General features: G+C 38.4%; 4 protein-coding genes across 8 annotated transcripts; 1 reads left to right on the forward strand and 3 right to left on the reverse strand.

The window, feature by feature from the left end:
- The first annotated feature begins 16,649 nt into the window (after positions 1 to 16,649).
- fbxw8.L (F-box and WD repeat domain containing 8 L homeolog) lies at positions 16,650 to 70,167 on the forward strand. Its single transcript, NM_001092209.1, is given in 11 exon segments — positions 16,650 to 17,087; positions 24,889 to 24,993; positions 30,661 to 30,825; positions 36,427 to 36,515; positions 46,054 to 46,211; positions 52,344 to 52,540; positions 53,611 to 53,820; positions 60,598 to 60,725; positions 66,564 to 66,737; positions 67,649 to 67,765; positions 69,518 to 70,167. Coding segments are annotated over 11 exon segments (1,821 nt in total). The 5' UTR covers positions 16,650 to 16,754; the 3' UTR covers positions 69,663 to 70,167.
- A 1,565-nt stretch (positions 70,168 to 71,732) lies between these two features.
- Positions 71,733 to 105,206, reverse strand: tesc.L (tescalcin L homeolog). Its single transcript, NM_001095029.2, is given in 8 exon segments — positions 71,733 to 72,167; positions 76,933 to 76,980; positions 78,815 to 78,922; positions 79,007 to 79,068; positions 80,356 to 80,495; positions 83,571 to 83,651; positions 90,091 to 90,160; positions 105,023 to 105,206. Coding segments are annotated over 8 exon segments (645 nt in total). The 5' UTR covers positions 105,081 to 105,206; the 3' UTR covers positions 71,733 to 72,089.
- A 20,314-nt stretch (positions 105,207 to 125,520) lies between these two features.
- fbxo21.L (F-box protein 21 L homeolog) lies at positions 125,521 to 140,692 on the reverse strand. Its single transcript, XM_018263747.2, has 12 exons — positions 140,427 to 140,692; positions 138,900 to 139,035; positions 137,336 to 137,433; positions 136,349 to 136,470; positions 134,533 to 134,670; positions 133,190 to 133,326; positions 131,684 to 131,820; positions 130,349 to 130,525; positions 129,348 to 129,480; positions 128,960 to 129,144; positions 126,919 to 127,076; positions 125,521 to 126,112 (listed from the first exon to the last, which is right to left on the reverse strand). Exons 1-12 carry the CDS (start codon positions 140,654 to 140,656, stop codon positions 125,919 to 125,921), a joined length of 1,845 nt encoding a protein of 614 aa, XP_018119236.1. The 5' UTR covers positions 140,657 to 140,692; the 3' UTR covers positions 125,521 to 125,918.
- Positions 140,693 to 148,900: 8,208 nt separating this feature from the next.
- nos1.L (nitric oxide synthase 1 L homeolog) lies at positions 148,901 to 222,781 on the reverse strand. Of its 5 annotated transcripts, none has more exons than XM_041587237.1 (29): positions 222,700 to 222,781; positions 191,437 to 192,553; positions 180,994 to 181,102; positions 175,542 to 175,679; positions 175,312 to 175,457; positions 174,817 to 174,979; positions 171,688 to 171,779; positions 171,457 to 171,598; positions 171,183 to 171,322; positions 169,026 to 169,200; positions 165,651 to 165,752; positions 165,097 to 165,291; positions 164,201 to 164,286; positions 163,970 to 164,114; positions 163,629 to 163,733; positions 162,433 to 162,491; positions 161,562 to 161,678; positions 161,068 to 161,242; positions 159,881 to 160,019; positions 158,661 to 158,739; positions 158,320 to 158,513; positions 157,402 to 157,571; positions 155,334 to 155,544; positions 155,008 to 155,095; positions 154,692 to 154,813; positions 153,942 to 154,090; positions 153,091 to 153,285; positions 151,727 to 151,845; positions 148,901 to 150,808 (listed from the first exon to the last, which is right to left on the reverse strand). In XM_041587237.1, the coding sequence occupies exons 2-29, from the start codon at positions 192,123 to 192,125 to the stop codon at positions 150,793 to 150,795; spliced, it is 4,260 nt and encodes a 1,419-aa protein (XP_041443171.1). In that variant the 5' UTR covers positions 192,126 to 192,553; positions 222,700 to 222,781; the 3' UTR covers positions 148,901 to 150,792.
- Positions 222,782 to 288,358: the final 65,577 nt, after the last annotated feature.

Consider the following 288,358-nt stretch of genomic DNA (forward strand, 5'->3'; position numbering starts at 1 on the left):
CTCTCTCAGCATCTGTTTCTCCTCAGTTGGGTGTCAGATATTCATTGACAGTTACATCCAATATATTTTATAGGGGGCTCCTTTTGCCTAGAAGATGTATTAGAGCTCACTCTATTAAAATAACCAGAAATCCTGTCTATCTACATACAGGATTTGTGCAAAAGGCAGTTATTTTGTTAGATTTTGTTTGTACTGGAATCAGTTATTCGAGTGAGCTCTAATACATCTGCTAGGAAAGGAAGCCCCCCTATAAGATATATTGGATCTAACTGTCAATGAATATCTGACACCCAACTGCTGCATAAAGACAGAATGAAGAGAAACAGATGCTGATAGTGAACATAAACTTGATTATTTCAGAAACAATGCAGAATATGTAATCGATTGTATTTAGAAAGTTTCTTATTTCAGTATGCTGAAGCTTATATTAAATTTTCATGTTCGCTATAGTTCCCCTTTAAAGTCACACAGTTTTCATCTATACGCTAACAATGGGCTGAAAGCACTTTGAGGCCAAGGGAAGTGGCTGGGTATCAGGTATAAGAGCTATGCTCGGCCGAGCAATGAATCACAAAGAAGAAACATGGCCAGTGCTCTGAGTTCATCTGATTGCTCCATATAGAGCGGCTCACCTGTTGCTGGTGCTGAAACGGACAGCTCCATGATGTTGCCGGTGCTACAGGTTCCTCCTGCCCTGCATGAGTAGCGCCAGAGCCGCCAGGTGAGTATAGAGGACATAGAAGCAGCTATAAAGCCTCTTCCGACTGAAGCGCGTTTTCCTGCTGACTGTCAGCCGGTGCAGCTCGTCCCCGACCATCCTGAGTCGGGCAGCTGTCACATGGACCCGGGAACACAGCTCTCCCGGCCGCTCAGAACTGCACACACACACGTCTGCCATCAGGCTGGCACGGAAAGGCAGTGGGCACATGGCTAGTCCCTTCTTCTCCAGCTGAGATGAAAGCAGTAGCGCTACATCAGTGGCGAGCGTGCGCTGGGCTGTTATTGTGCTGCTAACAGCTCCATTATTAATTCAACTGTCACATGGTAGTGGTTGTTAGGGGAGGTGAGACCGAGGAACGGGGAGGAGAATGCGAAGAGTTTACATCATTTTCCCCCAATGGAACGTAAAGATGAGATCGAGGAGGTGAGTTTAACCCCTGCGTGCCTGAAGCACATCAATGAAAGGGAATAGCTGCTTGTCCCTAATCACATGTGTTTGTTTAAAAAAAACCTGCCTAGCAACATAAACCTGACAGCCACTTACAGAGCTGTGCTACATCTGTACCTGAACAATACATAAGTCACTCTGTGTGTGTGTGTGTGTGTGTACAGGAGAGTACTATGTGTGTGTGTACATAGGAGAGTACTATTTGTGTGTGTGTGTGTGTGTTTTTTTATACAGGAGAGTACTATTTGTGTGTGTGTGTGTGTGTGTGTGTGTGTTTTTATACAGGAGAGTACTATTTGTGTGTGTGTATATACAGGAGAGTACTATTTGTGTGTGTGTGTGTGTATACAGCAGAGTACTATTTGTGTGTGTGTATATACAGGAGAGTACTATTTGTGTGTGTGTATACAGCAGAGTACTATTTGTGTGTGTGTATATACAGGAGAGTACTATTTGTGTGTGTGTGTGTATACAGCAGAGTACTATTTGTGTGTGTGTATATACAGGAGAGTACTATTTGTTTGTGTGTGTGTGTATATACAGGAGAGTACTATTTGTGTGTGTGTATATACAGGAGAGTACTATTTGTGTGTGTGTGTGTATATATATACAGGAGAGTACTATTTGTGTGTGTGTTTATACAGGAGAGTACTATTTGTGTGTGTGTGTTTATACAGGAGAGTACTATTTGTATGTGTGTGTGTTTATACAGGAGAGTACTATTTGTGTGTGTGTGTTTATACAGGAGAGTACTATTTGTGTGTGTGTGTGTATATATACAGGAGAGTACTATTTGTATGTGTGTGTGTGTGTGTATATATACAGGAGAGTACTATTGTGTATGTGTGTGTATATATACAGGAGAGTACTATTTGTGTGTGTGTGTGTTTATACAGGAGAGTACTATTTGTATGTGTGTGTGTTTATACAGGAGAGTACTATTTGTGTGTGTGTGTGTTTATACAGGAGAGTACTATTTGTGTATGTGTGTGTGTGTGTTTATACAGGAGAGTACTATTTGTATGTGTGTGGGGGGGGGGGGCAGGCCCGGACTGAGAATTAAAATAGGCCCTGGCATTTCAGGTACACAGAGGCCCAATCAGCCCACACAGAGGCCCAAACAGCCCTCACCAGCCCACTAAATACTGACTTTCAATGGGAGCTTATAGCAGCCCCTCTGGCATTTGCCAGAACCCACAGATTGCCAGTCCGGGCCTGGGGGGGGGGGAGGGATTCTAGTGTACAATCTCTATGTATGTTTGGGTTACTAGAGTAAAGAAACAAAACAAGTGTAGCACAGAGCCTGCAGAACTAATACCCCACTGCCTCTCTCTGGGCTCAGTCCCCAGGCTCTTCATTAAAGCTTTCTAATAACAATAACCCCTTAAATGATATTCTGTTTGTACCTATACATGAGATAGGAATAGGATCTTAGCATTCCTGCCATACTGTATATGCAGAATAACTTCATCAGATCCAGTGCAATAACATGCTGCATACATGCTACCTTTGTCCCATGCACTATTCCAATCATTCCCTGTCACCAATCTCTATTTATTTATGCTACAGAACTGTCCTTGCTTTATTAATCAATAATCTCTGCATTGTTCCCTACATCCCCTCACTCAGCAGGATACCAATGCACCCCTACTGGGAAATAAACAATACATTGTCACATGGTGACTATTTCAGCCTTTCACACAATGCGTAGCTCATATATAATCACAATGGGCTGCACAATACAGATGAATACATACAGTAGCTGTGCTGCAATACCGCTAGCCATTATTTTGCAATGTTGTAAACATGTGTCCACGTTTTTAGAAATGATATAGGGTAAAGAAGTTTGCTCTAAATCTGGTAACCCACAGCAACTAATCAGCAGTTGACATTTATTGGTGTACTGTTTATAAGCGCACAGTTAATTGGTTGCTCTGGGTTACTAGACCTGGAATACATTTTGCACGTGTTACTAAACTCCCTGTGTGTGCTCAGCCCATTTGTCATAGAGACCCAGTTGCGCCAGAATCAACGCTGATCTTTTCGCATTACATAACAAGCCTTATTTTCAAACTCAAGTTCACCTTTGAGTTAATTTTTTAATATGTAGACAGTGATATTCTGAGACAATTTGCAATTTGTTTTCCTTTTTTTTTTATTGTTTGTGGTTTTTGAGTTATTTAGCTTTAGCAATACATTTGTAGCCTTACATAGCATTTTGTAAAGTGTCAGAAGAAGAAGTAAATAATGAAAAAAACTATAAAAATAAATAAATAATGGAGACCAATTGAAAAGACGTAGACTTTAGGCCACTGTATAACATACTAAAATGTAACCTAAAGCTGAACCATGCCACGTGAAATAGATGCTAATACCGTTATTAATACCACATGCCAGCGGCATGACGATTGCCCACAACTATGCTGGAATTCACTTTGCATAATGAGACTTATTGTGCTTTAAAATGGTACATCTAAACGCCTTGTGCATTGTTAACTTGTGTGGTCCCCATCAAACTGGGGCAGCTTGGCTGAGCCATTCACACAGTTCTAAAATGACTTATTTATGTATGTGATACATGTAGCCTTTCGCAGAAGTGCTCTAACAGCTCCAATCAGCAAATAGGAATGCTTATTAACCCTCTTAGGCTTATAGATAGATTTTGAATTCAAATATATTTAGCCTTATGACAAGAATTTGATTAGAGTGCTGAATTTATCTGTATCTACGTACCTCCATAAATAAAATAAAAAAGCTCAGTATTACCTTCAATTTAACCCTTTCCACAGCTGGAGATAAAACTTCCTTTTCACAACAACAAAGAGTGCATGGATACCTACTAGTGAGGACATTGGTCCTAATAAGGATTTATAGCATCTAGATCAGGGGTCCCCAACCTTTTTCACCAGTGAGCAACATTGAGATTTAAAAAGAGTTGGGGAGCAACACAAGAACAAAAAATGTTCCTGGGTGGTGCCAAATAAGGGTTGTGAATGGCTAATGGTAGCCCCTTTGTGGACTGGCAGCCTACAGGTGGGTCTGTTTGGCAGTACATCTGGTTTTTAAGCAACCAAAACTTGCCTCCAAGCCTGGAATTCAAAAATAAGCACCTTCTTTAAGGCCACTGGGAGCAACATCCAAGGGGTTGGAGAGCAACATGTTGCTCACGAGCTACTGGTTGGGGATCACTGATCTAGATATTTAACACCTAATTTGAAGCAAAGCTAGGGCCCTTTATTAGCACAGTTTGCTGCTACCTGACAACATGAGATTTATTTTTAGCTTTTCTTTTGTAGGCTACATATTTATTCCTGGGCATATTAATTCATATTTGTATTTCCCCTTCATATACATTCTGTATTATATTCATACCTCCCTCTTATGTTTCTGTAGTTTATATTGTTCAGTTCTGTCCCTAACACTTTCAGCCTTGTTAGCTCTCCATTTGTTTTAGCAGCTCCTATAAATGGGCCTTTAATACTATACTGTTTCTTACATTCTACTAGACATTACCTCCTTTCTCTCCTTCAAACTGTACATCAGTTTTGGAGGCATGCATTTGATTTAGAGAGTCAACAAATGGCAGCTTTAATTGTATCTATGTGTAATGAAGATTAGCCTGTGATTGGATAGGAGCTGTATCTCACACATGTTACCACCAGTGATTTAATTAATTAATTTTCTTAGGATTAAATACATGTACATCACTACAGAGGTTTAGATGCACTATTGAGGCAGTTGTATTGCACCACTTTTGTTTGGTTTTTGAATTGAGGAGTGTAAACCAGGATATGCCTCCCTTTAAACCAGCAATTGCTTAGTACAAATAAATATGCAGTTAAAAAGAGTAGGTTCTAGTAAGCAGATCAGACCAAAGATGCTTTGTACCCATGTTTCTCCCTTACTAACTGATGGTAAATTGGAGGTAGAAAAGACAATGCACATTAGTGAATGCAGAATAAGTGCCTGAACCCTTCCATTATTAGTGAGATCTACCCAGAAGGATTTTCAGCACAATCATTTATAATCATTCTAAATCAGTTGCCAGCAACAGGTACAATCACTTTTATTAGACTTTTATTACACCTTCCTTAGAAACGTCTATTATAATCTCCCACTGACATTCAACAGTTGCTCTTTTACTCGTGGATATGGTATATGTGACAGTGTGTGTAGGTGAATAGAGGGTGAAAAACCAGCAGACTAGTAGCAATGTCAGTATATACGGTGTTTAAAACAGATCATCTCCTCTAAGGCTCTAGAAAGATTCTACTGTGGGAGCCAGTAGCTTTCACTGACGTGCCTCCTAGCTTTGACACCTGGCGTGTAGCTGATTCTTTTTGTGTATCATTTTCATCATCAAAATTTAGGATCTGGGCACTGAATCATAAACCCTGTTTCATTCTCATTTCACATCACCAATTCATAAGGAAATGTGGTTTATACAAATTGATTCACCTATCCCATGCTTTATTTTGTCTGATACTATCCAGCAAAGTAGAGTGACAAATATGTGCTTCTACCATTCCTTCTAGCTGTAAATCCACCAAAAGTCTCCAATAACTCAGTGTTCATTTCTCCTATGATGTAATAGCTGTAAGGCACTAATACACAGATCTTTAATCCACCTAAAACATAAGACTACTAATGCAAACATCAATTTGCAACTTGCTTCTCTACAGAGCTACAGAGAGTTTGATATGGACTAGGGAATGCAGTTCCTTTTTTTTCTCCCCACTCACTACTGACCATTCAATAGAATTATACAGTAAACAAAGAGTTCCCTTGAGTTTATTCTTCAGTTCAAATCTACTGTCCTGAAATGACAATATGGCTCCCCCCAGGATTCAGTAAGCCAATAACATGACAAGGGTCCCTGGATTAATTGCAAGAAGAAGTCATATCTTATCGAGGGCACCAAGAATATAACAGTATCATTGCCAGCTGAACATTTACACCAGTTTAAACAAAGAAATGCAATAAAAATGTATTACTTTTTTTACAGGTAAATAATTCATTATCTGGAAAATTGTTATCCAGAAAGCTCTGAATTATGGGAATGCCATCTCCCACAGACTTGATTTTAAAAATAATTTTTCTTTTTCTTTGCAATAATAAAACAGTACCTTGTACTTGATTCCAGCTGAGATAAAATGAATCCTTATTGAAGGTAACACAATCCTATTTTAATTAATGGTTAAATGATTTCTTAGTAGACTTAAGGCATGAAGATCTAAATCATGGAAAGATCCATTATCTGGAAAACCCCAGGTCCTGAGCATTCTGAATAACAGGTCCGATACCTGTACTAGTCATTAGTTCTCAGCAGCTAGTTTGCTGGCCGATATTTCACAGTTTTAATCACAACCCCTTTACCTGTTTCACATCTTGCTTCCACCTACAAAAAAAATCTCAGTGATAACTTGTACTTGGGTAAATGCAGCAAAGTCTAGAACTTACCTCCCAAAATATGAATAATGGAATGCAGGAAAAATGCGGCCAAAAATAACTGGCCACACCCATTTTATGATCACACCCCCAAATACCATGCCCACTGGTTATGGAATGTTTGAACACATTTTTGGGAGTTATAGGGCCATCTTTTGAGTTATTACAGGTTTGCTAATAAAAGTGAAATTGCCCTTTAAGCTGCAAATTTCAGTTCCCCTAACCTGCTTATCTTATCAGTTACAATTGTATCTAAGTGCAGGTGCAGGAGTATTCTGGCCTCTGTATTTAATTAATTTTCAGAAACTGTATCTTTTTCTGGCGTCCTGCAGGAAATCAAAGAGAAATGAGCAGCAAATGGGAGTGCAATGACCTGAATCTCTTGACTATAATTATTTCTAGTCATGATCATGAAAATGCTGAAAATACAACTTAACTCAGGGTAAGTAAACTATCAGGGAAAGAGTAAAGGTATGGGATTTGTTATCCAAAAACCCATTATCTAGAAAGTTCTGTAATAATGAAACAGTACCTTGTATTTGATCCTAATTAAAATATAATTGGAGGCCAAACAAAACTATTGAGTTTATTTAGAAGCAGATTTATCAAAGGTCAAGTTGTGTTTTCCAGAAAAATTTGAGGTTTTCAAGGGTAGTTTTCAGTCAAAAACTCGAATTTTCAGGCTAATAAAAACTCAAACTTTTTAAGAGTTTTTAAAAAAAATTTTAAGAGTTTAAAAAACTTACATTTTTGGGTTTTTGTAAAAAGAAAACTCCAGTTTTTCAAGATTTATTATACCCTGAAGCTAGAAATAGCTTAAGGCAGTGATCCCCAACCAGTAGCTCCTGAGCAACATGTTGCTCTCCAACCCCTTGGATGTTGCTCCCAGTGGCCTCAAAGCAGCCGCTTATTTTTGAATTCCAGGCTTGGAGGCAAGTTTTGGTTGTATAAAAACCAGGTGTACTGCCAAACAAAGTCTCAATGTAGGTTGACAATCCACATAGGGGCTGCCAAATGGCCAATCACAGCACCTATTTGGCCCCCCCATGAACATTTTTCATGCTAGTGTTGCTCCCCAACTCCTTTTACTTCTGAATGTTGCTCACGGGTTCAAAAGGTTGGGGATCCCTGGCTTAAGGTCATGTAGAAGTCAATGACAGAGGTCCCTTGAACCATTTGAAGATGTTAATAGCCTTCATGATTTTTTTGGTGGGTTTCACTGGAAAACTCAAGCAATTATTTTTTCCTGTGGAAAACTCGATTAATTTGAGTTTTCTGGTTGTTCACCTCTAATTCACTGATTCAAGTTTTTTCCATTTCAGTTTTTTCTTAAATCTGAAAATATTCAAGTTGTGAGTTAATTTGAGGTATAAAAAAAACTCATAAACCTCTAAAATATGACCTTTGATAAATAACACCCCTAGGGGCAGATTTATCAAAGGTTGAGGTGACGTTTTGAAGTGAAAAACTTCGAATTTCGAGCTATTTTTTGTGTACTTCGATTAGGGAATAGTCATACTTCGATTCGAATTTGAAAAAACTTCGAAATTCGAAGGTCGAATTTTTTTGAAGTACTGTCTCTTTAAAACTTCGACCATTCGCCACCTAAAAGCTGCCGAAGTGCTGTTTTAGCCTATGGGGGACCTCCTACAACCTGTATGGTGGCAATTGAGGGAGTTTGGGAGATCGAAGGTCGAAGTTAAAAAAACTTTGAATTGAAGTACAATCGTACGATTCGAAGTAGGCTGAATTCGGCCCACTTCAACAGCAAAAAAACTTCGCCCTCAATTCGATTGGTCTTTTTGAATTCGAATTTCGAAGTTTTTTTAACTTCGACCTTCAACCTTTGATAAATATGCCCCTTAATGTTTAAATTACTTTTTAATAGACTTAAGGTATGGAGATCAAAGTAACAGAAAGATCCATTATCTGGAATACCCCAGATCTCAAGCATTTTGGATAACAGGTCCCACACCTATACCTTAGAAGAGCTTTTTGTTAAAAAAGAGAACACAACTTAAGAAGAATTAAAGGAACTATGTCCTACCTTTTTTCCAATAATAAGAACTCACTTATAAATAAACACTCACAATTACATTCAAGTCTATGCCACCTGCTGTGGCCAAAATTAACTAATGCTGTGTGTGAAGCCTAACAGCTATAAATATATGGCTGGACGATTAGATAACTTGAAAACATAACAGAATAAGCAATTGAGATTGGTTTATGCTACCGATGTAGAATCTAATACTTATATTTATTTTTATTTGAATATAGAAATGTATCCATCAGTTCTCAACATGAAGAAAATCTAACCATCAGGATGGGCTTTATTCCCTGACAGTGATCTGTAGCTTTATGGGCTTCAATCCAATTTCATTGCAAATGTCGGGCATTTTTACCAAACACCAGCTGTGAGAGTTATTGACTGAACAACACAATACATTTTTTAGCAATTCTTAAACATTATAATCCATTTACCACGCAAATGTTTTCCTCTTATTCAAAATTTGTTTTCCATAAATCATATTTGAGCTTTAGTTTGTTATTTCATTCTGCAGTTTGAGATATAATGTGACTTGGACAATGAAAACATCATTGGCTTTGGAACTGACAGCTAATAACATCTATTGAAAGTCATATTCCAGAAATGGACCATGAAAAATTGTGAGTATTCTATAAGTCTTGGCTGTTCTTTGGTGTGTGTACAATATATACAGTATCTATATCTATATATATATATATATATATATATATATATATATATATATATATATAGGTATGGGATTTATTATCTGGAATGCTGGAACCTGGGGTTTTCCAGATAAAGGATCTTTCCATAATGTGGAACACCGTATATGCTATTGCCACCAATATGGAGTAATGCAGTTTAGTTATGATCAAGTACAAAGTATTGTTTTATTATTACAAGAAAAGGGAAATCTTTTTTAAAAATTAGAATAATTTGCTTAAAATGGAGTCTATAGGAGATGGCCTTGCCGTAATTTGGAGCTTTCTGGATAACAGTTTATATTTAAATAATAATGTAGACAACTGAGTTTTTCCCCATTGAAAAGTGTATAGAGTCCTCTGCTGGAATAAACAATTTGTAAGCTTAAGGAAAGTTAAGTCTAGCAAAAAAAGTACCATGAAGATTGTAGGGTGAGGCCCCTCTTATGGTGTTGGCCAGGGGGCTAGAGCTTTCTCACTCTCACTTACTCCTCTACACTAAAACGTCACTCTCTAGGCTCTACACTAAAACATTTAGGAACATATTTACTTAGGAATAAGTATGACAGTTGCTCTTGAATGGTGGGTCCCAGGTGTTGTTTTATTCCTCACCCATGATACTCCAAAGGTTATTCACAAAACCCCTGCCGGGCTTTTTGGGGCAAAACTCAAATTTTTCATTTTTTTTTAAACACTAAGGGGCCGATTCACTAAATTCGAGTGAAGGATTCGAAGTAAAAAAACTTTGAATTTCGAAGTATTTTTTGGGCTACTTCGCCCATCGAATGGGCTACTTCGACCTTCGACTACGACTACGACTTCGAATCGAAGGATTCGAAGTAAAAATCGTTCGACTATTCGACCATTCGATAGTCGAAGTACTGTCTCTTTAAAAAAAACTTCGACTCCCTAGTTCGGCAGATAAAAGCTACCGAAGTCAATGTTAGCCTATGGGGAAGGTCCCCATAGGCTTGCCTAAGTTTTTTTGATCGAAGGATATTCCTTCGATCGTTGGATTTAAATCCTTCGATTCGAAGGATTTAATCGTTCGATCGAAGGAATAATCAGAAGCAGAATTTTCGCTAAATCCTTCGACTTCGATATTCGAAGTCGAAGGATTTCATTTCCTAGTCGAATATCGAGGGTTAATTAACCCTCGATATTCGACCCATAGTGAATCAGCCCCTAGATTTTTATTAAAGCCTTATGCAGCAAAGATCCTGAATCTGAAAATCCACCATCTCAGACCTGCCGAGGTTGTGCATAAATCAATGGCAGAGGTCCTTATCCTATTTTGAAGTTACTGTGGTCTGTGCTGGAAAATTCAACCATTTTGGGCTTTTCGAGAAAAAGCCAGAAAATATTGACAGATTCGGGAAAAAAAATCAAATGATTCATGTTGTCGCTCGATTTTATAGAGTTTTTACCCGAACCGATTAAATCAAGCTTTTTTAATAATAAATCAAGTAAAATCATGTATGGGAATTTGATTAAAAAAAATTGATAAATTTGGATTTTAGTAAATAACCCTCAAAATCAAGGGTTAAAGCCTGCTGGGTGATATAGAGCAGCAAAAGTTTTGGACTCAATATGAGGATAAACTGCTTAATGTTCATATACGTAGACATTGTTGAAATCAGCTGTTCTGTGTCTGGCAGTCAGAGCTGACTGTCCGATGGATCGATGTCTACCTACTGTTTTTAATAGAAATAAGACTTTCTTTAAATAACAAAAATAAACCATTCAAAATAAACAGATGGAAAAGTTATCAACAGGCTTATAGGAGCAATGACGCTCACCAGTAAAGAAGCAATTGCACCTACCGCACACTATATAACCATATCAAAGGTAATGCAGAGAAAATGACAGTAACATAACCCGACACATTTATATTTCTGGCAGTGTAAGAATACATTTTGAATCCATTTTGCTGTCAGCAGTTATTCTCTTGTTCTGGCTTCTATCCTGCTATGAGATGCCAGGCAATGTGATCTCATATCCGAGAAAGATTACATACTCTATGGATTTTTTAATTCTGCAGATTAGCAGTAAACATAATTTATTGTCATTCCAAGCCATGGATACCTTAATAGATATATGCCTTTTAATCTATAGTATGGAAAAACAGAACCTCCACAATATTTTAGTTCTTTGCACACTAAGCATTATTTAGAATCTATACTACTTTGGCATCAATTGAGGCGAGAGGGGTACAATAATATATATATATATATATATATATATATATATATATATATATATATATATATATATATATATATATATATATATAGGCAAAAGTAAGGCAACATCTTTTGAATATGAAGCTGAATCTTTGAATTAAAACCTCAGAATTGTATGTTAAAGGGTTTGTTCACCATTAAATTAACTTTAAGGGGCACATTTACTAATGGTCGAAGTTAAATCCTTCGACTTCGGATATCGAAGTCTAAGGATTTAGCGATATTTGTTCGATCGAACGATTCAAAGGATTTTAATCCATCGATCGAACAATTTTCCTTCGATCAGAAATTGGCTAGAAAGCCTATGGGGACCTTTCCCATAGGCTAACATTGATGCTCGGTAGGTTTTAGGTGGCGAAGTAGGAGGTCGAAGTTTTTTTTAAAGAGACAGTACTTCGACTATCGAATGGTCGAATAGTCGGAACAATTTTTAGTTCGAAACGTTCGGTTCGAAGTCGAAGTCGTAGTTGAAGGTCGAAGTAGCCAATTCTATGGTCGAAGTAGCTAAAAAAATATTTCGAAATTCGAAGTATTTTTTATTCTTTTCCTTCACTCGAGTTATGTGCCCCATAATATGATGTAGAGAGGGATATTCTGAGACAATTTGCAAATGGTTTTCATTTTTTATTATTTGTGGTTTTTGAGTTATTTAGCTTTTTACTCAGCAGCGCTCAAGTTTGCAATTTCAGCAATCTGGTTGCTAGGCTCCAAATCACCCTAGTAACCATGCACTGATTTGAATAAGATACTGGAATATGTAGAGGAGAGGCCTGAATAGAAAGATGATCAATAAAAAGGAGCAATAACAATACATTTGTTACAGAGCATTTGTTTTTTAGATTAGAAAGCTGGAAATAGTCAGCAGAAGAAGGCAAATCATTCAAAAACTACAAAAATATATAATGAAGACCAAGTGAAAAGTGGCTTAGAATTAGCCATTCTACAACATTCTAAAAGTTAAATTAAAGGTGAAAAACCTTTAAGAGATTGATCTCATTTGCACTAATGGACTTATTTAGCGCTGCCCAATAAATTGGCGCTCTAAAAATACATTTTACTAATAATAATAATATTTATCAAAAGTTGAATTTGTGAAATTTTCCAGTTTTTTCTACTGTACAATTTATAAAAAAAAATGCAAATATTTGTTTATTTATGAAAAAATCTGAATATAAAAAACTCCATTGAATACAATAGTGGAAAAACTAAAATATCTAGAATCTGTGAGTTTAAAAGCGCAAAAATAAAATTGAATTTGTGGGTTTAGAAACTCAAAAATCTTGAATTTTGCCTAGGACAACTCCCATTGACTTCTACATGAACTTGCAAGCTTTTGCTTGTGGAAAGCAGCTACCGATGGGGATTATTTGGAAGCTCAACTTAAAGGGGCAGTACATCTCATTCAACAGAAGGTTCAGTGAATAGGGCTTATGCTGAACACACTTTTTGTCTATTGCTTTAATCATAAAAATGCTATGGTCCTTGTTATTTCGTTACCTAAACTGGCCATGTTTGTTTCTTGTGGGGAAGATAATTCAATCGTCCCTATACAATCCACCTCTTTACCCTTTGTTGTGACTGTTTTGTAAGCAGAGTCAATTCTTGTCAGATTACCAGTGAACCTTCATTGGATTAGCTTCAATTTGCCTGTTTAGTATATATAAAAAGCTATTAGGAAATCAAAGGTAAGAACAATGTACATTGGGTGCTTTGCTACAAGAATATATGGTTGAAGTATAACATTTCTCAGAAAGTCTAGATGAGACAGATATTTCCAGTTTATCAAACACATTCTGTGAAAAGAGTTGAAGCATCTGGAGCAAACTTTGGTCCAACTGTGCGAGTCAGAACACATGCAATCACATTTAGAAAGCACATTCAGTGCCTAAAGTCAAGGAAAGGGATTTCGATTTACAAGTGTCAGATCTGATTTCCATGAGCACAATGGCTTGGACTGAACCCACACAGAAAAGACTGGAGTGCATGAACATTATGAATAAAATAACACAAAGCATTTTCATTATATGCTATTGACCTTTACCATTCAGTTTGCAGCAATCTAGCATGGTAATTAATCCAAACCATTTATTAGCTTTCTTTATCAAGATCCTGTTTATGTACTGCAGGTATGGGACCAATTATTTAGATTGCATGGGACCTGGGGTTTTCCGTATCAGAGCTCTTTCCGTAAATTGGATCTCCATACCATAAGTTTACTAAAAATCATATGAACATTAAATAAACCCAATGCAATTGTTTTGACTCCAATAAGAATTAATTATGTCTTAGTTGGGACCAAGTAAAAGGTTACAGAAAAACAGGAAATCATTTTCAAAAATTTTATTTTATAAAAAAGGAATCTATGGTAGATAGCCTTTCCATAATTCAGAGCTTACTGGATAACAGGTTTCTGTATAATGGATCTCATACATGTATATCTTTTACACTGATTCCTTGGTGATGCCCAAAATTTCTGCATGGTTGTGGGTCCAACCCGAAGGCTGTTAGTGTGAGATTTGTGTTAATAATTGTCTCATTGTTGTTATTGTTCCTGAAAATAGCAATGATAGCTATAAATAGCTCTTTAAAATGTGTTTGTTAACGTCTGTAAATCTTGTTATGACTGCAGGAGGATGTACAGATTGAAAAGGGGAGCCCATATGTTGAACCAGAAAGTAGGGAATACAGCTAATAACCTTAACACCCACTGAGCTATACTTAGGAAAACTGAAAAAGCAAAAGGTTTCTTCTAAACCAAGACATCACTTGCCCATTATAAGCAATGCCTATAGAGAGCAGATCTGTCCTGAAACCTCTTAGTATTCATATCTCATCAGCCACAAAGCCCATTATCGTATTCTAAAGTCTTCTCAATCTGCAGAATTACCTTTCAGTATATAAGTGATTGTGTCTGCTGATATGATTAATAATTAATTCATAGCTTTATTTCTTGATAGCATTCACATTACTTTTGATGCATAGCTGGAACAACTCTGGGGAACAGCCATTAAAGTAACTTACAATTACAGACTCTATGAAGGGATTCCCTGGCTCCAGACATGTATCAGAGTGCGCTCCTTTCTTTAAGGCAGTGGCATGCAGAGAGATTTTGGATGTTTTTAGTATCCCAAACATGGAAATCCTAAAATCGCATGCATTAGCCCCTATGATAATAAAAAAAAAGCAGTGCCATGTTTTCAGGCAATATTCACCTGGAAGTTTTTTAAGGCAATTCTCACAGGTCCAGGCACAGGGGGATTATGAGCAGTCTGACAAAAAGACACTTCTGGTAACTTTAAGAGCCAAATTTTCATTTTTCTAAATGGAAATTTGTCTATTCTAGTGTAGAGAATCCAATTGCATGGACCCCCTGGACTAGGTTTGCCACCTGGCCAGTATTTTACTTTTAGGAAGGCCGGTATTTTTTTCCAGAAAAGGTGGCAACCCTACCCTGGACCTCCCCCAGTCAGGCCTGGATTTGTGGAGAGGCCACAAAGGCCCAGACCTAGGGCGGCAGAATCATAGGGGTGGCATGCTGCCCAGCCGCTTGTTGCGGAGCACTGGGGAAATGCAGTGCCTAGGGGCGCCCGAGCTGCAAATCTGTCCCTGCCTCCAGTGCTAAAAAATGTGTGTGTGTGGGTCAAACTGTGAGACGTATGTCTGGAGATTAATAGTTAGGACCACAATGTGGGTTTTACCTTTATGTTATATGGTGGCTTGTCAACTTTATGATCATAACTTTGTAACAAAAATCTCAGTTTCTGACTATATATGGTTAGCACAGATACTTAAAGGAGAAATATAGGATAAATTAAAAAAAAAACTCATTTTGTAGGCAATTATGAGTAATATATGTGTTGCTTCTACATGGTGCTGCAAAATTAAAATTATCTTTAAAAATAGCCCCTTTATTAGAGCTCCCTATAGATGTTTTTGAGGGGTGGGCGTGACCGAACGGTCCCTGCTAGAAGCACAGTAGGAGGGAGACAGCCAATCACAGCCCTGCAGTCACAAAAGCACAGACAGGCTTCAGTTCCCTATCAGGTCCTGCTAGCTGCTGATTGGTTCCTGTCTTAAGCTGGCCATAGTCGGAGCGATCCGATCGTACGAATCGTGGATTCATACGATTTTCAGACTTTGTGTGGAGAGTCTTGACATTTTTCGTCCGGCGGAGATCGGTCATTTGGTCGATCGGACAGGTTAGAAAATTTCTGTCGCCTGCCGATAATATCTATCGTACGATTGCTGTCAGAGGTAGAACATTGGCTGGTCTGTTACTACTTTATTTGATCGGAATGGTAAGACTTTGATCTGATTGGTTAGTGGCGGGTCGGGAGATCGGAAAGTCCGATCGTACGTTTATTCAGATCTTTGCGTGTATGGCCAGCTTTACAGTACAGTGAGCTGAGAGCCGCTACCTCCCTGCAGAGCCTGTGAATTCAGGGAGCAGGAAGAGGATCTGTTAGGGTTTTTGCAGAAATATTCAATAAATCAGCCTGAAACACTACTTTTTCAAGCACAATTCTTCTATATCTAAATGAGTATAATGCACTAGTAAGTTCTTATTTTTTACACTGAACGTCTCCTTTAATAACTAATGAAACAGAACCAGCGAATGTACATTGATCAAGTCACAAATGTAATCAGTGGAACACAGCAAATGACTTTATTTATTTTTTTTGAACGACAATAACCTTAGGGTAAAAAAAAAACTTGATTTGCATTCTTTGTGTTACCGGCGCTTTATTAAAAGCCAGACAATCCTTGTTATACGGGTTAATTAAACTGCGCATGCGCAGAGCTAGAATCTCCGGCTTTAGATGTTGGCCTTTATATAACAACTGTTGCTGCGGGTATTCCTAATGCTAAGTAAGCCGAATGCCGTCTTTCTGTCCGTACGAAGTGTTACTGGAACTACATCTGATTTTGATTTAGGCGGAACTATGTAGTTGTAGGAACTGTGTTTCTTTGTTCCGGTTCCTCAGACGGACACCTTTAGACGCTGCACTGCTCTCATGTTTACTATGTACGCCGTATAGCATATGGAGTTTGGGGGTTCAGTGTAGACTGTGCATTGGCTTCCAAGAAACGTACCATCTGATAGACATGCCTGGGATTGGTTGCGTGTATGGACAGGAGTTAAGCTGAGAGCCGGCAGCATTGGAATGGCACTAGACGCTTCACTGGAGGAGTTCCGCAGCAGCTGGATAAATGAGATCCACGGGGCTCCTACAGCGGCGGGGCGCTCAGACATCCGGAAACGGAGGCGCTCGGAGGAACTACCTGAGCCTGAAAAAGAACATGAAGAGGAGACGGCCTGGCGATACCTACCGGGCTCTCCTGCACGGAACAATGAAGAGGACCTGGGTAATCAGTACGTGGAACTTGCGGAGAAGCTGCTGGGAGACAAGCACAGGACTATAGAAAGTGCAGAAAGGACTGGCCCAGCACAGGCAGAGAGAACGGGAAGTCTGGTGGATCAGCTCATTGATGACCTTGTAAGTCAATAAGACACACCTGTGTGACACCAACACTCCATATAAACCCCAGAGAACATTTTGCCCAGTGTACTATATACTGTATATTGTAAAGTTATGTCAAAATGTATATTACATACATTATCTGCAACTATAAATGCCACTGACAGCAGAACCGTCTGTCCTGGCGCTTCTGAACTCCGTTTCACAGACAGGTCAAAAAGTGGGCAAAGCTGGCATTGCTACATTGTTGTCAGAGCTAGCAGTGCAGAAAGGAACACAGAAGAACCGCTTTAAATCACAATTAGATTCTTAAATAACTTAAAGGAATTGCTCAGTATAAAAATGAAAACTGGGTAAATAGGGTGTGCAAAAGAAACCAAAAAATGTAATGTGTAAAGGCTGGAGTGACTAGATGTCTAACATAATAGCCAGAACACTACTTTTCAGCTCTCTTGGTTTCCACTGATTGGTTACTGCCTGGTAACCAATCAGTGACTTGAGGGGGGGGACACATGAGTCATAACTGTTACTTATTAATCCAAGCTGAATGCTGAGGATCAATTGAAAGCTCACTGAACAGTTATGTCCCCTGCGCCCCCCCCTTCAAGTCGTTAACTAACTTGAGTTAGAGAGCTGAAAAGCAGGAAGTAGTGTACAGTTATGCTATATTAGTAACACGTTTTTCTATCTTACAAAGCCTATCTATTTAAGTTTACACTGAACTATTAAAACACAAGTCATATTCACTGGATGGTGCCTGTTTGTTATACCCTTGTGAATAAAACATGCATCAGCCCTAGGAAACTTTCCATCTGAGGGGGGGGGGGTGTTGCAGGTGATTTGTCATTGCCCCCTGAGCTACTACATATGTATCGAATATAAGTAATTAAAAAAAAAACAACTGGACTTGCTGAGTAATTATTGAAGACGTTTCACTACTCATCTGAGCAGCTTCTTCAGTTCAACTGACTTGTGTGGGACATTGTAACTTTTGTTCTGTCTGTGTCTCATTTAGGTAGAAGTACTGCAGTTAATTTTGCATCATTTTCTACACTAATTTTTAGTGGCAGGCCTAGGAGCTTTGGTACCCAGGCTAAAGGTGGCAAACTGTGTGCACTCCATGGTACTACCACACTCTTACGTGCTCTTAGTGGCAAACAGAAACCCTCACAGGAAGGAAAAAGGGAGAACATGAGCTGATATTGATAGATCATTAGATTTAGGCAATAAACCTGCAATAAACATTTTCTTGAGTTTTGCCCATCTATTGTCATAAATGTTTGCACCCTAGGGAAGCATTATTTTTCTAAAGCTCTACTGGTTTACTATGACAGCAGCCCGATCCATTGTTCCTTATAATCTGTGTAGGCCTCAAGAGCAAAATGTGTGTATCCAAAATGGTGGGTTGATTCAAGCAATAGAATGTGTAAAATATATATATGTGTGTTTATACAAATTATTATTTTTGCTGAATTCAAAACTTTCACTGGCACGGGTGATCGTGGTACAGTCCTTAATGAATTTGTAATATGTTAGTATCACAGTAACTGTGTTTCATAAAGCACAACCATCTTAAACATTCTTTGTACGTGCAATATATATTCCTATACTAGTATGGGATCCATTATAAGGAAACCAGTTATCCATATCTGATGGCAATCTCCCATAGGCTATATGTTAAACAAATAAAAAAAATATTTCCTTAAAGGGGTTGTTCACCTTCCAAACACTTTTTTCAATTCAGTTGTTTTTAGATTTTTCCCCAGAAATAAAGACTTTTTTCAATTACTTTCCATTATTTATTTTCTAAATTTTTTCCAAAATCGAAGTTTCGTGTTCTCTGGTGTTTGAATGTGGCAGCTCAGTAATTCAGGGGCAAACTCTAAACTGTTACAATTTTGCAACATTGAGTTGATACATTTCTCAGCAGCATCTCTGGAGTATTAGCAACAATTGTATCAATTCTAACAGCTGCCTGTAATGAAACTCAGGGATTCTGCTCAGCAGGGACAAAGATAAGAAATGTATCAACTAAATGTATCCATTCAGAACAGTTTACAGGGTCGACGACCCCCCCTCCCAGAGCTGCTTTAGAAAGAGAGAAATTACACTTTACACTTCAATATTAGAAAAACCGTCACACGCAGAAAATAGAAAGTCATTGGAAAAAGTCGTTATTTCTGGTGATCTACCTTGCACTTGATCTTATCCTTTAATAGACTTCTTACAGTCACAAGGAGCCCCACCTAGTGTCACTATTGTGTCACTCGGGTAATAAATCATTGTTAAATAGAAACAAAAATTTTTTTTTTCCGGAATTTGTGTCTTTATAAAAGTATCTAAAACAGGACCAGGACGGGACTCTGCCACAGTTACATTTATCGATCAAGTACATCCATTACATGTGCAGCTTAGCTATCATTTAGCAAATGTACCATATAAAACACACACACACTTCCAATCATGTGGGTGGGTAACAAAACTTCTAGGCCTGCACATCTGCATGTTTAACCCCCACATCACTACAATGTTTGTCTGTCCCTGTTTATTCCCTGCCCTTGTGGCTCATACTGTTGATACAATGTAAGACAAGGCAGTTGATTAACAGACCTGGCTTTGCTGGGGAACTAAGACTTTTACAACACTGTTTAAAAAGGAGCAGCCAGGAGTTAAGCAAATGCTGCTTTTTATAGCAATTATTTTTAATAACTTTAAAAGTTTTTTTTTTTAACAAATTTATAATTTCTTAGCAGCTTAGAATTGTTTTCTCTAATTAGACAAATTTTTAGGTTAGTAATTATATTTTTTTTGTGTCCCACAAATACTTCAGGGGACAGACAGTATATAAATTATGCCTATAGAAAAGAAAACCTGAAAGTGGCATATTAGTATAGGAGAAAAGGCTTTTTTTATGAATTAAAAGTACCACTGATGGTAAATAATGCTATAAACTTAATGATCTCATTTACTACAGCCTTCCAGGCTTTATTTCACAAAATATCCTTAAATGTGACTTTCAAGAGAGCCACATCATTATATAGAATGTAAAATTAATATTTTAATGTTTGCCTGTGTGTGCTTAATTGGCCTGGCAGCATGTAAGAGCCATTTAGCCAAACTGGGCAGCTATGAGTGAGGAGGCTCTATAATCGCCAAGTCTACAGGCTTTGATTACATAAATTAAGCAGTTAATTTGAGCCTAGTCCCATTTGCTTTCTTAAATGGATAGCAAACGTCTGTGCTGGGCTCAGCCTGCATGAGGAGCTTGCTTGCTGTGTTTAAATATCAGCTTATCACCTCCACCTCTTCCCCCCCTCAAAAACAACCCCACTACCACTGCCAAGCCATTTCCTCATTTCATGCTAATTTATGTGTCTGTGGTCGACCAGCCCTTTGTTTCAAACTAATCACAACCCATAAGGGCAACAGAGGAAATGGTGACGGCAGTCTACCAAGTTGGTGGCACTACAAATGTTTCCAGAAGCTGCCAGCTCCTTTGTGCTTGTCATAGATCTGGAAGTTTCAGTGCATTTAGATTAAAATGATTGTTATTAATATAGCTATTCAATATAATGATCCTTTTACATTTTACTAGTAAATATATAGTTGATGTCTTTTGGGCATGTAATGTCTGAATACTACACAAAGGCGAATGTCATTCCTAACCCTAATATTTATCTCTAACTGCTGCCAAGTCAATTGTGTACAGGAAAGTAATTCATATGCGTGGACCTAACTCCTCCAGATTTTTTGCTTTTATTGTAAACAGACATCATTTCAGGTATACACCATTTATTACCATTGATAACGATTATATATTTTAACTTTAATTGTTTGGAATCATACCTCTGAATATACAGTAAAATCTTATATTAAAAAGTATGGTCCATGAAGGTGAATTATCGAAGTCTAGGCTGTTAGATGAGCTCCCTAATCCTTAATTAAAGGTAAAGCTCTATGAGTGAGCAGACAAGTGGCATGATGGTTTTATAAACATAAGGCATGCTTTTTGGTTCCCCTTTATTATAAGAATTTAAATGTATTTATTGGAGAACTAAACCGTAAAAATTAATATGGCTATAAATGCCATATTTCAAATATTGAACTTTGTGAGCCAGCCTAAAGGTTCAGCATCTCTATATTAGACATGATTCGGATCTTCAAAGTTGTAAGAGGAGTTTTCCATCTTGGATTCTGTTAGGAGTGTCTGTGACACGGACATGCTCAGTGTGATTTGAGAAGCTAAGCTTAGGGGCTGTCACAAATCATCAAGCAGAAAATGAGGTTTGCCTGTCACATAAGATGATTCTACAGGTCTGATTATTAAATTAGGGTTGCACTGAATCCACTAATTTGTGATTCGTCCAAATCCCAAACTCAATTTGATCCCTACTTTGCATATGCAAATTAGTGCCAAAGAGGACCGCATGTGCAGTGCGTGGTTAAAAAAATCTCCTTTTTGTGTGATGAAAAGTAATGATTTTAAGGATTCAGTTCAGTCATGCACTTGGATTCGGCCTTATTCTGCTGAAAAAGGATGAATCCCGAACCAAATCCTGTATTCAGTGCATCACTAATTCTGATGTTCATTATGTTGGTTCTAATCTTGCCTGTACCAATAATCTGAATTATTACTAACAGCCTTTTGACATTTATATTATATATACCAGGTATGGCACCAGAATGCTCAAGACTTTGGGTTTTCCAGATAACAGATCTTTCTGTAATTTAGATTGTCATACCTCAAGTCTACTAGAAAATCATATAAACATTAAATAAACCAAATAGGCTGGTTTTGCTTCCAATAAGTATTAATTATGTCTTAGTTGGATCAAAGTACTGTTTTATTAATACAGAGAAAAAGGAAATTATTTAAAAAAAAATTTGATTATTTAAATAAACTGCAGTTTATGGGAGATGGTCTTCCAGTAATTTGGAGCTTCCTGTATAATGGCTTTCCGGATAAACATAAAAATTTGAGTTTAACTTCTTTAGTTAAGCTTTAGTTCTCCTTTAATTTCTATGCTTATAATTTTATAGGACACTACAGGTTTGAAGTATCATGAATCTTACATAAACTTGTGCAGTGCAACCCATACGTCTGTCTGGATATAAAAAGAAGTTAAACAGCATTTTTTATGTTTCAGAGCTATAATTTTTTTTCAGTTCAAATGTAGGTGTCAGTGGTGAGCAGGAGCCTAGCAACAGAATTCTAAGAGGGCTGGATTGCAGATGTAAGAAAGACCTGACATAGGAATATTGAAGTAATCCATAGGGTTGAGAGAAAGAGCTTGCATTTCTGTTGGCAGGGAAATGTCTGTATTAATAAAATGACATTCCTCCAATCAGCTTTGTTTTCCGTTACTAGCATGATGCAGTCACCGGAGCAGTCGTGCCCATTTCACCCTCGGCATTCTATAAATCCAGTCTGCAGTTTTAGTGTTCAGTGTCACCCTTTCCATAACGTGCCTGCCTTGATAACATATTGGTTTTTTAGTTAAATAACTTATCTACACTTTATGCATATGGATGCCAGTGGGCTGAATTAATTGTCATACAATATGGATTCTTAACCTATGGGTCGGTACCCAGAAAGAGCGCCACGATCTATGTAGGGTGGGTCTCTGCAGTGCTTTTAAAATAGTAATGGTACTGAGTTTTGATTTAGATTCTGATTTAAATATTAGGTCATACAGGGGATTACAATGCTTCAGTTGGGTCTTTCGAGACAAAGTTTAAAAGGGACCCGTCACTGAAAAAAATTATTCAAAATCCTATTTTATGACATTAGTCAAGTAAAGTTAACTTTATAAATTATATGAATCTTTCTTCCTTCAGTCTGGGATTTCAAAATTATAGCAAGCAGGCAGCAGCCATTTTGTGGACACTGTTATTAAGGCAAAGCCTTACATTATCTCAGAATCTTGTTTGTGCACCAGAATGGGGGACCTGATGTCCATCCCCATGTACTGGTTACACAATTAAATGGTAAAGAGAGTGGGGGAATGTGTGGAGAGTAGTGATATCTAGGAAGTACTGAATGGAAAGTGGAAAGTGAAAGTAATTGTCTGCCCCACCTCTATGCCCAGGGTATAGAGGAGTGGCAGACAATATTTGGTTGACAGCTGAGATTTTTAAATGAGCTTACAACATCTATGAATGCTTTAATAAAAAGCATAATTTGAAAAGGACTTTTCTTATTCAGATTTTTTGTGTCTGTGTGACAGGTCCACTTTAAACACTCTGCCCTATAAGAATGCAGATACTACCTTACAGTCAAAAAAAAAACCCCTTCAGATGTAATCCCCAGTGTCTCATACAGTGCAATTGAAACTTTTTATCCGGGCATAATGTGCCTGGTCATTCTAGTTTTATACTAATGTCTGATCATATGTGGCTTTCCTGTTCTTTACTTATTCACACCAGTGGTCCTTCTGACATAGAAGAATATAGTCCACTTTCTTTTTAACTGCTCCTCTATCATAACTATCTTACAGAGACATGTGTGGGTCTAATATGTGGGTGACCTCTGTGAAACCAGAAGTGATGTCAGAGGGGGAATCTCTGAGAGAGAGGACCCATTACCTGCCCACTACAGAAGATATCTAGTGTGCTGCACGACTTAATTCACCAGTGTTCCCTGAACATGTCAATATAGGCAAGACAGTGTGGCAATGCCTTTTCCAAGTATTTTTTGGTCCAGTCCATTTTTGAGTGTTCTCCCAGGAAATATATTTCCTGTGTACAGGGAAAAAGAATTTGCCTCAAAGCCCTGCCCCAGGGCAAAAAGAAAATGTTTTTTGTATTTGATCCTCAAAACAGTATGCGGTAAATCCTGCTGTCTTCTGTAAAACATTTTCTAATAGGGGCAGGATTTTAGGTGGAGCATATACTGTATAAAATACTGGGCAGTGCACTTGGATAAAAGGGGCGGGGGGAGAATACTGTCATTGATGTAGGGTTCTTTTGAAAAACCACTGTATTCTGCAGAGCTTTTCTGTTCTCTGCAATGTAAATATGTGCCGATAGCCCAATTGCTGCACAATGCTTACACAGCAGTTTGTTTGTTTAAATTATATTCAGATTTCTTAAGAAAATGCACAGGTATGTGACCTGTTATCCAGAATGCTCTGGTCCCAGGTTTTTTTTTTGAACAAGGGTAGAACTACACGGTGCGCTTCCGTGCGTTCCGACGCAATGAGAAGACGTCGTCAGATGCGTTTAATCTCATGTAAGTAATACAAAGTCGCACATAGAAGCTGATTGCATCCAATACGACACAACTGTCAGATGCGAACGCAGCATGTTGCGACAGCTAACAGTCGTGTCAGATGCAATCCACTTGTGCGTGCAACATCTGTATTACTTACATTAGATTCGGTGCATCTGATGTGACGCATGAGTTTCCTCTCATCGTGTCGAAACACACTGAAGCGCACCGTGTAGTTCTAACCTAAGAGTTCTTTCCATAGTTTGGAGCTCTACTAAAAAAAATCTTTTAAGCATTAATTAAACCCAGTAAGGTTTCTTTGCCTTCAATAAAGATTGATTATATCTTGTATCTAGTACAATGTACTAATTTATTATTGGAGAGAAAAATTTGTTTGTTTTTTTTAAAAAAAAAATGTGAATGATTTGATTAAAATGGATTCCGGTAGATGGCTTTCCCCTAAATTGGAGCTTTATGGATAACTGATCACATACCTATACCGAAAATTGTATAGTATTTTTCTTCATCTAAGCCACAGTCTCTTAGAAATGTGCTATTACAGCAGATCGGGATGTTCTCAGACCGCTGATCTTTTCTATTGCCTTTCAGAATGAAATCAACGAGATCCCGTTTTTTGATATACAACTTCCATATGAAATCGCTTTGCAGATATTCAAGTACTTGGATAGAAAAGACCTTGGAAGATGTGCTCAGGTATAATTGTCTGAATTTGACTGTAACTACTGTTACTATTGTATCTACATGATGTCACATTTGTGTGTGTGTTTGTGAAGATGTAAATTAAGATTTTACAACTTCTTTGTTGAAACCCTTTCTTTGCTGTCCAAAATATGGTTATTCCTATGACTGGATCATATTATCTTTGGTTAAAACTGTGGGTGGAAATCTTCCACAGGATAAGCTTCATCACAAGTAGCACAGCAGCTTATTGACTTATACACTAAATTAATGTTTAATGCCCTTTAGTAAAACTTAGCTATATACATATAAAGGACGTTCAAAATAATTATGTTGATGAAGTAAATGGTATATACTGCATGCTCTGTGTTTAAACCTTAAGTATTTATTACTGTATTTATGGCTGCCCCTATACCATCCCTGACAAAATGAACATTAACAAAATTCAAGATCCAATGAATATAGAATTTCAAAGTAATTTATTAATAGTAATTTAGTGAAGCTTCATCAGCCATAGAAATAAGAGTACCAGGTACATTAAAGTTACAAGCTGAATTAACCTCAGAGTTTTAGAAGCAAAACAGGGCTTTTCACCTGTATCTTATTCAATAAAACACAGTTATTATTATTAACATGTATTTATATGGTTCTGTATTTCCACCTGTATTGCAGAAATTACATCTCTACTTGGCAAAATAAAATACATTTTTTAAGTTAATAGGAAATCCTTGATCTTTCAGACCTAGACAAACACTATTTGAGAATATGTTGAGGGCTAAATGTGGCTGAAAATTGAACAAAACGATTTTTAGATGCAGCAACTCATTTGGCACACGTTTAAGGGATTGGTGCTGGTTTACACACGGATTGCACAGAATAGCAAAATGACCACTTTTCAATCAAATTCAAACTAAATCTTGTTACCGTAGTTGCATATTTGAGAACTTACATTTTGATAGAGTCAGCCATACAATACAGCAGTGGGAACTATTGTCTGGAAAGCTTGGAACCTGGGTGGTTTCCTGTACTCTAGATAGCCATACCAAAACAAAGAAAATATGCTATATTGGTTAATGGGAGTAACGAGGCAGGACTGTATAAAGGAAAATTTTGTACTGTAACAGACTTGTTTGTATCTGTAGAAATAATAATATTTCCATATTGGTTACTCAGTCAATATATTGTTAGATTAAAGTTTTATTTTTTTTAATAAAATATAATTTCTTCCCTTTTTAAAAAAATATTATCTTAAATGTTAAAAAGAACTACAGGCAGCTGCATCAGTCAATATACACTGTGAAAACATGAATATAATACCCTAGCAAAGTTGCAGAATTAGACGTTCAGTCTGTGCACTGTTTTTTTGTTTTTTTTTTTATTCTGCTAGGATATTTTGATTAAAAAAACAGATAAGAACCTCCTAATGACATTCGCATTTTTATTTTCAGTTTTTTTGTGTTTGCTTTTTGTTTTTATGTGCACTGAGAGCAGACAGTGCTTCTGTTCAGCTGAATGGCCCGCTGCTTTTTAAGTGTTTACTACAAGAGCTTTCAGATGAACCGGGCCTTGGGAGCCCAGAAGGACTGGGCCAGTTTTAAGGAGTTGGCACCGTAAACTGTACCAGTGGCCTTGGAGGGGACCTGCTTGTTAGCTCAGCTCTCGCCAAATTTTCCTCTCGGAAAACAGCAAAGCGGAAAGATGGCAGGGATTCTTTTCAGGCTTAATCACACTTCAGTCCTCACACCCAGCAAAGTTGCATCCGCTTCTTTTTTCTCAATTCTTTTCTTCCTCCCCTGTGCTTATGTGGCATCACTTTGCTGCCTAATCTGAAGCTAGCCTGCTTAAAGTAACCAGTTGTCAGCACATATTTCTCAGGTTATGGTGCACAAATAGGTATGACACTTTCCTCTAGGCAAAGTAAACCTACGGAGATGGAAAAATCATGAACTGCTATAATTTAATGAGTGTTCCGACACCATCTGTCTATATTTAATGACTGCAAATGTTTTGGATAGGTTTTTTTCTTCATGTATAATTTATATTCCTTCATAACTAAACAAGGCAGTTCTGCCATGGAAGTTTGTTCCTTCTATAGAATGCAATTTTTTTTTTACTATCAGTGCTACCTGCATTGTAACATATGCTAAGTAAATCAGTTTACTGCCTCTCTTTTATCAGGTAAAGGTATTCTATTCTGGTGCCTTAAGCCAGGGGTTCAAAACCCTTTTTACATGTGAGCCACACTAAAATGTAAAAAGAGTTGAGTATCAAGACAAAGAAAATAAAAGTTCCTGGGTTGCCAAATATGCAATGTGATTGGCTATTTCTTTGCTCTATGTGGACTGGCAGCCTACAGAAGGCTCTGTTTGGCAGTACATCTGGTTCTTTCCTCCAAGGCTGCAATTCAAAAATAAGCACCTGCTTTGGGGCCACTGAGAGCAACATTTAAGGGGCTGGGAAGCAACATGTTGCTCGTGAGCCATTGGTTGGGGATCACTGTCTTAAGCTGTCCAAACATGGGGGGATTTAAGTTGCTTATTTGGCAGTATCTTCTTTTCTGTCCGTGCATGGGCCATTTCCGATGGCCTCCCCAACTGTTATCTGGCTGAAAACCAGGCAGGTTTGAAAAATCCCATTGGCAACAACCACATTGGCACATTGATATGTTCCTCTTCTGATGGTCCTGCAGAAGCCTTATGAGCCAATCATTAGCCTGGGGGCCAAATGATCAGATCAGCCCTATTTGGTCCAGTATGTAGATGGCCACATTTGGTGACCTTGACAAAAGAGCAGGTCTTTTATATGGCCAGCACAAGATTCCCTTTTAAAGGGCTTTGCCAATGTATGTGACTTCAGTTACTTAAGATGAGCCATAATATACCTGCATGTGTGAAAGCACAACAGCCTGTGTACGAGGATTGCCTCATATAACCTGTTTCATATTGAGTTTTTGTTAAAGTTTAATGCTGTTCCCTGCTGATCTTCTTCAAAGAGAATAAAAGAGCAAGAGATTATTAGCATGGATCAAGCTAAACATATTTTGTACAGTCTCACAGTAGAACAAACTGTTGCCTTATTTATTATGGTCTGGTCTTATGAGAGCCACCGTGTAATGGAACGACCTTTTGGATTACCTGGGTCAGCACATTTCCTCTCCCCAGTAAGGCACTGTATACCTCTAGATACACATTTTGTTCAACCTGAGCAAAACAAATAGGACTTTTATCGAAAATGTATTCTGCATGTTAGAAAACACTTCGGTAATGGGGAGAGGTTGCTTAAAAACAATAAACTCTGTATAAAAAAGCCCTTCTTTTTCCCTAGACGCATACCGTGTCTCTGACTTACAACTAAAGAAGTTTTTTTTATACAGGAGGTTAACTAGGACAGGTATTTTGATTATCTGCCTCTTCTCTTTTCCAAAACTGTTAATAACCAGGAAGTTGAGAAATTACACTAATCAATTTAGTGATAGAAATAACAAAAATCATAGATGCCTTTTGTTTTAATTTATCCCAAGTCCTATTCATTGAAGGTAAATAACACAGCCGGAGACTGAGTGCAAAAGCCTGCTGCATTAAAGGAACAGTGACACAAAAACATTAATTAATATATATAATGTTTGCTTCAGAAACTCTACTATAGTAGGCACAAGTTAAATAACAGATTAGCCCTGTTGTCTGCTAAGTAATCTGCTAAGTAACCTGAGCCTTTTCTCCTTTAAATGATTGCCCTCCTTGCTGCACAGTAGCTTGTAGTGTTTCAGATGCAAACAAACCAGTTTTACCAGTGCAGGGTAACGGTCCCTTATACTTTACTTTAAATCACTATGTTTTTGTTGTCCTTTAAACAGGGTTATGTTTCTTCAATACCAACATTTGCACCAGATCTACAACCTATAAGGTCTATTCATCTAGTAGTATTTACTGTTAACCTGCCTGAAAGCAAACATCTGATTGGTTGCTATGATTTATTGTACATCGTGTAAAGTTTGCCACGTTTAACGGTAATTATTGCTGAGAGCAGTTGTGGGAATATCGGCAACAGAGCAACACAAAGACAACAGTTGAAAGGAGAATAAGCAAAGTTTAAATTCTTTGTAGTATTTTCGAAGCCACAGGCATGCATTTCCTATTTTTTCATTTGTAGTGGCCAATGCAGATATGAATCGCTGAAGATCTTGTAATTGGTGGTTTCTATATACAGAACATTAACACTCACCGATTGCTTCTGTTATTTAGCATCCTTTTACCTGATGGTTATTAAAGAAAGCTTTTAGGATTACATTAGTTTATGTCTGAAAGGAAAGAAGAAAAATAAAATCTCTGTCTGTTGTGTTTAATGAAGCCTCGTCTGAACCTAAAACTTCTCCGTGCTGCTAAAGCTGACAGCGTGCCAAGGGCTTTTTTTTTTCATACACTATACAAACTAAGTCTCAGTGGTGCCATGGACTGAAATGCTGGAGAGGTTTTTATTAGAGGTTTCATACAGCTGAGCCTCATTCTGTAAGGCTGTTACTGGGCAGCTCGCTGCCAATTCTTGTGCATTAAGTTATAACCAAGACACGTCAGGGTTTTGCTGGTTAACTGTTTTCTTTCAGCTTCTCGGAAAGATTAGGTAATGGTTATCAAGCCCCTTCCCCCTCGGGATTAATTCTCTTAATTGAAAATCCATGCAAGATATGAGCTACAATAATGTTTATTTCTTGCCTGTAAATAGCCATTTGCTATAAGATCCTCACAAGCCAAACTGTAAGTGCGAAACTTTTTGTGTAACCTAGCATTACTTCATTCCTAATTTGCACTTCTGTCAAATTGGGTTGCTCATCTGCAAGGGTTAAACACTGTATGAATTAGCACAGGTTGAATCAATGACCATTTTTAGGTCACATAGTTTTTTTTGGGCTGAAAAGAATCCACCAAATACAACCCCTCCAAATGACCCCATTGCTACTTTCCTTTAATACATTTTTTTTTTTGTAATAAAACTAGAGGTATGCAGTCCAGCAACAATGTGATAGTGGGAGCACTTACCGGTACAAAGCCAGGCTTCTGTGTGCTGCAACGTCCAAACCAGTATCCCAAACGGCAATCCAAGGCAGAATCAATGTAGAGAAACGGAGCACCGCAGAGCCAGAATAATAGGTTAAAAATTTTTATTATAAATTCATTAAAAATTACAGCAGCATATCTGCTATAGGGGCTGCCCGCTTAACGCGTTTCGTGGCTCACTGCCACTTCATCAGAACATTTTTTTTCTACATGTTATGTCACATAATTATTAATTGAGGGTATTTATACCTGGTAATTGGTAATATTACAGTGAATTATCAACTACTATACTGTAAGATGGAAGTGATTGTAGGTGTTTATGGTCATAAAACTAGCTACTGCAACGTTATTCTATGTATTAAAAGCAAATGTACCAACTGTGTGCTTGTACAAGCTGACAATATTTCAAGCTCTTTTGTTTTTGAACTGTATTCAAGAAGCAGCTTTGAGTTCTCTTGAGCAAGTCACTTAATCCTTTTGTTTCCTGGACTAGAACAAAGGCTGTACACTCTTTGGAACACAAAGCTAAATCCTATGATTTACAGCATTCATCTTTTATGTCAGAAGAATAAAGTCAAATGCATTTAATTATATAGCTGGCACAGTTGTCTGATAATTCTTTTATCAACAGGTGAGCAAGTCTTGGAGAGTGCTTGCAGAAGATGAGTTACTCTGGTACGATATTGGCCGATCAGAAGGGTACCTTACTGAAAGCAACCTTACAGCTGGCACCTCTTGGAAAGAAGCTCTGAAACAAAGGCGCACTAATGAGAGCATGCTAAGAGCAAACTGGAAGGTACAAAGACCCAAATCTATGCATTATATTTTGTATTCAGGTTACTTTGCATCTCATTAATTAGAAAGGAAAGCATGCGATCTTCCACCTAGCCCTACTTGGCCCTACTTATACTATACTTAATTTTCTACATTTACATTTTTACCTAAATTAAAGCTTTGGTTTATCAGACCCCCATGACCCCCAGTCATGTGACTTGTGCTCTGATAAACTTCAGTCACTCTTTACAGAAAGTTGGAGTGATATCACCTCCCTTTCTCTCCCAGCAGCCTAACAGAACAATGGGAAGGTAACCCCCTGCTCCCTAACACAAGATAACAGCTGCCTGGTAGATCTAAAGGTCCCCGTAAGCTGGCCACAGATGCAAAGATCCGATCGTTGGAATCCTCGAGCGATCGGACATCCCCCATCTCCCGACCTGCCACCAACCATTCAGATCAAATAAAGTAGTAAAAGAACAGATCAGCCGATGTTCTGCCCCTGACAGCAATTGTACGAAAGTTATGTCCGACAAAGCTAGTGACAGTCTTCCACTGAAAATCGTACGATCGGCAATATATGCAGAGATATTATCGGCAGCCGACAGAAATTTCGACCAAATGGCCGATCTCCGCAGGACGAAAAATGTTGGGACTCGACACCCGGTCCAAAAATCGTATGAATCCTCGATTCGTATGATCCGATATTTGCGTCTATAGCCAGCTATAGACTCAAAGATTTTTCTCTGCCGAACGACCAATTTTAGCAAAGTCCGAGCAATCTGTCAAATTATCGTGAAGTTAGTGGATTCGAACGATCGTACAAATCTTTATCGGTCCCAGTGCAATCTATCTATGTTTGCAGGGCCAAGCAGGCAGCAACCCTTCAGTTTTGCTGGCAATATCGCCTGAATGGTCTTTTTAGTTGATGGACACATCGTACATTAAACGATCATTTCGAGATAATCATGGTCTCATGATAACGATTGGATCTTTTAAAAATCTTTTCATCTATGGCCAGCTTAAAAACAACACTCTAGTAAAATCCAGGTCCCACTGCGATACATTCAGTTGCATTGAGTAGGAGAAACAACAGCCTGCCAGAAAGCAGTTCCATTCCAAAGTGCTGGTTCTTTCTGAAAGCACATGACCTGGCAAAATGACGTGAGATGGCTGCCTACACACTAATATTACAACTAAAAAAAATACACTTGCTGGAATGGAATTCTATATTGTAGCACAAATTATTTGCAGTGTAAACAGTATAATTTAGAAATAAAAGCTACATCATAACAATCATGACAGAATCCCTTTAAGGGTGATGACACATGCAACATTTTGTTCGCTGCGAATAGTCGCAATGATCAGAATGCTGCTAAGTACCCCAAACTCGTTCCCATTCATTTGAAATAAGTAATTTCACCCAGTACCTTTGATCAATGCTCCAAAGCACCATGCCTTCTATGGCCCTGGTTGTGTACAGGCCTAGCAGTTTTAATCTCTATTCTATTGTTGTTGGTGCCGGCTAATTTTGTTCATTGATTACTCAGCAACTCCAGTTGTTTTAAAATTTACCTATACTAGATATACCATGACCTGGATGAATGAAAATCTTCATAGTCATATAGCCAGCTAGTTCCATGTGCTTGCATGTTTTCTTCCTGTGGCAAATTCTGGTTTGTTCCTAAACAACCCTTTGTTGACACAGATGGGTAGCACTTTTCACATGAAAGCTGCTACAAGATGGAAATGGAGTATTTTACAGTACAGTTCTTCCTGCAAAGACCAGGGTATAGTTGCACAAACCTGTTTGGGTCATAGCAATGCTTTCACACTCTAGCCAGTCCAATCATCTTTTACTAATTTACTCCTAATCACTTCTTCTCACTAGACCAGGGTAGTTATATAGAGGCATGTGGCATAAGACGTAGAAAACCAGGGACAGAGTAATCAAATCCAAGTAGCTTTCGGATTGTTTGACCTTGCAAGTGAGAAATCTTAAGCACCATCTCGCGACAAGACAACCCTGAAAAAGTAGCCAAGTAAGTGGTTTTTATTTTATCAGTGATTTCTCTAATTTTGGCTTGGCAGGAACAGATAGCCTTTAACACTGAGGCTTCAGGTGAGTAGAGAGTCTTCAACCCTTTAGGGCTATAACAGATGGGAAGTTTTGTCTCAATTAATCTCTTCTAGTGTTGGCCACAAAAGTCAAGGCACAAAAGGCAACTCTGTGTAATATACAATACATATGGTTTACCTCCTGGTAGGAATGTAACGTCAGCTGTTTTGGCCCTTCCCATCTACGATTACTGTTAAAGTGTACACCATAGGGAGTTCCCTGCATTTAGAGTGGAAGTCTCTCTGCCATATACGAGAGCTGCTCTCTGTATGGATGTGTTGAGCAGTTGAGCTGTGAGTGAAAGTATAAAAAATTTGTGGATGAACAGGGTGTTTTCTGTATTTCGTTCCTTGTATTTTTTAGGGCATACTTCTAAGTATCTTGAGCACAGATGAGCAGGAGTATATTTTGCTGATTTTGTGAATTACTGTCTCTTTTCTGCTCAAAATCCCTCTTGCCTACCTCTATAAAAAAATTCTCCTACAATTTTTATCACATTTGTTATTTTTTTGTCCAGAAATTTTTTTTTGAGTTAAATTTGGTTCCCCTAGCCTTCTTATAAATGGATTTGCTAAATCAGCTTAAGAGTTCCCTGGTAAAACTTTTCCTATAAGAAATTCTTTTGTGTCCCGTTGGTTTGCACCCCTGAGCTACCGAGATGCTTAGGTTAGAAAATAGGGTTGAAAAAATAAAGAAACCACAGAAAAGTATTATAAGTCTATTTTTTTGTCTAGTTTAGGGAGATTGTCTTGAATCCTCATTAACTCCACCCCCAGGATCCAGCGATGCATCCATATACTAAAACCACCACTTTTATTAAGGCAAAATCTGTGCATAGAATTAAACTCTACGGAAATAGGTCGGACATATTGTTATTCAGTTTTGCTTCAGATTTTAAAATGACATAGCAAATGCAGTTTTTGTAACATAGTTTACGCCCTCGGGGACAAAAGGAATTGGCAGAATCCAACACATTGTGCATAATGTGATTCTTTTTTTTCCCAGTGAAGCATTAAGCAGATCCCTCATTGAAGGCTGCCAGTATCCAAGGCTTTCTCCAGAGAGTTGTGGTGTATTAGCAAGAATTTATTAATATTCCATTAACATTTCAGGGGGCTTTATTCTTTTTCTTATTTGTGAGCTTTTCCCAGAGAATTGCTCTTAAGAGAATATTTTAATCTGATTTTATTCTTTAAGTTGAAACATATTTTGACACACATCCAACAGTCACTATAGCTTTTATACTGTAAAGTTCACATATGTTTTAACAGCAGGTTGACTTCCAGGATTTCTGTGTAAATCCTGAGCTAAGTTTCTGAGGGTCTGCAGGGATTATGAAAAGTTGCATTTTAAATTCAATTATTTCAATTAAATGCTTTGTACCAGCCAAGCTAAGCAGTTTTAAACTTCAAATATAGCATCTGGTAATTTGCAGAAATGGCAAGATCTCAGACGGGACTTGAAAGATCTGAACGTCTTCCATTGCCCTGTCCATTCCAATGACTATCACTTCAGGCTACATTGAAAATCGACGGTCCCATTAAATGAATATTAAATTATAAATTCTTCTCTGAAGTCTGCATATGAAGTTTTCCTACAGTTTGGGCAAATTCTAATGACCATTTTAGTTATTCTTCGCAAACATATTGTCACCTTTTTCCCTTGGTACCATGGTAAAGCGACTGATGATACATGGTTTTTTTCAAAATGCATCAGTTGATATGTTTGTGAAAGTTCTCATTCATCCAGGTCCTGGTATATCTATAGAAGTAAGTCAAATCAACTGGACTTGCTGTGTTTTTTTTTCTTGAAGACGTTTCACCAGTCATCCAAGACGTTGGTGAAACTGGCTTTAAAGCCAGTTGGATGACTGGTGAAACGTCTTAAAAAAAAAAAACACAGCAAGTCCAGTTGATTTGACTTACTTCTATTGATGCATCCGTTGATAGTGCTGTTCCTGCAGAATCGTGTACTGAAATCCGTTTTTCAAAAGGCCAAACAGATTTTTTTTCATATTTAATTTTGAAATGTGACATGGGGCTAGGTGTCTGCAGTCATGTGACTTGTGCTCTGATAAACTTCAGTCTCTCTTTATTGCTGCACTGCAAGTTGGATTGATATCATCCCCCTCCTTCCCGCCATCAGAACAATGAGAATGTAACAAGATAGGTCCCTGGTAGATATGAGAATACCACTCGTAGTAAAAATCCAATTCCCACTGCGACTCCTTCAGTTACACTGAATAGGAGAAACCATAGCTTATCTGAAAGCAGTTCCATTGTTCCAGTTCCAATGTGCCGGCTCTTTCTGAATAGATACCTGAGATAGCTGCCGACACCAATATTACAACGAAAAAAAATACTGTTCAGGAATAAAATTGCAGTGTAATTTAGATATCAAAACCACATCATAAACCTCATGACATAATCCCTTTAATATTTTTTTTATGGGTGTACAAAACATTGCGCTACCAAAGAAATCTATTTATAATAATACATTGTAGTTTACTGATGGCAAAATTTCCCCTCATTTTTTTTTTTTTTTTAAGAACTTCTTTTAAGTAACCTAAAACTGCCAAACTCAATTAAAACTTGTTTTTTATTTTTAAAAATAGAGGAAATTATTAAATGATATATATGTCTTATATATGTATGTATGTCTTTAAATTGATTGTAAGTTAAGATTTATTAATCTATAATGTTTAAAAATCATGTAGGAAATGTAAAATTTAGAATAAAAAATTCTTATTATTATTCAACTACTATTTAAGGTTTGTTTAGTAAAAATGAGTAATTATGAGTATGTGCCTAATTTTGACAATTTATGAATCTTAATTGGCTCTTTCCATCCATAGGGCACATAAACATAGCATTTGCATACATGCCCATGGCACATTACACTGCACTGCAAATTCCAGAAGAGAAAATTTGCTTTAAAAAAACCTAAAAATGGGAAATTGTGCTACAAGCTCATTCTATAAACCCTGCATTTATGCTTTATTGGAGTTCAGGCTATAAACTCTGAACTGATATGAAGCCCAAAGGACCTGTTGGGCTACATGCTGCTTGTATACCTTTGGGCCCAAAAAGCAAGATTGGAAAAAGAACATTTGAAAATGCTCAGAATCTGTATATTCTGTAAGCCTGTATATCATATAACTGAATAGCTTTTTTTCTGTGAAAAATTACAAACATATGGCTGATGATTTGAAAGTAAGTGTTCACCTTTAAATGTCATTTTGTGCCTTCCGAATTAAGTGCTTGTTCTGATTGGAATGGAAGTTGCTAGATGTAGTTTTGCTTTTGTGTCCTGCTTTTTCTATATAAAGGGGCACAATAGAAATCAATGAAACATTAGTCACTCATTTCAACAGAATTTTACTGCTTCTTTAGTTTCTTTATATACCCAATGTTTTTTTTTTAAATAAAATTTAAAATATAGCATTGGTTATAAAAAGGGTCTCATTTGACTGAATCGGTAATTTTGTTTTCTGGTCTATCTCAGAACCGCACTGGGGCTGTGAGCCAACTGCACTACGAACTGGGGAAGGTCCTCTGTGATGTTCATACATGCGATGGAGTTGTCATTGCTGGGTAAGTTTAATGTACCACAAAGAAACTTGCACATCAAAACCTTCCTTTTACATTTTTAGCAACAGTTACTCCCTTGTGCACATGCCTTCTGTTTTTCAAGTCTATCTAGAGGCTATGACCCTAAAGGATCAGCAATATCAGAAATATAAACACCCTAAAACATTGATATACAATTCGTCTGCACCTATAGTGGCACACAGGAAGATTTGTCAGCCACGATTTTTTATGCACAGCTATGGGCAACATATCTCCTGGAAATGCCTCTCCGTTGCCAGTAAATGCTTTCTCTACATAAAGGGGCACAATAGAAATCAATGAAACCTTAGTCACCCAATTTTAATTTTTCATCAGAATCTTATTGCTAAGTTTCTTTTTATACCTTACCTCTAAAAGAAACTTCGGGCGATTTAGCGATAAGTTGGGCATACCGCCAGTGATTTTGGGAGACAAACCGTCCTGTGTGCCTAAAGATATCTGGGTGATTTATAGTCTGACGATCAATGAACATATCTAACAAGCACCCATACAAGGACCACATAAACTGCCAACTTGGTCTAGGGCAGAGTCAAAAACGTATATTGGCCTTTGTACCCAACCACTTATCAAGAGGATTCTTTATATAGGATTTGCTTAGGAACTATCACAGCAAACAGCATTTTTTGGAAAAGGAGTATATTTACCACAGGCATAAAAGAAAAAAAAAAAGCAGATCATCACGCTGTAAAATCAACATTTCAGTGCAAGGGCCGTTGTCGCAGGAATTCTCTGGCCTGATTATGCACTTACTTGCTTATTAATATGCAGGATCATTATACTTGTTATTGGGGATTCTGACACTGGGGTGCTATTTAAACAGAGGCACACTGTCAGGTCAGTTTTTTAAAACGGGACATTATTTCTATACTTCAAATTCCCCTTTATTTAATATGTTACCATTGCACTGGGGGAAAGCTGATGTAATTCCAATATTTTTTCAGCCTGGCAACTCTATGCCTGTTAGTGGGGGAAGTTATTTAAAGGTTTATTAAGGAATCACATTCAGGAGTGTGTCTTAGAGAACAGCATTGTTAGTAGAAATCAGAAGAGTTTTATTAAGTACAGTTCATGTCAATCAATGGTGGTTTTTAGAAATTGGAAAGTAGGATGTTGGACAGTGAGGTTGCCTGCCAAGGTGTTTGATATAGTACCACATGTTTAATTTCTAAACTAAGATCTGTTGGCTTTGGCAGTGCTATATCTTTAGAGAACTGGCTGTACGATTATGTACATACAGAGTATAGTTGTCAATGGTATGTCTCTAATTGTACTAGGGGTTTAAAGAAGTGGTTCACCTTTATGCTAACAGTTAGTTAACATAAAGGTGAACCTTTCTTATTATTAGCCTTCTTCTTCTATATCATTCTAGCTTTTAAATAGGGGTCACAACAGCCAAAAACTATTGCTATGTGAGCTCACAATTTTATTATTGTAAAATTTTGTTACTTCACTTTCTATTCTGTCCCTTTCCTGTTCATATTCCAGTCCCTTTTTAAACCACTGCCTGGTTGCTATGGTAGACAAGACCCTAACAATCAGATAACTGCTTAATATTCACTGGAGAACTGCTGAACAAAAAGCTGAATAATTAAAAAAACACTAAAAATAATAATGTGATATTCACCTCTATCAAATGGGTATATAATTACACGATTGCCATGATCTTTATGGCAAATATATAAGGGGCCATACAATAAACTTTATGATGACTTATTTACCAATAGATCTTTCCAGAGGACAAAAGAGCAATCCCTTAATTAGGCAAAAATCATTTTATTGCATTCTCTCTCTCCTTGAAGAGGTTGTGCTTGCAGATACATAATATAGTTTCAAGAAAGGGCCAAGTATAAGGAGGGAGCCTTTTTTCCCTTCATAGGCAAATTGGAGACAACTTCATATTGATCAACTAGAAGTTAGTTTTGATTTGCGTGCAAAAGATGTTCATGTACAGATCATTTTAGTGTGATCTAAATGTTCCAGCTGTACCATTATTTTAACCTGTCTAGCATGGGCACTATTGAGCACTGTGTTGCTTCTTGATTGTATCTGTGCTCTGCTGCTGATATATATTTGTACAGTAGAACCCCAAATTTACCTTTTCCCGTATTATTTGACCCATTATTCCCAGTCCCACACTTGAACGCTCCCTTTGGTTCTTCCTCAATCTTACATGTAATTCGCTTAGTCCCTTGAGAAATGTAAAAGTGGGAGTTCTACTATAAGGAAGCCTTACCCTGGTGGCCTAGTGGGCAGCGGTGTCCACCGCCGTGTTCTTGGCTTCCTTCTCCTGTGCCGGCGTCCTCTAAGGCGCGTGCTGAGCGCATTGGCGTGATGACGCCAGCGCGCATTTGGCGCGAAATTCAAATGTATATTAAGCCCATTTCGATTACAGGACCTTGCCCGTTGTTAGGTTCCATTTGCTGTGACTTTTCTGACCTCTCCAATCCGACCTTAGCCTGTCCATCGACTATTCTACGCTCTCTATCCTGATTCCGGCCTGTCTGACCATTCTGTCTGCTTGTGCTGGTCCGGCCTGCCTGTTCCTGGTGGTGTTCTTCCTTCCAGTGTCCTGGTGAGACAATCGTGCCCCTTTGCTCATCCAGAACCGTTAGCTTTGCTCCTCTCTCTGTTAAGACCTGGCGGCATCCAATTAGCTGAGGGCTCCTCCCGAGGTGAAAGGCGGCGGTTAAAGGCAGCTGAGACCAGGGAGCTTAGCTTGGGTTCTAGATATAGGGTGCCGAACGTGACATCTTCTTTACTCATGACAATTCCATAGACAGACTGAAGGAAGTTGCTCTTACCTCTGATAAAGTGCTAAACCCTCTTCCTGTTCTGCCTTTAAATATTTAGCGAGAGATGATTTGTTCCATCTAATTGATCCTGCAGATAAATAAAAACAGGTGCAAATGGAGAATATAGCAGCAAGACGCAGGCTGCTCATTTAGAACTGTTCATTGGTGCTGAATCACAATCCGTACTAATATAACCCACAGTATTATTATATAACTAGCAAGTGTTGGAATTGTTGCATTCGTATACTTCAAAATCTCTATTTTCTGTAGGATTACTTTGTTCTTCTGCCTTTCATTTGTCAGTGTAGCTTTCATGTTATCATTAAATATGGACACTTTGAATTTCTTATTGATTTGGTGCAAGTGAAGCCGCTCCTAACGACTTTTCCTCCTGAGATTAGCTCTAGACTCTGAACGATATAAATATAATACCCACGTATTTGTAGAGAGTGGCTGAGAGATGGAGAATCTTGTGTTTATCATTAAAATTTCATCAGGCGGTTACGATGCTTGTTTTCTGGGTCAGACCTCCAATCTCTTTTCATTTGAGACTCGGTTGGCTGCGTTTACCTCACTCCCAATCAATGTTGTATACACTAGCCATTCTACTGTTACACATCCCTGAGGATCTTTTTAAAGACATAGGCATGTTGTTTTTATACTGTATATTGTTGCTTAAGTTTTAACCTACAAGTTGCTATAAGAACCCTCAACCCTATTTTGGGCCCAAATGTTGCAGAATTTCTGTAGGATAAAATGTATCTTAAACTTAGCATCCTTGTACGGAATGACAAGTGGGTAATTTCTATGTGTTCTTCTAGATATAATTCAGTGTGACAAATATGCAACAATAGATGAAATCTGGAAGGGAACAAAAACATTTTACAATCACAGTGGCAACAGTAGGAGGGGGCCTCAAGCATCAAGTAGTATGTTATGTAGTACTTTTTTTTTTTTTTTTTTTTTTTTTTTTTTTAAATCTTACTATAGATTATAGTTTTGATGAAAACCTTTGTGGAAACTCACTAGTAAATTGACACCCAGAATGCTTGTGGTCATTTGGACATTGTTTGGTTTGAGCCTATGGAAAGCTATGGCAGAAATGTTCTATGGCAGAAACGATAGGGCTCATCTGGACACACCACCAGTAGCAACTGCACATCTGTTGGGGAGGGAACAAGCATTTTCTTAAAGGAGATCTAAACCCCCCAAAAGGAAAGCCTCATCTACTGCCCTAGATAACCCCGTCCCACCCCGCATAGTTCATTACCCCTGAAATTGTCCCGAATACATTGCTCATGTATCTGTAGTGGAGCTCATGGGTCCCATCTTCCGGTTCTTCATCTTCTTCTGTAAGGGAGTGGCATATTAGTGCAGTTGGAGTAGTAAGGTATTCATAGCAACTGCACATGTGCCAAAAGTATATATATATATATATATATATATATATATATATATATATATATATATATATATATATATATATATATATATATATATATATATATATATATGTAGACAAATACAAGAGTCCTCTGCACCCAACCCATTATCAATATATTTAAGACAGAGAGATTTTGTGCATACTGCTACTAAAAAATGCCTTACCCTTTAAACAAAACAGGGATTATTTGTCCATATATTGCAATATATTTAAGCTGGCCAACTACGTCAAAGTCATCCCATATCTGGCCAGTCCTACGCTCAATTTTCATCTGATTGATATACATTTGGATATATATATATATATATATATATATACCTATCGTTTCTTAGCATTTTAGGCTTACTTGATATTAAAATGTTTGGTTAAACCTTTTGCTGATTATTATAAGACACAATTCTTTAATACAGATGCCAGACACTTGCTACAATATGATCATAGCGTTTCAAATGGGAAATGAGAATTGCTAATATACATTCTCTGAAACACTTCTTATAAACATCTCCTGCTCTAATTTCCATGTTTACTTGGAAATACAAGAAAAATCATTGTAATGACTTGGAATTCCATTTGCTTGTGACAGATTAAACTCAAGCCATGTATTTGTGTAAGTTGTGCTGAAATGACTGCCCGTAAGGTACAGTAACTGTCTCAGTGTCTTTATTTTCCCTGAGAAACATGACATCACCATTAAACGATCCTATTTCTAAACAAGGAGGGAGGTCCAGTTACAGAAAGTGATCAGTGAATACTGGGAGCCTCGATACTAATCCCAGGAAAGGCTGTAAAAGGGGCTGTTATATCTCTACAACCCACCTAACCACGGGGATATCAGTTTCAAAAAAGCTTTTAACAGATGCTTGCCCATACGCCCTAATGAACAGAGCAGGTTTGTTCAAGTCACAGATGTATGGGGAAAATTTGGAACTGATTCTAGCCAGTTGGCAATTGTTCTTCATACACTTTGTATAAGTATCAAGTATCACTTTGGAAAGTTTCTTATGGCAAATGTTAACTAATGTCATAATACAGTTATGGGATCTGTCATCCAGAAAGCTCTGAATTATACAAACGCTATCTCTTATAGACTTAATTTTATCGAAATAATCCAAATGATTAATAATGATTTCCTTTTTCTCTGTAATAATAAAACAGTACCATGTACTTGACCCAAACTAAGACATAATTAATCCTCATTGGAAGCAAAACTATCCTATTGTTTTTTTTTAAATGTTTTTACGTGATTTTCGCGTAGACTTAAGGTATGGAGATCCAAATGGAGATCAGTTATCTGAAAAATCCTTGGTTCCAAGCATTCTGGATAACAGGTCCCATACAATGTAGTTGAAATAATTCCGATGTATTTATGAAATGATTGAAGTTAAGTATAATGAATGGGGGGGGGGTAGATATATGAGATGCTGGATAAAAATAACTGTATTTTGTTCATGAATTGTCAGTTAAATAACGTGGTTTGATGCTGGATACAATGAATTATGTAGACATCAAGATTTAGCAACATTCAAACTTTAATTTTTGCCACGGTTCAAATTATTTTGCACAAAAACTCACAAATTGGAATTATTTTTTAAAAAACGCAAATGTTTGGTATTTATTAAGCACAAATAACTTGAATGTAAAACTTTGCCAAGTTCATGTAGAAGTCAGTGGGAGCTATCCTAGGTTTGTTTGCATTTTTTGAGCTTGTTTTTTTTTTTTTTTTTTTACATTTTTTTCCCCATGATTGTTTCTTTTCAAATATGCATGTAAAAACCTCAATTGAATACAATCTTTTATGTTTTTTAGATTGTGAGTTTATTCGAAGTAGAAAAAAGCCTCGTAAATTTTTGGTAAATAAGCCCGACAGTGTTTAGTTAATTATAACTAAGCAAAAAATTATTTACTTACTACAAAGTCAGGCTTAATATAAATTCACGTGAGGGGAAAAAGTAATGGCCTCGCCATTAACCAGACTGAGACGACCCAAATTTTAAATTCAAATATATGAAAAATTCACAAAGCAGTTTAATTTAGAAGCACAATGACTTTTCCGTTTGAATGTAAACACCAAAACACAACACTGTTTTTCCACACAGCACCTTTTTTCAGTAGTAAGTGGTAAAATAGACATTTGGTAGCCAAGAGCGATTGGCCAGTGGCTGACAATTAGCCGGCCTGTCAGCACCACTTCTCCATCATTTGATTGTGGTTGGCACAACGTGTGCATGAAGACATCTGGGGCCCTGGAGGGAGATTGCGGCTATTTTTCTTCCACCACTGGACCTCTTTGTACTGAACGATCCCTGTCTATGTTGTTAGCCAGACTGGCTTGCAAACTGGCTCAATATTTCCTCTGTGTTCTGGACACGTCTTTGCTTATTCTGTGCCACTTCATTAGGGGCAGTGTCCAGCTCCATCGCAACAGTCCCTTTCCCCTGTGAATGCCAGTTGTGTTTCATACAAACTTTTTTCCCAGTATGCATTTTGCCATTACTTTGTTGTTGGTCAGGCTTTATCTCCCTTTGTAAAAATGGAAAGTGATGGGGACATTGCCAGGGTGGCCTTCCTGTTCCAGAAATGCATTAGACAGACTCTGTAGCCCCTTGGATCAGCTGTCGCACTGCTACTCAGCTGCTATATGTTTAGCAACACACAACAGGACCACTCTGTTCTGCTAATGAGGCTCACGCGAGATATATTACATGAGCAAAAGTCTGCTTTTAGATTTTTTTTGCTTTTTTTTTTTATTGTCTGGAAACTCATCCTTTTGTCCCAAAAATGTGCCTATTGTAAATAGCAACCTCATTGCTGAAATTGCAAACTGGAGAGCTGTCGAATAAAAAGCAAAATAACTAAAAAACCACAAATAATAAAAAATGAAAACCAATATCACTTTACATCATACCAAAAGTTAACTCAAAGTTGAACAACCCCTTTAATGTAGCAACCCATTCTCTTTTGAGAACGTTACAATTTGCATGAATATTCTTTTGTTTTGGTTTCATAATATTGGCAGTTTTTACATTTCTAATATGAATGAATTAACAAGTAACACAAGCTCTACTTGCTGTTCTGTTTGGACAGTTACTGGACAAATTATAAATTATGGATAGCATCTCTGGATGCTTTTCTGCTCCATTCAGTCGCTGTTGATCTTATCATCTGATCTTGCACTTACAACTTGTTGTTCCCTTCATCCTATTCGTTTTTCCCCCTTAAAGTGGACCTGTCACCCAGACACAAAAATCTGTATAATAAAAGTCCTTTTCAAATTAAACATGAAATCCAATTTCTATTTTTTATTGAAGCATTCATAGCTGTTGTAAACTCATTTAAAAATCTCAGCTGTCAATCAAATATTGTCTGCCACTCCTCTATGCCAGTGGCATAGAGGCGGGGCAGACAATTACTTTAACTTTCCATTCAGCAATTCCTAGATGTCACTGCTCTCCACACATTCCCCCGTTCTCTTTACCATTTAACTGTGTAGCCAGGGCATGGGGATGGACATCAGGTCCCCCATTCTGGTGCACAAACAAGATTCTGAGATGATACAAGGCTTGTCTTAATAACAGTGTCCACAAAATGGCTGCTGCCTGCTTGCTATAATTTTGAAATCCCAGACTGAAGGAAGCAAGATTCAAATAATTTATATAGTGTAATTAAAGTTCATTTTGCTTGACTAATGTGATAAAATAGGATTTTGAATAATTTTTTTGGGTGACGGGTCCCCTTTAACTGCCCTGACTCTACTGTGCCTCCTTAATATGAAATATTTTTTTCCCCCAAAGTTCAGTAAGAGGGTGCTCTGATCCTGTTATTTCTAAGGGCTGCCTTTTTATTTAGGAGAGTAGCAGCCACCTGACCTTAAGTTGCTGTGCAGTCATAGAACCAGCTATTCATTTTCCATTGTCTGCTGCTCTGCTCCGTAGAGAGGATTGCCGCAGGCCCTCATTAGGAGAAGGATTTGTATGGAAATAATGAATATACATAATAAAGTGGCTTAGTTTTGCTCTACAGTTGGAAAGTTGGCACATGTGATTTACAACAATAGATTTGCTTTGAGATGTTATGTCTACATCCAAGAGATGGTTAGCTCAAAGTTATAATCTGGTAAACAAACATGATAAATTGGTTTGTGTTTGATACTGTTTTATTTATGTAGATTAAGCAACACAGTAGCTCTCAATTTAAAGGAAAACTATACCCCCAAAATGAACACTCAAGCAACAGATATTTCATATCATATTAAGTGGCATATTAAAGAATCTTACCAAACTGGAATATATATTTAAGTAAATATTGCCCTTTTACATCTCTTGCCTTGAGCCACCATTTTGTGATGGTCTGTGTGCTGCCTCAGAAATCACCTGACCAGAAATACTTCAACTCTAACTGTAAGAGGAAGAAGTGTGGAAGCAAAGGACAGAACTCTGTCTGTTAATTGGCTCATGTGACCTAACATACAGTACAGTGAATCCTACGATCCCGGGGGCGGCCCTTATTTTTTAAAATGGCAATTTTCTATTTAGGATTACCCAATGGCACATACTACTAGAAAAGTATATTATTATGAAAATGGTTTATTTACATGAAGCAGGATTTTACATATGAGTTGTTTTATGCAATATCTTTTTATAGAGACCTACATTGGTTGGGGGGTATAGTTTTCCTTTAATGTATATAGACCAATAACAAATTATGCCTATGCAGAATGTTTAATTAGAACATTCTGTAACTGTAAGTAAAGGTGGCCACAGATGCGCCGATCCATAATATAATACTAAACTAATTTTCGTACTATATTCGGTGTACGTATGGTGGAAGATGAGCTGACCGATATCGCCAGAAGACTTGGATGTCTGCCGATATCGGCTCGTCGAACAGACTTGGCAGAAATCTTTGATTGGGTTCCTTTGAAGGCACCTGAACATCGGTCATTGTTAGTACTTAATCATCAGTTACAGGTAGAATTCTATTGTTTCTCCCTGTATATCTGTCCATTCAGCTCTACCTGTGGGTATTTGAATGAATGATCTTTACTGGAAAGATCGTAATTGTTGCCACCTTAAGTCTCTACTCAATTATGGTATGCTATCACTTTAAGGCTACTTTCTGTTAACATTACCCATGTAACTTGATTAATCAGCATGTTCAAATGGGAATTTATTTCCCATTTATAAGTAGGGGTTTCTCTTTTTTTCCATTTACCCATACAGAATAAGATGTTATTATGACACAAGTGATATTTTGAATGTTTTTTTAGGTATACGTCAGGAGATGTTCGGCTCTGGGATACACGTGTCTCATGCTTTGATGCCCCTTATCTGAAAGCTTCCCGGGACTCATTTGATGTGGCGCAACCCCCCTCTGTGTCATTTGTGAAAATAAATCGATCCCTGGCTGTTGCAGTCTATGAGGATGGTAAGTCATTTAAGTCCAGTCCTACTGGATACTGTATGCTTTATGATCCTATGAAAGAATAAATGAATGCTTGGCATTTTGCTTCTACAGTAGGCAGCACACCTAAGCAAATTTGCACACATCTGCTAATTTGAATAATTTAATCCAGACTATAACATAATTTAGCCCACACGTCTTTAATCCATTTTTACTACTATGTAGTCCTTCCGTGTTGCTTCACTATTAGTTAATTCATTTCAGAATAGAGCCGGCTGCTACTGTACTGTAATGTCTAGAACTCTTCTCTTGTATGTGTTATTTATGCCAAAAATTCAAATGCTTAATTTGACTTGACCTACTATTTATTTCAATCTTGTTAGAGTAAAGTTTGTTTTTTTGTAGTGTGTTTGCCAGCACTTCTGAGTTCATCCATATTTATCTAAAAAATGGAAGTTAAACTATAGATGAATATTGAATATAGGGATCTAAATGTATTTGTTGCTGTCACTATATTATCCCATTGGGGCAGAGCCTATCCGTTGATTTTCTCATGCCACTGCATATATTGGGCAAGGACCTTGTTTCAGGAGCAGTGTCTCCACGTTGGTAAAGGTCCAACAGTTGCATTCTGAAAATGTCCAGTGATTCATACAGGGAATGCCTGGAAGTCTTTATGGCAACTATCAATATATTGGGTTCTTCCTGCTAATGCTATGCATGGGGTACTCCAGCATCGGTTACCTTTATTTGGCTTTGCTCCCAGTGCCATTACTCAACTAGACTAGTTCCTTTGTGGCTACCTGATATTTGATTTCAATAGTACATGATTTCTGTAAGAAGTAATTAGGAAGGATGTGGCCATCCAGTTGCATAATAAAGGACCCTGGACTAAATCTGGTATTGCTGCTCCCATTACTCGACATTTCATATGGTGTAAGGAACAAAAAAAAAATATTACACATATACATGAACTTAACTGATAAAAGATTCACTTGAACCAGCTCCATTTTGTGGCATGAGTTAAGTAAAGACTACAGAGTACAATTTAGTTGTGAAGCAAGCTCTTGTTGTAAGCATTAGGGGAAAGTTATAAAATGTTATATAAGCATATATATATAAGTTTGCACCTAGGCTGCTTCATGGACAAGCACTTCAGTAGGCTGATTGCAATATGTCTCTATCTTGGCTGCATTGAAACATTTGAAGAGCTAATAAAATAAAACAGACCTGAAGTACATTGTTCACAGAGCAGAATTTACTATAAGTGGACGTGTTTGTTGGCTGCCGCGTGCTTGTTCACGTGTATTATAAAGCAGAGAAGAGCAGCACCTATTAAACTCATTGTCGGTTCTTTTGAGGCTTGTAGCTAAGAAGCTTTTTCGGTGCCAGGTGGGGGGGGGGGTAGCCAACATTGTCTTCATGGCAAACTATTGCAGAATGTTAACCCTGCTGACTCAAAGTAAGAGAAAATCATTTTAAATATCCTGTAATCATGTAAAGCCCAGAGATTGTAGTTCTCATGCAGCCGCCCCTGAAAGTCTTTTATCTGTGCCCATGCCTTTCTGCGGTGTAGATTAATATAATTTCAATTTGCTGTTCATTAAAGGTCTCCCTGATAGGGTTCTAATCATTGGCTCGTAGTGAATGCATAAGAGTCATTTCACAATGACTGTAAGATTTATTTTTCTGCAGATGAATAGGATTATTCCTACCTAGATAGCTGGAGCACCACTCTTTTCTCCGACTCCTGCTGTCCTTGCCAACTAATGCTTTACCTACCTATTTATTTATTTATGAGTGAATGTGCTTTTATTCAACCCTGCATAATAAAATACAAGCGCTGTTCTTCGTTGCTTTGCTTGGAGATCATGGGTGGGCAGGAAACAGGAGGAGGGAAGCAGAAGAGTCCGTTGTGCCAGGTAATGAGCAGATGCTGCTAATGCATGAACTGGCAGGGCAATGCCAAGACCCCATCTGCTGCCAGGCTTGGTGCCGTTTGGCTTTCTGCCACCTTACTGGGAATTCAGAGAGCCTGTAGCTTTCATACATCGCACCTCATTCCCTGCATCGCCAATTGAATGTATGGAGGAGTTCTGCCTTATCAAAAAGTTCCGGTAGGTTCTCTCTTTAAAAAAAAAAAATGAATTATTGCTAGTAAAAACCAGCTCTTAAATGCACCATCACAGTGCTGAAACTATAGCATGTTTCTGTTAGTCTTGAAATATGTTTGGCTGCCTACATGACCATATTATAGAGAGGGATTGTAACACCACATTCAGTTTACGAAGGGCTCCCCTGGATATAATTTCTATTCTGAGCATGCACACTGAGTTAGAGCTCTGCAGCGGGTCGGGTACCCGTGGGTTACCCGCAAAAAAATCCGCTTCCCTGTGGAATGAGGGGAGGATTTTCAGGTGCGGGTATAGATGCCGGTTGCGGGTCTCATCTAAATTTCTTATCTTATGTAATATTTTAGTCCTTTTTAAAATTTTACAAAACTTGTTTCTGTCCTCGCCCACTTGATGATGTCACTTCCAGTTTACAGAAATGTCACTTCCTGTTTGATGGTGGTCAGCGGATTGTGGGTCCGGTATCGGATTAAAGTGGGTAAATATGCGGGTTGCGGTTCCGGTCACAGGCTGCTGGTTCTGGTCGGGTCCGGGTTGTAGAAATTGGCTCCGCGCACGACTCTACACTGAGTAATGAACCTTTTTAGGAGCCCATTTCGTGGGGTTGAGGTTGTGGCAGGGCTATAATATTACTTTCATTATTTGCTTACAATCTAAAATGGCCATAAATGTAAAGATCTGCCTGTTCTGTAAGGTTCCCAAACCATTGTATCTTTATCTGATATGTACACTGAGGTGTTGGTTCGAATTTGGCTTAATTATTTGCATCAACCAATCAGTGGTCCTTGAATGATGGGAATTTTAAAGCTGTTCAATAGGTTATTGGCCAATCCCCAGCCAGATCGTGATCACACACAGACCCTTGTTTTGGCCTCCTACACAGGCCATTAAAGGGAGGGGAATCTATCTCGAAAATGTAATGTAAGCTTCATCTCACTAAAATAAGACTCTTTCTAAATAAAGTCAATTAAAAATTCTGTACTGTTTAAGAAATAATCAAGTTAGTCTTCAGTATCTCACTCTCCACAACCTCTCGTCATGCTGAGGTCTGGGTCAGATTTTGAGTGACAGGTAGGTCAAATACATCTTTTAGGGGGGGACTCCCTTTCTTAGCAGAATAACTCAAATAACCAACTCGAGCACAAACAAATGGTTACAAAATAAGAGACTCTGGCAAACACCCTGCACACAGAGAAACAAGATTTCTATCAGAGCCGGTTATTTTTAAAGAATGAGCACTTAGGGTAAGTGTGTGACCCCCCCCCCAAGGATGTATTAGACCTGTCAATCAAAAACTGACTCCACATACTGCAGGAAGACAGAATGAAGAGAGACAGGTTGCTCATAGAGAGTGAAGAGTAACTTGATTATTTCATAAATGGCACAGAATTTATAATTGATTATATTTAGATTATATTTCTTATTTCAACAAGATGAAGCTTACATTAAATTTTGATTTTCGCAATAGATCCCCTTTAAGCTTACGTAGCCAAAGCTTTATGGCAGCCTTTAATTGTAGTGCAGTAAACCCATTGATAGATCTTTTACCCCATCAATAAATGGTTTTATTAGTAACTGTCAACACAACACATCTGCTGCTATTGTGCCCATCAGGGGCCAGTAGGAATGGCATTTAAAATATGAACTTTCCATTGCAGGAGCACTTAATCAATCTGTTGCTAACTGAGCAGGACTCCTATTAAAAAAAAAAAAAAAAAAAAAAAAGAAGCTTTGGGGAACTTTGCTCCAGACTAGTTTTTTTTTTTTTCTTTCAAACAAAAATCCCATATCAATCCATCACAAGCCTTTCACCCTTGTTAAAGTTCCATGTTAAAAAAAATAAATTATTATGGATCGAGTAGTGATGCCAGCTGCTTCTCCCAAAGGAGAGCAATAATGAAACCGTAAGCAGTGCAAATGGTACCTAATGAGTTTAAGCTGATTTATGTTTGCTTTCAAAAAGTGCCGTTTGATGTCTAAAAAGTGCTACTGCTGTGAAGTAATGTGAACCATCCACGCCTCCCCACCAACCTAATGGGTCTTGGGTGGAAGATTTATACTGATCAGCCTGGGAGCGACAAACATAATGGAGGCCATTTGCTTTTATTATTAGCAATGCATATTTAAATTAATCCGCTATTTGCCTAAACAATTAGTTGCCGTGTATGGAGAGCACAGAGCCAAAGATGCAATTAGGCCTTTTGTCTAAAGATGAACTTCGGGTAGAACAATGTCTCCAAGGAGCTTTGACGCTTTCAGCAGAACTTTGCCTCGGATAACAACTTCACGAAATAGTAATTGCATTAATTGCTTAAAAGGTAAATAATTGTTTTAGCTGGTTTCAAAACAGATCAAGGTCTCAGATTTTAAGTGTCTCCATTAAGTAAGTCTTCTTGTTGTGGCACTTTCACTGTTCCAAGGCTTTGATGTTTTTGTACTCAACAGTTTGCCTATCTTTCAACCGACTTTTATTCAAACTAAAGTCTTGAATGAATATGGCTAATATGCTCTATTTTACATACTAAACTCACTGCACCCGCCCAGAGGTTTGGCAGGCCTATAAGAGTAATGATCCGAGCATTCAAAGCTGTCCACAGGAGCTCGCTATCTTGGATCAATGCTCAGTGTTCTCCAGGCAGCGTTAGTTTTATCTGTCATAGAAGCTGATTATCTAAATCTGACTTTATTACTGATCAGCCTGACCCCCCCTTCCCAACGTAACCCAGTTGCAAGTTTTCTTGAGAAAGGTCCCAATTGGGACCACAACTTTACGTTGGCTGTACATGCTTCACTAAATACACTTTTTTACTTTTAGGAATATCCCAGTGTTGCTGGTTCTTTTTGGAGATTAGATATATATAGATCTGTTTTCCACCGTACTTTTAAGACTACAGGTACAGGATTCGTTATCCAGAAACCCATTATCCAGAAAGCTCTGAATTACAATAAGGCCATCTCCCATAGACTCCATCTTATCCAAATAATCCAAATGTTTAAAGATAATCTCTGTAATAATAAAAAAGTAGCTTGTACTTGTTCCAAACTATGATAAAATTAATCCTTACTGGAAGCAAAACTAGTTTATTTAATGTTTACATAATTTTCTAGTACACTTGAGGTATGGAAAAACCCCAAGTCCTGAGCATTCTGGATAACAGGTCCCACACCTGTACTACAAACATTGAAACATTAAAGAACCCCTTAGTAACAATCAAGTAAAATGTTCTGTTTTATTAATACAGAGAAAAATCTTTTTTTAAAACAAATTTATTTGCTCAAAGAGGACGCTGGGATATGGCCTTCCTCTTATGTGGTGTTTTCTGATATTGGGTTTCTGTATAAGCGATCCCACACCTATACATTTGAACTGATATCTATGTTTCAGTAGAGTAGAACAGGAGAGCCCCTCCGACCAGCATGTAGGTCATTGTGTTATATTATAGACCCCTTAAAAATACTTTCCTTGTTATAACAAATGGGGGTTATTTACTTAGACTCAAATCTTCTCATAATTTCAATAAAACACACTAGCCCAAACTCCCGTCCATGATTTTACCTTATTTATTAATGAAAATAACCTCCAGTTTGGGGAAAGTTTTGATAGAATTGGGAAAAAGCTTGAATCGTGCAAATTTTTCAGATATGTCTCCTGAATCGTTGGGGTTTTTTTTTTCAATTTATCATCCAAAATCCCAGAATTTTTCAGATTAGTTTTGGGTTGTTATAAATCTTGAAAAAATTAGTTTTTTCCCCCTCAAAATTTTAGTTTTCCCCCTTTAAAAGTCCGATCAGAAAAATTTGAGCTTAAATAAATAACCTGCAATGTGCTCAAAATGTGTCCGATTATGGAAGAACATGTGAAATATTTCTATTGCATTTTATAAAGAGCAGCAGCAAAGCAAAAGCTAAATGGAAAGTATGTGGAGCATTACATTGGTGGGTACCCAGTACATGTTCTTTTCTAATGTTTTTTTCCTTGTAAAATTCACTTCTCTATCAAGATTTGTATCTTTTATACCCCTAGGTACCGTTGATGTTTGGAGCCTGCAGGCTGGCCAGGAACCTATTCATCATTATCAGCACAATCAGAAAATCCAAGCACTAGCCCTTTGCCCAGAATCTGCTGCTATAGCAACTGCCTCAGGATTTCAGATCAAAGTCGAGTGCCCTGATGAGAGAGGCTATTGGCGGAGCACCTGCCACTTCCGCACCCAGAAGCTGGTAAGCTGCCATTATCTCTAGATATATTTGTCATTAATGGGTTATTTGCATTACAAAATAAGCTTTTGCATAGACTAAGTTCACAGCAGTATGTAGAAGTTATTTAAGTAGTTTTGCAATTCTGCTAGTCTAATGTTGTAGCTAGAGGAATGACCAGAATCAGCCTATTGCTGTCTTCCAATGATGTGACTGGGGATTTGCAATCATTATGCACTGGGTTATTAATATTTGGTTTGTTTCTTACGGCAGCCATATGCAAGCTGGTCATTTTCAGAATCTTGACCGATTAGCCCATGGGCCGAACATATGAATAGTCAAATACAAGCGTCCTCTGCACTCAACCCATTATCAATATATTTAAGACAGAGATATTTTGTGCATACTGCTACTGAAAAATGCCTTACCCTTTAAACAAAACAGGGATTGTTTGTCCATATATTGCAATATATTTAAGCTGGCCAACTACATCAAAGTCATCCCATATCTGGCCAGTCCTACGCTCAATTTTATCTGATTCATTAAGAATTCTATTGCTTCATTATACATTTTACAAAGGGACTATGTTTTACCTGCAACTTACTAGCTGCTTTCAAAGTAAACCTCCATACTTGGCTGCCCTTTTATTAGACACCAGTGGGATCACCTGACTATAGCTGGAGGGGGTGGGAGCTACAACATGGAGCTGGTCACTGCTCCTGTATAACTATAACAAGCAAGGGAAAGTTGTGCTCACCACTGTTTTTTTAAAACCATTAGGCGAACATATGAATACCAGAAGAGAAGCCATATGCAGGATGTTGTTCTGCTCTTATGGGTCAGCAGCCCAAATGATTGGAACAGCAGCAAGTGCAGAAGCTACAGCCCCTCTTCTTTACCTGTGAATAATCCATGCTCAGGCCAACATGATGTTCATAGTAAATAGATCTTTATGAATAGTTTTACCTCATATTTAACACTTCAACTCAATCCATGTCTACTTGGCCATAGATAATCCAAGCTGTTTTGTTAGCTGATTTTATTGTCTATTCTGCACAGCCTGTGTTTATTTCTCACCTTTTACATTGTTGTAGGTGAATTTCCTTCATTTGATTCATGGTTCTGGAGGCCACTCTTTGGCCGTAGCTGCTGCTGATGAAATGGTTTACCTCTTGAAGGCAAAAGAACCTGAACATGTCCTGCACTCTACATATGGCCAACCAGTCACCTGTTTAGATGTCTCTCCTACCCATGCAGCATTTGGTGTTAAAAGCTTTGGCTGGTTCTCTAATCATGGCAACAAGGTAATGTGTAAATATGGGGGGGTTTGTGGATGCACACCTAAGGCCAATTTCAAAAAGTATAAAGCCCTGTCTAAGTAATTCAAGTAAATATGCCAGTGCATGTAATTTTGAAACAGGGTTTTTTTTTGTTACAAAGTTATGATCATAATATTGATAAGCCACCATACCACGTCAAGGTAAAACCCCACATGGTGGTCCCTAACTTATTTATCTTTAGTCATAGTAAACAAGGTACATTACCTCTCTGTAGTAGCAATTCTTTGTGTAAACATCTCCTGTGCCTTGGTTTCAACTCTGTGCTAGATCCTCCCCCGCCAACTGCTGAGCGGCTTTTAAGAGGGAGAGACTGCCTTAACCAACGCCCATTTTAGAAAAGTAGAAGTCAGGTGTTGTAATTAAAATCAAGGTAGAGTGATATGTGCAGTTGCACAATAGTGTGTATACATGTGTAAGTGAAATGTGAAGGTATGTATGGTAGTGGTAAGGGAAAGTGTATGTGTATTTGGGAGTATATGTGTAAGAAAGCATAGAATAAAAGAATGTAAAGAAGAAATAAATGAGAGACATAATAAGTGTATGTGTACATAGAGTAGTGTCTAATGGGACGTTGGTTTTTTCACGGCTAGACCCTCCCATGCCGCCAGCACTTATGGCTTTTAAGAGAGAGCGATTGCACAAACCAAGGCACAACAAGTGAGGGGGACCACCAAAAGTATAAAGGGGGGGTATGAGGGTGCAATAACCACATGAGCTTAGCCAAAGCTTCAGGCAAATACATCAATATGGGGGGGTTTGTGGATGCACACCTAAGGCCAATTTCAAAAAGTATAAAGCCCTGTCTAAGTAATTCAAGTAAATATGCCAGTGCATGTAATTTTGAAACAGGGTTTTTTTGTTACAAAGTTATGATCATAATATTGATAAGCCACCATACCACGTCAAGGTAAAACCCCACACCCTGTTTCAAAATTAAATGCACTGGCATATTTACTTGAATTACTTAGACAGGGCTTTATACTTTTTGAAATTATACTTTTTGAAATTGGCCTTAGGTGTGCATCCACAAACCCCCCCCATATTGATGTATTTGCCTGAAGCTTTGGCTAAGCTCATGTGGTTATTGCACCCTCATACCCCCCCTTTATACTTTTGGTGGTCCCCCTCACTTGTTGTGCCTTGGTTTGTGCAATCGCTCTCTCTTAAAAGCCATAAGTGCTGGCGGCATGGGAGGGTCTAGCCGTGAAAAAACCAACGTCCCATTAGACACTACTCTATGTACACATACACTTATTATGTCTCTCATTTATTTCTTCTTTACATTCTTTTATTCTATGCTTTCTTACACATATACTCCCAAATACACATACACTTTCCCTTACCACTACCATACATACTTTCACTTTTCACTTACACATGTATACACACTATTGTGCAACTGCACATATCACTCTACCTTGATTTTAATTACAACACCTGATTTCTACTTTTCTTAAATGGGCGTTGGTTAAGGCAGTCTCTCCCTCTTAAAAGCCGCTCAGCAAGTTGGCGGGGGAGGATCTAGCACAGAGTTGAAACCAAGGCACAGGAGATGTTTATACAAAGAATTGCTACTACAGAGAGGTAATGTACCTTGTTTACTATGACTAAAGATAAATAAGTTAGGGACCACCATGTGGGGTTTTACCTTGACGTGGTATGGTGGCTTATCAATATTATGATCATAACTTTGTAACAAAAAAACCCTGTTTCAAAATTAAATGCACTGGCATATTTACTTGAATTACTTAGACAGGGCTTTATACTTTTTGAAATTATACTTTTTGAAATTGGCCTTAGGTGTGCATCCACAAACCCCCCCATATCAACAAGGTAATGTGTCCTATATTTGCTTACATTAAAGTCTGCAGTTCCTTTACAATTCCTGTTTGTGGGATCTGTGAGTGTCGCTGTTCCTTCCATGGAATGACTCTTTCTCCTCAATCTGCAGGTCAGGGGCTTGTGCACCTGGATCCCACATCATAATTACTGCTGAGCTGGTTTGCCTATTGTTGTCACATACTTAGAAGCTTTTCATTCATTTTTTTGTTACTAAAAAAAATTTTTTTTACTGAAACACTGCCATTGTGTATGTTTTAAGCAACCTTTGAATTCTCTCCTATATAGTCTTGTTTTCCTTTACATGAGTTTCTTGCTGATTCAGTTCAATAAGCAACCTTATAATGTGCCCAGAGGGAGTTCCATGGTAGAGGGAGTTCCATGGTAGAGGGAGAGCCGTGGCAGAGGGAGATGCATATCAACCAATCAGCGATTAGATTTCAACAAGTTATAAAACAAAAGCAAATATTAGAATAAGCAACCTTATAATGTGCCCAGAGGGAGTTCCATGGTAGAGGGAGTTCCATGGTAGAGGGAGTTCCATGGTAGAGGGAGTTCCATGGTAGAGGGAGTTCCATGGTAGAGGGAGTTCCATGGTAGAGGGAGTTCCATGGTAGAGGGAGTTCCATGGTAGAGGGAGTTCCATGGTAGAGGGAGTTCCATGGTAGAGGGAGTTCCATGGTAGAGGGAGTTCCATGATAGAGGGAGTTCCATGATAGAGGGAGTTCCATGATAGAGGGAGTTCCATGATAGAGGGAGTTCCATGATAGAGGGAGTTCCATGATAGAGGGAGTTCCATGATAGAGGGAGTTCCATGATAGAGGGAGTTCCATGATAGAGGGAGTTCCATGATAGAGGGAGTTCCATGATAGAGGGAGTTCCATGGTAGAGGGAGTTCCATGGTAGAGGGAGAGCCATGGTAGAGGGAGAGCCATGGTAGAGGGAGAGCCATGATAGAGGGAGAGCCATGATAGAGGGAGTTCCATGATAGAGGGAGAGCCATGGTAGAGGGAGAGCCATGGTAGAGGGAGAGCCATGGTAGAGGGAGAGCCATGATAGAGGGAGTTCCATGGTAGAGGGAGAGCCATGGTAGAGGGAGTTCCATGATCGAGGGAGTTCCATGATCGAGGGAGTTCCATGATCGCGGGAGTTCCATGATCGAGGGAGTTCCATGATCGAGGGAGTTCCATGATCGAGGGAGTTCCGTGGTAGAGGGAGACCCGTGGCAGAGGGAGATCCTTCAGGCAGGTCAGGCAAGGGCACATAAGGGTATATAATGTAAAGCAGAGTGGCGGGTAAGGGGTGGGTGTGGGTGTGTGTCGACAATTTGTTAACCCATACATAGCTACTGTGCCACTATAATGTCTGTCATTTGGTGGGTAGCTGTCATTATGCTGCCTGATTGGTTGGCATCTCTTCCTACCAGGTGAGCACTAGTTGGAGGATTGCACAACATTATTCTCTTAACATGGGGTTACGTTCGTTATCTTATCAAATTCTGATTTCTTATCAGTCTGAAATATAAATTTCATTTAAATCTCTTTTCAGATTAAAAAAAATTATTAGGTTTATCATATCAGACGTTTTTTATATGTCTGATCAAACGGAAGCACAAATGTCGGCTTGGTAGAATGGTTTCTTCATTGATCGTATAGAGCCATTTCTATGAAACTACCCACTTTTCTGCCTAGGTCTAAATGGGTTAAGATAATCATTAATGTGTAAACGAATCACATCTCCAGAAATTAAGTAATCCAGATGGCTGCAATGTGCTGGGGACAGAGGACTGCTACTTGGCACCGCTTTCCCAGCTGACATCACCCTGTGAATGAGTCCGTTTGCTGCTCTTAGTATAATTATTTCATGCACCCCGAGGAGGGACAACTTCTATGGCTGAGAACAGTCACACACTGAAAAGCCACATGAAGAGGGAAGAATCTTATATCTGTCTGGCGTGGGTTTAGTAGATCATCATTCTGTCTTGTCTTTGTCATTTAAGCCACATGTATTGTATTTGTAATGTTTGAACTGTCGGACATCTATTTAACCATTTAAAATGGGGATCTTGCAAATCCCTCCAGCACTTGTAGGCAGTGTATCCTTTGTTTTGCATTATGAGAGAAAATACAATTTCTAAGCAATATACATTAAGTAGACATTTTCAACAGTTCTTGCTCTTGAATGCAGCAGTCTTTTTGTTCTCTTTCTGCAGTGCTGGTTCTGACTCTTGACACAATGTAGCAGAAGCCAGCTAGTGAATGAATGGACCGATAATGAAGTTTGGGAATTCGTAGTGGCTGGAGGTGTCTTCTGCTACTTTGTTTCAACAGTCACACCAGCAGTTAATAAAGGGACACCCACACATACTACTATTAGTTGCTACATTTACAAATAGTGCTCAGACTATTGAACTACATTTTATTTCATTACACAAAAGAAAAAGGGTGGAGTCCCAATTTAAGTAAACATATTCCCCTTTTAAACTGATGGTAAAACTTGTGATAATTTGGTGGCTGTGAGTTACTGTGAATAACTGAATCTCCATTCAGTCGAGGGGCCGGGAGGGAGTCAGGGGTGGGTTGTCGGGAGGGGGTCGGGGGTGCCAGCGGCAACTGCGTGTCCAATTCGGGCACGCTGGCATCCAATTTGTCATGCCGGTGTCCGATTTGGTGCACCACGTTAATTCCGAGCTAGGCTCAGTGGCCCAGTTCAGGACTGTCTGTGGCCTGGTTCTTGGCTGCAGACCGGCAGTGGGGACCCCTGATATAGAAAGTGAGACGGTGAGCAATTGGTTTTCATTTTTTATTATATGTGGTTTTTGAGTTATTCAGCTTTTTATTCAGCAGCTCTAAAGTTTGCAATTGCAGCAATCTGGTTGTTAGGGTCCAAATTACCCTAGTAACCATGCACTGATTTGAATAAGAGCCTGGAATATGAATAGGAGAGGCTCTGGATAAACAGATGAGTAATATAAAGTAGTAATAACAATTAGTAGCTTTATAGGGCATTTGTTTTTAAAAGTTGAAAAGAAAAGAAGGCGGCAAATAATTAAAAAAGTCAATAAAAGATAAATAACGAAGAACAATTGAAAAGTTGCTTAGAGTTGGCCATTCTCTAATATACTTAAAGTTAAATTAATTATACACCCTAGTGGTGAATTAACTTAGGGACCGCTATGCATCTTCTCCCTCGTGACACTTGAACATCCAGACAGTTGTTTTCGGCTGTCTCCATTAACTATTCATTGGCTGTTTGTCTTGCCACTTTATAGCTAATATATTGAAGGCTAGAGGGGATCTAACCCTAACAACAAAAAAACGAGATATTAGTAGCTTTAGACCGCTATTATTATTGATGAGAAATATTTCTAAAGCACCGACGCTGTACAGTCGAAGTCGTCTACAGATCAGTCTGCACTGTGTGTACTATTGTGCGTATTACAGCTGACATAACCTTATGTTTAGTGTTTCTAATACAAGTACAATGGCTGAAACTTTGGTTCACTTTATACCTTCTCTTTGTGATAAAGCGAGGCATAGCTTGGAGGCAATAAGTGCTTTTGTAATAACTCTCCTGGGTAATGTTACATTGAGAAGAGAGAGAAGCCTTAAGTGCAGCGGGTAAGAAAGTTTACTATTGCCAGCCTCTGGAATGGCATCATGTCAGAAGAAGTCAATGGGCTTATTGTAAGCAGATCTAATAAGTTATATGTGGCCCTGTAGCCTCTCCTGGCACACTCTCAAATATGACATCAGATTGGAGTAGGCTGCTTTTTAACTGAAACATATATTATTCATGTATCATAAACTTCTTTTTTTGTTACATCTTAAATATATGGAATGAAACGTTAGTGTCCCACTAGGGAGAGACAGAGATGGTATCACACAAGGCCTAGTGATTGTTTCTGGAGGAGAATGATGTCTTGGCTGGTGCAGGGCTGGATCTTACTGCTAAACTGGCAGCAGCGGGGGGATAAATGCACTGGTGTCTTCCAGGAAATGAAAAAGCTATCATGTGAATAGCAGAAAATCACTCTTAGGGAAAGTTCCATCTGCACTACAGAACCCCTGACCCTTTCACTTAATATTCTTACCCTTAAAGGAGACATATAGGATAAATGGAAAAAAACCCTAATTTTGTAGACAATTATGAGTAATATATGGTGTTGCTTTTACATGGTGCTAAAAATTTATATTATCTTTAAAAATAGCCCCTTTATTGGAGCTCCCTATAGATGTTCTCTGGTCCCTCCCTGTCTGTGTTTCAAATGAGGGGTTAGCGTGTTCTAACGGTCCCTGCCAGAGGCACAGTAGGAGGGGGACAGCCAATCACAGCCCTGCAGTCACACAAGCAAAGACAGGCTTCAGTTCCCTATCAGGTCCTGCTAGCTGCTGATTGGTTCCTGTCCTACAGTGCAGTGAGCTGAGAGCCACCGGCTCCCCTGCACAGCCTGGGAATTCAGGGATCAGGAAGTGGAAGAGAAGGGAGGGATTATTAGGGTTTTTGCAGAAATATTTAATAAATCAGCCCGAAACACTACCTTTTTTATGCATAATTCTTCTATATCTAAATGGGTAAAGCCGGAAGAGAATCACTCTGTGCTGCTCACTGGAATAACCCCAGGCGGTGCAGTTTTCTGCTGATAGGAGCACTGGCCTGGGGTGTCAGGTAAGTCAATACAATCACTTGGGGTACCTACTTTTGGCATCACCAAATATAAAATTACTTCCGGTCTCCTTTAACACGAATATGTTTGAAATATTTTATCGTATTGACCATTTTTTATAATTACAATATCTAAATACAGAACTGAGATTCTTGTGTTATGAAAAGGAAATAGAAATAGTGATCTCCTCAGATACCACTGAATGTTCATCTTGACTCGTATGTCTTTCCTGACAGATTCATGTTTATAACCTGCAAACTGGCCAGTGTCTTACAACTTTGGGCAACTCAACTGGCGACTTTACCTGCATCAGCCTTAAGGATAGTCCTCCGAACCTTCTGGTTACTGGAAACAGGGATAGGAGGTACGTTGTGCTTTCAGATTATTATTTAGATTCATCTAAAACAACAGATATAACTATATGCGCGTCTTCTCTTTCTGTATCTCTTTTCTGATTAGAAGAGTAATGGGTGTGCAATTGCACACGAGACAGTGGTAAGAAATGCATCTAGCAGAGAGGAAGATGAGAAAATCCCACTAATGGGGGGAGGGATTACTTCAAGAGTTTCCCAAATTCAGGAGGTCACAGGGTGTAAGCAAGTTGTGTCAATGTGTAAGGGAATGGAATAACGTCACCTGCCAAAAAGGCTGTATACATGAAGGCAGTTAAGGATAGCACATGGATTTCAGATATAACCTTCCAGATCCATGGGAAATTTGCCTTTCACAATCACTTAAAGGGGTTGTTCACCGTTAAATTAACTTATAGTATGATGTAGAGAGTGATATTCTGAGACAATTTGTAATTGGTTTTCATTTTTTATTATTTGTGGTTTTTGCGTTATTTAGCTTTTTATTCAGCAGGTCTCCAGTTTGCATCTTAAGCAATCTGGTAACTAGGGCCCAAATGACCCTAGCAACCATGCATTGATTTGAATATCAATAGGAGGGGGCCTGAATAGAAGAATCAGTAAGAAAAAGTAAGAATAACAATACATTTGTAGCCTTACAGAGCATCTGGGAGTCAGCGACGCCCATTTGAAAGCTGCAAAGAGTCAGAAGAAAAAGGCAAATCACTATAAAACTATAGAAAACCAATTGAAAAGTTGCTTAGAATTGTTATATTCTATAACATAATAAAAGTTACCTTAAAGGTGAACCACCCCATTAACACACAGAAGACAAATGAAGATGTGGTTTCCTAGTTGAAGCTGCGTTGCTAATACTTGCTAATAGTATCTAAGGCTCAGAACTGCACAGATCAGACATATGTGAAGTAAAGTGCCGATCCTAACTGCATTCAGGGGGTGCACTTACCTTCTGTATATAATTCAAGGAACATAATTAAAGGCAAAAATAGGGAAAGCAAAAAGCGTTTCATAAACTCTACATTAAGATGCCAGATTATCCCACTTTGCCTTTGTAACAACCCATTGCTTAAAAATATTTCATGGGGGTCAGTATGAGTTGAGCGAACATGTCTCTTTACTGAAATGTTCAGGTTAGCATTCATAAAAGTAAAAAAAAACACATTCGTTCCCGTGGAATCTCTGGCCAGACTGGCTGTTTTGCTGCTGAAACTTTTACTGTCGCTTTTGTTTGACAAGTGAAACCTTCAGAATGAATGTCACCCGGGCTGGATATGCCTGGCAGCTGGGGGTTGGCTCAGTAGAAACAGTAGTAGAACAAAACTGTATTATTTCATCCTAATGTTCAAGGCTCCTTGTGTACACTGACAAGTGGCACAAAAAGTGCAGAGTTTTTATAAAAGCTGAGACAATATGATTAATATCGATATTCCAATTTGTTTTTCTTTTTTCCCATTTTTGTAAGTGTTGTGCTTTGTATATTTTTGGAACTTGCCAAATCATTTAACTCCTCTCAGCAATATGGTGGCCAGAAGAAAAGAGATGCACAGAAACCACAATAATAGCAGTACATAGGAGTAAAGCTGGCCATAGATGCAAAGATCCGATCATTTGAATCCTCGAACGATCGGACTTTCCCATCTCCCGACCTGCCACTAACCATTCCGATCAAATAAAAGAACAGATCAGCCAATATTCTGCCCCTGACAGCAATCGTACGAAAGTTATGTCCGACCAAAGCTAGTGACAGTCTCCCACTGAAAATCATCAGATCAGCAATACATGCAGAGATATTATCTACAGCTTACAGAAATCTTTTAACCTGTCCAATCGACCAAACTACCAATCTGCGCCGGATGCAAAATGTCAGGACTCTCCACACACGGTCTGACAATCGTACGAATCCTCGATGGCCAGCTTAAATCCCTATGGAATTGCTCATAAGTTGTGTCCAATGTGTGTAGGTCCTAGTGAGAGGCCCATGTCCTGTATTGTGCCACTGGATCATCAGCCTATAGGAAAAAGGTAATGGACGTGCTCCTAGTGTGCTGCTCATATTCCAAGTGCAATTCCATTCTGTAAAAGTGACAAATAAGCTTTAAATGTGCCTCGGGGGCTCCCCAACGCAAATTTAATGCCCACCTTGTATACAAATATGGCAGAAGGCTTGGTGCCAATCCATTATGTCTCTTCCTTGGCTTAGCTTTAATTAGCCTGTTAACGAGCCCAATATGCCACATGGTGTAATGTACTGTGATCATATAATGTGACGTATTCAGATGTAAATAGACCTTATCAGAGAAAATAACACATTATCCTGTTTATTCTGTACATTTCAGCACTGGGGTTTCTGGTGTTGGAGTTGGAATGGTCATTGAAAGCCATTTAGCTGAACCTGTCAAATTAAAAGTGAAGCTTTGAAAGAACAGTCTGGTGCTTGGGAAGACTTTCTGACGGGGCACTCAGGTCTGTTTGCCTATGGCAAGATGGCTACTAATTAGCTGGAATCAGTCCCTTTTGGAAGCCTTGGTTTTTATACCTGGGGCAATGTATAATTTCTGTGATGAATTGCCAGCCTCTGACCCTTTCCGTTCTCATTTCCCTGTCTGAATGTATCTTTAGTGAAATGAAGCAGGGACAGCATGGCTAATATTGACCAGATGCTTTGGAACCTAGTAACAACATGGAGGTGACACCCACTAATACATACACAGACAGTTCCTTAATTTGGTGGTGACCCTTATCTGGTCTCAGTTTGCTGATGAGTGGCCAGTAAATGCTGTCTGGGTTTATGGGAGATCAAATGTTCTGCGTGAAAACCCTGATTGTAATACAATGGAATCCTACAACTGCCGATTTGCTCTTCACAAAGAATGATGCTCAGGCAGCTCAGTGAACATCAACCAAACTGCCGACTATATGGCTTTACTCAGAGCTGGACACAGATGTCTGTTGCTGCTGCAGTTTTTGTAGCATTTGGCTGTTCTCTGGCCACAGGAGCCAATAATGGTACAGTTTCTGCAGTTCCTAACTTGGATTCCATTGGGTTCTCCGGTTTCCTCCCTCACTCCATGCACACACACAGACATTGTGTGAAGTGTCTAGTGATATTACTCTTCTCTGCTGTTTTAGGGTTTCTGATCTGACTCTGACACTTTACACAATGTGATGGGGGGGGATATAACCTTCTTTTCCATCCAAGGGATAGTAAGAGTAAGATTAGGAGTGAGAGGAGGGAACCATCTAATCCTTTTAGGGAGGAGAGAGGTGTTTTGGATTTTCCATTTGAACAAACGCCTGCCATATTATTCAACTACAAATTAGATGTCACGTGCTATACTAAGCAGAGCAGGTTGTTTGAATGTTTTGCATCACATCAATGAGAGTATGTATTGTGCAAATTCTAAAAGATATTTAAATTGACTGACTTGTATACATATTTTTTATTGACTTTGAGAGAGAGAGAGAAAGAGAGAAGAATGCACTGTGTTTTATTTATTACTTAAATGCTGGGATACTATGAGTTTGTGCCAGCATGGTTTTATGCGTAATAGATCTTGCCAGACTAACTTAATTTCTTTTTATGAGAAGGTAAGTAGGGACCTCAATTCTGGGATGGCAGTGGATGTGATTTAATTAGACTTTGCTAAAGCATTTGATACAGTGCCACACAAAAGGTTACTGGTTAAATTAAGGAATGTTGGCCCTGGAACATAGTATTTGTACCTGGATAGAGAACTGGCTAAAAGATAGACTACAAAGAGTGGTGGTAAATGGAACATTTTCTAATTGGACCAGTGTTGTTAGTGGAGTACCGCAGGGCTCTGTACTAGGTCCCTTGCTTTTCAACTTGTTTATTAATGACCTGGAGGTGGGCATTGAAAGTACTGTTTCTATTTTTGCAGATGATACTAAATTGTGCAGAACTATAGGTTCCATGCAGGATGCTGCCACTTTGCAAAGTGATCTGTCTAAACTGGAAAACTGGGCAGCAAACTGGAAAATGAGGTTCAATGGTGATAAATGCAAGGTTATGCACTTTGGCAAAAATAATATAAATGCAAGTTATACACTAAATGGCAGTGTGTTGGGAGTTTCCTTAAATGAGAAGGATCTAGGGGTTTTTGTAGATAATAAGTTGTCTAATTCTGGGCAGTGTCATTCTGTGGCTACTAAAGCAAATAAAGTTCTGTCTTGCATAAAAAAGGGCATTAACTCAAGGGATGAAAACATAATTATGCCTCTTTATAGGTCCCTGGTGAGGCCTCATCTGGAGTATGCAGTGCAGTTTTGGACTCCAGTCCTTAAGAGGGATATAAATGAGCTGGAGAGAGTGCAGAGACTAAGTGCAACTAAACTGGTTAGAGGGACAGAAGACTTAAATTATGAGGGTAGACTGTCAAGGTTGGGGTTGTTTTTTTGGAAAAAAGGCGCTTGCGAGGGGACATGATTACACTTTACAAGTACATTAGAGGACATTATAGACAAATGGCAGGGGACCTTTTTACCCATAAAGTGGATCACCGTACCAGAGGCCACCCCTTCAGACTAGAAGAAAAGAACTTTCATTTGAAGCAACGTAGGGGGTTCTTCACAGTCAGGACAGTGAGGTTGTGGAATGAACTGCCGGGTGATGTTGTGATGGCTGATTCAGTTAATGCCTTTAAGAGTGGCTTGGATGAGTTTTGGACAGACATAATATCAAAGACTATTGTGATACTAAGATCTATAGTTAGTATAGATATGGGTATATAGAATTTATGTGAAAGTATGGAGGGGTGTGTGTGTGGATGCTGGGTTTTTATTTGGAGGGGTTGAACTTCATGGACTTTGTCTTTTTTCAACCTGTGAAGGAACATAACAGAAATGGTATTGGTACCCAGTAAAGTCAAAATGCAATAAGATGTAGAAAAATGGGGTTGGGCTAACTCCCTGTATTTTTGATTGGTTTTTAGTAAAAACGGGGTGGGATCACCTGGGTTTAGATTCTGTGTCTAACATGCTACTGACAGAGACCCCTATGACTAAGTACCGGAGGGTATGAAACACATAAAGTGGACCGTGTGGGGTCAGTACGTACCATTTTAAATGTAATTTGTAATAAAATTTCTATTTTTAACTAAGAATTGAGCATTGGGACCTATATCTTAGATATATATATATATTTATAGCATATTGTGTGTGCCTTTGGAACCAGGGCAAGTCCCTGTCACATAGACTCCCTATTAAGGATAAAAATACTTACCCTAGCAACCATGCATTGATCTGAATACAAGACTGAATATTAATAGGAGAGGCCTGAATAGAAAGACGAGTAATAAAAGTAGCAAAAACCATACATTTGTAGCCTTACAGAGTATTTGTTTTTTTAGATTGAGTCAGTGACCCATATATGAAAACTGGAAAAAGTCAGAAGAAGATGAATCATTTAAAAGCTATCAAATATAAAAATTGGTCAAACAAATGCTTAGAATTAGCAATTCTATAACATACTTAAAGTTAACTCAAAGGTGAATCACCTCTGTAAGAAACATTTACACATATAGAATTGTTTTGGCACCAATATTGATTCATGCAGCTTAGTTTCCATCAAGTACAAGCTACTGTTTTATTATTACAGAGAAATGGAAAAAACCGAAATATTTACTTACTCTGAGAAAATGTAATTTCTGTACTTTAGAGCTTTCTGGATAATGGGTTTCCAGATAAAGCATCCCATACCTGTATAATTATTATTATTACGTGTTTGCTAACCTGGCTGAAATGTATTACATCTGTTTCTGTCAATACCGGGTAAATCTCTACTAATGATTATTTGACTGTGTATTTCCCAGGGTCCGTGTGTATGACATGAGATGCAGCACATCCCTCTGCTCTGTCTATGGCCACCAGCTGGGGGTGTCAGCAGTACAAATGGACGACTGGAAGATCGTGTCTGGAGGAGTAGAGGGGCTCACCTGTGTCTGGGACCAAAGAATGGCCACCAAACTGTGGGAGATGCACACTAGGTACTGACATCTGATTCGCTTGCCATCTAACAGAAAATGTTTGTTGGTTCCATCATCTGATGTAGAGTCCATCCCCAGTGATTTATACTATATATCTATTATACTCCAGAAGGATCTGCACTCGCAGGACTTAAAAATACAAAAATAATCTTTATTTTCAGAACTTCAAACTAACGTTTCAGGCCAAACCAAGGCCTTTCTCACTTTGGGAAAGGCCTTGGATTGGGCCGAAAGGTCCTTATGAAGTTCTGAAAATAAAGATTATTTTTGTATTCTTAAGTCCTGCGAGTGCAGATCCTATATATATATATATATATATATATATATATATATATATATATATATATATATATATATATATATATATATATATATATATATATATATATATATATATATATATATATATATATATATATATATATATATATATATATATATTCTGCTTTGCAGAAAGTGTTCTGCCTTTATGTGTGTTGTCTTGTGTTGAGCCTTGCTTTTAATTGGATTCGTTCAGCTGTCAGATATACAGTAATGCATTATAGTGGCACTAAAGGGTGCTGTAAGCTTATTTTGCTTGTTCTTTATACACACTCCTAGTTTCAACTGCAAAATTGCAGTTTATTTACTTACATTAAGGAACCACCTAAATGCACTTAGGGCCACAGTATTACCTTGATGTGTGCAGCTGCCACCTGATCACAAATACACACACATAACATGTTATTTTATATGATATGAGCAGTGTTTATTTCAACTTTAACATACAAGTCCCTGGAGCAGGTGCCTAATAGTGCTCATTCACAGTGGACCAAACGGATTATGGGATATTGAAATGCAGATGAATAAAGATGTGACTGTGAATTATGAACTGGAAGTTCTACTGTATATGTGCTTTTCACTCCTTACAGACACCCCGTGCGCTATATCTGGTTCAACTCACACAGCTTAATCACGGCCAACATTCCAGATGATAAGAGCCCCCGAGGGGCCAGCATCATGGACGATGATCTTACAGCCCACCGCAGGTAATGCTCAAATCTCATTCCTCATCCTCCAGTTGCTGCAGCTTTAATTCTTCTGCTTCTGAAATAGCCTTAGAGCCAACAGACACTTGTTTTATAAGCAGTAATAGAAACTGTTATACACATACACCTTTAGTACAGGCAGGGCAGCCATCAGGGGGGAGAGTTGTAGGGGGCCCGAGGGTAAGGGAGGCCCGGCCACGCCACACTTACTTGATTAGCCGGGCCCCCCATCTTTCTGAGAGCTACTGACTTAGGGAAGGCATGGACGTTTAAGGGGCCCTGGCCACCAATTTTCTCATGTGGGGTCCTACCCACCAATATTTTTTAATGGGGTGGGCCCTGGCCACAAATGTTTTTTTTTATGGGGGGCCCTGACCACCAATATCTTTTTATTTTTTATTAACACGTGGGAACCTTAGCCACCAATATTTTTTTTGTTTTTTTTACTGTGTGGTGGGGGGCGGACCTGTGGGGTGGGGAGGGTGGACCTGTAGGTGGGGCTTGCTGTGGACGCACCCCAGGGGACCCAGGAAATTTTGTCGTACGGGTCCCTGTGATTTCTGATGGCGGTCCTGAGTACAGGCATTTGCAGCTTCTCCTTGTGTACAGTTATAAGATCTTTTATCTGTAAATCCAGTATCCAGAAAGCTTTTTATTAGGGGAAGTCATTTCCCATTGAGTCCACTGTAGCCAAATAATTTTACTTATATATATATCCTTATCCTCTGTAATGATAAACTAGTAATTTTAACTTGATTGTAACGGAGATGTGCAGATCCACATTGATAGCTAATGGGTTCATGTTTAAATGTGTTTAGTAGTCCAAAATATATATCCCAACACCAATTCTGAGGTTACAATTGGTATAAATAATTTCTATCCGCTTGATCCCCTGTATCATAAAAAATTACAGCGGTTTAAGATCCGCTCACCGTTGGTGGTAATTGGCCCGGGTGCACCTGCCCTGAGCCCTGCGTTTATTACACAGTCTTTCCCACGTTCCTTCCAACAGTTGTTTACATTCATAGATAAGTATGCATAAGGATCAGCTTACCCTCTCCACGGGGTGACCCGGGTGCTGCCGCCCCGAGTCTGTCGCTAAGGGAGACGTTTTCAACTAGTCACATCCAAGTCGTTGCGGCGCACTCCAAAGTCAAAGGATCGCTCATAGGTTGTTGGTTAAAAATTCATCCTTTATTGGTTACATCAGTTTAAAAAGAAGAAATGCTAACACATGGTCTGACGCGTTTCGTAACTAGATCAGGTCTCTGATGAAGTACATAGTTACGAAACGCGTCAGACCATGTGTTAGCATTTCTTCTTTTTAAACTGATGTAACCAATAAAGGATGAATTTTTAACCAACAACCTATGAGCGATCCTTTGACTTTGGAGTGCGCCGCAACGACTTGGATGTAAATGTGTTTAGTATCCTTAAAGTATGGTTATCCAAATTACAGAGAAACCCCCTTATCCAGAAACCACTGGATCCCCAGTATTTGAAATGATAGATAATTCCATACCAACATGATTGCCTCTCTAGCTCTGCCATATACATTTTTTAGTCCAGAGCTGTATGTGAATAGTTGAATAGTTGGAGTGCAAATGCTGCACCAGAGAGATGCCACATCCCACTCCTCAGAGTTCAAAAAAGTGGGTGGCAAGGGAGGGCCATTGTGGAGGGCAGAATCACGTCTGCATTTCTAACTGTCACATCTTTCTGAAGATAACACAGTTTTCTGTTTCCATGTAGGCATCGTGGCACAATTAATGTGTATGAGTTTTTACTGGATCAGAAGCCAACGGAGAACATCCTCCCAATTTGTACCTCTTCCTACAATGAAGTGACCGGTTACAATTACAACGTGGGCCTGGCAGTTCCATACGACTTGGTGTGACAGATCACACTCGATCTTCCCTGTTCTTCATGTGGCTGGAGCCCACTGGATGTTTCAGGGCAGCTCATTGGCTGACAACCTCTCCGAGCTGATTTATGGACCGTAGCACAGTGCAGGCTGTATTGTTTCATTGTAAATAGATTTGATTCTTATTTCATTATCAGCAATTGTTTTACACATTTTTATTTGTAAATATAATGTTTTTACCAATTATTCCAATGAAATGAATAGGAATCATTTCACCGTTCACTGAAGCAATTTTCTTTGTGATTCAAAGTGTATCAAGACTTTTTATCAAAAGAGCAGAAGCAAATGTTCCTAAGTAAGAGAATCGTGATGACGATTTCCCAAAGACCAAAATGCTCCTTGCCATACACAGTGCTGCTGAGAGAGAGTAAATAGGAATACATCTAGGGGTTATTTACTAAACTCTGAATGCAAAAATCACAAGAAATGTGTGATTTGTTTTTTTTTTTTATATATAAAGTTGGACTTTTAAAAAAAATCACGAAGTTTTCGGAATTGGCGTGCACTTTCAAGTCATTTGCTCAATCATTCAGTCGCATTTTCACAGGGGGAAAAAAACTTGTACTTGCCAAAATTCATAAGATACACTTTCCTGTGACTTCTATTACTTCTCTGTAGGGGGAGCTGAGCTGATTCGACAATTATTAAATTAGCCCCTGAGTTCTACATAAGTAATATTGCAATGGATAAGGCAGGGCTGTCGGTACATAAATCTTATGACTCCTCAGTTTACGGTAACTCCGACTCCTCTGTTTTTAAAGGAACACTAACACCAAAAACTGCAAGTGTATCAAAGTAATTATAATAGAATGAACTGTTGCCCTGCACTGGTAAAAGTTCAGTGTTTGCTTCAGAAAGACTAGTATAGTTTATAAAAACAAGATGCTGTGTAGCGATGGAGGCAGCCATTCAAGCTGCACATAACGGATAAACCCTGTAGAATACAATGGTGTTTTATCTGTTTATGTAATGTGTGCAAACACACCTTTTCCCAGTAGTGCTAACAGTATATTGAATGTTAATTACTTTAAAACCCTTTCATATTTTTAAGTATTACTGTTCCTTTAATATACTAATGTACTTTCCATGTTGATTGAAAGAAGTTAAGTACACAGCATACAAGGCATTTTATCACTGCCAAAGCTCAAAAAATATAAACCACATTCTTTGGTAATTCTAAAACATAATCAAAGTTAAACTACATAAACCAAACACAATTGGAAAACCTCAAACAACTTATATATTAAATTAGGAGAATAACTGTTAAATACAATCCAAAATTAACTAAAGTAGTGTTCTTGGAAACAGAATTAGGAGTCAGAGTTTGTACATTTTTGGCGACTCCAACTCCAGATACCCAAAATTGCTTCAGACACAGTTCTGGGATAATTAGAAATAAGAAAATATAATGCAAGGTGCTAATCCATAGGGAGGCTCCCCGTGTGGGTGTCCAAATCTAACAAGTAACCTATCAGGAAAGGATTGAACACTCAATTTACAAACATTATATAATATATTTATTACATGAGAAAAAAAGAAAATAAATTTACAAAAATCAAAAGTAAGCCCAACGCGTTTCGACCATATTGGTCTTCCTCAGGGACACAAATAACAAAAATGAAAAAGGCTTTGTTTTTTTTTGTACCCCTGAGGAAGACCAATATGGTTGAAACGCGTTGGGCTTACTTTTGATTTTTGTCAATTTTTCTTTTTTTCTCTCATGTAATAAATATATTATATAATGTTTGTAAATTGAGTGTTCAATCCTTTCCTGATTGGTTCCATTTCTGGGATAAGGCAAATAATGGATACTATGTACAATATTCTTTTGGGTGTTTTTAGGGAACACCTGAGATGCACCAGTCATGTTATTTCCATTGAATACATTTGGATGTTGAATGGGGAGGTTTTGCTTGGCAGATTGAGTGGAATCATACAAGTCTGTTACCTGAACCTTAGACACTCAGCTGTAACCATGACTAGTACAACACCTATTCCTGAAGTTGTATTCAGAAGACACATTTTATAACATGTACTGTCTGTTTGTTAGAGCAGCAGCTTTTTATTATTAACGCACAGAGCTAAACACATAACCGCAAACGTTTTATTACAGCTCTGTTAATATCAGTATTTTTACATACAGCTAATATAGCCTTATCATAGATTTAAATACTCCAAAGAAACGAGATATACATACAAATTTGCATAGAGTGTAGTGTCACATAATTGTCATATACTGCCATTTCCTTTTCTGCTGCCCATTACAGCACGGGATTGGTCACTTGTGTATCATAACCAACATGGACTCCCCCCGAAATAAGGCAACTAACCGCTTTTCCATCTCTTGTGATCTCCAAACAGACTATTTGTCCTAAGATCTGTGGGTCAGAAACTGAGAAATCAGCGGCAGGATGGAATGCTCTCCATGTTCAGGAATCGGATGTGCATTTTAGTCTCAATATCGATCCCCTCCCAGATCTAGGTAAAGAGAGAACATTTATAGATTGAGCATAAGTTTTAATAACTTCTTCAATGGACATTCACTGTGAGATCTGCTTGTTTGGTACGGTCACCCATTGGGTAGATCTTAGTCCAATATGGCTGCTGGACACAATTGTCTACATATTTTCCTACTAGCTTCCTTTGTATTATAATAATGCCATTACAAGAAGACCGTGAGAGAGAAAATTCGATTTTATTGATACATTTGAATTTCGAATTTATGGGAGTATTAAAAAAAACTCACATGATTTCGAAATTCAACCCTTGATAAATGTGCCTCTAAGTGTTCCTTTAAATTTCCTTCAAAATCTCCTGGCCGCCAGTGTTCCAACATACGCGTGAGTGTTTGGTGGTGTTTTCCATCCACATCTTTGTCAAGCAGCCATTTTTTTTTTCTAAACACTGGCCAGGTTCAGAGCCTCTATTATCATGTTGGGTGTGAGCTTTGAAAGGCTGGAATATGGGTGGCCGTCACAGGCACAGATAAGATACCCGTAGGGTAACACCCTTGTATCTGCCATTATCCGCATTCCTTCAGCTGTCTTTTGTTGAACTTCATATTACTAAACACCAGATAACATCACTGTATCCCAATATTTACTGTTCCAGTCGGTGAAATGAGTTTCATGCATAAAAAATACAACTATCTGGACAGCTTGAGTGCACAATATATGGACTTTGTTCTACAACTGTGTGTATAGAGAAACCCAGCCTTAAGCACATACAGTCCCTTATCTGAGTTATGCCATGGAATCTTTCCTCTGCACTTGTGGAGCAGCACAATGGCACACTGCAAGCTGATTTATTACATTTTCCCCAATGGTATATTATAATTTGAACCTTCTAAATAATAAACCTTGGCCCGATGCTGAAATAAAACAAAAATTTTAGATGTAATCCTATCTGTCACCCCAGAGATCAATGCTATTTGAAATCCTTGATTGTGCCAAGGCCAGTACAACTGCCGTATCTATACTAATGTTTCTGCTTCTCTATATGCCCCCCCCCAGTACTTTATCCTTGATATAGAAATTACTAATTTGTAAATCATTTTCAATAGCAAGTCGGGTATGGTATGTAGAGTCCTAGTCAGGAAAGGTGTGCTATTTACATGGCTTAGCTGATAAAACTTAGTGCTTTTATTACATATGGGGGACTAAGTTTGCCCAGGAGCAGTAACCCACAGCAACCAATAGGATCTTTGCTTTTAAACAGGTCACCAGTAAATTCTACCTTCTGATTGGTTGCTATGGGTTACTGCTCCTGAGCAAACTTTGTGTCTTTTATTACACAAACCCCATATGTGTAAGTGTACATGCCCATGGGAAGTCCAAAGTTTCCATTAATTTAAATCACTGGTGGGAAAACATGCTTTGGGCTACTTTGGAAAGCACAGGCACTGCATGTTTTCCCATGGGCCTCTCCTGTAGTCACAGCTGTAGGGCTTTTGGGGGCACACCAGTGTGTGTTTGCTACAGTTCCATTGAACACAATGACACAGTTATGGACTAGACTTCACATACACAGAAGCAATGAACTTGTTCCAATAATGACACTTTTGCTCAAGAATCATGCTCAGATCTAAATAACCGGTATGTGAAATCCAATGAATCATTGACATATTTTACAGGGCAGGTAGGTTGGATGAACAGTAAAAGAGATGAATTTCTGATTTAAGAGCTGGAAATGTGTCTCTTCAATTTACTATGAAGGGGGAGTTATTTTGCTTCCCGTAGTAAATGACTGCCTGGAGCAAGGTTCTCATTTTGCTTCATGGCAGAAAAGTCAGTGATTTCGTTAAGAGCCCATCTTGATTTTTTCTTCCTGATAAAGGAATGTGATGGACTACGACAGAACAAAGGTAGAAATAACCACTTGGTAGATGGTGTAGAAAGGCTATGGGCAAAGCTCAGGTTCATGTAAAATACACCTTCCGAGAAAAACACCAAAGCAATGCCGTCCAGCAGCACTGACTGCTCACAAGGGTAGGATTTTAGCCTAAAAACGCACAACTGCGAGGGTAGTAAATTATTTTGTTTGTACTTAGCTTAACTCAAGAACAGCTTTCTTGGCACCCCTGAGAACACTGACCCAAGAAATAAAGTGCATAAATAACACAATAAATGGGACTTGGGACATCTCACACAAGGAAAAATAATTGAAAAGTTCCTTGGATTTTGATATATCTGCCCAGGAAATGACGTGGTATGAGTAATACTTATTATAGCGAGACCAAATTATTCAGCCCAAAATATCCTTCTTTATTTAAGCCAAGCCCGAAGACTTTTGTTTCCCCAAAGCAGCTACATTTCTGTTATCCAGAATGCTCAGGACCTGGGGTTTTCCGGGTAATGGATTTTTCGGTAGTTTGGATCTTCCTACCTTAAGTCTTAATTATATCTTAGTTTGGATCAAGTACAAGCTACTGTTTTATTATTACAGAGAAAAAGGGAATTGTTTTTAAAAATTTGAATTATTCGATTAAAAGGGAGTTTATGGGAGATGGCCTTTCCATAATTTGGAGATTTCTGGATAATGGGTTTCCGGATAATGGATCCTATGCCTGTACTATAAAACTAGGCCAATTTGGCAAACACCACGTATGTTTTCCCATTGACAATTTACTTTTTTTTTGGTTGGAAAGAATTTGGGGGAAATGTGTTGCCCACGGTAGCACAGATGAAAATCTCCCCATGTGCCTGTGCTCTAATTGGCTAGTGGCATTAGCAACTGCAGCAGTGACAGGGAGGTTCAGCACACTGTATATTTCTTGTGTCAGGACTCATTGAGTGAAGATTATTTCTGTGATGGCTGTAAGAGCACTGTCAATGGGCCCCTACACCATACTCCTAATCCCCACTGGGGATATTAATAAAGGCTGGGAAATGGACTGCCCAAATAAATCTGGGAGCCAGTAGAGGAGACATTTGACTTCATTACTAGGAATAGCTGCACTGGATAAATAACTTGGCAACAATATTTGCTCATCAAAATTCTTCTCATTCCTCTCTAAGGCCGTATAATGTTCCTTCTTGTTAATGTACATTCAGAGCATCAGCTGATAAGCAGACAGTTGCCTCTAAAGAACTTGGCTGGACACACTAAACTAGCAGTGATCCTTGCCAACAACACCTGCTGTCCCATTCTCACATAGGCACGTACGCTTTTTCCTTGCTTGAAAAAAAAGTGAATTCAGTATATAATACACACTTGTGCTACTTTATTTCATATACGCAAGTATCTTACTTTGCACTTTATCTGTTGCCAAATTGTTGTAGACTTTTTAGCATTTTCTTTTTAATCAAAAGAGTGAATGTTTATAGCTTGCTAATACCAAATAAATATTCCATGCAGTATAGACAAATGTAACCCATTGGAGAAAGCATTGGAGTGAAAGAATCAAATTAGACCTGGACCTTCAGTGGGCAGAATTGGAGGTCTACACAACACAACAAGTTTTTATGTGGCTCATTGGAGCCAATAAAACTTAGTTATTGAATAGTGTGGGACCAGAGAGTTTAATGGGGTGCCTGTCTAAAGCTCGTATTCTACAAGGTTATTAGCTTGCCAAAAATAATCCCTTCAAACATTTGCCTTAAAACTTCTGAAGGGCAAAAGCTGGCCATACAACAAAAGATCCATTAGTTTCACAAGGTTGCCAGAGGGATGATCTTCTTGGTTCTCCTCCAGGCTAAAGGTGGCCATAGACACACAGATAATATCGTACGTAACGAATTTTCGTCCGATATTCGATGAGTGTATGGTGGAAAAAGAGCCGACCGATATCAGCAGAAGACCTAAATATCGGTCGGCTCGTCGATCAGGCTGGACGGAAAATTTTGATCGGGTGCCTTTGAAGGGACCCAAACATCGGCCATTTTTACTGTTCAATCGTCAGATACAGGTAGAATTCTATTGTTTCTTCCCGTATATCTACCTGTATATCTGACGATTCAGCGCTACACGTGTGTATTGAAATGAACGATCTTTCTTGGAAAGATATTTTCCAAGAAAGATCGTAATTGTTACGTCTATGGCCACCTGGACCATAATGGGGTCTTAGCCAGACCTGTCACGAGTCCAATGGGATTGCCCAATGAGATCTTCTAACCTGCTGTTCATTGGGCAAAATGCTTGCGTACACTTTGGCTTTTGAATGAGTTCTGTACAACAAAACAAGCTGCTTGCACTGGGCAGAGTAACTACTACCAGCATACAAGTGTGGAAAAGCAGCACAAATGCAGTGTCCCTTTAGGGTAGTGAAACATGCTAAGCTTCGGGGAGATTAAGTCGCATTCAGAAAATGAAGCGTTCCGAGTGCCATCCCGCCAGCGATTTAGATTCTAGCCGGCGGGAAGGCTTATCGGGGAGATTAGTCACCCGAAGTAGAGGCGATTTGTCGCTGGACAACTAAATCTTCCCGAATCTTAGCGTGTGTCACTGCCCTTATGAACTACAGATTTATCTCTCAGAGCAGCAGTTCCTGCTAAATCCATATGTAGATTTTTTTGCAACATTTTCATTGAAGAACTCAGGTGTCTTTCCCAGCAATTGTGTTGCAGTGTTTGGTACCAAGGTAGAAGTGCTGTTCCTACTTCCTATCACTTTCAGCTACTGAAAATAATAGGAAGTATGTTGGTATATTGGTAAAAAGTTGCCAAGTTGCAGTGCTCTCAAGGGACTTTTCATTATACAGTTGTGGCACATGTATTGTGACAAATTATGCAAATCAAATAGTTACCTTGAGGAAGTCGTCGAATGTAATTCCCTCATATACCTGGTCAGGTTCCTGTCAAAGCACACGATTGTGAAATAAGGTTCATGACAACATGAGAGGGCAAAAGCACAGTAGCTACAGGTGATGTTGCAGAGCTATAGGATCCTATAATTGATTGTATTATAGGGGCAATCCCACACTTTATGTCAACTTCTAAACTGCTTTAGGTTTAGGGCAGTGTATGGGCTGAAAGCAAACTGATACAGGCTGCTTAATTTTGGTTCCCTATGGGGATAACGTGAGATTTATATTTGTACAATAATATTTTCCAGGGATTGCACTCTAGTCCCACTAATTTACTCACAGCACTATAACGATAACTATAGCAGTATAACTAAAAGCAAACAGTGAACCTATTCCAGGCATTTAGATAATCATACACAATAAACGTAATACACTGCAAGGAGACAATTAAAATGGTTAAATGTAAAATCCTTCAGGCAATTCCTGGGCCGGACACTGTACAAACACCAAGACTGACTTTATTGTGGCTTTTATTGCCTTTATCAGTTCCTTATCAGCGAGTCATGTTCAATTACCCTTTAATGTCAATTTGCAGAACATTGATTTGATTCATTATCGGAGCAGCTGGAATAATGTACACTTCTTGCCTCCCTGAATGATATAAAATAAGGTGATTCCAAGTATTTCTCTTCCACAACTGATCTGGAAAAATGGCCCATTTATGTAGGGTAGAGGATTTAAATTGTACACTTATCTGGATTCCTTGGCGCGTTTAGCACACATTTTGACTGACTATTAGTGTTTAATGCAAATGATTGCATAGGATAGATGTTTAAATATGACATTCCCCTTTATTACTTGCCTACTCCTGTTTGGGAATATAATTTTGTCAGGCTACCTGTGAACTGTAACTTGTGCATTGTACAATCATCTTTACATTTAAATCCTTGTTTAGCATTGTGCACAGTACAGGAGAATACCAGTGCTTCCTTCGTTTTTGTTTTTTTTGTACCTCTCTATACAGTTACATCAGTCTCATGCCCCATGCTTGGCTGTGTGTAAGGCTAATATCACAAGTGCCACAACGGGTGGATTATTTTGAAGCCAAATTCCACCAGTTTCCACCAAATTCCACAAGGGGAGACCTAGAGCAATGTCTAGTGGGTCTCAACCTGAGATTTGGAGGAAAATGTCTATTTGCTTTGCCAGATACTCTTGAAACCTAGCTTATAGGTCTGGTAAGGCGAAATGTGAAGTTAGTTGGCTCTTGTTTCTCATAAAGATATTCTTGCACCTGTGGCTAAATGACAGTGTTTCCATGTAACCTTATTATATGCTAATTAGGGTAGGGGCACAAGAAAAACCAAAGCCCTACACTTTCATGTGGTTTCTATCTTTTCTAGGGACCCTACAACCCCTCTTACTCTTCCCCTACATCCCCAAGGCTCACAAAAATATTTTTATATTTATATATTTCTTTTTTTAAAGGTTTTTAATAAGCCTGTAAATGCATACCCAAGTTTTAAAATCCCAAAATGTGGAACCCAGAAAGTAGGAGATGCCTCATATATGTATATATATATATATAAACCGAAACGCGTTGATGTGGGGTAGTTTGTAACACTCCAATAAAAGATATACCTTTTTCACTACAACCGTGAGTGCTCCTAATTGCATCTATTTATATATATATATATATATATATATATATATATATATATATATATATATATATATATATATATATATATATTGCAGCACTGGTATGGTCTTGTACTATGCACACTTCTAAAGAAAAGGTGATGATACAGCGACTCTATAAGGACATACCACCAAAATGACCCATATTTTTCTTTGGCAACCTTAAAATATGATACATTACCATTTGCCCAACACAAATGCTGGCAGCTTCCAGCATTGCTCCATCTGCAATGGATCTTGCCATTTCCTTTTCAATGTTAGGATTTCCAGATAAGAGTTCTTCTACCACCTGAGCCAGTACAAAACCGTGTTAGCGTGGGACAGCTTCCCCGTATATATGGCAGGTGCATAACAGATAAAATGTATACGTTACTTTTCTGTATTCCTCCAGGGTAATCTTGTTGTCATTGTCTGAATCGTACATGTTGAAGAGAACTGAATGAAAAAGAAAAGGCGTGTTTAGTCTTTGCTCTTGAGTCAAACTATTTAATGTTGAAGGGATATTTTACACACTGAACTGCACCCATAAAATACTATAACCTTACACCTACGTTTGCTGTACTAATGCGACATGACAATTAACTAGTCATGAATCTTTTGATGCATTTTGCTACAATGTGCCCCTAGGGGGTTATTTATCAAAGGCTGAATTTTAGAGTTTTTTATACCTCAAATGAACTTGAATGAACTCACAACTCGAGTGGTTTCTTATTTAAGAAAAAACTCAATTGGAATAAGTGAATTCGGTGTTAACAACCTGAAAACTGGAATTGAGCTATCGGGAAAAAAAAAAAAACTTGAATCGCTCGAATTGATCGAGTTTTCAGGCAAAACCCTCTGAAAAAAAACTTGCACATCATGAAGGCTATTAACATCCTCAAATAGTTCCAGGGACCTCTGCCATTGACTTCTACATGACCTCGACAGGTTTTAGATGGTGTTTTTTTTTGGATTCAAGCTATTTCCAGGGTCGGGATATAATAAATCTTGAAAAATTCAAGTTTTTTTTAACCCAAAAACTTTTTGACCAAAAAATAACCTTGAAAACTCGAATTTTCGTGGGAAAACACAACTCGATCCTTAATAAATCTGCCCCTTATGTAATATATTAAAGTTTTAACACAGTAATATAACATGGGAGGTGAGGTTGAAAAAAAGACAAGTCCAAGTTCCACCCTGTGGAAATGTTTGCTTGATAAACAAGTGATTTTTTTGCCTCACATGGAAGAATATTTTTTATAAATAGGATATGGAGCAATTCACTGCCTATTGTATGTACTATATAAACCTGTTTATTATCTAAATACTGTAAAGATTTTACTACATGTACCACTATTTGGCCCACAGTGTTGATATGGAGCCCAAATGGCAAATATGGAAATTCTAACAGCCGGGATGCAAACTATTGAAATGCTATTGCTTATGTGACTAGTCTGCAGCCAGCAATGAAAGATGGAGTTTACAAGGAACAGTGCTGCTGATAACCAGTCAACACAATTTAGTAGCCTTATCATCATCATAATCATTTATTTATATAGCGCTGTCAAGATATGCAGTGCTTATATAAAAGCATGTACAATTGGAGCTTAGGTTCAGTTCCCCTTTAAGAATGAATAAATATTATATATATATATCTATATCTGTATATCTGTAATTCTATGCAGGCCATGGACAGTTCATGGAGGCCATTCAGTAAATAGGCAATAGGGAAAACCTACTCACATCTCAGCTTGTCTGTCCGACACACACTTATGTTTTCTTCATCCATATGCTGACTCAGGGGGCGAAAATAGGACATTATAATCAGAAACTCCTCAAAGTTAATTTCTTCTACATATCCACTCGGTCCTTTCCGTAAGTTCCTGCAAGAGAGACATTATGTGACGCAGAGCTGCCGTCTGGAGGATTCACTGCAGATGAGAACTGTACCAGCACTTTCCAGAAAATAAGTGACAGTAAACTTTGAAATGCATTCACTAAATCAGTGGCTTATGGAGCACAAGGCAACCCTGCAGCTACATAAAAGAGAGGTGTAAATAATTACCACGGGTTATTACTTTGAACCAGAGAGTGTGTGATGACTGGAATGTGTTGGTGTGCCACCCAGGGACCCTTTGCATGTCACCTTGGGATATTTATAACCAAATTATCCATTATGTATTCATGGCACTGAACTCAAGTGCAGTTTTTGGCTCATTTCTAATAAGCTTCAGTATCACATTTACTATGATGGAATTTGTTATAAAATGCCATTTCTTTGATGGAAAGCAGTTTCTGTACTTGGCAATGTGCAACTTATCCTTAAATTATGTTTTCCCCATTTTGTTGAACTCTACGCGAGGGTTACAAACAAGCCATACTTACTATTAAGTTCTGAAAAAATCATCAGCTTTGCTTATCTGGGGTGTAATAAGTCACAAAGAAAGATGTATGTCCCGGCTCTGGTTACAAACCCAAGCTTATGTTTGCTGGTGGCTTGCCTCTGTATTGTAACAGTGATGTACAGTGGCCTGTCATTCGTCCCCCAAATTACTCTGCAATGCCAGCTGGTAATATATATATGTGTGTGTGATTCTGCCTTGGTTTTCAAGCCGGTGCTAACAGTAACCCCTTTTTGCAAGAAGAACCTGATATTCATTTTGTTTTTGGCCTGAACATTAACTGCCTTGTAGCTCCATGGTGCTGCACAAAGATTTTCGGTGCACAATGCTGAATCTGATATAAAGGGAATAATTAGCCATGTAATTTTCCATAACCAGGGCACAGTCTAAGTATAGTTTGTACAATACGGTTTGTGTGAGATACTACCCAGATATGCATGGTGGGAACACAGTGAAAATTAAACAGTACAGATACCAACTAGAAAACATATAGCACCACACTCTAGTCTTCCACTGCAGTACTGTGATGTATCAGTGCAATATCAGTGATGATATAGAATTGCATATCAAAATTTTCATTTATTTATGTGGAAATTGTTAAAATTTCCATTGTATTTCTCTCCAGTGTGAAGGGGTTGTTCACCCTCCTAACACTTGTTTCAGTTCAGTTGTCTTTAGTTTGTTCACCAGATACAAAAATCTTTTTTTCAATTGCTTTGAATGTTTTTTGTTTTTATTACCATTTTTCCCGAAATTGAAGCCTAAAGTTTACCGTTCCTCCTTCTGGTGTTTAAGTCTGGCAGCTCAGTAATCCATTTGCAGATTCTGAATGGTTATATTTTGCTACATTAGGTACAATTCTCAGCAGCATCTGTGGAATATTAACCACTATTGTATCATTTATAACTGCTGCCTTTAATGAAATCATAATGTATCAATTAATTGTATCATTTTAGAACGGTTTACAGAGTCTTTATTTACACACACACACACAAAATAGAAAGTATCTGAAAACAAATGAACTGACTGTGTATGGAAGGTGAACAAGTGCTTTAAACAATCACTAACCCTAGCGACAAGGGGGTGGCTGGCATAAATAAAGAAGAGGCAGGCAATGGGCCTGGAAAGAATTAAAACAATGAGCACGTCAACACAATTTTTTTTTCTTGGTGTAGTTTAAATGAAAGATACATTGTCCTTAAGCACATACCATTGTATTTGGTTTAGTGCATGTTGGTAAAGACGGTTTCCCCTATACAGACCCGATCTCACCAGGAGTCCCATTTTATTTGCTGAAGGCATTGGTAACTTGGTTTGCAGTTTGAAGGCCTTATGAAGTTTATCTGCCCTGCCCGTGGATAACACTGCCATAATTGCAAGATTTTAAAGGGAGCGTAGACATGGAAATGATTTTTTTCTATAAACTGACAGAGCTGCTCTGTATGATAGAAGGACAACCCTAAGGCAGCAATAAGATCTCAACAATGGTTTCTCCTTCACCTCAGAGTTCTTGGACCACTGAACCCTGGACTGAACTTTGACCTCACTCTTATATGTTGCCTTACATTTTGTCCATTTTGTGTTCCAAAGTAAGGTTTGGGAGCTGTGCCATGGACCCCAAAAAAGCATAGGTAAAGTACCCACAGACACCCTCAGATTGTAGCCTCTCCTGGCAAGTTTATTACAGGGATGAAATAAACTTAAACTATACGGCTACTGAGACACAGATGGGATTCAATGAGGAGCATTTCATGGGGTAAAGGTCCCCATAGATACAAAGATCTTTCGTTGGTGAACGATCGATTTCAGTGCAAGCTGACCAGTCCGTCAAATTATCGTGAGGTTAGTGGGAATCGAACGATCGTGCATCTTAAGATTTTTCGTCCGACATCTGTCAGAAATTGATCGGGCAGGTTTAAAAAATTTTATCGGCCCCAGTGCAATCTATCTATGTTTGCAGGGCCAAGCAGGCAGCTACCCTCAGTTTTCCTGGCAATATCACCTGAAATGGTCTTTTTTAGATGATCGACAAATTATACATTTAAACGATCATTTCGAGATAATCGCGGCCTCACGATAACGAAAAGATCTTTTAAAAATCTTTACATCTATGTACTGCACACCACTCCCTAAATAGTTTCTGTAATCTCACACTTTCGAACCTTATCTTTAGTCCATTTGGTTGATAGTGTTCTTCTGTTCTCTGTGCATATATTGTTATTGTAGAATCAGAGATACCTCTCACATGGGACTTGGAAATAAAACAGGAACTGATATATGGCCCATGCACAGACACATTTTAAAGACATAAGAACTTTTCGTAAAGCTATCTACTGTATCTGCCATTTAAACACTTCCACAACTTCCCAGCACTTGCCATAAAAATAATTTCCTTTTGCACCTAAAGCTGAAACCTCCTTTCCTGCCAATTACCCCACATCAGTGTTCTTTTCTTGAAAGCCAACGTTAGCATAGAATAGAGTTTCCAACCCACGAGAGCGGACATACCTACTGTATGTACTGAAAATCACTTCCAGAGGGCAATGTTTTTCTTACCGTTTGTCAAAAAAGGCATCTATTATTTTTGATCGGATAGGATTCAGGACCAAATCTGAAATATCATTTAAGTGCCCCCTCCTATGAAAAAGAGATGGAGAGGGTAATTAACATAACGTCATGGTCAGAAACATATCAACACATCAAATCAATCATTCACATGATACTAGCAAACAATTGAAAGCACTTGGCTATGGTTTGTTCTAGTAGAAATAGTGGTACTTCCCAGCAGCACCCACAAGGTGGGGGTAATGCACTGATATGCTCCTGGCAGCAAGAATATATGCACTGTTCCACCATACACCATTCTCATTTGCTGTGTAATCAGAAAGACATACCATGTTAATATATCAATTAATGCACAGTATATGTATGGCCTCAGTCCCTATTCCTGCTTGTCGCAGGTTAATTTCAGTGCCGGGAATTGTCTTTGTACCAAATCCAGGATTCGGCAAAGGTTCGGCCTTTTTCATCAGGATTTGGATTCTGCTGTATTCAACAGCCTGGCTCAACCGAATCCGAAAAATCACATGACTTTTCATCACACTAACAAGAAAGCCAACATTTTTTTAGCCATGCGCTGTGTATGTGGTTGTCTTTCCCCCTCGTTTCCCTAATTTATATATGCAACTTAGGGTTCAGATTCGGTCAAATCTCTCACAAAGGATTCATCCGAATCCTAAAATAGGTGTTTCAGTGCATCCCAGGAATAACTTTTTCTTTCTTTATGCAAAATATTATTTTGGGGTTTACATCCCCTTTCAGGGTTCATACACCAGTGGTTTAGGCCAGCGTTCCAGTCCTCCAGCCCCCAGTTGGACAGCCATGTCATCAAAATAAATGTCAAATATTTATATTGGAATACAAAACTGTTAAATGCAGAACTGTGCCATACTAAGTACAATTCAAAATAATTTCATATTTTTTATTTTTACATCTCCTGCTCTGTGGAAGCCTAATGGTATCTTATTATACTGATATTAGTGGGTTTGATTCTTCCCTGTAGATATTTGCTGATAATAAGGAACATTAGCACTGCCGTTATTTGATTAGGAGTGCGTAATTGCACAATGCAACCTGATTACCTGAAATAAGGATATTCATTCAAGCAGACATAATACTGATTATGCTGAATGAACTTTACAACACTGGGGTCATTTAAAGACTGGCCACAAAAGCTGGGAATGACATTTTTGAGACAAGCCTGTGGGTGATGTCAGGCTCCCCTAAAAGATATTCTTTTGACAGCTGCGTAAAACTTTCTTTTTTTAATTACATTTCACATGGAGCAGCAGTTGGGGGGGTCTGCTGGAAGTTTACAAAGTCATATGGGATAAGGCTACTGTCACACTGGGCGATAAGTCGCCCGCGATTTTTAAAAGCGAGTCCTCGCAACAAGTCATTTGTTTTGTCGACACATCAAGGAGCATGCAAATCGTGAGCTAATATGTACACAGCGTGATTTGAGGTCGCCTTTAGCTTTAAAACGCGCTGAGACCCTTTTTGGAGCGATAGGTGAGAAATAGCATGCACATAGAGAAGCACAGAAATCTCCCACAAATAAACACAAACAAAGAATAGTAGCCGTGATAATATGGAAATTTTCGCGCTGACGTCAAGACACTACGTAACAACACGACAAGAGGCCGCACCAGTACAGTCAAACAAAACACGCAAGGCAAGACGTAGCGCACAGCACTATGGAATGATAATCGCTTCCTGGTAAAAGTCGCACAAAGGCGATCGCCTTGTCGCCGCGACTTTCTTTTAAAAATCGCGGGTGACTTATCGTCCAGTGTGACCTTAGCCTAAGGGGGGAAAGATTCTGACCCACCTTTCCTCCAAGCTCATTCACATCTGTTAATTGCCTCCTCTTATTTGGTATGCTTGAGAGCAGAGGCAACACAAACAGATTGGAGGATTACCCAAAGGGGGTATTTGTTTTACTCTGGATGGAGGCATACCGTAGTAGAATTGCAGTACCTGCTCCAGAGGAACCATCGGTGCATTCTGTTAAGCCACCATCCCCAATGAAAAAGATATGCCAGTTGTAGTCACTGTCACAATGCAGTGGAAGAGCAGTTCATGCTCACAACAGCCACTTGTAATTTTATTAGTCCCATTGTAACCGTGTATGTAACTATAGGGCCGAGTATAAGGATGGTGATGAAAGCAGCGTATAATTTTTTCCCCAGCATACCGAGAGAGGACACCACTTCTTAGTTCACTTAAAGGCACATTTATGAAGGGCCGAATTTCGAATTCGACTTTTTTAAAACTCCTATAAATTCCCATGAACTCAAAATCCGATCGAAATTTATTATAAATAACTAACTTCAACCCGAAAACTCGAATCGAATTCAAATTGAATTTGATTCAAATTTTAAAAACTCAATTTCAGGTTTTTTTTCTCTGAAGGCTGCAAACAACTCCAATGGATCCCTGGAAGTCTCCCATTGACTTAAACAGCAACTTGGCAAGTTTTAGGTTGCGAATAGTCGATTTCGAGTTCTTAAAGGGCCAGAGTATGATAAATCAAATTCAAATTTTTTTTAAAAAAACTCGAATCAAATTTGAATAACTCCCTAGTCAAATTTGACAGTTTTGACCATAATATAACTTGAAAATTTGAATTTAGAATTTTCAATTCGACTCAATAAATCTGCCCAGCAAGATTCCCTTGAGCCTCTGGGCAGCCATGTTGGATTAGTGGACAACCCTGTCTTCCTATATAAATAAGAGCAGATTTCAAGCTGCAAAATGTGGTTCACCTTTGAGTTAACTTTTAGTATGAAGTAGAGAGTGATATTCTGAGACAATTTGCAATTGGTTTTCAGTTTTTATTATTGGTGGCTTTTAAGTTATTTAGCTTTTTATTCAGCAGCTCTCCAGTTTAAATTTTGGCAATCTGGTTGCTACTAACCTAGCAACTATGCACTGATTTGAATAAGAGACAGGAAAATGAATAGGAGAGGGTCTGAATAGAAAGATGAGTAATAAAAAGTAGTAATAACAATAAATGTCAGCGACCCTCATTTGAAAGCTGGAAAGAGTCAGAAGTAGAAGGCAAATAATTAAAAAAAAACTATAAAAAATAAATAATGAAGAATTGGCCATTTTATATATAACATACCAAAAGTTAGCTTAAAGGTGAAGCACCCCTTTAAGACTTGATTTTATGTCATTACAAATGAGGGTAAGTTGGAGGTAAAAAAACAGGAAAGACTGATTGCATATTTGGACACTAATACCTATTATTCTGTGATTAACATGATTTCCTAGAGCCCCCGGACAGCTAGTAAGCTGAGCTGTGGTTGTGCCAGTGCTACTATACTGCATTGTGCAGATAAGCCATTTCCGCTGCTGGTCTCTGCAAAGGAAGGCTTTAATGTGCCAACAATAAGCAATGGACAGCGTGCCTACAAGGAAAAAGACAAGTACAGGGAGAACATGCAGTCCAGCACTCCTACAGAGAGACACCAGGAACCCTGCCAACAACAGTCACTGCCAGCACCATGCTTCTTACATTTCCAGCTTTATCTCTATGCTGTCCTGTATGTTTACTGGCAAATATACACTATACCCTACTCCTAAGTAGGAGAAACATTTTGGTAAGTTATTCTGTGCAGAGATCCCGTATACCTACTGTATATGGTGCTTTTGAGCATCAGTAGCATTGCGTAGTTGAAGTGTAGTGAATTCTCAGGGATCTATATAGGCATTTCAGTAGAGTATCTGTAACCCTACCCCACCCTTCAGTATGATATCATTCTATTTACAATATAGTGTATATATAATACACCCAGTTAAGCTACATGTACTGTACCAAAGCAGCCTGATAAGGAAGAACTTGGCACTTGGTACCCAATACTAGTAAATAGTATTGATAAATGTACAAAAAGCATATTATGTATTTTAGTATACACGGTAAGCATACCCTACATGTGGTCCTCCTGCTACCGTTGAACAACAGCCTTGAAGCTTAGTTCAACAGATGGAGGGCTGCAGGCTATACATCATTGATTTATGGTGTTTTGGAGCCGCGGTCTTCCTGCATTGCTGGGACCCTTAAAGGAACAGCAACATCAAAATGTGTTTTAAAGTAATAAAAATATAATGCAGTGTTGCTCTGCATTGGTAAAACTGTTGTGTTTGCTTCAGAAACACTACTATTGTTTATATAAATAAGCTGCTGTGTAGCAATGGGGACAGTCATTCAAAGGAGAAAAGGCTCAGGTTACACAGCAGATAGCAGATAAGCTCTGTAGAACATAAAGGTGTTATCTGTTATCCACTATTTAACCTGTGCATATAGCCTTTTTTTCAATTTCCACCATTGCTATACAGCAGCTTGTTTTTATGAACTATAGTCGTGTTTCTGAAGCAAACACATCAGTTTTACCAGTGCAGGGCAACAGTACATGATATTTTCATTACTTTAAAAAACACTTTCATTTTTTGGTGTTACTGTTCCTTTAAGCTGGTCATGCTCAACCCAGTTTTCCAGAAATTGCACACTCTGCTCACAGTCTTGTCAATTGGGTATTTTATAATTCAGCTATCCATTAAGATGGACAAAATGCACTTATAAGACATCATAATGAAATACCAGCCAATCATTTTTTGCTATGATCAGTGACCCCATACATCAATCTGGAACACTCCAATAGTTCAGCACTGGGATCATCAATCTGATCACATGAGAGACTGTTCAAATATGATGGCTGTTAACTGCATCTACAGATAATTGTGATCCCTTATCTGAGTGTCAGCTTACTCCTTATATCTGTACAAGCCCAGATGATATATTGACCAGGAAGGACATTATGGGCTGCAACAATGGGCAATAGGATTACAAGTTGGTAAAGAGTAGTCAAGGCAGGGCCCAATATCTGGCCAGCTCAAAAAACTCTTAGCAAGATGCTTATTTATTATAAGCACACAAGAGGGAAATCTGGAACCCATACTGATGTACACTGTGCAGGAAATAAGTATGCCTTGGCTCTGATTTATTATTGAATGGTAGGTCCTTGTCTTGGCAACAACTGATGGTCTGTGCTGAAGGCCCTGTGTTTAGCTGCTTGCTTTTCAGCACTGTCATGGCTGCAAGTGCCCCTGCTCCTCTGATATCATACCCATGCCTGCACATATCAGCCAGATCTCAGAACATTTCCCTAATTAGAGCAGCTGCTAAAGAGGACACGGTTGGACTAATTAACAGTTTACCATAGAAATCTGCACTCCTTTTCTTAGTGACAGTTGTACTGCACATAATTGTGGATGTAACGGTGGATATCGTAATAGCACTGCTTAGGAAATGAACATTTAATGATCAGGTCATCATTTCCAAAGCCCTGGTATAACTGAAAATGTGTGTGTGATTTGTAGCTATTCCCTTAAGAATTCTGGGATTTTCTGATTAATCAGTCAGCGCCATATGCCAAGTAAAACACACTAAGCAGAGTGTTTCATTCCTGCTTTAGTCTGTTAGGCTACATACATTTCCCACAGCAAAGATTAGGGTGCCTATAGCCATTCATCTGAGATAACTGTGAAGCTGATTTACTGGCCCATTAAACGAGGCCATGACCTATGAAGTAACTTGATATTTCTAGAACCGATACAGTTAGATGCGCCAATTAATTTATTAGAGTAATAAAATGCCTCGCCAAACAGCTGCTCTCAGATTACACTGCTTAGCCCTGTGTATTATGCCAAGTTCTAATTACTAATTGTCTTAAGTGATGGGCCTCCGAATAACATAGATCCTTTCCGAAATCATTTGCAATATGGATGCAGGCAATTAGTATTCTTGTTCTTTTGTATTGTGGGCAAGCTCTGCTAGTTTTGGGAAAATGCACCAATATCTTAATTTAGGGGACTATATATATATATATATATACAGTATATATATATCCTTGAAAAAAGGCCCTAATGTGGGCCAAAATGTCGGATAATGACATGTAAGAAATAAACACTATTTGATTAATTACAAAAAAGTGGATTGCAGATTAATATATATATTATATGTGTGTGTGTGGAGAGAGAGAGAGAGAGAGAGAGAGAGTTAAGTAGCCTGCCAGAACAGTGAACAGTGCAGGAAGCCCTTTCAGTTACTATGGGATTCAGGATATTCTATTCCACCAAAGGAAATGCTTTTCTGTAATGAGCTCTTCACTAACTTCCACTATAATAAACTCATACCAAGTGTGGTTGCAGGTTGTGAGAGGCACATGGCATGAAAACCCAACAAAGCATCCTTGGTGCACAGCCATCATTGGTATGGACTTTAGAATATCCGTTATCTCACCACAAATGCATCTTCTAGCTTGAGTATATGTGGGACAATATTTTATCTGTGGTATATTTTTTATCTTTGGTGCTACCTTCTTACAATCTAAATAAAAGGAAAATATCAATATACAGTATACATACACACATATTGTATGAAATGATTCACTGTATATGTCTGGCCAGCTTAATGTTCAATAAAGGTGGCACTGAGGAACTGGAGCATTACCTGATGGTTGGCTCGTCTCCACTTAAACTCTTGAATCTCTTGTGCAAATGTTCAATCTGTTCTGCAGAGACTGTGAAGAAAAGGAAAAGAAAATGATATAAGCTTCTTGCGGTCAGGCCTGCTAACACACTGCACGGGCATAACTGCCTGTCATACATCTCATCTGGCACAGTTTCACAATATGGGACAAGGAAGTGTGTATTAATCAGAGATGGAATCTAGTTGGCACTACTCCTTGATTCATTGTGACTAGTTCATATTTAGGCAATACCTTAGCAAACACTAGTAATGTATCCCACGTTATATGCAAATATATGAAATGGGTGTCAATGGGAACACAACAAATGCCAGTAATTTGGTAGAATACTTTGCCAAGTGGTACATGTTAAACTAATAATCTGTAAGACATGGTATTTGTATTTCTCTAAAGTGGAAATAAATTGGGAGCTGGTAGACCCAAAAGCCACAGGTCAGACAGGATCAGATTTAAGAATTTTTTTTCTGCATGGGACAGGGAGGGGGTTGGTCTATGCTCCACTAAAATAGCATATACACAACCATAGTGCGAAAGTAACACTCCCCATTCTTTTGCCTCTCCCTCCCTGCCTTCTTTGACGCATTATTCATGGGCTTTGGCCAGAAAAGTGTTTGCATGCTGCACTTCTTTCTAGTTTCTGATCATTATCTACTTGGAATGATGAAACCATTGCACCAACAACGGGCATATTATTGCATATATGCTGTATGACTGGCCAAATGAATGAACAGCTATCCAACCAGATTATTTCATTGGTGCCGCAATCAGCCAGTTAAGACCCAAGTAGGAACCTTACAAGCTACAAAGTACAATTGTACTTCAATAAAAGCTAGAAGGTACCATTTGGGGAAGTTGCAAATCTTGCACTGGCAATGAACTACAAGTATGAATGGAGGTTATAGCTGTATTTGAGGGCCTAATGTGTTCTAATGGTGCTGATTAGAAACTGATTTTTAGTACAGTTTTTGGCCTAAGTACAGTTACAAATTCATAAATAGCATTTGTACTTTGTGTACACTCACAGGAACAAAAAATAGCTGCTGATGGAAATTCCAAGCGAAAGTGGACTGCACTCTAAATGCATACATTTCAACCAAATGTTCTGCTGCATAAATGGGTATAATTACATAAACATACAAAGAAAGAGAATAATTATAATTACTTGCAACATACTGAAGAATGTATCTAAAAATAAAATGCTTCTTCTTACGAATAACTACAAAGCACAAAGGTGACTCTTATTTAGCTGTGATTTTATTTTATATTTCGCATTCGCTTCTAATATTTTGAAGCTGCTAATATAAGCTGCTATGTACAATATTTTCCAGGCTCGGTTATGAGAGTGCTAGCTTATTGCGCACCTATGCAGTCAGTTAACAAACTGGGAGCCAATGTGACAGGGTATGAAACGGGTTGTTTATATGCATTTTTTGTAAATGCAACTAAGTGCAACAAACGCATCCTTTTATTCTATTGTCTGTTGAATGTGTGTCAAGCACAAGAAAATGCTCAATGAAAGTTGTGTCGGAATTATCGCAAAAATGAAAATTTAATATAAGCTTCAGCATATTGAAATACAATCAATTAAATATTTTGCATCGTTTCTGAAATAATAAACTTTATCTTCACTATTCCGCTCTCAGCATCCCTCTCTCAGCATTATTGAATGAGCTGTGATACATCTGCTAGGAAAGGGAGTCCCCCTATAAGATATATTGGATCTTACTGTCAATGAATATGTAACCCCCAACTCCTGCATGAAGACAGAATGAGGAGAAACAGATGCTGAGAGAGGGATAGTGAACATAAACTTGATTATTTCAAAAACGATACGATTGTGTTTAGAAAGTTTCTTATTTCAGAATGCTGAAGCTTATATTAAATTTTCATTTTTGAGATGGTTCCCCTTTAAAAATGCAATAAAACATGAAAGTAATGAAACCCAACTATGAACACGTGAATCATGAGTACTATCAGTCAGAATATAATGGATTCAATTAGTGAACCTGCGTTTCAAACACGTGTCAAACGCATCAAAAGTGTGAGAGCGCTAATAGTATGATACCTTAATTCCTTATAATGTTAGAAATATAACACTATTTAATAAACAAAAAGATTCAGATCTCTTTTACTTCCAGGGACAGTGTGATATTCAGAGTATTAATATCTTAGGGAATTTGTGCCCAATGTCTCACACTGACTGCACAGAACAATTTTAATGATCTGATGAGCTAAATTCCCAGAAATCTGCTCTCATTCTCTATGAACTGAGGGCATTTAGCCCAGCAGATTTCAATAATCATATTAATTTAACATGTATGAGCACAGTATGTCTCCTTTTAGAACAGGTCTCATGATGTACAGGCTCAGTAGCTAAGTGCCCCTGGAAATTATATTCTGTTAACAAATATCATGGAATTATTAAAAATGTAACAAAAATGATGTGATGGTAGTTTGCCTTTAACTGGTCTGAACGTGTCTCAACTGCACTTCCACTGTGAGAATATTTGTTACTCTAAGTATATACTTGCTCTCCGGGGAACAACTTTCCCACAATATTTTTCCGTTCCTTCCTATCATTCCTATCAGCCTGATCTCACGCACAATCTTGTTCTGTATTGAGTTTTAGGGGCAGAAAACTGCACCCGTTATTGCACCACAACCACAAGGCAGCTTGATAAAGAATGACCCAGAGTATTAGACTGGGTGCTGACTTTGCATAAAAAATGACTCTCTACTTGCCGATCTATAGTTCTGAGAATAGAGTTACACACAAACAAGAAACAATATTACATATTTGCATAAATTCAGGCAAACACTATCTCAGTATACCTGTTAGTGAAACTATGACTTACTGTAAAGGACATGGTCTGTAGATCAGCAGGAATGGCCCAATGTGATGTAGAGTAGCTCAATCTGATTGGAAGCAGCCCATTTTGGACATTTGTCTACAAATGGAAACCATGAGTACCAAACGATGTTATCTATGAAGTTTTGTTTGCTAAGAAATAATTTATCCATTTCTTTTAATATGTGTGTGAGAGGCACATCCACCTTTTAAGCACCGTTAAATCTACCTACTGTTGATTTTGAGTGAAAAAAACAGTATATGACTCCCAGTTCGGGAGCTAATTAGTTGAAATACCACTGATTGAAGTCTTCTAACATATTTCATTATGATTTGGCAACTCCCACTCATCTTTATAAATACAATTGTGCATATGGAAATGGTTCCCTTCGGATATCAAATGCGTTTTCCATGAATATCTAAAGGGCCATTAATATGGTATCTCTTGGCTCTCAGTTAAATGGCATCTGACATCTGTTGCTTTTATGACTCTTGGGTCACCAAATTGCTTCCATGAAACGATCAAGTATGTGGTTATAGGTCTCAGAAAAGAAAAGGAGTAATGTGTGCAGTCCTAATCTCCTGCAATATATATGAGAGTAGAGTTCTAATAACAGGGCTATGGTTCTCATCTGTCGGAAAAAGAAATCTATCAAATTTCTCTTGAGAAGCAGAAGGTTTTGAAAAAAATATGTTTCTGTTGATAGTAACCTCCATAAATAGCTCCTGTACATAGGGAAGAGCAGCTGCGGCAGGTACCACACAAAATGCCAACTTCTACAGAACATTAGGTTCGCTAAATTTAGCTAGATATGGTATTTTATGATTTCATTTTTTGGAAATTATTTTTAAGTGAGAGTCAGTCGGTTTATATATTTCAAACATTATTCTGTATACTTCATATGTTGTTCCCTCAGAGAGGCTGCTGTAATATGCTGTAGACAAGACACTCTTTTTGGCCTTGTGGAGGCCCATTTGGGCCCCTGTGTACCTGAAATGTTAGGGTCTATTTTGAGTCTCATTCTGGACCTGGTGGAACCCTTGCTCCTGATAAACATCACTTGCTGCTGTGGCTACTATACAGAGTCCATCAAGGGTGTCAGAACATTGCATTCTAATTGTTCTGGTGCTACTTCTATATAGAGTCCACCAAGGGTTTCAGAACATTGCCTTCTAATTGTTCTGGTGCTACTTCTATACAGAGTCAATCAAGGCTTTCAGAATATTGCATTCTAATTGTTCTGGTGCTACTTCTATACAGAGTCAATCAAGGCTTTCAGAACATTGCATTCTAATTGTTCAGGTGCTACTTCTATATAGAGTCCACCAAGGGTTTCAGAACATTGCCTTCGAATTGTTCTGGTGCTACTTATATACAGAGTCCATCAAGGCTTTCAAAACATTGTCTTCTAATTGTTCTGGTGCTACCTCTATACAGAGTCCACCAAGGGTTTCAGAACATTGCCTTCTAATTGTTCTGGTGCTACTTCTATACAGAGTCCATCAAGGCTTTCAGAACATTGCATTCTAATTGTTCTGGTGCTACTTCTATACAGAGTCCATCAAGGGGGTCAGAATATTGCATTCTAATTGTTCTGGTGCTACTTCTATATAGAGTCCACCAAGGCTTTCAGAACATTGCATTCTAATTGTTCTGTTGCTACTTCTATACAGAGTCCATCAAGGCTTTCAGAACATTGCATTCTAATTGTTCTGGTGCTACTTCTATACAGAGTCCATGAAGGGTTTCAGAACACTGCATTCTAATTGCTCTGGTGTTACTTCTATACAAAGTCCATCAAGGGTTTTAGAACATTGCATTGTAATTGTTCTGATACTACTTCCATACAGAGTCCATCAAGGGTGTCAGAACACTGCATTCTAATTGTTCTTTTGTTCTAACTGTGTTCCATTCTTTTACCTACTGTTGCCCTTATATCCACGGATTTCAGCCAAGGGAATCCCCAGTCCCCAAAATATAATGTATGTATGATGCATTTAGGGGCAGATTTATTAAGGTTTGAGTTGTGTTTTCCACTAAAATTCGCATTTTTGAGTTGTTTTTTGGTCAAAACTCATATTTTCAGGTTAAAAGAAACCTCGAACTTGAATCAATCGTATCATTAGAGTTTTCGGGGAACACCCTCCAAAAAAAAACTCATGCGGACTATTAACATTTACAGATGGTTCAAGGGACCTCTGCCATTGACTCCTACATGACCTGGACAAGTTTTAGACGGTGCATCTTCGGATTCAAGCTATTTCTATGGTCGGGGGATAATAAATCTCGAAAAATTTGAGTTGTTTTTTTTTTTTAATTTTCTGATAAACATCACTTGCTGCTGTGGCTACTATACAGAGTCCATCAAGGGTGTCAGAACATTGCATTCTAATTGTTCTGGTGCTACTTCTATATAGAGTCCACCAAGGGTTTCAGAACATTGCCTTCTAATTGTTCTGGTGCTACTTCTATACAGAGTCAATCAAGGCTTTCAGAATATTGCATTCTAATTGTTCTGGTGCTACTTCTATACAGAGTCAATCAAGGCTTTCAGAACATTGCATTCTAATTGTTCAGGTGCTACTTCTATATAGAGTCCACCAAGGGTTTCAGAACATTGCCTTCGAATTGTTCTGGTGCTACTTATATACAGAGTCCATCAAGGCTTTCAAAACATTGTCTTCTAATTGTTCTGGTGCTACCTCTATACAGAGTCCACCAAGGGTTTCAGAACATTGCCTTCTAATTGTTCTGGTGCTACTTCTATACAGAGTCCATCAAGGCTTTCAGAACATTGCATTCTAATTGTTCTGGTGCTACTTCTATACAGAGTCCATCAAGGGGGTCAGAATATTGCATTCTAATTGTTCTGGTGCTACTTCTATATAGAGTCCACCAAGGCTTTCAGAACATTGCATTCTAATTGTTCTGTTGCTACTTCTATACAGAGTCCATCAAGGCTTTCAGAACATTGCATTCTAATTGTTCTGGTGCTACTTCTATACAGAGTCCATGAAGGGTTTCAGAACACTGCATTCTAATTGCTCTGGTGTTACTTCTATACAAAGTCCATCAAGGGTTTTAGAACATTGCATTGTAATTGTTCTGATACTACTTCCATACAGAGTCCATCAAGGGTGTCAGAACACTGCATTCTAATTGTTCTTTTGTTCTAACTGTGTTCCATTCTTTTACCTACTGTTGCCCTTATATCCACGGATTTCAGCCAAGGGAATCCCCAGTCCCCAAAATATAATGTATGTATGATGCATTTAGGGGCAGATTTATTAAGGTTTGAGTTGTGTTTTCCACTAAAATTCGCATTTTTGAGTTGTTTTTTGGTCAAAACTCATATTTTCAGGTTAAAAGAAACCTCGAACTTGAATCAATCGAATCATTAGAGTTTTCGGGGAACACCCTCCAAAAAAAAACTCATGCGGACTATTAACATTTACAGATGGTTCAAGGGACCTCTGCCATTGACTCCTACATGACCTGGACAAGTTTTAGACGGTGCATCTTCGGATTCAAGCTATTTCTATGGTCGGGGGATAATAAATCTCGAAAAATTTGAGTTGTTTTTTTTTTTTAATTTTCTTGGAAAACACAACCTTTATAAGTCTGCCCCTAAATACATCATATTTGTATACATAAAAAAATCTTATTTTCTTAGCTATAAGACTGAACAAAAGGAAATACATTTGGGCAGGAGGAAGGATGGGAAAAAAATAAATGAATAACTCCTGCTTCCTGTTCATCAGATGCCTCTAGGTCCCTCTAATCAGCTGTCTGCAAGCAGGAGAGCCACATATGCAATACCCAGACATACTGAACCTGAGGGGAGTGAAGCTGATTTTCCTGTTTAGTATCAAAAGATCTGGCCTAGTTTTTATTCCTCAGGTATTTTTTATATTTAGGATATTTTCCTTGATTCTTCCTGGACTTATATTAATATCATAATTATGTTATTTGTGTCTGCAGGGATTTTCTGCTGTGAATCCACCACCCTTCCTATGAATAAGTAATTGTGATAAAGACTCACTTTAATAACTGTTTTTCCCTTGAGCACCCCACATACAATCATAGCATGACCTCTTTATCCATCACTTACCCTACAGAAAAATGCTTTTATCTAGTGCTGTGCTGTGATCCCTTTCGTATACCCAGGCTCAGACGTCAACGCTTGGACTGCTTTTTATAAAGTAGGTCAAAAACACAAAACTAATCCCAACCCATGCCTTTAATTTATAGAACAGGTCAGTGTGTCCAAGAGGTACACTGTCATATTAAAGTAGATCTTGAGCAGGTGACGAGTAGATCCCAGCATCCCATTCTAATTTTTAAAAGGGGATCTCCAATAAAATGTATTTGCATGAAAGAACATGTGATTCTAATCAATTTTTCAATATACATTGATTAAATATTAAATGGTTTTGAAATTATTCGTCCATTTAATGCATTCCTTTTAATGCAAGTCAGGGGGAAGAAGTACAGATTAAGGGGGTTATTTACTAAACCTCAATTTTTTTCTGGTCTGGCTTTTTGGAGCAAAAACTAAAATTTTGTTGGAAAAAAACGTGGATTTTTCCAGATTTATTATACCCCGATGCTGCAAAAAACCTGAATCAGAAAACCTGGTACCTGCCTGGGTCCTGTAAAAATCAATGGCATATGTCATTAAGCCAATTTGAAGATATTGTGGTCTGCACTGGGTTTAGGCCGGTAATCCCAAAATGTGGGGTTTTTGTGAGTAAAGTCTGAAAAATTCCTACCTTTTGAGTTATTTTTCATTAATAAATAAGAAAATTGTGGATGGGTGTTTGGTCAAGCTTGGTTTGATAAAAAATATGAGTTGAATTAAAATTTTTGTAAAAAATCCCCTAAAATTCAGTAAAATGCAGCTTTGTAGCACTTAGATGTAAGTAATAATGCACACCCGTGATGTACAACATGATTTCGCTATTCTGGAGAATTGCAAATAAACAGAACAAGAGGTGAATGGCGATGTCACCTCCATCCTACTTCTTGTGTAATCAGATTGACTGTAGTCGAGCGAGGAAACTTCGGGCGACTTCAGAAATCGAAGCGCCACGAGTGCATTGCTGCAGGCGATTTTTCATTTTACCAGACGGAAGGCAGGGGGAAGGCAATTCAGGGAGATTGTTGCCCCGAAGAAGAGGCGATTAGGCGCCAGGCGACTAAATCTCCCCAAATCTGCCCGTGTGCTAAAGCCCTTAGGTGTATGGCCCTATCACTTGCAATTTGACCCATCAGCCTACAGGTAAAAATGATCCTCAGATTGCATGGAAATCCGATAAAAGCCTCAGTCTGCATAGCAATATATCTGTGTGATTTAATTGTTTAGAATATGCAGAACTCTGCATGGGGATTTAGTGTCTTGTTTCCCGCAGGCAGGTTAATTGGCTCCTGATGAAATTGACCCTAGCGTGTGTGTCTGTGTATAAACTCTACTGGGGATGAGATTAATGATGAACAATCTCTGTAAAGGAGTGTGAAACATGTTGCTGCTGTATAAACAAAACTTTAACAGTAATAGAACACTTAATACTTCATACTTCAGAGCATCAGCTTCCCATTTAGATGATAAACTCTTTGGCCTTTTAAGACAATATGTCAAGCAACAGTGTGTATACTGTATCTGTCAGTACAATGTTATTATTTGCATGTGTAAACAGCAATGCCTTGTGTTTGAGGAAAAATGCTTGGTGAGTGGATTCACATAACATACTAGCACCCCCAGTGAATCTGCCTTTCCTTGTCCTTTAGGTACAGTATTAGAAGTCATGTAGAGAAAAAGACCAAAATCCATTACAGAGAGGCAAGCGACAGGTAAATTATACAGTAGGGATAATGCTCTAGGCATAACCCAGGAGAGCAGCTGCAGCCAGCATGATAAACTGATGTAGAATGCACCTTTTTCGACAGCAGAATGGCACTTACTACAAAGAAATGCCTATGATTTCAGTCCTTTAAGGTACCTCATTGAAGGCTCCAACTTTCAAGAAAACCTAGCAAGTGGTCCTTGATATGCAGAGTTCCATTTACGGGCCCATTGTGCTTGTCACGTTCCTTTGGTTAGATTTAATTGTGTCTTCAAGTACTGGTGTTGAAAAGGCAATAGGGAGACCTATGGGAAGTGATGAGGAGCTTGTGGTCAGCCTGCATGTGAGACAGTGGTTGCTAAGACAAGGCTATAACTTCAAGTTGGGCTAAATAGAACATGATCATACAGTGGTATAGGAATAGAAAAGGATAGTGGCCCTTCAAAGAGATACCAACACCAGAAAATAAACCTTTTTTTTACATTAATCATAACATTCTCTTTGCATGCTATTAATAATTTTGCCATAAAAGTATTTGGTTGATCCTTTGTATCTGATTCATCTATAAAGGGGCTGCCATTTCAGTGCAGCAGTAGCCCGTTAAGGTGGCCATAGACACACAGATCCGATCGTACGAATCGAGGATTCGTACGATTTTCGGATCATGTGTGGCGTGTGCCGACATCTTTCGTCCGGCGGAGATCGTCGATCGGTCAGGTTTGATTTTGACCCGACCAATCCCGCCGGAGCCCACGGCACATCGTAATCGGATCGTTCGGCCATACGGCCGAACGATCAGATTACCCCCGATATAGCCATGTTTGTTAATGGCATATCGGGGAAAAATCCGCTTGTTTGGCGATGTGGCCAAACGATCGGATCTTTTCATCTATGGCCACCTTTAGCATTAGAAACTCTGACGTGTTGAAAAGGGACAGTTGGTTGGCAAAACTGTCAGGTTTAGGAACATCAGGTAACAATTACTTAAAAAAGCAGCCCTAGCCGTGAAAAACAGCATGACCTATAGACAACTTTTAGATGCACATTTATCAGGGGTCGAATTCATATGAGTTTTTTCAACTCCCTTAAATTCGACGGAATTCGAAATTCGAATGGGGGAAATTTATTTAAAAAATTTAATTATTAAATCTATTTCGATTTCTATTATACAAAGGCTACAAACATCACCAAATTGATCCCTGGACCTCTCCCGTTGACTTAAACAGTAATTCGGCAAATTTGAATTCTTAAAGCGCCAGAGTATGATAAAGCTCGAAAATCGAATTCAAATTTTTTTAAAAACTCCCTAGTTGAATCTGACAGTTTTGACCATAAACCATGACCATAAAAAAAAATCTAAAAATTTGACTTAGAATTTTCAATTTGACCCTTAATAAATGTGCCCCTTAATGTATGTTAATATTTTGAAAAGTAGTTTTTCGTGTCAGTATCACCTTAAGAGGGTGGAGAAAAAAACAGGGCACTATGAAACTGACCATTGTGTGCCTGTGTGAGGAACATTAGATTGTAAGTTCCATTGGTGCATGGACTGTCTCATAACAGTCTCTGTAGTGGCATTTCTTAAATAATATGTTTAGGATTTATTCTGCCTTGCAACAGGGTGAAGAGGGAGTTTGAAATGATACTATGATTTGTTTACAAACTAGTTTTCCTGCATTCCTTTTTTTCCCTTTGTATGCACTAAAGCAGATAATCCAAAAGGTAGTCCCACAGCACTACATACATGCATTTACCTACCAGGCAGTGACAGCTCTCTATTCATCCAGTACCAAATATATAATTTCAATATTGTGCAGCAAAATAAAAAAAACCTAGCAGCAGTAGCAGCTAATATGCAGCTTCCTTTGCTATTGCCCATAATCTTGATGTAAAGAAACTCTGGAGAGTATTTCACAACCCTATAAGCACAAAGTCATACTAGTAGATGTTATTGATGGGATCTCATTGACACAGCTAGAACACTCCTTAGGGAGTTCCCAAAATTGAGCAGTAAAGCAAAGGGCACACGGAGTTGAGTAAAGGCTTCTCTTCTCCTATTGTCAGTTCCATTCATTTATTTACAGCTTCTATTCTAGAGAGTTTAGGTTATGGGTCTGTACAGATGGAGCAAACTTTACCTAGACATGTTGCTCAGATAGTAAACCACATCCCACCATCACACTTCATTCAAAAAGATTATTGTCACACCTATTTTCATTGAAATTAATGCTAAAAAAAGCTGTGCGCCATGTGAGCTGTGCAAACAAAGCTGAATTGCTGCTTGTATTTTTACACAAGCCAGACGGCACTAATACTGTTAGGGGCATATTTATTAAGCTGGGTAAAACGAGATTCGCCAAAAGAAAGTGGTGTAAAAAGTGAGCGGTGAGTTTATCAAGGTGTGTTTCATTTACACCATGTGAACTCCAGATTTGTCGTCGTTATTTTATATTGGTTCCATCGGAAGTCGTGATCCCGCCATTTTTTACACTGCATAATAAATCTGCCCCTTACAGATCCATTCCTCCAATCACATATGTGGACTTTAATACGCATTACTTTTAATGGAAAATTCTGCACTCAGTCTTAGCATTAGTTATGATGGAATCATCTAACCAACTTTTGCAAATGAGTTTCTCGTAATATTCGTTATAGATCTAAGTTGTTTGCTATTTATTTCTCCAGCCCTGAAATTCAGTCACTGTCCAATTACAAATGCAAACAGACAGTAGCCTGGGAAGCTAGATTATTATGATTTATGAATAATAATTCACAATAATGAAGTTATTTAGCTTTTTCTCCATTCAAACCAGCTGCATGCCAGGGTCACTGACCACATAGCACCCCGGAGGCTGCAGAGCTGCTCAAAAGAAAGCAAAACAATTCCAGGTATTTTTTGAATGATATCATGATCAAAATGTAGCACGGCAAGGTCAAAATTATCCTGGCACAAAAAAGGTTAATTCAGGGCAAAAGACAAGCAAGTAATTCAAACCCATTTGATGAAGTGCCCAATAGCGTAAAACGCGTCAGGAGGGAGTGGCTGACATGAGGTATGCAGATAGGGGAGAGACGCTGCCTTGTGGTGGAATTTTTCAATGGCTTGATGTTATTCTATATTGTATCGGTGATTTTGCACAAATAAATGTTTGAAGTAAGATACTGTGCATGTCTTTAAATTTTAAACCCACAAACCCCTAATGATCATTATGAATGTTTATATTAGGGATGCACCGAAGCTACTATTTTGGATTCGGCCGAACCCCTGAATCCTTTGTGAAAGATTCGGATGACTATCAAACTGAATCCTAATTTGCATATGAAAATTAAGGGTGGGAAGGGGGACAACATTTTTTACATCCTTGTTTTGTGACAAAAAATCACAAGATTTCCCTCCCGCCCCTAATTTGCATATGCAAATTAGGATTCGGATTCGGTTCGGCAGAAGGATTTGGCCGAATCTGAATCGTGCTAAAAAAGTCCGAATCCTGGATTCAGTGCATCCCTAGTTTATGACATGTCCTTCTAGATCCCAGTGGACTGATGTAGAGACCACACTAACAGGCACCCGTTATAACATGATTCCCCTAAAGTACAACAATACTGTACATAGGACTCAAAGCAGCACCAGGCACAGAAAGGGTTGAGCTACAATGTAATTGTACATTTCTTTTTAACAATAAAATCTTTCTGAGACCGATTCTAGCATAACACAGACTGTGATATGAAGTACTGTATGAAATCCATTTGTATATTAGGGAGGCTGCACCAAAACCTTGACATAGAGAAGATCAATGCAAGTTCTGATCCCAGGTCTAATCAATTAAAAGGATTGCCTCAAACTAACACATCTCCATTTAGATCATATTGGTGTGTTTAGCTTTGCTTATTAACACAGTAGCTGTTTATCCTTACAAGCCATCGGGATGATCCATAACTGTCTATTTCTCTACAACCTGATTTATGGGCACAGCCATTAGTAAGAGTAGGGATTGATCTGTGGCACTCCTCCAGCTTTTGTAACAGTCATACGCTGCCACATGTCTGAACCTTCTGTACAAATAGAACTACAACTCCCGTAACCCCTTGCAGCATTGTAAATAAAAGTACAAAAGAACCCTGTAGTGGCTACTGAACCATTGGTGGTGGTGGTGGGGGGGGAGTCTTATTTAAAGGAGAAGGAAACCCCCTGGGCGCAAAAATCCCGGCATTTTTGGCGCAGTAGGAGCATTTACCGGGAACGGATCTATGCGCAGTAGATCCGTACTCGGTAAATGCTCCTACTGCGCATGCGCCAAAAACGCCGGTCAAAGCAGGAAGAAGACCACTTGGGAGAAGATGGCGCCTGTGAGCTCCGTGGACAGGACCTGCGCAGAGAGGTGAGTAACAAGTTAGGGGCATTTGCCCGGGGCGACAGGTAGGCCAGGGGGGAGGATGGAGGGGGGGGGCAACACAGGGGAGGGGGGAGGGTTTTTGCGCCCAGGGAATTTCCTTCTCCTTTAAGCCACACTGATCCTTTACATTAATAACACTATACAACAGAAATACGCACCTATAATCGGGGCTGTCATCTCTTCTGGTATAAATACTGGCCTTCCTATATCCTAGTAACAGTGCCATGGGTGAAACTGATATTACTGGTTTTCACACCTCTTTAATTGACATTAATTCCACCAGTATCTAGGTGATGCCTTGGGAAATACAGCAGCGGGAACAACAATTTGCCACTTCATTTGATGCAGGAAATTTGACTTTCCAAAAGCAATCAGGTTGGAACCGCCTGTGCTAGCTATATATATATAGATATATACAGTGCTTTAGTTATCACTGGGCCCTAATAGCAGATACATTGTAGGGGCCCCAACATATTCAGAGGTTGTCCTGTTTTACCAGTATATGTTCTTATTGCTCAATAATGAGGGCCTCATGGGGCCCCCTATACCTTGGCCCCCTGCTTCCTCTGTAGTTATGCCCCTGGAGATATATATATATATATATATATATATGTGTGTATATGTATATGTATATGTATATGTATATATATATATATATATATATATATATATATATATATATATATATATATATATATGTGTGTATGTATACTTTGAGAAAGGCCCTTGGCGGGCCAAAACGTCCATAGCTCTAAAATAAATTATTATTTGATATTTTTAAGACCTGTGAGTGCTGATCCTGTTCTTTGGTTTATATATATATATATATATATATATATATATATATATATATATATACACACACAAGTCCCAAAGGTACACTCCGTTTCCTGTGTAACATGTAATGGTATATCTGCAGGAATAGCGACACTCACGGGACTCTTCTGAAGCTTAACAAATGTGATACTTTATTGGAGACTCAACGTTTCGATCCCCCACAGGGATCTTCTCCTGACGAAGATCCCTGTGGGGGATCGAAATGTTGAGTCTCCAATAAAGTTCACATTTGTTAAGCTTCAAAAGAGTCCAGTGAGTGTCGCTATTCCTGCAGAGAGAGAGATAAACCCATCAGCTCTGGGCTAGGAAGAACTATGTGGGTGAAGGTAATACAGGGCTCCCCAGCATAAAGAACAGGCAAGACTTCATGCCCTGCTTTCTTTTACATGATTAGATGTGAACAGGTGCCTGAAGACCATAGAGGACATTTGGGGGTGGTCAGAGGAGAGCCAAGGGCAGTTATTTGAGAGGGCCGCCAGTCATTATTGGAGCTGTATACTAATTTAGGGGAAAAGAGATGGGAATGTGAGGCCTGTGTATATTATGCTGCTATTATTGGCAAGATGTAAATGCTACTGTACCATAATAACTCCCTGCCCAGGTATAGGGACCACCACACACTTTAAACTCTCAGCTGCCAAAAAACAGTGACAAGGTTTTCGTTCGCTCTATAAACCCACCCTCATGCCTTCCTTGGAAGTGAAACTACAGCTCCCAGAATCCCCCACAGCCGGTGCTGAAAGTTGCTGTCCAGCAGCTCGGGGCTGGGTCTAAGTACACAGCAATGTATGACAGCACGGCCACACACTTCAGCATTGCTCAGCCATGGACTAAGAAAAACGCGTATGAGCGCCGGAAAGTCGCAGCAGCACCTGTACCCGCGTCTGTAGCCGCGTCTGTGCCCACTATGTTTCTGCTGACTCTCCAGCTGCCTCATTGCCAGGGCTGAGGCTAGAGAAGGCTCCTACTTACAGCCAGTCTTTTCCACTAGTTCCCTGGTCTCCACAGAGTGAGAATGTGATAATCCCATAGTAGCTTCCCGAGGAACCAATCTGCAAGTGCCGGGGTGAAGCTGAGCCGGAGCTCCCCCTGCGGAGCGATCTGAGGAGATGTGAGTGGCGGGGCCGCTGCTGCTCCCTCGCTCTTATACTATCTCAGAGTCCAGGAAGCGCGGCACTAATAGACATAGAGTGCTGCTCCCATGGGTCCCTGTGCCTGCCGGTTACACTCTCATGCTGCATTATAGGCTGAATGTACTGTACCTGTAGAGAGGAGAGAACTATGTGGGGGGAGGGAGCTACTTGTGTCCAAACAAGCGCTCACATGCAGCGGAGTCACTTTTTTGCCTGTACACTCAGCAACAAGGGACACTACAGCTTTTACTGAGGCGCGGTCAGTCAGTGAGCTTACATGGCCCGAGGCTGCAGGTGAGGGGTTACATGTGAGGGGGTTGAAACCATTAACAGCTCACTGGAACCATTTATAGCTTTGGTTACAGGTAATTGAATGGTAATGCTGCTACTACATCTCAGGGGACAGGGGAGGGAGGGGCTGTGCAGGAATGAAGGGGCTGTTCCATCTTCCTGCTGTGTATGCCCATCCTGCTGATACCCCCTAACTTTTATCACTGTTGGCATTGCCCGCATGATCCTACTACACAAGTGGGTCACGTGTTCAGGTAATATCCGCAGCCCATGCCAGGTCATTCTTGGCAACAGAATCCCGACTATACTGCTGCTTATATGGGACTAGAATGACTCCTGCTGCTGAGGCTGACTTATTATTATCCTCGATTGGGGCTTGTTTCTACATCCATTGGGTAGGGATTGAGTATCTGCAGGGTCCCCCATATCATCCCATTATTGGCCCAACAACTTCATCAGCCTGGTTTAACTGATGGCTCAATTGGACAATCTGCTGCTTTCCACTCTAAAGGGTAAGTCCACACAGGGCGTTTTGGGGGAGATTTGGTCGCCTGTCGACGAATTGCCGGCTAAAATGAAAAAACGCCAGTGCTAATCACACGCGGTGATTCATTTTCCTAAGGCGCCCGAAGTTTCCTCATGAGGCAACTTCGGAAAACGAACCACCGCGTGTGATTAGCGCCGGCGTTTTTTTTTTTTTTTTTCCATTTTAGAGTCAGGGAAGGCGTTTGGGGAGATTGGCCGCCTCAAAGACGAGGCGATTAGTCGACAGGCGACCAAATCTGCCCAAAACACCCTGTGTGGCCTACTGAACAACTGGTAGTGGCCTTGTTGTTTTGAGTAGCCATTAGGCTATTGGCCTTGTTTCAAAGCAGCATTAACTAATGTGTACTCTAGGGCTGGAGCATTTGTAAAAATGCATTAACCTTGAGCTGTACATATCTCCACATTTATTATTATTATTATCCTTTGGTTATATAACAACATATTTCCCTGAACTCCACAGATATTATACATCATTGACATCACTTCCTGTCCTGCAGAGCTGACAGTCTGAGGCAGTGATCCCCAACTAGTGACAACAGCTTGCTCTCCAACCCCTTGGATGTTGCTCTCAGTGGCTTCAAGGCAGGCGCTCATTTCTGAATTCCAGGCTTGGAGGCAAGTTTTGGTTGCAAACAAACAGAGTCGCCTGTATGCTGTCAGTCAATATAGGGGCTACAAAATAACCAATCACAGCCCTTATTTGTTACGGACTTTTTCCATGCTTGAGTTTCTCTCAAACCCTTTATACAATTGAATGTGAATCACTTGTAAAAAAAAAAGTTGGGGGCCCCTGATCTAAGGTCTCTAGGGGCAATTGCTCTGTTTGGCTGTGTTAGTACAGAGAGTGAACACCCTCACAGCCTGGGCTGCCCATCCCTAAGCAAATCAATAGTAATATTAAAGGGGTTGTTTACCTTTGAGTTAACTTTTAGTATCATGTAGAGAGTGATATTCTGGGATAATTGACAGTCGGCTTTATTTGTTTTATTTGTGATTCTTGAGTTGTTTAGCTTTTTATTCAGCAGCTCTCTGGTTTGCAATTTCAGCAGTTTGGTTGCTAGGGTCTAAATTACCATAGCAACCATGCATTGTTTTTAATAAGCGAGGGCATAAATACAATGATGCGTAATACAAAGTAGAAACAACAATAAATTTGTAGACTTGCAGAGCATATGTTTTTAGAAGGGGTCGGTGACCTGGAAAGGGTCAGAAGAAAAAGGCAAATGATTCAAAAACTATAAAAAATAAACAATGAAGACCAATTGAAAAGTTGCTTAGTATTGGCCATTGGCCATAAATGTTAATTTAAAGGTGGATTACCTCTTTAACCAGGAAAACTCGATAATGCGTTACTATAGAATTTAGACTTTTTTAGCTGGGAAATGCAGCTTGCTGTGCTGCAACTATGCTGCTCCTCAGGAAATAAACCGTGGAAAGGAAAAACATCTTCCCCCACCTAAAGAAGCAGTTTACAGGGAGTCCACACTTCCATGCTATGCAATTATTCACAAACCTGCCTGTGCTGTAACACCCTTCTTCCTGTAACACTAACTTCTGTTTTCTCATGAAATCATCTATGGGCCTTTGTCTGTTTTATTTTTCTTTTGGTTTTATCTACAATCAGTGCATGGTCTGCAGTTGCCAATGTCACACATGCTGGAAATACTGTAGATAAAGACACTCTATGCAAACAACTGCTAAGGAAGCCAAGGGGTTACAGCAGCCCTGGTTATGCAATGTATGACATTTCATACAATTTACCTTACCATACTGCTGAAAACAGTGGCACCTACATAACACAGCAGATGTTGTACTGTGTAAGAACAAGCTGACACTGAAAATTGTATCAATCCAGCAGCTGTGGCCTTGTCCATACCCACAGAATGTGTTAGCAAGAATGTGCCAGAGAACTGGGGACAGTATGCCTTGGCTCAAACTATAGATGCATGTATCGTACAACCAGGGCCGCCATCAGAAATCGCAGGGCCCCATATGAAAAAAATTCCTGGGCCCCCTGCGCTGCGCCCACCACAAGCCCCACCCTCTCCACCCCACAGGTCCACCCTCTCCACCCCACAGGTCCACCCGCCACCAGACACTAAAAAAAAAAAAAAAACTATTGGTTGCTATGGTTCCCACATGTTAATAAAAAATATTGGTGGTCAGGCCCCCCCCCATTGAAAAAAACATTTGTGGTCAGGGCCCCCCTTACAAAATATTGGTGGCTAGGACCCCACATGGGGGAAAAAATTGGTGGCCAGGCCCCCCCCCACATGTTATAAGAAAATTGGTGTCCAGGACCCCCCTTAAACGTCCATGTAAAAAAACTTGCCCCCCCCAGAAGTTTAAAAAAAATTGATGCCCAGGGCCCCACCACACAACAGGGACCACAAAGGGTTACCTTTAGGGGGGCCCTGCCACGTTACACTTACTTCATTAGTGTGGCCCACCTGCTGTCAGTGCGCTGCCAACTACAGAAGGGAGGAGGGGAGCACAGGTAGCTGCATCTTCTTCCAGTGACAGCATTTTCTTCCCTTATTGGTCACAGAATTTCAAGTCCTGGTAAAGCTGCATGGTGATTGGATGAGCTGGAGGAGAAGTCCAAACCTCAGCTATCCAATCCCTGAGCAGCTCAACCGGGACTTAAACTCAGGGACCAATAAGGGAAAGTAATGGACAGAAGATGCCTCCCCTTGTGCTCCCACCCTGCCTTCCCGAAGTCAGCAGCTCTCAGAAAGCAGGGGGGCCCGGCTAATCAAGAAAGTGCGGCGTGGCCGGGACCCCCTTACCCTCGGGGCCCCCTACAACTGTCCCCCCCTGATGGCTGCCCTGCTTACAACTGGTATCACTATTACTGCCAACTTCACCTCTACTTTATAGATCCATTTCTGTAATGTCCCTCTTCCACCACCATCACATTTGCATCACATCACAAAGCCTTTCCTCCACAGAGCTTGGTGTATTGTATGTTATGCAATATGGGGGTACCGCTCTTCTGATACACATTTATGGCCCTTAGCACTATCATAAGTCACTTCATTTTGGGGACAGAACTATAGATGCCGCCTTCACCCAGCAAGTGTCTAGCTCTTCAAAGGCACAAAGCAGCAGGCTGATTGCTCCTATACACGTTATGAATCTTCAAGGTAACTTACTTCTAATACCTTCTTAATTGAACTAAGTGTGGTATATTGTTTTTCATAATACAGACTTTTCAGTGGGTCATGTGACATAATCACTAAGCTGTGTTTATAAGGATACAGGTGTGGGACCCTTTATCCAGAAACCCGTTATCCAGAAAGCTCCAAATTACGGAAATGCCGTAATGCTGTAATAATAAAGCAATAACTTGTACTTGATCCAAACTAAGATATAATGAATTCTTATTGGAAGCAAAACCAGCCTATTGGGTTTATTTAATGTATATTTTCTAGTAGACTTAAAAGATACATATTACAGAAAGATCCATTATCCAGAAAACCTCAGGTCCTGAGCATTCTAGATAACAGGTCCCATACCTGTATTTACTTTCCATGCACACCCTCACTGTGGATAAGCATTGTTATAAAGGTAGCATTAAGCCTGAAAGAGCTGTCATCTTCAGCCAAGAGCACACAAATGGTCTGAAGTCATTTTAAATGTAACAAACCTAAGAGAAAAAGGGTTGTGATACACATGCAGACAGCTTCTCTGTAGCATTATCTATCCACTGTTATGCTGGAAAAGCCAGAATTTTATGTCCTTCCCAGCAGGAACACACTGCACACAGATCTTTTGTCCAGCAAGAGTGAGTGAAATAGAGATTTAATGTATATCAATTAAAAGGCGCAGGCAACAATTACTCAGCAAGCCAAATAAATCAAACACATTTTCTTCCTTTTCCCTCTCAAGTGCTTGCCTCTGTCTTACAAAGAAAAACTCCTATCACATGTGCTTTGTTCTTGACTCTGTGTTTGCGCGACTTGTATGCAGAAGTCAAACGGATTATAGAATGGCCCCCTCCGGCAGATTTAGTTCTTATTGCTTGACAGGGCGCGTGCAACAAGAAAGAGCCATATTTAACTTAAGAACACAATGTGCAGTAATGTGCAAAGATCAGCAGCAGCTAAAGCTGGGATAAAACTCCAATTTATACTCCTTTCATCCCCTTCACTAGCAAAGCAACATCTGCAGAGCCAAAGGTCCCCTATTCCTAATCTGCTGTCTGCTTTCAGTCAGTCCATGGGCTAGTAAAACTAGCAATACAGTTATTCTGTTATTAGATTACAGATGATTCTGGGAGTTGTAGTTAAGAGCTCAAGTGCAGAGAGCAGAGCTGTCTATGGTGGGCGAAAACAGAAGCATCAATTGTGGGACCTGGCCCTGCTATTTTGGGGCCCCACAGAGCAACAGCTGCATGCAGAAGGAAAAATAATCTGATTAAAATGTAGCCAAACTGCCTATTCACATCTTTGCCAAAATGGAGAAAAAAAAAGGTCCATTCTCCAGCTGATATCTGATTCAAAAACCAGCACAAACTGTACAAGAGTAAGTACAGGGATTCCACCCTCTATGTAGAGTAGGGATGCACCGAATCCACTATTTTGGATTCGGACAAACCCCCGAATGCTTTGCGAAATACCAAACCAATTATGCAAATTAGGGATGGGAAGGGGAAAACATTTTTTACTTACTTGTTTTGTGACAAAAAGTCACACAATTTCCCTCCCCGCTCCTAATTTGCATATGCAAATTCGGATTTCGTTCTGCTTGGCCTAATCCAAATCCTGCTTAAAAAGGTTGAATCCTTGCCGAATCCCAAACCAAATCCTGGATCCCTAATGTAGAGTGACCAAACAGATTTTTTCCCAGGAGGAGATGTAACTTCCAGTAAATGTGTCAATAAACAGAGAATTGTTTCTCTGTTTGAAGACTTTAGTATCCAGATCTTGGAAGCTGGAGTAGTCTAGAAGGAACAGGCAAGCCAAGTACTCTGATGCAGTATTCCAGCTCACTTATTGGAGCAGCTCACTTTCCACATGAAGGCTGTCCTGTGGAAAAATATTAAATTCTAGTGAGACTATTACAAATGTCTCTCTCAGCAGGGAGGTTACTTGTCTGTGTTAAAGGTAACACCAAAATATTAAAGTATTTGAAAGGAATGGCAATATAACGTACCTGTATCTAATATATATTGCCCATATATAATGCCCTGCAGTGGTGTGTTCACTTCAGGAACTCTACTATGGTTTATATAAACAAGCTGCTGTGTAGCCATGGGGGCAGCCATTCAAGCACATGGTACACAGTATATAACAGATAAATTCTCAATAATACAATTGTATAGTACATAGTTTATCAGAATCTGATGTATATCCTATGCCTTTCTCCTTATTCAGCTTTAAAGGGCTGCCCCCATGGTAGGGTTTCCACCTCACCCCTTTAAAACATATGGAACACATATGGAATACAGAACCTGCATGGCTAATTGGCAATTCATTTCGATGCATGATACATGGCTGAACGTAAATCAGTTCAGTCTGCATGCATCTAAATGAATTGCTAATTAGGTTTTGGTTTTAAAGGGGTGAGGTGGCAACCCTAGCTATATAGTTATATAAATGATTGTAGAGGTTTTGAAGCAAACACACCAGTTGTATCAGTGCAGTGGAATCAGTACATTATCTTTTCATAACTTTAAAGGAGAAGGAAAGGTTTGCAGCACATGGGGGTGCCAAATGTTAGGCACCCCAAGTGATTGTAGTTAATTACCTGAAACACTGGCCTGGTGCTCTTATCAGCAGAAAACTGCACCAGCCTGGGGTTATACCAGTGAGCACCATGGAGCGATCTTCCGTCTTCCTCCTCCTTCATGCGGCTGCGCATGCACAGTAGAATGAAAAGCCAAACTTTAACTAAAAAGTCGCCTATTTCATTCAACTGCGTTTGCCCTGGGAAATTTGAAGACGGAAGAGGATCGCTCCGTGGTGCTCACTGGTAGAACCCCGGGCCGGTGCAGTTTTCTGCTGATAGGAGCACCGGGCCGGGGTTCAGGTAAGTAACTAAAATGACTTGAGGGTGTCTAACATTTGTCACCCAAAGTGCTGCAAGCCTTTCCTTCTCCTTTAATACACTTTCATTGCGGGTGAGCCTGTAACTGTAAGGAGCAGAGTGAGCCTGTGATCAAGTGACAGTCTGTCTGAGTGAGACACTGAGGAAGAGCCCAGAGGCTGAGCAATCCCCCAAAACGAAGTATTGTATATGTTTTTGCTGGTAGTCCACAAGGGGCAGTGTATAGTGAGGCAGGATGGGCAGGCTTTATTTTTATGATTTATGTTTTGTATGCTCAAATGGTCACCCATGTGTCTAAATAAACTGCCTCAAAGTGAAGAAAGTGTCTGTTGTGGAACGTGAATACATCCTTCCAGTGTTGGACTGGGCCACCGGGATACCTGGAAAACTCCCGGATGGCACAGGTGTCAGTGGGCCCTCATGCTGCTAAACATTTGGCCTATTTCATGGTCATTCCCTATTTCTATAAAAACAAAGAGGCTAAATAGATGGAATAATAGATTATAGTGTGTAAAGAAGAGACTAGAAGAATAGAGGTTGAGTGAGGAAGAATAATAGTACAGGTATGGGACCTGTTATCCAGAATGCTCGGGATCTGGGGTTTTCCGGATAATGGATCTTTCCGTAATTTGGGTCTTCATGCCTTAAGTTTACTAGAAATTCATTTAAACATTAAATAAACCCAATAGGCTGGTTTTGCTTCCAATAAGGATTAATTATATCTTAGTTGGGATCAAGTACAAGCTACTGTTTTATTATTACAGAGAAAAAGGAAATCATTTTTAAAAATTTGGATTATTTAGATAAAATGGAGTCTATGGGAGACAGCCATTCTGTAATTCGGAGCATTCTGGATATCGGGTTTCCGGATAAGGGATCCTATACCTGTACTAAGAGTGGGCCGTGGTCTAAAATAAATTGGTGGGCCCCTGGTCAAAGGTTTTTGGGTGGGCCCCTGGAATTCCAGTCCGACACTGCATCCTGCTAGAGGTCCAATGAATGCAGATGGCCAGCAGAAAGCATGCTACGCTTATTTATTCAAAGCATTAAAAAGTTCAATTAGTGAAAAGTTTATCATTAGTGCCAGAATGAACTGACTAAAATATACACTAGAAGCTGCTAAGCTATGTTTTAAAAAATCATGTTTGTCTTCGAGGAAAATGGTATTTTGTAACATTTATAAATATTTATTTAACATTCCTAATCCTTTGCAGAAAGAAGAACATTTTGCATCTGTGCATTGTGCCTAAATGCTTCCGTGGGAGCGCTGTTTAGGTTTCTTGGTAAGTTTGGGATCTCTCACTGTAATTATGTGCTATTCTAATGGATGCACATGTAACATGGTATTAAAAGTTTGTTCTTGCCCCCCCCAAATGGATTCTAAAAAGATACTTTTTAAAAGTAGATGGTCACCTATTAAAAGCAATGGGTCAGTTATCAGATGTAAGGCAACTGTATAACTTTTCAGTATGTCATAATAGCCCAACTAACCTTATTCCTGCACAGGGGGACCCTAGAGCATAAAGCTGCTCTAGGCAGTTGTTACTGTGCTGCTGCTTTCCTTTAGTAAATGCTCTCGTTATATCACACACACACTCAAACTATGCTGTACAGATAATATTTCAGACTTCACATTTTTGGTCTTTTCTGTTCACTTAAATGGCAACCATTAGTGATGGGCATATACATTTGCCAGACACAATTTCACAGCAAATTTCCGCGTTTCACCTCAAGCAAATGCATCTGCAGCGACAAAAAATCAAAAAAGAAAATTGTCGCGCGCATATAAATTGACATGCGTCAAAATTATTCGGACGCCCATTGAGTTTAACGCATTTTGACCAAATGGCCTCGTGGAGGGCAGGGTGTGTTTAGCAAGGTGTACATTTAGCAGTGAGGTTGTATATTAATGTAAAGGTGGCCACAGACTCACCGATAATATTGTTAGAAATACATTTTCATAAGATATTAGGTGCGTGTATGGTGGGAGACTAGCTGAAGATTTGATTGGGTGCCTTTGAAGACAGCCGAACATTGGCCATTGTTAGTGCTGAATCGTCAGATACAGGTAGAATTCTATTGTTTCTACCTGTATATCTGTTGATTCAGCTCTACACGTGTGTATTGAAAATGAACCAATGGTCACAGGAAAGATAGTAATTGTTGCATCTATGGTCACCTTAGGCTAGACCAGAGTCAGATTTGTGATCTGCTGAGTGTATTAGGCAGAGTCCCCAGTAGATTGCCTATGTTCTACAGGTGAGATGATTCAAAATTAAAAGTATCAGCCAAAATACATAGGATGAATGACTCAGTATTGGATACAGTCCATTATCATAGCCTCTGTACAGTACATCAGGACACAGAGTTATCTCCATTGGTTCTGTGCGATATAACACTCCAGATAGTGGAATTTAGTGGATCCTGGTGTATATGCCTGGAAATATGACCCACGCAAAACTGCAAATGTGAGGGATCCGACAGTACCTAAAAAGGGAAGATATAGGAAACACACTAGTCAGGGAATAGACTGTTGATCATTGAGAGTCACTGGAGCTGGGGTAACTGTTATGGTTAGGCTAGGTGGTGTTGGTAACTGAAAGACCCTGGTTTCATGCTGAGTATAAAATATATTGACTAAGGAAAACTGAAAGTAGATTAATGAAAGGATGCACCACTAAGACTCAGACTAATGTATTAATAAATTGCTACATACCAGATCAGTGAGAGGCTCTGGATAATATAACAGGGCTACATTAGGTTCCTGGTACATGTAGCCAATGCCACAGGAAATTGATTAGTAATTTGTGCTTTATAGAAATGTAATACAAAGACCTATAAAAAAAGGCATGTATATATAAAAAGGCATATATATATGCCTCATGCTACACACATAGCAATACCAAAGGCAAGTGAATTAAACCCTTACTTAAGGAATTATGGGTGGAGATATGCATATGACTCATTGATGTCCCTAGGGGTCAACTATGCATTTAAAGCTGCTAGTTTTATAGCACAGATACAGCTTAATGATTCAAAGCCGTGCATCCAAACTTGCAGCCTGTTTAGATGGTTTTACATCTGAGCATGACGTATATGGATAGAGCAACATTCAACAGCAGTGCCACAAAGTGTGATAGCCAAGTAAGTGTAAAAATGTAACTTTTGTTATGGAGGGAATGCCTTATCTGTTAAGAGTGGTCAAAGGTTATTCTCAACTATTTTTAGGATGACATTACCCAGTATCCCATACTACACCTAGCAGCTTTTTCCAAACAGTTATTATAACAAGGGATGTATTGCTAGTGGCCCCTACAATATACAGGATAATTACTTTAAGATATGTACAATAATATTCTGTGAAAAAAACTCCCCTACAGCTATTTTTGGGATAAATCAGCAGCAAAATCCCATTTATGAGAACAGATGGTCTTGCACACTGGCATACTCTGTCTGTGCATTTCTTGCACTAAGATTCATTATCGTCATGAAGCATTTATTTGTCTGTGAAACTCTGCTGCATACGGTTATTTTCTCATCAGAAGACTGTTTTTGCAGCCAAGGAGTGATACATTTGTTTTGCTGTGGGCTGTCTGAGCTCTATGTTCCCTTAAGCGGGAAACAAAGAGACAGAGCCCACTCTAGGTTTGCTTGCATTGCACAGGAGGACGCCGGTGTTATTTACAGTGTGTATGGGGGAATAAACTCCTGGGAAGACAGAGACATTTCCTTTCTAGGATCAGTAGTGGAAAGCCGGATATTCCTGCTGGAGTTAAGGTCACAGTTCTTGTGGCCTTCATTAGTACTAGTTAGTCTTTAGGGATTCCTGATTTTTTTTTTCTGGTTAGGAAATAACCTCCTCCTCTTAGTACAAAACAAAGGGGAAGTGCAATCATGAACACTGGGAAACAAGACATGTTAAGCAACTCTAGGGGATACCTCGGTGCATTTCAGTGGCGTGACTAGATGTTACTGGGCCCTACAGCAAATTCATTTTAGGGCCCCCAACATATCCAGAAGTTGTCCTGTTTTACAAGTATATGTTGAATTTACTCATTCATTAGGGCCTTATGGGTCCCCCTATACCTCCTGGGGCCTCCTGCAGGGTCTGCTTCTGTAGTTACAGCATCCTGCATTTGTTTAAGCTGAAATCAGCTAGTGATCCTGTGGTTGCAGGTTAATGTTACATTATGTTATGTAATTATGATCCCCACCCATCCTTTGTATTGTATTACAGGCCAACTAGAGATCCCACCTAGTCTTTGTATTGTATAACAGGCCAGTTAGTGATCTCCCCTAGACTTTGTATTGTATAACAGGCCAGATAGTGATCTCCTCTTAGCATTTGTATTGTATAACAGGCCAGATAGTGATCTTGCCTAGCCTTTGTATTTCATAACAGGCCAGCTATAGATCCCATCTAGTCCTTGTATTGTATAACAGGCTAGTTGTTGATCTCCCCTAGCCTTTGTATTGTATACCAGGCCAGTTAGTAATCTGCCATAGATGTTGTATTGTATACTAGGCCAGCTATAGATCCCATCTAGTCTGTATAACATTTCAGCTAGTGAGCTCCATAAATCTCTGCTTGCCATCTCCACCTAGTTAGCTCCACTGGCTCTGTTTTGTATACAAATCCAGTTCTTTAAAGGAGAACTAACGCCTGACTAAAAAAGTAGGCTAGAAATGTTGTGCATTATGGTTTGGGTTTATGTACTAGGCCAAGGCAACAACAGCCCTGTAGCAGTAAAGATCTGTGCCTCCAAAGTAGCTCCCCATCTTCTTTTCTGCTGATTCACTGCACATGCGCTGTGCTGCTGTCATTACTGAGCTTAGGGACCCACTCACAATATACAGTACATATAGAATATAAATGTCACAATATATAATCAGCCTTGTAGCATCATCTTATATTATAGACCAACCTCAACCTTAAATTTAGCTTCTTAACAGCTGCTCAGAGCCCACTGAGCATGTGAGTGTCGCAGACGCTTTCCAAGATGGTGACCCCCTATGAAAAGTTTGAAGCTGAAACTTTAGGCTGGTGTAATAAGTGCAGTAAAAAAAAAAATATGGCATTTTTAGGATTTAGTTCTCCTTTAATGGTATCCATAGGTTTTGTAGTGTAGCAGTGAAACTGTGATCCAGTGGATCTCATTATACTGAATATAATAGCTGTGTTATTGGCAGTGATCTGGTGCAGGGCTGTCCAACTGGCAGCCGTTATGTGGCCCTCCATATCAAAGTCTGCCTGCTGTGTCTGCTTGCCATTTGTAAAATTTAAAAGGTATCACTACAGAGATTAACTGGCCCCTGCATTGTATAATCAAATTCACACTGTAATCCCCTGTATTGTTCACACTTGTGACACCTCTATTGTTCACACCTGAGACCCAGACTGAAACTGCCCACATTGTTCACCTGTTCACACCTTATTCAAAATGCTAATGGGGCACCAGCACTGTGTCACTGTATATAGTACATATTAGACTGGTTCTGATTTTCATGTCTCCTGCTCTGTCTACCCTATGCTCCCTGTGTGTGTCATACTTTGTCTGCTCTTTGCACCCTGTGTTTGCCATACTCTGCCTGACCTATGATCCCTATGGAACCCTGGTATTTGTTCTGAGGGTTTTGTTAACATTTGAAATCATATGCTGGGGTACTGTATTATACACAGGGGAGGAGAAGGCATATGGATTTAAGATTATGCCTTAATATGAACTTTTTTCACATATGAGTGGCATCCCTGCCGGTGCCGGGCCAAGGTAGTTTGTCACCCTAGGCAAGAGCTTCAATCAGTGCCCCCCTGTCCTGCATTACCATTTACCTTCTTACCATGATGGTTTTTAAATAAAGAAAGTAAGAAAATGTACAACACTTTCATTTATATTACTGCCCCCTGTACCTGTACCAGCAAGCTCAGCAGCCATCCATCATACAGCCCTCCAGCAGCCATCATATTGCCCCCAATATTTACATGTGCCAACAGCAGCCAAAAATAAATCTGATCCACCCGACTGAGTGACCATAATTACTGAAACAAATTATTAAATAAATGCTTGAAAGAAAGAAAAAAAAAACATTAAAAGTGCACCCCTCAATGATGGTGTCCTAGACAGCTGCCTACCCCTAGTTCCAGCCATGATCCCTGCAGTGAGCACCCACCATCTGTTTTTTTGGCGTGCTATTAATGTGGACATCTTGTGGTAACATGGGTGTGGTGTAAAGTGGGTGTGGTCTAAAAACAGGGAGTGGCTAACACTGGCTTCCATTATCGGCCCTCCACCATGTAGATTCGAAAAATTGGGGCCCTCTGTACCATATAAATTGGACAGCACTGATCTAGTGGATTCTTTACAGATTCAATGTAACACACCACTGAGGCTAATCTGGGGCCTTGCATCATATTCACAGACCAATCACTAATGAATGAGCAGGTTGATACAATGAGGATGCTCACATATATAAAGTGAGAGATGTTATCTGTATGGCTTTATTGTGACATGTGCCCTTTTCCAATGACAGTTGTGAATGATACCACACGCTCACACAGAGCAACTGGAATGTTTGCTATAGTTACTATAACTGCCCACTGCTGTATTGTCAGCTCCCATTTACTGCACCCACTGCAAACGGGAAGTACTATCTATATAAACCATTTGCCTTGCCTGGCAGCTGTGGGTATTTAAATCATTCAATGGCATCTTTGAACTCATCACCCTTTGTTTGTCTGTTATAAAAGGGAATAAAGGTCTACGGATGACTAAAGAATAATTGTACATACACTAGCTGTGACAAGAAACAGGAAGCTGTAGCTAGAAAAGGAAAACAAAAATGATAAATACAACCACAATATCCTGTTTTGCAGTATAACTTTCCTAGCACTAATATTAGCCTATAATAAATAGATGTAAAATAGGAAAAAAGCATAGAGAATATTGTGCTGCATCTTGGCAAGTGTGGCAAACTGCTCATTGCAGGTGATATTTGCTCAGTGCTATAATTTGCAATATTTGTAGTATTGGATATTTAGTAATTAGACATTTTTGGAAACACATTAAAAATAGGTTATAGATAATTCATCAAATGTAATGGGCCAATATGTTACATATGTGGTAGGAGTCAGAACCTCTGACTGTCAGACTAATCTAAAATATTTTGATTTCAAATTTTTGCTCTGTGAAAGAAATAAAAACTATACATATTTCCTACAACTTTGTACCTCAAATAGGCCAAAAGTTATGTTCAGCACAAGCCCTATTCATTGTATACAAGCAGGTATACTGCCGCTTTAAGCATTATGGTGTAACAATAACAACTAATTATACTGGGACTCATTTATAAACACTTGTCAAATTTGCACATGGGCAGTAACTCATAGCAACAAGTCAGTGATAAGCTTTTGTCAGCCAGCTGCAGGATGATCAATGAACATTAAAAAAAATTGATTTGGGTTACTGCCTAGTTGCAGATTTGCCTAGTGTTTTTTAAATAAGTCCACTGTTTGCATAGCACTTGTTTCTGTACTCCTTTGACTGAATGGGTTCTAGAGCCCCAAATGCAAAGTGGTTGAGACTGATTAACTTTAAACCTTAGCTACAGGGTTTTGGAGGGATGGTACAGGATGATTTCAAATGGTTAAGTACTAATGCAATATTGATTTTGTACTTGCCCACTGTGTTGCTACCAGTCTGTGTCTGTTCATCTGCATTGCACACTATTATCTTTTTCCGTTTCTTTCTCGTCACCTGTTGCTCCGTGTTTCATGATTATATGTTGTTCAACAAATAAGTTCAGCAATAAAAAATACCATAGCACATAATAGTTAATGCACTACAGTATGCACTTCTACTTGTCTCTGTGCTTTTGTACCCTTGAGCTTGGTTTCACTGCTTAACCTTCAGCAGATCAATGAAGAATCATTAAGTGGAGGACTTGGACTGCTTTACAGACAACTGTGCATTGGATGTGGGGTTGGGAAGAGGCTTTCATAACTGTATTGTAGTTTGTTTATATCATCTCATTTAGCACTTCAATTACATTTAAAAGAAGAAAATGCAGTATGAATGATTGTTGCCATATCATGGGAAGATGTTGGCAACACCTGGGGCATCTCTGGTAAATGCTGCTCAATGGGAACAGTATATACAGTAAGGGGCAGATTTATCAAGGGTCGAAGTGAATTCGAGGGAATTTTCGAAGTAATTTTTTGGATACTTCGACCATCAAATAGGATACTTTCGATTCAAAGTAAAAATCGTTTGACTATTCGATAATCTAAGTACCGTCTCTTTAAAAATACTTCCACTTCAATACTTCGCCAACTTTAACCTGCCGAATTGCTGTTTAGCCTATGGGGGCTAAATCTGTGTGTTTTGCTAAGTTTCTTTAAGTCAAAGGATTTTTTGGGAAAATCGTATGATTGTACAATAAAATCGTTTGAATCATTCGATTCGAAGTATGATCGGAGTACGATCGTACAATGTATAAAATCCTCCGACTTCGAATGTCGGAGGATTCTATTCGATTGGTTTTTTCCAATTCAAAATTCGACCCTTGATAAATCTGCCCCTAACTGTAAATATGAGGAGAATAAGATGGGGACTAGTCCGTACACCAGAAATTAACAAACGGAAGAGCAGTGATACAGTGACAATGAGGTAGATCAGAGAGGTTATGTAGGGGAGCCAGAAGCAATGGCAAAGCTAAGAACCTTTGGAGCAATGTTCTGTCTACCGTGTGTGTCTGTCACATGCAAAAAAATTTGGTGGAAACAAAGATTGTGTGTGAAAACACATCCTTTGGGACTTACATAATACATCAATAATTGAAAAAGGCTTGGATACTAGGACTGCATACTCCTAGTCCGGTTATTTTATTGTCTGACTCATTACTGCAGTCCCTGGAACACAGGCAGACATTGCTCGTCACTAGTGATGTATTAAAGACATTTTGAGTACACAGTCTAGGATTGCCAACCTATAGAAATCACTCTGTCTCTGTAACCGGGATGGGCTAAGATTATATTATATACAATAGCAGCAACAGCACTCATCCCATCAGCATTGCTATCGGTTCCATTGCAGTACATTATGATATATAATCTTCTCTGGATCGGCAGGTACATTGAGAATTGAACATAATTCAACCAATATACTGCTGCCACAACAAGCCCAATTCTATGGGATAATACATCAGTCTGAAAGGAAATGACTATAATTCAAATTTGACAGATATTGATTTTTCTTTCCTACGCTTTGTCCTATATCACTTCCTGGTTGTGGTATAGACACCAGAATTAAACGATAAAACTATACTTCTGCTTAGACAATTTATACTTTCTGCTTTAACTTTTTTGAGCACAACAATCAAATGACATGTACTTACCAGTGCCCATCTTCATGCTCATTTATGCTTCAGTGCATTCAAAGTTGCAGTGGCATATGATTGTGCACAGGTTTGCATATCTGCTGCCAATGAACACATAGTGCATACATTATTTTGCCAAGGAAGTTAACGACTTTGACTAATTGCCTGCTTGTTTTGGTCTCTCCTTGAAGCCAAGCCTTCTGTGCTGATTTCCCATTGTTACCTGTGTGAATTGATTTTGCATTGTTGCTGCCTATTCCAAACTTGGCCAAGTTATGTCGAACCTCTGCTGCCTGACCCAACCCAGATCGGTCAACTCTGTATCTGCTTAACCCTATGGTACTTTGCTTGTGGCTCAATCCTCACAGACTACTCATTACTCCACAGCCTTCTGTTCAACTGTCAGACAAGCCTTGAATATGGTTTACCTCTTCTTTCAGTCTTTCAAATGAAAGTTCTTCTAGACTGGCAAATTAATTTTAGCTCTGTTTTAGACGTAGATGGTGATGTTCTTTATAAATAAAGAGGTGTAGAAGTACTGGCATTAATCTTTTCTTGTGAAAAAAGTTCCTGAGATATGATTTTTCAACGACAAGAAGACTATGGACACATATGTTGGCAAAAGCATCCAAATACTCCATCTAAAATGACATGTCCTCAGCTGGAACACTCGCTGCTGAGTTCCAATCTGTCTTCAGAAACAATGTTAGTATCCAAACTAGTCATAGTGAGCATCATATCAGATGTCGAGTGGAATGCCAACGGTCTGCTGGAGTGGTGTAAAGTAAAATAAAATCCTCATGAGTGATAAATGCCACTTTACTGGTAGTCTGTACCGGTAGTCACTAATGTGACATGGCCCTAAACATTGTTGGAAGAGGACTATTAGTCTTTAGCAGTTTTTTTTTATGATTTGGTCTAGTGACCCAGGTTGCACTGAAAGCAAACTTTAAAGCTACAGTATACCATAACAATCACAACAATTCTGTGCTTCCTTCTTTGTGGCAACGGTTGGCGGAAAGCTCTTCCCTGTTTCAGCCCAATCATGTCCCCTTGCACAAAATGAACTATAAGATGACCACACACAACATTGATGTAAACGAGTTTTGAGATTAAAAATGTTAGCAGTGGAAGGTCAAGTTAGAGGTACCCTCAAACTACAGCCAGTCAGTGCAAGGCAGGCAGCAGTGTTACAGTTTAATTATATATAAAGCTCCTGGATTTTATGAAGCAGCCATACATATCAGGAGAAGGGTTTATACAATTTTTTAAATTACATCAAGAGATCTGCACTAAAAAAAATTAAAAACCCGCTGTCGAATTACCATTTCAGTATCTTGCCCTTCCCCTATTTTACAGGCTTGTAAAAGCATCAAAGTTTCTTGTAGATAATGAAAGATCAACTCAGCCTTATACTTGCTCACAGGCTTATGAGAGTATGAAATATGTACAGCTGAGTCAACGTCATATTATGTGTACAATAAACTTGCATACCTTCACAAGCACATTCTGGAGGTTATTTTCTTGGAGTGTCTGTGTTCTATCCGTTCTGCTCGCAGAAGCCTCAAGCTAGTGCACTTCAGTCCCCAGCTTAGTGGTGAATATCCTCCATCATGAGAGATTGCCTGAACCTTCTACATACCCTTAAGGTAACTCCCTGCTTTCTAAAAGCACAGTACGCAAGAGCTACAGGTTAAAAGTTGGACTTAGATATGGGTATATTTTCCATCCCAACTTTGCAACTCAGTATATTTGACTATGTGCCTTAATGCAAAAGGATAGCACTGGATTTCATTCGTTCTAAATGTATCGACATACATCAAAATCTTATTTGAAATGAAGGTTCTCTGTGTTTGTTCATACACTGGTGCATAAAATGCCTTGTTAAGTAGAGTAGTTCAGTTCAGTTTCATTATTCTCTACAAGGCTCATTTCAGTTACCGTATATACTCGAGTATAAGCCGAGTTTTTCAGCATCCAAAATGTGCTGAAAAAGTCTACCTCGGCTTATACTCGGGTCAGCGGGCAGTAGATGAGATTGCAGTCACTTTTAATCATTCCTATACCAACAGTACACTTGGGGAGAGACTGCAATATCCCACAATGCCCTCTGTTGGTTTTATGAAAGAATAACAGTGCGCCCTCTGTTGGTTATATCAAAGAGGTTATATCAAACTGCAATATCACACAGCGCCATCTGTTGGTTGTATCAAAGAATAACAGTGACTGCAATATCACACAGCGCCATCTGTTGGTTATATCAAAGAATAACAGTAACTGCAATATCACACAGCACCATCTGTTGGTTGTATCAAAGAATAACAGTGACTGCAATATCACACAGCGCCATCTGTTGGTTATATCAAAGAATAAAAGTAACTGCAATATCACACAGCGCCATCTGTTGGTTGAATAAAGGATTAACAGTGATGGCAATATCACACAGCGCCATCTGTTGGTTATACGAAAGATCAGTGATGGTTTTATGACACACAGCACTCTCTGCACAATTCTCTGTCACCATCAACTTTGCAAAGAAGTCCGGTCGATCGCTGGGGGAGTCTCTTTGGCGGAAGGTGCGCTGCTGGGAGACAGGGCTGTAGTTGTGTCTAGGCTTATACTAGAGTCAATAAGTTTTCCCAGTTTTCGTAGGTAAAATTAGGTACCTCGGCTTATACTCGGATCGGCTTATACTCGAGTATATACGGTAACACTGTTTGAAAATGAAAAAAAAAAACAACACAAGAATAAGAGACAACAGCAAATCAGGTTGGCGATATGAAAGTGGAATGTCATATTTATTGTCATTCCCATCTATTGGTACATAAATCTTTCTTCAAGAAACTGGATCCACTTGGCTGAGCTGACAGGTACAGTGCATTACATTAATAAACAGCCCCAGAAGCAGTTGCACTGCAGTGCTCATCAGAGCAGATAAAGGCAAGTGACAGATGATATCACCATGTCCAAATACAACTCAATCCCTTTGTATAATTAATAATTGCAATATCAGGAGAGTGAATGGTCCTAGGAATGTATGTCTGTAGTGGCAATGTAAACATCAGGGATATCAATCATAGACATATGCTGGACAACCCTGCCATAGCTTAGAAACAAAAAGCCAGTTACTAACATAGAACAATAAAGAACAGACCATATAATTATTAGCGTGGGTATACTGCTAAACCAACTGTCAAGGGAACTTTTGGTTAAAGTGCTTAAAGACCGAGTCAAATTTCATGGTCAGTGTTTTGCAAGACATTTTAAATATAACATTTAAAAGGACTAAGGTGGGAATGTAGTTAGTCGCAAAGAGAAAAACAATATATTGTTCTTTAAAGGGATACTGTCATGGGAAAATTATTTTTTTTCAAAACGCATCAGTTAATAGTGCTACTCCAGCAGAATTCTGCACTTTAGGAGAGAAATGCTTTCTGGCAGGCTGCTGTTTTTCCATCTCAATGTAACTGAATGTGTCTCAGTGGGACATGGGTTTTTACTATTGAGTGTTCTTAGATCTACCAGACAGCTGTTATCTTGTGTTAGGGAGCTGTTATCTGGTTACCTTCCCATTGTTCTTTTGTTTGGCTGCTGGGGGCGGGAAAGGGAGGAGGGTGATATCATTCCAACTTGCAGTACAGCAGTAAAGAGTGATTGAAGTTTATCAGAGCACAAGTCACATGACTTGGGGCAGCTGGGAAATTGACAATATGTCTAGCACCATGTCAGATTTCAAAATTGAATATAAAAAAATCTGTTCGCTCTTTTGAGAAACGGATTTCAGTGCAGAATTCTGTTGGAGCAGCACTATTAACTGATTCATTTTGAAAACTTTTTTTTTTCCCATGACAGTATCCCTTTAAACTGTTATTGTATTGCGAATTTTAATTTTAAGTGCTTGAAGGTGTCGTAATCTTTTGGAGCAAACAGAACGACTTTTTCAGTAAGAAGTTATTACATTTACTGCGCATTGGCGCAAACTATAAAATTCGCAAAAGCTATATTAAATTCGCACAAAGCAAAATTTGTTCGCGTACAGTCATAACTTTTCACATTGCGAATAGTTTTTCCGTTACCGACTTTTATTACATTTCCCCGTAAGACTGCCTAAAAACAAAAATGTAACCAACTATCTGCTTGTCTGTACCTGACATGTGGCTGTCACTCTGAATTGTTCCTTTCCTTAGGACCCCCACACTTATACAATAAACTTGGCACTGATGGTTTTTTTTTTAATGTAGCCTTAAAGAAAATAATGACTTAAAAACATCTTCAGCTGAAGAATAAATAACAAGTTAAGAAATTTGTTAAATGCTATATTGCGGTATTTGAGCATTTTTCCTGCTGCAGCACCAATTTATCTTGACCCAAGCTGCTTTCAGCTTTGTAACAGCAGATTCTTTACCCCTCTTATGATTCCTGTATGAGCAGGACTGCGTACATGTGTGTATAAAAGTAATACAAGAACATGTGCTTCAGGATTCATGCTGGGGAGAATGAGACTGTTCATCTAAGGTCTGATGAAAGGACTGAGAGAATTCTGTGTCCTCTGGGTACTGGAGCTGAAGGTTTTCATTCGCAATGTAGTACGTGCCTGTAAACTCGGAAAAGTAAAGGCCAATCTCTGGGTGGCGGATTTCTTTTGGAGATGGATGGGGCTCTAGATTCTCTGCAGCCATAAAAGACAAAATAGCACAACAGAGTTTAGCAGATTATTTTACAGCAAGATCTGCAGGTGATCATTAATATGTATTCGTTTAGAATTAGAGAGTCGTTAGCTCTGGCTCCAGTTGGTTTAACCTATCCTTATTTCAACATTCCAACTTCCAGGTTAGTAAGAGCTACTCAATACAAACAACCAGTCCACCGATATGCCCTCTATATAAACAACCCCCTCCTACCTTTCTAGCCGCTGCTGTTAGGCTGTGAGATAAGAAGCATCTTATCATACAATGGCATATCTATGGACTGGTGATTTGTTTTAAGCAGTTTGCATCAATCAGGATGCTGGACTGGGGGATAGGTTGAATCAGAGAATTACTGTCCCTTTAATAAATGGTTTAAACAATAGAATAATGTATTTAGGTGAATGTCCCTTTACATAATGAACATATAAAGCAGTGATATTACAAGCCACGCAGTAGTATCCACCAAATATTCAGTATTTCATGAAGAGGATATAAATACAACAAGTGACCAAATTTAAATGAGATGGAAACTGGAACATTTGATCCAGTTGATCACCCCAATGAAGTGCTAAAAAGGGTAAAACATGTTAAGAGAAACAGTATGTCCCTAGCAGTGATATATCTTTATAAGCACCTGGAAAAAGTCTAATGTGTTTAAATAAATATTTATCTGGAACTGAAATGCTCCCTTTGTGTTTATGCTCCAAATATCAAATTTTTCCAGTCGGAATTCATTAGCTTACTAGTGCTCTGAATGAAACTGCTGGCACAGTTTTTCTTTTCTCACCTTGTGCTACATAACTGCAGGAGCCATCTTCCAGCAACACATTATAAAATGCTTGGTCGGCTCCTTGAGGCAGGCTGTGTATATCCATGTTGTCAATCCAGTCTGGTGGCATCATGCAAAAAGGATCCCAGCCAAAAATGACTCCACTGTAATCATACCTAACCAGTCCACCAGAAGGCGAAAAAAGCATTCAAATACAGTTAATATTTTGACATTTTTTCCCCTATTAAAGTAGAAAGTGATTGAGATTATAGTTGCAAATATTTTAGCGAGAAATGGTTTAAAGGAGTAGTATACCTCTAAATGATATTTAAGTATGGTGTACACGGTTAAGATATAATTTGCTTCATTTTTGTTTTTGAATTTGTAAACTTTTTGTTCAACAGCTCTCCAGTTTGGAGTTTCAACCACGCTCCTTTCGCTAGGCTGAAATTTGCCCTTAAAACCAAAATAACAATAAAATTGTAGCCTCACAGAGCAATCCTATGTCCTATGAGCAACCAGCTATCATTTTAAATTGCAAGCTGGAAAGAGGAAAGCATTATGGAGTGATATTCTAGGATTAATCCAATAAATACCTATATGATTAACTACTATGTAGTCAGCATTTGGTTTGTTTTGTTTCTTTAGTCACATGATGGATTCCAAATGATAAAACTGTAAAATTCAGTGTCCTGGTATGATTTCTCTGTGCGAATATTAATAGACAAACATTATGTGGAAAATTTCTCATCTCATATCTGTTGCCTTCAACGGGAGGAATACCCCTACATGACCTCCTGAGGTTTCATGTATTAAATGCCCAGAATTTTAGCATAATTAAGCAAGTAGAAAAGTTTACACTAAGGGGCACATTTACTTAGGGTCGAATATCGAGGGTTAATTAACCCTTGATATTCGACCGTTGAAGTAAAATCCTTCGACTTCGAATATCGAGGTCGAAGGATTTTCCGAATTTCCTTCGTTCGTACGATCGAAGGAAAAATTTTTTAATTCATCGATCTAACTATTTTCATTGGACCCAAAAAAGCTAGGAAAGCCTATGGGACCTTCCCTATAGGCTAACATTGATGCTCGGTAGGTTTTAGGTGGCGAAGTAGGTGGTCGAAGTTTTTTTTAAAGAGAAAGTACTTAGACTATCAAATTGTCGAATAGTCGAACGATTTTTAGTTCGAATCGTTCGATTCGAAGTCGAAGTAGCCAATTCGATGGTCGAAGTAGCCAAAAAAATACTTCGAAATTCGAAGTATTTTTTATTCTATTCCTTCACCCGAGCTAAGTAAATGTGCCCACAAGAGTTATACTAGTGGAACCTAAAAGTTTGTGCATAGCATCTAGTAAAGATGAGCAACAAACACATTGCATATGCAATTTTATGGGCACAATTCTGCATCCACTTTAGTGATCTTAAAGAGGTGTTTCATCTTAAAATTAATTTTAGTATGTTTTGGAAATGCTAATTCTAAGCAACTTTTCAATTGACCTTCATTTTTTCTTTTTTGTAGTTTTTGCATTATTTGCCTTCTTCTTCTGACTCTTTTCAGCTTTCAAATGGGGGTCACTGACCCCATCTAAAAAAACAAATGCCCTGTAAGGCTAAACATTTATTGTTATTGCTTTTTTCTATTCAGGCCCTCTACTATTCATATTCCAGTCTCTTATTCATATCAGTACACAGTTGCTAGGGGAATTTGAGCTGAAATTGCAAACTGGAGAGCTGCTGAATAAAAAGCTAAACTCAAAAACCAAAAATAAACCAATGGCAAATTGTTTCAGAATATCACTCTCTACATCAAACAATGTTAATTTAAAGGTGAACAAACCTTTAAATTAGCCCTGTGGTTGGCACACAATGTATGCAGCACTCATTGGGCTTGTGTGCAGCCTAATATGTGAACAATATAGACCAGAAATATTTATATTATATAATATATATATAAATAAAATGCTAACAAAAGCTATTAAATAAAGTGAATACACTATGGTGTAGCATTACTGTAAGTGAAGCATACAGAGGACAGAAGTATTTGCCTCTGCCTACCTCTTGTGCCGGACAACAAGCCCTATGGAGTAGGAGACTTGGTTTTCATTGGATCGTAGTTTGCAATCAAGTGCATTCTCTTCTTTTCGTTTCTCTATATGCACCAGAGTATGCTGGACTAAGTAAGCAACAGCACCATGCTGTGAGGGGTCCAGTGCTTGGATGTTCTGCAGAATGTCCAGCACCTTCAAACAGTAAGTTATTTCATAGTTATTTAAGTGGCTACAAAAGTCAACCTTTTTGAAGTGCTTCCCAAACCCAAAGGAACCAGAAGATACCAACTTTTTCTAAAGGTATTAGTACAACTTTAACACACCCATTCTGATGAAAAGAATTGTAATTTTGCTATTCTTTTCCTGTGGACTGTGAATTTACAGGGCTTGTGTACCTTTTCAGGCCATATGCCCAGGTGGAAGTACAGTCTGGCCTGGAGAAGCAGGTGCTGAACACTGTCTGGATACATCACTAGGTACAGCTCCAAGGACACTCTGAGCAGCATAAAGCTTCGGTCTTTGCTCTCCCTTGGAAACACAAAGTACAAATTTAGGTTTACAGAACCCCTGACCCCAACGACAATTCCCAATCATATTTAGCAGTGAATATTAGATATAGTCTCTACAACAGGGGCATGTAATCCTTACCACCCTGGCTGTTGCTGAATTACACCCCTTTCCAAAACAATGCATGAAAACAGGCTGTTAGCTGGATGCTGAGAGTTGTAGTTCAACAACAGCTGGAGGGCCACAGCATGGGTAACCCTGATTTATGAAACGTTTTCCTCCTTGGTGCCCACAGCAGTTTATTAGCCTGGTGACATAGCCTGGTGGTAACTGCAAGAAATGTGCATTTGGCTTGCAAATCTTTTTTTAAACCAGAAACAGCTTTAATCTTTTAAGCAACACACTAATGGGCTGAAAAGAGAATTTATATACAAGAGTCAAGACAAAGCAGGTTTTCTGCATACACTGCATTTCTATAAAAAGACAATAATAAATGGGTTGAAACAAAAGGTCAACTCAGAATACATAACTGCATTTAATGGGCTTTTTCTTAAGGATGTATGGTAAGAATGACTTCCTGTTGGGCACCAGCCCAAGATGGTTGAACACTGCAGATGACCAAACAATGCACATAAGCAAAAATTGTATTGTGTGTGAAATTAACCCATATATTGTTGCACAGATGGTGGCAATGAAGCGTTTTTGTTTGGTCAGCAACTTGTGTTGGCCCAGTCATGTTGCAGTAAAACAGCGTGAAAGCATCAATATCCAGTACGGAGTTGTCCTTTTATTTTAAAGTGCCTGCACTTTACAAGGTTTGAACCAAATAAAATGAGCAGTACTATATATCACGGTGCCACCCAATTATTGACAGGCTGTGTGTCCATACCTTTTTCCAAGGTTGAGAAGGTTTCCCACCATGCGCTGCATGACTTCCTTGGTATTGACAGCTGCATAGAATTCTTCGGTCACATATTGACCAATCATGCATTCACACTCTTTTGCAGTCAAGCGTCTCCCCCCGCCAAATGCATCAACGTAAAGATAGTCTGAGATGTTTGAGCTCCTGTGGATTAGAATCACTGTTCACAGTTAGTAACATTTTTAAGAAAGACACCCATGTTGCTTGATTTGGTCCTATAGGAAGTTGCCTGTTGTCAAAGTTAGTGGAAGGTTGTACCATTATATATCTCTGTGCTACTCCACCTGTTCCAACAGCAGCACTTGTCTATGAGGAGCTCCGTTGTACATGTAATGTTAACAGAATCAGCTTGTGTGCCTGTTAACATTGGCTTTTTTTTTTTTTTTTTATGTCCCAGCAGAGGCATCTAACCCCCAGCATCACTGAAAAGCTTGCTCATTTTATTTAGAAACCATTTAAAAAATTATTTTTTGTGAAAGTACAGGTATGGGATCTGTTATCCGGAAATCCGTTATGCAAAAAGCTCTTAATTACGGGAAGGCCATCTCCCACATAGTTCATTTTAATAAGATCATTTTTACAAATGGATTTCCTTTTTACCTGCAACATAAAAACAGTACCTTGTACTTATTTCCAACTAAGATATAATTAATCCTTATTGGAGGTAATACAATCCTTGTTTGATTATTTGGTTTGATTAATGTTTAATCTAGTACACTTAAGGTATAGAGAGTAGGGATACACCGAATCCAGGATTCGGTTCGGTATTCGGCCAGGATTCAGCCTTTTTCAGCAGGATTCGGATTTTGCCGAATCCTTCTGCCTGGCCGAACTGAATCCAAATTTGCATATGCAAATTAGGGGCAGGGAGGGAAATTGCATGACTTTTTGTCAAAAAACAAGGAAGTAAAAAATATTTTCCCCTTCTCATCCCTAATTTGCATATGCAAATTAGGGTTTGGATTCGGTTCGGCATTCGGCCGAATCTTTCGCGAAGGATTCGGGGGTTTGGCCGAATCCAAAATAGTGGATTCAGTGTATCCCTAATAGAGAGCCAAATTACAGAAAGATCCCAGATCCGAAGCATTTTGGATAACAGGTCCCATACCTGTAGATATAAATATATAAAATATATATAATTACAATTAATGTAATAACTTTTTAATTATGGGAAGTCCGGATACAACATTCCAAGAACTGAATTGAGAAAAGAATTTCCATAAAAGTGTACATGTGCGGTTATGTTTTGATATTTATTTTCAAAAACTCATCTCAAACAGATGATAAAGGTTTATTTCTTACCCAGGGGAACCTTGGCACCATCTAAGCATGAAATGGTGGGGGAAATTGACAGGCTCAAGTTCCACCCCCAGGTGACTAGCAAGGGTTAAATACAATACAGAGAGGCTGATTGGTATACCAGTCTTGGTGATTAGAACCTTAGCAGAGAAACAAAGAAGAAGGTTAAATGAGACACCTGAGAAATAACAGCCCGAGTATTATTATGAAAACAACAGAAATACAAAGAGTGACATTATTCCCCAGAAAGCCTAAGGAGACAAGACAATGAGAGTCACTAAATCCAAAGGCACATGCTACTGACTAAAACCAGGCACAACTGCCGTACAAAATACTTTATGCTGAATCATTTTTGATAAGTACTGAGCCAATAAAAAACAGATGGTGTTGGATGAGTAATATTATTCTTTGTTAAGCCACTCTTGTTCTAGGAGCCATCATCACCTTTTCTGTTCTAGAAGTACTGTAAATTAAATTAAAGGGGATCTGTCACCCTAAGAAATAATTCCAAATCCTATGTTATGATGTTAGGCAAGCAAAATAAACTTCACATTTTATAAATTATTTAAATCTTGTTTCTTTTAGTCTTGGAATTCAAAATCACATGAAGCAGGCAGGTGCCATTTTGTGGACATTGTTATTAAAGCAAACTTTTCATCATGACAAAATCTTGTTTATGCACCAGAACGGGGCACCCGATGTCCATGTTCTTTTACTGGCTAACCAATTAGATATGAGGAATGTGAGGAGTGCAGTGACATCAAGGAAGTGCAGAATGGAAAGTATTTGCCAGCTCCGCCTCTATGCCTATGGCATAGAAGGGCAGGCAATATATGATTGACAGCTGAGATTTGTTTAATGCGTTTATAATGGGTATGGCTTTTTGAATAAAGAATGAATCTTGGGTTTCATGCTCAATTTGAAAAGTACTTTTACGATACAGCTTTTTATGTCTGAGTGACAGGTCCCCTTAAACAAATCCCAAAAAGCACAGACTATCATGGATTCCTGTCTCTGCGGAATTGGTGTGTAAAAATAGATTTTTTTTGGGAAATTAGTTTTTGTACATTTTCTGCATAAGCCCAAATGAGTTCATCTCAAAAAAGGGGGTGGGGGCATACATTACCTTTACGTTGTTTGTTATTCCCCAGCTGACATAGAAATATTGTTGCATTAGGACGCAGCCTCCCCCCCAAATTGTCTCCTCTAAGGGGGCCACAACACAGTGCATAAAGTGCTAAGCCTGATAGATCATTTTGGAAGTCCAATCTTAACCCCACTAGGGTGATCTTTGGATGCATGCAGCTTTGAAATAGTTTCAGTCTGCAGAATGCATCTAATTACTACCTAATTAGCCATGCAGAATGTGGATTCAATCCATGGCTGGTATTAAAGGGTGAGATGTCCACCCTATTTGCATTTGAAAGTCAAAATGCCCATATTTGCTATTCCTGTATGCAGCCCTGCATTTGCTACACATTCAAAGACTTTAAACATTTTTCTAAATACCTGGTGGATGTAGGAATTCAGTGGATTATAGAAATCGGACACGTTGCCCTTGAACATTTGTTCAACAAAGAGGACATGATTGAGAGAATCCAGTGCCTGTTGCTGCAAATCCACGTCTTCGATGCAACACCTTCCACCTGCACAGTGAGTTAACAGAATTCAACAGAATTCAGGTGATCTCAGGTCTGTTTAATTATATCAGATCCCTCCACCATACTCACATCTTATTCTGTGCTACACCACATCTAATATAAGGCCTCATTTCCTCTATAAATTGGAACCTCTATAAACTGGCTCCTCTACCAGTTTACTGCACTACCTGCAGTCTTCCTATGAAAGGTTGCAAAAAACAATATGACCTCTTAAAAAATAAGTTTCAAACCAAAATCTAAGAGGACCTTAGGGATTGTAGTTCAGTAAGACGCAGAACCACCCCTTCTGTATTCTTAGTTCATAAATATGTAAAGTAAGGTTAGTTACAAATGTATTTTCAATTTCAAAATGTCAGCGGTGTTCAAAGATCATTTAGAAAAGAAGAAAAGATTATACTTCAATGCATCAGTGGCTGTTGACCTGCAGTACTGTATTGTTCTATAAAGGTATGATTTTTTTTTCTAGGGCCAATGCAGCTTACTATATTCCCACCAATAGTGCGAGAGTCTGATTTTGGGAGGAAAGCAACACAGCGCCACCTCCTGGTTAGAGATATCACAACAGGATACATTTTGGATCTCTACAGGCAAGTCTTAGATTGTGTAACAAATACTATAACACTACAGGTATGAGATCTATTATCTGGAAACCAGTTATCCAAACAGCTCCGAATTACAGAAAGTCTGTCTCCCATAGACTCCATTTTATACAAATAATTAAAATTTTTAAAAGATTATTTCCTTTTTCTCTGTAATAATAAAATAGTACCTTGTACTTTATCCCAACTAAGATATAATTAATCCTTATTGGAAGCAAAACCAGCCTATTGTGTTGCTTTAATGTTTACATGATTTTCTAGTAGACTTAAGGTATGAAGATCCAAATTACAGAAAGATACATTATCCGGAAAACCCCAGGTCCCAAGCATTCTGGATAACAGGTCCCATACATGTATTCATATCATATAACTAATAACTAAAAGCTTGTTTATAACAAAGACAATCATGCAATTTTTTATTCTATATTACTTATACTGTTCCCCAATATGCCCCATGCTGCAAAATAATTTTTCAGAAGTCTCATAAACCTTGCTGCATTCTGCACAGATCCTCAAACAATGTTTTTTCCCAGAATGGAGTTCCAGAAAGCAGCAGCGAGATTAGTACGAGACTTAAACAGTCTGTGCATACCTGCCAAGCTGGGATGTCTGTTATTCCTTGCACTTAAAGTAGCTTTCACTTTGATTAGTATGTTTTCTATCTGTGACTGAATATTCTCAAGACACACATCTTCTAGTGGGTTACAGTACTGGTCAATCAAGACAGCAGCTGTGACAGAGAGTGAAAAGTAAAAAAAAATAAGAATAGTTAAGCCAACATAAAAAACAACAACCCACAATTCATATATATATTGTCATACTGAGTATATTCACACACATATATGTATAGAGAGACAGAAAATCAAACGAGGTTATAGCCCTAGATTCATCATGGCCACCTCCCACCAAGACATCTCAAAGAGGCTGAGGGCACCAGTACAAACTATCCAGTGTGGGACCCCCAAATTGAGGCAGAAGTCAATAAGTGGTTATTTCTGGAATCCATTCAGGGCCCCCCACTGTCCTTCTCAAGTTCAGGGCCCATCTGTTCCCCTAAGGGTGCCACTCCCTAAGGATGTCTCTGCCACCCACACAGTTCACCATTATGTTAGAAACATGGCACAATCAGATTGAACAAATGCTCTATCGGCTCAACCTTGGTAAACAGCTCTCACTTTTTTACAGTATATTACTTAAAGAGACATATGGACACCAGAAATTATGCTTTATTACATCTATCAAAAAATTTACCTTGCTTGCTACTTATAATTTTACCATAAAGTATTTGCCCAATGCTTTTACATTACCTATCTGACTCCCTGTGTTCCTGTATGAGGGGGCTGCCATATTTGTGCAGCAGAAGTCCGTTAGAATTAGAAACTCTAACGGACAGGCTGAGATGAGGCAAATACTTATTAAAACAAACCTCTCAGCAAAAAAGCATGACCTATAGGTAACTTTTTTTTTTTTTTTACAAAAAGCGGTGAGAGTATTTGTGTAGCACTACTTTGTGTTTGTTGGAGTATCACTTAAATAAACACTGACCCCTTACCGAAATGGAGGGACAAATGGATACTTGACACTCCTACAATCTATACTGAAAAAAGTATATCAATTATTGAAAAAAAAAAGTAACGGAGGAGACAAGCCAAACTTTAGCCCTTATTATACCAATTTCAAAATTTTCCATCCAGCCCAATCGGTGAGCCGACCGTTATCCAAGTCTTTTGATATCGGTTGGCTCTTTTCCCACCATACACGCACTGAATATCGTACGAAAATTTGTTTCGTACGATTATATCTGTGCGTCTATGGCCACCTTTACTCCTCAGTCGAATAGGAGACCTTGCTCCCTCTACGGCTGAAAAACATCTGCTGACTTTCTTGTTCATACAGGCCAAAAGATTCATAGCTATGAGATCGAAATCTAGTTTAGCAACCACTTCTCGCCAATGGCTTGACCCATTTAGTCAATACCTTCCTCTATACAGAATTACATTTTACAAAAGAGGTTGCCCCAAAAAATATGAAAAAATGTGGTCTGTTTGGGTAGATAAACCCAATGATCTCCCAATGACAGGAATTTTGTTATCCCTAGTTACAGGACATAGAGTGTGTTTTTCTTTCTTCTTTCTCCCCTTTATGCCTTCTTTTCAATAAGAGCGACTTTAACCAGTTTATTAAGGCTATTAAATTAATAAAACATAATTGAAGACTGTATGGCATAAAACTCAAAAAAAATCTGTAATTTTCTGTTTCTTTCTGTTATGATTGTTGCAATAGCTTTGTTGCTTTCCAAAACTCAATAAAAAACAAAAAACCATGGGACAAAGAATAAGACTACAGCACACCCCTGTAAGTTTGCTGTAGTACTAGAAGATGCTTACATCACAAGAGGCAGAAATTACCTTCTAAAATGTCCTGATCCTCCACAGGTTGCTGAAGAAAGTCTTTCAGTCTGCACATTGTTGCTTCCTGGTGCATAAAATACAGGAGCTTCTTTGCACAGTATTTCAGTGACAAACATTTCCTGGAGCAAAACATAAAAAGACTCTTGCTACGTTTTCAAACATAAGCATAGCGAAGAAGCAGTAATTATCCTGTGAGGATATATCATGTTTTTCTTTTGTGGACCTCTAGCAACATTGGTGCAAATCCTGACTTTCCTTTTAGGCAGCGTAGTTACTATTTCATTCACAGGCCACAAGCTGTTGCAGGTTTCAGATGACGGATTGTGTGTTATACCAGATTAGCATTTCCATACACTGTGCATGCCTGTACCTGTTCCTAAGAGAATCTCATTTTGCATTTTCAAATTCTTTGGAAAGTGGGATTGTTCTTTTCCTCACATACAACTCATCAGCTTTGGGCCTCAGAGCAAGGACTACATTTTAAATTATAGCCTAGTCCTGAATAAATGAGTGTATTGGGATATTGCATTGTGTGCAGCCCAGTTTAAAATGGGTGGTTCAACTGTAAGTTAACTTTTAGTATGGTATAGTAACTTTTCAATTGGCCTTCATTTTTTATCTCTTATAGTTATTGAAATATTTGCCTTTTTTTGCCTTTCCATCTTTCAAAAAAAAAAAAAAAAAAAAAATGTTTTTTAAGGCTTCAGATTTATTGTTATTGCTAATTTTTATTACTCATTTTTCTATTCAGGCCTCTCCTATTCATATTCCAATCCCACATTCAAATCAATGCATGGTTGCTAGGGACTCCAGCAACCAGATTGCTGAAATTGCATACTGATCTGCTGAATTAAAAGCTAAATAACTTAAAACACTCAAATAAAATAAAATGAAAATCAATTGCAAATTGTATCAATGTATCACTCTCTACATCATACTAAAAGAATTGACACTAGATGCAGAAGAAACTATTTTTTGCCATACCTGTTTTCACTGTTCACGATGGCTAATAACTCATCCTCAACAAAATGCCCAGGGTATCCAAGACTATCCAGATCATTATAACTTTCACATGGAATGCGCTGGGACATAGAGTTAAACAATGACAGCATGAAACACTGAGAGGACTTTACATGAACACATTTTGCTTCACACAGAGGAATACCTATGCTGGCATACTCAAACAAATGACATACATTTGCAGTAATTGTCTTTTCTATAGAGATTTTCCTCTATGGCCCACACCCCCAAAGCACCAGACTACTTCCCTGGCTGCTATGTCGGACAATCTTTCTGGCTTCTTGTTAAGGCAAATACAAAGGGGGTTTGTGGGAGCTCTACCTAAATGCTAAATAAAAATGTATTAAAGTATAAGGGAAGTGCTACCGACTAGGCCAAATTGGTCAGTGCACATTCCCTGGGCCCCTGTCCAAGTAATTCAGTATATATGCAAGTGCTCACAAAGACAGGGGTTTTTAGTTTCCAAATTATGTGCACTGACCAATTTAGCCTAGTCGGTAGCACTTCCCTTATACTTTAATACATTTTCACTTAGCATTAGGTAGAGCTCACACAACCCCCCTTTGTATTTACTTCGCATTAGGTAGAGCTTAGCTGTGGCTAAGCTTTATGTGGTTGTAGCACCCCCCATATCCACCTGATTAACTAATGGTGGTCCTATGTTTTTAACTGCACCAAGTAACACTTTTGGCACCCATTCACATTTACTACAACTATCACTACACTTATTTAACTTGTCTTTTACTTATTTTAGCTCACACTTATATTCTTACCTACTTATACCAATATATATATACACACACTCTCTCCAAGTGTGCACTTATACATATAATTTTACTTTGCCTTCACCATTTTTATATTACACTTTTTTTATAAAAAAAAATGGGCGTTGGCTTGGGCAATCACTCTCGCTTAAAAGCTGCAAGTTAGCAGCGGGGAGGATCTAGCCTTCAGACTGAAACCAAGGTTCAGCAGACATTTACTTCAGTTAATGCTACTATACAGAGAGGCACAAGATTCTTTATACTATGACCAGAGGTAAAGAAGTTAGGGACCACCGTGTGGGGTTTACCTTATGATCATAATTTTGTAACTAAAAACCCCTGTCTTTGTAAGCACATGCACTTGCATATATACTAAATTAATTGGACAGGGGCCCAGGGAATGTGCACTGACCAATGTGGCCTAGTCGGTAGCACTTCCCTTATACTTATATATACCCCCTTTGTTATTGTTAAGGCATTTTAACACAATAAATGGGTTATGTGAGGTAGAAAGTTACATTCTCTGCTTGAGTATGGTGAGCCGTCTTCATTTAAAGTGTTACTTTGTGCAGTATATATATAAAAAAAAATAAGTATAGCAGCCCTTTAGTTAAAAGATTATACCCTATAACAGGCATAATCACATTTAATTGTTTCGGCAAGAGCAATACAATTCCAAAAACTAATAACATGTAATATGAAACATGAGAAGATTACACATGAAGTGCCAAATGTTATGCAAAAATACTTAACACCTGACTTACATGTTCTACCACAAGCTGCTTAGTGAAGGATGCTACAGTGGCATGTGTTGCTACCCCCGCACTGTATCGTGTTTTGTACTCTTCCAACCAATCCAAAGAGTCCAAGGGTCCATAATACTTCTTTAAAGATGGCCATCTGCACAAAGGAAATAATCACAGAGTCCTTACAAATCTTGGTACTTACTGAAAGGCATTTAAAATAATTATGCATGATAAAGGGTTCATTTACCCTCCATCATCATTTGCATGAGGAAAAAGAACACATACAGCATTTAATATATATATATATATATTTATATATATATATATATATATATATATATATATATATATATTAAAAGGTGTCTTTAATAAAAGACCATTTATGTTTATAATAATAGTGATTATTTTCTACATTAAGTATTTAATAACACTAGAGACAAATCAATCAGTGACTTGAACAGTCACCTACATACAAGTTAGAAAACAAAAGCAAAGACCTGATAGGTTGCTATGGGCAACATCACTGGTGTTGTTTGTATCCAATGTTAATAAATATGCCCCTTAAAGAGCAAGTAAACCCCAAAATAAACATATGCCTAATAAAAGAAAACATAATTCGAAGAAACTTTGCAATATACATTCATCACACATGTTTTATGGTTTTAATGTTATTTGTACATATATTTCTATGGAAAGCTGTGTTGTCCCGTTCTATACTCTGCACTGGTCGCTCACACTGTTGATAAAATGTAAGACAAGCGGCTGATTAACAGACCTGTCTTTTGCTGGGGAACCAAGACTTTTACAACATTGTTTAAAAAGTAACAACCAGGAGTTAAGCAAATGCTGGTTTCAATAGCAATTGTTTTTACAAAAAAACTTAAAAAGCACTAAACATTTTTAATAAACGTGCAAAGTGAGCGTCGCTGACCCCTTCTGAAAAGCAAGTGCTCTGTAAGGCTATAAATGATTGTTATTGCTTAGTTTTCTCATCTCTTTATTCAGGCCCACTCCTGTTCATATTCCAGTCTCTTTTTCAAATCAATGTATGGTTGATAGGTGAATTTGGACCCTAGCTACAAGTTTGCTTATAATGCAAATTGAAGAGCTGCTGAATAAAAAGCGAAATAATGTATACCTTAAATAATAAAAACCAATTGCAAATTGTCTCAGAATATCACTCTCTACATCATACTTACTAAAAACAATTTCTCAAAGGTGAACAACCCCTTTGAATAAGCCCCTAGGCCAATGTCCCCACTCCAGTAAATGATGAGACATTCAGTAATACAAATAAGGATTGGGTGCCAGGGTTTCTCTCAGACATAACCATAGAGAGTCAGTCTGTAAGCATTGGAGGGGGGTTGTGTAAAATGATTAATAAGAATGATTAGAATCCTATCACTCTCCCAACAAATACACATACAGAGAAGAAAGGAAGAGCACATGAAGTTGCATTCAGGTCACAAATACATGGAAGCAAGTGGAATCTGCAAAAACCGTCTCTGGGGGAATGTATTGTCCTCTATCACTCACGGTACTCACCTGTCAAACAGCTGTCGCCTCCAGACTTTCCCCCGCCCAGCACACGCATCCCTCAGCCGCCGGCACGTACAGCTGATACTAACGATGTCCTTATGGCCGAGCTTCCCACTGCACAATATGTGTTCCACGATTTCACCGGGTAGCTGCGCTAAGCCAGGAGGGCACTGGCTATCATCTGCCGAAAAGTCTCCAGGGCTGCTTGATCCGGCTATAGTTATGGAAGCTGCCATTTTGCCTTGTTTACATGATTGACGTATATTCGGCGTGCGAACGCGCGCAGTAATGACGTCATGGCAGCTGCGCGCTGATTGGATGGAAGCATGGCTTGCGCAAAATAGCTTTGGACTGGAAACTTCTTGCTTCCATAGATAGTGTAGTGTTGCTGAATGGGTGATATATCAATACGCTCATATATGTGGAACCTTTTTTATAAGCTTACCTACACACCAGAGGTTTCTATTCAATGCTTCTGTTCTCTCTGGATTGCAGTTTGTGGCTTATATTGACAGCCCTTGTGCAATACATAATGTGCATGCATTGTGATACACAATTTGTGTTAGGCATGCTATGCAAAAGCACGTTGCTCCAGAGAGGCCTAGTACAGAGCCCCAAACTCCTTTTGAGACAAATAATGCATACCGTGTTTCATGTCGAATCCAATTGTAAGCTCTTGTGAGCAGGAAGCTCTAAAACCTACTGTTTTACTCTATAATCCTTCATGTGGTGGAACGTGTTTGAGAAATCTTTTAAAGGAAACTATACCCCCTGAACAATGTAGGTTTCTATAAAAAGATATCACATAAAACAGATCATATGTAAAACCCTGCTTCATGTAAATAGAGTTGCCACCGGGCCGGTATTTTACCATCCTAGCCTTTAAAACACCTGCCAAGGCCTGGGCCGGTATAATAAATTTACCGCCGGTAATTTGTAATACCCTTTAAAAAAGCCCCTGGCCTGCCCCCAATTCACACAGAACGTACTTTTTTTCCAGCACTGTGGACATCTCTGCGATGTTTCTCCATCCCTTTTGCGGCACGCCACGTAGCTCCGCTCCCTTTTTGCATCACGGACCACCCCCTTTTGGTGCTCGCCCCCCACTGGCCAGTAATATTTTTTAGTAAAGGTGGCAACCCTACATGTAAATAAACCATTTTCATAATAATATACTTTTATAGTAGTATGTACGTAAAAGGGGGCGGTCGTGATGTAAAGGGGCGGAGCCAGAACACACGATTGGCCAGAAGGCAGCAAACAAGGTAAATTTGGGTTGGGGGCGGGCCGAGGGCTTTTATTAGGAGTATTACAAATTTACCGGCAGCTATATTGTAAAAAGCACTGCGTATCTTGACAGCGCTATATAAATAAATGATGATACCAGCCCCAGCCTTGGCAGGTGTTTTACCGGCTAGGCCGGCCGGGTGGCAACCCTAGCCGTTGGGTAATCCTAAATAGAAAACTGCTGTTTTAAAAATTAAGGGCAGCCCCCTGGGATCACAGGTCACACAAACAAACCATACATATTAGGTCACATGAGCCAATTAACAGACAGAGTTCTGTCTTTTGCTTCCACACTTCTTCCTGTTACAGTTAGAGCTGTAGTATTTCCGGTCAGGTGATCTCTGAGGCAGCACACAGACCATCACAAAATGGTGGCTCAAGGCAAGAGATGTAAAAGGGCAATATTTACTTTAATAGATATATCAGTTTGGTAAGATTTTTTAAAGTGATACTGACACATTCCTATAAAAATCATAGGAACATGTCAGTATGAAGCAAATGCTGCACAAAGTAGTTCCCCTGCCTGCAAAGCCGCCCCCAGCCCCGCGCACCTATGTGCAGCAGACTGGCTGACACAGCTAACTGGTCTTCCGGTTTGCTTCTGTGACGCTGTGCTGGGGGCGGAGCGATCCTTCCATAGGCTGAAGTCCTGTTTTGACTCATAATCAGCCTATGGAAGGATTGCGCCACCCCAGTCCAGCTTCAATTAAACGGCTGAGAAGATCTTTTAGCAGTGTCGGAGGGTTGGGTGAGTGCGGAGGTTTGGGGCGGCTTTGCGGGGAAACATTCCTTGTGCAGCATTTACTTTATACTGACAAGTTCCTATGATTTTTATAGGAACGTGTCAGTATCGCTTTAATATGTCACTCAATATGATATAATCTGTTGCTAAAATCTTCATTTTGGGGGGTAAAATTTTCTTTTAATAGGAAAACGTCACTTTAAGACCATGATGACTCAGTGCTGTACAACTTCTGTGTAACTGAGAGTAGGAATTTTTCTCGCCTGCATGGTGGAGGGCCAATAATGGACCATGCCCTGTTTTTGAACCACACCCACACACAGAGCATAGGGCAGGCAGAGTATGGCACACATAGGGAGCAACGGGCAGGCAGACTACAGCAGGAGACAGGGACGCCTACTGGGACCACTACAATGACAAAAAGTTGGTGCCCCTCCAGCAGTTTGTTGAGGTTTTGAACAGGTTAACAATGTGAGAAGTTTCAGTCTGGGGTGTGAACAGTACAGGGTGTGTGTGAACCGCCAGTTGCACACTATTGTGCTAGGGTTGTTTCCTGATAAAAATAAAGGCTGATGTTTTTTTCCGAAAATGTTTGCCACCCAATCCCTAGCCTGGCCTGTACATGATTTGATTTTTCCTACTGATTTAACTCTCCTCCTGTCTTCTTCCTTGTGTCTTTATGCTGTCCATCCCTATATATGTGTATATATATATATATATATATATATATATATATATATATATATATATATATATATATATATATAAAGAAAAATGGGCCTGGTGCACACAGAAAAGAATCCGCACTCATGGGTCTTGTGATGCAAAAAACTTCTTAGTGTTTATTTGACGTTTCGGCTCCTAAAGAGGAGCTGTCAGTGGCGGAACTACCGGGGGTGCAAAGGGTGCAGCGGCACCAGGGTCCTTGCCCCTGCACCCCCAGTGGGGCCCGCAACCCAGGAGCAGAGTAAAAGTTATCCAGATCACCGGGTTCTCAGTGATGCATGCAATGTCACTGGCGGTGCATTGCGAGTGACGTCACTGTTGGCGCGCACTTGTCTGCGCGAACAGTTCTTTTCCGGTTCTAACTCCTCCTGGTTTTGCCAGGCCCTGTCCTGTCCCTCCCTCTGGCAGCTGCTGTGGAGGTAGAGACCAGGGAGCAATGTGGCCAAGTAACAATTTGCCCGAATCCAGCCAGAGCCCCCATAGCCAGGGAAAATCCTACGGATCATGCAACCCCGCTGCATCCTCCTCCTCCCCCAGTCCATTCCAAAGATAAGCAGCTAAGTAGCAGCTCAGGCCCAAGCCTGCTGCTGAACTTATGCGCAGCCTCAGGCGCATGCGCACAAAACCGAACTCCAAAACGGCAAAACCGCATCTCCTGTAACAGGTACAGCTCTGTGCTATAGCCCAAATGACACACTGAAAATGCTTATGCGCCCATTCATCCCCTTTTTTTACTTTCTGTGACTGTGTTAGTTGGTAGTTTTATTATTAGTTATACTTCTTAGTCACGGTGAGCCCATTAGCCCATCATATGTTTTGTTATTGTCACTGCAAACATCAAGTACAGCTCTACCCACTCCCACTGTAAAATCTCCTACTGGGAATATTTCACAACTCACTTTGTATATTACTTTTTACTTAAAGAGATGGTTCACCTTTACATTAACTTTTAGTATGTTATAGAATGGCAATTTCTAAGCAACTTTTCAATTGGTCTTCATTATTCATGTTTTACAGTTTTTGAATTATTTGCCTTTTTCTTCTGATTTTTTCCAGCTTTCAAATGGGGGACACTGACCTCCAAATGAAACCTCTCTGTAAACCTACACATTTATCGTTATTGCTACTTTTTATTACTTGTTTTTCTATTTGGGTTGCTCTTATTCATATTCCAGTCTCGTATTCAAGTCAATGCATTATTGCTAAGGTAATTTGGACCCTAGCAACCAGATTGGGGAAAAACTAATCTTAACCCTTTTCATGTCAACCAGGACTTCAGAAAAGTGCTGTTAGACAATGCAGTTTTTCCGTAGTGAAACCTTAATCCCATAAATGTAGGTACTGTGTCATTAGCGGGACATCATGATGTATTCCTTAAAGGGATTCTGTAATGATTTTTATGATATAGTTTTTTTACTAATTACACTGCAAATAATTTTTTAGTTGTAATATTGGTATGTAGGCAGCAATCTCAGGTCATTTTGCTGGTCATGTGCTTTCAGAAAGAGCCAGTACTTTAGGATGGAACTGCTTTCTGACAGGCTATTGTTTCTCCTACTAAATGTAACTGAATGTGTCTCAGTGGGACCTGGATTTTACTATTGAGTGCTGTTCTTAGATCTACCAGGCAGATGTTATCTTGTGTTAGGGAACTGCTATCTCATTACCTTCCCATTGTTCTGTTGTTAGGCTGCTGATATCACTCCAACTTGCAGTACAGCAGTAAAGAGTGACTGAAGTTTATCAGAGCACAAGTCACATGACTGGGGCATCTGGGAAACTGACAATATGTCTAGCCCCATGTCAGATTTCAAATTAAATATTAAAAAATGACGAATTCTGCTGTAGTAGCACTATTAACTGATGCGTTTTGAAAAAAAATAAATACATTTTTTTCCATGACTATATCCCTTTAATCCCTACGTTGTAGAAAAGAGTGGATAGCAGTAGGGTATAATTACCCATTAAAGCAAAGCAAAATGATTTAATAATATTAACGTGACCAATTGTTGAGTCTGCTAACAGTGCGATGTGACATAATGACAAAGAGATGTAACCCGCGGCGCACACTTTTCTGCGCAAACAGTTGTTTTTTTACTCCAATTGCTCCTGGCTTTGGCCCTGCCCTGTCCCCCCTCTCTGGCAGCTGTTGTAGAGCCAGAGATCAGGGAGTAATGTTCCAACGTGGGTATTCTGCCCAATGGGGTTCCAGGATCCAACCAGGAGGTGGGCAACACTGTATAAGAACTATGCATGAGGGTGGGGGGCGGGTGGGGTTAAGGGGGCCCAGTTGTCAATTTCCGTACCAGGGCCCTAAGGGGTCTAGTTACGCCACTGGGAGCTGTCCTTCCTGAGTGAATATATATATATATATATATTGTGGTAGAGTGACTAGGAAAAGGTGGAAAAAGGTCACTCTAGCCTTTAATTTCTCCCCAGGTACTGAGATAGGCTCCAGGAAGGGAGTTATTCAACGGAGAATTAGTGCTCTTTTTAAAGACTTTAGTAGCCGGGGACTCCATTCCGCAGATCCAGCCCAGAGATTGGAGTTCACCTTCCACAGGAAAGCTGTCCTGTGGAAGGGCTATTTAAAGTTAATTGGAATGGGAGAGTGTGTCTCTCAACAGGTAGTAGACCTAGCTGTGTGACGAACTCCCAGAGGAGCTGCCTGTTACTGCAAGAAGCAGAGGGAGCCTGCGACTCTCACAGAAATTATGTTGAAGAGAGTGAGGAAGCTGAATATTACCTGGGAGAAAGTCCTGTGAGTACAGGGGTGAGCCAACCAAACTATTTGTTGTGCTGGTGTCCACAAGGGGCCCAGTCTAGTCAGGGACTACTTCAACGTGTGAAGTTAGTGCCCAGTGGGCTAGGTTTTATTTTTATGATTTGTTTTGTATCCTGAAAATGGTCACCCCTGTGTATGTGGATTATTGACTGTTTGTGCAAAGTGGGAAAATAAACGTGTGTTTTCCTTGAAGAAGCTGTGTGTCCCTGTCTTTATGCTCCTTTTTCCTATGCTGCCTGCCTACCATTGACTAATTCCCCCCATAAGTTACGTGTTCAAGCTGCCAGCTTGCCTATATATATATATATATATATATATATATATATATATATATATAAACAAGGTAGTCCCAGCCCTCTCAATATATATAACCCCCTGAAAAAATATTCTTGCACAACTGAACTGTAACTTTCTTAAAAAAGACACTTTTAGTTACAAAGTTTGTACAAAGGATGTACAAGTAAAAGTGTTACCTTTGGTAGGAGACAGACCATACTTGCTTTTCTCTTTATTTAACATGATCTCTTCCGCATACACTATTAGGCGGGGCTTGGGAGAGCGAGCATTTAAGGAGAGAGCCACCTCCCCAAAAAATATAAAATTGTTAAACAAACAAGCTGAAATGCCGCTCCTCGCCTTTCTTATTGGGTGCATGCGGGCAAGGCTTAATTTACATACTAAACAAGGTAGCTCCAGCACTCTCAATATATAACCCCCTGAAAAATATTTGGATAGGACTGATGCATGGACACTGCCTTGACGGGACACGTCAGCTTATGCATACTTTGTACAAACTTTGTAACTAAAAGTGTCTTTTTTTAAGAAAGTTACAGTTCAGTTGAATATTTTTTGAGGGGGTTATATATTGAGTGCTGGGGCTACCTTGTTTAGTATGTAAATTAAGCCCTGCCCATGTGTGTGTTAAAACACCTCTCCCCCCAAGCCCCCTCTTACCTGGGAATGCTAAAGACTTTTTATCCTATAGCACTGTAGTATGGTTTTTTGCTGGCTTTTGCGGCAGCGTGTGGTAGTGCGGGGGCTAGGACCGGGCTGCCTAGGGGCATCCTCCCAGCGAATATGGTGCTATTTGGGGGCAAAGACTTAATAGCCTGCAACAAAGCCATATTTTTGCACCCAAAGGACGCTCCTAGATGCTAGTTGAAGTTTGGTAGATATTGAAGAATTTGGATTGTCTGTACAATGTTTGTGTATAATATATACATGACATTGTGTCTGTAGGGTTAAATTTATTTTTTTGGACCTTTTTTCTGATCTGCCAATGTTATTTATAATCAGTCAAATTAATAATAGTTTTGTTAATAATGTTGTATTAGGGTTCTTCCACAGACGGGTCTTTTCTATGCATTTCAGATGTGGTTTCATAGAGCTAAGCTATTTGATCCTATCTTACTTTGCTTGATGTCTCCAGATATTGATTTTAACACATTTTTCTATTAAGCCAAGGAAAGACTGATTTTATGCAATGCCATGTGCTATAATTAAGAACCAACACGATAAAAATGTTTCCCATACTTTTGCCAGCTGACATAACATGGTTCCTTGGCAATCTCTGGCTACAGCACCTGTCAACAAGTTTTATATGCACATGAACAGAAAGTGGTTATAAGCGAGCATAGATCTTGCTGATTTTTGTAAATAAGGGCTGTTTGTGTCTCCTCTGCTGGCAGGAGATAGATTTAGCTAAGATGGGCACACTCAGATGAAGAAGCAATGGAGACACTCTGAGATTTGTCAAGTAGCAAAAATTTAAAACTGTCAAACCTGATATGGCAGGTAAGAATTTACAAGTGAAAACAGCAGATGGTGAAGTGGAAGTTAAGAGAAAAATGTAAAGTTAAAGGGGTGGTTCACCTTTAAGATAAAATTATAGATTAGCGCCACACAGGGCCCCTCTGGCCATGAGGCAAGGTGAGAATCTTGCCTCAGGCGGCACGGAGCGGCCAGTTACCAAGGGCGGCAAAAAGCCGCCTCTGGTAACTTTAAGAGACGAATTTCAGAGCTAAATTTCAGATTGTCTAAGAATATCAATCTCTACATAATACGTGAAGTTAATTTAAAGGTAAAGTTTTGGGTACACAGGTAAAGAGAAGCAGGAATATGAAAGTGGTTTGGGGAAAAGAAGAGCACAGTAAACCAAAAAGGGGATAGATAAGTCAGGAAATTGAAAAATATTAAAAAGGGACATAGTAGAGACCTTCTCTGATTAAGTGTCCAGTGATGTTAAAGGAGGGAGGAACTCGGGGACCATGGAGCACTGAGGTACTCCTGTCCTTTTGATATAGCTGGGTTTTTTGTTGTTGGATAAATGTACTGTTTTGTGCAAATAAACATATCATGTGTGATACTGCCTACAATTTGTATTACTAGAGAGCACTGGTAGGGATGGGCAAATTTTTCCCATTTCTTTTCGCCAGAAATTCGCCGCTGGTGAAATGTCGCCGACGCCCATTAAAGTCTATGGGCTTCAAAAAAATTGCGGCGAAATTGTTTTGACGCGCATCTTTTTTATGTTGACGCACAATGCCCTACAAGTCTATGGGCGTAATTTTTTCGGCAAAACAAGGCGAAAAAATTCACCCATCCCTAGAGAGCAGGAATAAGAAAAACAATACATATGTATAGGTACAGCAAGGCCCCCAATAATTGGGTGGTGCTTAAGTACAAGGTGTGGCCTGAAAACAAAATGTGGTCTTATGGAAAATACATACCTGTTATCCCTGGCTTTTTTTCCCAAATTTGGACAGCACTGGTCTAAAATATATATTTTAAAAGATATTTAAGCTGCATGTTAGCTGTCAACCCAACCCCCCTAGTCTTTCTGCAAAGCAAGCTTCGTCTCCAGTCTTTGTTAGCAAGAGCAACAAGTCTACTTATTACTCTGCAAAAAGACAGCTCTTGAAATCATTAAGGAAGACACAGTTTCACAAAGAAGTTACATTGTTTATTTAGTTAATGGTTTCAAACAGACATATGCATTGTTAATTCATACCACTGGTCTCTTGTGACTATACACAGGGAGGTGCATGCTTATAGTCAAACTGAAGGAGTAATATACCAAACCTTCTGATGAATGAAATCTGCATGTGTTGTATTCAATATTCGCTTGCTCGACTTGTTTGAGTTCTGCTGAGATCAGGGCTGTTAGCTACCCGTCTGGTTCTTTTGGCCCAGGTTGAGATAATTCGGCCCCTGTGACTTCATGATAGTACTGGGTATTGCTTTTCAGGCTCCCAGTTTGTTAGTGGTCCAGTAGTATCTCCTAACACTGTTTTGTGAATACTGTGGCTGTACTAGAAAGCTTCCCTAATATCCTTCTATGAATTAGGGAAATAATGTTTAGGACTGAAAAAAAACTGTAAAAGGCTCCAGGAAACAGCTGCTTTCTCTCGTTACATTAAAAGGATTAGAAATTAAGTGATAGGTTTTTTTTTTCTGCACTGAAAAACATATAATAAGCACAGTGATTTAGCTTCGTTCATGTTCTAAAAAATGTCATTGAGTTAGGACTGAGAATTTCCAGGCAGAAAGATAAGGCCCACTTATGGTTCAAATGACATGAAATGCACAGCATTTAAAGGCAGAGTTTAAAGAGCACAATTATCAACACTTTGCTATTTTTTTGCAACTGCTATGTGTTGCTCTACTATCTTTTTCTTCAGAAAAGCATGGAGTCAGGAAGATCTTTTTGATGCGCATGTAGTTTGCAAAAAATGTCTTCACATTTGTTTTAATGCAGAAAGGTTTGAGGCTCAGACTATGAAATGTATGCGCTTAAAGTAAGCCATTCTTTTCCCTTCAAACCATAAACTTTAAACTCAGTTGATTTAATAAAAATAATTCTTAGACACAGAATTGAATATGTTGTGATGACTTGTTCTTCTTATACAGGAGGTCTGAGACAATCTGCTTATCAAACCAAGTTTCCCAAGTTCAGAAACCCTGGTGGTTGTAGATTGTAAATAATACAGTTTGTAACCTTGCATAACAGCAGTGTAAAATGCTTTCATGCTGCACTCTGTCAGGGTTCCTTCTATACCAGTTAGCTAAATGTTGCTACATTTGTGTGCCTTATCCTTGAAACAGTAATTGAGGATGATCAAAGATGGAAGTGGGACAATGAAACTCGTGGGACAACAAAACTCATGGTACAGAAATGCAGATTGTAGACAGTATGCATCTTGCCACCTAACATCCAGTGCAACTAACAGTGCTATCTACAAGTCGAGTAAAAGTGAGAGACTCTCTCAGTCCAGAGAATGTCAAGCAAGGCCTGAGGAAAATGAAAAGCTTCATGCACCAGGAAAGGAACTCTGTGGTCATTTTGCATTTCATGTCTTGCTTCAAGATGCACTGCTGGATGTCAAGCAAGAACACAGCAGTGAGATTATATCCAACACAAGTGGGATCCAATATTTAGATGAAGTAGTAGATATCTGCATATATATGTCTTTCCTTACATACATATATTTATATATAGAGAGAGAGAGATGCATATGGTTACAGGACATAGACACCACAGGGCAGCAGGCAGAGAGGTGATCAGAGTCCCATAAAAAAAGATAACCATTTGCTGCTGAAGTTTCAAAACCCATTCTGAAATGGGGGCTTTACATGAGTAAGAACAAAGCAAGTCATTTATATGTAAATATCAGCATTGTCATATGGATGTGTAGGCGTTACAGTATGTGGCTGTGTCATACATGCAGTACACATGGTTTATGTATGTCTCCACAAACAGTGTACATGCAGGTGTGGTATCTCATGTGCTTGCATGACCAGTTTGGCATCCACTGACAAAGGGGACATTCCAGTTATGAGCAGAAAACCCTAAGAAATTTGAAAAAAAAATATTATTGGCAGGCTGTCTATATTATGCAGTGATTAAGCTGTATGCATAGTTTGTATATACCAATTCCTAATCTTTTATGTATCACACAAAGGAGGTATCACCTCCTTGTGTCCCAAGCCTTAAATATAATGCATCTCTACCTAACCAGAAAGGAGTTAGATAACCACCCACCTCTGTGTGTTCCACCAGAAACTTAAGTACATTTTAGATTAGATCTTAAACTCTATGGGGCAGGGACCTCCATCCTCTTCTCTCCTAAATTCTTAATCTTTATTGTAACTGTACTTTGTATTATTGTACTTTGTACTAATTTGTATTTTTTATTGCAATGACCCATGTTTGTTCTATTAATTTATTGTTCTGCTTTACAGGTATGGGATCAGTAAACCCGATAAACCATTTATCCAGAAAGCTCCAAATTATGGAAAGGCTATCTCATATAGACTCCGTTTTATGCAAATAATCCAAGTATTTAAAAATGCTCAGTAAAAATAAAACAGTACCTTGTACTTGATCCAAACTATTTTATAATTTATCCTTATTGGAAGCAAAACCAGCCTATTGGGGTTATTTAAGGTTTACATGATTTTCTAGTAGACTTAAGGTATGAAGATTCAAATTATCCGGAAAGCCCCAGGTCCTGAGCATTCTGGATAACAGGTCCCATATAAATACATACATACTAGAATATAATGGGTGCAGAAGAATCCTATTAAAGCTTGAATTCACAAAAATAATAATAATGTTTCTAAAATAAGTTATTCTTCACTATGTTCCTTTAACAGCCTCACTCTACATGCAAGCTTTGCACTAGTCATTTTTTTCTGTGAAGAACATTTAGCTTGTAAACTTTATATAAGTTAAGGAAGCATGGAGCATGATGTACCTCAACTTACTCATCTGAGTCCTTTTTGCTTTCCTCAATGAATGCAATAGATTCAGATCTGAGTCGATTTGTAACTTCATATGTCCTAAGAGTGACTCCAAAAATATCTTCATGGTACCGATTGTCATCCTAAAGAAAGAAAGCTGGGTATGAATTCATATCATCTATTTTCTCTAAGGTGAATTCACCCTTCTAAGGGGCAAATTCACTAAACGACGAAGCGCCTAACGCTAGCGTGAATACACCAGCGTAGCGCATCTTCGTTAATTCGCTGATTCACTAACGGACGCTGGCGTAAATTTGCTAGTGTTACTTGCACCCTTACGCCTGGTCGAATTTGCACAACGGACGTAACTACGCAAATTCACTATCGCGCAAATTATTCTGAACGCTAACTTTTACGCCAGACTTCCTTCACCACCTCAGACCAGGCCAAGTGCAATAGAATAGATAGGAATTGCTTCATAAAAAGTTAAAAATTTTTCTAAGTCCCAAAAAATGCTGGCGTTTTTTCATTTTTTATGGGTGATAGGCTGAAAAAGATCGAAAAATTTTTTGGGGCTACCCTCCTTCCCCCCTACATTTCCTAACTCATGGCACCTTAACTATACAGTGGGCACATGTGTAGGGCAAAATAAAAATTTTATTTGCTGTTTTGAAGGTTTCCCAGGCTTGTGTAGTGCTGCTACATATACCTCCATTGTAACTTGAATTTGGCGCCGTATGCAAATTAAGCATCGCTAGCATAACTTTGCTTTGCTTGGCGAATTAACGCTATCTCAACTTCGCAACCTTACGCTTCCCCTGAGCACAACTTTGGATTCTAGTGAATTTGCGTAGCACTGGCAAAAATACGCCTGGCGAAGCGGACGCTGGCGCAATAACAAATCTTAGTGAATGTCCCACTTAGGGTTTCAAAACTATCTAGTAAAAGATATGTTTAATGTATTTTTTTTATGTGATCATGTGACTTCACATAGAGCTCCACTTAACATGCTACAGAATTCAATGCAATAAAATAAGGTGCGATAATTATCTGTTCAGGTAGAGTGACAAGCAGCCACACAGTAAGCTGTCTTATATATTTTGTTTGTATGCTTATGATTCCAAGAGAAGTTGATCATGAGATCTGCGTGCTTTAAAATGGTGGTTGCTGGTTTTACCCGTTAAGCATAAATTGGTGCATACAATAATGTGCTAGAGATGTTATCTAGGAACTTTAAAAATACTTCCAACTCAGTACCAGAAGATCACGAGGCATGGTGGGGGCCTGGTGCTTATAGAGGCAATGTTCACTACATTTCCCTTCCAAAGGACTTATAATTCCTTTTATACTTGACAAAAGGAATTAATGAAATAAAAAAATGCCCTCACCCTTAGCTTGCTGATGAAGGCCCCAGCTTCTTCTATCGTCAGATTTCCGCTCTCTTTCACAACATGTTGAAGACTCTTCAGGACATCCCCAGCCATGTTGACATCACCACAAATATATATGTGACCCCCTTGATCCTTCAGAGCTTTGTATGTGACTTCAGATAACTGTTCCTTCAGTACATCTTGAACATATTTCTGTAAAAATACAAATACATTTCGCTCATGCCAAGTAATCAAATGCACCCACATTTGTTGCAATTATTTTCTTTTGGTATTATTGGTATTTGTAGAATTCTAAAAGTGGAGCTTTCATCAATTGCAGGAATTGAATTGGATTGATATGCTCTGTGTTTTCTGGATAAGGAGTTTCTTTCTTTATTTTGTATCACCATATTTTAAGTTTAGTAAAAAAAAAAAACTTAAACAATTAATTAACCTAACATGATTGTTATGATATGTTATTTGATATATATGTTATATCGACTGGCCCACTACACTGAGATGTGGCAAGTTCAGCCATGAAACTTGTTAAGCCAGCCAGTTCCCTGCCCTATTCTGTTTTTAAACAAGTAAACTGAATGATTTTTGTATATATGTGGAACACTACCTGGCCAATCCAGAGCTTGCCAATCCTTGAATTTGCTACAGCCTCAGTCTACAAAAGGGGCCCATATTTTTGAATGATATTAGACATTTGTTATGATCTGGTAAATGAACATATATTATATTAACTGACTACTTGTATGAATAACAGCTTTGTTAATTAGTGTATCAAAGACTAGGAGAGCAACAGAGGCAAGGATAGGATTATGTTGGGATCTAATACTACATGCTGTAATTTAGGTGTATACCTTTGGTTTATTAGGTTCCCGAGAATATGCTGTGAAGAGTTCTTTAAACACTCCTTTGTTCTTTGCATGCATTGTTTCCTCTTTGTAGATGTGGTCAATTTTGGATTCCCTACACCCAAAGACCAAGATCATGGGACAAGGTTTCAGTCCTAAAAAACACGAAGAAATCAGAATCCCGAAATTTATAGTAATTTTGTAGAAAAATTTTCAGTATTCCTCATTTTTAGAACCAGCAATATATTTCATTCATAACTTTGGAATATAAATGCTGAATTTTAGTCTTTCGATTTAAAATCTTTCGATTTTAGCTTTCATCTTAAAGATCTGATGCCACAATTTAAAGATCTGACTCGTTTTGACAAGCCTCATATAAAGAAAGTAAAAAATTTTTATTAAATAACATGCTAACTTTTCTGATATTACAGTTAATGGGTTATTTATTAAAGTCTGAATGCCAAAAACTCGAAAAATGCAAGTTGTTTTTTTACTATAAAATACAAATTTTTAGAGATTTATTATATCCCGAGGATGGAAAAAGTCAGAATCCGAAAATACAGCATCTCAGACCTACCAGAGAATTTCTTCTTCAGCAAATTAATATAGATGGAGCAAACATTGAGCATATTTTAAAAACACACAAATGCTTATATTTCTCCACCCTTGTCACTTGAGCTGGTATGAGTCTTTTATTCTGCAAATCCATGCTAACATTTAAATGCTGCTATACAAAGCCTACAATGAGAAAATCACCTCTGTGCTGCATATCGTAGAGACGCTGCTGCCAAAAACTCCTAAATGGAGCAATACCAGTGCCTGGTCCTATCAGAATGCAGGGGACCTGTGGGTCTTCGGGCATTTGGAAACTTGGAGCTCTGATGGAAAAAGACAGGGGTTTGCGCAGAGGAAGTCTTGTTAAAAGGTTCAAAAAAGATCCAAAACTAAGCAAGTAGGCACAAGTTATACACACAAACATATACAATCACACATACACTAAACCAGAGTTTCATATTTGCAGCTAGTTAAGTACTGATGTACTGCCACAGAGTTACAAAACACTATCATTTACCCTCTGACAAAGCAGGGCACAACTTCATCTGGGTGTATTCTGTTGAGCCATGAGGAGCAGACACCATGGTGTATAGGCCCATCTCCATCTATGAAAGGAAGCAGAAACATCATTTTTATACAGCATTGCACATTTGTAGTGTAGCTTACAATGGCTAAACCTTCTTTGTTTTGTATTGAGAAAGTTTCATTTAAAGTATATTTTAGACTCCAAAACAATAACTGTAAAACTGATGCACTGGCCCGCTGTTAAGAAGGAAAAAAATGTGCTTACAGTTACTAGGATACTAGGCAAGGTGGCTGCCTTAAGCATAAATGAGGAACTACCTCTTGTGCGGTAGGACACAACAGCAACAGTAAGGTGGACTTCTTCTGGATACATCTCAGGTGAAGAGCTGATGGAGTAGTATCGTGGTTGTAGCAGGGGTAGTTGTGTAAGCAGCAGGGATGAAGGCATCTGAATTGAAGGGAACTCCTCTAGAACCTCAACAATAGTTGGATTCTTGTACCACTTCCACTGCTCATATTCCTGCAAACCCTAAAAAAAAATTAGAAACACACAGGGATTATTATATATAAATACACTTATTATATAATATTTCTGTGATGTTGGAGGCACCAAAAGGACCTCGTATACATGTTAACCTCATGTTAGCATTTATTTCTCTCTTTTTGCTACAGGGGAGGCCAATAATGTTTGTTAACAACTAAATAAACAAGCAATTTTTACAGAGACATTATAAACCTGCATATGCTGTTGCTCAACATTAGCACAATTAATAGGACTTGTATAAAAAAATATTCTGCCCATTCTTCTATATATTTTCCTAATTTTTAGCACCCATGTATAATAATGTTGCTTACCTGTAAATACCCCTCCTGTAAACAGGGTGATTTGTTCACAATGAGATATTAAGCTCTGTATAAAAAAACAGCTCTATTCCCTAAGATGCTGCCTTTGTTAGGCTTTGAGATAAGGAGCAATTTATTATACAAATGATTAATCTGTAGAGTAGTAATTTGTTATACAGGTATGAGACCTGTTATCCAAAATGCTCGGGACCTGGGGTTTTCTGGATAACTGATCTTTCCGTAATTTGGGTCTTCATGCCTTAAGTCTACTAGAAATTAATTTAAACATTAAATAAACCCAATAGGCTGGTTTTGCTTCCAATAAGGATTATTTATATCTTAGTTGGGATCAAGTACAAGCTACTGTTTTATTATTACAGAGAAAAAGGAAATCATTTTTAAAAATTTGGATTATTTGGATAAAATGGAGTCTATGGGAGACAGCCATTCCTTAATTCAGAGCTTTCTGGATATCAGGTTTCCGGATAAGGGATCCTATACCTGTATTACCTACTTTTCCACAATCAATGACTTGCCAGGGCCAGGACATTAGAAATTGTAAGAAATAAAACAATGGCCAAAAAGTTAAGCACAAATCTTATTCATTGAGATTATGGTGTTGTAACATCCTGAAATGGATCCACAGGACCAGAGTTCAATTAAAAAATAATTTTATTTATAGAAAGTTAAAAATGTATATCTACATCTCCATTCACCCTATGTGTTTCACACCCCTACAGGGCACTTAGTCATGTCTGGGGCTGGTGCACCCGGACCCCGGTGAGTCATTTACATTTTATTCTGGAGCACCTTGTTCTCTTCTAATTATTCAGTTGTAAAATCCTGCCTGGGCTTGAACCAGTTACCTGGTGTTTTTAATACTGTTTGAATTACCTCTGCTGTATATGAGCAGACAGCCAAGGTCTTTGGTCATTGTTATTGGTATCCTTGTATTTGCAAGTAGACATGGCTTATTTCATCACATTTGCTCACAGGTGCTCTGAGCTCTGCACTGACTCACTGCCTGTTATACTGTACGTTAAGTAAGCTTGCTCCTAGGTGCTCTGTTTTCTGTGTTTGCTGTTCCTTTGATATCTGCTCCTGTCCCCTGTGTAACTTCCTGGTTCTGACCCAGGCTTGTTCCTGACCTTGAGTTTTTCTCACGATTCTGCTCTTGTTATCTGGTTCTAACTCAGCCTGTCTGACTGTGTTGGCTCCTTCCTTACAGACTCCTTCCCAGAGTACAAGTTTGGCACCCTTGCCTGTCCCTGTGGGGTACTGGATTCTTGTGCGGTAACTCCTGGTAGCACCCAAGTAGCTGAAGGCCAAGCCAAAAGACAAAGGTGGCTGTTATAGGCAGAAGAGCATGCCTAGACAGGAAACCTGTCACTCCCCTGTGGTTTGGGTTTGCCATACGAGACAGGTGTGAAAGGGCGCATAATGCCCCTCAAATATTACTAAGTGTACTTTTGTTACATACAAAATAAATGAAAGGCTATTTATATATAATATAGACCTAGATATAATAATTTGATCCTGTTACCTTGCTTAAGATCTCCAGTCGTTTCTTTTCCTTCTCATCAGTTGCCAGCAGTGCAATTTGCTGCATGAGGAGAGGGGTAGGGGGCGTTGTAACATCTAGGAAATACTTAAAGGCTTGGAAGATGGTGCAGGGTGGAATTCGTTCCTCCTCTGTCCAGTTACTTATCACACCTGCAGAAATAACACATGTATGTAAGTAGATCAGCATGGTGGATATTTAGGAGAAAACAAATAGATATGTATACTGTATCTACTAACTATGCTAGATTATAATGTTGTTAATTGAGAAAAAAGTCTTGCTGCAAATCACCCTAGTCAATATTTAGTGGAATGTTAACTCTCCTCTCTGTCCTTACTGAAAATGAGGGGAGCCCCAAATATCTCATATCAACTTTCAAGACAATGCCCTAAGACACCTTTGATAGGATTTGTATTTATAGTTGCTTTTTCACTAGGAGTTGTACAAATTTTTAGAGGTTTTCGAGGTATTCGTATTTTTCACAACATTCAGCATAATTTTCCATTCATACTTTTTTGTCCGGATTAATTAATAAATCTCATGACATTCATAGTTTAGTCGTGGTTTCAAAAACCTCAAGAACCATTAAAATCTGACCTTTGATAAATAGGCCCCCACAAGTCTGACTATGTTTCGTAGGATGTGTGTCAGGCAGCATTTCATTTGCAGTGGTTCAGCTATAAAGATCTATTAATTCACCATTCTAAATAAATTATAAAACTTTTTAGTTTCAATGTTCCTAAACAATGAAAAGGCATATACAGTATTGATCATAAAGCTAAAGGTTTCTGACTGAAAATATTTACATTTGGAAAGCCAATAGAACCAAACCTGAGCAACAGATATGCATATGGAGATTGATCTAAAGCAAGTAATACGTAAGTAGTAATCACTGCGTACCTAAAGCGGTATTTCTTTCTTCCAGCATCTCTACCCTCACCATTTGGTTCACAGGAGGAGCATCGTCTAATCGCTCTATCAAGGCATTCACTAGATCTTCATGGTTTCCAGGAAAGACTCCTAAATGGTCTCCAGGTTTATAGCACAGTTCTTTATGTCCATTAGAGTGAAGTTTGAGGAATATAGTGGATCGGCTGTAATGAGATAACCATTCAATCCAGTCACTTTGAAGGCAAACTTGCTTTGATTTCATTTAACTAGACTAAAAGTAAAACAGTTTTCATAAGAAATTACTGCCTAGTAAAAAAAAAACATTTGAAATGTAAAAACAAATGCTTAACCTGGATTTTGGGCTTTGCAAGTTCTGGCGAGACAACAAACGAGCTCCATACACTTTCTTCTTGTGAATACTGTATAAAGCTATTAGAAAAAAAGTATTGTAGCTTACAGTAGAATTAATATTCATTACTTATTTGCAGTACTGTTCTTTATATTGTGCTTACTGAGTAAGGTAAGGCTAATATACAACCCCTTGGCGACATTATGTTTAAGCATTTATTACTTTATATATACGTTTATAACATAACAGTAAGTAAGGTTGAATCTGATGCATTTCTGATGACCTCTTTGAATCTAACACACCCCTTGCTGTACCCACATTTTTAATAATAAACACGTTAATGCCTTTTATCGAAGAAAGGGCATGAAATAAAATCATACAAGCAAAGTGTACAAGTTTCATATTATATCTAATATTCATTATATCATATCATGTTTATCTTTATATTGGACATACGCTTGACCCAACTTATGAGTTGATATAAGATATTGATATACAATAGAGAGTAACTGTATCAGAGAAGATGGGAAAACATACAGCAGGCAGAATAACTGCTAATAAGCTTTTATTTTATGTCCACACGACATGTTTCGGGCTGCAAAGGCCCTTTCACACTTGAGAAAGGGCCTTTGCAGCCCAAAACATGTCGTGTGGACATAAAATAAAAGCTTATTAGCAGTTATTCTGCCTGCTGTATGTTTTCCCATCTTCTCTGATACAGTTACATGATTTATGGATATCAGGACGGAGTATCCAGGGGAATTACATACTAACAGCCTTCTAATCAAAGATTAACAACTGACGGTGTGCACCTCCACTGGATACAATAGAGAGTGTGACTTGTATAGTTGGCTTGTGTGTTATTAATATTTAATAAGAGGTGTTGAAAAATGTAGTAACACTGAGGAGTAATAACTAAGGGCTTGGATTCCAAATGTGCAGATGCTGCAATAGGTTCAATTGTGCATCAATGGATATCCACCATTTTTTATTGTAAAGTGAAAAATACACAAGAATAGGTGAGAATATGTAGGCCAAAAAAACACTTTAATAGTGTACTTTTTACCTACTTCCATATAACTGGAATATAATATAACTTATGTTATCATATACAAAGTCTATGAGCCTTTAGAAAGTTTGGTTGGTATAGAAATCCCATAACGGACTGTACTCAGCCCAGATTCTCACATTTGGATAGGCCAAGTGGGTATAAGCCCTCACCTTGTGTAAGTTCTGGTGCCTCGGCCACAAAGCTGATTCGGTACTTGCTTCTTTTCCAGCTGCGGTCATTGCTAATCAGTGAGTTGTTTGCTTTTTCAATACTTACATCATCTCCTACACAAAAGACGTCACATGCAGCCTGTACAACAATAAACCCAACAATTACATGTCCACCCAAAATATTGTGTAAACCATTAACATTGACAACATGCAGCCACTGGTTACCAAAACATAAGCTTGTGATTAAACATTTTTGTGTTAATATTTAGGGGGTTATTTACTAAAATGTGAATTTCTTTCAGCTCTTTATCAAACCAAGCTTGACCAAACTCCCATCCACATTGTTAATTTAATTATTAATTAAATAACTCGAAAAATGTGGTGCAGGGAAAGACTCTTAAATCGAGCAAAAACTTGAATCGTACAAATTTTTCAGATTTGACACCCAAATCACTCGATTTTTTCGGGTTACCACCCTAAAACCCTGCATTATTGGACGTAACCCAGCACAGATCACGATATCTTCAAATTGTAAAAGTGACATCTGCCATTGACTTCTACATGACCTCGGCAGGTTTGAGGTGGCAGATTTTGACTTTTGTCAGATTCGGGGTAAAATAAATAACCCCTTTCATGTTGAACATTCACAAAGACTGAAACTTTTGTTGGCATAAACAAACAATTTGATTTGGAGTATGTTTAAACCCTTTTGAAAGGATAAACAAAAGCAAAAGAAGCCATTCTAAGGTAACAAGCCCCTTAAAACATGTATTATAGCAGCCTTTGTTCAAAATATACTGTACTAGCTAGTGATCTATGGCATGACACCTGCCAACTGCACGAAGAACTATTTTCAAAGTTAATCTGAATAGTTTCCTTTTTCACTTGCACGTGTGCAACACGTGAAACTTTACTAAGACAATCAATATGACTCATACTGTATGTTTATGCTACTTTATCTGATATTTATAATACATTGAAGGAACTGCTAGTTATGGCTTTGGGGGCTCTTCTTTAATTTTTTAGAATTGTTTAAGTTCAAACAAAATAACCAGCTTTTTCCTAATATTCTTTCAAGTCACACTTTCATCAGATTAAATATGAAAAACAAGACAGACAAAACACAGGAAAGAATCAATTCCTGGGTTTTTACAATTTGAGTAATGCAGATAAAACACAGATTTTACCTGAAACACTTTTTTGGCCCATGTTCTAAATGATTCTTCTTGTCCGCACAGTTCATCCCCTTCCCCCATTTTCATTATTCTTTCTCCTCCAAGCTCCTCCAACAACGTGTCAACCGCACGGGCAAAGGCACAGAAGTGGGGATAAGCTCGGGAGCCCAGTCCGAATGCTGAGAATCTGAAGTTGCATGATGAAAAAATATAATTTGTAAATCTATCACATTTATATGATTTTACTTTTAATAGGACAGCTTTGTTTCATAAATGACATGATTGTTTCAGTTTTAAGTAGTAGCTGGATAAAAAGTGATGGCTTGTACTGGCCATGGTATGTTTTTATGTGGTTTGACCTATATAGATCACACGTTTGTTAAAGTTTCAGTAAGTGCTAACAGCAGGGGAAACGGCTACCATATCCACCATATCCACGCAGTCACCATAAGGCCCCTTAACAATCCATGGTTCAGCTGAGCAGTCACTTCCTGCCAGATCCTTACCTAACATTAGCTAGGGGACCTGCACTTCCAAAGTTGTCTCTGGGTCCCGTCTCATTAGCAGATGATTTCTGGGCATCAGCAGAGGACGAGACGCTGTTAAAACGGACTTTGTAGCTTCTGCAGGAACATAAGGAAAGATATTTTTATTATTGCATTGCCTATTTAATATGATTTCTTTCTGTATAGTATATTGACACTAAGCTTGATGGTATGAGCTCAGCTCCTATTCACTTCCATTCACCATGAAGATAATATTTTGACTCTAGACATGCCATCATACAGCAAAATAGTCTGCTCAACAAAATATGGGCATGTATGGCATCTTATCTTATACATATACACCTGTACTATGCCAACTGGAAGTTTTAACATTGGGCTTATATGATAAGGTACTATCAATGGGTTGAAGTAAAGAAACCTAAAGGTAATTCTTAAACAACTAGACTTGCTGAGTAATCACTGAAGATGGTTCACTACTCGTCCGAGAGGCTTCTTTAGTTCAGTTGAACTGAAGAAGTTGCTTGGATGAGTAGTGAAACATCTTCAAAGATAACTCAGCATGTCAAGTTGTTTTAGAATTACCTATACTAGATATACCATGACCTGGATGAATGAAAATTCTCATAGTCATAAAGAAACCTAACTTTCAGTGCCAATAAATACATTTTATATCAAAGGCAGTGTGCCAAAGACAGGCAACTTTTGGCACATCAGCTTTTACAGAACTACCTCTCTCAACATCCCACAAGTAAGGGAGTTAAAACTTGTAGTCCGACAAATGCTGGGACAGAAAATTATTCCTTGTGCTTGCAACAGGGATACAATAGCTCCATTTCACGAGCAAGTACTTCATGGAAGAAAAAATACTTACGTCCTCTCCTCCACGTTAGAGTTGGGATGTCTCATTTCCATTAATGCACAGCCAAACTTCTGTAATGGACATTAGAGAACAACAATGACAGTGCTGTACTTACATTACTAAAGCTGTATATATTTTAGACTAGATTTACTGTAACTTTTCCCCTTACTTAAACAAGACCCTCTAACTAACATACACCAAATGACATCAGGGCTCACACTAAGGGGCTGATTTATCAATATTCAAATTTGAATTTTTACCATGATTTCTTTGCACTAAAATCGACAAATTCAAATAGAGTTTTCAAAACTCACATTTTAGAAATGTATTAAGCATTAGATAACTCATAAGTTCAAATTTGGAATCTAAAAGCTGTCAAATTCATGTAGAAGTCTATAGGAATTGTCCAGGGCATACTTTAAATAATTTTTTTCTATTCAAATCTTTTATATTTTTTTGCGAGTTGTTAGACCCATTGAAAATGATGATTAATGCACAAATTTGCTGCATTTGATTGTTTTTCATGTTTTTATTCGATTGAGTTTTTTTAAGTTCAAGTTTTTTTCATAAATAAGCTCACTCGCCTGCCTGTGACATAAGAGAGAAATGCAGGAGGATAAATTAGGCTCCCATTAAACTCCTTTCTTTTCATTACAGTACTTGGATACAAGGTTGCACATAATTGTTGCCTGGACATCAGATTACTTTAAACTGATTTGTCCTTGATCCACAGGCACCAAAAACATCAGCTCAACACGCATTACATAATTAAGTAAAGGTATGGGACCTGTTTTCCAGAATGCTCGGGACCTGGTGTTTTCCAGATAAGGGATGTTTCCATAATTTTAATCTCCATACCTTAAGTATATTAAAATCATTTAAACATTAAATAAACCCAAATAGGTTGGGTTTGCCTCCAATAAGAATTCATTATATCTTAGTTGGTATCATGTACAATGCACATGCAAATAGTTTTCAAAAATTTGAATCATTTGTTTAAAATGGAGTCTATGGGAGATATCTTTCCTATATTCAGAGGTTTCTGGATAATGGGTTTCCAGATAATGTATCCTGTACCTGTTTCTGGATAATGGGTTTCCGGATAATGGATCCTGTACTTCATGGTATAGTGTTGAAAGTGTATAAGTAACTAGAGTTATTTCCTTTGTTAATATTGTAGTATTATGCTGTGTATCTGAATACCATACCTCTCCATTTTCTGGAGGATCACCATTGCCAAAAGTACTTGTCACTACTAGGACAAGTGTTTCATGCTCCAAGTGCACAACGTCATATTCGTCCATTGACATAACCTGTAGAGAAACATTTTTACATGGTTAATGCTTGAGCTCAGAAATTCAGGGGAGAAAAACAAGCACAGACTGAACTTCTTTATTACTATGATATATAAACCTTTTTCTTTCTAACTTTTCTTTGCTTACTCTTGGCTCAATCATAGACCATTCTTTTGGACTTTCATTGAACTATAGCTTTCTTTCTAGCTCTTTGTGGTCATATGGATTTGGATGACAATTATGCATGTTCTCACCTTTGCATCAAATGCATGCTTGAAGATTTCGCATAAAGTTTTTGCATAGACTTGTGATTTCCCAGTTTCTGTTGCGTAGAGAATTGTGGCCTTTACTCTTTTAGCCATGGCCTGTCCCATTAATTTAGCCGAAAATTTAACTGCCCTGTTTTGAGAAATGTAGGACTTACTCAATATCAGTAAAACAACTGCATGAATAATATTTTCACATTTAATATTCACTCTACATACTTTGCCAGCTTTTTAAATCCAATGGCCCTTTTCTTTGTTGGCGTTCCATTAACTCCTTTCCATACGTGGGTATTCCATGGATCCGGCTGGTAATATACAAACAAACCAATTATAATATATATATTGTTTGGTGTTCTATTCCTTTTCTAGGTCCTGGTGACCTTGTGCAAGTCACCAAATATTAGATTGTTAGGAACACAAAACTTCTTTTTTTTTCTAGTACATTAATGTGTTAATTTTTACAATGAGCTGAGTTGCATGAGATTGGTAATATTTTCATAACCTCATCATCATCATTATTTATTTATATAGCGCTGTCAAGATACGCAGTGCTTTAAATAACCTGTATAAACTGTTGTGCTAGAAATCACACCAAATTAGTAACTATATAAAAGAAATAAAAGAAAATAAGAAATAAAAAATAAAAGAAGTAAAAGAAAATTATTTACAGAATATCCATTTTCCGTTTTCTATTTGATATTGGGAATTGGAAATGTTATGAATACAACACTCTCTACCTTTTTTTATAAGCAAAATACCATATAATATGCAGAGTCAAGCTGTGTATTAGGGCACCTATCTTTCCAGTAGAGTATGCAATACCTTATCCCATTCTCTTCTATCCCCATGTATAGTATTAGGGCTAGATGTTATCAGTCCTATGACAGCTCAGCAGGGATATTATTGTAAATGACCAACATGTCCTGGGTGCCAGGTAACTCCAAGGTGTGTAAGCCTTAGTCCATATTTGCTACAGCTTATTTGTCCTCTTATGTGCAATGAGTGCAATACATATTTTCTGCTCGCTTGTGTGTCCTCCTTTTCTGTCACTTTACAGTGGGCTCCATGAAGTTGAATGCCTTCAATGTTGCAGGCTAATAGCTTATGAAAAATACCTGGTACTCAAATGAAGGTGTAAGACGGTAGTTTAACATTTCCTGGTGAAATACAGGTGTAATGCTTCCAGACATCGGCGGCACTATCCAAACCCAGTCTGCTGGGCAGCCTCCTCGGCACCGGTATTCATTCTCCATATGTTTGATGAAAGACTCAGTAGCAGAGTGATGGTCCACGATTGTTACTTTATCGCTCTGCAGCATAAAGCAGGAGATACAGCTGAATAAAGGTACATGATGGATCTGGGGTTTCCATTTTTATTGTACATTATGCATTCATAGAACAATCAAGAATTATGACTTTCAGTAATGCTATAATGAGAAACATCTTAAATATACAGTTTAAGATAAGCCCAGTCAAAGCATCTAAATCAGTTTCTTTTTTCCATCCCATAATTTAAACCCTGCACCATACTAGCGGTTGGGTCTGAGGATTCACTTTTCATGTTATTTATTTCTCTGTTCCCATTGCATCTGTGCTTTATTTATTAACTTTTTCAATATATATTCCAGGTTTATGGCTAGAGGTTGGTACTAGAGATTTCAGAACTTGCCTGGAAACTGTACAACACAGCAATGTTTATCTCCACCAGAGCTTGATCCTTCCACAGAGAGGAGGTTTTCCTTGTGTCCAGATTCATTTTTAAGGCCACTTCCTGTCACAAAAGTTGTATAAAATGTGAGTCCAAAACAAAATGCAGGAATAAAAGTCAATATTCTAAAGTGCTGCAACAATTAATAACAAGATTAGTTTACTAACACTAGGAACATATTCCAGACTAGTACAAAATCTGTTTTCTGCATTATTCCTCATGCTAAGTTTCAGGTGTTAGGACAAGAAGGAACCAATGGATGATGCATCCCAGTTAATATCAATGCACTATATTTAACTCCTGTTGCAATATTGGGTTAACCATAACTATAGATGCACATATTGGAATGTTTTCTCACAATAGCTTTAAATTGGTGCATCACCTTCAGGCTAACTTTTAGTATGCTATACAATGGCATATTCTAAGCAACTGTTCAATTGGTCTTCATTTTTTCTTAGTTTAAATACAAAATACAAATTCCATGTAACTATTCAGATGCTCTCCTGTTCAAATTCCAGACACTTGTACAATTCAATGCATGGTTGCTAGGGTAATTTGAATAAAAAGCTAAATAACTCAACATATATAATAAAAAATAAAAAACAATAGCAAATTGACTCAGAATATCACACTCCATACTAAACATTAATTCAAAAGTGAACAACCCTATTAACTTTTGTTTTTGCTCTTTTTGTTGCATCAGTGACATTTTGCAACATACTGGTCTATTGGACTCAACAGATGCTTGCCATTTATAAGTAAGAACGATTTACATCCTATTTTAGGAAGTTTTAACAGCTTTGTGGAGTCCATGCTGCAGGAGGCATATGTGATAAGAGATGATTCTAATTAGTTTCTGGCTATCTCCTTCTGGGCTCTAGAGGGAAAAAGATCAAGAAGTGTATATAGATTTTCTAGCTGAATTATAGGGAATCTGTTCCTGACACTGGTTCTCTAAGGATGTCTAGCTGTGCTGTCATACTGACCTTGCTATCTCTTCTAAACGAACAAAATTGCAGCAAATTGATATTCCCCAAACTCAAAGAAAAATAAATTGTATAACAATCCCACGAGAAACAAGCTACAAGTTAAGTTGCTAATTAAGCAAAATAATTATTTTAAATAGAGCAAAGCCAATAATTTTGCCCTTAGTATAATATTTATTCATTATTAACTGTATGATGTACAGATTTCTAGAATATGTTATCCAAAAAATAATTTTTACACAAGCATGTGATACTTTTGTTCATATGTATTGTGTGGTATGGTGACAAAAAGGTCCCCAGTTTCCTGGGAAAAAGTGATTGATGGAATGTATGTTGGGCCACGGATTCTCAGATATTGTTACTGAGGTGAGACCAGTAGTGCTCTTAGCAGAGAAACACTATGGGGCAAATTCACTAAGAGTCGAAGTTGCGCCAGGCGCAACTTCGCCGCTCTTCGCAGCACTTCGCCAGGCGAATTTTCGCTAGCGATACGCAAAATCACTAAAATGCGAAGTTGCGCGCAGGGATAGCGAAAGGCTGCGGAGTTGCGCTAGCGTTGTTTCGCTATATAAAGCGAACTTGCGCTAGCGAAGGCTAATTTGCATACGGCGCGAAATTCAAATTTCAATGGAGGAACACGTATCTGCACTACAAATGCCTAGAAAACCTTCAAATCAGCCAATAAAATTTTTATTTTGCCCTACACATGTGCCCACTGTCTAGGTAAGTTGCCATGAGTCAGGAAATGTAGGGGGGAGGAAGGGGAGCCCCAAAAATTTTTCGATCTTTTTCAGCCTATCACCCGTCATGTAGAAAACACGCCAGCGTTTTTTGGGACTTAGAAAAAATTTTGACTTTTTTTGAAACAATCCCTATCTACTCTATTGCGCTTCGCCAGGTCTGAGGTGGCGAAGGAAGTCTAGCGTAAAAGGTAGCGTTCGCTACACTGCGCAAGTTAGTGAATTTGCGTAGTTTCGTCGCTAGCGAAGATTTGCCTGGCGAAGTAACACTAGCGAAACTACGCCAGCGTTCGTTAGTGAATTTGCGCAGTAGCGAAAATGGCCAACGCTAGCGAATTAACGCTAGCGTTCGGCACTTCGCGCTTTAGTGAATTTGCCCCTATGTCTCTCTGCAAGGTTTTTGTAATTGATGAACTGGGACTGGTCTTACTGGGAACCCGCAAGAGTAGGGTGGGGCGGATTCCCAAATCCGTAGGCCAGGTTTTCAAGAGGCCCTAGGCCTATTTAGTACACCTGATGCTGAGCAGCAGTGCTGAATGTGTGTGAGACAAACTGCTGGTATTGCTCAGCTTTAGGAGAGAAAGCAAAGCATTTAGTTTGTGAACCAGAAGGTTGGATTTTTTCTGTTGAACTGCTGTGTTTCGGTTACCTTCCCCTGCGAGGGGAAATTTCTGCAGCCGCTGGAAAATAAACGCGGGCAGGAAGCCCTTAAACCGATCCTGGTGTGTGAAGTCGCCTCTTTTGCAGCCTACCAGCAAGTGAACCCCCACAGTATTAATATGGGCGGATACAAGAGATGTAGGGACCCATAGGTTTAATATGTCCCTATGGCTTTAAATCCCTACACTTCCCTATCTCCCTAGTTGCTGAGCAGATGCCCATGTATCTAGTTACTTAATTTACATATTTGTACTATTGGCCTAAAGCCTTATGACCACTTCCTGCCACACTTTAACATAGTGTCTTGTTAGGGCCTGCAATGTTGAACCAGGTCAATGCTACTACTGAGCCTGGATTCAATAAGGCCCAGTAAAGCTGTTCTGCCCTAGAGGGACCTGTACCTCTAGTGAAAGACCTAGTGAATGAGGCCAGCCAGTGACAGGTTATATCATTTTATAGTACTCTTTAGGAAAGTGAGATAGTGATGTTAAATAGAAAGAGTCTGTGTGCTAACAAGGATTTTAGTAAGAAGTAGCTCTCCCCTTGGCTCTGTGTCTGCCTAAAGTGAAGGGACCGCAGCTGGATGGGTAATCAGGCTTAGAATATTTCTCCCTGATCATTCCACTGTATGGGATCCAGACCATGATGGGGCATTACATCCTAGAGGTGTAATTTAAACTTCCCTAGCTGCATACACATGGCGTCACATGGTGCCATCTCTGCTTGAACTGTCCTGGCCTTGTAACATCTTACCATACATTGCCTCTGTGGATTTTTGAGTATAGTCCATTGTCTTTTGTTAATAAACTTGTACTTGTATATATTTTAATGTTACAGGCCAAATGTGACTTTAGTCAAGTGATCTTTCGAGGTTATGAAACTAGCGTAGCGTTGTCCGTGCAGTATTCTGTGTTTGTCAAAAGGTGGAGCTCTTTACCAGGCCACAGTACCTCCAGTATGTTGTAGCGGGAGTTGTCACAGTAATCTCGAACACCAATTTCTGTCCCCATGTACCATCCGCTGAAGGGACAGGCACTGAATTCCAAGCCTCCGATTTCCAGCAGCAAGTTGGATACAGCAGGCAGTCCATACCACTTTAATCCCAGATCCTTAAACCACTCTAGTCTTTTGGAAATACAAAGAATAAGCCTTATATCATGTAAATGCTTTCATTTAATTTCCTCTGACATGTTTGCCTTTTCAGTACATTTGCTAAGGCACTTAAGCTATATTTTGGTGTTATTTTGCAGCACTTATCTATACGGTAAACTATTAGCCTTCATGTGCAAGCAGGGCCACCATTGGTATAAACAGTGTACAGTTTACCCTAAAGCTAACTGACAAATTGAAAAGCAGAGAATAAAGTCTATGAAGTACATCTCTTCCTTGATCTATCTACAGCTTGAAACACAAGCCAAAGCTACAGCAGTTTCAGTATCTGACACTTGGGGATTTCATGGCAAATTGCTCCCTTTCATAAAACAGGCAGGTCAAATATCCCAAAGGCTGAAATTGTCTGCACATTATTCCTGCATTCAGCTCTCATTAAGATTGCCAGTGCCTGTGTCGAAAAGAGAGACCTGTGCTTAAAAGCAGTCTATAGCAGGAATTAAATTAGATTCTATGTGCCCCTATTCACTTGGCAGTTTGCACAGGCATAAGATGGCATGAACAGGGCATGCATTATCTTCCTTTAAAATGTATCCACATTTCTGGCATATTAAAGGTGCTAATTGCTAGATGGAAAATGACTTGGTATTTGTTTGCAAAGACAAAACTTAAATATAAAATGTAGCATGATGGGGAAAATGCTAAATTCTAATAAATACTAGACACTAGCAACAGTTGCAGGAATTATATAAATTCTTAATAAATGACTTTCCCAATTGTTTATTTGTAAACAGCATACCCATAATAACCAAGTTTATGCATGGACTGACTATAACGTTAGCTTTCACCTTCAGTCCTCTGATAGGTACTTAGGTGCAGCTGTCAGGAGAGTTGAATGATCAAATTCTATTTGTTGATTTTACTAGGCACCCATGGATGCCTAAATTAAAGGTATAGGACTTATTATGCTGAATGCTTAGGGCCAGTGGTTTTCTCGATAAGGGATCTTTCTGTAACTTGGATCACCACACCGTAAAAGCTAAAAGCATTTAAACATTAAATAAACCAAATAGCATTGTTTTGCTTCCAGTAAGGATTAATTCTATCTTAGTTTATATCAAGCCCAAGGTACTGTTTTATTATTACATTCATATAGTTATTTGCTTAAAATGGACTCTCTGGGAAATGGACCAAGCTTTCGAGAAAACGGGTTTCTGGATAAAGAATCCCATACCTGTATTATAAAGTTGTAAAACATTTATGTGCATGTACAGTATTTATAATGATAATCATGCAGCTTAGGTAGGATCAAGAACAAGTTACTCGGGGTCATTTATAAACTTCGCGCAAGGCAGATTGGTTCGCAAAGTGAATATATGTGCCCTGCGCATGGTTATATTTATAAAGCTGAATAAGTGTGGTGCAAACAGAATTGCGAATTTTTTTTCACAATGCGAATGTCTATAAGAGCTTTTTAAATGTGTCAAAAACGCAAATTGCGAATATTTATGCGCACACTCTCCAACTAATTTACACCACAAAAATATTCGCAAAACAGTTTCGCAAGGTGAGAATTTAAGTTACTGAATGCTATTTTCGTGCACAACAACCTCAAACATTGGGTGCGCTCGCGCAAACTTCCGTCTCATTTGCGCACCATTTGTGAAAATTTATTCACAATGCAAATTTTCAAAAACTGGAAAGACAGGCAGAGCAATGCAATATATTAGCGTTCAGGAAAAAACATGGGCAATACAGCCATTTGCGAAAAAATATGCGCTGCACGAACTTTATAAATGACCACCACTGTTTTATTATGACAGAGAAAAAATGATTTATTTTTATTGCTTGAAATGGACTCTATAGGAGATGACCTGAGCTTTCTAGAAAACGGGTTTCTGGATAAAGAATCCCATACATGAGAAAGTTATAAAACTTGTATGTGTATATATTTATGATAATCCTTTTTAATTTTATCCCAGTAGCATTTCCCTTACCTTGGATGCCTTATGTTGACTTCCATTATCAGTTCAGGAGGGATCTCAAACAATTCAGGATCATTGCCATCTGCTTGGAGCATTAGAGGTAGTACATCAAAGCGTCCATGAGGGGCCTTCCAGCCCTGTTGAATGCAGATCTAAAGAGAGAAATATACAGTTGGTTCTTATTCAACACTAATACATAACTTAGGTTTGTGATATAACTGTAATATTCTCATAGATTGGTGCATGCTGGGGCTGAGATAGATAGTGGAGCTTTGGATGATATTACCTCTGTCAATTCTACATTTGCAGGGTCTCCCAGCACCGAACCATCAGGCTGTTTGTATCCAGCATAGCGAATAAGCTGAGCATTCCAGATTCTAAAGTCGTGCTTCATATCCGTTCTTTGGGGGAAGATAGTGATTGCTGATCTGTGAGGAGACATTGGGTAAACTCCATTAATAGTCACCTTGAAGGTTTGGTATAATAAACTGTATGATGCAAGGAAGGTAGTTCTCACCTGAGGTTGCCTTTGTTGGTGGCATATTTAATGTGGTTGCAAATGTAATTGAACATCCCATGAGCAGTGGTGCAGTCTCGAGCATCAAATAACTAGGAGCAGAAATGGGAGATCATCTTGTAGTTACGGTACCACTTTTCTCTGCAAACTGTTATTGGGCCCGATAACCCACCCCAGGACCCAAACTAACCTAGCCGTTTGGGCAACAGTATCAGTATCTCTCACCTAAAGGATGTGCATATTTATAAACTGTGTAAAATGTTTTACATCAAAATAAAAATGAAAAGAGTGATGTAAAATAAATTGGTATTTGTAATACTAATTCTAGTGTAAAGGGAGTGTCATTTTTCAAGATGTGGAATTACACTATCATGTCGCCCATCGACAGATTAAAGTCTAAAGCTGGCCATAGACGCAAAGATCCGATCGTACGAATCGTGGATTCGTACGATTTTCGGACCGTGTGTGGAGAGTCCCGACATTTTTCGTCCGGCGGAGATCGGTCGTTTGGTCGATCGGATAGGTTAGAAAATTTCTGTCGCCTGCCGATAATATCTCTGCGTGTATTGCCGATCGTACGATTTTCAGAGGGAGACTGTCACCAGCTTTGTCAGACATAAGTACCGTACGATTGCTTTCAGGGGCAGAACATTGGGTGATCTGTTCTTATTTGATCGGAATGGTAAAGACTTATCTGAATGGTTAGTGGAGGGTCGGGAGATGGGAAAGTCCGATCGTACGTTGATTCGTACGATCGGATCTTTGCGTCTATGGCCAGCTTAAGGACAAGTTGAAGCAGAGAAGATATGCTTGAGTGACATGGTGTGGCATGGAGTCAACGTGGTGATGTGTGGTGTATTCTAACTTTGCTTTACACAGTTTTAGTAATAGACCAGAGTGTTTAATAAATAAAATGTGAGAATTTTTTTTTTCTTTCTCCTGTTCTGCACACATGTATCGATAATGTCATTTACAGCTAAGCTCTACTAATAAATGTATGTTTTATGCTTCCTCAAGGTCTTATTGGGCTTATGCTGGTACAGTATAATCTCTTTTCTGCTATTGGTTTTTTTAACATATACAAAGACACTCAGACTCCCAATGGGACAATCTGGATATTCCATTATATTCTTATTACGTAAAAAGCCTTAACTGTGAACATCATTCTTTGTTTAAGGATAATTCTATTGAATTACATGTAGTACATAGCTTCACTGTGCAGGAAACAGTTTATAAGCAGATGCACATAACCCCCTATTTCATTGCTGATAGGCAATAAATTCAAGCAGAAGATATGACTACATTGAGGATAAAACAGCCTGGATCGGAGATGTCCAATTGCATCACTCAGTCAGCATTGATAGGCAGGTTTTCAGGGCAGCACATGCCTAGACACAATGCCTGCTGATATATAGTGGAAAGGTAATTGGTACATTATAAGCTAACCAGAAACTCCTAAACCTCTGTCAGCGGCCCCCGGGTAAGCTCTGGCCTTGATCTATTTATGTCATGTTCAAGTACTTCTTACCATCTTAATTTTCAATCTGACTTGGAGCATACGTGCTTAGTCATAAAAATCGTATAGTTAGCTGGAAAGCAGCATTCCCGTCACAACATTCAGGTTTTATCCTTTTGTCACATTATGACCTGTTTAATTGGTCACAACCCTATACCCTATAGCCACCTCCTCTGCTCCATAATGAATTGCTTATTTATTAAGGAAAAGCATTCTCTGTCACATTGAACAGTTTGCTTGACAAAGGTTCTAGACAGAGAACCGAAACGTTGATGCCTTTATATAATAAATAGTAAATTCATTAAGTGAAGGAGAGCGTGTGCGGACTTAATTGGTTAAGTGTATATATATATATATATATATATATATATATATATATATATATATATATATATACAAAGAAATGGAAATATGATAAAAATTGAAAATATGAATACATAATAATGATAATAATAAGGTGATACAGTAATATATATATATATATATAGTATAAAATTGGATAGGCATCATAGAAAAGTTTCTCCACTTTCTTACTTAATATGGGTACTCAGGGGACATATATCTTTGAGTCTTAAGACACACAATAAGCTTATATATATACTTACATGTAATGCTTTTACAAAATATAAGTACTCCATTAAAGGTATTCAATCTTAAACTTATGTCATACGACAGTAGTGTGTCAAACTTGGTAAAGGTAATCAGGAAATATCTATCTTTACGTTTTTTTGGCACACAACAAGAAATATAAACTTGCAAATGGTGTTGTTACAGATTCCAGGTGTTTAATGTATAGTGTTTGTTTCTAAACTTATATATCCAGTGGCACCTGGCTTATTTGAAAAAACATGTGAAATCAAAATCACTGTTTAAGCCAAGTGGCCTTCTGGTTTGTAAATAGAAGATCCACTTCGTTTCCATGCGGAGCAATCTAGGTATGATATCTCCACCCTATTTTCCACTTACTGCTTTGTCTATGCCTAAAACCACCAATTTAGTAACATCCCCACCATTACACTCCTGGAAGTGCTTTGCTACATAGGAATATTGGCTTCCTTTCTTTATATCTAGGATATGTTCTTTGATACGGTTTTTAAGTGGACAAGAGGTTTGGCATGAATATTGAATGTGACAAACACTGCATTCTAGTAGATAAACTTCAAACGCCCCAACAGGCATAAAACGTGTCAGGCAATGTTATAATATGTCCTAATAAATTTTTGTATTTTTTTACTTGCTGCCTTGATACTTTTTGGAGGGACTCACATATCTGTTTTTTTTTTCCATGTGCATGCACCCTTGGACTGTGGTGAACTGTGAGTAGGTCCTCCCAAGCCATATTCTAATCTGGACATTGTTTTGACTTAGTTTTTTTTTTAGTTGCTTTTTACAGGTTGGATGCACCATACTCTCTTTTTGTAATCTACCAGCTCTAAGCCAGGACTGCATATAAACAATGCCTTTGGCTCAGCCTTGAATGCATCATATATAAATAGCATGATGGCTTATGGCATGATGTATTTAATTAATTCAATTGAATATTTGTAGTTTTGTTAATTAATATAATAATAAAAGTGTCACATCTAGACAACATGGATAGAAAAGTCACTGACCTGCAGTTTTGACCACTGGATTCTCCCCACACATCTGGATGCATTCCTCCAGGCATGCTTGGCTCCGTAAATAAGCTCTGTATCCCGTAGCTGATAGGTATCTGTGGCTTCAATCTCCTTTGTCACTTCTTGTAGTCTGTCCATGTGTGCCTTAGAGCCAAACCTTTGGACAATAGAGAAACAGAGAGGCATTAAGAGAATGTATGCTTCAGACTTGCAGAGTTGGTGGATTTGGGTTACAAGCAACAAACTGAGACTGATTGTCTAGTGCAGAGGCTACATTGCACCAGTGCAGTTACCAATAGCTACTACGAAGCAGTTAGTTTTGATCTGTTTTCTGCAGGTTAGCTGTTTAAAGCAAAACTCTGATTGGTTGCTACTGGTATTACACTGGGGCAATTAGTACTTTCGAGACTTTTCGAGATTGTAGTGGATCAACTAATATATTTATTGTGCACAACTTTTATTCCACCTTTGATGGATTAATAGCCTTACCTTTTAATTGATGAGAAATATTGGTCAATAAATTCCTTAGCAAGGGGAAGAAGCTCTTCTTTGGTCCGAATGTCCTCTGGTTTGCGAACATAATGTGGGGGTGTCATTACGGCTCCCATGCATATCTGTTGCGTGCAGGGTGTTGGCTAAAAGAACACAGGACATCAAGTTCACTAATACACATTAACTGCCTCATGACTGACATTACAAATTCCAGTTATAAATCATACCATGGAAGCCTTGCTGTGCAGGGTGTCATTAAGTGTAGTGTTTGAATCCCAATTACGAATTTTCAAATAACGAGGACATTTGGATGGACTTCCATTCACTTGGCTCTTTGCAGGGGAATGTCTACCAGTTAATGTGACCTACATTTCAGCAAAACAAGGAGGAAAGCATTATAGTGGGGGTCTTCTAAGAAGAAAAGGGAGAAAATTATTATTTTTTACATTAATTTTGATTATTACAGCTACATCTGGAAGGCTTCTTACACACACCTCCTCTAAAGGGTCAAATTTGTCCATTCTGGTTTAGAATTAGACATTTTTAATAAGTCAATATATTGCAGGGTGTATTCATTTTATGTAAGCTGCATCTCCTATCATGTTGTTATGATTGCACATATACTGTATATCTCTAGATGCTTTGAGAAGATGATCTGCCTTGCTCACATCAATTCAAAGTATTCATCAGTCCGGGGGGCGTGGCCTGAATTTTGAATGGAATCCAGAGTTTGGACATCCCTGTCGTCACCCACATTCACCAGGACAAACAGCACTCAGTCTGTTGGGGCTACATGCGTGCAGTTTCACATGGGGAAACACGGTGCTACTCGGCCACGAGGTAGGCCTACAGACGCAACGTCAGGTACTGCACAAAATGGCGCCGAAAGACCAAGGCCCAACCGAGAGGCCTCACCAGAGACGGATGATGGGCACTCAGTAAGTGCTACAACACAGCAAAGATTAAGCAGATTTGCCAGGGTCTCGACAACACATGCAGCTGGCGATCCCCAGGCATCAGGCATGCTGGACTCAGAGCCAACTGATATGGCTGATGTACCATCCGTGCCAGACCCTACCCTACGTGAAATTCTGCAGTAAATGGGTCAGAATCATAATACTGTACTCAATAAACTAGATGAGTTAAAGATACTACTAACTTAAAAGCTTCTTTGTTAGGATCTTATGAGACACTTAAAAACATATTATATAGAGGGGTGAAGCAAAATGTAGAGGTCACAGCTCTAATGAAGGCAACTGTTCACTCTTGGAGAATGGCTTGCCGTCAATTCCCTAAGAACCATACTTAATGCTCCAAATATATGCCACTGTGGTTTAACCCCAATCTCCCCCAGCTGAGAAGTGTTCCGGACCCTAGGGTATGGGCCTCCTGGAATTGGAATGTACGTTACACCCTAGACAAACACTTATCCACTTTCTACAATATCCTCCTTAGAATAAAGACCCATTGCCGAAATTGAGGGAGAAATATATTGATACAGAAATAAATTTATACCCCTTTAATTAGTGTCAAAGATAGGATGATACAATTTCGATTCTTGCACCGGACTTACCTAACCCCTCATAGGTTTCATTAAACACATAACAGCATCCCAGACCTCTGCCCTAAGTGTGGATTTACTTCTGCCAATTTTATCCATATGGTATGGCAGTGTCCTCATATCTAGAGCTACTGGGGTGAGGTAGCAACAGAAATAAGTCACACCTTAGCCCTTATCATAACAATGGACCCACTAGCAATCCTTCTAAACCAAATAGGGGATATTGCCCCCACTACAGCAGAAAAGCATCTGTTAACCTTTCTGTTCATTAAGGCAAAAAGATTGATAGCCATGAAGTGGAAGTCTAGCCTCCCACCGACACCCCGCCAATGGCTGGATCTAATTAACCAAAGCCTCCCACTATACAGAATAACCTTTTATAAACGTAGATGCCCCAATAAGTTTGAAAAGATTTGGTCAGTTTGGGTAGAGGAACATCTTCCAGCAGCATTGGTATACTTGGCTATATATGTGCAAGAAGTAGTACTTTCCCTTTGTTCTTTTACTTTTTCGCTCTTTTTTTAAAGGCAAACAATTCAAGACTGATAAAAAAAAGGTACAAGTAAGGACGGAACTAGATATAACATATACTGTTATTTTATAACATATGTTGTAGGAGGTTGAACTTGATTACCTATATGTAACCTGTAACTCAAATATGCATTTTGTGTTTGGTATTGTTTGTTCAATAAAAAATATTTGTTACAAAAAAATGTATTCATCAGTCCAGGCCACAGTCAGGCCTATATTTCTGAGCCCTCCGGCAGCTGCTGGATCTACTGTATCTACTGTTAATCCCCTGTAAACAATACATCAGCCATTACCCCACTTATAATGAATACCAGCTAGAAAAAAATATGAATATATTTCTATTTGGACAATTCCTAGCAGAAAATAAATAGCATGTCGAGCATAGAGAAGTGGGAAAGATCATGACAGGTATTAGGCGAATACCCTCTGCTTTTCCACAACGGATCACTTATAAGATTGAAGGGAAATCCTGCATTTATTTAAAAAATGCAAGTTAAAAGCAGATTAAGGCAGGACTAGAGCAGACGTTTAGTCACAGGGATTAACAGTCCTAACATAGTCAAGGAGCTTATCTTGCAGAGAGAGAAATCACCGCCAAATTTGCCAGGGAATCCCATAATCATTGTGTGTGTGTGTGTGTGATAGATTATCCTTCCTAATTAGATGAGCATGGAACTCCCATGCTGATGACCTTCTTCAGAGTTTGTTATACATAAACACAAAGTCATGATAGAGGATAGTGAGATGTACACTGCCTGCCAAGGGATAAGTGCTAAAATCTATCTCATAATGCTGCTGGACAGGTGTTGGAATATACACTATTGACCACATATACACTAATATAGCCAACAGTAACCAGTTGCTGTGCTCGTGTCCCTTAATGCTCTTATACTTCTCCCCCCAGTCTTTGTAAATGACATATTTTCTGGGTGATCAGAGGCAAAAAAATAAAATATCACCTGTGTAGTGGTCACTGCTGATCAGTGAAAACATGTCCTTTGGATAGTTGATACCAATCTTCAGTTGAAAGGGTTGCTTATCCACTACAATATTGTATTTATTTACATTTCCCATATAAGTGAATACAAACATAGGAGTCACAATTCTATCAATTGTGCTGTTCTTCAGTGAATTTACTGCATGAATACATGACGTGAGCCTTACAACTGTCCTTGAACATGACAACAATAACAAGAGCGTTTACTATCTTTTTTAGAGCAATTTTTTCTGCAGTGGGTTCTTTGTTATTATTATTATTATAGGCTTAATCATATCCAATCATACAGCATGCATAGCAACAACTGTAAGGTTCATTCACGCCATTTCAGGCATTAAACCCATTAAAGTGAACATAATTCATAGAAATATTACTCATAGTCTTATTCCCTTAAATGGAAAATGGAAATATTGGAAATATAGTAGTGCATGGCTAAAAAGAATTTTCAAGCCAAAATGAACGTTGACATAATGTATTCATGGGATAATTTTTGAACAGAACAGCAAAGATTTTTATAGAATTTGCCTCTGGTATGATGAATGATATATATATATATATATATATATATATATATATATATATATATATATATATATATATATATATATAAATATATAAATACACAACATGTGAAGGAGCTACAATAAATCATGCCTCTCTCATTTATACCTTTTAGGCAGCTCTGGAAACCTACACATTTAAACAGAAGAGAACAGTTGTTGTAACATGGTTGCAGCATATAGCAGATAAGACCTTACAAGCAACAGGCACATGACAAATGATTGGGTGTACCCATCATCTGTGTTACTAGAAGATTTGTCATTATTCTAGGGGTTTGCTGGAAGCCAGTTGGATTATGTTTACACATAACCTATACCAGTCTCACTGCCTATGATGAAACTAATCAAGAAGGGTTATAATAGATGAGAATTGCTTAAGCTAAAGCAGATGGAGAAAATGGATACACAGTGTTTATTTAAGAAAACTGTACATTTACGTTAAAGGACTATATGCAATTTGTCTTTTGGTTTAATGACAATTCCTGTCAGATTTGTGCCGTGGAGCTGACTGATAGGTAGGAGTATAGGTAGTAGTGAGATAACAAATAGGCATGTTTTAGCTAAGACCAAATGAAGGCAAGCAACACAGCATAAAGAGCTTTCATACATACTGTATATGATTCAAATAATGTGGTGTAGTAAATGAAGTGCCCATGTGGCCTTAGGAACACCAGCTTCAAGAACAATGAAACTGTGTTAAACTGAACAAAATAATTCCAGGGATGGGTAACATTAAAATAAATTAAGTAGTAAAATACAAGCCTCCTTGAACTGATTATGACAGTACTGAACCCCAAAAGGATCTTTGCTTGAATTGTTACCTGTGAATATGGTTGGTAGCATTCCTTTTATTCCACTTAATGTAATGAATGCTGCTCTGCTTTTAACGACAGTAACCAGCTGGATTATTACTTCAGCCACTTCAAAATACATTGCAAATGTAAAAGCAAATATGTTACATGAAATGTTTTGTTTACAAGTGACTTGTATAAATATATTAAGTTCAGTATCTATCTGTTGTGCAGGTTTGGGACTTAAATATGCCTTTTCCTGGATACAAATTCGACACAGTGTATATGACTGCATGCATGCATTGTTCTGGCTAAAATATTCACATATGGCCCCTTATGGGCTGTTCTGTTGATGGACCAACCAAACACTGCTAACTGAATAAGTTAAATATGCAATCAAGCTACCGTGTATCTTTACAGTTGATCGGATATTAGCAGAGATATAGGATTCACACTAGATTAGTCTCCGACTTGTATGGAGGAGCAGGGATGCACCTATGAAACAGTCACCAGTAGCTGATGTGAAAAGCAAAACTTAAAAGTGATATTGAATGGACATCATGCACCTATGCTTCCAAGTCAACTGATTACTTTCTGACAAAACACTCTCTGGCATTTTTTGGAGTATAGTCTATATCTGTTTCCGATCATACTACCTCTGTAAGAAATACTCAATTTGTGCACATGAGGTTAGACCCAGATTCTGATGAAACTGGCAATTTAATGTGTACTGTTAAGCTTAAATGCTGCATGATGCTCAGAGCCACCATGAGTTGCCTCTGAATGTACCAGGGTATTTTAATTTGCAAGAACTTTAGCTACAGTCAAAAACAGCAATGTTGTTTGTCAGCCAAATCATATCCTAGAGATCTATGCTCTGATTATAGTGAAATACAAGGCTGACATACCACAGATATTGCTTTTTAGATACAGTGAATCCCTGTCCTGCAGAGATTGAAGTATTGATGGCACAAGAGGTACTGGCATTAGAAAGTCTACCATAAGTAAAACTTCCAAGTTTAAAAAGAGATAAAACAGGATTTGTTGTATGTTATGTCTGAAGTCAGGGTGACAATTTAAGCACTGAAACTGGGCTAGCTTCAATAACGTCAAACTGGATTTTACAGCACAACAAACAGAGCCATAAGCATTACCAGAAAAAAGATAAAACTGAGATAAAGGTGTATATTCCCAGATTTGTACAGTTCAGACTTTATTGAGAAGTCCATTTTTACCTACCTGCTCACACTCCAGATATGGATTGTTTAAAACCACGGGCATCTTGTTGTTGTTTTTCCAGATACCATTGACTTGGTCCTTCTGCATACTCGGCTGTGTCTGCGAGTTGCTGAATATAAAAGGTACAAAATAAAATCAAAATATGTCTGAAATATTGTCTTAATTATAAAAATGTCTTCATTTTTCTCCCATGGTTTTCAGTATCAAACACAAGCTCTGACACCCTACTTCTAACATTCTGATACAACAGTAGGTAATTTGAATTTGTCTGTTCCTTGCTTGGATGAAAACATCCTAAAGTTAAACAGGGCTGTACCGAACAGCCATACACGTCATCTAGTAAATGAGCTGTAACAGAAATATATGCAGGTTATGGAAGTCACGGTTCGTGAACATCTGGAAAGTCAGGAGAATGAGTGTACAAATATGTTTCTGATGTCATGCCTTTTGTGTGGCTTGCACCTCTAATTTCAAGCCTCTACTCAAAAACCTTTGTAACTCATCATTTATGATGATTTCATCAATGAAGTATAAAATTGGCTCTTCCTTGTATAAGATATCATAACCTCAAGGACTATGGGGCAGATTTACTAAAGGGCGAACTTGTGAAAATTTGTCAGGAATCTCATCCACAGGGACATCGCCAACTTACTAACAGGCATAGCTGACAATTTGCTAGCGAAAGACACCGTCGATAGCGCAGTTTCACTCCCTATCGTCAGGCAAGTTTTCATTTAGGCAAACTATTGTTACTCCGCAAATCACTAAAGTTCGAATTTTACAGAACGTTACCTCTTTCCCCAGAGTTTCCTTCTCCACCTTAGACCTGGTGAACTGATAAGATGAAGCTACATCCTCCTCAATCTTATGTCAGTGACATCATATCCTGTATGCCAAAAAGTCATAAAAGCTCTAAAAAACACTCACGTTTTTTAATTTTTTAAAGTGGGATTGCCTTCAAAAGTCCTAACTTTTAAAGATTTTGTGTTAACATTTCTTTCCCAAACATTTGAGGGTCACTTCACATTTGTTTTAGGGTGGGCTCATGTCTAGGGCATTAGAGGATCTCTTTTGTCTTTATTTTGCTTCCTTGAGCATTTTCAATATTAAGTGGCCACTTCAAGCATTTGCACCAACATATCTAATAAAGACGTCCATACTACCTATTGTACCCGCCCTATTCAAACTGACCTAAGCTTAACTGTACATTAAACACAATTATCATGAAACAGCAAGAATCTATCGAGTCATTATGATAAGCTTACAGCTTTCCAAGTTGGGCTCGGGTGCTCATGTCCCAGACCTTCAGCATAGGGGAGTAATTCACGACAAAATAGCAAATAGGCTGGCACCAATCCAGGACATCCAACGAAAAATGGAATCCAAGAGCCAAAAAATTAAATATAAAAATATATTGCTTTATTTTACATTACATCTAAAAGAATGTTGCCTGACGCGTTTCGTGTCACACAAGGACACTTAATCACAGTGGTGCCAGCCTATTTGCTATTTTGTCGTAAGCTTAACTGTACTAATGAAGTTTCGCTAGGCAGAAATGAACGCTAGCGAAAGATCACTATGAGCGTTTGGCTGCCCAGATGTAACTTCGCATTTTAGTGAATTAGCGTAGTGGTAGCGAATTTCAGTCTGGTGAAGTGGTGCAAAGTGTGGTGGATTGTTCGCTGGCAAAAATTCGCCCTTTCGCCCACACCACCATGTTAAGTAAACTGGAAGCATTTGTTGTTATGTACGCATTTGGCATCTTCTATAACTGACAGATCCATCAGTAATGGAACTAGACGTTGAACGCACAGTAAAATACACCATTCTATTTTTATTGAAGGAATTTCCCAAGCTACTATAAGGGTGGTGGCAGACGTGCAGATTTGGGTGAGATTAGTCACCCATTGACAAATCTCCTCTTCAGGTGAGTAATCTCCCAAAAAAGCCTTCCCGCTGGCAAGAATGTGAATCGCCGGTGGGATGGCATTTGGATCGCTTCATTTTAATGAAGTTGCCTCACAAGAAATTTCGGATGACTTTTTGAAAATAAAGCGATCCGAATGCCATCCTGCCGGTGATTCACATTCTGGCGGGAAGGCTTTTTGGGGAGATTAGTCGTCTGAAGAGGAGATTTATTGCTGGGCGGGCTAATCTCCCCCAAATGTGCATGTCTGCCGCCACCCTAATGGTCTTTTTGCGATTTGGTCTTGTCCACTTGCCTCTGCCATTCTCTTTGTTTTTGCCACATATCTTACTTTCTTTTGCCAATAACCACCTGTACTACAGAATGAAGCAGGAAGATAGGCCAGACAAATATATACAGTCATAACAAAGGCCAAGTAAAGCAGCAACAGATACTAACTCCCTAGCTTTTCCTAATAGGTATGTGACTTGTTATCCAGAATGCTTGGAACCTGGGGTTTTCTGGATAGGGGATCTTTCTGTAATTTTGATCTCCATAGCTTCAGTCTACTAAAAATCATGTAAACATCAAATTAACCCAATAGGATTGTTTTGCCTCTAATAAGAATTAATTATATCTTAGTAGGTACAAGGTACTGTTTTATTATTACCGTTAAAAAGGTAAGAATTTTTAATAACTAGAATTATTTGATTAAAATGGAGTCTATGTAAAATGGCCTTTCATTCAGAGCTTTCTGGATTACAGGTTTCCTAATAATGGGTCCCATACATGTACCATGATGTCCCCTCTACCATGTAGAATACCACCAGAAGAATAAACTATCCCACAATATCAGACTGCAAATGCCTTAATTAATTCTTCCTCTAGGAATAGTCTAATAATTGCATAAGGGTTGTCATAAAACTTTTAGCATCTAAATATGTGCCTTAAATAATGTGTAATGTTTTTTCAAATATATACTAATACACTAACACGAAGACACACATCTTTTATGGTCAACCAAGTTCAAAAATGATTTTTTTAGTTTCTGGGTGATTCAGAGAAAGGATATAAACGCCTTCCCAAGTCCAAAATGCCATTTGGATCAGTCACTGGGTTAGAATTTTGTTACACAGGTATGGGATCTGCTATCTGGAAACCTGTTTTTTTTTCGGTAATAATAAAATTACAAACACAAATTAGAAATGCAAATAGAGACCATGACACATTTCCACATGTACCCAATTCATGAAATGGGGTGTTCCATAGACATTTCTGAAAGCACTTTGTTATAAGCTCTGCATTGCTATGCCTGCACCTCTTTTTAATTTCGCCATGGAAAGGCAATAGTTAGGTGCAGTCATCTTGTGCTAGATTATTAGTATGCAACACCAAAAAATATAGTAACTGACTGAACAGGGAATAGTAGCACTATGCAGTACCTAGTGCTGTTTTTCCTGTCTGTTGAAAAGTTATTTAAAATGACACAGACCTGGCAAACATAACTAAATAATAATAGCAGCTCTTGATGTAAAGGAAGAATTAGTACGTTTTCAAAATATATAACACCACAAACTGCCATTTGTGTAACTGTGGAAACTGACTTTACCGTCACATCCAAACAATGCTATTTCTGAAATACTCATGGTGGCATATGTGTGTTCTGAACAAACGAATCATAGATATATATATTGAATCTTTATAATTCCAACAAGAGGATTTACAGAATTTGGGTTGTAGAAGATATTTTCACACAGAACACTAATCTTCAGTCAATGAAATCCCCCAAGCTTTATCATTTATCCCTAGCAGTTCTGCAAAGTCCTCTAAGCCTGGGTGCAATGCTGCTGGTTAACTCTCACTCCTGTCACAGTAACAGTTTTAAAAAGACAAATAACAAAAGTGGTGGAAAGGTCATACCTTATAGCAAGCTTAAAGAAACATTCACATTCTATTTCAAAATGATTATGATGAATCTAGAGTAAACTTTTACACACATGCATATATGCACACTTCTGGAAATAGGCACTCAAAAAGAAATATACAGTATGCATGCATAAATTGAGATGTAAAAAAGTGATAGAAATATAATTCAATTCAAATATGTTCCTATGGCTTAGGAATAAGCATACTTATTATTTACCAGAGGTGCAGTGTCAGAACTCATGGTGATTCAAACCCTGGCCTATATAGTACTCAGCATGTGTTGTGTCTTACTGAGCCACTGGAGGCAATTGGAGTTCATTGGTCTTGACAGTCCATATAGACACTTGTACCTCTGCTATTTTCTCAGTCTCCACCTGCAGTCTCATTAAGGCCAGGTGTCTATAATGTGGTCATTATGAGTCTAAGTCAGTCCCTTTCTGCCTCCCAGTGCTGGATCATTAAAATCAGTTTGGTGATCTTTCCCGTTTGTTCTAGTTCCTACTCCAGCCTACATTCCTGCTTAGCCTGTATCCCTGTTCTTGTTTAATTTCCTGGTTCTGACTTTTGCCTGCTCCACGGACTTACTATAAATTGCTGCCTGTCTCGACCACCACTCGATACATGGACTTACACTTGATTGCTGCCTGTCTCGGCCCCTGCCTGATTCACAGACACGCTCTGGTTTTCGCCTTTACAATAGAGGAGTCCGATTTCCCAGACCCACCCCATAGCTGCACTGTTGGCTCAGCTCAGTCTAGTCAGTGGCTGACTCAGGATATGATACATAATGCTTTACTAAATATTAATGTGAACAAGAGTCAAGGGCCAGATGGAATACACCCTCGGGTTCTAAGAGAGATTTGTTCAGTTTTAGACCGGGCTCTATTTATGACTTTATCAGAGTCTTTCATCTTCTACATTTAAAATTTAAAAAGGATTACGATCTCAGCCTGGCAATTATAGGCCATTAAGTTTGACATCTGTGGTGGGAAAATCATTTGAAGGCTTGTTAAGGGATCACATTCCATACAGTTTTGATCTCCAGTGCTCAAACGGGACATTATGGAATTAGAGAGGGACCAGAGAAGGGCAACTAAACTGGTAAAAGGTATAGAAAATCTCAGCTATGAGGAAAGACTGGCCAAGCTGGGGATGTTCATGTTGGGGTAGAGGCGCTTAAGGGGTGATATGATAACTATGTATAAATATTTAAGGGAACCATATAATAATCTCTCTAATTCTTTATTTACCAGTAGGTCCTTCCAGCTGACTCTAGGGTACCCATTCTGATTAGAAGAAAGGAGGTTCCACCTAAATATTCGGAAGCGTTTTTTTACAGTGAGAGCTGTGAAGATTTTGAATTCTCTCCCTGAATCTCCCTTTAAGCTTTGAGTCTAAGTTATCCCAAGAGACCTATTTATTTTAAATTGTTACAATACTTAGTTGGTTATCTCAAAATTGTTACAAGAGTATCTTCATGCACCTGGTGTCTGTTCTGGGCTCTCTGCCAAAAGCCAATTAAGTTAGAAACTTTGTATCTTTTTCTGGCTGTTCAGTGCAGGAGAAGAAAGAGAAAGTTGGGACATTTCAAGCTGGGACTGTGGATTGAACTGACAAAAGTGAGACTGTCCCGCTCAAAATGGGACAGTTGGGAGGTATGACTTTTATAGTTTCAGTAGCTACTTCTATACAAGGTCCCAATAATTTAGGGGTACTCACATTTTGTCCAAGATTCTGGAATATTTTATAGTTGCAAGTTATTTGCACAAATTACTGAACTGTACCATTACTGCTAGAATGATATATTATTTAGGTAGCAGCATGGTTTGCAGTATAATGATAAAGAATTGGTTAAGTACAAACCACCATTCCAGTGGCAGAAAACGTACAATCATTGAATCTAGTATTCAAAAGCAAAGCTGTGAAGGCAAAGTCAGTATGTAGGATCTATCCATTGAGCTGATACACGTCACATTTCTTTATGTACTTTTGAAACATGTTAAAACCCCATCATCTAACAATGTTTATGCAAGAGCTGAGCCTCTGCACTGAAACCTGTCTGTAATGTGATTTTTGTCACTTTAACTGCTTGTAGTAAATTGATTGGCAAACAATAGATGCCATCTCAGAAAAGCTATTCAGAAGGAAGCGTCTATATTGAAATAACCCCTTATGTGAACACAAAACTACAAGGGTCTGCTCACTTGGAGTATCTGTCAATGCGAGCTGGGAGGCTGGGATATTTGGTGCAGAAACTATTTCACAAGGTGAAGGTTTTTTGTTAGGATAGAGTTATAGAACTCAATGTATTTGTAGGGAAAACACATGCTGAGGCTGGTGAAGAGAAGACCATTGCAGAGGGTCATAAATTAGGAGACAGTGGAGAGGCCAAAGGCTGATGATCGGTGGGAGGGAGAGATGCAGGGACAGATGAAATAGAATAATCAAACGTATGTACAGTAACTGTGAGAGGTCAATAGCTAATGGACTGCAAGGCCTGGTATCTTTTGCAGAAAGAGGTAGCAAAGAACTGGGGGGGGGTCAGATTTGTAGATTCTGATATCTATAGTGCAGGGATGATTTTATAGCACTGCACATGGTCTGTGATGATCTGAGAAAACTGAGGACCCTTCAAGGTGCTGGAGTGTAATGAGGTATTCCAGCATTTAATTCAATTCTGAAAGTGGATTAGGGTGTTACATTATAAATTTTTACTGGCCAGACCTGTAAAATAATGGGCAAATGGCAACCCTGTATTGGATTAATATAAAGCAATGGGTAATGTAACAACAGGAGCAAACTTTCTTCTGGGTCTACTAACCCATAGCAACTACTCACGTGTTTGCCTTCAAATGCAGCAGACAAATCTTAAGTAGTTGATTCTGCCTATGCCCCACAGGCACAATAGTAATTGGTGCTTCTGATTATGAGAAAAGTTGCAACTTTTATTACATTAGCTGCGGCCAGTTTTATGTTTTTGGAATTCTATATCAGCTTCTCACTTTCTCCAAAAATATAGGGTGGTAGATACCCTAAATGCCATAGACACCACAAAACACAGTTAGGGCATGGTTTATATTTAACATTATAATAACTTTTAGCTTCTCCAATGAAAATGATGGGAATCATTGTGGGTAACACCTCAATTATTGTCATTGTAAAAATTGCCAGTTTAATAATTACTATTTAATACTTTATAACACATTCAAGGCCAGTAGTAGTCTGAGTATATTTGTAAGAATAGTGGCTCTAGTAACTCCCATCGATAGTGTGCTCTTAAATTATTAGTGCATTCACCTGACTTTACATATAACTTTTTTAACTAGTAGGGAATTCTCTTTTTGCTTGAATGTTCACTGGTGCTTTGTTAATAGAAGCCTATAAATGGCAAAGCTTCATTTAACATATGCAAAACAAATACAGATAATTATATCCTTATTCTTATTAAAAAGCTCAATTGTTCTTTCTTTGGGTAAAGCAGCAGCTTGCCTGTCTACTGGTAATGGCATGGACATTTTTGTCACCCCAGCACCCCTTGTGGGAGATTTTGTCATCCCAGTGGGACAAAATCTTCCAGCTTGTTCTGTCTAGTGACAGGTCTATCCTTGTTCCTTTACTTTCACTGTACTTCTGATCATGTCACATCCACCTTTCCCGAAATCAGGGGATAAAACCTGTTTAGTGTTGCAAACAACCACCTGTAAGAAGCATTCAGCATTTTGAGGCACCCCTTGTGTGTGTTTGGAGCAACCCTGTGTTCAATAGAAGCCTAAACAAATTAATTTTTCTCTGAATGGTACTGGTTGAACCATAATCAAAGAGATCAAGATCACGACGAGGTAACGATCAGTCTCTTAATGTGACATCTGTAGCATGGAATCTGTTTGATGGGTTATTAAGAGATTTCACAGGAAACCATCAAAATCAATAAAGTAATTACAAACTGTCAGCGTGGTTTTACAAAGCACAGGAGATGTCAAAGTTATCTAATAAGTTTCTTTAAGGAAATAAGTAGGAAACTAATGCAATATGGTTAGATGTTGCTAAGGCATTTGGAACCGACACTGAGATAATGAAGGCCTGTTTACATGTAAACCTGTGCAGCCGCTGCAAACGGACCATAGGCATTGTCTGCTAATGGCTCACAAGAGTGTAGTATAAATTAGTGCAAATAGTTATATGTCTATCATTTGTTTTATCATTTGATCTTTGTGGATAATATGTGGTGGGGGTTCATGCACAGAGTATTATCAATCTGTTTATTCACATCTGATCTAGCAGCGAGGTATAGATTTCTGTAATACAGTCAGTCCCCAATGATATCAGCAAACTCAATATATTTATCTGTATTTGGAAGGTTACTGCCTCTTGCCTCGGGCTACTGGAGCAAAGCCTGTTTGGTGAATTGAAATCTTCAGTTGGTAAGAAAGGAACATAACATTTTTTATTACATATTACTTTTACAACCTAATATATTTTTGCAAAGTATCAGGTACCAAAGACCTACGGAACATATGTTACTTCTTCTCCACTTGTACTGATGCAGTTCCCATACTACGTCAGCTGCATTGTGTTTATAGATTTTATGATGAACTGAAACTGATCACATTTCTGCACCTCGTTCAGCTGTCTGAGCTGCTTCTTTTGGGGCTTTTAAATTATCGTTAGTGACCATGAACATCTTGAACATCTAGGTTCACATATAGGCATAAGGTGAAATTCTATTGGGGCGGGTGAGAAGTGCAAATAACATGCTACTTTATGGGTGTTTTTAATGTTTGCACCTTGACCCTTTTTGAGAAATGAAGCCTAAAAGCCAATAATTTTGGGTCAGTTATAAGGCCTGCTACATAGTTTCTCATGTACTACCATCCTATGCAAATTAAGTCTAATCTATGTATTCTTTGTGTTTATTCTGACTTTTCATTAGTCTACCAGCCCAATTATCCAGAAAGCTCCGAATTATGGGAAGGCAGTCTCCTATAGACTCCATTTTAGCCAAATAGTTCAAATTTTTTAAATTGTTTTCCACAGTTATAATAGCAACGTCCCAGTATTTATTGCCTCCATATTATCAGCAGAATATACTGTATTCCCAGTATTTTTTTGATGTACAATTTAATGAGAAACTGAGTCTATACCTAGTGCTAAAGTATTCAGACTCACAACACAAAAAAGTGCACTTTAAAGATTACATGCTGACCTGTATTAGAGGAATATTTTTCACATCCCAGTGTGTCAAGTTTGTAGTGTGACTTTGTTTTGACTTGTGATTTCCACTTTGTCTTGTCTTGGCTTTAGTCAGATGCCATGAAGCCAACAAGGAGTTTCCTCCAGGGGACAAAAGATTACTTAATTGGAACTAATATTTAGCACACAGAAGGGTATTCACAGATTATTGTTGTAGATGGTAGAGCAAAGAGGGGCTAAATCTGTCCATTTCTATGCCTCATTACACTGCAGATCATCTGAGCTATATTTACAGTATTTGCGTGAGCTGAACTCGTCTGGAGTCCTAACAAGAGGCTAGAAAAGTGGGCTTATGTGACATCTGCATGTTATCGCTTCACATAGAAATAGAAGTTTTAGTCTCCTGAAGCAGATAATTAGGGAAACTGCAAGATCAGAGAAGGATCAGAAGAGTAGGAAGTTGCAAGCTCTCACTTTTAATTTTTACCATTAGAGACATATTTATCATAGGATAAAAAGAGGTCAAACTTAACTTTCCGCAAAATTCTGTTTTTTTTTTTTGCAGAACATGGTAAAATGTAATGTCCCTATTTGTACCCATTAATAAATACGCCTCTTAGAGTAGCAACAGGTTTAATACAATGGAGAATATCCTGGTTAATTCAAAACGGATTTACTTGTAAGGCTTCTATTAAGATTCCGGCATAAAGATTATGTGAAGTTTAATATTCTGAACAGTACTTACACAAGTCTTAGGTAACACTTCCACTTATGGAGATAATTTCATTTCATAAATTCTATTTTGTCTGAGGTGAAAAAGAATAAAAAACAGAATCTCCAACCTGTGGCCTCCTCAATTTTCCAGGTTGCCAGGAGCTACAGTTCAAAGTAGATGGAGCACAGCAGATTGGACATCAGCATTATAAAGCATGCTGTAAGAGGTCAGGGTCACGGCTTTTCTAGAACCTATATGCATGCAATGCTATGATGCCTTTTTTAAGTTGGTAGAAAGGAATAAAATAAATATATATATATATATAACATTTAGCTGGTCACAGTTTATGAAATCAACACGCTTTCAGTTCTAGGGGGACTCGGTGCCTTTATAACCTGAAAAATTATGCCTGTGATTCTCCCACAAACAGGCATTGTTTAGGGACCTATTGATAGGGAAATTAATTCCTTCCAGTACTGCTCCCTAATAAACTACACCCGCACCTGTTTATTTTGTGCTTTTTCAAAGTTCCTCTAGAGAAAGTGCTGTTAATGTAAAACCTAATTACTTTTCACAGGTTTTGACAAAAGCTCCAGTTTTCCTTGTGATTAATTTACATTATCATAGTAAAGGGAAGAGGATTTCTAGATTGCTGTGGCCAGTACAGATTTACAGACATATTTGTGTTTTTCTAGTAAAAGCTTACCTTTCAACCTGAACTTCCGCATCCTTTTGCTCCACATTTCGATGTTCATCCCCATTTAGCTCCTTTCCTGCATTCTGTAGAAGGCTAACGATTGGCTCGATTTCTTTCAATATGTCATTAGCCTTTTCTCCTCTGTTAAGGCTAGGGCTGATGCTGATGTCATCACCTTTACCACCATCAAGTCCATTCAAGTTAAGAAGCTGATGAACCTCCTGCCAAGAAGAGCCAGCTGAACTTGTGGCACTGTCCACCATGTGATCTTTGCTATAAAGGCTCTGACTTGTCAATTCAGCTGACTTGGACTTAGAACAAAGAGGTCTGGTGACTCGAATGGTCTTGGGTGTTCCATCTCCAGAAAAGGTGGTCTCCAAGTGGGTTGTGAATCCTTCTGGACCTCTAAGGATCAGTACAACAAAAGTCTCTGAAGAAATGCTACGCAGTATCTCCAGGGCACTTTCATAGCTGGCATCTACAAGGGGCCTATCATTCACAGCTAAGATAATATCCCCTACTTGCACCAACCCACTCTGTTCTGCTGCTCCTCCCCGAATTAAATCAGAAATAATTACAGGTGGTTTGTTCCTCCTTTGCTTAGCCAGGAATCCCAGCCCTCCTACTTTGCGCTTAAAGAGGCGCACAGATATAACATTCGGCTGCAGTTGTTTAACGCTGAACTCATATTCTTCCATTGTAATCTTATTTATTGTCTATGAAACAGTGTCAGCGACTACAGCTTAATTCAGTTTTCTGACCTAAAAATAGCAATTGCAGGGAGTTTATTTCTTTAACTGAGGCTGTAGGACAGATGTTTAAAGAATTCTGCTTCCGATTTGAAAATCTAAACACTACCCTTAATTCTCAGGTGACTTTGCATAATTTTTATCTGTCTTATGTTTTCATCCTATTTTCAGTAAGCATGCTGTGCTATAAGCAGGCTATAATTTTAAAGACGAGAGAAGTCTCTGTTTCCGAGGCAACCCTTAAACCAAACAAAACCGAAGTCTCTTCTCAGAAGTTGCCCGTTGCTTTCAATGGCAGTAACTTGATCAGAATGCTTCCTTAATCTTCAGATATTCTTGCAGTCATTTCGTTCAATGTCTTCTTGAAGTTGGTGTAGCTGCCAGGGCAAAAATAAACAGTGTCCCATCAGTACATGTGAACTCAATGCATTTGATCTTCCTATTTTATGCACAAAATGAATCATCATGGACTAAATATGTCAAATACATAATAGCATCAGCATTTTTGTCTGAAGACACATGGCAAAATGATTACTAAAATGAGTATACCGTAGATAAAATACTGTTCTGTAATACAATGATGGCTTTTTTCTTTTGTGTTTTCATTAAAGAAGAACAAACCCAAAAAACAAATATGTGTATAAATGCTGTACTTTAAATACTGAACCTACTGAATCAGCTTAAAGGTTCAGAATCTCTATACCAGTAATGATTCACCATCTTGGATTTTGTTAGGCGTGTCAGTGACATGCACATGCTTAGTATGCTCTGGGCATCTGTTGAGAAACTAAGCCCAGTGGTTGTCAGGGACCAATAGCAAGCACTTATATTACTATAAATGTAATGAATATGCAGAAATGAAGCCTATAATGTGCATATTTATTTTGGTTTTTTGGTTAGCCCATTCCTATATAGATGGTCACCAAAAAGACGAAAGTTGGCTAAAATCCCTGACCATATTACTTTTTTACCCTTAGTGTAGCTGGAATTGTTCCAACTGGCACTTGTTCATGTCTGTTAGCTAATTAAAGGCTGTCAGTTTTTGATAATTTCCAAATTAATGACTTAGGGAAAGTCACCCCAAGTGGCATCACACTAATTGTTTCTCTTATACAACTTACAGCACAAAAACAGTACGTGCTAACATCTGACCACACTGAAGTATTATCACTAACAAATATGAAAGCAGCACACTGAGCACTCGCAGAAGAATTTTCCTGAAAAAGGCACAGCTAGATACTGCTACAGGAATAGTTTTACGCTACATCCATGGAATATAGTGCATTACTGTGAGCTCTCTTTTACCATGACAACAATACCCTGCCAGCTCTCAAGGGTCAGCCCTACAGTTATTCTTGTTCTTCAATTTTATTTCAAACAAGATTCCATATGTAATAGGCAAATATTTTCAGACACCTAAATCTCCTCCCACACATATGCATACTTATCTTGCTCTATCTTATCCTGAATATCTTTCCTTGTGTCTGTCCTGGACTTAAGTCAGGGAAGACCAAACACTGGAATCTTAGCTGCTTTATCAAGTACCTTTTTTTTAAATAAATAAAATTAGGCACTGCACATTTGCTAATTTGTTCTGGATATATGACATCAAACTCGCACGTGTGAAGGATAAATGACAGAAGAAGCCCTGTAGTGTACATCGGGGCAATCCCAACAGAAGAAAAGAATCAACAGAATGTTTGCATAATGCTGTGCATGCTCACTTTGCATGCACTAGATCACACACAATTTTAGCCAATATCCACAGCATTTTTTAAATCCTACTTTTCTATGCACATCTATTTAGTACTCAGCAGCTGTATTTGATACATATATTCAGTTTTCATAAGGTAAATATTATAGTACTGCCATGGAGTTGTTTGTCTTGCTAGTCATTCTTATTGGAAAACCCTTTGCTAATGATTTTCCTTATGGACTCTCCATATACTCATTATTATCTTTCTCAAGTGTACGGAAACTATAAAAATGATAATTGCAACCTTCTGATTCTCCAGCGATACAGTGAAACCTCAATTTCACATCCCCACATTTTACACAGTTTTTCTGTGGTCCCACCAATATATAATAATAAAAACACTGATTTCCCTGATTTTACATTTTCCCAGATTTTCCAGCATTTTTTCTGGTCCCCTGAAAAACGTAAAAGGGGGTTCTTCTGTATTATGGCGCTGAAACCAGTAAAGAGTGGCTATTGACAGAAGTTGTGCATTTGCTTTATATGTATGCAGACTAGTGTGCTTGTCCTAACTGCTTCATGTACCATCAATTGATGTAACAGAATGTTTTGTGTTGCATAGTTATGAACCTACAGCTTTCCTCTTTACAATACACTATTAATATGATTAAGAATATTGGAAAGCTAATGAGCTGCAAGCTCCTTCAAATGTATTTGAAGTTTTCTTTACTGGAGATTTTGTGTAGGTAAATTCTGCTGTGTCCTATACATTGCTCTGGAGGTCCTTGGCTTGATGGAGTGTGAAGCATTCCAAGAATAGAACAGCTCTGATATATCTAATGGTATAATGAGGTAGATGCAAATTGCAGATTGAAGTGAGGGTTGTATAGATAAAATCTTCCTCCTAAGGGCATCGAATTTGTAGAGGCAATGCTGCCAACATTTAGGATGAAAAAGTCAGACAATAAGTTGTAATAACGTAAGCTTTTATTTAATTCCAATGAAAGAAATTACTTAATAAGTTAAAGGGGAAGGAGGCTATGATAAAGGGCATATGTGCCTAAATGCGCCAAGCAGCAGGCCTAGTTGTTTGGTGTTGTTTTTAATGATGTGCCAATAAAATTTGCTTTTACAGATCTATGGTGATGCTTTTTTTTCCTTCTAGAGAGAAGGAGGAATGAGGCTGTAATTATAATACAGTAAGTAAAGTATTAGAGGTCATATTCTGTTAGCGACTGTTAAGTTTATTTTGTTCCTATAAAATATGCCACTCCTCTCATTTAGATGCTCGGATCACTTAACCTTTGAGGTCACCAGCTAGCAGAGTGATGGCATAGGAATCCTACGTAATCACTGCTGTCATCTTCTCATTTAATTCTGATAGTAAAGATAATATAATTTCATTCACTTTAAATCTACACTGTAAATCTAGAAGCTCATGCTAATGCTGGCTACAGGCAGGTAAGGTTGCTGACCTGTTATGGATAATCATTTCTGGGATTCACAATTTGGCTGTACATATGAAGGGCCAATTTGCACTGATCAGATAGAAAATAAAGAACTTCAGGTTGTGAGTTTCTGGGGTTTTTACCAGTATGTTTAGTGTGACTGACATATGAACAAATGTTAATGTAGGTCGTTCTGTTCTGTATCTTATATGCAATTAAGCTGATGATCAGAGTACACGTTAGACATGGGCAGATTTTTCTTTCAGTCCTGGTCAGTTCTGGACCGATCATTATATGGTTATGTTTCCCTGCCTTCCCAAGGACCAAGTGATTGGGCAAAACATAAATAAAGGACACTGACCCAGCTTGGAGGATACATTCTTCCTCTTTCTTGCACAAAAATTGCACTGATATTTAATCACTTTCAACTTGCTAGTGGGATATCAATTACTAATAATAACTAAACCAATGTTAAGCCACAATAAGTCATTGCTTATCATGCAAATGTTCACTACTACTAGTTAGTAAAAGGAATTAATACTGTATTTTTGATACAAGCTCAACCAGTTGAGCTTTTGTTGAAAAGGTGCATAAATACTGCTGGAACTACCAAATATATGTTTTCCACACAGACATACCTGATTGTACAGATTTAAAGGAAACAATGTTTGTCTTTCTGTGTTTAATGGAACCAGATCCCCCCACCCCTTAATATCATACTGTAATGCAATCCCTCCCTTACCTTGGTCTGTTGTGATGTTTTCTGGGACTTGAAGTCTACCTCTGCTTTCCAGAAAACCTGTGCACCATCCTCTATGGAAAGCAGAGGAACTTCAAGTCCCAGAATGCATCACTTTACAATCTGAGCCTATGAAATGTGTATTTTGAAGTCAAGAATAACAACTATTAATAAAACACTAGGCATTACATTAGTTGCTCATAAACAGTGCCATAACTACAGAGGAAGCAGTTACCATGGGGGTGGGCTGGATCAAGAGGCCTGCCCCCCCTACAACTTTAAGAAATTCCCCCCCTCCCCGATTACTATCTTACCTACTTTGGTGGGCAGCGGGTTGTGGGGGACACAGGTCGCCAGTAGGTGCATGGAGAGCTAGGTAGGTGTGTGCCAGGCCCATCTGCAGATTTTTTGTGCGGGGGGGGGTCCAGTGCGCCATTGTTATGCCATTGCTCATGAATATCAGCAATCATCATTATACACTTGTACCATAGAATAATGAAACAGCCACAATGCTAAGGCCATACATTAATAGCAACAGTCACCATGGAATCACCAAGGACCCCATAAAGGCCAAGTCCAGTCAATGAACACTCTCCAACATCTTATAACCGTGCAGCCTATCAACAGATGAGCCCAAATATTCATTAGCCTCATTCCCATAAGGCAACTGCATAAATAGCTCAATAATATCTGCAGGTCTTTGGGCAAAAAACAAAGAAGCCATCACCATTCTTAGGTCAAATGTGCATAGCAACAGTTACTGTGCAACAGCCTCTCAAAGACAACTTTTAATCAGTGAAACCTCTCCAACGTCTTGCATGAGCTAAACGACTTAAAATAGCTTTACATCAGTTTAGCCTCAAACATTTAAGTGTATAAGTTATACTAGCAAACTATTCATGGACTGTGCAGGGATGAATTTAGAGAAGATGGGATCTTAGCAAGTGCAGAAGGAATCGTTGGTCAAATGAGGGGTTATTATCTGTTACCTTTCAGTTATCACTTATTCAACATCAGCTAGATACCTTCCAGTTTCTAAACAATGCAATTTGCCATTTTATTACAAATATATTACAAATATATTCTTTCTGATGTTGAGATCCTACAGAAATCCTTATGCTCTGTTCTAAAATAGGCTCTAAATCAAACATAACTACTTGCCATAGCTGAGCAATTAATAGAAATGAAGGATGAGACCCGGGGCCAAAATGTGTCAGACCAAATCCAAGTACCTTGTTCCTGCAACAATTAAAAATAGCATGACTCCTGACAGAAGCAATGCGCTCTGAATTATTTGAATGTGTAATTAATTAAATGTGGTCAGAATTATTGGCGTGCAGGTGCTATTCTGTAACTCACATCTCATCAGGGTACCTAGGATTAAACACATTGGCTTGGCTGAGTGTATAAATTAAAAGTGAATATATTAAAAATTATTTTTTTGGAGTGAATGCCTAATGGACAATAACTACACACCATACTTAGCAATGCCCAGGCTATATACACTTCTGTAATACTCAGAAACAAGACGGTTTTTGAAAAACAATTCTGCTTCTGTAGTTAATAATCAATCTCAAACCTTCAGAGATCACATGTTGATTGTAGCATGATTTAATAGCTGAAGGATCACATCTACAGAGGGGGGGTTGCTGGTGACATTTTACTGAGAAATTCTATGTTTTTGCTGTATCCTGCTTTTAAGGCAGGTTTCCTAAACCTTATTTTTAAGCAAAAACCAAGGAACCCTGCTTTTAAATCCCTATCTTAAAAAAATCTTCTCTGTTCTTTTATATGTTTCTGTCGAATAAAAGCTTAAACTTAAAGACAATGAGGCCCCTTTTTAATTTTGCATCTGTCTCCATTACTTTATCTCACAACAGCTTACAAACTCCTACGTTCTACTGTTCCTCGCTCAAGAGCTGCATTGTACTGTATATTATTTGCAGATGGAAATACTTCATCCTCTGCATTTCTCATTGGGTTTATAGTGGACCATATTCCAATCTCAGGTGGAAATGAGTTTGAGCAGCACCTCAGAATGAGCTTTCCACCAGCTGGAGATGAGAATGCGGAGCATGTTCTTCATATTAATGATGCACTGTTATCCCACTGGCGGAAAACTCGCTTGAAGCCAGATTTGAGTTGGAAACTCGTTTGGGACAACATGTTTTATATTTCTGAAACTTCAACAGACATCTACAAATATGTTATTTTCTCCTGCGTCTAATAAGAAAATCCTATCCAATTCCTTATTTTAAGGGTTGTATTTCAGATTCATTATAAAACCTCCAGAATAGTTTGTTAGAACAAGACGGAGTGTGAAACATATTATATACAAAATGTATGTACCAAAATGTTTATTCATTCATATATAAACATGCTCCGTGTCAATTGCTGTTCAGTTGCGCCAAAAGTATAGGGGCAAATTCACTAAGATTCGTAGTTGCGCCAGGCGCAACTTCGCCGCACTTCGCCGCCAGGCGTAGTTTTGCCAGCGCTCCGCAAATTCACTAAAATCCGAAGTTGCGCAGAGGGGTAGCGTAAGGTTGCGAAGTTGCGCTAGCGTTGATTCGCTAAGTGAAGCAAAGTTACTCTAGCGAAGGTTAATTTGCATACGGCGCCAAATTCAAATTTCAATGGAGGAATACGTATCAGCACTACAAATGCCTAGAAAACCTTCAAAACATCAAATAAAAATTTTATTTTGCCCTACACATTTGCCCTACACATGTGCCCACTATAGGTAAGTTGCCATGAGTCAGGAAATGTAGAGGGGAAGGAGGGGAGCCCTAAAAAAAATTTCGATCTTTTTTAGCCTATCACCCATAATGAAGTAAAACATATGCTTAAAATTGCACTTTACTCACTGTACTTGCGAATGTACATGCGCTGTAAGGTATGGTGATATAAATTACAGAGATACCCCTTATGGAGAAAACCCCAATTCCCAAGCACTCCAGATAATAGATCGTAAACCTGTACTTCAATGCAAAACAAAGCATTCCTTCAATTTGTTTTCTTTCAAAGCTGGAAAGAGTTAACACTTCATGATTTATGAGAGAAATGGCCATTAAATAAACATTCAGCCACAGGTCAAAGCACGATGCACCCATGACCCACCTTTATAATAGTTACACTGAATTCTTCCTGGCATATGCAATTCAATCAACTGTAAATGAGAGTTCAAGTTGATAGTTATAGGAACAGCAAATGCTGGAATTGTATAAACCAAGTGTTATTAAAAAAAATATATAGGAATCAACTTATTTTTGCCTATGAAAATGTATTTTCATGCCTTCTCTGGCAGTGAACCCTTTAAAGGGGTTGTTTACCTTTGAGTTATCTTTTAGAAAGACATCTGATTTTTTTGGGTTTTAATTTTTTATTTGTGGTTTTGGAGTTATTTAGCTTTTTATTTAGCAGCTCTCCAGTCTGCAATTACAGCTATCTGGTTGCTAGGGTACAAATGATCCTAGTAACTATAAGCTGATTTGAGTAAGAGACAGGAATATGGAAAAGAGAGGGCCTTTAAGGGGCTCGAATGCCCCCTAGTAGTTGTAGTTCCCCAGCATCGGAAAGGCTGCAGATTATCCGCCTCTGCTAGAGAGCCATACGGTAACTGAAGATATTGGTAGTTTTCCCTTCAGAACATGTTGGAATCAGACGCCTTCCATTGCTAAATACAGAGCAGGTGCATAAGAACTTATTAGTGAAAAAGCAATTTTCAAGTAGCTATACAATATCCACAGCATCTGCCCTAGCCCATTACCCTGTGGTATACCCTTCCCTTTTTATAATTAGGCCAATATGGTCAAACGGCAGCGCCAGGTTTCTACAAACACTCTACTCGGAGCTCAATGTTCAGCGTAAGAGCAATGCAGCTGCTAAACGCTCTCCCCCCGAGATCAACTGGATATTTGCTCCACAAACAAAGTAAAACAAATTGGTTTGAAAGTTTGATTGTTTTAAAGAGTCAAATCCCTCTTGTGTTATGAAAAGGAAAACATGATGATGAAATAAAATTATTGTCTTACTTAGGCAACAGATAAAAATGCCTTAATGGCTCAGCCCCTAGGAAATACTTGTTTATTCTCAGGTTTGGCCGTTGTACAGATGTATTATTAAAACAGTATGTTTGAAGCATGTTAACATTACATGCAATTTTAATTTGTTTGCCTATTTTTAACCTTCTGTGTGTTGAATCTATGGCAGGCTGGATGCACGGGTCATTTCTATGTGATGCCCTTTACCATTAAATTATTGATATGATTTGTTGAAAGGATCAAGGGAGCTTTAAATCTGTATTCTAATATATTTATTCACATGGGAGAGTTTACAGCATGAAGGGTTGCTGTCCCTGATAAAACCTCAACCAGCTTTTCCTGAAAATGGCCTATTAGACCAGTCGCTTACAGTTTTTATAGATCATTTAATGTAACATGGCTCAGCATATTATAGGTTTGAATATCAGTCCTGTGCCTTTATATGCCTGCCATGTAAAGAGATAAATATATATATGCCCAAGACCAGGGTAATCCACACTAGAGATAAAAAGACCAATACTTTCAGAACAATATGGGCCACAGAAATCCAAAAACAAGGGGCAAACTTGCACTGGGCAGTAACTCATGCCAAACAACTGGTTATTAGAATTTTTCAGCCAAGTGCAGGTGCAGCAACGAAAGGAAAAACTTGATTGGTTCTCATGGGTTACTACCCATGTGTACATTTGCCATTGGTGATCAGTGAGCCCCATGAAATGTAATAAAATCTGGAATGTTTGCACCAGGTTTAGTTACCTACATCAACCAATCAGCAGGTAGAATCTACCTTCTGATATTCTTTGAAACCAAACTTTTGATTGGTTGACCTGGTGTAAACATTGTACCTTTTATTACATCACCAAGACTAATGGAAACAGACTTAAACACAAGCTATTTTGCAAACTGTGTGGAACACACACTGACTAGAGATAAAACTATGATGGTATCAAAGAGGCCATATTAGGGAGATCCTAAGCTTAACTTTGCTTGGAAACCAACCAAGTTAATATTTAGCTTTTGCAAAGTCCTGCACTGACTTTAGCTTAATAACTTAAAGATCACACTTTTTCACATATTTGTGATGATGTGTCAAACTTTTATGCCAGAACAACAAGTTCTCCATCTAGCAGTGCTTCTACTCACCTGGAACTAAGGGGTGCTGTGCATAGGAATCTGTCTTAAAAGATTTCTATCAACAGCAAAGCTAGCCCCACAGGAACAATGGAAACTAGTGCAAGGGTCTTAAACTGCATAGGAAACAATCAGATCTTTGCTTTCAAACAGCAGACCAGTAAATGCTACCTTCTGATTGGCGGCCATGTTTACAGGAAAAGGAAAAAAAAATAGTTTGAACCTGAAATCAGCCTGGTACCATAACAGAGAATGAACTGCACATTAAAACTGGTGTGATGAATTTCCAGTCTTTGGGTTATCTGATATAGGTCTTCACTTGTACATGTAAAACTGTGGCTATGTTTGCAATGGGTGTATAACTGTAGCATATGTTTGTACTTAGTGGGGCTCATTTATCAACACCGGGCAAATTTGCCCATGGGCAGTAACCTATAGCAACCAATCAGTGAGTGGCTTTCTTTAGCCAGCTGCAGGTAGAACAATGAATGCAACAATTTGATTGGTTGCCATGTGTTACATCCCATGGGCAAATTTGCCCAGTGTTGATAAATGACCCCCAGTGTCCCTAACAGAATGGGTTCGGCTATTGGCTCTTGCACTGATTGGCTATGGGTTGGTTCTAGGCCTGACTGTCTCCAGTTACATAACAATGCTTTACAATAGCTGCACACCCCAATGCAATCTACTAGAAACAGGTCCATGGTGATTGTGGCTTTTAGGCAAATTAGTTCTTGGGCCCCTTGTGTTGGGACCTTGTCCCAAAGAGATAACATACAAAAGGGACATTCATCCCATCACAGTGATACAATGTCAGCCCAGGCCTCAATACTTACACAAGTGTATATGAGTAAGTGTGAGACAGGTTCCACAGTAAAGGTGGCCATAGACGCACAGATAATATCGTACAAAACGAATTTTCGTCCGATATTCGTTGCGTGTATGATGAAAAAAGAGCCGACCGATATCGGCAGAAGACATGGATATCGGTCGGCTCGTCGATCGGGCTGGACGGAAAATTTTGATTGGGTGCCTTTGAAGGCACCCAAACATCGGCCATTGTTAGTGCTGAATCTTCAGATACAGGTAGAATTCTATTGTTTCTTCCCATATATCTACCTGTTTATCTGATGATTCAGCTCTACACGTGTGTATTGAAACGAAGAATCTTTCTTGGAAAGATCTTTTCCAAGAAGGATCGTAATTGTTACATCTATGGCCACCTTAAGTCCTTTTCTTTTCTACTACTGCCATTATAATGACATGAATTGCAACACTTAGTGGACCATGGAGAGTGGCAATTAAATGCAATCTTTCATACACCCCATCCTGCATGTGCAACCTATAAAATATTCCAGTCTGCATGTGCAACATTCTACAATCGGTTAATGGCAGATCTTCTCTAACAATTCCAGCGTGCAACATCTCTGTTTTCTATTTATATGATGTAAAGAAGCAGCTTTCTGTATATCAACTTTCAAACAAAGGCAATGTTATTTTTATCGGGCTCATTCCTTTCTATGAGTTTATAATGCGCTTCTGCGCTATTTATTTTTGCTCCCCTTAAACGTTTGTCTTTTCACTTGAAGAAAAGGAGATGAAAATTCTATATAACAAGATAGCGCATCTCCTTCATAACAATGGATGTGATGAAAAATGATATGGCATATGTGCCGTTTGTTTTTGCAATATGTAATAATAAAGTAGCAAGGCAATGCAAATGAACTGTATTTCTGATACCAAATTACCATTAATTCATGTGCCTGCACAAACATCTAACAGATCTGAATAAATGTGAGATAAGTACAACAAAACAATACTAAATTTGCTCCAAATTCCCCAGCAACTATCCCTCAACTTTTATAAGGGTAGACAATAAAATTACAAATAACAATTGGTTGAAAATGCTAGTCCTTCAGGCTTTGTTTCTTGCTGATCTCTTCACAGTCTCTCAATCTCTCAAAAAAATCTCCAAAAATAAAAAAAAGATCAGCGCCTGTGGCAACAGAAATTAGAAAATAATATAGTGTAGTATGTACAATCATATGGGGTGCCGCCCAGTGCAATCTCTTAGTAAGGGCTCTTACTGACGAGCTTTTTTTCCTGCACTCCCCTGCGTTCCATTTTTCTGCGTTCAGTCGCAGGGGAGCGCAGGATAGATGCATTCGATTTTTTCCAATGGGGCTGTACTCACACAGGCGCGTGTAGGCTCCGAACGCAGGAAAAATGCAGCATGTTGCGTCTCAACCTGCGTTTGGCGCCTACACGCGCCTGTGTGAGTACAGCCCCATTGGAAAAAATCGAATGCATCTATTCCTGCGCTCCCCTGCGGCTGAACGCAGAAAAACAGAACGCAGGGGAGCGCAGGTAAAAACTCTCGTCAGTAAGAGCCCTAAAGAGTATCCAACCAGCAGACTTCTAGTTGTAAATGAACTAAACCCCCAGCAGTTGAAGGAAGCTGAAGTTTAAGCGCAGAACTACACAAGCGATTTTACCTGCGATAGCATCCGTTCCGAAGTGCTGAGATGAATCACAGGCGTCACGTCTGATGTGCTGAATCTAAGGTAAGTAATAGGAATGTCGGACGTTGTTGATGCATGCATCCGACACAAAACGACTGTTGGATGCAAATGCTGCATGTTGCGTCTTCATCCAACAGTCGTGCCCCAAGAAAAAAAAGGATTGCCCCAAAAAAAATGTGAGTGCAATTATTTTTAAAGAATTTTATTAATAAAATAGTTTTACACTATTTTGGATTTTATTTCTGTTTTGGAGCTTGAAGAAATTGTGCATTTTGAGGGGATCTGTGTGAGGATTCAATACATGCGATACACCATACCAGTGGTTTGTAAGTAGGCTATTTGGCCAACCGGTGGAGGTGTGTTGGCCAAAATAACTAATAAATAACTAAAAATAACTATAGCACCTGTTTGAAAACCCTTCCCCTCTCGACTATATTTACGATAGAGAAAAGGGGAACAATCCTGTAATAATCCATTTAAAGGGGTTGTTCACCTTTCAAACACTTTTTCCAATTCAGTTGTTTTTAGATTGTTCCCCAGAAATAAAGACTTTTTCCAATTACTTTCCATTATTTATTTTTTACTGTTTTTCCAAAATCTAAGTTTAAAGTTGAATGTCCCTGTCTCTGGTGTTTGAGTCTGGCAGCTCAGTAATTCAATTGTAAACTGTTACAATTTTGCAACATTTAGTTGATACATTTCTCAGCAGTATCTCTAAAGTATTAGCAACTATTGTATCAATTCTAACAGCTGCCTGTAATGAAACCCAGAGATTCTGCTCAGCAGGGACAAAAATAAGAAATGTATCAACTAAATGTCTCCATTTAGAACAGTTTACGGGGTCGGCGACCCCCCCTCCCAGGGCTGCTTCAGAAGGTGAAAAAAGACACTTTATACACTTCAATATTAGAAAAAAGGTCACGCATAGAAAATAGAAAGTCATTGGAAAAAGTCATAGTTGTTTGAAGGTGAACCACCCCTTTTCATGCATGAAAAATGTTCCTGGCGGTGCCAAATAAGTGCTGTGATTGGCTATTAGGTAGTCCCTATGTGAAGTAACATCTAACAGGAGGCTCTGTGTGGCAGTACAACTGGTTTTTATACAACCAAAACTTGCTTCCAAGCCAGAAATTCAAAAATAAGCACCTGCTTTAAGGGCAACAAAGAGCAACATCCAAGGGGCTGGTGAATAACATGTTGCTTCCAAGCCACTGGTTGGGGATCACTGATCTAGAGAGTGATATTCTGAGACAATTTGCAACTGGTTTTCATTTTTTATTGTATGTGGTTTTTGAGTTATTAAGCTTTTTATTCACTGGCTCACCAGTTTGCAATTTTAGCATTCTGGTTGCTAGGGTCCAAAATACCCTAGCAACCAGGCACAGATTTTAATAAGAGACTGGAACGTGAATAGGAGAGGCCCTGAATAGAAAAGTAGTAATAACTATACTTTTGTAACCTTACATGATATTTGTTTTTAGATGAGGTCATTGACCCCAATTTGAAAGCTAGAAAGAGTCAGAAAAAGATAATTAAAAAACTATAAAATAAATAAATAATGAAGAACAAATGAAAAGTAAATAAGAATTGGCCAATCTATAGCATACTAAAAGTTAACTTAAAGGTGAACCACCGCTTTAAAGCAAAGTCAATATATTGCAATTAGAAGGAGCAGAACAAAGCAAAATGCCAACAATGCTTCATAGTAAAACACACTGTGTAATTCATGCTGGGAAGTCTAGCATCCTCTTACAGGTTAACATACAGTATATGCAGAAATACAGAGAACTAAAATACTGACTCACTACTGAATTAGGATCCAGGCAGTTTTCCAACTCTTCAGAGATGAACGCTAACTCCATGTGATATGCAACGTACATGCAGAGTTTCATTATTTGCATTAGACCCTATCCCAGAGAAGCATAATTGAATTTCCCTATCACAAATACGCAATAGGTTTGTATATAGGAGACACTTAATAACCCAATATGTCTTTGTGGGAGAATATGGAGGCCAACTGCACAAACTGCGGTGAGAATAAAGAAGCCCTACATGGAGAGAATTATCTGGGCAGTATTGAACCTCTGAGGCAGCCCAGCTAACCATAGATCCCTTTCTTTTATATACATCTCATTCCAGTATGTATAAGGAGTGTTGGAATAAGATCACAGTTTTGCTATTTTATAAGTGTGATCATCATATCTACTGCTGATTGACCTTTACCAGAGTTACGTAAATGTAGTAAGAGTTATTGTAAATATGTCCATAATGAGGTTTGTGGTCAGGAGGGTGAGTAACTTGCACAGTAACTAGCAACAAGCCAACGTGTCTGAACATACATCCAAAACACATCTAATACATCTAATATGAAAATCGAATACATCTAATAGGAAAAAGCAGTGAAACAAACACTTGTTAGCAATTAAACCCTGAAGTGCCTCAATAAGAGATAAATGGCATTCCTCCTTTGCTGTGTGCAAATGAAAGTCTTAAAATGTATAGTGAAATGAACATGTTATACTTATGTTTTTCCTTATTATAACCTTGCTTATTTTTTAACCACTTACCTGCCAGAAAGTAGTAAGGTCTGTCAATACCTGACTGTCAGTGCCGTAGACATTACATTTCCGGTTTCGCCTTTGATCTGTGCTGCACTGTTTTGGAACACATGGCATGGCAAGATCAAAGTCACCCAGTGGCAAAAGTGTTAACCCCTTGCCTGCCGAGACCTTTGATTTTGCTGCATGTTGCCAGACAATACTTGTCTCAGTATAGAGAAATTAGCATACTGGAAACTACAATACAGGTATAGGATCCATGATCCAGTCACCAGTTATCCAGAAAACTGCAAATTATATAGTTACAATTTAAAAAAAATGATTTCTCTTTTTCTCTGTAATAATAAAACATTTGCTTGTACTCGATCCCAACTAAGATATAATAAATCCTTACTGGAGGTAAAACAATCTTCTTGGGTTTATTAACTGTTTAAATAATTTTATTGTAGACACTGTATGGTGACCCAAATTACGGAAAGACAAATCTGTAAAACGCCAGGTCCTAAACATTCTGGATAACAGGTCCCATACCTGTACTAGCATTAAAGTCCTTGACAGAAATCTGTGTTATGATCTGCATAAGGAAAGCAATTAAAGCATAACAAACAGACAAACAGAGATATGTCTGTTATAGATAAATATGCCAGAGTATTGCAACAGGTGCAAGAGAAGGAAATCCAGTGCTACACACATTACATTATGCTTTTTACTGTTGGGTGCTATGACTCCCATCAGTGCGGTCCAACTTCTGTGGTACCAAGTAGAGATGTCGCGAACTGTTCGCCGGCGAACTTGTTCGCGCGAACATCGGGTGTTCGCGCTCGCCGGAAGTTCGCGAACGTCGCGCGACGTTCGCCATTTTGGGTTCGCCATTGTTGGCGCTTTTTTTTGCCCTCTCACCCCAGACCAGCAGGTACATGGCAGCCAATCAGGAAGCTCTCCCCTGGACCACTCCCCTTCCCTATAAAAACCGAAGCCCTGCAGCGTTTTTTCACTCTGCCTGTGTGTGCTGAAGAGATAGTGTAGGGAGAGAGCTGCTGCCTGTTAGTGATTTCAGGGACAGTTGAAAGTTTGCTGGCTAGTAATCGTTTTGATACTGCTCTGTTATTGGAGGGACAGAAGTCTGCAGGGGTTTGAGGGACATTTAAGCTTAGGTAGCTTTGCTGGCTAGTAATCTACCTTCTACTGCAGTGCTCTGTATGTAGCTGCAGTGGGCAGCTGTCCTGCTTCTGATCTCATCTGCTGACTGCTGCAATAACAGTAGTCCTTGTAAGGACTGCTTTTATTTATTTTTTTGTTGTTTTACTACTACTACTACTACTTAGGGATGTAGCGAACGTCGGAAAAAAAGTTCGCGAACATATTCGCGAACTTGCGCAAAAATGCGAGCGGTTCGCGAACGGTTCGCGAACCCCATAGACTTCAATGGGAAGGCGAACTTTAACATCTAGAAAAGACATTTCTGGCCAGAAAAATGATTTTAAAGTTGTTTAAAGGGTGCAACGACCTGGACAGTGGCATGCCAGAGGGGGATCAAGGGCAAAAATGTATCTGAAAAATCTGCCTGTGTGTGCTTGGAAGAGATAGTGTAGGGGGAGAGCTGTTAGTGATTTCAGGGACAGATGATAGTAAGCTTGCTGGCTAGTAATCTGCTTGATACTGCTCTGTATTGGAGGGACAGAAGTCTGCAGGGATTTGAGGGACATTTTAGCTTAGGTAGCTTTGCTGGCTAGTAATCTACTGTTCTCTTTAAACAACTGCCATACGTTGACCTTGTAGGCATTGTTTGCCCAGTTTTTTTGGACGCAGCCACTGAAGCACAGTTGCCAGAAAAAATATGCCATATAAATGCTGAAAATAGTAATTTTTCGCCATACGTTGACCTTGTAGACATTGTTTGCCCAGTTTTTTTGGACGCAGCCACTGAAGCACAGTTGCCAGAAAAATTATGCCATATAAATGCTGAAAATATAAATTTTTTTGGTTGCAGCCACTGAAGCACAGAGGCCAGAAAAATTATGCCATATAAATGCAGAAAATATGCATTTTTTTGGTCGCAGCCACTGAAGCACAGTTGCCAGAAAAATTATGCCATATAAATGCTGAAAATATAAATTTTTTTGGTTGCAGCCACTGAAGCACAGAGGCCAGAAAAATTATGCCATATAAATGCAGAAAATATGCATTTTTTTGGTCGCAGCCACTGAAGCACAGTTGCCAGAAAAAATATGCCATATAAATGCTGAAAATAGTCATTTTTTGCCATATACGTTGAGTCAACGTATGGCAAAAAATTACTATTTTCAGCATTTATATGGCATATTTTTTCTGGCCTCTGTGCTTCAGTGGCTGCGGCCAAAAAAACTGGGCAAACAATGCCTACAAGGCCAACGTATACACTACTACAGCGGTGGATACGGATTACGTAAAATATATGAATGCTGCTTGAAAAAAGTGACTCCGGTGTTTTTTCTGGAGACGGTAATATTATGGATATTTAGACAGAATGGGAACAAGGTCACACAGCTCGATGGCGGGTTGAAGAAAACAGTGTGCAAATAATGCCTACAAGGCCAACGTATACACTACTACAGCGGTGGATACGGATTACGTAAAATATATTATGGCTGCTTGAAAAAAGTGACTCCGGTGTTTTTTCTGGAGACGGTAATATTATGGATATTTAGACAGAATGTGAACAAGGTCACACAGCTCGATGGCGGGTTGAAGAAAACAGTGTGCAAATAATGCCTACAGGGCAAATAATGCCTAAAAGGTCAACTTATACACTACTACAGCGGTAGTAAAATAAAAAAAAGTAAAATAAAAAAAAATGAATATTAAAAAAAAAAATTAAAGTTGGTGCTGCTGAACTACTAGGAGCAGCAGATTAGCACACCAGTCCCACTCCCCAACACTGCTAGACTAATAGCACTGGGCTCTTATAGTAGTAGTAGTAGTAGTAGTAGTAAAACAACAAAAAAATAAATAAAAGCAGTCCTTACAAGGACTACTGTTATTGCAGCAGTCAGCAGATGAGATCAGAAGCAGGACAGCTGCCCACTGCAGCTACATACAGAGCACTGCAGTAGAAGGTAGATTACTAGCCAGCAAAGCTACCTAAGCTTAAATGTCCCTCAAACCCCTGCAGACTTCTGTCCCTCCAATAACAGAGCAGTATCAAAACGATTACTAGCCAGCAAACTTTCAACTGTCCCTGAAATCACTAACAGGCAGCAGCTCTCTCCCTACACTATCTCTTCAGCACACACAGGCAGAGTGAAAAAACGCTGCAGGGCTTCGGTTTTTATAGGGAAGGGGAGTGGTCCAGGGGAGAGCTTCCTGATTGGCTGCCATGTACCTGCTGGTCTGGGGTGAGAGGGCAAAAAAAAGCGCCAACAATGGCGAACCCAAAATGGCGAACGTCGCGCGACGTTCGCGAACTTCCGGCGAGCGCGAACACCCGATGTTCGCGCGAACAAGTTCGCCGGCGAACAGTTCGCGACATCTCTACTACTACTACTATAAGAGCCCAGTGCTATTAGTCTAGCAGTGTTGGGGAGTGGGACTGGTGTGCTAATCTGCTGCTCCTAGTAGTTCAGCAGCACCAACTTTAATTTTTTTTTTTTAATATTCATTTTTTTTTATTTTACTTTTTTTATTTTACTACCGCTGTAGTAGTGTATAAGTTGACCTTTTAGGCATTATTTGCCCTGTAGGCATTATTTGCACACTGTTTTCTTCAACCCGCCATCTAGCTGTGTGACCTTGTTCACATTCTGTCTAAATATCCATAATATTACCGTCTCCAGAAAAAACACCGGAGTGACTTTTTTCAAGCAGCCATAATATATTTTACGTAATCCGTATCCACCGCTGTAGTAGTGTATACGTTGACCTTGTAGGCATTATTTGCACACTGTTTTCTTCAACCCGCCATCTAGCTGTGTGACCTTGTTCACATTCTGTCTAAATATCCATAATATTACCGTCTCCAGAAAAAACACCGGAGTGACTTTTTTCAAGCAGCCATAATATATTTTACGTAATCCGTATCCACCGCTGTAGTAGTGTATACGTTGACCTTGTAGGCATTGTTTGCCCAGTTTTTTTGGCCGCAGCCACTGAAGCACAGAGGCCAGAAAAAATATGCCATATAAATGCTGAAAATAGTAATTTTTTGCCATACGTTGACTCAACGTATATGGCAAAAAATGACTATTTTCAGCATTTATATGGCATATTTTTTCTGGCAACTGTGCTTCAGTGGCTGCGACCAAAAAAATGCATATTTTCTGCATTTATATGGCATAATTTTTCTGGCCTCTGTGCTTCAGTGGCTGCAACCAAAAAAATGTATATTTTCAGCATTTATATGGCATAATTTTTCTGGCAACTGTGCTTCAGTGGCTGCGACCAAAAAAATGCATATTTTCTGCATTTATATGGCATAATTTTTCTGGCCTCTGTGCTTCAGTGGCTGCAACCAAAAAAATTTATATTTTCAGCATTTATATGGCATAATTTTTCTGGCAACTGTGCTTCAGTGGCTGCGTCCAAAAAAACTGGGCAAACAATGTCTACAAGGTCAACGTATGGCGAAAAATTACTATTTTCAGCATTTATATGGCATATTTTTTCTGGCAACTGTGCTTCAGTGGCTGCGTCCAAAAAAACTGGGCAAACAATGCCTACAAGGTCAACGTATGGCAGTTGTTTAAAGAGAACAGTAGATTACTAGCCAGCAAAGCTACCTAAGCTAAAATGTCCCTCAAATCCCTGCAGACTTCTGTCCCTCCAATACAGAGCAGTATCAAGCAGATTACTAGCCAGCAAGCTTACTATCATCTGTCCCTGAAATCACTAACAGCTCTCCCCCTACACTATCTCTTCCAAGCACACACAGGCAGATTTTTCAGATACATTTTTGCCCTTGATCCCCCTCTGGCATGCCACTGTCCAGGTCGTTGCACCCTTTAAACAACTTTAAAATCATTTTTCTGGCCAGAAATGTCTTTTCTAGATGTTAAAGTTCGCCTTCCCATTGAAGTCTATGGGGTTCGCGAACCGTTCGCGAACCGCTCGCATTTTTGCGCAAGTTCGCGAATATGTTCGCGAACTTTTTTTCCGACGTTCGCTACATCCCTAGTACCAAGGACTGGGCCGATAATGGAAGCCAGTGTTGACCACTCTCTGTTTTTAATCACACCCACTTTAAACCACACCCATGTTACCATAAGAACTTTTTTTCAACCATATCCACATTAATGGTGGTAGCACACCAAAGATCCAAGTGGTTGGTGTTCACTGCAGGGATATCACCCGTCACTCGTATATGATTTATTTGTCATATTAAGACATACCCTTAATCCATATGCCTCCTCCTCCCCTGTGGATAGCACAGCACCCCCAGAACATAATAAATCACCTGAGGGACCCCATAATAACTATTTCCAAATGCTATAAATCACCTGAGGGACCCCATAATAACTATTTCCAAATGCTAACAAACACCCACCAGTCTCACCTCCAGGTTGCAGGTCTACACCTAAAATCTGTTTGAGGTGAGAACAGGTGAACAATGCAGGAGTTTCTGAATCTATACTGTGAACAATGCAAGGAACAGTTAATCTCAGTGCAGTACCATTTAAATGCTTCTTCTATGCTAAAAGATAATATTGTGTCTGAAGTAGCTTTTCAAAAAACCAGAGAGATGGAGTAGGATACTGGTGAGAAACAGCCCCGAGTATGAAGTAATAATAAAACCTCTCTTTCAAAATCTGGGACATGTCAGCATCACAGGAAGAAAAAAAACATCTCTGGTAGACCTGTGTTGGTCATATTAGCAGATAACCCATATCTCATTCCAAATGACTTACACAAAAGCTGTGCTACTACTGGGGTTATTTCCAACAAATGAGGAGCTGCAAGGGACAGTTGTCAGAAAGTATCCTTTCCCATGATTCCCGCTGTCTGAATTATGCAAGCATTTATGACATGAAAATCAAAGCTTTCAGGCAGAACCAAATAAGACACATATGAAGAATTCAATGAAGTATTTCATGAAAACACCTTGTCAACTGTCAAAATTGGTTGATGGATGTGTTATTCAGGGTTTTATGGTGGCCACTGGCACTGAAAGTGCTGTCATTGGAAGGAAGAATTAAAGTACCTAAATATATGACATATGATGTTATGTTACACTGGCAAACAACATGCTTAAAAGAGCAAATGGTAGCTGTTAGCATATGCTTCAGTAGAATGAGAATTTCACCTAGCTGCGTTTTCTATTTATTTTAATGAGGGAATTTATGTACGCTCTTGCTGACTCACATCAGAACCCTATCATTAACATTTCTTGCACTGCTGAAAACTGCTCCATATTTCTATCCATAAGGACCGTACAGGTTCCTCGTCATCAATCCAAAATGTGTCAATTTCTTTGGGAAGTGAATGATGCATGTGGGTTTAATAATCAGATCCTGAAATGTGTGCAGCCTTATCTCGAGTACGAGTTAGCTGCTTCTCACTACTTCTTCCTTATTCGGAATATAACAGGAACCAACCTTACATCCGTTGTAAAGTGACAAACATTTAAAAGTGGGGTTATAGGGGTCTTATTTGCTTACAGAACCTATAACATTTGAGATAGACTGGCCCTACAGCAACAAGCTGCAATTTTCTTTAAAACACATATTTGTCATATTTGGGGAGGTTAGTAAATGGAAGCAGAGTATATCAGCTGAGTTCAAGGCAAGATGTGATGGGCTTTTCTGTAATACTGCCTAGGTTCAGCTTGTGGCTGGCTATACCCAAGAACTGTGCTACAGGCTCATTCAAGTATGCTCCCTCTTGCAAAGCTCCAGCCTGCAAGTCTAACACACAAGAAAGAATGAAATCACAAGTGCTGTGACTTTTCAAAGTCAACCTATAAACAGCAACAGAGTTCTTACTGTATTTTAAAACTGCTTCTACCAATTTCTTGTTCCTCCTGCACACTCCATATAGAAAAACATGTCTTTGCTCATTATGAAATCCAGGGAAACGGCACTGTGAGGAATTGTGGGTAATCTCCTCTGGAAAGGTAATAGCTATAAACCAATGACAAATATTTTATGGCATGTGTACTCCACATATATCAGTGTAATGTGTGTGCAAACTGAGCAGCAGCAATAGAACAGGTATATAATAGGAATGTGAAATGCCTTATAAAAAAGGAGGTTAAAAACCATTTAAAAATAACAGGTTTAGAGCACTCGATATGTAATGAAACTGTTTTCAGTTGGTTATTTAAGTACCAGATTATATTTTGGGCATTTATTTTGATAGAAAACGCCAACTTGTGGCTCTCCAGCTGTTGCTTGATTCTAATGTACTTCCACTCTTGGTTAAATGTTCATAAGTGTGCTGTAAATCCAACTGTTAAAAGAATATTTTAATCATGTGAATATATTTATGGAACTGTTACTACTGTTTGATACAGATTGAAGTAACCAAATCTCTGTACTGACCATGCAGTGGTACTGCCTATTCTGTATATGTTATTTCAAGCTAAGGATATGAAGGCTTGTCACAAGATTTAGCAGAGAGGACAAGGTGCAAAGTGCCATACTTTATTGCCCTCAATGCACCAGCTGTATTTTGCTCTATTAAACTTGCTGGTCCTTTTGCACTCCCAGAATGGAGCACAAAGAGTTGGATTTGTATATCTATGCAGAACTGCATAAAGGATGAGAAGGATATAGACATCCTTTTGGCAAGAATGTCATTCATGATGCGCAAAGGAAGGATCATCAGAAGTCTTTACTCCTTCTTAGGCCAGGTGTTAAAGGTGTGGTTCGTTTTTAAGTTAACTTTTAATATGTTATAGAATGGCTAATTCTTAGCAAGTTTCCATTTGGACTTCAGTTTTTCTTCTGACTTTTTCCAGCTTTCAAATGGGGGTCACTGACCCCATCTAAAAACATATGCTCTGTAAAAGTATAAATGTATTGTTTTTGCTACTTTTTATCAATCATACCTATTTATATTCTCATTCAAATCAATGCATGGTTGCTATGGTAATTTGGACCCTAGCAATGGGAGAATTGAAATTTCAAACTGGAGAGCTGCTAAATATAAAGTTAAATAACTCAAAAACCACAAATAATACAAAATGAAGACCAACTGCAAATTCGCTCAGAATTTCACTCCCTACGTCATACCAAAAGTAAATTTAAAGGTGAACATCCCCTTTAAAAACAATACTCCCTTCCACCTGACAGGTGTATTTTGGAACAAGGCACCAGTGCTATGTGTGCTGTGCTTATTACACAGTGTGTACATTCTTCAGGCATATTTAATGAGCCTGATAGTCTCATGAGCATTTTTGAGTCAAGCAGCATCTCAGTTCATTTAATCAGACTGCTCTCCTAGGGACAGCTGGGCAAAGGCACTTTGCTATTTCCACAAGCAAATGCAGGAATCACTGCCTTAAACTGACCCTACAAGCTATAATGATTCAATGAAAGAAAAGCTACATTTCTATGAGCATGTTACGTTTTACAGACAGAAGTTCAGCGTAGAAAGAGAACATTTTTGAAATCAATACTGAAAACTGAAAAAAATAAACTAGTAACAGTAGAGAAATACCTACTAAACGACTCAACTGTATTAAATACAAATGATGGAATAGGCCTTTTGACATGGCTACAAACATTTAAGCTGATTAATAGATAAAACAGGTAGGGATGGGTTGTCAGTGGGTACCAATGGACTGGAGAAAATCTGGTATAATGCCAGTATTCAATACATGTTTTACTGTCTCACCCTTGAGATTACAGACCCGTTAGTTTGACGTTTGTAGTAGGAAATTTATTTGAACCAACCAAAGAAGATATGCCGATACAATGAGACATTTTAAAGAGGTTCAAGGGCAAATATTCAGCTATACGCAGTCCTGTATTCATTGTATATATTGTATATAAGTGTTATACATTGAATTCATTATATTTATGACTTTTTTTAAAGTTATGGCTGCTACACTGTGTCGCCACTTAACGCACAAATATCAAATTAAACACTGCTGTTTAGAATAGTAGCATTTACCTTCTATTAAGCTAACTTCACCGTATTAAATACAAATGATGCCATAGGCCTTTTGATATACTATAGCTACCAATATTCAAGCTCATTAATGGAGAAACAGGTAAGGGAATGTTGTCAGACTGTTCTGGTACCAATGGACTGGAGAAAAGCGGATACAACTCCAGTATTCAATAAATGTTTTGCTGTCTCACTCTTGAGATTACAGACCCGTTTGTTTGACATCTGTAGTGGGGAATGTATTTGAATCTTTGACAGGAGATCTCATTCATGATTTCAATGTAAGAATAGTAATCAAAAGCCTTTTTTTTAACCAATGGGGCATATTGGAGATGGCTAGTATGCTTTATATAAGCATAAGGCCTTTTATCAATCTCATCTCCTATGCAATTATTAAAGATGTAAATATCCTATACCAATTGGTTTAGCATTGCATTTAAACCAACCAACCTAAATTGTATTTAGCCGCTGAATTGCAGTTTCATTTCCAGTATATTAATGTAACATCATTTTATAATACCTGTTCTTGTAACACTGTGATCAGTCAGAGATTAAAAATTATTTTGTAATTCTGTAGCAATTTACCACTTGTTTACAATAATCTTATGACTCATGTTACTAATTGTATTCTTGCTAACAAGAAAGAAATAACATTGTGTGCCACAAAACCAGTTTGTATTTGTAACTATGTAAACTAGTCATTTAGAGGTTTACGGATACATTATACACTATTGCTAAATGTTCCAAGGTGAAGCTGAAGGAGCAAGAAATAACTTGCAGACAATTGGCAACTATTCAGAATTTCAGCACACAGATATCTGCACATAATGTATCTGCTGCTGTCTTAAACAAAGCAAAAAGGACTCAAGGAAATACAAAAGGCAATAAAATGTGTCATGGATTACCTAAAAACAACCAAGAGAAAGTTACAGGACTGGAGTATGGGTTAACTTGTTTATAAACTCTGATGTTTATGTGTTAAATATCATCTGACCAATATGAGCTAATCTAATCCAATCAAAGAAGTTCAGTTGTAAACAGGTCATGATTGTTTTTGTATATCAAGTGTCATTTGATCAGTGCTATGATCTTCGCAGAGATCCTTCAAACAATTCAACAGGTTTGTCCTTAGGCTGTTGTTTAGTCCTATTTTGGGATTCAGAGGACTTTAAAGGCAGGCGGCTACAAAGATATGTGGAGACAACTGATAATCTGCACTGGATTGATCAAGGAAACAAGCATCCTGCTTTATGCAGATCTATCAGCATTTGAGGTTTTGCTCTGTAACAACTCAAGGCTTGTGGAAAACAAGACATTAGCGGCATTAGCAGATTAACTAATGATTCATCTCTAATGAAAAGTGGGAATAATTCTCTCAGTAAGTAATACCATGGTGTGAATTCCCTTCATTTAACAGACATTGCTATGGGAACATGGAACCACTTGTAACCTTAAGTTCAAGGTCTCTATCTGAAAACCCTGTGCAGGAAAGCTGAACGTTTCATAATTAAATGTGTGGATTCCTCTTTAGCTCACCTTGTCTGGCTGTGGTGCAGCTAAAGCCTAGTTAAAAGAAATCCACTTTATAGTGACTTTATCAGTTGTTTAAAGGGGTTAACAATCAAAGAATTGCATTTTTGTAAGGAAATGTTTACCTCTAATGTAGGCATTATCAATACTTGTAACCTTAATAATACTTATGGTAGCAGTATCATACAAGGCACTAAATGACACATTTATCAAGTATTAAACCACAAGCAAGATTTCCAAGGTAAAACACATCTCCTCAGCAATTTGATAAAGTGAATAGATTCCATATAATGGCTTTGGAGACCAGCGAAGTGACCTATATGCTAGATGTATGGGAAGAACGGCTGTTTATCATCTAGCTATGTGTATAGTGTATAGTTATGTGTTTCTGCATCTAAGCAGTTTATTTTTCCAGGCTCCCAAAACATATCAAGATCAAATAGAACTAGAAACCTTCCTCATTATTTATGATGCAGTTCAAGACAGAATATATATCTGTGCCAAATCTAGTAATACCAGATTGTTCATATTACAGTATGTTTTTACTTGGCAAACTCTAATGGCATTGACTGATCAACCAAGCTCTCTAAATAAAATGGAATCAAATCACACTAAGGAGTAAATGCTCTACTCTGTATAAATAACAGAACTGACTAGTAGCCATATGTGCATGCTCCTAGATAATACATATACACGTTTTTCAGAGGACCAGAAAAAAAATGGTGTAAAATCCAGGAAAATGTAAAATCAGGGAATGTATTATGCATAATATATAGGTGGGACCACAAATCAACAATGTAAAATGAGTGAAAACTTAAAATCAGAGGATATAAAATTGAGGTTCCAATGTACTTTCCGAATACCATGGTCTATAATAAATAAAGGACATGTGAGAAGCATAAAGTAAATGATATAGATTTAGAGAATGTGAAACTGATGCAAAAAGTGCCTAAATAGGTTTAGAAGTTTGGAAGCAACTCAGGTCTGTGGTCTGAAGTTATGTAAAGAGCATGGGAAGTGTATTTTGGTATAAAGGCATGTAGCTGCCACTGATGGTTTCAATTACTTTACAGTCACCAGTCCCTTGTATTTAATACCCCTTATGCTAAGAACCCAGGTACTGAACTTACAATCACAATGTCATATTCTGCATACCGGATTCATTTTTTAAAGTAGATACTGCTTATTCTGTGTAGTTACAGAATACATGCACATCGGTGACATGTATAAAAAGCTTATATTGTGAATAGGGGATCAGCCTACTGGTAACATCATGGATCTGACAATAACGATTGTGTTGCTTCTGATTCCCTGACAAGCCTGCATTGTCCTTAGACACTACACAGGGTTCCAGTTTGCCTTCACGACGTTAAACGTACAGGAATTCCAAGCATTCATTCAGATAGTAGCAGGTAAGTAAATGCCTCAGCAAGCAAACCGCATTTTTCGAAAAAGTTCAGACTCTGGTGGAATTGTTTCTTATTGGTGGCAGCATGAGATAGGCACTGGCACTCACCACAGGAGAGCGAGGGAGAAACAGCGGAATGGGGAAGGACAGAAGAAGAGATGGAGCCCATGAGCCCGGACAGAGGTTACATACCTACTTGCTTCATCCTCCCCTCGGCTCTTAGGACATGGCTGGGAGCAGAGACAGCGAGAGGCGCTTCCCTTCAGCACCTTGGAGAGCGCACGGAGGAGTCTGCGTGTGTCTATGGATAACAGAGCGCTCTGCCTGATCACTGCTGCCTCTCCAGCAATCAGCACTCGCCAGTATTATTAGCGCTTCCCATGCAATCCAATGGCACTTCTAACTTGTCCTTTCTATACACAGCCCCCTAGTCCTGCTGCTGACTGCATATTAGCGCAAGCTTAGCCTAGTGTTCCCCTGCACTGCTCTACATTGCACTACTGCTTTCACACTCTGCCAGGGGATTACACAGCCAGATGGGCTTTCACCCTATTTGTGTACACTAATAAAGCACGTGTTCTCGCTCTGGCCATTGTAAAGCTCCACACCTCCCTGTATCTGCTCTCAGAAAGAAGCAAAACTCTAATCACACCAAACCCCAAGGACCCCCATACTGCTCCCTCTTCAGTTTTTGGACTCACGATCTGGGCTTTTACAGTTACAACCTTTGCAACGGTGTCACCCTTTTGTATGTGACTATACACCTGCATGGTAACAAGCAAAATTGCATTACTTTACAATATTTAATATAATATATATATACACACTATTTTAAGCAATTGCTTAATGATAATTGAACGTGTAAAATCTGACTCTTGGGACCTGATGAAGGTTTTGGAGCTGAGAATGCTGACATATGATAGAGGTTCTAGCTTGGGTAACTTGCACCCCCACACCGGATTGTTGGAGTACCACTTTGGTAGTAGATATAGAAAGTCGCAGTTGTTCCAGTCAAGATGAGCATCTTACATACCGTTTCTGAAGCTTAGATGTTAAGAGAACTTATCCCACTGCTCATGAAGGAAAATAGAACCTTTGCTGATTTGAAGCCCTGAAATACTGCTCTAGTATATAGTTAGAAGTTCATTGCCTTCATTTGCTCGTCGAGGTTTCTTGCATGGCTACAGAATCCTTCCCTCTGGAGTTTAGCCAAATATCTGTCATTCTATTTTCACTAGTATTCCAGCAATGTGTGCCGACTGCTTGTACCTGTCTACAGAATGTCCTTAAGAAGCAAGATTTGAATGGGGTATTCGAGGCCATATGGTTATTCTTGTCTACATGACACAGATCATTTCTAGATGAATAATGGCCTTATAGTGTTTATTGCCTTTCGTTAGTTTTAAGGACACGGTGACCCCTCTTTAATTAAAGATCATTAAGTGCACCGGTGCAGTAACTCGAATCAGTCAACCAGATATCAACTTCCATTGGTCTTTTTTAGGATAATGTGGTTGCGACGGGCTAATACATCCGGCCACACTTTTATACATATGGTAGTAAATGAGGGGTTTGGAATCTTTCCTACAGTATAATACTGTTTCAATAGTATGTATTTTAAACAGACGGTGCATAAAATCAATGATCCCATCAGCAATTTGGAACAACCTACCCTGATACTGAGCAGACAGCTGCCATTTCTTTCAGAAGATATTAATGGCTGATTTTTTTTCATTGGAAGGTTCCAAAGATGAAATCATTCACATTTAGTAGAAACCAGTGACCAGAAAAGGAGAAGGGGAAAAAAACCCACTCCGGGGATAAGAGATGACACTGCCACAGATGGTATTGATCCAGTGGAATATAGTGATGGGGGATATCTAACACTACAAATGAACCAGCACCGTTATTATTAGGAGCTCTAAATATAGTATGTTGCAATATGTCCAGCCCAGCTTTTGTAATCATTCTTACCCCTACTGGAGTAAAGATCCACACTAGATACCCCTTATCAGGCGTCATTGACTTCAGCTCTGCAGGACCCCAAATATAACATCCTTCTATTCAAGATACCTAACCCTTTACCTCTGCCATGTAGCCTACTGATTCATCTGTTCCACAAGATGTTTAATGGCTAATGAAAAATGCATTAACAAACATATACTAGGGATTTACAGACAGAGATAATAGCCCTATCATATGTTACAGTATTCAACACCCCAACTATGTCTATGTGAATGGAGGGCTAGTAGTGGTTATGAGTTTGCAATCGTTTCAGCCTTATTTTCTCCATCAAACATACGGCTTGTCAGATTTTTTTCCCTCGGCCTTAGAAAAGCATTAACATATCATCTGCTTAATATCGTGCCAGTACAGAGAAAGCTTGCCAGAGTTTATTTCTACACCACTCTCTACACAGACCCACATTCACTCAATGGGGCTGGTGAGGGCTACACTATATGAATTAATGCACAGAAACAATCACCAGCATTATATCAAGGAGCATATTTATCAGAGTGACAGCAGGGTACATCAGAGTTCACCCAAAGAGAACTTGCTAGCTCTATATACACTTGTATAGTGTTTTTAGTGTTTTTTTTATTTTTTTATCCAAGAGTGAAATAAGAGATAATTCGCCTCAGTAATCCCTTACAAGTAAATAGAAAGCTGTGCAATTTTCCCTTTGGCCAACTGAAACCAGTTCAAGTACTACAGAAAATTCAATGATGAGGGTAAGGCACAAGATTGGAGACGAATGGCATATGCCAACTACTATACTCTGCTTTCAGTTGTAAAACATTTACATAAAATGATTAAGCATATGTAGATACGAATACATGTAGTCTGCATTGTTCCTTGACTAAGGGAATTTGGGTAATTCCTTGCAATCTATAATATAATAAAAATAACAAAAATAGCTATTTCAGTAGGAAGTGACTGAAACCAAGCTAGACAGTGATTATATTACCTTTGCTTACCGAGATGGGGTTTTTTTTTTTTGGGAAATCACGTGACTTCCACACCCCTTTCCCATTAGAAACAGGAGAATAGTTATTATTTCTAAAATAAACTCTTTCGTAAAAGTCTCCTCGGCTCAAAGTTGGCAGATTGAACCGGTGATAATGGTGATACCAATGACACGGAAACCTCTGCCAGAAGAACTGGAATGGAAGATAAGCAAGTTAAATCTTTCTACAGTGGGATCTGTTGGGATCTATTATCACTTTTACAGACTGGTGTAGACTTACAGTGTACAGTTCCATCACAAATGATATCTGGTAGGTGAGGAGTGAATTTGCCACCAGGTTTAGATGCTTACATTACTGTAGGAACTGGTAACATGAATACATTTTTTTGGGATTACATAACAAATAGCCCCTTACTGATCAACTGCTATTACTGCTCTCTATGGTACTTAATGGGCAGCTCTTGAGCCTAGAACCATCATCTTCACTACTGACATCACTTTAAATTTATAAACTGTCTGCCTAATTAAACTAGACAAATGCACACTGTACGTGACTTTGTTGTATGTATGTACACAAACACTTATCCCCCATTCACTATCTCAGCAAGTGATTGATTCAACAGAGACATCTATTAATTTATTAAAGTAAAGTGAATATTCGCCTTTGAATAGTCACATTGGCTTATTTGTACTTTTCAAATGATCTCCAAAGAAGCACTGACATTGATGAGCCCTAATATACCAGTATTGTCAAGTGATATTGTTTCCCTCTGCTACAACTACCAGTGACTGGTACACAGACATAACGTTTACAGTTGTGAAGATCAGTACTAAGTACCCGAAATGCCTTGGGGACAATGAACACAATTTATAATCTGTCTTTAAAACTCACTGGTCACTGTTGGCCCTCAGTAAAATGCTTTAGTAAGCAAATGCTTCATTGCTATTGGTGCAGGAAATTTGAAATCGTATTGTTACAAAAGTTGAACTCATTAAAGGATTATAGAGGTATAAATAAAGGTGTCCCTCTAGCAGTAAGCCCTTATTCTACGATCCTAAAATGTGTGGAGAGATTGACAAGTCATAAACAGATAATGTAGTGAGGGGCCCAGAGGGACCAGTTACTCTAGATCTACCCCCTGTAGAGACGTCTAGAAAGTGTCTGGTTAAGATGTGTCTTAAACAGGTCTCTAACTAGTTTAGGGAGCTCTTGATATAGAAATAGGCAGACAATGCCGAGTCTTTAATCAGAATGACCTTTCCTAACTCAGCATCAGGAAAAAGTGAAGCTTACCTGAAATTTACGAGCTATGCCCCTCAATTAATGGCCTTCAACGTTTATATCACGGAGAAATGTCCTTATGCATTGGCAGATCATCATACAACCGAGACTTACCTCTAGATAGTCTTCTCCTTAGTACAGACTCTGGGAAAATGAATTCCAATTCTCTCCCTCCCCTTTCCCCTCTGCCTCCCTGGCGTTTACTCTCCAGCGCTCTCACCACACTGCCATGAAACTTAACATGCAAGAACAGCACTCTAAGTATGCAGTGACAAAGGCCAAGGCTCTGGCAGCCTGGTGATGGGTTTTATTGCTAAATGTACCTCCTTTATCCTATCATCATTGAAACGAATTAACTTTGACATCCAACCAGGGGTTTCTGGGTGTGGAACGAAACCAAACAGAAAACCTCATTAACAGAAAACCAGCAGACAAAAAAATCAGGCATCTGTTACATAACTTAATTTGTTAGCATCTCCACAAGCACGAATATCTATGTGTAATTAGGGGTCTAAACTGCAAATGCACTTACATAGCGTTGATAGTAGCGATCACTGGCTGGGGAGAGCTGCTCACAATCACAATAAAGACTGGAGAGAGCTGCTCACAATCACAGTAAAGACTGGAGAGAGCTGCTCACAATCACAGTAAAGGCACTCACAATCTTTTAGTGGCATGTAAAGAGTTGACAGTTAGACATTTACTCTGCGGGGAGCCTGGGGGGCAGGTGGTTAGTCCAGAGCGCACAGGATCACAGAGGGATTGCGCTAAAGCGCACAGATGAAATTGTTAGGGTGCGGGGAGCGCTGTGTGTGACTCACTCCTGGGTGCAAATGTATTTTTAGCTGTCGCGCTGTCAATGCAACACAACCAGACTCAGTGGGGACTGACGAATAAGGTAGTCTGTGCTGTCAACTGCTATAACTCCCTACAGACATCACTGTAATGTCCACAGGGAAGTACAATCTGCGGCTCTAGGTGGGGGTTGCCCTATAACATTGGCAGTCATGGTGCTGCAGTTTAGACATCTTTTAGTTTACCAAATGACAGGTAAGGTCTCATCACACAGACCATGGCACCTAACAAGTGCTGGCACAGTGGACACAAAGAACTGACTTTAACCACTTGGGTGCCAGAAAGACCCTCTTAGAATCAGTCTGACAAAACTTACAGTTGTCAATGGACCTTGCTGCCAGGAAACCAATTCAGGGGCAATTTTGGGTTTTCATTTTCCACTTTCTGCAGCTTAGTAGTCCTCATGTCTCCTCAAAAAACACCTCCCTGTGCAGGACTACAAGACTTTGCCACTGATTCTTTTCTGCCATTTAATAACCACCCCCTGTACACTATGATCACACTGAGCCAAGGGGGTGGCAAACTTACCTGTGCTGCTGGCTAGAAAGCCTCTGGTGGATGTGCTGACTGCTGAGTACTTGGCTACTAAGAACATAACACACTCCAGTAAATGCTCTTCTAAGCCTGTGTGTATGAGTGTGTGTTTGTGTGTGTATGTGTGTCTTGCACTCACTGCATACAAACGCACACTACACATGAACAGGCTAGGCTTGGTTTCCAGACCCATCTTCTTAGACACTACTCACTAATTAATATGCAAACATAAACCAATTACATATGGAATTACATGTAATTGTCCTGAATGTATTACTAATGAATTGGCAATCCTGTGTTTATTTTATAAAGAGCTCCCAATCAAACCACTCTCTGATGCGTTTACTTCTCTGCAGCAGTTCATCCTGCACTAGAGGGCTGCCAGTGCATTCAGCATCAGTTGGTGGGTGACTTGGGTTTTAGTCACATCTAATAAATAGCTGTCTCCTTCTGGACAACAAATGCTTGTCAAAATTCCTATATACTGTATCTAGTCTACACCTCCATTAATATTACTATGTTACCAGAGTTATCCCGGTACTGCTAGACAGACGATACTAACAGGCTGCAGCACTATACTTATTCATTCTATTACAGTTTTAGGGGCCGATTCATGAAGCTCGAGTGAAGGATTCGAATTAAAAAAACTTCGAATTTCGAAGTGTTTTTTGGGCTACTTCGACCATCGAATGGGCTACTTCGACCTTCGACTACGACTTCGACTACGAATCGAACGATTCGAACTAGAAATAGTTAGACTATTCGACCATTCGATAGTCGAAGTACTGTCTCTTTAAGAAAAACTTCGACCCCCTACTTCGGCAGCTAAAAGCTACCGAAGTCAATGTTAGCCTATGGGGAAGGTCCCCATAGGCTTGCCTGAGATTTTTTGATCGAAGGATATTCCTTCGATCATTGGATTAAAATCCTTCGAATCGTTCGATTCGAAGGATTTAATCGTTCGATCGAAGGAATAATCCTTCGATCGTTCGATCGCAGGATTTGCGCTAAATCGTTCGACTTCGATATTCGAAGTCGAACAATTTTAGTTCCTAGTCGAATATCGAGGGTTAATTAACCCTCGATATTCGACCCTTCATACATCTGCCCCATAGTGTAACAAGTAGTCTGCTATATGTACAATACCTACAGTAGGTAGTTATTGATATAGATTGGTTGCTGGGGTAATTTGGACCTGAAACTGCAAACTGGAGAGCTGCTGAATAAAAAGTTAAATAAAAGTTAATTTAAAGGTGAACAATCCCTTTAAGCAGCCTGCCTAAGACCTTATGGGGTAAATGCTTGTGAATGCTGGATATTCACTATAGCAGGAAAGTGGCAACAATGTTTTAATATATCTACTGACATTATTGTTAAACTCTGCTATTGTATCCTGACACATACTGCACATAAGCCAGCAATAAATGTAATTATCTTTGATTTCAGGTGTATCCATCAGGCAGTTTCAGCGGACTGTACTGTGACTGTACTGTGATCTCAGACAGTGTCTTCTATCAATGTACATGGGAGCTTCTAACTCCGGCTTTGTGTAGTCCAATAACTAAAAAATGTGGTTTGGCTTCTGCATGCATGGTCAAGTCATACAATATCCTAATGAGTGATATGAAGTTGCCTTTAGATATCATGCACATGTCTGGCTCGCGAGGAAGATTAATCAAACTCTGTAAAGTCAAAGTCGGATCTTCCTAACCTCCTAAGCTGTTTTTTAATCTGACTGGCTCACAACACAATGTCAGTTCTGGCCTACTATAAGTGTAAAGTCTTGCTCCAGGGCTTCAGAGAGAAGCATATATTTTTATACACAAGGAAATAACTAGCATCATCTTGACATGATTGGTTATACTTATAATATTAATTATTAAAGAAATACTTGGTTGGTAGTCACCTTTATGCTAATACTGAATGTGTCTGCTGTCTTATATTGTCATAAGCCAGTTCTCTTGCTACAACTTTAATTTTGAATAGTTTGTCGATACATCTTCCTATCTGTTATTTCTCATCAGTTCAATGTCACTGTGATTGATGCAACATCACCTAACTTTTAATATTAGTGCCAAGTGCCACTGCCACGCAGTATGTGTGTTGATTACTGTGTTAATTCATATAACTATTTGCCTAAAGTTTCTTGTTTTCTTCTTAAAACATTTTAATGGCATGTGATAAAAGTTAAGGTTTATTTAACCCAATCAAGCTCAATGATATAATGACTCAATGATGGGTTTATACACAATTACCCATTTCTATTTGGGTCAGTGTAAACACTGTAATCAGGAGGGTGTTGTTCTATGGTCCTGTTTGGGTTGATTGTTCTTTGTGATTCTTGTTTTTATCCATAGACTGAGAATCAGCCGATCTACTGGCTTATGCTGTCTCCTTTAGCTGCACTGAAAGGCACTACGCCAGCCTGGGTGCCAGACAAATGGAGCATATTTCAGTGCATAAATGCATACCCAACGCATTGCTAAAAATCCACTTTGTGTGTCTGCACCAAGGCCAACAAAGTGCCTTTTGGTGCAGACACAGGAGCTAGTGTAGGTGTAGACTTGCTGATTCCAAACCTGTGCTTATCTACAGGCCAAGAATCAACCCTCTGTGGCTGTCACCTTATTTCCAATACTTTTGTACATAGTTCAGATAGAGTTCAGTTGGCTGTGCTGAGTTAAATTACATTATTAGGCCACAATTGATTCTGTTAACCAAATCAAAGTTGCTAGGCCCTAGATAAGCTATAAACCTTACATAAGCAATGAAGATCAGAGTTTGGTCTTATTGACATGAATGAAATCCCATACAAGTCGGTAATACATCAAATCCCACAAATGACTATTGCTGTTATTGCTTCTCATGCATTCAGCTAATTTGGAAGCCACAAACTGCACCTCAACTATAACTAGTATAGTATGTCAAATCACAGGCCATATTTCTGCAAATTCTGAACATAACCTTTAGCAGCCCTTCCAAGGACTCATGCTGAAATGTTGTAACGTAATTCTGTGTAGTTGTTTTTGTCATCTATATATTATACACAACATGAACTTTATCAAATACATGCTTTCAGAAACTCTCTTGTAACTTTTCAACCTTTCCATTTTGACAGTGTCTAAACGAATTCAAATTAATGATTGGCAGTGTTTTTTTTGGATAGCATTTATGCTTATGCTTTATATTGCTTTGTTTAAAAGCACCTGTCAGCTGAAAGCAATAGTTTTTTGTGCCTACTTCCATTTCTTTTTACAAGTGCTATGTGCCAATTGGCTGGTTGTGCCTACTTTGGTTTGCAAGAGGCACTATGCACAGCAAGAACCTGTACCTGACTCCTAGGGCCCCTTTTGTATCTTACATCTATATCCTCTAAATGTTGCTCCAGATGAATCATAGGCACATTTAAAAACATGCTTCCATGCGGTTGCTCCAGTTAATGTCCTAGCAATTAAAATCCCCCATTATTAGGTTTTGCCCCAATCCTGTAGCCTTTTGTATTTGCAACAGAATCTGAAGCTCTTCCTCTTCATTTACAGGAGGGGTTATAAAGCATTCTCCTACAATTACCCTGCCGGTTGCCTTATAGTCTTTAAAAAGTTTACCCATAATGCTTCAACCTCATCACTTTTTCCCACTGCAATTTCCTTTTTTTGCCGTGTTTCAGATCATACACTACATTCCCCCCTTTTCTATCTACCCAAGCAGTACATTTCCAAGTCTGGAAATCATAGCTGGTAATTGAGAACATCCAGTTTCTACCAACTTTTGAAAATAAAGTAATTAGGGGGCTATTGAGATTATATGCATATATACGTTTTTAGGGGTGGTATATAAAAAATGTGTGGCTGTTTGAAAAAAAAAAAACCTTGGAGGTGGGTTTATTTAGAGGTTCACTCCTTCATACAGTAATAGTTGACTAAGGTACTTTGAGCCTCATTTGCCATTATACTTTTTAACATTATTATTGCATATCTTTGTGATATTATAAGATGGCGTGTGCTGATACATTTTAGATAAGTTCTATTGTATTAATTTTAATAGTTTGTATAATAAATAAGCCCTGAGTGCAACTGGGCTCCATCTCTAAGACACTTTTATGTGACTTAATCTCTTGCATCCCCTCCTTAAAGGAATTGTTCAGTGTAAAAATAAAAACTGGGTAAATAGACTATGCACAATAAAAAATGTTTCTAATATAGTTAGTTAGGCAAAAATGTAATGTATAAAGGCTGGAGTGACTGGATGTGTAACATAATAGCCAGAACACTACTTCCTGCTTTGCAGCTCTCTTGGTTTCCACTGATTGGTTACTAGGCAGTAACCAATCAGTGACTTGAGGGGGAGCCACATGGGTCATAATTGTATTCTTTTGAATCTGAGCTGAATGGTGAGGATCAATTGCAAACTCGCTGAACAGTTATGTCCCATGTGGCCCCCCTTAAAGTCGCTGACTAACTCAGAGTTAGAGAGCTGAAAAGCAGGAAGTAGTGTTCTGGCTATTATGTTAGACATCAAGTCACTCCAGCCTTTATACATTACATTTTTAGCTAACTAGCTATATAAGAAACATTTTTTATTTTGCACAGCCTATTTATTTATTTTATTTTTACACTGAACTGTGCCTTTAAAAGGAACTGGACACTAATTAAATGAAGGGCTTGTAGCACTTTGTAGTACAAACAGTATTGGAATACTGCTGTGCTGGAGGGATTATAAGAAAATGCAGGACCCCTTCTTTAGTAACAGCACAGGAACCTACCATTAACATAAATAACTCCTTTTAAATGTTATTTTAGTAAATTTAAATCTGGTGACTGGGGTGACCATGACATATACTTTTATAATTTTCACGTCCATCAAATCTATCAAAGATTAATGCCTTTTAATGATTACCTATAGCATGATGAGGTATTGCTTAGAATGGCAATGCATTCTTTTCAATTTATATTACATTCAGAGGAGATGCAAGGACATAATTCATGGCAAGCAGTTAAATCATACACTACACTGTCTGGGGCTTCCTTCACATGCCCTAAAGCATGGTCATATTATCAGAACTGGGCCTCATTTATAAACACTGGGCAAATTTGCACCTGGGCAGTAACCCATCGCAACCAATCAGTGATTAGCTATTTTAAGCCAGCTGTAGGTTGAACCATTGGCGTAACTACCAGGGGAGCAGGGGGTGTGAATGGACCAGGGCCCCGCATATCGCGCCCCATGTACCTGGTTGCAGTTGGCTGCAGGCGCATAGAAAGAGCATAGAAAATTGGCACCCGGCACAGCCCGCACCCGGGCCCGCCTCCACCTAGTTACCTTACTGGGTTGAACACTGAAACCAATCATTCCATTGGTTGCCATGGGTTACTGCCCAGGTGCAAATTTGCCCAATGTTTTTAAACCCCCAACTGTTCTTATAAGATATTAAAGTTAGACTTCCACTAGCATGCCCATTACCTCTGTGTTTCTGCTTTATATGTACAGTACATAGTAATAACAACATTGAAAGCAATAGAAATATTCCCATCTGAAAGAGAGTAATCCTACCATTCATAGCATTAATACGTAAAATAATTATAAGACTGAACAGTAAATGGAAGGTTGGCTGAAATAGAACATAGCCACTGACCAAGTAATATTATTGCATTATCGTTAAATATATACTGGATCTCTTACATACAAGTGTTGGGAAAAAAGGTTAAAAGGATAAGACTGGCGAAATACTTTTGTATGATGATTACATACTAAAACACCTGTAGCCATGCTGTCAGCTCCATGTTCAGTAAAAAGCTCCTCTCACAGGCCTTCTCTCTGATTGCTCCACGACAGGGCTTCCTGTTGATTGGGTTAGTGCTATGTGTTCAAGAGCTCTAATTCTGTCCCCGCTGTCATGTCCTTTCTAAAGACTCCCTCAAGTAGCTACATCATCAAAGGTGGATTTATTGCTATGAATAACAGCACTCAGAGCCCCATTTCCAGCTCCATAGGCACAAACACTTATGTAGGTGTTGGCCTTAATAGGTTCTCTTTATTCTTAGTTGGATTCTATTTTTTAATGATCTTCATCATTATTTTTTTTCTTGTGGTAAGAGACCATTTTGCTAAGGTTTGCTTTGCAATCCTGGACTTATTTTACCTGAGTTGCATGTTAGCTCTTAGCCACCTATACTGTTCCCCATTTCCACTGTGCCGTATAAATCACTAAGGGGCAGATTTCTCAATGGTCGAGGTGGATTTTCAAATGAAAAAAATTAGAATGTCAAGCTATTTTTTGTGCACTTCAACTAGGGAATAGTCCAAATTCGATCCGAATTTGAAAAAAATTCAAACATTCGAATATCAAAATTTATCATGTACTGTCTCTTTAAAAATTCAACTTCGACCATTCGCCATCTAAATCCTGTCGAATTGCTGTTTTAGCCTATGGGGGACTCTTAGAACCTATTTAGAGTTAATTTGTGGACTTTGAAAAATTTAAGTTTTTTTGGGGGGAAACTTAGATTCAAATTTGATCAAATGTGCTGTTACGTTGATTTGAATTCGGCTGAATACGGACCGATTCGATCAAAAACGGACCTATTCGAGGCAAAAAAATGTCATCTTCATTTTTTTTTTTTTTTTTAATTCGAATTTGGAAGTTTTTTCAAATCGATATTCGACCCTTGATAAATATACCCCTAAGTGTACTTATTCAAACCAGAATGATATACTCATCATGTATAGTGAATCCAAGGAAAATATCAATACCATAATGAGTTAAAATGTAGATGTTGTAAGTGATACAGTATTATCGAAGTCTTACAGAAGAAATATATAATATAATTATACTTAATATGACATGCCTCTACCAGCTTTTAGAATGTAAATGTGATACCAGTTATGTAAATCTAAAAGTGGCCCTACATGGAAAAAAAAATTTTTTGGTGGTCAGTCCTACACCCAGGAAACATAACTAGCCCTCAGACTAAGAAAAGGCATACCAAGGGAAATCTGGTTAGCCAAATGCTGCATACATGGAACAGCTTAGTACAGGTATGTTGTTTTAGCACATCTACCTTGAAGGTTTAATAATATCTCACAGCTCCAATCATGCTAATACCATCAACCCCTTGCCTCCATGAGGTCTCTGACCCCGTGCTGGTTTTGCTAAACAGATTATGCTGATTGGAGTAAGATTGCAGGTTATATCACCACAAATATTTTTGTGCAGGACATTCTGAATTGAGAAAGTCAGTTGGATGACTAGCGAAAAAAAGGAAAAATAAAAATACAGCAAATCCAGTTGATTTGCAAAAAATCCAAAAAAAAGAAAAAGCAAAAAGATGTTCATGACAGTGTATGTACAGGTCAACAATGGGGAATTAATAGGTGTATAGTTAACAAGTATCCAATAGCAATCGTCGAATCCTTTAAAATATTGGTTTCTATGTCCTGAAGATGTATTTTAAAGTATTCCTACCTATACCCCCATTTCTCTATTTAAAATAAAAGTAGACCTTGTGCCAGTCTCTGGATTAACTCCAGGTAAACTGAAGATCGATCTAAGGGGTTTGTTAGATCTAAGTTTTTGATAATAATAACAATAATCATTTTACAAGCATTCACAGTACTTGCCACCTTAGCACAAACAATTAACCCAAGACCAGAATAGATTTCTAGTACATCATGCAGAGGATGTTTTAGATTTCTGAGTTGCAGCTAAGAAGCCCATGCCTCTAAACACAGCCAAAATGAAAATTTAATATAAGCTTCATCATACTGAAATAAGAAGTTTTCGAAATATAATCAATTAAAAATTCGTAAGCATTTCTGAAGTATTCAAGTTACTTTTCACTACCCCCTTCTCAGCATCTGTTTCTCTTCGTTCTCTCTACATGCAGGAGTTGGGAGTCGGATTTTGAATGACAGTGAAATACAATATATGTTATGGGGGGGCTCCTTTTGCCTAGAAGATGTATTAGAGCTCACTCTTTTAAAATCACCAAAAATCCTCTCTCTCCCCCTCTACATGCAGGATTTGTGCCAAAGGCAGTTAATTAACTCCCGTATAAGAGATATTGGATCTAATCATTAATAAAAATCTGGCTCCCAAAGCCTGCATGAAGACAGAATGAAGAGATACAGGTACTGAGGGAAGGATAGCGAAGATAATTGTTATTATTTTAGAAACAATACAGAATTTCTATTGATTATATTTACAAAGTTTCTTATTTCAGTATGATGAAGCTTATACTTTAAAATGTAATTTTCGGGATAGTTCCCCTTTAAACTCTCTCTATACAGCCATACTGATTTCTTCTGTGGTTTAAGATCTCATGTATTATCACATCAAACTCCATCAGGTCCCAGTGCAATCACAGTCCCAGCATTTCCTGACAGATTTTCCCCAGTGGAAAAACAAAGGACAGAAACTGTTTTTTTTTGTTTTTACAACGTGACCCAATTTGTAGCAAGGAAATAAAATAGGTTTGAAGGAACTGGGAATTTACCATCAGTAATTCTTTTATTTCTATGAATTATACGCATTTCCAATGGCACATGTTCCATTGGGAATAACTCTAGCCCACTGGAACTCTTCTCACTGCAAACTGATCACAATCAAAACTGCAGAAAAACATTTGGCTGTTCCAGTTGCATTTTGTGATCAGCAAAATCCTGAAACTAATCTAATTTTTAGGACGGATCATTTCATCCAGAGTTCATGAAAAACATTTGATATCATGATCATTTGTACTTTTACTTCTTGACTTATAAAAAATAGACCTGGGAGTCCTTGGGAAACGAATGTAGAGGACACGATGACATGGTACAAAAAATAAAGCTCTGGTGTGTTTAAAGCTTATTGCAAATGTGTTCCTTTGCTTAATAATGCTTGTATACAGGTCAAGAGAAATGACAGTCAAATTCATAAAAATAGAATGGAAGGGGATTTGCTCCAATGGCAAGATTTGCACCATATATCTAGATTTAAACACATAGGCACAGAAAGTATCATAATTGAGTGGGGTGAGGATTTCATCTTAACAATGGCTCTTGCCACCCAAAACATAATTTATGTTCATGAGCATAAAAACTATTTTCACAATAATGTCTGTTAAATTAGAACTTTTCTCAGCCTGTCCCTTGGTTCATAAATAGCACATCTAACTGTAGACCCATTTACTCAACTTAAATCTAATATTTCAAATTACCTGCAGTATCAAAATGCATACCAGTAAAATCAAACATAAAACAATTTCATTTTGGGGATAGAGAAAGGTGGTAACTATAAGTCTAAATGGTATCAAATTAAACATATTTCACTATATACCTAAATATTACAATCATACAAATTCACTGGTTATAAGTGCTATGTATACTGGTTTCCCCATTAAAATGTCAATATGTGATTTCTTCTTCCACTCCACTTTTTCCACCCTTGATCAAAGTTCTTGGTCCAGCTTTGAGGGTTCCCTTGCCCTGGCAAGTAAATGTTGTTTTTAAAGAGTGCAATTGTGCACCCATTTGTGCATCTAGCATTTGTAAATAAGTTTGTTTCTAACGGATGCCCTCAACTTCCACATCAGCAGCTCCCATTTCAGCATCAAAACTTACAATCTGCTTTATCAACATCTGAATTTGAATTTTTACTGCAATCATTTTGCTCTAAAACTCACAACTTCAAATTAGAATTTTAGAGGTTTATCAAGCACAAAAAAAAAACCCTTGACAAACCAAATCTAAAGATTCGGCATCTAAAATCTGGCAAATTCATGTTGAAATCAATGGGAGTTTTCCTAGGCAAAAAGTAAACAATTCTTTTTTTTTAATTGGTAGATCTTTGAATATGATGAGTAGAATTCGAATTTGCTGAATGGAATAACATTCGAGTTTGGCAAGGTAGTAAGTTTACTTGACTTTGAAAAAACTCTAAGATTTAATAACTTGAATTTAATAAATAAGCCTCCTCCTGGATAAGTGTTGTTGCAGGCTTCACAGTTTAGGTTTTTTATAGGAAAGGCAGCATTTGCCAATTACACCCGCTGATTATGTAAAAGTACAATTATTAAAAAAACATACTTTTTAAAATTACATAACATATTCAAGATCTTTCCTTATGCTTCTGAAAAAAAAAGGTTTACTTTTAAAACACATTGTTACCAAGCTGTGAAATTCTACTCCAGTTTTAATGTACTATGTAATGTACTGGCAGAGCAACTAAAGCATGTGTCTAGATATTTCAGATTACTCACAGACAATACATAATGAATTATGATCTTTTGTTGCCAATTTTCCCGTAGAACAGAACGGTACAAAGCAATTGCTTTGTGACTTCTACCTGAGCATTAGATGTCTGTATTGAATGCAGGGTATGAGTGGGTGGAACTAGTTCCGTTTAATTTGACAAAAGCTTACCTATCAATCTGATGAATATCTGTATCATACGCTATCAGTACCAACTTGTGACATTGCCAATTAGGTTTGGGAAAGACTCCACATTCCCATGGTAACCACCAAGTAATTGTGCTTATATTCATCACTGTTTAACATCATTTCCAGATTTGGAAGGGAATTGATGCCAAGGAAGAAGGGAATGCATACAATTCTATTCATGTTAATACTTCTCCATTACTTGAAATGATTTGTAAATGGCTTTTTTTTTTTCAATAAAAGTGTGAAACGTGACCTGACAATTGATGTGTTTTTAAAAACCTTACGGTGTTCAGATAGGTGGCAGATTTTAAGTGGAGAGCTAGTGGCATATATTTTATTTCCATTCGAGTAGTTTAGCATATCAATATACAGACCTTATTGAGGTGGTGTCAGCATAGTTCACAAATATTTTATGGCACATTTGTATTGATGACCATAGAAACATTTTGTGTCGCTGCTCCTTCATAGATCATTCAATTATTATATCCATTAAAAAGTAAAAACTTCTTGGTCCACATTTAGCAACAGGGGCAAAATGGTAAAAGGAAAAATTTGTGTTATTTGTAATTTTTTCCAGAATTTCAGCTGAATTGTACAGGATGAATGTCCCCAGCAAATTTTGCTAGAACATGGGTGCACACATTTTATTTCTTTGTAAGTAACACACAAGTTTCATCTGTGTTATTATGGCTTTCACATGGGCAGCACAGGCTGAGCAGGTTTGACTTGTAGGAAAGAGGGTGATCTTTCCATGAATCACAAATCAGTTTAAAAGTTAGTCAAAGTTGCCACAGCCTGCTGATAATGGTTATTTGCCCTGTACCCACAGTTATCACCCCAATATTTTAGGTAATAAAACATTGGGAATTGCTGAGCATCACTTTGCTTGGACTACAAATGGGAAAAAAGAGATAGTAACCCACAACTAGTGATTGTGTGGCCAGATTACTTTCCTTTGAATACAAGAAGAAGCAATACTAGAAGCCCATGAAAGGAAAACAAATTGGTTTGTATTGCTTGTGTTTTATCACAGCTACTGTACCTTTGCAGGATGACATCAAGGCAGAATGGAGTGTTTCCATTAGACCTGCTAGTTTCATTAAGCACAGGTCACTCTTACTGAGTGTGTGCTCTATTTATACCCATCTGACTTTGCTTTTTGGCCAGGCTTGCCTCTGTTCTTGGACCTCACTGAAGCTTGTTGTATTTGTGAAACACACTTTGGTGTGTTTCCTTTATCTTGAACCAACTTCCCCTTTGTCTGAATTATATATTTCCTGCCTTTTAGCCTGTTTTGCCTTTGCTTAATCTTCAAATTTATAATGCTCAGACTATTTCTTAGGATGGGAGGGCACAGTTTACTGAAGTAATTAAAGCTCTGAAAAAACAATGGCGTTGGACTTTATAGTTATGTAATTCTATGCTTGGATGGTACAGCTGTACCTATTATGGCATCAGCCTGTTAGGTTGATTCTGCAGATATAAAGACAGATATCCTCTGTGTTCTTTTATAACTGCTCTGTCTGCCTAAATTGTATGTTCCATTCCTTCACTGTGCAGAGAAATCTCTGACATTTCTGAAGACTTTTTCATATGAAGTGGCAGCGACTTCTCTGCATGAAGTGGTGGAGATTTACACCAAAGTACAGAGCACTCTATTATATATGTGCCGGAAAGCATGACTTTTATACAGTGCGCTCAGAGCATTTCTAAATTTATATTGTACCCCACCTTCCCATCAAGTGGATCATCAGTGTATGGGAATTCAACAGTGCACCATGTATTTTTCATAATTCTGGTAAAGGAAGGTGTCACATTGCTACTTACCATAATTTTAAACTTGTGGCAGTGTTCTTACATGAACCCTAGTGTGAATGTATTTGTTATGTATTTATATATGTATGGAGGTGTATATGTATTTGAGGTAACCCCTGATTATATATACAGTTAAATACAGTTAATTATTGATACATTTTCACAACAAGAAATAAAATTGCATACATAGCCTCAATCTCAGATTTGTGGGAATGCCACAAAGCCCAAGGCCTAGGGCAGTATGTCACTGTATCTGTACTGGGATCTGGGGTGGGCAGGAGATTTTGACATCTGTTTGAATTTCCTGTCCATCCAGTTGGAAGTGCTAGTAGGAGCACTATAAATTGGTATAAGCAGGGTTTGTTGTGGTATGTACCACTTGATTACACAACAGGGGAAAGGTTTGGTGGGCAGCCAGTCTAGGGGGCACCAAATTGTAAATCCCAAACTACATAACCTCTGCTGTCTATTAAACATTTCCAAATTATCTTTATATGGATACCCAGAGTTGCACAGATTTAATCAAAGTCTCAAACATGTCATTTTTATAAGCTTACATATTAAGAGGCCAATGCCCGTACATACAATGACATTCCCCTGTTATTGCTGACAGTCCAACAGCTAAAGACGTCAATATCATGCCCTCACACTATTCTGAATTGACTGCAAGTTGGCTTACAAAGTGTATGTAAATGTGTTCCTGATTCTTCGGGCATAAAGGTTTCCATAGAAATAGAGGTAATTATTGGTAATAGTAAGGTAAGTATTACTAATTAGACAGACTCACAAGTTGAAGTGTTCTCACCGTACATTATTGTGCTGCATAACAGCAATGAAACTCCTACCATGCTAGTATTTATTTAACTCCAACAACTCTGGATGGTAGAAACTGATCATAAAAATGATCCATAATCTACAATTACTGCTGCCACTAGGTAATATGTATCCCAAGGATGTTAACACCAATATATCCACATATTTTAAGTTTGTATGTTGAAACCTCCCAAGTATTTATAGGTCCACATAAAAATATTGGGCTGCATAATAACGACATTCTGCTCTACTAAAGCAAATCCATTATCACTACCTGTAATGCGTGGTGATATTGAAAGAAAATAATTTTCTGCCAAGCTCTAAATAATGCATAACCTTGTTTTATTTGTAGGCTGCAGCCTTTTCTAATTGTAACGCGTTTGAGGTGCATAAAGCACAACACCACATTCCCACACATGCTCACAAGTAAACGAGAGGGTTCAGTAACATTAATTGCAACTGGAAAAGTGTGAGCCATGTTGCAAGTTTAGTGAGCTGAATGTTGCACAACCAGTAACATAGTACAATAGGTTTAAAAAAAGTCACACCCATCAAGTTCAACCTTTTAAGTCTATATATAACCACCTTTTACCAACTTAGTTGCCCATCTCTGGACCATCTCTAATTCCATAATGTCCCATTTGAACGCTGGAGACCAAAACTGTACAACATATTCTAGATGGGGCCAGTGCTCTTAATAGTGGAAGAATAACTCCCTACTCCAGCAAATCCTCAGCTCAAGATCTTGTTTGCCCCTGAATCTGATGACTGCCAATGCTTGCTACAGCCAAGTTTACAATGCCTTCGTCTAAGTCATTAATGAACAAATTAAAAAGTGGGCCCAATACAGAGTCCTTAGGGACCTCTCTAAGAACTTACTCCAAGAAGAGAATATACCACTAACAACCACGTACCCACTCTTGCAGCCAGTTTCCTATCCATATGCAAACAACTTCATTAAGCCCAAAGGCCCTTAGTTTAAAAAGTCATTTGTGGGGCACTGTATCAAAAGCTTTGGCAAAATCCAAATAGATCACATCTACTGCTCCCCTGCTGTCCAGCATCTTACTTAATATTAAATTATATATTATATCATATTAAATTTGTCTGACAAATTTGTCTGACATGACTTATCCTTCATAAAGCCATGCTGATTGCTGCTCATAATGCCATTCACTAGAACATAATTTTGAATGTGATCCCTTAACAAGCCCTTAAATAATTTGCCCACGTGGATGTCAAACTTACTGGCCTATAATTGTCAGGCTGAGACAGTAATCCCTTTTTTAATATTGGAGATATATCAGCTTTCTTCCAATCCATAGGTATCATACCAGATGAAAGAGAGTCTGAGAAAATAGAGTCGGTCTAGAGTCTAGATCCAGTATAGCTTTTTTTCTGGTTGGCTCCTCAACAACCTATGCCAGGGACCCCCAACCTTTTAAACCTGTTAGCAACATTCAGAAATAAAAGGAGTTGGGGAGCAACACTATCATGAAAAATGTTCATGGGGTGCCAAATAAGTGCTGAGATTGGCCATTTGGTAGCCCCTATCTGGATTGTCAACCTACGTTGAGGCTCTGTCTGGCAGTACACCTAGTTTTTATAAACCAAAACTTGCCTCCAAGCCTGGAATTCAAAAATAACGTCCTGCTTCCAGGCCACTGGGAGCAACATCCAAGGGGTTGGAGAGCAACATGTTTCTCACAAGCTACTGGTTGGGGATCACTGACCTATGCCATAAAATTGTCATGCAACAAGTTTATATACTTGTTACCATTAACTGTCCTGGCAGTATTGTTGCTCCATTCCATACCTGGGTAATTAAAATCCCCCATTATCATTACTTTCCCCAAACTAGCAGCTTTTTCTATTTGCATCAGCAGCTTAGCCTCCTCCTCCTCACTTACATTAGGAGGTCTACAGCAGACTGCTATAATTAATTTGCTGGACTCTTTACAATCAGTGAAAAGCACTGCCTTTATATTATTTTGCCTAACAAACATTTATACCCCTCATTTTCTATTGTCTCTGTCCCTCTGTAACATAGAATAGCCGCTGATTTTAAATGCCCAGTCCTGGGACTTATTCAGCCATGTTTCGGCCACACCAATCACATCATATTTTCCCTCCAGTGCCAGCACCTCTAACTCTGCATGCACCAGACCTTCACTGTCAACACTCTAGCCAGAGAAACACTTCAGATATGAAGAGAACAGCAACATCAATATACAAGATACAAGCTCTCTAGCTAAGGGTCTGTAATGCACAGAACCTCACGAAGTAGCCACTGTGGCATTCAACTGTGTATTTGGTACTAGGTGAAAGTTAATGATGGAGCCAAGCCACATCCAATGCTGAAAGCTTAGAGGCAGCAAGGTTTCCCTAAATTACATTATTCCACTTTTTACATTGCAAATAATTCACTCTACTATTTAAAATGTTATTCTTGAACCAACAAATGTATTTTTTTTAGCTGTAATATTGACGTGGAGGCAGCCATCTTAGTGCATTGTGCCTGATCCTGAGCTTTGAGAAGGAACCACAGGATTGAACTGTTTTGAGACATCTATTGTTTCTCCCCTTCTCTTTGTTCTTCAATACGACTCAAGTAGTATTTTTTCTGTTTGGGTGCTATTCTCATACAGGAAAAAAAATACTGCTGCAGCACCTCTTTGTTGCAAAAAGTGAAAACTTGATTTTATTTTTTTTTTATTTTTTTCGAACAACCAGGCAACGTTTCAGCTTTACTCTTGTCCTTTCTCAAGCCTTGAGGCTTGAGGCAAGAATAAGCTCATCAGTAGCCAATCAACAGAACAGTGGGCAGCTAACCAGATAGCAGTTAACTGATGCCTCGGCTGAAGGATTAGTTTGCACTGCTAAAATTGTTCCCTAGTGGTAGACATAAGACTAGCACCAAAGCAGGAAACCTCTGCTTTTTTCCTGCTTGGGTGACCACTAGGGAGAACCCATGTCGTGGTTTAATACAATGGGCAGGGTAGAAACAATAGCTGTCTATCCTAAAGTTCTGGCTCTTTCTTAAAGCACAGTATTAGGTACAATGAACTGAGATGCCCTCCACACCAATATTGCAGCTAAAAATACATTTGTTGATTCAAGAATTACATTTTAAATAGTAGAATTAATTATATGCAATGTAAACAGTGTTATTTAGAAATAAAAAGCAAACCATAAAAATCATCCATCCATTTAACTTGTAGTATGTTATAGGATGGCCATTTCTAAGCAATTGTTTTCTAAGCAAGAAATTGGTTTTCATGATCTATTTTTTTTTTTAGTTTTTGAATTATTTGCCTTCTTCTTCTTCTGACTCTTTCCAGCTTTCAAATGGGGGCCACTGACCCCATCTAAAAAACAAATACTCTGTAAAGCTAAACATTTTTTTTTATTACTCGTCTTTTTCTACAGGCCCTCTCCTTTTCATATTCGAGTCTCTTATTCAAACCAGTGCATGGTTGCTAGGGTAATTTGGACCCTAGCTGAAATTACAAACTGGAGAGCTGCTGAATAAAAAGCTAAATAATTCAAAAACCACAAATAATAAAAATCAAAACCAGTTGCAATTCAAAGATGAACAACCCATTTAACATTACCCATTCTATCTAATAGCTAGAATACCCACTGAATCTCTGAACCCAGATGGAGTGGATTCAGTCACTATAGGATAGAATGGGGTCTGTTAACTTGTGTTCCCATGCAGTGGAATGCAAGAAAATTCACTACAAAAAACAAATGTAAAAATTGTCATGCGATTGTCAAGCTCTAGAAGACCAGGAGGAGAGCTGACTCCTGTTACATTGTTTTTAATTTAGACCCAAAGAACAGAATGGGAGAAAGAAATACATCTTTCAGTAGCAATTGTATTTATTTTCTTTCATTATGGAAAAAATTAATTTTCGAGTGGAGGACCCCCATAAAGCCACTACAGTGCAAGCAATGCAGGCAGCAACAATAATAATGGTTTTAAGGTGTAATGCAGGACACTTGTAGAGGTTGGGGAACATCCCAATAAAATTGCAGACTGGATACATTCTTACATCTGACTTGTTCAATATGGGTAAAGATGCCCCAAATCTGTATTTTTTGTCTCCTTGATAAATTGTTTTATTACTAATTTAAGAAAACAGGCATAGGATATACTATTTAACAAAACTAAGATAAATAAAGTCTTAGTAAATAAAATATTTAAAAGCAATTCTGGGGCTAACACTGGGCAGATTTATGCTGGTGCAGAAACTCGTAGCAACCAATTAGAGAGTTACCCCCACAATTCCAACTGCTGTAGATTAAATCCTACCTGGATGCTATTGGTCACAGCCCTTCTGTGTTTAAAATGTGAATGCTGAATGTCACTTGCCCAATGGATGGGATTTATTAATGGCATAGTTTTACTTACTTTCACCTGCCGAGAAGCTGTGCAGTTTTTATGAGCAATTTTTCATTCCTAGATATTGTTAAAGCATCTAAAGGAAATGCTATATTTTATACTGAGCTTGACAAATTGCTTGGTTTATTTACAATAATTCAAATCTTCAAATTTTATGAATAAAATAAATTAGATCATTTTCTGGTGGTGGTGGGGAATGAAACCCTTTGCTTTATTGCCTGTTGCTGTTCCAGGATATTGAATTCTATTGCTGAATTAATTGGTGCATATTCATCATGCATATATGCATTTGCTCATACACTCTGCCTGTTTCATTATTGTCATCGGATGAATTTCAGTTCCCAATTTTCTTTTAACAGATAATCAATAAACGTCAAATTTAGCAATATGGGTTCGGATGTGGCTCAGGACTGGAAATCATGCTATATCGCTGGCCATGAATCCCAGTAGGAAGAAATCATAAATTATGAATTAAGGCAGCTTGGTAACCATCATAAAATGGCAAAGTTGTATGACATCTGTAACACTGACCATATCATTTAGTGGGTTTGGTTTAACCTTGGTGAATGGCATTAATAAAACTGAGGCTAAGGGAACAAACCTGACACTTTTGTGCCATGTTGTTATTCCTATTAACACTATCAAGAGCTGCTATTCCATTCTATATCTCCAACGTATCTCCTTGTCTAGCTGATTGTTTGTATATGTGTATGTGAGTGTGCGTAGATCTGTTTAGAAATGTGTGTATATGGGCAAGTTCACTTATGTGTATGAGATGAGAATGCATGTGAGTGTCTATGTATCCATTTATGTGGTTAAAAGGGTCATAAATAAGTTGTTTAAGATACAACTATGTTATAATAGAAAGAATCAAAAAATAAATAAATTATTTACTTGTAATTTAAAGTGTACTCACTTTTACTAAACCAGTTCAGGAAAGTGTAGAGGTATAAAAACCAACTAAAATTGTTTAAAAAAAGAGAATAGCAATAAAACCCCACACTTCCTTTAATTATCAGACTTGATTAGGAATAAATATAAAGTTCTTCTGTGTTCTATAAAGTGCTTAGTGCCAATATAATCACGTGCTGCAACAACTTCCAATCACATCTGTACCTGTGCACAATTCATTTAACAACAAATTCAAAGAATGTATCTGCGTAAACTAATTAATTAAATAAAGTGCTTCTGCTATAATTAATTGTTTAAAAGTGAGTTCATGGTTTATAATTTTTTTTTTTAAAAAAAGTGCCAGCAATTCATGAGTATAAGATCAGAAAAGGAATATAGTGTAGAGGTGGAGCTGTCCCAAAGATTTTAGAAAGAACTAAAATAAATTGTCCAACACAGACAGATAAATGGGTCAGCCTTAGCAATTAACAATGTTTCTGTCCGTTCTAGCGGAAAAAGGTAAAAAAATACTGCACTGCTCACTCCCAAAGGCTAATAAAGCACTTTACAGGTGCTGCAGCAATATATTACAAATAAACGCAAAAAGGAAAAGACTGCTGAATAATAGCACGTTCTATGTGGTTTCAAGCCATGAATAAATTGTGTACAGTAGCAGAGAAAAATCATCATTATGTAAATGGTAAATTCAAACTTGTAATGTTATAAAATATTAGTGCTGATGAATTCATAATACAAATTTATACCATAGTAAAAGTCATTCACGATGGCAATAAATGCAAATGAGTGGTTCTTAGATCCTGAGTGTTATTTCCCACAGTTCAAAAATGAACCCCCCAACATAAAAGGCTTATTTACCAAAATTCAAATTTGCGTAATTTTACAGTGATTTTTTGTCGACCTCAACTAAACTCACATTTTAAAAAAGCACAGATGTCACCTTATTTTTTAAAAAATACAAACATGTAGGGGGTTATTTACTAAGCTCCGAATACCCCAAATTCCCGAAATCCGAAAAATTTGTGATTTTTTTTATAAAATCGTACTTTTAAAAAAATCACAAATTTTTCGGGATTTATTAAACCCCGAGGGCTAAAAAGCCAGAATATAAAAAAAAGACATCTCAAACCTGTCAAGGTTGCATAAAAGTCAATGGGAACAGTCCAATTGATTTTGGTTGTGTCGCGGGTTTCGGGCAATTTCACAATGTTTTCAGAGCTTTCGGGTGAAAACTCAGAAAAAATTGGAGATTTCGGGGAAAATTCATGAAAATCTGAGCTTTTCCTGCAAAGCAAATTTTTGGGAAAATGTAATAATAAATAAGCGTTAAAAAACCGAGCAGGTTAGATCGGAGTATATAGCAGCCAATATTGAAATGAATTCGGACCTTGATAAATAACCCCCAAAAAGTGTGAATTAATTAAAAACATAACAATTGTGAATATGCTAACAAAACCTTAAAATCCTCATTTTTGTTACAATTTTCATGTGATTATAAGGGAAAACATTTCCAAAAACCTCGATGGTCGAATTTCGAGTTCATGGAGTTTATAAAACTCACATGAATTCGAAATTCGACCTTGGTAAATCTGCCCTAAGGGTGTTATTTATCACAACTCGTATGTTTGCTTATTTATGAAAGAATCAGAATGTAAATGAATACAACCGGGGGGGGATCAAATACTCAAATTGATTAATTTATCAGCAAAATAGATCTTGAATAGATCGAGTTTTCTAGCACAAACCACATAAAAAACCCCGAAAATTATGAAGGCTAAAAACATCTTCAAGTGGTTCAAGGGACCTCTGCCACTGACTTCTACATGACCGTGACAGGTTTTAGCTGGAGTAATTTTGGACACTGGCTTCTTGCAGTTTCAGTGCATAATAAATCTCGAAATTCGAGTTTTTACTGATACTACTCTTGAAAAACTCTGATTTTTTTCGGGAAAAAACAGCTCAACCTTTAATAAATAACCCCCCTAAATGAATATCAAAACGTTTGTGGTTTAGAATAATTATTCTGATAAACAATTTGTAGCTCTAAAAAGTTAAATTCTGGAAAAATGAACAAAATACGAACTTTAATTAAAAATTGGCCTGTATGTGTCTGTATGTTGGGACTTTTCAAATTGTGTGCCACAGTACTTTATGGGAGGTTGATTTTTGAACCATGGGGAATAACATTCCTAGAATGAAGTACAAGGCATTGTATTATGCCTCAGGGCAGGGTGCATGGTGTGTGTCTTTTTTGCCCCTTGCCCTCAGAAATAACTACCTCTTAGGGTTCTGGCAGATTTTAAATTTTGTTGCCAATGCTTAATCCCCACCAGAGTTGCATTTCCACCAGGATTACAAGTAGTAAAATATTGCTTAGTCACCTGAAGTTGCCTTGCTAGCAAATTACATGTGCAAACGAGCACGCACACATGTGCAAACAGGCATACATCCATGCTGTGACTCGGGGGAGTGGAACTCACAGGGCACTGGTCAGTGACTGGTCAGTGAGGGGATCTTGGGCGTATGTGACAGAGAAGGTATGTGCCTGGTGCCCCCATCTTTGAGCCCAAGGCATGTGCCTCTTCTGCCTTACCCCTAGTTACGGCCCTGGTCTCTGATGACAAATGTCTCATCTGCCATTTCCCTAAAGCTGGCCATAGACGTGTAGATTTACCTTCATATTGGATGAGCGATTGTTCGGTGCCATCTCCCGACCTGCCACTAACCATTCAGATCAAATAAAGTAGTAAAAGAACAGATCAGATGATGTTCTGCCCCTGACAGCAATCCTACTAAAGGGTTGCTACCTTTTAATAAAATTTTCATCGGCCGGTGGTGGGGGCGGGAACAAAAGGGCGGGCTGTGATGTAAAAGGGGATGGGACCTGATGTAAAAAGGGGCAGAGCCACAGCGGGCAATGGCCAGAAGGAGGCAAAAAGGTATTTTTTAAGAGGACTGGGGGTGGGCCAAGTGCTTTTGTTAGGGGTATTACAAATTTAAGGCAGCTACATTGCCAGTAAATTTGCAATACCGGCCCCGGCCTTGGCAGGTGTTTTACCGAATAAGCCAGTAAAATACCGGCCGGTATTGCAAAAGCTGGTGACACTCTCTCCCACTAATATCGTCAGATCGGCAATACATACAGAGATATTATCGGTAGCCGACAGAAATTTTCTAACACGACCGATCGCCATGGAACGAAAAATGACGGGACACTCCACATACGGAAAATCATACGCAACTGAGATTCGTACAGTCAAATCTTTGCATCTATGGCTTTAGAACTTGCAAACAACTGCTGTACAGGGAAAATGTTTAAACAAAGAATTGCCACATATGAAAAACAAACGAGTATAATCAGGGGCATGTTTGCAAAAAGCCAAACTGAGATAGATCCTTGCCTCGGGCAGTACTTTAACAGGGGCAGCAAACGCTGCTCTTTTAGTGTACAGTATGCAATTATGCCACATTCAAGAAAAGATAAGCATGGGCTGGGGGCCTCTGCTCTGCTGCTTCAGGTGACATATAGGGGCAGAAACCTCTAGCATATTCTAGAAGCTTTTATAATAAACACATTCATTCTGAAGAAGAGGCTAATTTACTGATTGCTCAGTGAATAGACACTGGAATGTGACTTTCATTAAATCATTAATTGCTTTTTAGATGATCTTTCCTGCAGAAAATGTGTGCATTTGCTCTGTGACTTACTGCAGCCTCTGTCAGATTATTCACAAGACTCTAGGGTGATCCCCAGGAACAAAGTGAGAGTGAGGGAAATATGTGTATAGATGTACCGATATATCATTTAGCTTATTGTCGGTGTATAATAAGGATAACTTCACTGCTGCAAATTGGTACCAGTTACAGTAAATGAGACGAGAGGTCATTTGAGGCGTAATGCATTACATGGGATACGCAGTTTGAAAATGGTGCTGCTTTTAAATAATAAGGTCCAGAGCCAATGACAGGGACTCTATCAGCCTTGCAGTTTGTTAATTTTAATAATGAACGATATTCCCTGCAAGTGTGCCTGTTAAGGACTTAACAGAAAAAAGGTTGCATTTTGTAAAACTAGAAATTGTGAAAGTGATTTCACAGGATTAACAAGTTTTAAACAGCAGCATTCAAAACGCGAGTCAAATATAAATACACATGGTGATCTAAGCAGAATAATGACATATTACAATTACAGGATTGTTGACACAACTTATCATATTGCAGTTGAGTCAACATTTAACTCTGATTTTAGAAGAATGCATTCCTATCATCCCCCATAGGTGGCAGCAAGCCTTCACCATCACCCATATCCGCATGCAGGATGTTTAACACTCAATGCAGGTATTGGATGCTGCACTTTGTCATTAAAGGGGTGCACTGTATTAATGAAAGTTCTTTTTCCTAGGGAAAGGGGAAATGTTCTGCTTACTGTGGTAGTATATTAGAATTACAATTTCACTTATGTAAAGGATGCATTAACATAAAAGAAATCTAAGACACGCCTCCAAGTAGGGCAAGTGTACCGCCTCTATTAATTGCCGCTCTCCCAGTACAATATCAGTGCTCATTAAGCTACCTTTTGATGCCATTTAGTAATTTCCTAATTATTAATAAGAATATCTGAGTGATGAGGCTTCCCTTTTGTTTTGCAAAATATTGCTATTTATTTCTATGTATTGAAAGGGATGACATTATCATGTTAATTCTATCCAAAAACTAAACCCATGAGAATTATATAATCATGTAAAAAAAGGGTAGATAGTGCTATATATATTAATTAAGGAACAGGATCTATTATCTGGAGACATGTTGTCTAAAAAACTCTGAAATATGTATATCTATATATATTTTTTTTTTTTTGCAGAAGTGGGACGAAAATTTGGCACCACAAAAAAAAATTTGATGCGCGCCAAATTATTCGTACGCCTTTTGACTTTAATGCATTTGGACAAAATATTTGCGCGTATAAAAATTGTTGCTAGTCAAAATTAGCACAGAAGCAATTCCATGTATAAATACCCCCCAAAACTTATAACAGGATGGCACAGTGGCAATTCCATGTATAAATACCCCCAGAACCCATAACAGGTAGAAACTGGGGATAAAGAGCAAATTGCAACAAGATAATAGTGAGGGAGGTAGAATTCAGACAGAGTAAATTGTAATAAAACTAAGTAGAAGGAACAGTAATTGTTCTTACCTGCACTCTCTCTGTCTGCACAGTTGAGGAGGCAAGGGGGAAGTACATAGTAGCAGCAGAAAACTCTCTCCCTCCCCTTCACCAGCAGGAACCAATGGCACAGGAAATTCAAAAGCACTGCAAGCTTTCTAATCTTTTCCCCACCCAGCTCCTCAGCTTCCAGCTCACTTCAGCAGCCTGTACTGCAGCACCTAGTGGTAGAAAGTTTAGCAAAGTCCCTTTTACTTTTAAGTGTGAATGTTCCAGGGAGGGCAGTTCCCAGGGTTCTTTCTTCAAGGAGACCCAAATCCTGAAACTGCGCTTATTTTAGACTCTTGCTTCTCAACATATTTTTTTATTTATTTATCAATTGAGGGAAGTTGTAATATATCCATGCACATTCAGTATTTATATATTATACACGAGCATTGAATGATCTATAAAATATATCCTTATAACTAGTGCTTAGTGATATCTCCTGTGTCACAACTAAATAATGTACCCCATGTTTTAAAATTAGGATGTAAAAAGACCTGCAGTCTCATGTCTTTAAAGTGTCATATCAAACTCCTTGGTGACTTCTAATAAACAAGGAAAAAACGACGTCTTGATCCCCAATTGTATATAACGCAAACAGTAGCTCACCCGGTGCAGAGTAGGACCCAGGTGTACAAACCCTGGGTCTATCGTATTGGGGTGTAGCTTTAACCAGTATATAGCATACAATAAATAATCACAGCAGTCTTATGAACTAGAAAACTCACCGATGATATTAGGTGGCCCGGGTGCAGCGCCCCGAACCCGTAGCTGGGGGAGTAATTCAACAAATAGCGAAAAAGCACGTACTCCAAGAGCCAACCGGTTGGCTCATGGAGTGCGTACTTCTTCGCTATTTGTTGACTTCTAATATACCTATGTTTAAAGGATTTAGATACTCGAGATTACTCCTAGCTAATTTATCCCCTTAGTGAAATTGAGGTCTGAAAATTTCAGATAGAATTAAATTAATTTTAAAAAAAGAAAAAGAACCCCTCTTCCACAGCTAAAAATCCCACAGTGTTAATTCAAAATGACACCGCATAAGGTACCACCCTTAGTTTCATTGATTACACTCCAAGTTTTACCTTAGTACTGGAGTTTGCCAGATTTTATATTAAAGTGCTATTGCAATTAATAAATAAATAAATAACTAAGTGAGACACAATTGATGGTACCTTAAAAAAACTATATACCATAAAGTGCTGGTATAACAGTTTAATAAACAATTGATTCAAATGTTAACTCAATTGTTAATTTTAAAGTGCAGTGCTATTGATTAAATAATTAATGAATTTCCAATAAATTAATGAATTCCTTATTACTAAAAATCTGTTATTAAAGTGCAGTGCTAACCATTAATTCATTGGTAATTCATTGAATAATAAGCAGCAATGTGACCAAATTAATATTTGAGGATAAATTCATTCAAATGGACTCAGTTCAAATCGAAAATAGTAGGAAATGGGAAAAAAAGAAGGTGGAGTTGTCCCCAAAACTTCTACCTGTATTGTTACTAATCCTGGGACACCACAAAGAGGGAGAAAGGCAGGGTAACCAAGACTGTGGTCTCAATTGTAACTTGCCCTAACTTTAGCTTGTTATAGAGCTATCTTGGCCTCCAAAACCATCAAATCATTGGTCCCTTGTGAATCCCAGTGCGGGACTGGAATAGAAGAGAGAAGAAGAAAACTGAACCAAATACCAATTCGAACTAGAGCCCACCCTGTCTGACCAATTCCATTTTTGCGATTAACGGCTTTTAAGCTAATTTTTTTTTAAAAAAACAGTTTCCACAGCAGTTCCACCAACGCGCGTTTTCTCAAGGCAACATATATATATATACTTCTAATATACCATATGCAGAAAAATATAAGGATAATATAATAACACATTAAAAAACACACTATTAAAAAAAATCAGTGCACTTGATATAGATCTGACGAGGAGAGGGTTAAATAACTTCATTATTAGGGAAAAACATGGGGAAACAAGTTGAATTAATATTATGTTGAAAGGCGTTCTGTCTAGATCCCGAGAGAGGACACAAAGATTGTGAAGGCAACGCCACATTTATTGCTGTACGCTTAATGACAGCCCTAAATATGTATAGGGAGCACCTGCAAGCTTTGAGATTGAAGAGGCTGCTTAGCTTGCACATACACAGTGTTCTTACATCTCTAGGAGATAGGGACATGAGACACTGAAAGGAACTTTCCCAAGGGCACTTGTTAACAAAGCCATCCCAGGAGCCAAGAGAAAGCTCAAACTGTTCTAAGCACAGAGACAGCATAAAGACTTGCTTTGGAAAATACATGCAGGTGTTTAAGAAGTGTTGTATAAAGGTTCGAAGGAAGATACATAATACACTGAGAATGTTTTTGCTTCAGTTATTCATACTTGTCATAATGATAGTTACCCTTAGAATGGGTAAATAACTTAATTTGAGTGATATCAGGAGCTCAATGACTACATTTTGCTATGCAACTGTCTCTCCCAGCCAGGACAACTCCCTGCACTCCAGGAATTGAAAGCAAAGTTTGTACCAGTTTCAGTTCACAGTATAAAAGAGGCCGTCATGGGTGAAACACAGGTGTCCCTTGGAAATTTGCAATTGATCTTCGTATTTTTTTATTATTTGTGGTTTTTGAGTTACTTAGCTTTTGATTCAGCAGCTCTCCATTTTACAATTTCCGGAATCTGGTTGCAAGAGTCCAAATTACCCGAGCAACCATGCATTGATTTTAATAAGAGACAGGAATATAAACAGTAGATAGACAGAACAGATAGTAATAAAAAGTAGCAATAACAATATATGTGTAGCCTTACAGAGCTTTTGCATTTAGATGGGGTCAGTGACCCCCGTTTGCAAGAGTTAGAAGAAGGCAAATAATTCAAAAACTATAAAAAAGAAAAAATGAATGTCAGTTGAAAAGTTGGTTAGAATTAGCCATTCTATAACATACTAAAAGTTAATTAAAAGGGGAACCACCCTTTTAAGTTCCCGAATGCTGTGCTCTGGACTTCCTGTGAGTATAACACAATAAAAATCCTACTCATGGTTTAACTGTATTAAATAATGGAAGTACACAAGCAAATGACAGTTCTGTTAAATATATCAACTAAATAAGTTCCAATAAAATATACATAGTTACATTTGTGCATCACTTTTGTTACAGTTGGCGTATAGAACATGTATGGGTATTTGTATTCTAATGAGCCTATTCAACAAACAATTACTGTTCAACAATTAATTTCCAAAGCACCACTCTAGAAATCTGCCTACTTTAGATTTCAAGGTAAGTTCAAACGCAGTGTGTTAATCTCAGAAAACCATACAGTTCTTGGAAAGAACACATTCTGACAAATGGGTAAATATGTCTTTCTACTCCAAACTACCCAACAGCAAAACTTTTACAGTTCCTATAAAAATTGCTCACATTTATGAAAAAATCACCTCAAAGTTTCCAGAGATTTTATCTCTCAGGTGTATTTCAGTACCAACATAACATCCTAAATATAAACTCCAGGTGTCTACTGAATAGTTTGACGCCCATGGTGCATAGGTTTACCAAAGTATGTGGCACATAATGCCCCCCAAAATCAAAATAGTGCTTATGAATTTTCATGCTTTTTATTTCAGCTACTGCAAAATCAACACATTTACTGTATTTGATGGTAAAGTCATGAAAGGATAAATTCATCCCTAAGAGCAATAGTAAAGTACAAATTTTTCAGAAACTAAAATGGTTAATATGTCTTTCTTTCCAAGCTACCCAACTACAAAGCAATGCTAAGGAACACATCATGAACAGAACAATCATTCAGGGAGAAAAATGCAATAAAATAATTGATATGACAGCATGGTTAGTGGTCAAAATACTCAATCCACTATTCACGTTGCAAAACAAAACAAATGGTAAAATGAATAAATACTAATAAAAAAAATGTGTTTGCATGTTTATGTATGTCAGTGGTCCACAACCAGCAGCTCTTGAGCAACATATTGTTTACCATTGGATGTTGCTCCCAGTGACCTCAAACTGGTGCTTATTTTTGAATTCATGGCTTGGAGGCACGTTTTGCTTGCATAAAACCAATCGTACTGCTAAACAGAGCCTCCTGAAGGCTGCCACTCCACTTAGGGGTTACAAAATAGCCAATTAAGTCCCTTATTTGACACTCTCATGGACTTTCTCATGCTTTTCTTGCTCTCCAACTCTTTTTTACATTTGAATTTGGCTCATGGGTAAAAAAGGTTGAGGATCCCTTGTGTATGTGATAGTACAAATGTGTACCAATTCTGTACCAGCTGAAAGAACCGCCAGTACAGTACAACCTTTGCCTGCCAGCACGTAAGGGTTAAATATATTTTTTAAGCAACGATCAGCATCATTTACTAATACAACACAAGCAAGCTATGCTGCACTTTACATTATTTAATAACAAACAGGGATCTTGTAATGATTTATCAAACCAAGGTTACAGACCCTTATTTTTAAAATGATATACAGTGGACGTGTGACTACATGTTATACAATAAGTAACTTAGCAACAGAAAATAAAGCGAAAAACAGATCCTTCTTATCATTTAGGCACTTAAAGAGAACAGGTTATTTACCTAATAAATGCATTTTATGGTATAGTCTATGACGAAGCTTCCAACGTTGTTTTACCCCCATCACCTCTACCAGTGGCGTAACTAGATGTTAATGGGCCCCGCAGCAAATTATTTTTAGGGCCCCTAACATATCCAGATTTTGTCCTGTTTTACCAACATATATTGAAATTTCTCTTTATTTATACCTCCTGGGCCCCCCTGCAGCTGCAGGGTCTGCTTCCTCTGTAGTTACGCCCCTGACTTCTACTTGGTCTCTTTCAGGTTCAGCTGGATTGGTCTGTCCTATCCCCCACAGATACCAACTGTCCCAAATAGCCTCAGACAAAGCTTTGCCTTGGCCACAGCCTCAGCCACTATATTGTTTAAGGATTTTTATAACTGGTTGAAAGGCAGAAGGGTTTTGGCAGGAGATGAAAAGGGTTTTAGCAACAAGGAAAAGAACACTGGCAATGACAAGACATAGAAAAAGCACAGATATAATATAATACACCCACACTATATTATATACAGCAAAATCATTATATTGCATAAAAAAGTTTACAGTGAACCTCGGTTTTAAGTACCCGCATTTTACATTTTTTCCACCAATTTATAATGCATTTCCCTGAATTTAAGTAGTGTTTTCCCAGATTTTACATCAAAATTTTGTCCTTATGTAAGCAAAAACTGCTTTATTTCCTCTATGAATGTTATATGTGAAATAAAGAGGTTTAAAATACTAATCAAATGGTTCTGCCTGCAAATGGTCAATCCCAATTAGTCTCCCCCTTATACAGTCCTGCACCAATCACTTATTGCTTTAGGTTGTGTATGTGCCTGACAGAGAGGCCTTGCACATGCCCCAATTGTGTAACATTAACGCTGCAAAGTAAATATGGTATCTCAAAGTAAAACTGACTCCTGTGCTTATATCCTTTCAGTACTTGAAGAAAAAGTTACTTTAATACTTATTTCTGATTTTACATTTTCCTGTATTTTACATAATTTTAATTAAAAATGTAAAATTGGGGTTCTACTGTATATCACTTTTAAGTGGTGGTTATGTATCAACAGAGATAACCTATATGCATACATCCCTAGAATTACGCAGTGTACCATGTGTTATGTGAGCAGACCAGGTTTCATCTACAAATAAGGCCAGTGAACCGAGATAAGAATAAATCTGCCTGATAATGAACCATTTGTGAATTGACCAATGAACCAGTACAGGGAAATAAGTGTCTTGGCATGACTTTATGACACCTCTTTGTGCAGAAACTTACATGACTCTTCCTGCTGTGGACATCTCCATGGACATAATACCCTCAATTACTTCACACTGTGCCCCCTGGAATGCTATGGGATGAACTATTATCTTCTGTACTGAATCTGTGGGCAGCTCACTACCTTCTGACAGGCTGTAAGCATTGCTGAGATCAGATACAGTTCATGTATGAGTAAGAGATTTTATGTTACATTACCTAGGTCAATGGTGTGTTTGTAAGAAAATGAACATTTTAATAATTGTGAGACTTTTTATTTTTTATTTGTGACTGTTTTTCTAATATCGAGGTGTAAAGGTTCGTTTTTCACCTTCTTGTGTCTTTATGAAGCAGCTCTGGGTGGGGGGGGGGTCACCAACTCTGAATCAGAATCCCTGAGTTTCATTAAAGGCAGCTGTTATAAATGATGCCTTATTTGCCAATACTTCACAAATGCTGCTGAGAAATGTATCAACTAATGTGGCAAATTGTAATAGTTGAGACTCTGCACCTGAATTACTGAGCTGCCAGATTGAAACACCAGAGACAGGAACATTCAACTTTTACCTTCAATTTTGGAAAAATGATAAAACATAAAACATGGAAAGCAATTGAAAAAGTATTTCTGGTGAACAATCTGAAAACAAATGAACTGAAGTGTTTGGAACCCCTTTAATACAGGTATGGGAGCCATTATCCGGAAACCCATTATTCAGAAAGAATTTGCCATGTTGTCCTACTTCACTAATTTTCTCTGCAATAAGGCAGTACCTTATATTTGATTGTAGGAACACAATCCTGCTAGTGTGTTTTTATTTTTAAATGTTTTAGTAACCTTTAGACCACTACAGAAGGATCTCTTCTCCAGAAAACCCCAGGTCCCAAGCATTTCGGATAATAGATCCCATACCCGCACAGCCCTTTTCTTCCAGATAGAACCAAGCAATGACATTTGTGGTGACAGAGAGACATTTAAGACTTTTCCATAGCTCAAATTCCATTCAAGTAGTCTCAGAGTGTTCTGAAATCCCCTTCTAAATGGCAATTCTTACTGCCTGCTCTGACATTTCATATTTCAACATTACTGCTGGAGATGACCAGCTCTATCACGGCTAGCAAGAGCAAAAACAGTTTTTCAGAACTTTATTTTGATAAATTAACTGCTAGTTGCAAGTAAAGCTCTGTAAATGGGAAACAGAAGAAGACTGCCCACTTATTAGTAGATTAATACTGTTTATCCATGTGCACCCAAATCATATTTTCGAGGAGGGACAAAAATGGGAAGTTAAGAAGTACAGTACATTATTTGTAAGCATTAAGGGGGAAAGGGAAACATTTAATTCACTACTGAGTAGAGGTGTTTATTTTAACATAGATATCCCCATTGGTCTGGGGTATTGGCAATTGTAAGGGAAAACACCTTTTTTTTAATTAATGGTCATTTTGACAGTTGATCAATAGTTATAATTGATGCTGATAATAACTAGGGAAAGTTTTTCGTCACTCGGATCCATGGAGGAAATTATGGGCTGATACACTAAACTTGAGTTGGAATCCATTTAGTGCAAAGTGATATATATTATAGAAACAGTGTCCATATTCAGTGATATTATTTCCTGCAGTAGAATAATAACGTAATAGCGTGGCTATTTGCCAGTGTTTAGCTACTATATATATCTTACTCCTACGTGTATTGTATTGTTTGTCATTATTTCCAAGAATGCTGAAGCAGAGCAGTTTTACATGGTTTTATATTCTGCTGTGTATAGCTATAGGCATAGAAGATTATTATCTTTTTTGTTGGGAGTTGAGGGTCCCAATATGCCAAATGCTGTAAACAACATTATGCAGGTTAAATATCAGTATGACAAATTCCATGATGTATGTAATAATCAAAACAATATTTAATAAAAAGTTCCTTCCCCACCCCCCCCATATATGAAGTTTTACATACATGTTTTGGACTGATAACAGTTCTGCATTTACACATTTTCAAAGTTTAGAAAAGAGCAGGAAACCCACTGCATGAATATTAATATAAATGTAGATAGACTATGCTTTAGAGAATGTTTGTCGATAAGAGTGGGGCAACAGCTCAATCTAATAATAATAGCAGAGCCCTGATAAAGAGATCCTCTCTGGGTGCGCAAGAAGGCTTACTGCACCAGCAGCAAGAGTTCCATCCAACGTTTATCTATGTAATTCTGCTTAAAGCAGGAATCCTGCTCTCTGACTCTAACAGAAGCAACCCTGCAAATTCATTGCAGCTTAGTACTAAAAGTCAGCTTTATAAATATGTACCTAATCCCTATGGACAAGGCCTCTCACTATTCTGTCTGTAGCTCGCTAATCCCAAATGCAGAAAGAAAACACGATAACATGTCCCTTATAATTAGCATAATATCTGTGTCCCACACATCAGTTCAGTGCAATGAGTGTATTGAAAATATACAGTAACCTAATGCAAGACTTTGACACGTTCTTGGAAATCATTGTATTCAGTACAAATCTCCCATTACTGCTGTAATAAAATATTATTTATTGTAAATGAAACCATTTAAGTTCCACCCTAACATATTTATTGATCAGAGAAGTGTCTTTTAGTCTAGTGTTCACAGTACAAAGGGCCCAAATTCTTGCATTCTTCTCAAACCTGAAGGGGATTTAGATTAAACGTTTAGATATGAAAATGTAAATAATTTCTGAGCAATTCATCAGGTTAGAGAAGTCTTGTGTTTTAAAAAAAAAAAAATGGTTCAAACATTAGTATTCATCATGTGCTGGATTTTTTGGATTAATCACACTGTGCAACATATATGTTTACAAAAGGCATGTCAAACACACTTCCCAGTTTTGACTTTCAACATGCTTCTCATGCTTCTCCCACCAACTGGGTGGTCTGTAGTTTTGCCACCTGATATACAACATTAGCATATGTCTATGTATTAAAGGGTCAAAGGGCCTTTCCCATTGGTTTTCCATGCTAAACAAAATATTTATCTGAAACAGAAATAAGCCAATGAAATTAAAAGAGATGCACCAGGATTCGATTTGGTATTCTGCATTTTTCAGCAGATTTCGGATTCTGGCAATCCACATGACTTTTCATCAAACGTACAAGGAAGTACATTTTTTTTTGTTTTTCACATTTCCTGGCCCTGATTTGCTGAATCTGAAAATAGTGGATTCAGTGCATCCCTAAAAAAAAAACAACATTGCATATGAGCCTTTAACATGGAGAATGGCAAGATCATTCACTTTTTCATATGATGACATTGACATTGATATTCATACTCATCTGTGCTTTGTTAAATGTGGTCTGGAATATTATCGTCTGTCCATCTCTTCACTGTGATCAATAAATTTGCACTTTATTTTCTGTATCATGTCTATGCAAACATTTTAAAGTTGAAGTCCATTTGGTTAGTTTCTGAAGACAGTATTTAGAATCTCTACTTGTTTCTCCATGAACACTAATTGCCCCTTATGTCTGGGTCTTGAAGGACAACCGCCACTTAATGAGTGGTTCACCTTTAAATAAGTTAACTTTTTAGCATCTTATAGAATGGCCAATTATAAGCAACTTGTCAATTGGTCTTCATTATTTATTTATTTTTAGAGTTTTTGAACTATTTGCCTTTTTCTTCTGACTCTTTCCAGCTTTCAAATGAGGGTGCCACTGACCCCATCTAAAAAAACAAATGCTTTGTAAAGCTACACATTTTTTGTTATTGCTACTTTTTATTATTCATTTTTCTATACAATCCCTCTTCTATTCATATTCCTGTCTCTTATTTGAATCAATGAATGGCTGCCAAATTACCCTAGCAACCAGATTGATTCAACTGCAAACTGGAGAGCTGCGCTAAAAACTCAAAAACTCAAAACCACAAATACAACAAAATGAAAACCAATTGCATATTGTCTCAGAATATCACTCTACATCATAATAAAAGTTTACTCAATGGTGAATACCCTCTTTAAGTGAAATTATAATTCTAAAATACATTTTTGTAATTTTGTGTAGGATTGATGTAGAGAACTATTAAAAATATGGGGATTTTTTTTCAACTTCAAAAAGTGCTTCTGTTAAAAATTCATGACAATCTCAGGCATCAGCACAATAGGGAGATAATAAATGCAAAACCGGGGGACCATCTAGTTCAACTGTAAAGATGACTAGTGTATTGCACTGTATCATTTCATGCCATTTTCATTTTGTTGGCCTCAGGTGTTCCCCCCAAGATATCCATCAGAATATACATTTGCCATATTAATGGGGAGTCTGATCATTTGATGATGCCCCTAGAGGGACTGTCACTTAATATTTTATTGCACTCAAACTGATTAGAACTTTTTTTTATAAATGATCCTTCATTGCTGGGCTGCCACCTTCAAGGACTTAATCCAAGACAGGTTTTGCATAGTTGCTTTAGCCTTTTACTTATTATATTGCTGCTATATTTGACAGAATGGGATATATATGTATAGGTATGGTTACATATCGCCATGTTCCAATTGGTAATGGAAAACAATAATAACATTTTTCCTAACTCAGGTATAATTTGCACCACTGCAATAACCCATAACAACAAGAGACTTTACTTTAGTTGTACCTGAAGTTTAGAGTAGGACCAGAACTAGGGGAAAGCATGAGGGAATAGGGGAACATTGGCTTGGGTGTAATTTTCCACCTTACAAAACTGAAAGATCACTAATATCACTGCTCCAGCTGCCCTGGTTTTCCCAAGCAAGCTTGTGAGCCCTTGGTATCAGAATGGACCCCAGGTGAGCAAATGGCAAGTGGGGGCTGTTGTGGGGAGTGAATGGGCAAGGGGGGGATGCATTTTGGTAAGTAAATGGCTACGTAAATGAAGCATGGGTTGTGAGCTGGAACAAGAGTTGGGTACTTAGGCAGCAATACCTTTGGCTGAGTAACTAGACCTAATTGCTGACTGTTATTGGTTACTGCACTGGTCCACATTTTTCAATACTACAAATATTTATCTTGCACAATACAAAATATACATATATATATATATAATCAAACAAGCTCAGCTAGACTTATGTAGCTGTCTGTCCAGAATCTGATATTAAAGAGATACTGACATCAGAAAATATTTTTTATTATCTATCATAACATTGTCTTTGAATACTATTCATAATTTTGCCATAAAAGTATTTACCTGTTGCTTTTACATTACCCTTTCTTATTACCCTGTTCCTCTGTGAGGGGCTGCCATATTTGTGCAGCAGGAGTCCGTTAGCATTAGAAACATTAGAGGACAGGCTGAGATGGGACAGTCAGGCTGGCAAAACAGTCAGGTTTAGTGACAATTACTTACAAAAGCAGAGCTTTCAGCGAAAATTAATCAACATTACCTATCGGTAACTTTAAATGTTGATTAATATTTTGAAATGAAAATTCTTAGAGTCAGTATTACTTTAAGTTATTTCTTGGCCAGCGTTAGAGGAGGCCCTTGGCAGTTCAGGAAGCCGGAGGTCCAAATCTGGGGCAGTGATGTCCATACTCAAACCATCCAACTGTTAATCCCAGTTGTGAATTGGAGTGCAATAACAGCTAAAGGGCCACATAATGAACACTCTCCATGAATTAACAAAGTTCTCCCAAAAAGCAAACTAATTGAACAATTATGTTCCATGTGGTCCCCCTTCAAGTGGCTGATTGGTTACTGACTAGTAACAGGTTAGGAAGCTGCTAAGGAGGAAGTAGTGTTCTGGCCATTATGTTAGACATCTGTTCCCTCCAAACTTTAAAGATTAGATAGATACTGTACATGTTTGGCTAACTAACTACATAAGAAACATTTTTTTTTATTCCACACAACCTATTTATTTAAATGTTATTGTTACACTGAACTGTTCTTTTAAGAGGGACAACTTGCATCTCCCATATGCTGATGAACAATGTTTGATTTTTGTCCTATGAAAGAAAAGAAAGGGGTAGATTAAATTAGGACTGAATAGGATGAAAAGAAAATCAAGTAACTCCCACACCTACATAGGCCTTTGGAATCTTTGGTGTCAGTGTTTCTAAAAACAAGTTTTTCAACCTTTTAATAAATATGCCTCATAGGCAAAGTCATTGTATTGCAGTAGTTATTAAAACTGGACAGTGTACTATATTAACTTGCTAGTCAATGGAAAAAAAAGTGTTTCTTAGGATAAGTGGTTGTACCTCGTGCATCAAGTGGAACAAGACATATATGTATAAGTAGCCTTAGGAATTTACTACATCAAATCTCTGGGGGAAACAATTGTGGGTCTAAGGCCACATGTAGCACTATCCTATACATTAATTATGTGAGTCATAGAAAACATTCCCTTAAATTCCCTTCTCAAATTCTAAATATATTTAATTTAACTGCAGCCAATAAGAAAACAGGTGAACAAAGTTTAAAGGTGGCTTTGAAGTAATCAGCTGTCTCTGGATTATTACTTTTAGGAAAAATAAAAATATTTCTTAATAAAGATAAACAACCTGAATAAATGAAAATAACTTTATTAAAAAGCAAAAGAAAGACACAGAAATAAAGTGTTGCCCAGTGTGACTAGCAGCGGCTGATTTGCCTTGGGTTAGATATGGCATCAAGAGATGATGTATTTCAATATAACTTTGGCCTCAGCTGGGAACTGCTTATAGCTTTCTTTAGCAAGGTGATCACTTTCCTATAGTGTTTGCCTTTCGTTCATTTACCTGCTCTGTATGCAGAGTACAGCCTCCACCACTGTTATATTCACCCATCAGTATGCTCAAGATTTCGTTAACGATTAAGGCTACATTGTATATCTGGTGGGTTTTGAAAGTCTTACCTAATCTCTGCAGCAGGGTTGGCCTGAATTCTTTGCTTAATTTGAAATGGACCATAGGGTATGTGTTAATTAACATGCCCAGAACTAGAAATAATTGCAAATATTCAAAGAATCAAGAATTATCTGATTATTTTTTGATTGCTGAAGAATGCAAGATCACAGAAATACAGATAAACTACTCTGAATCAGTTGGTTTGTGGCTACTGCAAATGTTCCTCATGAGGAAATTTCAGGGCAACGTCAGAAAATTAAGCAACACGTTCACCATCCCTCCAGCGATTTGCATTCTTGCCGGGGGAAAGGCATTTTGGGAAGATTAGTCGCCCACAGTAGCAAAGATTTGTCATTTGGCGATTAATCTCCCTGTGTGCCACCAACAAATCGAAACAAATCCAACAAATCTGAGTACAGGAAATGACAAATTTATCTGCAAATGATTGTTGCATATCCATCAAATTTGGTGATTTGCACCAAGAAGAAAGTCCACACTAATATACACCAGATGACTGATGTAAAATTGGTTCAGCTATATTGCATATTATTGCATAGACAGTGATGCCTCACAGTTTGCAGCAAATGAAAGTCCAAATGAAAACTGCGTAATGTAGAACAACAGTGGAAGGGCTTGATAGAAAATACGTGCCATAGTCATCCCTGATGTGGAGAGGGTTTGTCCCCCCCACAATGCTGAATGGGAAGTTTTGTCCTCCCCAAAATGCCGATATCCACTGCACAAGTCAGTCTGTGGCATAAAATAAAGGGCAAAGTGCCAGAATCTTCAGGATTTAGATAAAAGTGTCCAGAGTAGTATTGAAAGGTTGAGGCTTTAAACAAGATTAAAAAAAAACTATGTAAATCAGAAATGCTCAATCACAGTGCCCCAAAGTGCCCCAAAGTGCAAAAAAGGCTGCAATCGGCCTAAAATATTGAACGTGTCAGTAGTCAGGGGCGATTCTTGGTATAATGCCGCCTGAGGCGGCCTTCTTTCGCCGCCCCCTTCCCTCCTCCCGGCACTAACCTTTATAGCGCCGGAGAGGGCAGGGGCGGTCCGCGACGATACGTGCAGAGAGCGCGATAGCGCTCTCTGCGCTAGAAGAGCCGAATTTCCGGTTTGAAAACCGGAAATTCGGCTCTTAGTTACCAGGAGCGGCATTTTTGCCGCCCCTGGCAACCAGGGGGGCGCTGCCGCCTGAGGCGAGTGTCTCAACTCGCCTCATTGGTGAAGCGCCCCTGTCAGTAGTGCTACGAAAAAATTACCACAATCATTTTCTGGAAAAGTACTTCCAAGGTTCCACATCCCATCAAAACATTTTGCAGGTAACACCCTTACATTTCATTCCTCTAGGTGCCCGGGTGCCTGATCTCTGATCCCTTGCCTGTACCTGACTTCTGCTACTTTGCTGCCTGTTTAGACCTCTGCCTGTTTACTGACCATTCTTATCTATCTTGATTTTGTACTGTGTTACTGTTGGTGTTGACCCGCTTGACTACATCCCTGACTCCAGTTTTTATACTGCTCTGCCTGATTGGTATTTACCTGGTCTGACCCGCAACTACGCTCCTTGTTCTACATCCTTTCTGTACATGTTGGGTTTTCTTGTCTGCCCAGAACTCTCCCCTTGGCCCTCTAACTAAGACCTGGTAGCATCCAAGTAGCGGAGGGCTCCTCCTGAAGCGAAAGGCGATGGTTACAGGCAGTACTGTGAGATATGACTTGGGTTAATTCTGGGTTTTGGGGCACCTCATGTTACAGGGGAAAGAATGCACAGGGCAGGTGTCAGGGCAAACACTTGTCCAGTTTTAATAACTACTACAGTACAATGACTTTACCTAAGTCATTGTACTGTAGTAGTTATTAAAACTGGACAGTGTACCATATTAACTTGCTACTTTTTTATTTAGCACTGCCTATTAATTTCCCCAGTTTCATTTTACCTTTATAGCCCAACCAAGGGCACATTTAGAAATGCAAGTGCACAAAATTGCCTGCTAGACATACTGTAGATACTTGCACCTATAGTCACCACTTATAACTTGAGCCTTAATAGGGCGGCGGGTAAGCCTGGTTTGATGAATTGCTCAAAGTGGCACTCAAAGTGCAAAGAAGGGATCTCATAAACACAATGGAGACCTGGAAATAACACCGATCCAGAGGAGACGTTACTTCCACTTTTCCCTAAGGTGTTGTACCAACACTGGCAAATGACTTGCACCTAGTGACTACATGCAAATGCTGTTGTTGTGCCACATACATCACACCTACACTGATTATGAAAAAGAAAACAAAACCTATCTGTCATATTTTCCATACAGAAACATGGTCTGATGTGTGCTTAGGATTATTTTTATCTACAAGTTACTTCTCTAATGGTACCTCACATTTGGTAAGAATATACATTGATTCTACTGCACTTCATATTGACAGTATTCATGGTAATATCCTGTTCTGTATGGATGCTGCATAAATGTTTAATGAATGCACCCACTGGGTAACGTATTCCATTTGATGGAAAACTCTAATCCCCAAACACCCCTTAAGTGGAATTTAAAGGTGAAAATGTCCACCTTGGGCTATTGTCCCTATAGGTTCTCTAGATTCCTCTCTTCCTACTATCAAAATGTGATAAGGCAAAGAAACAACAACCACAAAGAAAACCCCAAGTCCCTGAAAAACCTGAAAACAGGTCCCATACCAGTATGTCAAGAAATACACCTGGAAGACAGAGCCATTTATGAGCTCAGTGCTAGATGAATATATCATTTAATGCCTCTGGTTCTAATTGCATGAGCAAAGAAGAGAGGTTCAACCATAACATTAGCAGTGAGGATTGTCATCAGAAATCCTGTTGCATTATGCTGCAAATTACATTTGATGGAAAACTCTAATCCCCAAACACCCCTTAAGTGGAATTTAAAGGTGGAAATGTCCACCTTGGGCTATCGTCCCTATAGGTACTCTAGATTCCTCTCTTCCTACTATCAAAATGTGATAAGGCAAAGAAACAGCAACTACAAAGAAAACCCCAAGTCCCTGAAAAACCTGAAAACAGGACCTGAAAACAGGTCCCATACCAGTATGTCAAGAAATACACCTGGAAGACAGAGCCATTTATGAGTTCAGTGCTAGATGAATATATCATTTAATGCCTCTGGTTCTAATTGCATGAGCAAAGAAGAGAGGTTCAACCATAACATTAGCAGTGAGGATTGTCATCATAAATCCTGTTGCATTATGCTGCAAGAGGAATAGGAATAGTCTAAAGCAACGGGACTTGTTATAATTGTTAACATATTTCACCTCTTAACCAAGAGACTTCTTCAGCTGAGTAAACTCTTCGAGATACTGTATATCATATCCTGAATAAATGGAAACCTTTATACTGTTACTTTAAGGATATTTTATTGCTAGACTGCAGCTCCCATCATAGTTCTATCCTTTATAATAAATTGCAACAGGGTTATGTAGTGCAGAAATAATATTTGGTTTGCCAATGCTTTTACTATCTGTTAGTAAAGGGTAAATATTGAGCCTGAGTAGCTCAAATTACATCTTTCACGACACAGTTGACATTTGATTAACATTTTATATTCATTAATAGCAAGAATCATTTTCAGACTTTTTTTCTTCTTAGCTGCAACTGGTCTCTGAGACCCCTGGAATGATTAAACCATGTAGTAAAATGAAACATCTCTCAGGGTTAAATGAATATTTTTTGGAGTGTGTTTTATCCAGCCCTGGAAAACAATATCTGATATTTGAAGTGTAGAAATTGCTGGATCTGTGGAATAGCTACAGGACCAAAGGGAAAAAATGTATCTGGTCTTCAAAAAACAGCTATTCTGTACTTGACCAATAAATGTTTTGCATTCGGTGATAAAGGTAAAATATTTCTAAAATGAAAGACACTGTCATTACATAATTATAGGTTTTTATATTATCCTATTGATTTTTTACAGAAGCTTCAAATACCATTATGTTATGTTCTGTTATATCAGAGAATCTATATTTTTAAGCAATTTAAAAAATCATTGATTTTGCTTCCTCTGCCTCAGCCAAGCTTTCTTATCTCTCTCACTCATAGCTAAATTATATACAGACCTCTCTAGGAAGCAGTTGTATCATGCGATCACTGCAAATGCCTTTTTGCCCAGTCTGACCAATATCTTTGCAATAGGTTTGCAGTTCTGCTGATTACAGTTTAGGAAATCCAGGCAATTAAGCAAACAGCAGGTTGCTGGTGGAAACTGATGATCTTCAGGGAGCAGCACAGAAAATGTAGACATTCAGATAAAGAGTAATTGATTATTCCATGTTTAAACAAATAGTTGAATACAACACAGTAAAAGAGTAACATTTGGGACTGACAGGGCTACTGTTTAGGGGCAGATTTCTCAAAGTGTGAAGTTAGAGCTCAGCACAGTATAATTCCACCACTCTCCATTCATTCCTATGGGATTTGCAGAAGCGTATTTATCAGTGGGTGAAAGTTAGGGGCAGATTGATCAAGGATCGAATTGAAAATTTGAGTTTCGAGTTTATTTTAGTGTAATTCGGCAAGGGAATAGTCCAAATTCTATTCGAGATTCGAAATTCGAATTTTATAATTTATCATGTGCTGTCCCTTTAAGAATTCAAGTGCGACTATTTGTCATCTAAAACCTGCCAAATTGGTGTTTTAGCCTAAGGGGGACCTCCTACAATCAATTTGGAGTAGTTTGGTGGACCTTTGAAAATAAAAAATATTTTTTTGTGTGTGAAAAAACTTGAATCTAATTCGATCCTATTCACCTGAATTTAAAATTTTTTAGAAACCCCATGAACTCGAATTTCAACCCTTGATAAATTTGCCCCTAAGGGTAGGACTACACAGACATTTTTGTCGTAATCCGATGCGCTGCGACAAAATGCATGCGACAAATAGCATGCGACGGAAATAAAGTAAGAGATAGAAATGTCTGATGAAGTCGCAGCAGTCGTGTCACGTAGGCTCAATGCTGCAACTTAATCCGACATTTCTATCTCTTACCTTATCCTGACCATGCCGAAAATGTCCGCGTAGTCCTACCCTTAGGGGCAAAGTGGCGAAGTGACTAACATTAGCGAAAATTCGCCAGCGTGACGTTATTTCATTACTTTGACGATTTACTAACAGGCGCAGGCTTAACTTCGCTAGCGAAGGAGATAGACTCTATCGATACTTCGCACTCTAACGCCAGTCGAATTTTTGCTCTGGCGAATGGACGTAACTACACAAATTTACTACGATGCGGATTTTACTGAACGTAACCTCTTGCGCCAGGCTTGCCTTCGACCACCTCAGACCAGGTGAAGTGCAATAGAGTAGATAAGACTTCCTCAAAAAAAAAGTCCCAAAAAACGCTGGCGACTTTTCAGTTTTTCAGGGTGATAGGCTGCAAAAGATCGTAAATTTATTTTAGGGTACCAGGCTTTCCCCCTACATTTCCTTACATAGGGCAATATAACAAATTCATTTTATTTTATTAAGGTTTCCCGGGCTTGTGTAATGTAATGTATTTGCTACAACAACAATGTATTTCCATTGAAATTGAACTTCCCGTCGTATGCAAATTAGCCAACGCTAGCGCAACTTCGCTTTGCTTGCCAAATTAACGCTAGTGAAACTTCGCTATCGTTCAGCGCCCTGAACGCAACTTTGCATTTTAGTGAATTAGCGTTGTCCTGGCGAATTTTCGCCTGCCGAAGTGTTGCGATGTGACCGAAGCCATCGATGGCGAATTTTCGCCAGTTAGTGAATTTGCTCCTTAGTGTTCATTTGATGAATGACATCTCTAAAAATCTCATATAAATGAACAGAGAGTAGTGGAATTTTACTATGGTGAACTCTAATTTCACACTTTGAGAAATCTGCCCCATAGTATGCCGAAAATGAAATGACACAGTACTGGTTATAATGCAAGGATAGGATTTGATTAGAGATAGTAACAGAAAAACTTTCTATTAATTTCTAAGGAATTTTAGAATCATATTTATCAACAAGTGAAAGTTCACAATTTGATAAATACAATTCTAAAAATCCCATAGGAATGAATAGAAAGTGAGTATTTTTTTTTTTTGTGGTCAGCTCTAATTTCACATTTTGAAAAATCTGCCGCAAAATCTTCATCTTGAGGGGCTCAGCTGTGAATGTTGATGCACGCCAAGGACTGCACTGGAGTTCATTCCCATATTCTTCAGAAATCCCCTTTAACAGTACACTTGAAAAAAGAACCTGTGCTGCCAAGTATACCAAGGTAAATGAGATACAAAGCAAATACATAGTGGAAATTCAGAACTGAATGTTGATTTCCACTGCAATTAATTTGCTAATTCAATAATTACCGTCCTTGCTTTTCATAACATTCTGCAGGTGCATGATTGGCTCACGTGCAGGTATAGGCTCTGGGCATGACCTTTCCAAATCTGATTGAACGCTGTGTGTGTCTGCACTTTGCTTCCTCTTCTAACTCAATGGGTACTGACAGAGCTATTTCACAATAATGTAACCATGATGGACAGCTCTTGGCCATGTGGTGACAGATAAGCCCATCTGAGTTTATACATTTCATTCCAGTGTAGTAAGGTAGTCAGTTCAGTAATGGGGAAAGGGTGATATATATCTAGGAAAGGTGCACTCTCTTCTACATGTCACAATGCCAACTAACCCTGCTGGATAAGGCAATGTAATTGTTTATATAGTGTCTTTTTATAGATCCCTCTATTCCCTGCATATAAGCCTGCAGCAATTCTCTTTCATTGTATGGGCAAAGAAACAGCACCAGCAAAACCAATTAAAGCACTATAATCTCTTTAATGAAAAGACAAAGGGAATATATTTGTTAATTGTACACTTTATTTCAGACCAATTCACCGTCTGCAAGATGTGAAACAGTGAGAATGTTCACATAAGTTTTACCAGTCATTTTGCATGAAATACTTATTAAATTACTGGAGTATCTTTATATTACTCATGAGAAAAAAAAACATTAAAAAAACATTAAAAGCTTGTGTTTTTTAAACCAATAGCTAGTTACATGTAGGGTTTATTTACTAGCATAAGTTCTAAATTGTACACGTGTGCACAGTGTGTAACAATTCATGAAATTCAGTTTAATTGATAGACTGCGATGGATATATTTAGGGGCCCATTTCCCATTTATTAAACCTTCATTTTTTTCTGGTCGAGGTTTTTAGGGGGAAAACTCACATTTTTCTTGGAAAAATAAAAACTTGAATTTTTAGAGATTAATCATACCCCAAAGCTGCTAAAAATCTGAATCTGAAAATCCACCACGTCAAACCTGTTGAGGTCATGTAGAAATTAATGGCAGATGTCCTGACATTGTTTCTTGACATCGTGATCTGTGCTGGATAATCAAATAAAGTCAGGGTTTTTGTCCGAAAAACCAAAAAATCTGAGTTTTCACAGCGAAAAAGCCGGTTTCAGGGTGTCAACGTATGATACGAAATTGATGCTTAATTTTGTTGCAGGGCTTTGTTGCTCTGATTTTTTCAAGAAAAATGATTGATAAATGAGTTCAATTCGTGGAAGGGAATTTGGTCGACTTTGTTTTCATAAAAAACTGAGATTAATGTAAGTTTTAGTAAATATCCTCCCTAGTGTTTCTTATTGATACTTTTTGCAAAAGCATCAGATGATGAAAAAAAAAAACCAGGGAAATCATTTTTTAAAAATTGGATTATTGGGATAAAATGAAGTCTAAGGGATATGGCCTTTCTGTCATTCGGAGCTTTTTGGATAACAGTTTCCGTATAACGCATCCCATACCAGTATACCAAAAAATACCTAACTGACAAAATGCATTTCAGTTAAGGTTTCCACCCCACCTTTATTTCACCTCCCTAGCTAGAAAATCACCAGCTACGACCAGGAGGTCCATAACTGGGTAGGGAGGTACCATGGTCTGTGGATTCCCAAGAGCCCCAATGTTTGAGTCCTTGTTTTTCATGGTTTAAGCTTTGATTTCACCCAGAAACATATTACAATGGCCCAAGGATGTTATTAGAATCTGTGTCCCTCCCATCCATAAGTATTTAGATAACAGGACCATAGGGCAATCTATTTTAGCAGGTTATTCTGTATGATGAACAGTTTTTACTATCAGAGTGCCCTCACAATAGCTAACCTGTGATTAATGTTGGCATCAGGCCTCTTTTTTTCTGCCCAATGCCTTGGGATTCGTTGACCCTTATAAAATAGAATCATTTATAATTTCATTTGGCTGAAATGACTGTCAGTGTGCAGCATGCTTGTGTTCCACCAATAAATATGAAATAGTAGCACAGGCTGATAGAGCTGGGCTATACTAGTTCCGAGGTATTCTGGGTGGGTGTCTACCACCCCTCATTGAGTGCCAATGTACTGAATTACTGCAGAATCGTATCAGTCAGCATTCATAAAGTCCCAGGGGTTCTGATCCATGGTTGAGATAAACCTTTGTTGTTTGAAATAATATAACCAAATAAAGCATGTGACTAGAAGAGCTCTAAATCAATGTGACACAACCACACTTACATACTGTACATACAAAGGCAGAGCTGTTAACTACATTCATTTTGTGCACACAAACAGTGTTTAACTGTATGAATCGTGTGGCCAGACTAATTGCCACTTTCTGGATATTGGTCAGCGGTTACATTTGGTAAGGATAAAGCAGTGATTACTTCCAAGTAACAGTGATCAGCCAAAGGCTTGTGCAATCAGATATGCTGTTTTTTGACTTCTTGCTGTAATTTCACAGTACAGAAATCTCTTACTGCATAAATAACAGAGAAAAGAGGCTAAATACACTGTATTTTGGTAGTTACATCCCATGGTGGAGTGACAATTGGAAATGTCCTGCAGATGGTTTGGGGAATAAAATATTTATGCTTTTGCTAAAGTGAAATATGAAGACAATAGAGGGTGATTGTCACCTGTGTTGTTTTTCTTAGCTTTACATAATGTAATATTTATTGCTAATCACTTTACATTATGTAATCTTTATTTATTTCCGACTGCTCTGGTCAGTGCATGCATTAAAGTATTTGCCTTTAACCTGATTGAATCCCCGCTGGACTGGTCAGCACACAAACACATCATAAAGTAATACTTTCTATATGACAAGTAATACAGTCCTGCAGGTTAGACTGACCACAATTAGGGGGGGATAAGGGAAAGGTCAGTTCCCTCAGGGACAACACACAATGGCAATGCAGTATGATGGCACTGTTCTCCATCCACAAACTAAACACAAAATACTGAAATATAAAGAGTCTGAGGTTATACCTATGCTGACCTTTGCCCTGCACTATCCAGAGTTTAATTTCACTATGGTCAGCCTGAGCATGAAAAGGAACAAATCGTTTTCTTAGGACACACCTCTTCTATTGTACAGAACTGCAGAATATGTTGGCACTTTATAAATATGTGTTCATGATAATATAGTAACATAATAATAACAAAATACCCTTAAATATGTTTAAGTATGGTAAATCCTACCTTTTTATAATATCAACTGCTTTGCTTAGTTTTTCCATGATTTCAGTTAGAGAAGTTTGATACTCTTATGTCTGTTAATTCTGACATCATAACTATATAACTTTTTTACAGAAAAAACAACCCCAACCTTGACAGTCTACCCTCATAATTGAAGTCTTCCATCCCTCTAACCAGTTTAGTTGCACTTAGTCTCTGCACTCTCTCCAGCTCATTTATATCCCTCTTAAGGACTGGAGACCAAAACTGCACTGCATACTCCAGATGAGGCCTCACCGGGGACCTATAAAGAGGCATTATTATGTTTTCATCCCTTGAGTTAATGCCCATTTTTATGCAAGACAGAAATGTATTTGCTTTAGTAGCCACAGAATGACACTGCCCTTAATAAGACAACGTGTTATCTACAAAGACCCCTAGATCCTTCTCATTTAAGGAAACGCCCAACACACTGCCATTTAGTGTATAACTTGCATTTATATTATTTTTGCCAAAGTGCATAACCTGCATTTATCACCATTGAACCTAATTTTCCAGTTTGCTGCCCTTAGTTTTCCAACTTAGACAAATCACTCAGCAAAGTGGCAGCATCCTGCATGGAACCTATAGTTCTGCTCAATTTAGTATCATCTGCAAAAATAGAAACAGTACTTTCAATGCCCACCTCCAGGTCATTAATAAACAATTTGAAAAGCAAGGGACCTAGTACAGAGCCCTGCGGTACTCCACTAACAACACTGGTCCAATTAGAAAATGTTCCATTTACCACCACTCTTTGTAGTCTATCTTTTAGCCAGTTCTCTATCCAGGTACAAATACTATGTTACAGTAAGAGATAGTAATAGAGTAAAAAAAGTACTGGTCAGACCTCTAAAATTCCAACTTCTCTGGCCCATTAACTTATGAAATGTGTTGGGGGAAATGGTACAAAACCTCTAGAAGCAGTATCTAGTATAGGTCAACCTCTACAAAACTGTAAGCTTTCCTAAACAACTTAGCTGAATTGAATAAAATAATAAATACATAATACATTAGTTGGGCCACTTAAGGTAACACCAAAAGAAAAAGGTTTCAGAGATTAAAGAAACGCCAATGGATATTGTAGCATTAATATGAATTTGATTAGAAGAATCAGTAGAAATTGTTGTAATAATTTCCTGTGTCACTTATACTATTCAGCTAGACAAGGATGACTTTCAAAAGCCTTTCACACCCAGTCATCCCCCAGCCTCCTAAATGTTGCATGAAAGTACTGATAACACAAATACTGGCACAAATGACACCACAACTTCTACCACTAAAACTATGCACTGAGTGTGACAAATACTTTCAAATAAGGACAGTTACTATGACTAGTTGCCCATGTTAGCTTGGTTTCAGGGCGAAAGCCAAACTTCTGTTCTCTATACAGTACCAGCTCCTTTACACTGTGGGGAGCTTAGAGACACAATGTCCTGCTGTTTTCCATCTTTTCCACATCACATTCACTGGCTCATAATGTTAGAACCCTGGCTGAGTGGTGCACAGTATATTTATGGACATTGCCATACCCACAGTTATTGTATCCATCCAATTTGCTACATTTTTGGAAGAACAGTTAGCTGGAAATGGAAAGTGATCATTCCTGTATTTAGAGAACAGTTTATAAATCTAAATCCCAGAGGAGGGTTTGCTGCTTCACTAGAATGTCTGTCAGCAGAATTGTACCTTCAATCTGCCTCGGGTTACTTGAGATACCACTGAGCTGTAATCAAATGCCTACAAACACTGACGCCTCACAGTGTAAAGGGAGCCATAGGAAAAGCAGCATACTCAGCACACTACCCAACGAGCTGTGCAACACAGGTTTTATAGTCATAATAAGGAAACCAAAAAAGGTATTAACTCCTCCATAGAAAAGAAAAGATGGAAGTTGTAGAGGACAACATGTCTCCAACAAGAGTTAACCGAAACAATATACTGAATATATATTCTATAAATGTCCCAATATAAGGCAGAGGCTGATTAGTAAATAATTATTAGTACATGACAGCTCAGAAAACAGCACGAATAGCTCCAGAATTTAATCATCAGCCCTGTAGCATCAGCTTATATGACAGGCAAAACTTGTTTTTCGCTTGATGATTTGTGAAGACCCCTAAGCTTCTCATCAGCTGCTCAAATCACACTGAGCATAGAGATGCTGAACCTTTGTTCGGTATGTAAAATATGGCATTTCTAGCCATATACATGTTTATGGTTTAGTTCTCCTTTAAAGGGGTTGTTAACTTTTCAGGCTCGTTTTTCAGTTCAGTTGTTTTCAGATTGTTGTTTTCAGATTGTTTTTCCAGAATTGAAGTGTAATGTTCCTGACTCTGGTCTTTCAGTTTGGCAGCTCAGTAATCCAGGTGCCTAACCTCAGAGTGTCTGGTAAATAAATGAACACTCTATCTACAGACACTACTTAATCATAAATGATTTCTGCTGTGCCTATGGGAAAATACTGCCTTCACATAACATTGATGTATCGGATGTGATAAGGAAGCTTAGGGCCTGTATGTGGACCTGTGCTCTAGGTTAAAAAAGTGGGGAACCCTTTGCCTTTGCTGACACCTCCTAATGTTTCGCTATACAGCATTGCAATACAGAGTGAGGTGAAACTTCCTGGGTTCAACCAACAAATTTAAATGTGGCAAGGTGATTGCTGCAACTGCCTCTGAGCCAGTTTTGCATTGTGATTAACCCACCAAGCCTACGTCACTCCCCCACTGATGCTCTAGCTATATCAACCCACTTGTTTTATAGTAGTTGCTGTGGGTTTGTGTCGGCTTTAAAAATGCAATGTTATTTTTGCTTATATAATTGTTTTATTTGTTCTTATGGTATGATAATGTCTTCTTATTTATTATGTACTCTATGGATTATACTGTGGCAGCTATAAACATGCTTCAATCAATTGCATACAGAGAGTAAGCATTCCTCCTACCTTCCTGGTTTCCACTTGTCTGTGTTGTAGGAGCCACAGAAAATTATTATCGTGTCCTTATTCTTCATATGAGGCCAGGAACAGAGTTATACTGTAGGTATCTCAAGAGAACTGAACTTGTAGTTCGATCTGTCACAACCCAGCAGCAGCCTGTATGCACATAATCCAAGTCTGGCCGTGGGGGAAGCATGAGAACATAGACAGGTGATAAAATATTTTCTCAGCACTAAGACAATTCTTAAACAGGGCTGCCTCTAGGTGTATTGGCATTGCCCATATCTCTAGCACACTCTCCCATCCAAGAGATTCCATCGAAAATAACAAATTCTTTATACAGAGGAAATCTCTGCATACCGGGAATTTTAAACTGACATATGTTTTGTAACTAAGCTTCTACCATCTGTTCTCATGTTTAATTTCACCCTGAAGAAACCTACTAAATCCCAGGAGTTGTTTTCTGATATCTGCCTTTGGGATTTAATACTGAAAGACCCTGAACAGATCCTTTAACATATCTCTAATCTGTACTCCTTAATAAAGTGATATGAAGATTATGGTTTATGTTACTTGGGTCCCCAAATACAATTTATCTTGAATTATGTGGCCTGTTTACCTTGAAAATAATCACTGGTGGAGCAGACCAATAAATCAGTAGAGGAAATTATGGCAAAGGATTAAAAAAAAAGAATGTTAGATTTCCTTTAGTATTGACTGAATTTTCAAAAGTTCTGGAACTTGAATTTCTGAGTGTTTATGTTTCACAAACCAATATAATTTTGTCATTTGCAGGTGAACTGTGCATACAGTATACATTTACAGATATAAATTAAGTGTGTTTTATGAAGCCGTTGTAATTGGCTTACGTCTCCAGAAATGGATAAGGACCAAAGGAAGGGATGTGGGGCCCCATCCTTCAACTGCGGCTATCTATGAGAATTGTTTTCTTCAAGTCTCCAGTCCAAAATATTTTGCTTAAAGGAGAATTCAACCCTAACATTAAAAAACCCCTACCGCCCTACCCTACATAGACCCCCCCTCCCCCCAGCCCAGTGTTACCCTGGGCAAATGGCCCAAACATTTTATTTACCCCTCAGTGCAGATTCAGGCATCGGAGTTCACAGGCGCCATCTTCTTCTTTTTGGAAATCTTCGGAATGAGACCAGCATGGCGGTGCATGCGCAGTTGGAGTAATTTTCTATTTTGCGACAACTGCTCATGGGCCAAAATTCACGAAAATTGGCAAAGCGCCGGTCTCATTCCGAAGATTACCGAAGCGGCTGAAGATGGCGCACGTGAACTCTGATGCCTGAATCTGCACCGAGGGGTAAGTAAAATATTAGGGGCATTTTCCCAGAGTAACAATTAGGCTGGGGGGAGGAGGGTCTATGTAGGGTAGGGGGGGTATGGGTTTTTAAACGTTAGGGTTGAATTCTCCTTTAAGGCATGCCTCAAACCAAGACGGCCTTAAACTGCTGTCTTGGGAGATTTGTGCATTAAACAGCTTTACTGTACATACAACAATTTATTTCTGATACAGGTACAGGATCTATTATGCAGAATGCTTAGGACTTTCCAGATAAGGGATATTTCCATAAATTGGATGTCCGATTCCATACCTTAATCTGCTAAAAATAATTTAAATATTAAATAAACTAAATAGTATTATTTTGCCACCAATATGGATTCATGTAGCTTAGTTACCATTAAGTTCAATGTACTGTGTTATTATTTTAGAGAAAGGGGTAATCATTTTCCAGTAATTTGAAGCTTTGTGGATAACAGGTTTCTAGATAAGAGATCCCGTACCTGTATTAGGATGGCTGTAACCAGAGACATTGCAGTAACTTTTGCACACATGTATGTACAGTATGTATTTATGTTGGCTCTCTAGCTGTTTTCAAGTTGTAACACATAAGGAATATTCTACATTTGCCCATGTGCACTGCTCAGTCTTAACTCAATGTAGCACTGAATTTTAAAGGGATACTGTCATGGGAAAACATGTTTTTAAATGCATAAGTTAATAGTGTGTTTTTTATATTAAATTTTAAAATCTGACATGGGGATAGACATATTGTCAGTTTCCCTGGTGCCCCAGCCATGTGACTTGTGCTTTGATAAACTCTTTACTGCTGCACTGCAAGTTGGAGTGATATCTTTCCCCAGCACCCCATCAGCAAAACAATGGGAAGGTAACCAGACAACAGGTCCCTGGTAGATATAAGAACAGCACTCAATAGTAAAAACCCAAAAAAAACTCAAAAAAATGTCCTACTGCGACTCTTTCAGTTACATTTAGGGGCCGATTCATCAAGGGTCGAATATCGAGGGTTAATTAACCCTCGATATTCGACTAGGATTTAGCGCAAATTCTGTGAACGTACGATCGAAGGATTATTCCTTCGATCGAACGATTAAATCCTTCGATCGAACGATTAAATCCTTCGAATCGAATGATTCGAAGGATTTAAATCCAACGATCGAAGGAATATCCTTCGATCAAAAAAACTTAGGAAAGCCTATGGGGACCTTCCCCATAGGCTAACATTGACTTCGGTAGCTTTTAGCTGCCGAACTAGGGGGTTGAATTTTTTTTTAAAGAGACAAGTACTTCGACTATCGAATGGTCGAATAGTCGAACGATTTTTACTTCGAATCCTTCGATTCGAAGTCGTAGTCATAGTCGAAGGTCAAAGTAGCCCATTCGATGGTCGAAGTAGCCCAAAAAAACTTCGAAATTCAAAGCTTTTTACCTTCGAATCCTTCACTCGAAGTTAATGAATCGGCCCCTAAGTAGAAGAAACAACAGCCTGTCAGAAAGCAGTTCCATAGTGCAGCACTGATTCTGATTGTACATGGCCAGGCAATTTTTCCCATTTCGCTTTAACACAAATGTCAAGTATTTCCCTCGAAATTTGCGAAATTCTCGAAATGGGTGGAAAATTCACGAAACACAGATTTTGGCGCTGGCGTTAAAGTTGACGCCGGCGCCCATTAAAGTCAATGGGACAGTCCGAAACTGTCGCCAGCATCTATTCCATCGCCAGCAGCATCAATTCCATTGCCGGCGTCAAAAAAAGTTGATGCCAAAACACACAAATTCACCGCTAAATCGTGCCTGGCGAATAAATTCGCTCATCACTAGACCTGAGATGGCTGTCTACACACCAATATTTCTACTAAAGAAATATACTTGCTGGTTCAGAAATTACATTTTACATGGTAGAGTTAATTATTTGCAGTGTAAACAGTGTAAATTAGAAATAAAAACTACACCATAAAAATCATGACAGAATCCCTAAACTAATGTTCAAAGAATAAACACTAGTGAAGTGTTCTTGTCTCACCACAACAAAGCCAAACATACCATACAATTCAGAGAGAAAAAGGATTAGCACGTGAAAAGTCATGGACAAAATTGAATTTGAGATGAATTTTAATTCAGAAAAAAATATCTATGGTTAATCATGTGAAAACTCTAAAGAACTCTATAGAAGTCTATAGGAAAAAATAAACTGAATCAGGTGAAAAGTTTTCGCCTTGAATTGAATCTCGTTTATGAGTTTTCACATGGTAAACCATGAAATAATTTTTTCTTACTGAATCGAATCTGGCTCTTCGGGCCAGCGACGTCAATTCCGGGAGAAAAGGGTTTATCAAGTGAAAACCCATGGGCGAGATTCAATTTGAGATGCAATTCAATTCAGAAAAACGTATCTCACTGTCACTGTATGAACTCTATTAAAATCTATGGGAAAAACTGAATTTGGAGAAAAGTTTTTTTCTCCTCGAATTGAATCTCATCCATGAGTTTTCGGGCCAGATTCAATTGAACGAAAAAAGGGTTAATCATTTGAAAAGTCATGGACAGATTCAATTTGAGATTTAATTCAATTCAGAAAACTTATATCACTGAGTTATTGAGATAACTTTTTCTCACCAAACTGAATACTGTATTTTTATAAACAGCAGTACTCTAATACGTGAGTCTTAGGGCAGAGACACACGCTCAGATTCAGGGAGATTAGTCGCCCAGCGATAAATCGTCTCCTCTTTGGGAGGCGACTAATCTCCCCGAACTGCCTCCCGCCGGCTAGAATCTAAATCTCCTGCGAGATGGCACTTGGAGCGCTTCGTTTTCGGAAGTCACACGAAGTTTCCTCGTGAGGCAGTTCTGGGAGATTATTCGCCCCAAAGAAGAGGCGATTTGTCTCTGGGTGACTAATCTCCCCAAATTTGAGTGGGTCTCTGCCCTAAAAGCAATTTTTAAAATATCTGACAAATTTGTTTGACTCCAACGACAAGGGTTATACTTCTCGTGGTATATTTACATGTAAAAAAGATTCATTACACCATTTTCCACTGTATTCCGCTGCACAAAATAATTTACATCACCTATACAAACTATAGTATACAGTCACAGCTGCAAAGTATTACGTCTCACCTCTAATTGGACTTGGATAACAATGTACAGATAAACTGGTAGCAATGAAAAATAATCACCACTAACAGTGATAATGTGGGTAATTTGAACACATGGAGCTATTGTTTCAGATGTTGGGGTTTGTACACAGCACTCTCGCTTTAACCCATAATTATATGTGATGCACAGCATGTATGTGGTTACACTATGAATTTTCATCCTGGTCCTCCCCCATAGCAGCTTTGCCCATGTGCTTAACAGAATTAAGTCAATATGGTCTGGATGACAACAGCAATGATAGTTATTTATATTAAATGGAAAGAATGGGCATGATCCCAAAGTAAATCACATGCAACTGGATAGTTTCATCTACAAAAGAATGACGTCCTCAAATGTGTATATTTTCCATGACTGTAAAAAAGGATAACCATATAGAATTATTGTGATAGTTTTCCATGAATGGGGTGGCCAGAATAATGGTAACAGCACATGGGTAAGAATGGTATGCTCCATATGACCACATCTATAAAGTCAGCTAGATTGATTAATATGAGTATGTGCTAGCTATGAGAAGCTTTAAATACAACTTCACACAGTTGAGGGTCTGTACTAGGGGCAGGGGGTAATCAAACTAGTGTGATCCATACATTAGTCCCAAAGACACCTAAGACATGGTCATGGCCTTGGCCTCTCAGGTGGGGACCTCAAAGCTGGTCACTGCTCCAGACACACAGTTTAAGACCCACTATATTGTGTTAGTCTGGCTCTATCAAGTCCTAAACTGCAGAGCTGTTTTTTCTGGAGGGTGTGAGGGAGGAGTGACTGCAAAATACCTAAGAGCATGGAGTTACTTAGGGGCAGTTTTATCAAAATGTAAGTTTAGAGCTTAATAGATAAAAACTCACCCACATTCTATTCATTCCTATTGGATTTTTATAACTGTATTTATCAAATGGTTCTTGATAAATACAATTCTAAAAATTCTATAGGAATGAATAGAAAGTAGGTGTGTTTTTATTTATTAAGATCTAACCTCACATTTTAATAAATGTGCCCCTCAGGGGTATTTACTAAAACTCGAATTTATCCAATTTTTTTTTATTAAAACAGAGTCAACCTAGCTTCCATCCACGAATTTAACTCATTTATCAAATAATCAGCTTGAAAAGGTTGGTGCAGGAAAAGTCTTGACAAAATTGTAAGACAAAACGGACTTTTACAAATCTGACGCCTGAATCACGTTTTTTTCAAGTTTTTGCCAGAAAACCCTGACTTTTTTTGGATTATCGTAAAAAAACCAGCACAGATCACAATGTCGACAAACATCTTCAAATTGAAAAAGGGACATATGCCATTGACCTCTACATAACCTCAACAGGTTGGAATATTTTGGATTCGGATTTTTTGCAGTTTCAGGGTACAATGAGGGGCCGATTCATCAAGGGTCGAATATCGAGGGTTAATTAACCCTCGATATTCGACTAGGAATTGAAATCCTTCGACTTCGAATATCGAAGTCGAAGGATTTAGCGCAAATTCTGCGATCGTACGATCGAAGGATTATTCCTTCGTATCCATCATTCATTATTTCCATTGTATCCATCAGCTGCCAGGAGGCAACAGCCTTCAAACTGTTCTACCAAAAACCTTCTGGATTATTAAATATCTCCACTGATTTTTGTAAATAGGTGGCGCATTAAAAAAACTTTCTAAAGAGAAAACTACACTAAGGGGCCGATTCATGAAGCTCGAGTGAAGGATTCGAATTAAAAAAACTTTGAATTTCGAAGTATTTTTTGGGTACTTCGACCATCAAATTGGTTAAATTCAATCGAATTCGATCGAATTCGAACGATTCGAACGATTCGAAGTAAAAATCGTTCGACTATTCGACCATTCGATAATCGAAGTACTGTCTCTTTAAAAAATACTTCGACCACCTACTTCGGTAGATAAAACCTACCGAAGTCAATGTTAGCCTATGGGGAAGGTCCCCATAGGCTTGCCTGTGATTTTTTGATTGAAGGATTTTCCTTCGATCGTTGGATTAAAATCCTTCGAATCGTTCGATTCGAAGGATTTAATCATTCGATTCGAAGGATTTAATCGTTCGATATTCGAAGTCGAACGATTTTAGTTCCCAGTCGAATATCGAGGGTTAATTAACCCTCGATATTCGACTCTTGATGAATCGGCCCCTAAGAGAGTTATTTACTAAAACTCAAATTAATCTCAGTTTTTTATTAAAACAAAGTTGACCAAACTCTCTTCCACAAATTGAACTAATTTATCAATAATTTTTCTTAAAAAAATCAGAAGCAACAAATTTCTCTTTTTTCCACAATTTTTTTTTAAAACAAATGTCCTATATTTTTTTAAAAGCTCTGAAAAATTTAGATTTATTTAGGGGCCCATTTACTTAGCTCGAGTGAAGCAATAGAATAAAAAAAACTTCGAATTTCTAATGATTTTTTTGGCTACTTCGACCATCGAATGGGCTACTTCGACCTTCGACTACGACTTCGACTTCGAATCAAACGATTCAAACTAAAAATTGTTCGACTATTCGACCATTCGACCCCCTAGTTCGCCACCTAAAACCTACCGAAGTCAATGTTAGCCTATGGGGAAGGTCCCCATAGGCTTTCTAATGTTTTTTAGGTCGAAGAAAAATTGTTCGATCGATGTATTACAATCCTTCGAATCGAACGATTTGAAGGATTTAATCGTTTGATCAAACTATTTGTGCTAAATCAGGGGTGTCCAAACTTTTGGCTCGCAGGGCCACATTGGAAAAAGAAAAATTGTCTGGGGCCACACATGAAATACACAAAACACAGAAAATAACTACAATGCCAGTTGGATAACCAGATGGAGCTATACACTGGAATATGGGACACCTGGATATTAAATAGACTTATAATTATATTATTATTACTAGGGATGCACTGAATCCAGGATTCGGTTCGGCATTCTGCCAGGATTCGGCCTTTTTTAGCAGGATTCGGATTCGGCCGAATGCTTTTGCCTGGCCGAACCGAATCTGAATTTGCATATGCAAATTAGAGGCGGGGAGGGAAATCGCGTGACTTTATGTCACAAAACAAGGAAGTAAAAGATGTTTTCCCCTTCACACCCCTAATTTGCATATGCAAATTAGGATTCGGTTTGGCATTCGGGTGAATCTTTCGTGAAGGATTCGGGGGTTCGGCCGAATCCAAAATAGTGGATTCGGTGCATCCCTAATTATTACTAACTGGGCAATGGGGAGAGTCCCCCCTCCTCCTATATCCATTTCGACATGACGTTTCCTCGGGAACCAAGCTGGGCCGCATTCATATGCATCCTGGGCCGCATGTGGCCCTCGGGCCGCAGTTTGGACACCCCTGTGCTAAATCCTTCAACTTCGATATTCGAAGTCGAAGGATTTACATTCAGCAGTCGAATATCGAGAGTTAATTAACCCTCAATATTCGACCCTATGTAAATCTGCCCCTTAGTGTAAAAACCTCCAATACAAAACTTTGCTAGGTAAAAGTTGTTGAGGTCCTATAGAAGTCAATGGGAGCTGTGCTGAACCTATTGGACCGCTTTAAATCAATTTGGACTTTTAGAGGTTTTCAGATTTTTTTTTACCAGGAATTGTCTGAAAAACTCACATTTCTAGAGGTTTTAGAGGTATGTCATTCATAGTTTTAAAGAGTAAGTTTAGTGATGGTTTCAAAAACCTCTAGCACCATTAAAATACAACTTTTAATAAATAGGCCTCTAAAGGTTTCTATCTGACTTGTCTGCACCATGCTTACAGAACTATTTACAGCTGTAAAATATTGCAAAATATGATACAAACAAAACCATGTGGAATCTGAAACATACAGGTTATCTGCTTGCAGTAAAGGTAAGGCAAATTCTAAAATAGCATCTGCTGTTTTAACAGAATAAAGCACTTTAAAAAAAAATATTATTTGTTATGTACTATTATTATTTGCTATCTTTATTGCCAGGGGTGCTTCGCCAATGAGGCGAGTTGAGGCTGTCACCTCAGGCGGCAGAGCCCCACTAGGTACCAGGGGCAGCAAAAATGCTGCTCCTGGTACTTTAAGCGCGAATTTCTGTGGGAGGGGGGGCAGCAGCAACTGCTGCTGCCTCAGGCGGCGGAGGGGCCAGGATCGCCCCTGTTTATTGCTTCATATTATGAAATGAAAGGTAAACAAACTGCTTATAAGGTTACTGTTGGCAAAATGAAATCAGTGAAATTCCTGCTCACTCAAAATTGCAGTGCAGCAAGTAAAGAGTGACTGAAGTTTTTCAGAGCACAAGTCACATGGTTGGGGGCGCCTGGGAAATGTACATATCTAGCCCCATGTCAAAATTTAAAATTAAAAATAAAAAAATCTGTTCTTTTAAAAAACGTATGTGAGTGCAGAACTCTGCTGGAGCAGCACTATTAATGGATGCATTTTATAAAAAAAAACGTTTTCCCGTGACAGTATCCCTTTAATGAAAACCTTTTTATTTTATATATTGCAACAGGTAGTTTTCTGTGGGTTAATGATGTTTAAAAATGGGTAAAATAATTTTTTACCCAAGAAGTAAAAAGTGGTTGCTATGAACATTAGCAGAATGGCAAAGATAGGGTTTGCCAATTGGGCAGCACTATTTTATATTACAAGGAGCTATTTGTACATTTATGTAGAAAACAAGGTTAAAAGAGAACTGATGCCAAGCTCAGCAGGGACACCAGCCTACCTATTGACCTTATGATGTAACTGGTAGACAGGGATGTCAAGCACGGAATGGGTTGCCTCGGAATACTGCTGAAAGGCTGCATGGATAGTAGAAAATACCATCTGACCCCACTACAATCCCAAGTTCTTTATCAGGCTTTATTTTTCCTTTAAACGTACCCAAGTACCCACAGGTACAACCACTAATAAATATATACTTCCTTAAAGGAATGATAATAACCAACAAAATAATTTACTAGAACAATTGAGGCTCTCCCTCTCTCAGTTATTATCTTTATTTATGCATCCAAGTAGTCAGTTTAGCTAAGCTGTATCAGAACACAGATAATCGTCACAAAAAAACATCTTGTATTTCCACAAGGACGGAAGCTGGCATGCCTGGCTGCATGCTGTTCAGTGCCCAGTATTTGGAGATATATTTCTTTATTTAATATAAATAATTATGGAATAACACAAAATTAAAAAACCCTGTAGTAAATTATATAATTATATTGGGTTATAATGATATAATATTTTTTTTTGGCCTTTTTCACTGTGTGAGTCATTTTATATGGGATTTTGTTGTTATCAAAGACTTTGGACACAGAGCAACAATTGTAATACTTTGGGTTTTGGATCACTATACTACAAATCATTAAAGCAATAAACGAACCCAATAGGATTGTTTAGCCACCAATATAGATATATGAAGATTAGTTGCCATCAAGTACAAGGTACTGGTTTATTATAGATGAAAAGGAAATTATTTTTTAAAATGGCAATTTTCTATTTATGATTACCCAATGGCACATACTACTAGAAAAGTATATTATTATGAAAATGTTTTATTTACACGAAGCAGTCTTTTACATATGAGCTGTTTTATGCAATATCTTTTAATAGAGACCTACATTGTTTGGGGGGTATAGTTTTCCTTTAAGGGAACAGCCTTCGTGTGCCTATATAATGTTTTTTTTTAGCAAAATGAAAACCTCCCCAGACTTCAGAGAGGAGGGGGTCATTTGTTAAATGCTGGTCTCTATGATGTCACTTGTAGTGGAAGTGACATCACGTATAGTGGAAGTAACACCATATACAGCAGTGCAAGTGATGTTACTTCTGCAAGCTAGGGGACACAGTGAGGTCTGTTGCTTAGGGTGGCACTGGACCTAAAAAACAGCACCTCTTGCCGCTTCCTACTTTGTGCCAATGAATGAGGTAGGATGTGGGAGGGGGGAGTGTCCTTAAACAAGTAGCAGTATTTAAGACTTTCATGCAGGATTTCAACTGAATAAATAACAAATAACATGCTCAAATCTGACTTTCCTGGTAAAATTATCTCCATACCAAGCCCACTACTGCAACCCTGAAGAACGTACCAGAGGGCTTGCTTTATAATATATGTATTATATACATATATAATTAGCTATTAAATATATTACAATCATGCCAGTAACATTATTTTTTTTTTTGAAAGATTTCAAATTATTTTTATTTTTTATATAGAAGGAGTACTCGGCTTCCTTGCCACCTCTCACAAGGAGCTTATGTGACCAATTTTATTATATGGAAGATTGATGTTTTTTTCCTCAATGTACAGTTCTGTTGTGCAGTTCCAATATTGCTTTGGTTTCTTTTAGCAGTGCATAGATCTAAAATGTCACACTTTTGAAAACAGACACAAAAGAATTTCTTAGGTTCTCTTCTCATTTCTCTCAAACTCCATATGATGTTTTGTTACTGCAGTCTCCTTTGGTAATTAGTTGAGCTGTATGCTGCATGGCTACTAAGAATTCAGAACCATTTTACTTTAACAAAAAAAACTAAATCTGATGGAACAATATCACTTACATTTTATTGATACAAGGGAAAAAAGAGACAATTTCAGGAGTAAATTTCAGTGTAAATGTAGCAGCCAATGAACAAACACAAAAGAGGTTTCTGTACAGCTGGTCCCATTCAAAGATCTGTCCAAACAAATCAGGTGGACGATACATAGTTTCAAGATGAAAAGCTACTTCCATGCAAGAACACATATATCAAACACAAATATGATTGTATGACAAAGGCAAATACCAGAGCTACTAGCAGGAGGCAGTCAGAATCATAGAGGCTCACTCTGCATCTGAAATAAGGCTAAATATGGGTATTCTTAACTGTGATAACATATCATTTCATGTCAATGAAAAGACGTTATTAAATATTTCTTTATAGACTACTTGGAATAGATTAGAACATGCCTTGGCCCAAGTAAAACTAAAATTCAATATTATTTTAGCAAGGTCTATTCGCTATTAAACCTCAAAGACCTAGTAAGGGTATAAATAGCCTGAACATTTTAAAATCATAATTGCCTTACATTGTTGACACTGAATCTCATTTACTACTTAGATAACCTCTTAGAATGGAACATCCTGCAAGGATTTCATTGTTCTGCATACTTTTGTGCTATTGGATAGCATAAACTACTTTCAGTACCATCCTACAAACCATTTACAAATAGCTAAAACAAAACTTTTCAACCTCTTTCTGTGCCCCTATAAACAGCATTTGCAAGACCCAGAGACCTTCATTTGCAAAACAATCAAAAACCTCTAACAAAATATAATTAGACTTTCAGATCTGTTCTTCATAAAAGCGAGGCAAATACTCCTTTTCATGTTATAGTTCAATACATAATAGTGTGATTTTGTAACAAAATATTCTATATATCACATCTTTAGCAGGCATAACATATTTTTTTTTGTAATTTTCTCTTATCCAACAAGCACTTATGAAGTTCTGACCTTATATAAGATATATATGTAGCAGGTGTAATCATACAATATTTAGTCAGTTAAATTACAACCCATTAATATCTGCTAAGAATATTCCAGGTAAATGCTGGATATTTTGATTATGATGTTTAAACAATGAAACACCACTATATAAATATTTAACATTAAACAGATCAGAATAGCTAATGTGGCCTTCTTAGAGTGTTGAAAATTGTATTCCATTAAATTACACTGAAATGGCATAAAGATTTAGTACACAATCATGAGATTAAGATGCATTACATTTCTTTTCAGACAAAATCCTACTACTTTACTGTATAGTAAATGAAGCCTTAAATGACTACCTTGTTAAAATAAATTACAATGCTAGGTTCCTGTCAAAACACACAAGCAAAATAAGACTCCCAGTAGGTGTGTGGGTAACAAACTTTCAAGCAAGCTACATACAACTTAAGCTGGCCATAGATGTTGAGATTTTTAAAAGATCCGATCCTCATCGTAAGACCACGATTTTCTCGGAACGATCGTACGATCGTACGAATTTACCATCAACTAAAAAGACCAATGTGCCAGGAAAACAAAGGGGAGCTGCCTGCTTGGCCCTGCAAACATAGATAGATTGCACTGGGGCCGACAAAGATTTTTTAACCTGGCCGATCAATTTCCTGACAGATGTCGGCCGAAAACATTGTTGTTCGGCAAGAAGAATCGTCGTGTCTATGGGGAGCTTTACAGTCAATATAGCATTAGAATATACATAGGGCTCATGAACTATGCAGAATAATTGTTAAATTTTTTAAAAAAAAGTTAATTTCCCATAGACTTTATTTTAATTAACTAATTCTTTTTTTTTAAATAATTTCTTTTGCTCCTGTTTAATGAAACAGTACCTCCTACTCAATTCAGTGAGAAAAAGTTTTCTCACAGAATTGAATCTGGGACAATAATAAGAGGTCAAAAAATCCTATTGGATTTATTTAATGTTTTTTTATGCTTGGGACATGGGATATTATGGGTAACAGATCTTTCCATAATTTGGATCTTCATACCCTTTAAGTACCCCAGAACGTATAATCTACGTTTTGTGGATAAAAGTACCAAAGTGCCACGGAGCATAGACTCTACATTCTACTACACTTCGGCGAAGTGACTTTAAAAGCTGCTCTCTCACAACCCTCTAGTTCCCCTGCCTCTACGCAATGAGTATATGCGCGATTGGCCAGGGGACCCAAGGCTGCAGCAGGCACATGGAAACTTTGTGTCTGCTACAGCCTCTACTTCCTGAACCCCCCCTATCGCTGCCCGCACACCCACAAGCACACCCACAAAAACATTTTTTTTCAACTAATACACACTTCCATTTACACACACATATTTTTGGCGGATTGTGGGGTTACACACATTCATAGCCCCCACGCATACTTTCACACATGCAAACATGCACACAATATGCATTTCAACAAGTGCAAGCACACTTATACACATGCATCATGTGTGTTTTTTCCTGCAAAAATGTTTTATTACCATTGCGAATAGTATATTCCCCACTGCACTGCTCAATACCTTTTGTATGTTATTTTCGATCTATAGAAGTCTGAAATCTCTATAAAAGTATACATATCTGGTATTGGGAAGTTCGAAAGAGACATGATGCTTTTCAAATCAGTCAATTCCCTATATCATGAAAAATTTATTTTCTTTGGAATTTAGAGCTATAAATCTTGCTCAAGAAGTGGAAATACATAAAAACTCTGATTTAAAAAGTTCAGATTTAAAAAGCTCAATTCTCTTAAAACAATATATAAAACAATGTAAAATTATCCTAGGTAAACTAAATATCCCCCCAGAAAATGCCCCTTAAGTGAGATAGCACAAAATATTCAAAAAACGGCTGGCACGGAGTGCAAATGAAATGGGACATTCTGCTGGAATTTAAAGGATTAAGTCTATTAGAAAACAATGTAAACATTAAATAAACCCAATAGGCTGGTTTTGCCTCCAATAATGATTAATTATATCTTAGTTTGGATCAAGTACAAGGCACTGTTTTATTATTACAGAGAAAGGGGAAATCATTTTAAAAAATTTGGACTATTTGGATAAAATTGAGTCTATGGTAGATGGTCTTTCTATAATGCGGAGCTTTCTGGATAATGGGTTAGCAACGTTAGCCATACTTGGATTAATATTATTACTCTTACAGTTCTTAAACTGTTTCTGACTTGTACAGGGAACAAATGTGCAATGAAGAGAACATTATATCAACAGAGATCAAATGCAATGTTTACTAGTAAAATACTGTTTATGAAAATGGTTAAGATAATAGATATACCGGTATCTGCATAGTAGTGCTTCATATGTTGGATACATGGCAAGATGTCATAACATTTCCGATGTATTTTTTTAAATCAGTTTTAATTTTTTCTTTTCAAGAAAGACCTAACCAGGGGTGCTCCTGCCATGAGACAAATTAAGAAACTGCCTCAGGCAACAGAGCACCAGAGGTTACCAGGGGCAGTGACAAGTTACTCCTGTTAACCTGTTAACTTTAAGAGCTAAAATTCCAAATTTTAAACCAAAAATGTAACTATTCTGGTGAATAGAACTTGTGATGTGGCCCCCCTCCTCACTTTTGTAGGTGGGTAGGTGTTGGGGTCTTAATCACACTTAAACCCAACATGAACCTTCTTTCAATATATATTTGGAAAATAGGGTATTTGCAAATTTAATTTTTCTTTTAGGTAATTTCATGTCCTTTCCTGGGTGCATTCGCTACCACATACCCTATCTCTGTCTAAATATGAAACACTTGATATATGTTTAATAGCATAGTAACACTTCCCTATATGCCTCAATTTTATTGGCTGATTGATTTACTGACTTCGATGCTGAGATAGAACCAGAAAGGCCATGTTACCCTAGAACTACTGATTTCTTTCATATAGCCATGATTTCTTTCATATAGCCATGTTGTTTAAACTATAAGATAAAGAGATGCTTAACATAGAGTGCAAACAGACAGATGGAGCCTAAGCTAATCTTTAGTCAATGATGTTTTGACCTCAAAGGGTCTATAAGTAGGCCAAAATATAATTAATGAATAATTAAAAGGCAACTAAATCCCATAAAGGATAATTCTAGGAATGAAGTGTGCTATGCATAAGACTGCTAGAGGTACAGGAGGCCAATGACAGTGAGGTTAGTCCACAGATGGTCCTTATCCTTACTGAGTCATTGTTCATCATCCTGTGGGTGACAAACAGATACATCATGCAGATCAGCACTTAAAGCGATACTGACACATTCCTATAAAAATCATAGGAACGTGTCAGTATCAAGTAGTTGCTCTACACGCAATAGTACCCCTCAAAGCCCCCCTCAAAGCCACCCCCAGCTCTGCGAACCTTTGCACAGCTGACCCGCTGACACAGCTAACTGATCTTCTGCCTTGCTTCCGTAATGCTGGGCTGGGGGCGGAGCGTTCCTTCCATAGGCTGAAGTCCTGTTTTCATTCGTAATTAGCCTATGGAAGGATCTTGCCGCCCCCAGCCCAGCGCCACTGAAACTGCACAAAAGATCTTTTAGGAGTGTCGGAGGGTCGGGTCAATGTAGGTTTGCGGGGCTGGGGGCAGCTTTGAGGTGGGCTTTCAGGGGAACTATTGCGGGTGCAGCAACTACTTCATACTGACACGTTCTTATGAGTGT

This window comes from Xenopus laevis, chromosome 1L (genome assembly GCF_017654675.1).
Source record: "Xenopus laevis strain J_2021 chromosome 1L, Xenopus_laevis_v10.1, whole genome shotgun sequence".
Lineage (NCBI taxonomy): Eukaryota > Metazoa > Chordata > Amphibia > Anura > Pipidae > Xenopus > Xenopus laevis.

Coding starts and splice junctions, on each gene's coding strand:
- fbxo21.L (XM_018263747.2), bottom strand. CDS start 140,656: ATGGCAGCTTCCATAACTATAGCCGGATCAAGCAGCCCTGGAGACTTT. Junction 134,671..136,348: donor GGATCAGGACATTTTAGAAG/GTAATTTCTGCC, acceptor TCTCTGTCACAG/CTGCTGTCTTGATTGACCAG. Junction 129,481..130,348: donor CTTCTCAACCTTGGAAAAAG/GTATGGACACAC, acceptor TGTGTTTCCAAG/GGAGAGCAAAGACCGAAGCT.
- nos1.L (XM_041587237.1), bottom strand. CDS start 192,125: ATGGAAGAATATGAGTTCAGCGTTAAACAACTGCAGCCGAATGTTATA. Junction 175,680..180,993: donor CATATCTGGAGTGTGAGCAG/GTAGGTAAAAAT, acceptor GCTGAAATGTAG/GTCACATTAACTGGTAGACA. Junction 175,458..175,541: donor TGCACAGCAAGGCTTCCATG/GTATGATTTATA, acceptor GTGTTCTTTTAG/CCAACACCCTGCACGCAACA.